At 35.7% G+C, this 279210-nt stretch overlaps 32 protein-coding genes, 9 long non-coding RNA genes, 3 other non-coding genes and 6 pseudogenes across 72 annotated transcripts; 35 read left to right on the forward strand and 15 right to left on the reverse strand.

The window, feature by feature from the left end:
• The first annotated feature begins 11388 nt into the window (after window positions 1-11388).
• On the forward strand, window positions 11389-12340 carry LOC104742541 (pathogenesis-related protein 1B-like). The gene is made up of 2 exons (XM_010463555.2): window positions 11389-11766; window positions 11940-12340. The coding sequence occupies exons 1-2, from the start codon at window positions 11430-11432 to the stop codon at window positions 12089-12091; spliced, it is 489 nt and encodes a 162-aa protein (XP_010461857.1). The 5' UTR covers window positions 11389-11429; the 3' UTR covers window positions 12092-12340.
• Window positions 12341-19988: 7648 nt separating this feature from the next.
• Window positions 19989-20905, forward strand: LOC104742543 (pathogenesis-related leaf protein 6-like). The gene is made up of 2 exons (XM_010463556.2): window positions 19989-20387; window positions 20532-20905. Exons 1-2 carry the CDS (start codon window positions 20054-20056, stop codon window positions 20678-20680), a joined length of 483 nt encoding a protein of 160 aa, XP_010461858.1. The 5' UTR covers window positions 19989-20053; the 3' UTR covers window positions 20681-20905.
• Window positions 20906-21213: 308 nt separating this feature from the next.
• Window positions 21214-21293, forward strand: TRNAL-UAG (transfer RNA leucine (anticodon UAG)). Its single transcript has one exon. It is a non-coding gene; the product is annotated as a tRNA-Leu (tRNA).
• Window positions 21294-22313: 1020 nt separating this feature from the next.
• LOC104742544 (putative branched-chain-amino-acid aminotransferase 7) lies at window positions 22314-24759 on the reverse strand. The gene is made up of 9 exons (XM_010463557.3): window positions 24627-24759; window positions 24208-24385; window positions 23926-24102; window positions 23706-23837; window positions 23394-23489; window positions 23179-23295; window positions 22980-23075; window positions 22762-22874; window positions 22314-22642 (listed from the first exon to the last, which is right to left on the reverse strand). The coding sequence occupies exons 1-9, from the start codon at window positions 24668-24670 to the stop codon at window positions 22525-22527; spliced, it is 1071 nt and encodes a 356-aa protein (XP_010461859.2). The 5' UTR covers window positions 24671-24759; the 3' UTR covers window positions 22314-22524.
• A 5594-nt stretch (window positions 24760-30353) lies between these two features.
• On the reverse strand, window positions 30354-31105 carry LOC147928777 (uncharacterized). The gene is made up of 3 exons (XM_087486270.1): window positions 31062-31105; window positions 30857-30956; window positions 30354-30785 (listed from the first exon to the last, which is right to left on the reverse strand). Exons 1-3 carry the CDS (start codon window positions 31103-31105, stop codon window positions 30354-30356), a joined length of 576 nt encoding a protein of 191 aa, XP_087342396.1.
• A 355-nt stretch (window positions 31106-31460) lies between these two features.
• Window positions 31461-33878, reverse strand: LOC104742545 (branched-chain-amino-acid aminotransferase 6). The gene is made up of 9 exons (XM_010463559.3): window positions 33598-33878; window positions 33242-33419; window positions 32831-33007; window positions 32618-32749; window positions 32425-32520; window positions 32206-32322; window positions 32014-32109; window positions 31820-31932; window positions 31461-31731 (listed from the first exon to the last, which is right to left on the reverse strand). Exons 1-9 carry the CDS (start codon window positions 33630-33632, stop codon window positions 31602-31604), a joined length of 1074 nt encoding a protein of 357 aa, XP_010461861.2. The 5' UTR covers window positions 33633-33878; the 3' UTR covers window positions 31461-31601.
• A 2386-nt stretch (window positions 33879-36264) lies between these two features.
• Window positions 36265-41220, forward strand: LOC109124700 (uncharacterized). 4 transcript variants are annotated; one of them, XR_015580419.1, is made up of 13 exons: window positions 36265-36633; window positions 36766-37183; window positions 37655-37732; window positions 37864-38021; window positions 38747-38822; window positions 38972-39039; window positions 39179-39428; window positions 39746-39862; window positions 39949-40052; window positions 40142-40195; window positions 40281-40364; window positions 40481-40644; window positions 40756-41220. XR_015580419.1 is itself a non-coding variant. In XM_010463560.3 (13 exons), the coding sequence occupies exons 2-13, from the start codon at window positions 36877-36879 to the stop codon at window positions 40910-40912; spliced, it is 1620 nt and encodes a 539-aa protein (XP_010461862.1). In that variant the 5' UTR covers window positions 36265-36633; window positions 36766-36876; the 3' UTR covers window positions 40913-41220. The 4 variants fall into 4 exon arrangements, 2 of the variants coding, with proteins under 2 accessions (XP_010461862.1, XP_010461864.1); XR_015580418.1 differs by having other exon boundaries at window positions 40765-41220; XM_010463560.3 differs by having other exon boundaries at window positions 39946-40052.
• A 1303-nt stretch (window positions 41221-42523) lies between these two features.
• Window positions 42524-46491, forward strand: LOC104742547 (leucine--tRNA ligase, cytoplasmic pseudogene; annotated as a pseudogene). Its single transcript, XR_015580823.1, has 2 exons — window positions 42524-45695; window positions 46347-46491. The product of XR_015580823.1 is annotated as a leucine--tRNA ligase, cytoplasmic pseudogene (transcript).
• A 1968-nt stretch (window positions 46492-48459) lies between these two features.
• On the forward strand, window positions 48460-50241 carry LOC147928778 (uncharacterized). The gene is made up of 3 exons (XR_015579534.1): window positions 48460-49046; window positions 49174-49548; window positions 49887-50241. It is a non-coding gene; the product is annotated as an uncharacterized LOC147928778 (long non-coding RNA).
• Window positions 50242-56034: 5793 nt separating this feature from the next.
• On the forward strand, window positions 56035-57308 carry LOC109128734 (aspartic proteinase CDR1 pseudogene; annotated as a pseudogene).
• A 1214-nt stretch (window positions 57309-58522) lies between these two features.
• On the forward strand, window positions 58523-59714 carry LOC109128790 (F-box protein At4g22280-like; annotated as a pseudogene).
• A 1119-nt stretch (window positions 59715-60833) lies between these two features.
• LOC104742548 (uncharacterized) lies at window positions 60834-70072 on the reverse strand. 5 transcript variants are annotated; one of them, XM_087484442.1, is made up of 26 exons: window positions 69938-70072; window positions 69269-69792; window positions 69072-69187; window positions 68417-68437; window positions 68204-68298; window positions 67889-68113; window positions 67507-67594; window positions 67215-67266; window positions 66468-66533; window positions 65296-65447; window positions 65111-65181; window positions 64649-64843; window positions 64515-64553; window positions 64088-64195; window positions 63656-63745; window positions 63485-63560; window positions 62989-63085; window positions 62837-62906; window positions 62578-62754; window positions 62366-62488; window positions 62056-62139; window positions 61774-61958; window positions 61539-61677; window positions 61386-61445; window positions 61233-61304; window positions 60872-61106 (listed from the first exon to the last, which is right to left on the reverse strand). In XM_087484442.1, exons 2-26 carry the CDS (start codon window positions 69781-69783, stop codon window positions 60999-61001), a joined length of 3024 nt encoding a protein of 1007 aa, XP_087340568.1. In that variant the 5' UTR covers window positions 69784-69792; window positions 69938-70072; the 3' UTR covers window positions 60872-60998. The 5 variants fall into 5 exon arrangements, with proteins under 5 accessions (XP_087340566.1, XP_010461866.2, XP_087340568.1 ...); XM_087484440.1 differs by lacking the exons at window positions 68417-68437; window positions 69072-69187; window positions 69269-69792; window positions 69938-70072 and having other exon boundaries at window positions 60834-60890; window positions 60991-61106; window positions 66460-66533; XM_010463564.3 differs by lacking the exons at window positions 68417-68437; window positions 69072-69187; window positions 69269-69792; window positions 69938-70072 and having other exon boundaries at window positions 60834-60890; window positions 60991-61106; window positions 68204-68292.
• A 4172-nt stretch (window positions 70073-74244) lies between these two features.
• Window positions 74245-76480, forward strand: LOC104742549 (sirohydrochlorin ferrochelatase, chloroplastic). The gene is made up of 6 exons (XM_010463566.3): window positions 74245-74752; window positions 74859-75097; window positions 75231-75292; window positions 75665-75775; window positions 75895-75987; window positions 76166-76480. The coding sequence occupies exons 1-6, from the start codon at window positions 74685-74687 to the stop codon at window positions 76274-76276; spliced, it is 684 nt and encodes a 227-aa protein (XP_010461868.2). The 5' UTR covers window positions 74245-74684; the 3' UTR covers window positions 76277-76480.
• Window positions 76481-76887: 407 nt separating this feature from the next.
• Window positions 76888-78168, forward strand: LOC147928779 (uncharacterized). The gene is made up of 2 exons (XR_015580420.1): window positions 76888-77624; window positions 77809-78168. It is a non-coding gene; the product is annotated as an uncharacterized LOC147928779 (long non-coding RNA).
• Window positions 78169-79876: 1708 nt separating this feature from the next.
• On the reverse strand, window positions 79877-87430 carry LOC104744007 (alanine--tRNA ligase). The gene is made up of 23 exons (XM_087485323.1): window positions 86737-87430; window positions 86125-86363; window positions 85652-85792; window positions 85159-85305; window positions 84805-84957; window positions 84244-84373; window positions 83967-84063; window positions 83707-83827; window positions 83321-83380; window positions 83197-83247; window positions 83029-83124; window positions 82789-82890; window positions 82529-82651; window positions 82035-82178; window positions 81877-81948; window positions 81712-81787; window positions 81484-81626; window positions 81291-81399; window positions 81025-81212; window positions 80842-80931; window positions 80552-80734; window positions 80283-80462; window positions 79877-80150 (listed from the first exon to the last, which is right to left on the reverse strand). Exons 1-23 carry the CDS (start codon window positions 87041-87043, stop codon window positions 80079-80081), a joined length of 3024 nt encoding a protein of 1007 aa, XP_087341449.1. The 5' UTR covers window positions 87044-87430; the 3' UTR covers window positions 79877-80078.
• A 2465-nt stretch (window positions 87431-89895) lies between these two features.
• Window positions 89896-90826, reverse strand: LOC104744009 (glutathione S-transferase T2-like). Its single transcript, XM_087486271.1, has 3 exons — window positions 90574-90826; window positions 90251-90519; window positions 89896-90168 (listed from the first exon to the last, which is right to left on the reverse strand). The coding sequence occupies exons 1-3, from the start codon at window positions 90824-90826 to the stop codon at window positions 89896-89898; spliced, it is 795 nt and encodes a 264-aa protein (XP_087342397.1).
• Window positions 90827-97487: 6661 nt separating this feature from the next.
• On the reverse strand, window positions 97488-98783 carry LOC147928780 (uncharacterized). Its single transcript, XM_087486272.1, has 3 exons — window positions 98593-98783; window positions 98094-98155; window positions 97488-97924 (listed from the first exon to the last, which is right to left on the reverse strand). The coding sequence occupies exons 1-3, from the start codon at window positions 98781-98783 to the stop codon at window positions 97488-97490; spliced, it is 690 nt and encodes a 229-aa protein (XP_087342398.1).
• On the forward strand, window positions 98469-106247 carry LOC104744010 (serine/threonine-protein kinase TIO). 3 transcript variants are annotated; one of them, XM_087485324.1, is made up of 23 exons: window positions 98469-98807; window positions 99013-99102; window positions 99206-99280; window positions 99385-99477; window positions 99583-99657; window positions 99748-99840; window positions 100229-100292; window positions 100381-100465; window positions 100617-100689; window positions 100763-100831; window positions 100946-101026; window positions 101184-101256; window positions 101341-101493; window positions 102031-102166; window positions 102386-102557; window positions 102700-102801; window positions 102879-103373; window positions 103554-104696; window positions 104847-105080; window positions 105188-105331; window positions 105430-105510; window positions 105605-105793; window positions 105887-106247. In XM_087485324.1, exons 2-23 carry the CDS (start codon window positions 99013-99015, stop codon window positions 106136-106138), a joined length of 3972 nt encoding a protein of 1323 aa, XP_087341450.1. In that variant the 5' UTR covers window positions 98469-98807; the 3' UTR covers window positions 106139-106247. The 3 variants fall into 3 exon arrangements, with proteins under 3 accessions (XP_087341450.1, XP_087341452.1, XP_087341451.1); XM_087485326.1 differs by having other exon boundaries at window positions 98469-98709; XM_087485325.1 differs by having other exon boundaries at window positions 98513-98720.
• Window positions 106248-106619: 372 nt separating this feature from the next.
• On the reverse strand, window positions 106620-109984 carry LOC104742552 (ATP-dependent zinc metalloprotease FTSH 1, chloroplastic-like). The gene is made up of 5 exons (XM_087485327.1): window positions 108000-109984; window positions 107662-107908; window positions 107395-107578; window positions 107118-107289; window positions 106620-107019 (listed from the first exon to the last, which is right to left on the reverse strand). The coding sequence occupies exons 1-5, from the start codon at window positions 109341-109343 to the stop codon at window positions 106798-106800; spliced, it is 2169 nt and encodes a 722-aa protein (XP_087341453.1). The 5' UTR covers window positions 109344-109984; the 3' UTR covers window positions 106620-106797.
• A 1089-nt stretch (window positions 109985-111073) lies between these two features.
• On the forward strand, window positions 111074-111145 carry TRNAD-GUC (transfer RNA aspartic acid (anticodon GUC)). Its single transcript has one exon. It is a non-coding gene; the product is annotated as a tRNA-Asp (tRNA).
• Window positions 111146-111538: 393 nt separating this feature from the next.
• LOC104742555 (uncharacterized) lies at window positions 111539-118843 on the reverse strand. Its single transcript, XM_019236420.2, is given in 11 exon segments — window positions 111539-111930; window positions 112001-112092; window positions 112193-112255; window positions 112364-114191; window positions 114272-114779; window positions 115538-115636; window positions 115743-115852; window positions 116072-116277; window positions 117278-117296; window positions 117505-117746; window positions 117977-118843. Coding segments are annotated over 8 exon segments (2067 nt in total). The 5' UTR covers window positions 118771-118843; the 3' UTR covers window positions 111539-111930; window positions 112001-112092; window positions 112193-112255; window positions 112364-114102.
• A 321-nt stretch (window positions 118844-119164) lies between these two features.
• Window positions 119165-121300, reverse strand: LOC104742553 (E3 ubiquitin-protein ligase RING1-like). Its single transcript, XM_087485328.1, has one exon. The coding sequence runs from the start codon at window positions 120916-120918 to the stop codon at window positions 119902-119904; it is 1017 nt and encodes a 338-aa protein (XP_087341454.1). The 5' UTR covers window positions 120919-121300; the 3' UTR covers window positions 119165-119901.
• On the forward strand, window positions 119213-119672 carry LOC104742554 (uncharacterized). The gene has a single exon (XM_010463571.3). The coding sequence runs from the start codon at window positions 119213-119215 to the stop codon at window positions 119555-119557; it is 345 nt and encodes a 114-aa protein (XP_010461873.1). The 3' UTR covers window positions 119558-119672.
• Window positions 121301-121628: 328 nt separating the features above from the next.
• Window positions 121629-122358, forward strand: LOC104744011 (pentatricopeptide repeat-containing protein At1g50270). The gene is made up of 2 exons (XM_087486273.1): window positions 121629-121746; window positions 121985-122358. Exons 1-2 carry the CDS (start codon window positions 121629-121631, stop codon window positions 122356-122358), a joined length of 492 nt encoding a protein of 163 aa, XP_087342399.1.
• A 421-nt stretch (window positions 122359-122779) lies between these two features.
• Window positions 122780-123781, forward strand: LOC104744012 (AP2/ERF and B3 domain-containing transcription factor At1g50680 pseudogene; annotated as a pseudogene).
• An 873-nt stretch (window positions 123782-124654) lies between these two features.
• LOC147928781 (pentatricopeptide repeat-containing protein At1g50270-like) lies at window positions 124655-125366 on the forward strand (annotated as a pseudogene). The gene has a single exon (XR_015580824.1). The product of XR_015580824.1 is annotated as a pentatricopeptide repeat-containing protein At1g50270-like (transcript).
• Window positions 124894-127955, reverse strand: LOC104742557 (BTB/POZ domain-containing protein At1g50280). 2 transcript variants are annotated; one of them, XM_010463573.3, is made up of 4 exons: window positions 127796-127955; window positions 126497-127702; window positions 125330-125670; window positions 124894-125228 (listed from the first exon to the last, which is right to left on the reverse strand). In XM_010463573.3, the coding sequence occupies exons 1-3, from the start codon at window positions 127856-127858 to the stop codon at window positions 125338-125340; spliced, it is 1602 nt and encodes a 533-aa protein (XP_010461875.2). In that variant the 5' UTR covers window positions 127859-127955; the 3' UTR covers window positions 124894-125228; window positions 125330-125337. The 2 variants fall into 2 exon arrangements, with proteins under 2 accessions (XP_010461875.2, XP_010461874.2); XM_010463572.3 differs by having other exon boundaries at window positions 124894-125670.
• Window positions 127956-129052: 1097 nt separating this feature from the next.
• Window positions 129053-132427, reverse strand: LOC104742558 (transcription initiation factor TFIID subunit 15). Of its 4 annotated transcripts, none has more exons than XM_087485331.1 (8): window positions 132244-132427; window positions 131816-131992; window positions 131348-131702; window positions 131045-131245; window positions 130337-130420; window positions 129955-130036; window positions 129722-129845; window positions 129053-129414 (listed from the first exon to the last, which is right to left on the reverse strand). In XM_087485331.1, exons 4-8 carry the CDS (start codon window positions 131161-131163, stop codon window positions 129212-129214), a joined length of 612 nt encoding a protein of 203 aa, XP_087341457.1. In that variant the 5' UTR covers window positions 131164-131245; window positions 131348-131702; window positions 131816-131992; window positions 132244-132427; the 3' UTR covers window positions 129053-129211. The 4 variants fall into 4 exon arrangements, with proteins under 4 accessions (XP_087341457.1, XP_019090822.1, XP_010461876.1 ...); XM_019235277.2 differs by having other exon boundaries at window positions 131368-131702; window positions 132244-132382; XM_010463574.3 differs by having other exon boundaries at window positions 131368-131702; window positions 131832-131992; window positions 132244-132380.
• Window positions 132428-136586: 4159 nt separating this feature from the next.
• On the reverse strand, window positions 136587-137750 carry LOC147928782 (uncharacterized; annotated as a pseudogene).
• Window positions 137751-143847: 6097 nt separating this feature from the next.
• On the forward strand, window positions 143848-146368 carry LOC104742560 (sugar transport protein 9). Its single transcript, XM_010463575.3, has 4 exons — window positions 143848-144102; window positions 144234-144556; window positions 144935-145564; window positions 145688-146368. Exons 1-4 carry the CDS (start codon window positions 143967-143969, stop codon window positions 146147-146149), a joined length of 1551 nt encoding a protein of 516 aa, XP_010461877.1. The 5' UTR covers window positions 143848-143966; the 3' UTR covers window positions 146150-146368.
• A 208-nt stretch (window positions 146369-146576) lies between these two features.
• Window positions 146577-147867, reverse strand: LOC104742561 (thioredoxin X, chloroplastic-like). Its single transcript, XM_010463576.3, has 2 exons — window positions 147293-147867; window positions 146577-146948 (listed from the first exon to the last, which is right to left on the reverse strand). Exons 1-2 carry the CDS (start codon window positions 147635-147637, stop codon window positions 146742-146744), a joined length of 552 nt encoding a protein of 183 aa, XP_010461878.1. The 5' UTR covers window positions 147638-147867; the 3' UTR covers window positions 146577-146741.
• LOC104742562 (E3 ubiquitin-protein ligase RING1-like) lies at window positions 147812-150190 on the forward strand. Its single transcript, XM_010463577.3, has 2 exons — window positions 147812-148879; window positions 149852-150190. The coding sequence occupies exon 1, from the start codon at window positions 147943-147945 to the stop codon at window positions 148876-148878; it is 936 nt and encodes a 311-aa protein (XP_010461879.1). The 5' UTR covers window positions 147812-147942; the 3' UTR covers window position 148879; window positions 149852-150190.
• A 4760-nt stretch (window positions 150191-154950) lies between these two features.
• On the forward strand, window positions 154951-155771 carry LOC147928783 (uncharacterized). Of its 2 annotated transcripts, none has more exons than XR_015579388.1 (2): window positions 154951-155125; window positions 155537-155771. It is a non-coding gene; the product is annotated as an uncharacterized LOC147928783 (long non-coding RNA). The 2 variants fall into 2 exon arrangements; XR_015579389.1 differs by having other exon boundaries at window positions 155049-155164.
• Window positions 155772-173508: 17737 nt separating this feature from the next.
• LOC104744013 (myosin-3-like) lies at window positions 173509-180976 on the forward strand. Its single transcript, XM_087485332.1, has 24 exons — window positions 173509-173649; window positions 174272-174598; window positions 174759-174860; window positions 174951-175094; window positions 175219-175369; window positions 175462-175489; window positions 175683-175848; window positions 175965-176028; window positions 176146-176159; window positions 176261-176345; window positions 176527-176630; window positions 176730-176868; window positions 177078-177196; window positions 177340-177492; window positions 177647-177736; window positions 177851-177928; window positions 178142-178300; window positions 178450-178656; window positions 178852-179057; window positions 179156-179291; window positions 179379-179508; window positions 179624-179770; window positions 179911-179978; window positions 180077-180976. Exons 2-24 carry the CDS (start codon window positions 174278-174280, stop codon window positions 180731-180733), a joined length of 3468 nt encoding a protein of 1155 aa, XP_087341458.1. The 5' UTR covers window positions 173509-173649; window positions 174272-174277; the 3' UTR covers window positions 180734-180976.
• A 12801-nt stretch (window positions 180977-193777) lies between these two features.
• Window positions 193778-195937, reverse strand: LOC104744014 (uncharacterized). The gene is made up of 4 exons (XM_087486275.1): window positions 195162-195937; window positions 194745-195084; window positions 194182-194661; window positions 193778-194122 (listed from the first exon to the last, which is right to left on the reverse strand). Exons 1-4 carry the CDS (start codon window positions 195935-195937, stop codon window positions 193778-193780), a joined length of 1941 nt encoding a protein of 646 aa, XP_087342401.1.
• A 6208-nt stretch (window positions 195938-202145) lies between these two features.
• LOC147928784 (uncharacterized protein At4g04775-like) lies at window positions 202146-202641 on the forward strand (the record flags this gene model as incomplete). The annotated part of the gene is made up of 1 exon (XM_087483421.1): window positions 202146-202641. A coding segment is annotated over one exon (477 nt), but the record flags the coding sequence as incomplete, so codon positions are not given.
• Window positions 202642-225711: 23070 nt separating this feature from the next.
• LOC147928785 (uncharacterized) lies at window positions 225712-227077 on the forward strand. The gene is made up of 4 exons (XM_087485781.1): window positions 225712-225976; window positions 226118-226254; window positions 226474-226533; window positions 226770-227077. The coding sequence occupies exons 1-4, from the start codon at window positions 225952-225954 to the stop codon at window positions 226932-226934; spliced, it is 387 nt and encodes a 128-aa protein (XP_087341907.1). The 5' UTR covers window positions 225712-225951; the 3' UTR covers window positions 226935-227077.
• Window positions 227078-227564: 487 nt separating this feature from the next.
• LOC147928786 (uncharacterized) lies at window positions 227565-228889 on the forward strand. Its single transcript, XR_015579193.1, has 4 exons — window positions 227565-227807; window positions 227949-228085; window positions 228305-228364; window positions 228601-228889. It is a non-coding gene; the product is annotated as an uncharacterized LOC147928786 (long non-coding RNA).
• Window positions 228890-229225: 336 nt separating this feature from the next.
• Window positions 229226-230711, forward strand: LOC147928787 (uncharacterized). The gene is made up of 4 exons (XR_015580632.1): window positions 229226-229639; window positions 229781-229917; window positions 230137-230196; window positions 230433-230711. It is a non-coding gene; the product is annotated as an uncharacterized LOC147928787 (long non-coding RNA).
• Window positions 230712-231157: 446 nt separating this feature from the next.
• LOC104742565 (uncharacterized) lies at window positions 231158-233837 on the forward strand. Of its 3 annotated transcripts, none has more exons than XR_015580633.1 (4): window positions 231158-231460; window positions 232883-233019; window positions 233239-233298; window positions 233536-233837. It is a non-coding gene; the product is annotated as an uncharacterized LOC104742565 (long non-coding RNA). The 3 variants fall into 3 exon arrangements; XR_015580635.1 differs by lacking the exons at window positions 232883-233019; window positions 233239-233298; window positions 233536-233837 and adding exons at window positions 231602-231738; window positions 231958-232017; window positions 232255-232568 and having other exon boundaries at window positions 231330-231460; XR_015580636.1 differs by lacking the exon at window positions 231158-231460 and adding an exon at window positions 232627-232741.
• A 5515-nt stretch (window positions 233838-239352) lies between these two features.
• Window positions 239353-240544, forward strand: LOC147928788 (uncharacterized). Of its 2 annotated transcripts, XR_015579268.1 has the most exons (4): window positions 239353-239477; window positions 239618-239754; window positions 239974-240033; window positions 240271-240544. It is a non-coding gene; the product is annotated as an uncharacterized LOC147928788 (long non-coding RNA). The 2 variants fall into 2 exon arrangements; XR_015579269.1 differs by lacking the exon at window positions 239974-240033 and having other exon boundaries at window positions 239411-239477.
• Window positions 240545-241143: 599 nt separating this feature from the next.
• LOC147928789 (uncharacterized) lies at window positions 241144-242389 on the forward strand. Its single transcript, XR_015579310.1, has 4 exons — window positions 241144-241305; window positions 241447-241583; window positions 241803-241862; window positions 242100-242389. It is a non-coding gene; the product is annotated as an uncharacterized LOC147928789 (long non-coding RNA).
• A 644-nt stretch (window positions 242390-243033) lies between these two features.
• On the forward strand, window positions 243034-244219 carry LOC147928790 (uncharacterized). 2 transcript variants are annotated; one of them, XM_087483154.1, is made up of 4 exons: window positions 243034-243134; window positions 243276-243412; window positions 243632-243691; window positions 243930-244219. In XM_087483154.1, exons 1-4 carry the CDS (start codon window positions 243110-243112, stop codon window positions 244065-244067), a joined length of 360 nt encoding a protein of 119 aa, XP_087339280.1. In that variant the 5' UTR covers window positions 243034-243109; the 3' UTR covers window positions 244068-244219. The 2 variants fall into 2 exon arrangements, 1 of the variants encoding a protein (XP_087339280.1); XR_015579368.1 differs by having other exon boundaries at window positions 243068-243134; window positions 243276-243431.
• Window positions 244220-244802: 583 nt separating this feature from the next.
• Window positions 244803-245940, forward strand: LOC147928791 (uncharacterized). Its single transcript, XM_087483185.1, has 4 exons — window positions 244803-244964; window positions 245106-245242; window positions 245462-245521; window positions 245759-245940. Exons 1-4 carry the CDS (start codon window positions 244940-244942, stop codon window positions 245894-245896), a joined length of 360 nt encoding a protein of 119 aa, XP_087339311.1. The 5' UTR covers window positions 244803-244939; the 3' UTR covers window positions 245897-245940.
• A 2518-nt stretch (window positions 245941-248458) lies between these two features.
• LOC147928792 (uncharacterized) lies at window positions 248459-249625 on the forward strand. 3 transcript variants are annotated; one of them, XR_015579248.1, is made up of 4 exons: window positions 248459-248620; window positions 248763-248918; window positions 249119-249178; window positions 249416-249448. XR_015579248.1 is itself a non-coding variant. In XM_087483015.1 (4 exons), the coding sequence occupies exons 1-4, from the start codon at window positions 248596-248598 to the stop codon at window positions 249551-249553; spliced, it is 360 nt and encodes a 119-aa protein (XP_087339141.1). In that variant the 5' UTR covers window positions 248459-248595; the 3' UTR covers window positions 249554-249625. The 3 variants fall into 3 exon arrangements, 1 of the variants encoding a protein (XP_087339141.1); XM_087483015.1 differs by having other exon boundaries at window positions 248763-248899; window positions 249416-249625; XR_015579247.1 differs by lacking the exon at window positions 249119-249178 and having other exon boundaries at window positions 248763-248899; window positions 249416-249625.
• Window positions 249626-250287: 662 nt separating this feature from the next.
• On the forward strand, window positions 250288-251454 carry LOC147928793 (uncharacterized). 4 transcript variants are annotated; one of them, XR_015579246.1, is made up of 4 exons: window positions 250288-250449; window positions 250592-250747; window positions 250948-251007; window positions 251245-251277. XR_015579246.1 is itself a non-coding variant. In XM_087483014.1 (4 exons), the coding sequence occupies exons 1-4, from the start codon at window positions 250425-250427 to the stop codon at window positions 251380-251382; spliced, it is 360 nt and encodes a 119-aa protein (XP_087339140.1). In that variant the 5' UTR covers window positions 250288-250424; the 3' UTR covers window positions 251383-251454. The 4 variants fall into 4 exon arrangements, 1 of the variants encoding a protein (XP_087339140.1); XM_087483014.1 differs by having other exon boundaries at window positions 250592-250728; window positions 251245-251454; XR_015579245.1 differs by lacking the exon at window positions 250948-251007 and having other exon boundaries at window positions 250592-250728; window positions 251245-251454.
• Window positions 251455-252117: 663 nt separating this feature from the next.
• Window positions 252118-253410, forward strand: LOC147928794 (uncharacterized). 3 transcript variants are annotated; one of them, XM_087483054.1, is made up of 4 exons: window positions 252118-252279; window positions 252421-252557; window positions 252777-252836; window positions 253072-253410. In XM_087483054.1, exons 1-4 carry the CDS (start codon window positions 252255-252257, stop codon window positions 253207-253209), a joined length of 360 nt encoding a protein of 119 aa, XP_087339180.1. In that variant the 5' UTR covers window positions 252118-252254; the 3' UTR covers window positions 253210-253410. The 3 variants fall into 3 exon arrangements, 2 of the variants coding, with proteins under 2 accessions (XP_087339180.1, XP_087339181.1); XM_087483055.1 differs by having other exon boundaries at window positions 253082-253281; XR_015579285.1 differs by lacking the exon at window positions 252777-252836 and having other exon boundaries at window positions 253072-253361.
• A 553-nt stretch (window positions 253411-253963) lies between these two features.
• Window positions 253964-257018, forward strand: LOC104744015 (uncharacterized). 2 transcript variants are annotated; one of them, XM_087486608.1, is made up of 4 exons: window positions 253964-254106; window positions 254248-254384; window positions 254604-254663; window positions 256744-257018. In XM_087486608.1, the coding sequence occupies exons 1-4, from the start codon at window positions 254082-254084 to the stop codon at window positions 256774-256776; spliced, it is 255 nt and encodes an 84-aa protein (XP_087342734.1). In that variant the 5' UTR covers window positions 253964-254081; the 3' UTR covers window positions 256777-257018. The 2 variants fall into 2 exon arrangements, with proteins under 2 accessions (XP_087342734.1, XP_010463348.2); XM_010465046.2 differs by lacking the exon at window positions 256744-257018 and adding an exon at window positions 254898-255186.
• A 2369-nt stretch (window positions 257019-259387) lies between these two features.
• On the forward strand, window positions 259388-260680 carry LOC147928795 (uncharacterized). The gene is made up of 4 exons (XR_015579255.1): window positions 259388-259601; window positions 259743-259878; window positions 260098-260157; window positions 260403-260680. It is a non-coding gene; the product is annotated as an uncharacterized LOC147928795 (long non-coding RNA).
• A 17698-nt stretch (window positions 260681-278378) lies between these two features.
• On the forward strand, window positions 278379-278485 carry LOC147928796 (small nucleolar RNA R71). Its single transcript, XR_015581140.1, has one exon. It is a non-coding gene; the product is annotated as a small nucleolar RNA R71 (small nucleolar RNA).
• Window positions 278486-279210: the final 725 nt, after the last annotated feature.

Below are 279210 nucleotides of genomic sequence, written 5' to 3' on the forward strand. Positions count from 1 at the left end.
CTGTGGCACTCTGCGGTCTAGGCCAATCCCTGATATACTGAATATTCTCCGGATCTACAGAAACCCCATCTGCAGACACAATATGACCCAGAAAAACCCATCTCACGCTGCCAAAAACTGCACTTGCTCAACTTAGCAAACAACTTCTGCTCCTACAGCTTCTCCAAAACTGTCCTTAAATGCACTGCATGCTCTTTGGGACTCTTAGAATAAACCAGGATGTCGTTGATGAAAATGATGACAAACACATCCAGAAACTCTTGGAACACACTGTTCATCAATCTCATAAAAGCTGCTGGTGCGTTAGTCAACCCAAACGGCATCACCACAAACTCATAATGCCCATACCTCATCCTGAAAGCAGTCTTCCTCAAATCTGCCTCATCTATCGGAATCTGATGATAAACCGACGCTAGATCTATCTTGGAGAACCAAGTAGCACCTCTCAACTGATCCAACAACTCATCGATCCTGAGAAGAGGGTACTTGTTCTTCACATTGACCCGGTTGATACCCCTGTAATCAATACACAAGCGGAAACTCTCATCCTTCTTCTTAACGAATAACACCAGTGCTCCCCACGGTGATACACTAGGATGGATGAATCCCTTGCTCAACAAATCCTCTAACTGCTTCTTCAGCTCTGCCATCTCTGCTGGTTCCAGTTCAATTGTAAAAGGATCAGACCGAGATGATGGTAATCCTTGCAATGACTGGAACACATCCTCAAACTCCTCCACGACCTGAATACTGCTAACCGTAGACTTCCCCATTGACTCTGGCATAGATATAGTAACCAAATAAGCCTCACGGCCCTTCTCGATCATCTACCCAGCCTGAATGGCTAAGATCACGAGACTCCCAGAAGTCGGTCTGATACCCTGAAAAACCAACTTCCCTCGTGGACGCTCAAACTCCACTCTACCCTGATGGCAATCCAAATGCACCATATGCCGATGCAACCAATCCATCCTGAGAATAACATCATACAACTCCACTGGACTGATAAGCAAATCCGCTAGCCACGACTCTCCTGCAATCTGAATATCCACCCCTCTAGCTCGTCCAATAACTCGCAGGAACTTGCCACCCGCAACCCTGACAACTCTTGTACGCTCCCCAGGATCCCCTCTGATTCCCGTGCTCTCTCCACACTCCGAAGTAATGAAGCTATGAGAAGCTCCAGAATCAAACATAATGTGGGACTTAAACCCGCCCACCAACAAGGTCGCTACACAAACCTCATGTGTTGAGAACCTAACACTTTATCACAGGCAAGCATAAAATCTGATCTTACTAAGAATTTACAAAGACAGAGTATAAGAAATTATACCTCTGATCGCCCCGGCACTGGTTCCACCAGTCTCTACAGTCGTGTAAACCCGTGGCGCCTGCTCAATCCGTGCCACCTGCTGCCCTCCCGGCTGCACCTGCTGCAATGCTGCCACTACCACCGGCTGCAACTTGGGACACAATGGCCTGATGTGCCCTAGCTCCTTGCAATGATAACATACACGAGTTAATGTCGTCGGAGCCCTCCTCTTGGGACAGCTAGCAATCATGTGATCCTTGCTCCCACAACCAAAGCAACTCACACCACTCGGCATCTGCATAGCCTCCCACCTCCTCTTGGTTCCCTGCGCAGGCTTGGCGCCCTTGCTAAAACCTCCATGATGTTGAGCCTTACTTGGCTGAACTGATGGATTAACCGCCACTGACTGTGCCCGGATATCCTCCTCGATCTCTGTCGCAGTCTCAACCAGCTCTGCACGCGTAACATAACTCTGCCCTCTACAGTGAACCCTCAAATTGTCACGTAGAGCCCTCAAAAACCTCCTGATCTGAGCCTCCTCATACTCCATAGCCCGACCCCCATAAAATAGAAGTCGACTGAACTCCAAGTCCAGCTCCCGCATTGACCGCGTCCCCTGAGATAACTGAAGGAACTGCACCTCCAACCGGTCCAATGCCTCTCTCGAAAAATACTTGCGGTTGAAATCCCCCAAGAAGTCAGCCCAAGTCATCTCCCTCTGCACTCTCATAGCAGCCACTGATCTCCACCACACCTCAGCATCACCAATCAAGTGATGGACCCCTATGTGCACCCAAAACTCCTCAGGACATCTTAGAGTGCGGAAGTTACGCTCCACACTCGTCCTCCACGCATCTTCAGCAGTAGGGTCTGTACCACCCGAAAACCGCGAAGTACTGATGCTATGCATCTCCTTGAGCATAGACAAATAACGACTATGCCCTCCCACATCCGCAGCCACGGGCTGCCGCTCCTCCGCCACCACTGGTGGCATTACCTGAGTCTGAGCCGGTACCACTGCTGGTAACCGCTCCAACACCTGTGCTAACAAGCCCGCAAAATAAACACCAGGGACTCCACCCGCTGGGATTCTCACACCCAGAACCCTAGCATCACCAACCACTGGAGCATCAACACCGCCCCCTCCGGCCACACTCATGGAATCCTCCTGGACACCCTGCGACTCGCCAACACCCTCTGCTCAAACTCTGGTCCGCAGTCTCAATAACCGCTGGGACTCTGCCCTACCACGACCACGACCAACATCCGCGTCCTCGACCACGACCAGCAATAGCACCCCCTCTAACGATCTGCACTACCATGAACAGAAGGCTAAACACACAATTTAAACATACACATAAACATATACTCACCGTGGAATCACACAGTAGGCTCGAAGAGGATGTTCTAGGACTCCATGCCACACACAATTGACTAACTCACATAATCAATCAAGACATGTAATCCCAAACATCTACAGCACAAAGCCTAGTGAACCCAACCCTAGAACTGTAAGGGCTCTGATACCAAACTGAAACGACCCGACTCGTTTTTTTTAATAATAATAATAATAATAACAATAATAATAAATAATACTCTACAACTAGTGGTCTCATACCCAGTAGCCACCTAACCACAAACACATTCAACAGACAATACCAATAAACCAATAAACCAATAACCAAATAATATCCAAAAATAACATTATTCAAAACATAACCATTCCAATAGTCAAACAACAGGAAACACAAAAACAAAAACCTAGCAATGTTCTATGACCCCACTCTAGCACCCTAGAAATGCCAGACAACAACCAAGCGAGTCCCTAGAACATCCTTCTCTTCATTGCCTTGATTCCACGATCAGACTTTGCCTTTACCTGCACCACAAACACATATTGAGATGCATAAGTATTTGATAAACACTCAGTGAGGCAATCCTCCCATCTACTGGGCTATACACACAAGCACCTGTGATACCAATGTCCAAACAATCAATACAACCAAACATACAAACCAGGAAAGCAAACACCATCTCGCTGGAAGGGAGGTGTCGACACTTGGCTGGTGTCGACCGACACTACCCCACAGTGTCGATCGATGCCGCTTCACTGGTGTTGGCCGACACCAATTGGTGTCTATCGACACTACCTCTGTAACCGCGATCCGCACGAAGCCGAGAGTCGAATCTCGCTCCCAAACTCCACCAAATCGCCCAATACTCAAAACCCAAGCCATATACGTCCGTAGGAACCTGTAGCAATCAACCCCATCAAGCAAAACACACAAAAACAGCAACAAACAAGCAAGAACAAGGAATTGCATGCTTAGATCAGCCATAGTCATGCACTCACCTCTCTGCAGGAAGATTCTGACAACCAATGACGAATCCCACATTCCCAGAAAGCCTCTCACACGTTCCTAGCCTTGGATCCTCACTCCCACAGCAAGATCTCACCCAGAAAGTCTTAAAATCTCACAAAAACTCACAAAACTCAAAAACAAACTTTTCTCTTCTGTTTCTCTCTGTTTTCAGCTGCGAGACAGCAATAAAACACGACATAGGTCGTTTTTCTCACTTAATAGTCTGGTTCTATGGTTTTTCCTTAAACCAAACCGACCAAAAAAATCGCCAATTAAAACCATCTGGTCGAACCAGACAGAAATGGTGTCGACCGACACCACCATGGTGTCGGTCGACACCCTCCCTCAAAATTCACAATTTTGATTTGTGGGCGTTACAGTTAAACATTTGATTTGGCCTCTAGACAAAGATATCTGATCATGAAGACTTTCCTACACGAAGGTTTTGGCAACTATATTATTTAAAAAGTAAATTGGTTTTTCTCTGTACCTCAGAACTTGTGGCAGACTAATGAGAAGACAAATGTAATTAGTACCATTGCTCCCATAATTCTTTTTTTACAAACAAGAATATATGAATTGAGAAGAAAGTGAGGATTCAGAGCCTTTTTGCTTTTTTTTTTTGGTTATTTCTTGGTACTAATATAGTGCAAAGTGTATTCGAAAAGCTAATGAATATAAGATATTAAATGGAAGAAGAAGAAGAAGTATAGGGTTAGATGAAAAGTTTCAAATTAAACAAAAAAAAATTCATTGATCAGGCCATGTAGAAATCTATATAATAATAACAATCCAAATAAATGCGACCAACAATTGTATTTTTTCAATCGTACATTTTGGATATTTTCTGAAAAGTCGTGATGGATCACTGAAACGGTTATTTATGAAAAGTTACAACTGTTCACTGTAAAGATGTGTTGACTAGAACATTTGTATCTTTTAAAATCTATATATGTTTGTCTGTTTGAACTGTTTTAATTTTTTTGCCACGACACAAAATCAACTAAAAGTTCAATCTCAGCAATTTATACATTTTTCTAAATTATTTTCTAGCATTTATTCTTTTAAAAGTCATGAAATTCTTCTAATTTTTGATTTAAGCAAAGATTTTTGGAATGATGAATCTAATTTACATCTTTTAATTAATTTTAAATATTAAAGTTTAATGAAAATACGTAGAGTGTTTTCCAAGAGTTAGATGGATTACATAGTGAGTTTTTGGATTTGACTTTTCAATATCGTAACAATCCAAATAAATGCCACCAAAAGTTGTGTTTTTCAATCATACCTTTTGGATAATCTTCCAAAAAATCTGTAGAAAAATTAAATTATGTGTTTAACAAAAAGTTGTGATTGTTCATTGTAACGGTTTTTTTGTAAAGTTGCAACTGCTCATTGTGAGTTGTGTCTATTCAAATATTCATATCTTTTGAAATCTATATATTTGTCTGTTTGAACTGTTTTGATTTTTTTTGCCATGACACAAAATAATATAAAATTTCAATCTCAATGGTTTTTACAGATTTTAGATTATTCTCTAGCATTCATTCTATTAAAAGTAAGAAATTCCTCTAATTCTTGATTTAACAAAAGAGTTTTTGGAATGATGAATCTAATTTACAACTTTTAGTTAATTTATATAAAAAATAAATGAAAATACCTATATATAATAGCAATCCAAATAAATGCCACCAAAGTTGTGTTTTTTCAATCGTACTTTTTGGATAATTTTCTAAAAAAAATTGTAGAAAATTTAAATTGTGTGTTTTACACAATGTTGCGATTGTTCATTGTAACGGTTTTTTGTAAAGTTGCACCTGTTCATTGTAGAGTTGTGTCTATTCGAATGTTCTTATCTTTTGAAATCTATATATATTTGTCTGTTTGAACTGTTTTCGTTTTTTTTGCCATGACAACAACTAATATAAAATTTTAATATCAACGGTTTTTACAGCTCTCTAAATTATTCTCTAGTATTAATTCTTTTAAAAGTAAAGAGAGTCCTCCAATTCTTGATTTAACAAAAGATTTTTGGAATGATGAATCTAATTTACAACTTTTAGTTAATTTTATACCTAGAGTCTTTTTCGAAGAGTAAAATGGATTATACAATAAGATTTTGGTTTTGACTTTTGAATATGGTAATAAAGATGTCTTCTATTTAAAAGCAGTTTATATGAGTTTGTAGGTATAATCAAGTGCACACAAAAAAGTTGCATTTTTTCTTAGTACCTTTTCTTAAAAAAAATGTTTTTATTTGTTTTTTTTTTAAATTCAAACGGTTGTATCTGTTCATTGTAGAGTTGTGTCTTTTCACTATATTTTATTTCTAGTTTTTCATCACAACTTTTCGTTTTAATAGGTGTGTCTATTTAAATAGTCATGCTTTATGAACTCTCTTTATATGAGTCTCTTCATCACTAACTAACAAGTTCGTTGAAACAAATTTTCTATTTAATGTTGAGTCTAGAGAATTGAATATATTCTATAATCTAACTAAAATTTTAGAAAGGATTATCTCAATAGAGAAATTTTATACAACTTAATATTGAATTTACAGTTGTGTCTATTTATCTTAACTTTCCATTAAAAAATATTTTAATATTTAAAAATAATAATAACAATATAAATAAATAAGAACAACAGTTGAGACTTTTCGTAGTACCTTTTTGTAAAAAAATTGGTTTTATTTGTTCTTTTTTAAAAACTCAAACAGTTGTATTTGTTCATTGTAGAGTTGTGTCTTTTCACTATATTTTATTCATATTTTTCATCACAACTTTTTGTTCTAATAGGTATGTCTATTTAAATAGTCATATATTTTGAACTCTATATATATATTTGTTTCTTCATCAATAACTAACAAATCATTGTTGTTGAAACAAATTTTCATTTTATGTTAAATCTAAATAATTTGAATATATATATCTAATATTCAATGTTATTCTATAATCTAACTAAAATTTTAGAAATGATTATAGTAATATAGAAATATAACAAAACTTAATATATAATTTATAGTTGTGTTTATTTATCATAACTTTTGGTTAAAAACTATTTTAATATTTAAACTTATTTTATTTTGTTTTTAAGAGTTGTGTATTTTAATTTTAATTTTCTATTGATACTGTTTCACTCATTATTAAATATATTTTTAATTATAGTTATTTAATAGAAAATTACATTACTCATTATAACCATTAGTTCAATATTCTCATTAAGGATCACTTCGTCATAATGATTTTTTTTAGTTGTAGCTCATTACCATAATTCTTCATAAAAATATCTTATATATATATAATACTTTAAACAATATGTTTTGCAAAGTTGCGTTTATTCAATATAATATTTTTTGTTATAAGTTTTTATTTTGATGATTGTGTTTTTAGTAACAGTTTATGTATTCAATTTATTCTATTACATTCAAATAATTTCATAATGTATAGTTTTAAATTTTAAATTTAAATTATTATTTTTTTCTAAAATACTTACTTCGCGACAGGGAGATCTGAGTCCTAGTAAATAGAGTAACGAACTAAATTAAAAGCCGAGCTCTGGGTCAACAAGTTTGTTCGCAAGACTCACCCAATTTCCAGAGACTATTCCCCGACAAAGATTAGAATCTCGTCGGATGGGAGAATACGTACGAAGATGTGGTTTGGTCTACCATCACTGTGAATGTGCCTAAAATATTGATGAGCTCGATCTTTTTTTTTTTTTTTTTCAAACTAGGTTTAGAATTCAACTCTTATCTATATGTGTAGGGTCTACTGCAAAACATGATGGCTTGGTTTAAGTTTACATATATAATTTTTCTTTTGTTAAAGATTATTAGTTTACAAATTACAATGTCACTACTTTCAAAATCAAGTAGAACCTTTATTATCTGGCTACCGAAATTATACTAACGAAATTTCAACATGCAATACAATTCTTTTATTCGATCAAAGAACACCAATAAACAAAACTAAAAACAACACTATATTGCATTCAGATAAAAAAAAAAATTAAAATAACAAAAGAACAGAGTACGACTAAAGAATGACTGAACAAAAGAAACGTCACTTCCCAGCTTCAAACAATTTTTATGTAAGACTTGATTCATCTAGCTCCTGGATTAAGCTCTGCTGTGAAAATTCATAGCCAGCTCAACTCAATGACTTGTCATGTTTCAACTTTGCGTTTCTTGGAGCTTAAGACCAATGACTCAGGTCACTCAGCCAACGGCAAGATAGCGAGCTCAATGACCAACCGAGCCCCTAATCAAAGCCAACAGAAAATGATAAACAACGAATTAACATGATGATACTAAAAACAACAACGAGGACATGGAAACACTATGAAAGCGGAAGAGTAACGAAAAGAAACCTTGTAAGAAAATGTAACCAAAGGCGCGTTAGCCGGGGACTGGGGTATAGAACCAACCACTGACGGAGATTTGACCACCAACCTGAAGCCCATCTAAGGAAAATGTCAGAGCGAGACAACAAAGGTGAGGAGAATCTGACATTATCTATCACAGACCGCACATCTTAGAGGTGAAAACGTCGTATCACAGACATGGTTCTTTTTGTAATTTACTTCTTCTTTCTAGCTTGATTAAATCACCAATTAAAGACTTTTATTTAGTTTAATGGAAATATTTGTGTCATTCTAAGATTTACACATATTAGATTAGCAAAAAGATAGAATCAATGGAAAACCATTTTTTTATGACAAAAAATTAAGGAGCTGTAAGACATATGATGTACTAAAAATAGACACATGCATATAACTTTCGTTATAAATACTTGTAAACTTTGTTCAATATTTAACAAGATCATCTATGCGTTATAGCTGGCAAATTTTCCATTGTACAATTAAAACAATCCTGACCCTTTTTCCAAGTAACTAATAACCCTATAATTACTAATCAATCTCAGCGATTCCGTAATTTTGTAATTGATGTTAATGGATATGTGAAAAAGTGGAATACTCAAGATGAGTTCGTATTATTTTTTTAAGCCAAGTTGATTAATCCTTTAACCTTTAAACTAGTGTACTATGAGTTGTTTTATCTTTTAGTTAACTTACAAATCGAGTTGGCTAGTATAGTAATGAATCCTTAGCGTTTAACCCACGCATGGTTAATTCATGGTTTACTATCTTAATCCACTTGGCATATGCCTCTACTTGATCTACGCGTCCTTATCTCTTCTTTACACTCGATATATGCTTATATGGAAATTGTGTAGTGATTAGAGACTGGTACAAGTGGATAGAATATGTAATCTAAACTAATATCTATATAACACTGAATGTCCCATTAACCGGCGGGGGATCATAACCATGCACATGTCATTACATGCATGTAAATCTCATATAATATGAGAAGTTTTTTTTTTTTTAATTTCCAGCCAATGCAACACTTGGCGCTTTAAAATTGTAACACATGTCTTTCTCACTAATCTTAATTTAAACATTTTTTATATACTTTATTTTATTTATATCTTATATGGTGTATATATAGTTTGCTTTTAAAACACATTTAACATTGTTACAAAAACATATTTCTTCCAAATTTTGGTTTTAACATATAATATATTTTCTAATGAAAACATATACCATATAACCTAAAAATAAAACTACCGATCAAACCAATTAAAACCAAAAAAGTTTTCAAAGTACAAATTGAAACCAAATTAATTTATGAAAGACTAATTTAAGTATATAGAATATGTCCTGATATAGTTAAAAATCACATTTTATTCAATAATCATATATATATATATATATTGTATTTTAGATAAAATTAAATTTGTCTTTAATATTTTATAAGTTACAGTTTGACTGTCTTTAAAACGTATGTACTAAAATAAAAATACAAATAACATAATGGTATCATAACATAATTGCTTAATCACCCCAAAAAATAATAGATAAAAATAATTTAATGATAATTATACTATTTATTTTAGAATGATTAGAAAACAGATATTATATATCGAATATAAAAATATTAAATTTGACACACTTTTCTTTTTATGAATTTTATTCAAATTTAATGCGAGATATATTATAAGATATTTCATAATTTTTTATGACATGCACCATATTTTAGTATGCATTATTCCAAATTTTATTTTATTAAGGGTGATTACGAGATTAGAGAGTAAATACTAGAGAATATGGTAAATCATGAATACACTTATTAATTATTCAAGATAATCATTGGTGATTCCTTTGTTACCTTGTAAAACATATTGTCTAGATTCATAATCTCATTAGTATAGTACAAGATTCAGGTTTCAGAGGTTTAGTTTATTGATTGGATAAATTTGAGTCGATCTGATTTCTTTCTTCTCACATATCGTATTTTAAAATCATCAAAATCTGATGGAAAAAATCAACAACATATAGATATTATAAGTTCAAATATATTTAATTAAAAATACTGTTATTTAGATGTAAGTTAAAATAAATTAAAATGTAGTTATGTCAGATTAATTTGAATGTATTTATTGTTGATATCAATTTTCTGATTTTGTCTTCCCTTCCATCTGCACCAATATTGGAGAGTTTTTTTTGACAAAATCAGAAACAACCCATCATCATAGAATTAATTAATTGACATGTTGGAGAGTTTTTTTTTTTGATAATTAAAAGTACATAATGAATAAGAATAGAGACAAGGACCGAGAAACAACCCATCATCATAGAAGTATAACACATTTTAAGCATTCCATAGAGTTTCTAAATGTCTTCATCTTATCCATATATTAAATCTTTGGAAAAGATGTAGGAAAAGATGAGATTTATCGGCTAATATTTGTAAACTGTTTTCAATATTCAATTTTCATTTTGAATACTGATATATGGTCTCTACAAAAACCTCATGTGTGCTAAAACTATCTCCAATGTATATTCTATTTTTTACTCTAAAATAATGCATAGTTTTTTTATTTTAATGTATCACTCTATTTTTTACTCTAAATTAGATTTAATGTAAAAAATAAAGTTGAAGATAGAGTAATCCTACCATTTACTCTATTTTAGAGTAAAATATTAAGTAGTGTTAGAGCAAATGTTACTCTATAATAGAGTATTGATTTTAAAATATAGTGGGATTGAATATGCTATAATAACCTAACAATTTATCAAAAAAAACTATAAAATCCAAAACAACAAAACTTAGAAGAATTTAATTACTTTGATTAAAATAATTTCTGATATGTTTTGTTTATTTTATTTTGCGTCAAAACATTAAGAACCGTATATATAAAAGACCACATATTAAACATTTTTAAAAAAAAACATTTCATATTAAAAAAAATCTATTTAAAAATATAATTCTAAGTTTAAGATATATCATAATTCATAAAAATAGAATTAAATATATCTCGCGCAAACTCTCTAGTAATTTATACTGCAGTGATACTAAAATACGCGCATCTTCAATCGAAATACAAATGATATACAAATGATACTAAAATACGCATCTTCAATCCAAATACAAACCCAAATACAAATACGACCTTTCCAAAAGATGCAAAACTCTATCAAAATTTCTTCGTCAATGGATAATGCCACTTGTAGATACTTAAAAAATGATAGATTCATGACTTTAACCTTTATAAAAAGATTAGTCATAAATCCCTCAATGTCAAAAGTCTCCCTAACCCACTGACCCTAACCATATATTGCCTATATAAACAAGAACAAAGCATTCTTCAAGTTCACAGCATAAATAATATAACTCAATACTAACTACGACAATGAAGACTTTCCAAATCCCATCACTCCTACTCGTTGCAATTAGCTTTGTGGTTATTGCAACCAACGCTCAAAACAGTCAACAAGACTTCCTTAACACTCACAACTCCGCCCGTGCGCAGGTTGGTGTAGCGAACATCGTCTGGGACACAACCGTCGCCGCCTATGCATTGAACTATGCGAATGCTAGAAAAGCCGACTGCATCCTCACTCCGTCAGGAGGATCATTTGGAGAAAACCTAGCCAAGGGAAGTGGTGCCTTTTTCACAGGTGTAGCGGCTGTGAATCTTTGGGTCGCCCAGAAAAATGACTATACCTACACTAGCAATTCTTGCACAGGTATAACTTACACAAACAGTCCACATATATCCCTTCTCATAAATTATCATGATATAGTTGAAAACAAACTCAACAATTTCACATGTAATATAAACGCAAAGGCAATATACAATCGAGTGTAATTAAGTGATTAATAGAAATTTAACTAAGCTTGTTTATTTTTGAAATTACAGTTGGAAAAGTATGCAAGCATTACACGCAAGTGGTGTGGAGTAACTCGGTGAAGTTAGGGTGTGCTAGGGTTCTTTGCAACAACAATGTTGACTATTTCGTGAGTTGTAACTATGATGCACCCGGTAATATACTCGGGCAGTACCCTTACTGATGCTGATCACTTTAATATAATTAACCTAAAATATGAACTAATTATGAATAACTGCTTATGAAGAAAAGGAAAAAATATATCTCGTTTAATTTCAAGATGTAATATTCTTTCATTTTCACATAATCAAATGTTGTAAGGTTTGCTTTCTTTTACAATAAATCAAATGTTGTTGTTGTTCTTTTTTGGCGAGAAATTGTATCCTACTCGTGAAATGATAGTAAATTCAATTTCAGTATTACTTCGAAAAAAGTGTCAACTCAAACTCTACTATATAACCAAACTTACATCGGTCGTCCCATTTTTGGTGACAATTCTTTGAACCGAACGAATCGAAACTCGAACTTTATGACTCAAATGTCCAGCTCTAATTAGTTAATCTGGTAAATTTTAGTCTAGCTAGCATCTATACAATTTACAAGAAGATTCAAATACAAAAAGAAATATGTCTGGACGCTGGACACTAGCCATATTCCACGATTTTGTAATTGACATTTGTGAAAATACAAAAAAATTTGCTTCCCAAAAAGAAAATAATGTAAAACTTATATTTTTCTTTTTTGAAATATATAGTTCCATGATAAAGTGGATCAGTCATGTATTTTTGGTTGCAAATATATATTTTAACTTCTTTTTAAAACTGGGAGATTCATCACAAATCTTTCGAAAACCATTAGATCCCATTTACTAGAAAAATTAATGAGCCTAACATAATCATCTTTTTTTTAATGTTACTGTCGATCGGGTTTAAAGTGATGCAAGAGTTATAGAATCATTCCAAAAAAAAAAACACACACACAACGTTATCGCTATCAGCGAGAACTCAACAACTCCGACTTCCTCTTCATCTTCTTTCTTCACTGTTTTTCCCATGCGATTCCAATTTTGATCTGATTCATCTGTGATCTTGACAGAGGAAGTGGGAGTTGTTGAGTTCTTGCTGATAATCGCTGTTGTAAGTGATGTTATAATTTATGTTTAGCATCTTTTATTTACGGTTAATTTTTTTCCTAAGTGTTCCTATTGATATTTTTGAGTGTCACTTTTAAAATGATAAGAAAGTTATAGTTTGCATCATAATTTAGATCGATGTTGGTTATGTAATCTTAGAGCAATTAATTGTATAATTTTCCAATTTCAGTTTTTTTTTCCTAAAAACTGCATGAAACTAATATTGGTGTTTCTGTGTAAGCTATATTTTTTTTTTAAAGAAAACTTAATAATACATATCTTTGTTGTTAATTGAATGATCAGTATACTGTACATCAATATACTTTCACATAAAAATTGTACAAGAAAAAAGTATTGTCTAATTTTTTTTAAGTTTTTTTTTGAATACAATGTAAAATTTATTCAAAAAAAGGTAAAACGTTTTTACATCAAGTGCAACATGTTTTTAAACTTTTTTAAATAAATGATCATAGATTAATGAACTAATGAAACAACGTCCCTAGTGTGTTGTGAGCCAAACAACCAGGCAGTTCCTGTAGCGTGCATCACCTTGCTCTTGTATAGAAAACAATCTGTTACGGACATCCTTGTCTAGCCTGTTGAGGAGCTGCTCTGACAGAGTGGGGGCGTCCCCATGGCGTTTACTATTGTGTTCCTTCCATAACGAATACACTAAAAGCTTAAAGGCATATCAGAGTAGGAAGATGTGATCCTGATCTTCTGACCAACTCGTGAGGAGGTTAAGCACCACATTCCAGTCATCAAAGTAGTTTCCAGCAAGAAGTTTAGAGACGAGACCCGACCAGAACGATCCCCTTTCCCTTTCCACAGAACCACATCCTCTGTTTCAGCAAGTCCTTTAGACCGTATATCATCAATAATAGCCTCTAGTTGATTTGGCTGATCAACACGATGTCTCCTACGGCGATGAGAAGAGATCACCTGAGCCAGCGTGTCATGAAGTCCAATCCCCAGATCAATACAACCTCGGTGCCCTGTAATTGCCAGCAGAGGTCCCAATGGGGACAAGTTATCATGCCAAAAAGAGATGCCTTGACCATTCCTAAGGTCGTATTTGACAAATTGCGAAGCAAGAGGACGATATTTAAGCAGTTTTTTCCACATCCAAGAGCCTAGGGTCGTGTCTGCGCAAATAGACCAGAATGAACCCTTACGAAGGTGATACATTCTCAACCATTGAACCCATAGTGAGTTTGAAGTCAGAAGGCGCCAAATAAGTTTGAGGCAACAAACCTTGTTTGCTGCAGTTATAGAACGGAGACCCAGACCACCTTCCTCCTTTGGCTGACATATATCCGACCATGAGACTTTCGCTTTGTTCTTGTTCAGGTCTGGACCAGACCACAGAAAAACAGAACAAAGGCTATCTATTTCTTGTATACAAGCGTGAGGTAAACAAAATGTAGACATCCAAAAGGCAGTTATATTGTGAAGCACAGAGCTTATCAGTTGTAGGCGCCCCGCAAAAGAGAGGTGGCGAGCATTCCAACTTCCAATCCGTTCTCGTATACGCTCAAGAAGCGGAGTATAATCACTGGTTGTCATACGACGAGTTAACAGAGGGAGACCGAGGAATCATACTGGTAAAGCACTAGAGGCAAACGGGAAATTATGAAGGATTAAAGCCTTCTCAGTATCCTTAACCCCTGCCATATACAGAGTTGACTTCTCGAGGCTGATGTTGAGGCCTGAAAATTCTGCGAACTGATCAAAAATTTGCAGAATGCCCGCTATAGATCGTTGATTGCCATCTGTAAACACCAGTAAATCATTTGCAAAGCACAAATGAGTGAGCTGCAGATTTTGGCATCGTAGATGGTAACCAATGGTTCTATCCTTGGCAGTTGTATCAAGCATGGTAGACAAAACTTGCAGACAAATAACAAGCAGGTAAGGGGAGAGTGAGCAGCCTTGCTTTAAACCTCGTTAACTTCGAAATAGACCAGAGAGTTTCCCATTGACTTGTACTGAGAAAGACGTAGTTGAGATGCAAAGGTTGATCCATTTAATAAATTTTTGAGGGAAGTGTAGAGCCGAGATAATATTAAGGAGGAATGGCCATTGGACAGAATCAAACGCCTTGGAAATATCAATCTTGATGGCACTCCTAGGTGAGATCGTGTCTTTGTGGTAGTCTTTAACTAATTCTGATACTAGTAAGACATTTTCCATGAGTAACCGGTCTTTGACAAACGCAGATTGGTTGGGTGAGATAAAACCTGGTAGCACCCTTTTGAGCCTATTAGCAATGATTTTTGAGATCACCTTGTAGAGTACATTGCAGAAAGATATGGGATGGTAGTCCTTCATCTCCCTGACCTCTTTCTTTTTTGGTATAAGTGCAAGTATCGTGGTATTCACCCCTTTTGGTATAAAGTCGTGAATGAAAAAAGACGGAACTGCAACAATAAAGTCTGTTCTCACTATAGACCAGGCTTCTTTAAGGAACTCTACGGTATAACCATCTGGACCCGGACTCTTATCACTCGGCATCGAGAATAAGACATCTTTTACTTCCTCTGCAGAAATATCCCTTTCAAGAAGAGCTCCCTCCGCATCATTAGACCGGTAAGTTAACATATCACGTAGTCTCTGTAGATAAACTGTGATATTGAGCTGGCTTATGGGATAAAAACTCTTGAAAAAACTGTACCGCCTCTGTTTTGATTCCCTTATGAGTGTCTGCAACAGAGCCATCCGGGCATGTGACCTCCATAATTGCCTGATCTTTGCCTCTATGTGAAACACCTTGTTATTGCCATCACCAACTTTAAACCAATGGAGCTTAGACTTTTGTTTCAAGAATCTTTCTTCTAAGCTAGAAACAAACAACCATCGACTATAAGCATCAGACTCCGCCTTCATGGCCAGACTAGTGGGGTTAGCCAACGTCTCTGATTGACAACGGCACAGTGTTTCATATGCAGCTCTAGTCTTCCGCGTCAAATCTCCAAGCCGAGCCTTACTAAGCTGTTTGATACTTGGTTTCAGTGCTTTTAATTTCTTGGAGAAATGATATATCGCAGATGTGGAGTGATATAACGTTTCAGTACTATCCCAGAAATCTTTAACCATGGGGAGAAACCCTGAGTCATTGGTGAGTGCATTAGTAAACTTGAATGGCCTACGCAAACACGGTTTGTCAGCCCCAAACTTTATCTGGCAACGTAAGTGGTCGGAGCATCCACCTGCTTCAAAGACCCCATAATAATGCTAATATTCAGCTATCCATGCATCGTTTACAAGCACCCGGTCAAGTTTTTTACAAATCAAACCATCATCACCTCTCTTATTATTACACCAAGTGAAAAACGGTCTATTGGACAGCAGATCACTTAGACTGTAGTATCGAACCGCATCCTGGAAATCCCTCATGCCTACAGGGACAATGGGATTCACTGCATACAGAGAATGCTCATCAACCTGCAAAATTTCATTGAAATCCCCATAAATCATCCATGGTTTATTCCTATACATTGGTGAGTCCTGGTGATTCCTGAAATCCTCCCACAACATTTTCCTCTCATCAACCAAATTTGAAGCATAAACGAAGGATACAAAAAATTCCGTCTCTGTACCCTCTACTAGAACGGAGCAAGTCACCATTTCACTGCTTGTAAAACACGGTGTTAATCGCACTTGAGGGCTCCAAACTACCCAAATGCAACCCAAACGATTAAAAGCATAGTTCGAAATGAAAGACCAATCTTTAAAGACAAAACTAACAATGCGATCAGCTTTTTTTTCCTTCACTCTTGTCTCAAGAAGACAACCAAACTGAAAATTCTCCTTCTTAACCCAGTTTCTAACCATAGAATGCTTAGATGGTTTGTTGAAACCACGGATATTCCAGAAGAAACTCGTCATCAAAAATATTATTGGGAAGACCTCAAACGCAGGTCTCGAGAGACCTGTGTAGAAGGGGTAGAAAAAAACTTATGATCTTCTTTAGAATTTCGTGGCAAGTACTCCTGAGCCGGCAATCCTGCCTTTGACTCTCGAGGAGGCTTAACAATATGAAGAATCATTGTATCGTTTGCAACTTTGCCAACTGGTAGCAGACTTTTGAGGGGTAATCCAAGCCTCTTCCTTTTCCAAATTATCCTCCTTCGTTCCTATCAACTCAGTATGCTCTGACACAGCCAAAGTCGCATCACCCATTTGGCCCTGCACTTGTTTTGCAGACGCAACTGGTGGGTTAACAGCTTCCACCAGTCTGAGAAAGTTGTGTGTGTCCTGGGAAACATTGGGTACACTATATGTGGCAAGACAAGCAGGCTTCAGATGTTCCCATTTGTGACAACCACTACACCTCGGTGGCAGTCAAGGATACGAGTAGGAAACCACCACGTCTAACTCTCCTTCTTCTTCCCGGGCAAGGTGATATTTCGTGGGCAAAACTTGTGTTAATTCCGCAGTGCTGGCTGAGTCTCCTCTGTGAAAGGACTCCACTTGGATACAATCATGGGAAGTCCCACAATATTCCACATTCCCCTATTCAAGATATGATTCCTTACTCCCTCATTCTGAACTCAAAACTTAATTGTCGTGTCATTAACAACAAACACATCAATCATAGAAGACTTGTCACCTAACCTCCATATCTTGTTCACAATCATGTGGATTTTACCCACATGTGGTGCAGAAGTATGAAGAAACTTGCCAACAATGAAATCGTCACACAGAGGCTTTGCGCCTTCAAATACTCCTCGAGGTAACCACAACACGTTGCTTACCGTCGACCTCAGAAACCACAAACGGTTGCTTAGTGAACATGTATTTTTGGGCAACTTTTACCCACGACTTCTGTCCCTGTGTAGCTGAGGTTGATGGATTTGTAACAGGAATCTGAGGGGAGACACCCTCTTGACTCTGCATCTCACCATCAAACCTCTCCACTGACCTAGATCTGACCGAATTGCCTAAACCCTTCTCGAGAACCCGCTGATCCTCACCAAACCCCAAACCATGTTGGCCAACCGTAGCAGGGGAGGATATCCCCGCAGCCGCCATAGAACCGTCACGAGAATCAGGCGGCGAGGCCGCTAACAGCATATACCGTGGAAAAGAAGCAAAAACCCTAATCGCCTTCAAAATTGCCCTGCCACGTCAGCAGAGAGAGGGAAAAAAAACTATCGGCCGTATTGTCTAGTTTCATCAAAAAATAGAAGTAAGAATACTTTTTTTTTTGTCAAGGGAAGTAAGAATACATCATCTGTGGCACTGTTCATTTTCCACGACGTTGCGACTCCACCGACGACCCAATTTTTACTCTGCTTTATTAGTTTGGTGTCGCTGAAAATTAAAAACGAGCGACTCCGATTACATTAAAAAAAGAGGGACAGGTGTCGCTATAATAAACAGCAATGGTTTTAATGGCTTTAAAAATAGTAGCGACAGTTCCGGCGACAATTGAATAGTAAACACGGCAAAGGAATTACTCTCCACTGTTTGTATTTTTCTGTCGCTAACTTCGGTCGCAGTGTGTGGGAAACAAACAGGGCCTATATATTGCAAAATTATAACCAAACAAAAGAGCTTTACCCATAGAATTGAAAGAAAAAAAAATACAGAGGAAACTACATTAATTAAGAAGTTCTTGCAAATAAAGTTGGAGGCCACGCTCTGTAGTGCACAAATGTTGACGCTCATTTGTAGGTGAGCTTTACTCTCATCCCAAACTTTGGGGATACATATATACTTGCCATTACTACAGCGTTCACAGCGTTTCGCCTCATTATAATGGAGACTATGGAGTAATATGTTGATATACTTTTGTTTTGAATGAAATGTTAAATTTAATTCAAAAGAAAAATAACTTTTGTACATGAGTGCAACGTTTAACTGAACTTAGAAGCTGAGAAAAATATGAAAGACTTAGACTCTAGACTGAAACCACATGAGCATGCCGTTGTCGTACCGCCGGTCACCTATAGCTCGTAGCGATGTGAACGGGTCTGATTCGTTTGTTTATTTATGTGATTAAAAGAGACGCAGAATTTAATATAGTTACCCAATAAAAATAAAAGTTGTTGATATAATGTAACTTATCTCAACCATATGAAAGGATCGAGATCAGATGAAATTGAAGTCCATGACATATAAAGGAGCTAAGAAGAGTGTTCGTCTCGTTGTTCTTCTTCATGGATGTAGTAGGATGAGAAGATACAAAGAAGATATATAAATATAATTATATAATGATGCAAGATCAAGTTACTTGATCAAGTAGATTAGTGGAAAGAGTTTGTACGTTATAATCACACAACACTATGAATGCTCCAATAAGTCGTAACCGGCGGAGAATCACGGCCATGTTCACATGCAATCATATGTAAAAATTATTACACACTGATATTAAAATGTAAACATCTTCAAATCAAATACAAATTTACATGACATATCCTGAAGGAAAAAGACGAAGAAGACAAAATCTATATTCAAATTTATGTTTCACTGGACAATTATATGCTAGATACTATATGGGTAATGCTTCAATCTATAAACAATAAGCAATCTCTATTTGTTTTGTTTTTGGAGATTAATATTCTAAAATAACATATAATTTCATCACTATTATTTTGATTGTCATATAAATTATACATATATAAGTTGGTAAGCCTCTCCAGTTTTGTTATAATTTGTGGTCACTTTGCTTCCTAGCAGTACAATTTGTTATTACTAATTGTATTATATACTTTTGCTTATTTTATTTTCTGTTGTGAGACATTTAGATCTAGCTTAAGATTACGTAATAGCGATAACTAAAGGCATGATGATAACACTTTTGATCATTTTACTTCACTTTAAAAATAAATTTGATTTTTATAAAAAGAGAAAAGTCAACGTCCCAATGTTTAAGTTTCCCAAAACCACTGAACCTAATAATCACATATTTGCCTATATAAATAAGGGCAAATCACTCAGACTCACAACATAAACCATATACATCTGCCTTCTTCCTAGAATCATCACTAAAAAAAGCAAAATACGATAATGAATACTTTCAAAACTCCATCACTCCTAATCGTTGCGATTAGCTTTCTGGTTATTGCAACCACTGCTCAAAACTCTCAACAAGACTACCTTACCGCTCACAACAATGCCCGTGCGCAAGTTGGAGTAGCGAACCTCGTGTGGGACACAACGGTCGCTACCTACGCATTGAACTACGCAAATACTAGAAAAGCCAACTGTAGCCTTATTCACTCCAACGGACCATATGGAGAGAACCTAGCCAAAGGAAGTGGTAACTTTACAGCCATAGCGGCCGTGAAACTTTGGGTCGACGAGAAACCTTACTACAGCTACACTACCAATGCTTGCACAGGTATATCTCTAATATTATTAAATCTATATCCCCTGGTCCATACAACGATTTTGCATGTAACATAAACACAGAGGCAAAACACGATGATCGGGTGTAAGTGATTAATACAGATTTGACTAAGCTTGTTGATATCAAAAACTACAGGTGGACAACAATGCTTGCATTACACGCAAGTGGTGTGGAGAGAGTCAGTGAAGATAGGGTGTGCTAGGGTTCAATGCACCAACGGTTGGTGGTTCGTCAGTTGTAACTATGACGCACCCGGTAATTGGATCGGAGAGTACCCTTACTGATCCTGATCACTAATATAACCCTAAAATAATAATTACGATTTACGAGTAATGAATAAAAATCTAATTTGAACTACTGCATATTAAAAAATATATATATATATATATATATATATATATATATATATATATATATATATATATATATATATATATATCTTGTTTAATTCTCAAGATGTAATCATTTATGATTTTCACATAAAGAGGTTTGCCTTCTTTTACAATTAATCAAATGTTTGTTTTGATTCTTCTGTATATAGTGCGAAAGTCTGTTCTACTCGTAAAAAATGTTATTACTTTTTCCTATTTACACATCGTTTACACTGTAATCGTATTTGCAGAAAAATAGAATTTAATTCAACTTTTCAGTATTAAATTATTAATTCCATGTCAAACTTAGATCGGTCCAATTTCACTAACAAACTTTGTTCTTCTCGTTAAATCAGTAAAAATTCTATGAACGAATCGGAACAGAGCATTATGCGATGACTGTATTGGTTGATTACTAAAGTTAGGAATGTTCATGTACCTCTACTGACAGTTTGGCCGAGTGGTCTAAGGCGCCAGATTTAGGCTCTGGTCCGTAAGGGCGTGGGTTCAAATCCCACAGCTGTCAACATTTGTTTTTTTTAAACCATCAGCATCAGTTTGCACAATAAGGAATTTGTACAAGTTTGAATCAAAAGATCCTCCTCTTCATTCATATAAACCGTAGCTCGAACACGAATGTAGAACATAAACAACAATATCGTCGGATAATGTTTTTTTTTTTTTTTTTTGTTATCAACTACGTGTACACGGTACACATGAGGCAAAACACTACTGAATGACGTCGCATGAGCCATAAGCTAGTTGTCAAACACCACTCTCTCTCTCTCTATCATAGCATCTTTAGAGTTCCTACATGCTTAAGTTGTTTTTCTTTGGTTCATTTTTTTTGTCTTCTTTATTCTTTGATTTCCATTTTTATTATTAGTGTAAAATATCCCACATTGGAAAGATGTAAAAGGATTTAAGTAATATATAAAGGTTTAGGGCCTTTCCACTCATTGCCAATTGGTTTTGAGTTGGAAGCCCACAGTACAGCCCAAATTTAATATGGTATCAGAGCAGGTTGATTGTTGGGTCATCCCGTGGATGTTGTTCCCACATATGCCACGCTTCAGATAGTCATACCTGAGCGTGAGGGGGGTTAGTGTAAAATATCCCACATTGAAAAGATGTGAAAAAATTTATAAAGGGTTAGGGCTTTTTCACTCATTGTCAATTATATATTTTATCAAGAAACGAATTTACTCAACACAACCATCGATCTTTAAAAAAATAAACCAAAAAGCCAGTCTGTCCACCACATCCACATGCACAACTTTCACTGACTTAATTCGATCTAGTAAAGTCAACGTCTATTCCATTTCATATGCGATTTAGAAAATGCATGTGGACTTACGCCACACGTAAGCAGTGTGCAGAGCCAAGGTTGTGATCTTTAAACAAATTACAATCAAAACAGCATCTGACAGTTTGGCCAAGTGGTCTAAGGCGCCAGATTTAGGCTCTGGTCCGAAAGGGCGTGGGTTCAAATCGCACAGCTGCCATATGTTATCTGGTCAAATAAAAAACTAATAAACGGAGGGAGTATATATTTTAGACTTTATTAATGTTTTAAACTTGTAAAACAAGATATATATATATATATATATAGAGTAATATATTAGTTCTTTAAACAAAAGATAACACAATTTTTCTAGCTTTTCATCATTCTTAAGTGTCTCTTTTCTTCCTTGATTTCTTTCTTCTTTGATATCTTTTTTTATTTGACCAGGAAACGAATTTATTCCAGTTTGAATTCAACTACTGATATCCACCATCCAACCTTTGTTATTTTCAACAACTCCAGTTTGAATATTGGTTAACATCAAATGAAGCTTCGTAGACAATGCCTCTTCTCCTATCTTGTATTTTATCCTGCGGTCAAAGATATAGATATAAATGACCCAAAATAAACTTTAGTCTTTAGGTAATCGGCAAAGCGAAAATATTTGTTTTGTAAGGGTTTATTTTTTGAGAAAGATATATATAATCACTTTTTGTCATCGAAGGTCACGGTGTCAACAGCTTTAAGGACCATTGCAGTCCCTGTACAGAAAACTTCTTCTGCCTCGAGTAGCTCATCAATAGAAACATCCCGTTCTTGAACCTGTGATACGTTGTGAAACATATAGATATACATATAGAGAATCTTGTAAAGATTCATGAAATGACTATACATGCGCGAAAGAGTATTGTTAGATGGAGCTGGAACCTGGTAGCCAATATCACGAGCTAGCTCGCTTATAGTTTTCCTTGTGATTCCTGGTAAAATGGTTCCTGAAGTTGGTGGAGTGGACACAATGTTTCCCTATAAAATGAATGATTACTTATGAGTTCATGCAAATGAATCTAAATGTACGTTGAAACGTTATATCATATATATGTGATATATTTTCTATAATGTTCTTGACCTTGAGAATAAAGATGTTACAAGTAGAAATCTCTTCGATGTTTTTACCAGTCGCCGCGTCCAGGAACAAGACATCAGAGAAACCCGATGATTTTGCTTCAACCAAAGATTTTAGAACCTTCCAAATTTACCAGAAATTAGCTAGATATATAATTCACCAACGTATAACTTGTTGCTTGGACATCTATTTATCTCTGGTGTCTATTTATTACTTACTGGAGAATAGTTTGTGCAACTCTTCACACCCCCTGTTCCACCGGAGTGGGCTCGGCGATGCTTATCATCAACTTTGAGGTTCAAGCCTGAACTTGCCTACAAGACAGACAAATTAAATTAAGAGTCTCGATGTAATAAAGAATCTTTAGGCATGTGGCCATATATATTTAAGCAAGTGACAGAAGTGCTAGTCCATTGACTATTGACAAGTTAGAGCCCAAACGTTATTATTTTATATACAGATTGGATCAATACTTAAAATATTAAACTGAGTTTACTTGCCCAATTGCATTTGATAACAAGCAAACTCACCTTGTGATAATTTCCAACGGGAGATGTGTAAATGAGGAACGTATATTCAGGTGCTGAAGCTACTCCAAGGATAGCACCAGTACCTATGAGTAGAGGCCTAATATACAAAGCTCCTTTACCGGGAGGAGGTACCTAAAACCAAAAAAAAAAGTACAAATCTTAGCTACTTAAAGATTAACACGTACGTAGTACTGATCACATGGAACTAGAGAGTCCATACCCATTTGTTGTTGGCAAGCACCGTTTGCTTAACCGCTTCTACGAATTGGTCCGGAGAAGGAGGTGTCATACAAAGCCTATCCGCACCTATTTGCATACGAAGAGCGTTTTCTTCAGGCCTGAAAAGTGTGATCCGTCCATCTTCTGTCCTGTACGCCTTGAGACCTTCAAATAGTCCCTACAAAACCCAAGCCAAGGAGTTTATTTTTTTTGTGTCAACTCTCACAATTAAGTAGAATCGTTTTGATATCGCGGTTACTATATATATCCTCAAGAAGTAAACCTGGCCATAATTGAGAATCCCAGCACAAGGGCTTATTGAAATATCCCCATAAGGAACAATTTCTCCTTCTGAAAAGCTCTCTCCTTGTTTGTATTTCGCCACATACATATAATCTGTTGGAACCAAAGCGAATTCAAGCTCGTCCCATTTCACATCCGCATATTTTTCTTCTTCTTTACTGTTTTATGCATGCCACAACAAAAACACACACACACACACACACCCAAATTAGTGAGTGAAAGGTTTTTAAATAAACAGAGAATGGACGAAGATGGGAAATGAACACGGGAAACCAAAATCAAGAGTCTTATAACTAAAGAATGGTTCTTTGAAAATAGTTACGTAAGAAAATATTCATATGAGCTCCAAAAAAAAAACACAAAAATCCATTTTTGTCTTAAGGTTACATATATATTCACCTTGTAAGAAGAGGTGATGAGGAAGAATGCGCACAAGGAGCCATTGGATATAGAGATGAAGACAAAGAGAGCAAGAAAATGGTTTGAGCTTTTGAGAATAACTAAACACTTGGCTTTTATAGAGATAAATAAACAAACAAACCCTTCGAATTCCATCAGTCTTTAAAAAAAATGAATTTTAGAATCTTCAACTATATTAGTAATTTTTAATTAGACTAAATGCCTTAGTTGACCCAACAAACAAAACAACTTACGGTTAAGGGAGCGTCTAGTTCAGTTGCAACGAATGCGGGGTGTGTTTATAAAACCTATTATACTAGGATTTAACTCGTAGTACAAAAAAATTATTTTATAATATTTAATTTAATAATAAAATTACACATTTTTAATTTAGCCTTTTCTATATTTTAACCTCTGGCACAATTATTTTTAAAATATTATAATTTTTATCAGGGTAAAACACTATGAAATACTACTACTTGTATAATGTATAATTAATAAGAATAATATTTTGTATCTATTAAAGAGAATACTATTATTTTTTATATAATATATAATTATTTAATTTAATTGATTGTTAATATTTAAGTGAGACATATAATATTAAAAGTATACAGTTTAATAATTGATTTTTTTTTTTGGACACATATATAGAAAACAAATTTGCTATTACTAAGGAATTTAGGTGAAATTAATTAGTTTCTATAAAAAAATCGATTTTGTAAATTTACCATATTTCACTTATTGCTTTTTAGTGCAATTTTGTAGGAACTAAAACTGTGAATAAAATTTTAAATAACCATAACTAAAAAGGTAGAACCCAAAATGTACTTCAAAAATATATTTCAAAAATGTATATATGTAGATTTTATAGATTTACTATCATTAAATCTTTATCTAAATATAGAAGATCCGAAATCAAATAACTTCCAGTTATAATTTTTTTCTTTGTCTTAAACACAAGAACCATTTATATAACTATTTATAATTTGAAGGGTATAACCCAAAATGTACTTTAAAAATGTATATATAGATGATTGATGAAGCGGCTAGAAATGGATGTTTTTGCATGATAATCTTCTTTGATAGAGCGAATGCAATATAACACACTTTGAAAGATACTTGGACTTTACCTCAGGTGCCAGTTGGACCGGTTTCTTTCCCTACAGATTCTCTGTATGCAAATATGGATCATTTCCTGGGTTCTGCCAATCTGGGTTCTCATGTAGCGGCTTTTTCTTGGATTATGTGGTATATATGGAAGGCGCAGAATGCTTTTGTGTTTGAGAATATAATGGATAAGCCCGACGAGGTTGTAAGGTTAGTGGTAGGGGAGTGGGCTACATGGTTGCAGGCTCAGGCAGAGGATGTGGGTGAGAATTTATCATTGAGTCCTAGAGCCACTAGTGTGCGTGAGGGGGGGGGGGGGGGGGAGAGTAGGGAATCTGCCTATTGCTTATTCTAGTTACATGTGTTTTGTTGACGGCTCGTGGAAAGCGGGGGATAATTATGCGGGTGCAGGTTGGGTATGCTCATCCTATCAGGAAGCTTCGACGAAGAAAGGAGCCGCCAATTTCATAAGGAGTCTTTCCCCTTTGCATGCTGAAGTAGAAGCCTTTGTCTGGGTTATGCGGTGCATGATTGGTCATGACTATCGGGAGGTGGCTTTTTATACAGATTGCTCAGACTTGGTGAAGATGGTGTCTTCTCCACAAGACTGGCCGGCTTTCAAGACTTACCTTGACGATATCAGGATGGACAGAGATGAGTTTTCTTCTTTCTCTTTATCTCTTATTTCAAGAAATGCTAATGTAAATGCGGATTCTTTGGCACGACAGGCGCGTGCATCTCCGCATCTGATTGTTTTTGTAAACTCTTTCCCTTCACATTTGCTCTTTTGAGCTGATCTTTTTGTTGTCAAAAAAAAAAGATACGTTAGAACGCATACATGTACTTTTTCTCACTACACACAAACGCTTGGGATGTTTAGATGCAGAGTTTTAATTTGGAATTTTAGAATGTTTTACAAAGACATGAAACAGTGCGAAAAAGTTATCACTACAAGAAAACAACCGCAAACCGACGGCCATATCTGTCTGTAACCCGTCGGGAACAACCTAAACCGACGGATTACATATGGCATCAGTCCGTCGGTTCTAGAGCGTCGGGAATATTAAATCTGTCGAGAATCCGTCAGTATATCCAATAGATATCCGACAAATTTCCAACGGCATATTATTCCGACGGATTACCAACGACTTTTGTACCCGACGAAATGGCGACAGATATTGTCGTTGAGATGTAGCTGTCGAGAACCCGTCAGAATAATAAGCGACGGCAATTGATAACTTCCCGACAGATAATAGCAAGGGGAAACTGACTGTTTCCCAAGAAATATATTTCGTTATTCTCGATGGATTTTCCAACAGCTACATTACCGACGGTCTCCCGACAGAGTTTACCGACGGATTCCCGACAATTAAAATGATTCATTTCTCTGTTTTTGCTCTGTTATTCTCTGTTTTTATCGACAGCTGGTTAATGTTTAATATTAATATTTTAAAAATATTTAATTTACTAATTAGAAAATATTTAAAAATAAATCTAATTTCTTTTGACAACAATTGCTAATTATGTAATAACATTTAAATTCATAAATTTGGAACTCCAAAATACAATATTACAAATCATCCCAAAAATCAAAAAGAAAAAGAAATTGGGGAATAAAACATAAAAATTGTGAAAATAGGTCTAAGAACTTGAATTCACAGGGAACTTTGATCGCATCTCTGCCATAAACGATGCAAGTTCCTCATCTCTCAGCTTGTTCTTCTCATTCTCTTTTTCCATCATCTTCTCAAGAGCTTCAATACATTCATCTTTTTCTTGGAGGACTCGAAGAAGTTCAGGATCACGATCATATATTGGTGATGAAGAAGTATGAAGTCTTTTTGCCACCTTTCCTAATCCAAAGATTCGACCCTTGGTTTGTGGAGTTTCCTGAAACCAAGAACAATTAGAACAAAATGAAACCAAACAGAATCATAAGCAAAAAAACAATTTGAATCAAAGTGTGATGTACCTCAAGAACGAATTGGTTAATCATCTCGACGGGATTGGTGTTGGTGAGCCATTTCCATCGGCTGAAGGTTGGGATAACCTAAACTCCTCCATCCTCTTACAAGAATTTTCAATCACTTCCTTAGCCAAAGGGTCTTGAATTTGTTTGGTCTTCTTGTTGGTGTAGGTGTCTTCCATCAACGTTAAGTGATCAGGAGCAACACCATCTCTTTTAGTCTTCAAAACAGATCAAGATGTTTTAATCCAAAGATGAAGTTAAGTTTTGAACTACAAAATGTTGAAACATGTTGAAAACTTACAAGTTGTTTTCCACGGGTATAGTGGCTTGTTGAACCAAAATTGTGCGTTGCTCTCCCTTTACCACCTCGATTGCTATTCCGGTTCTTAGATTTCTGGGTAGCAATTTCCTTTGTCTTGGATTGTGCCCAATACTCTTGCAACCCTTCATACACCTTCTCGTTTATTCCCTTTGGAGTTTCTCCTTTCTTCCACTTTTTCTTCCACTCACATAAAGTGTTGGAATATTGAGTGGCTGCCTCTTTGTCAAACTCTCTACGGACTCTAGATGTCATTTGTGGCTCCCAGTTAAAATCTTGCTACAAGAGTAAAAGAGATGATTAGTCTGATTGCAACATCTTTTAATACTACATGATCATCTCTGTATGTATACAAATTAAGCTTGCCAATAAAGAAATCATGTCCTGAATTAAGCTTACCGCAAACTGTTTCAACCAAAGGTCACAATCATCACTTGGCATTGACGAGTATGTTTCTTAAGGTTCTTTGAGGAGTCCATACATCATCCGGTTTAGAGATTTGCTAATGCCGTTTCCAGATGCCTCAAACCTACAAAGAAGAATGATCTGAAATATAAAAAAAAAAATAAGAAATCATAAGTGTTTTAGAGTTTGAGATTTACCATGTAGCATCTCCGATGTAGTTGGGATGGAGTTTTGGAAGAAGTTCTCGTCCCGGTTGAGAAACAAAATCCTCAATGGTCATTATGACATGAGGTGAGGCAGCTGTAGGCGATCCCGAAGCTCGTGTGGAGGGGGTTTGAAACTCAGCCCCAGAACCACTGGGTTCTTCTCGGTTTTGGGTGGAGCGGTTCCGATGAGGACGATATGCTTCGTAGTCCCTTTGCAAAAAAAAATATTTTAGTTATACAAAAATCCAGTGAAAACCCATAAAAATAGTAACAAATAGATCCAGTGAACCATCCCTTAATCAACGAAATCCTTTTTTTGATTTTAGGAAAACTAAAATTTAACCCAATTCTTAACAATTGAAAAAGCAAAATCATAGTATCTAACAACCCCTTAATCTGACATAACGAACACCTAATCTAACATTTTTGAACCCAAAATCTTTACTTTTTGAATCAGCCACATATAATGAAACCAAACATTGCAAATCCCAATGCTAAAAATCTTACATTGTTGAGTGGTTGTGTTGATATGAGGAACAAAATCTTTGATTTAGAAGAGAGAAAGAGGGAGAAACTGGAAAGACCAGAAGTGAATCAGTGAAGAAAAAAATATGGGTGAGGAAGAAGAAATGAGTCGGCTAGGTTGAGAAGAGAAGGTGAAAAGTTTTTGGGCTTACACTAAGTAACCCAATTTTATTAAATAATCCTTCCCGCAATAACCAAAAAAAATCGAAAAAATATCTTCCCGGGTTAAATTTTGTGTTTTATCCAACGGAATCCTGACGGACCATTTTGTTATTACCGACAGTTTCCCGACGGATCTATGAAAAAAGTTCAAAAAACATCATATATAGTTAGAAAAATATCTTTACTACTCAATTACCATTACAATAAGTATACTACATAGCTTGCCAATCTGTTTCATTAAAAATAACTATAAAAAAAAATTAAAATTTAGTAAATCATAACATTCAAACTCTTAAGTAACATTCTAAGTGTATATAGAAACACTTATGATGAAATCATGTTAAATTTTAAAAATTTGAACTTATAGTAATATAATAGACCAAAACTGATTGGTTGTGTTTTAAGACATAAGAAATAGTGTTTGTGAATGTGTTAAGTTATAAAGTTTCATATTTCTATACCCTATACCCTATACCCTATACCCTATACCCTAAACCCATCAGAAATCTGTCAGAAAGCTGTTGATATTTACCCGATGGTTTTCCGACGGATTTAAAAAACACGTGTTAAATGCGTTTGAATTCTTAAACCCGAGAAAATTTCGGGCTGTCGGGTATCCGTCGGGAGTTCCAGACAGATTACTAACGGACTTATGAGTTATTCAGGTTTTATATATTTACATTTCAATTTCATTTCAATTGTTATGGATTGTTTTGTTCGATTACAAATTATTAAAAAAAATTGTTATTATAAAAATTGAATTTTTTTATATCATAATTAAGTTTTGACAATAATTTGTTATATAAATAATGAAGTCAACCACAAGATCAACTTCAAGGGAATGTTCAACCGAAGCCATCTGACAATTGTCGCTTGCCTGCAAAAGATCGTGAGCTGCAACTCCATATACTTGACCTCTTGGGTTTACCGACGTAACTGTGATCCATGGGTCGTTCATGTTTGTAACTCGAGGATAGGTTAAGTAGCATACCTGTAACAAGTAATAAAAATGATTAATTATATATTACCATCTAATGATGCTTTTCTAATTGAATGTTAAGAAATGAGCATACTTGGTCAGCCTGTGATACAAGAATAACTGGGTCATATTTCATTAACCTTTGTACTGAATTTATTGACGTAACACCAAATTGGTCAACTCTTACGCCATCACCAATTGTGGGATCGTACCAGTCACACACAAACGCAATGCATTGTAGGTTCAACATTCCCGGATATCGAATTTCCAATATTTTTTTAAGGATATCATAGTACACAACATCGTCGGCTTTAACGGATATACCAGAATTAATTGTTGTCCTCCTATCTCCATCATCATGAATCCTAAAAGCATACCCTCTTGTGCAATACCTCGGATACGCCGTTGCAATGTAGTTTGGTCCATTAGAGATCTCTACTAACCATGTTGGAAATGATTGACCTTTTGAAATTCCATCTGATACCTATAAATTTTTTAGAATAATTAATCAATATATCATTTCCTATTAATATTAAAGTTACTTATATAACTTACATAATATTGAAACCAAGTAGCGAAACTCTTCTCTTTAAGCTCCTCAAGTTTATCTTCGGTATATTCTGGATAGTAGGAGCGTATTATAGCCATGTAAATCCTGAAAAACAAAAATAATTAATAAAATTATTTATTCTAAACAATTTTATTTTATATACATAAGTATATTTTAATTTTAAATACATAGTATATTTTAAATACATACCTCTCATAATCAATAATATCCTCACAGTTGGTGAGTATATACATGTGCAAGTGAGTATACTCCTGCGCTGAAAGTTTAAAATTTTAGGCTCTGGTCCAAAAGGGCGTGGGTTCAAATCCCACAGCTGTCATCAATTTTTTTTTTTTTTTTTTTATTAAGTTATTCTGTCTTTGGTCAACAAAACTTTAAGCCAATTCCTTTAGATATATATCATAAAAACTAGAAACATAATTATATGACAAGAAAAAAGCAGCTACAAATTTCCCAATGCTTCTATGAATCATTTTGGATTTGTGGTACTTAAGTAGTTAAGTTCAATAGGCTTTTTATTGTTTTGATATCTTCCTTATGAATTATGATAAGGACCGTATCTCCTTTTCCAGCAATACAAAGGGATCATTTTTGTGTGGCTTATTGAATGATGTTCTTAATTATAATTCTTGAAAATGTGATCATTGTTGTACTTAAGTTTTTCCATTACAAGTCCCACATAAAGAAAACACACACTTCAAGGGAGATACTACAAGTTGACTAATAGAATCACCAGCCTTGATAACGATCGATTTCCACCATCCAACCTTTCTTATCTTCAACAATGCCCATCTGAATATTGGTTAACATCGAGCGAAGCTTCCTAGACAGCGCTGCTTCTCCTGTCCTGTATTTTACCCTGCCGTCAAAGATATGACCCAATATCAACATTTAAGATTTGATGGAAGGGTTTTAAATTTTATCAAGTTTCAAAAAAAGTTTATCACTTCTTGTCATGGAAGGTCACAGTTTCAACAGCTGTAACCACCACTGCAGTCCCTGTGCAGAAAACTTCTTCTGCCTCTAGTAGCTCATCCACAGAAACATCGCGTTCTTGAACCTGTGATACATTAATTGTGAATCACAATCTGTGAATCTTGTGTTACGTGAGAATGTCTATATATGAAAGAGGAGGTGGAACCTGGTAGCCAATATCACGAGCTAGCTCACTTATGCTTTTCCTTGTGACTCCAGGTAAAATGGTTCCTGAAGTTGGTGGAGTGGACACAATGTTTCCCTAAAATATGAATGGTTACTAATGAGTTATATGCATAGGAATCTAGAAGGTTGAAACTATTCTATATTACGTGTGAAAAATGTTGCAACTCTTTACCTTGACAATGAAGATGTTACAAGCACTAAGCTCTTCGATGTTTCTACCTGTTGCCGCGTCCAGGAACAGGACATCAGAGAAACCCGATGACTTTGCTTCAAGCAACGATTTCACAACCTTTCAAAAAATTTACACAAGAAGAAATCAGAGAACTAGATATTTCATTAACCTGTTTCCATGGAAGATTTAATATTATATTTCAGATGTCTCTTTACTTACTGGAGAATAATTTGTGCAGCTCTTGACACCACCTGTTCCACCTGAATGGGCTCGGTGATGCTTATGATCAACTTTGAGGTCCAAGCCTGAGCTCACCTACAAGACAGACAAAACCAGAGTTAACTGTTTCAACTTGAAAGACTCTTTAGTCAGCGCTTACTCCACGGATAATTTGAAACAAAGAAAAACTCACCTTGTGGTAATCTCCTACTGGAGATGCATATATGAGAAATGTGTTTTCAGGTGCTGGAGCTACTCCAAGGGTATCACCGCTCCCAATTAGCAGAGGCCTTATATACAAAGTTCCTTTACCCGGAGGAGGAACCTATAAAAAACAGAATAACTATTACGATGAAGAATCACATATCAAATGGAGCTAGAGACACATTGGTCTAATAGGCCATACCCATTTCTTGTTTGCAAGAACAGTTTGCTTAACTGCATCAACGAATAGCTCCAGAGAAGGGGACGTCATACAAAGCCTCTCCGCACCAGCTTGCATGCGAAGAGCGTTTTGGTCAGGCCTGAAAATCATAATCCGGTCGTCTTCTGTCCTGTAAGCTTTGAGACCTTCAAATAGTCCCTACAAAGAGCCATACCAATACTCAAAAGGTATATATAGCTGCTAAAGTTATAAACTTTTGCTGGCTATTACACTCGGTTCAAACAACTCTACACAATCTATGACTCTGCAGATCATTTTCTCACTCATTTAGAGATTAAAGGCTTCAAATTTCTTAATCATGTTTACTAATAAAACCCAAAGTTCCTACAATCAGTGAGATTTAGCCACAAGTGGTAAGAGAAGAAAACGTACCTGGCCATAATTGAGAATCGGAGAACAAGGGCTGATTGAAATATCCCCATAAGGAAGGATCTTTCCTTGTGAAAAGCTCTCACCTTGTCTGCATTTGGCTACATACATGTAATCTGTTGGAGTCAGAGCAAATCCAAGCTCTTCCCATCTCACATTGGCATACTTCTCATCTGCTTTACTGTTTTCATCTCAATGCATTATGCATGCCACCAAAAAAGAATTGAGTAAATTATAAATATTAAAAAAATAAACAAACACCATATATACCCAGATCAGGAGAATTCTAATAACCAAAATCATTTTTTATTTTCATCTTCTCTCGTTTATCATAAAAAACGATTGAGACTTTGTATTACCTTGTAGTACGAAGAGGTGATGAAGAAGGAGCCATAGCTGGCGGAGAGAAATAGAATAGAGAGCAGTGAGGTGAGAAAGGCAGAGAGAGGCGTGGAGCGGTTCACGTGGTTTTAGGAGCCTTCTTTTATAGTGACAACAAACAAACCCTTTTGATTCCTTCCATCTTAATTATGTTTTTGGTATTTGTTTGATTTTGTTGGGAATATAAATCAAATTGTGGAATCTTCAACTATTATTTCTTTATTAAGCCCAACGACGGCTAAAGTGGCAGCTCTTTGTTGAAAAAAAAAACGTTACATTGTATTGTCTCTTATACATTTTTCCTTAATCTGGTTGTATGTACGTTGTACTGATTTTTTTTACCTTTTAATATTTGTTATTTTTTTTTAATTTACACAATATTTTCTTGTATTGGGATATATTTTTATTTGTTAGGTATTAATCCACGATGAAGCTTTTTTTTTTTTTTTTTGTTTCATTGGTTTTTCTTTGTTAATGGATAAATGTAAGTTGTTATGTGTTTCCAAACACAATGGTGATATGTAAACTAACGATTTTGGGGGAAAGCAACTTGTGATGAAACATATCATGTGCGTTTTCTCAAGATGGTACAAAATGCATCACTGTGTCAGTCTAACCAACATGCATGTTGTAATAGTGTGTTGTACGAAGCTGACGAAACCTACTCTACAGGACTATCAGTTCGGTCCTTGAGAATTTGATACCTCCTAGCTAGCAAGAATCAAAATTGGGCCGCTAACTATTTTGTTCAATTACTTGTACAAGGCAAAGCCTAAGTACTTTGAAAAGTTTCAACTTGTGGCCCATGCCTAATATTTTGTTTTGCATATTTTATTTTCATAGAAAGATTGATTTATACACTTTCATCTTAATCTTTAATATTTATCTAAAGTTACTCTATCAATCATTTAATATTTTAAATGTATTAGAAAGTATTTTTAAAGATATACAGTATATCCATAATCAACTAATTAATAAAAAAAGATATGCCAGCAAAAAGATGTCTAATACATTACCAATAAATCTCTTAAAGTTGTAAAATCTGTTTTTTTTTATATATAATAAATCTCCTAAATTTACTCTATCAATAATCCCTATATAATTTGTAAACTATATAGTTTTTATAAATTGGTTACAAAATAGGTTATAGATTAAATATAGGTTGTTTACAAAATAAAGATATAGATTAATTGATCAATCCGTAGGCTACATGAATACACTTAAGAATATCTACGCTTAAGAATATCCCAAAGGATCCTCTTCAAGAAAATATTTCAATTATTTATACAATTTCTATAATATAAATTATATTTTATTTTAAAATTATATATATAAAAAAATTCAATCCGTGCTCTAGCACGGATCCTAATCTAGTTTAATATTTAAAAAGATACTAGAAACTTTTTTTTTAACACTAGAAACTTCATTTCACTAAGTTACCAGAAAAAGATTTTACTAGTAGAGCCAATAATGAACCGACGAACGGGGTAAAAGAGATCGACATGTTCTTGCCTTAATATGTAGCAGCTAAGTAATCGGCTCGGACATATATTGTTACAACGATAACTATGTCTAACACCCAAAAAAAAATCAGAGATAGATTTGCCGATTTTAGTATTAGATATATTTCTCGCGAGGATAATATCCGTGCAGATAAATTTGCGAAATGTGCAAGAGCTCGAGGTGTCTGTTTTTCCCATGTAAGTCCGTTGGTTCCTAACTGGCTTTTTTTCGAAGAGAGACATCTCCGATAACTTAATATATGGGGTTTGATGGCAAAAAAAAAAAAAAGAGAATCTAAAGACTTTAAAGGTAGCGAGTCCGTCGCGAAGATAGGCCACTCCGAAAAGGTTGATAATTGTCGAAATCAGATCAGTGCATTTGGAGGCAAAGCGTGTACTCGTCATCCCATTACTATTCTGCATGGAATTGAACGGTGATAATTAAGACAATTTGAAGACTAGATCAAATTATTGACATAAATGTGTGGATCTCTTGTGTCAAGAAGGTTCTCGCAGGACGAGGTGAGGTGGAGTAGTGGGGGATCATGGGGTATATCCAAACACACATAAGCATCCCCGATTATGGTTATTTAGAACGAACATGAGTTTGAATCCCATGAAACTCCACCATACATACGATGAAAATATTATATTAACCGATCTGTAGGGATCACTAAAACAGAATTCTTAGTACCCTACTCAAAAGAGAGTTTGAAAATTTTATCAAATCTTTTTTTTTTTTTTTTTGACAACAAAAAAAAAGATCAGCTCAAACTCTCTTTTGAGTAGTTGTGGGTACACAAATTTCTCCAAGGTCAGCCAATGGATCGTTTAACTCATTTTATTTGTTTTCCACCATAAATAGGCCAATTAATAGTGCTACTCAATTTAGTTTGGATGGCGCCTAAAAGGATAGAAAACATGATATTGTGGAAAAGGTGAGCACAACATGTTTAATTAGACCAAAGTGTAAAAATTATACTTAATACTGTACTGTAAATCTGAAATTTTCACCTACACTAAGGAATATTTTACCAACCATATATATATATATACTGTAAGAGATTAACTGAAGTAAAATAGGCATGTGACGAGTACGTACAGTATTTTGTTTTTGTACGCATTTAACTACGCTTTCCCTTTGAGAAACGACGGTATAGTGTATTAAAAAAAAAAAAAAAAAAAAAAAAATTCTATCAAACGAAATTACACTCTTTCTCCTCTGATCCTTGCTTCTCCTTCTGATCCTTCTCCTTCAATTTCCTCTATTATCTCATCCCCGTTCGTTCTGTTCTGTCCTTGAGATAAGCCTCCACTTATCATGGAGTTATCAGAATGAAATCTCACAAATTCGTTCTGTGATCTGGCGCCGATTCGCGTCGTCTTCTCCCTGGATCTGAGTTTTGGGTTGGAAGTAATTTGATTACCATTCATTCTAGAGCTGCCTTCCGCCAATTCAATGAATTTGTGAAATGAAATCCGAACCTTGAATGCTTCAAACTCCATCCATGTGTAAGTAATCTTCTTCTCCTTCGTAGAACCCCAGGGATCTCAGTGCGGCTCTCACCTTGGATCAATGTTTTGATCTTTTGAAACAAGCATTGTGATTTTTTTGCATGCTCTCAGTTCCGTCAAATTTTACAGGGTTTATGCGTAATTAAAAATTTCATCAAGTCCGCTTCTATGGTTTGCTTGTTGGTGCCTCCGTCAGAGAATAGTTGTATTTGGTTAAGGAACTAAGAAGTTTGTAAAGCGATGCTATCATCAAGGTTTTCATTTTTGGGGATTGGCAGTTCCAATGAAGTCAATGAATCTGTGGGTGTTTCTGGAAGCAAGCTCAAACCGTCTCTAGCTGTGCAAACGGATAAAGATGTCTACAGGCCTGGAGATTCCATTTTTGTTACTATTGAGGTGGGTAATTCTCCTGCAAGGGATCATGACAACGGGGCAAATCCCTCGCTTTTGGTTGAGAAGCTTAGTTTTGAGGTTAAAGGACTAGAGAAATTGGATATTCAGTGGTTTTCTACTCAGAAACCATCACCAGGAAGCAAAGGACGAAGAGGTATTCTAGAAGCTTTGTTTTCTTGTTTTGTTTTACTGCAACTGTTATATGTTCTCTCAGTTCATGGATATTATTTACAGTCTTGATGCGTTTGGTAATATTGATATCACAAACATAGACTCGCTGACGACACACTATTAGAAGTAGGGCTGTATCTAGTTAACTTCTGTGGGCTAACTTGTGAAGATGATCAAGAAACATTGCCTTTGTTTACTTATGTTTTTAAATAAAAAGAGATATAGAAATTAGCATTGAAGTTATGCAATTATTCTTTTTCTGTTTCGTTTACTTAGAAGATTCTCAGACTTTCATTTTTCCTTCTTTAGAGACATTACGTATATTGCATTTCAACACGTGATGTTCACTGCTACTACAAGTTTGAGGGAGCTAAAGGATATTATACTCTTTGCCAGTTACTTGTATTTTTGTATTGATGTGCGTTAATCTTATATTTTTCTTGGAGATTTTCAGGTGAACACATCTTCCTAGACAGTTCAACACCATCCTTGATTTCAAATCAACTTCTATCCCCTGGTGCTAAGATGACATGTAACATTGCCTGATTCCTTCTCTAATACCGTATGAATAATTACATATAATATGCTCGATGCTGATGGCACAGGCTTACAGTGTCAACCCTTTAAGCTGACAGATTCTTTGTTTGTAATTTTCATTTACAGTAATGGTTCGAGCTGTACTCCCACAGATTATACCACCTTCTTATAAAGGTGCTACTTCACGGTACCTTTACTACATTAAGAGCACATTATCCGGAAGATGGATGGCATTAGAAAACAGTCAATTTTACAAAGACTCGACAAAAGATTTCATTGAAGTGGTTAGTTTACTTGACTTTCCGTGTTCTCTATAGGTGCTATACGTGCAAGACATTGTGTTTCATTTACGGTTGCTTGAACGCGCTATGTTTTCTATTCCCGTATGTGGAAAACATATAAACTAAATACAAACATTTGTAGCTCTCTTGTGTTGCTACACGTCTCATGGTTCTTACAATAGTGCTAAGTCAGGCGGGATCCTTGGTTTTTCGTTTGCTTGATGCCTAATTAATGATAGAATCACACAACTTTGGATGAGTCGTTTAACATTCTTAGATCATCTAGCTTGTTGTTTCTCTGTGGCGATGCAATGCAGATGCACCAGGGTTTCTGTGCAAAATGTAAAATTGACGCATGAGGTTTAAAGCGTAGCTTAGTCTAGAAGTTGAAGTATGAGTCATTCAAACTACATAGTACGTAGTTTGTTTTCTTTGGCCCATTTATCACTGTAGGGAGTTTAGTAGTTCAGTCAGTTGATTATCACAACTTTTTAATCAAATATAATTGATTCTTCTGGCATCAAAATAATCTTGCTCTACGATTTAATCATGGTTATATGTCAGAACTTAAAGTCAAATTACATGCCTCCTATGTCCTGATGCTTGATAGAAAATATTAAGTAAATGCATTTGGTGATAGGCCTCTTATTTTTCTGAAGTACAATATATATTCCCCTTTTTCACTTGTGTTTTCTTATTTACTCTTATAATCTTGTTATTACCAACAGGAGACTCGAATACCATTTCAAGTATGGGTAATTCAGAAAAACAATGGGCTGCTATTAGAGGATGATCAAATCGACGGTAAGCTTTTTCTAAAGTTTTGACTGGGAATTTTAAATCAGAAGTCAAACTCTGTTAGAAAACAAGTTACAGGATGTCGGAAAGTTTGGTTTCCCCCTTATTTTGACATTAATGGTGCAACCTGATGGGGCTATTAAATTTTCTCTCAGGGATTGTTCCAACCAGTACCATTCAGACAGAAATATATTGGAAAGAGATGGATGGAGACTCAGAATGGGTATGGCTTGCTCACAACTATTGAATTCTACTATTTATCGTTTTTTGTATACTTTTGGCTTTTAGTTGTTTTATACGTATTGGTTTCATTTGTGTGTTGGTCAACATGAGAACAATGAAGAATAATGTGCTTAATGCAGACTAGAGCAAATGACGCATATGATAGTGGTGAGGATGGATATGACAGTTCACGTGATGAGATCTCATCTGTTTCTTCCTATCCCAACAAAAGCAATTTAAACAGAACGTTTGGCAGTTCATTGTCCTTAAATTCTGGACCGCGATTATCAATGAAAGACACGTCATATGTTGAAGAACGTGTGGGATCATCTCCAAAGATGATGCTTTCTCAGTTATCAGCTGCCGTGGTGTCTTATGATTCCGGAACCGGTTAGTGATTTATTTGCGAGTACATGCCTAAAACAGTATTTTAATGGGGTCACTGAGAAGCAGTTCATGTAGCCTCTATGTTGTTTGGTGAAGAGATAAGAAAAGCTGATTTCATTATGATCAGTGTTTGTGTCTTTACAAAAACAAAAAGGCTGGTTTCAAAGTAATGCTGAACACAGTACTGTTCTCAAATAAATAGTTGATGGAAATATGCAATTTCGAAAAATACCCACATCATATATTTTGTTTATCAGCTCTATGATATTCGTGAGGAAGGAAGATATTACTGAAGAATACTTTCTCTTTTTTCCTTTTAGATGCCTCTTCGCCTCATAAATCATCAAATTCTGTGGTTTCGAGCCAACAACCGAAGCAGACAAATGGTGCAGGAGCATCTATGTCACCTAAAGCTGGAGCTAAAGAACCAGTTCCATGTAAACTACTCTTCATTTGTAGTCTTCGCTTGTATGTAGATTCTGCAAGTAGCTACTTATCCAGATGCAATCATTTCTTGCAGCAGAAGGATTTACAAGAGGAAGATCTTACAACATTAGAATGGATGATCAAGTCCTTCTTAGGTTTTCCCCGAAAAATGCCGACTCTACTTATTACTTCAGTGATACTGTAATTGGCTGTTTCATCTCTTCCCACATTCGTTTAAAACATTGCCTGCATCTTACCACTGTTTTCATGAATGAATTTTGTTTTTGCAGATAGGTGGAACTCTTACCTTCTTCCATGAAGAAGGAGCCAGAAGATGCCTCGAGGTAAATCCATACAAGACAAACCTTCTTGTGTACATTCTGCTATATTGAGGTCAATTTGGATTTGATGATCCGTATCTTTTTTTAGGTCTCGGTTACTCTAGAAACTTTAGAGACAATAAACAGGAGATTTGTTCATCCATCAAGGAGAAATTCTCCAACGCTTACTAAGGTACAAATGCAGCGTAGTATAATTTGGCGATGGATGTTGTTTCTTTTCTTTTTACGCTGGATGCTATGTCCTTACAATTGCAATCTTACACTACAACATTTGTTTTTCCTCAAAAGGTACAAAGCGATCACCATGAGGTGGTGGCAGACCTTATTCAAACCAGCTTTCTTTTTTCAATTCCCACGGACGGTCCAATGTCGTTTTCTACACCCCGTGTTTCTGTGCAATGGATTCTTCGGTTTGAGTTCCTAACTACTCCAAAGAATGTGGACTTAAGCAGGTATATTACTCCGAATATCTAAAACGGATTTCTACTGAAAAGATTCATTCTCTGGTTGAGTCTTTTGAAGTGCTCAAGTTGTAAAGTTCAGTTTCTGGTTCTGTTTTGTAGTAATTACAGGTACGAACATCCGTTGTTAGTACTGGAACGGGAAAAAAGCGAATGGGTTCTTCCAATTACTGTACATGCACCGCCACCTCGGGCATCAGGTGCTCAAAACCGTGGAGATAAGCTTTTTGGTTTGGAGCCGTCTTGGATCCGTAGCTGAACCACGCTCTTGGTGAGATATTCATTTTGGTAAATCATTTTTCAAATAGTTTCTGGTCTCGCTATATAGAGATCACCTCATGCAATGATTTGTTTTTTTTTTTTTGCTCAATAGTTTTTCAAGCAGAAATTTACCACAAACTTTTTTTTTTTTTTAATTACTAGTTTATTTAAAGAAAAATGATATTTTCTGCTTCGCTTTTCTGTACTGTATATTTAATTTTCTTTTGTTGTGTTTTGATAAACATCTTAAATCTTGAATCACAAACTGTTTCTTATTTAATGGTTACTTACAGTAATTTTTCATCAGTTTTGGGAACATAAAGTAACTATGAGAACAAATTGTAAAGTAACATAAAAGTAAGGGAAAATCACATTTTAAACCTTCAAAGTATTATTGGGTAACACTTTAAACCTCGAAAGAATTTCACTAACACTATGAACCTTTAAAATGATTTCACTAACACTTTAAACCTTAAAACTAATTTTTCTGTTTGTACCGCCATGAAAGATGATGGAACAGTAATATCCGGCAACTTGAAATAGTTAATTTATGCTGGTTTGATTTAAATATTTGTTCAATTGATATAATTTAATTTAATTATTTATGACGATTGATAAAAGAAAATTAAAAATACATCAAAGCAAGAAAAATGAAGAATCAAAGATAAGGCTAAAACATTTGACAAATGTAAAATTGAAAACGATAATATATTTAAAAGATTCATTGGTTTCCAACGAGAAGTCAATCGATTTGAATTAGAATCCAGTGGAGATGCATTTATTAAAAGGATTATTTTATGGCAGTACAAAAATGAAAATTAGTTTTAAGGTTTAAAGTGTTAGTAAAATCATTTTAAAAGTTCAAAGTGTTATTAAAATCATTTTAAAGGTTGATAGTGTTAGTGAAATTCTTGAGGTTTAAAGTGCTACCCAACAACACTTTGAATGTTTAAAACGTGATTTCCTAAAAGTAATGTTAATGTTTGTATTAAGGAACTATGAGAGCAAAATTGTAAGAAAAGTGAAGAGGAAATTACTAATTAGGCACAATCTTGGTAATTTGTTAAATCGGGAACGTAGACCTATTCGTGATGTTCAAGGCACCGCTCAGTATTGAATTCCCCTAGTCGGATCCTACAGTATTTACGATGAACTCATAAATTATTTATTCGTGATTTTTTTCTTTGAACATCCTAGAGAGGTATCTACTATTTTCCCTGAAGAGAAAAATATAAAATCTCCAAAAAAAAAAATGGAAAAAAAGTTTTTAGGAGTAATTTTTTGGAAAGTAATTAAAATAGAAAATGTCCAAAATTGAAAGAGGGAATAAAACCCTAAATCTTTATGACTTGCGTCTAGACGTATATCTTTCTCTCCTTCCACTAAGATTCCGCTGGCTCAGTCTCTGTCAAATCTCCGATTGCTTTCGCGGTCAAATCGATTCGTGATTCCTGCAAGTTCATCTCCAAGGTATGATACGCATATCTTCTCTATAGTTTTTCCACAAAAAAAAAGGGACTCAAATTTGCTTTTGTTTTGACCATCTGAGGTTTGCTTTTGGTTTGATTCTGTTTGGGGGCAGGCACGGTCACTTAATGGCACCTGAAACCAAAAACAAAACAGCTTCGCGAGCAGAGATCGTCTTCTTGAGATTGAAAAATCTGTTCGAAAGTGGTGGGAGGATGAGGAGGTTTTCAGGGCTGAATCTCGTGAGCATCCTCCAAAGCCAGGAGAGAAGTTCTTCTCCTCTTTCCCTTTCCCATATATGAATGGTTATCTACACATTGGTCATGCCTTCTCTCTCTCCAAGGTTGATTTTGCTTCTGCTTACCATAGGCTAAGAGGTGCCAACGTGCTTCTTCCTTTTGGTTTCCACTGTACTGGTATGCCAGTCAAGGCTTCCGCGGATAAGCTTTGTCGTGAGATCCAACAGTTTGGAAACCCTCCTGTCTTCCCTGCTGATGATAACAATACCAACCAAGCTCCTGCAGTTCAGGAGGAGAGCAGTGATGAACCAGCTTTACCGGGTCAGTTCAAGGGAAAGAAGTCCAAGGTGGCCGCGAAATCTGGTGGACAGGTTTATCAGTGGGAGATTATGCGCAGCTTTGGTCTTACTGACAGTGAGATTGCAAGATTTCAAGATCCATATGAATGGTTGTATTACTTTCCCCCTTTGGCTGTTGAAGATCTCAAGGCATATGGATTGGGCTGTGATTTGAGACGCTCATTCGTGACTACTGATGTTAATCCCTTTTTCGATGCCTTCGTGAGGTGGCAGATGAGGAAGTTGAAATCTATGGGAAAGATTGTCAAAGACCGTAGGTACACAATTTTCTCACCTTTAGATGGCCAACCTTGTGCTGATCACGACCGTGCTACTGGTGAAGGTGTTCAGCCTCAAGAGTATACTCTCATAAAGATGGAAGTAGTGAAACCATTTCCTCTAAAACTGGGTCCTTTGGAAGGAAAGAGAGTGTTTTTAGCTGCAGCTACTTTGAGGCCTGAGACCATGTATGGGAAATATGGAGCTTATGAAATCAATGAAACTGACGTCTTCATCCTTACTGAGAGATCTGCACTCAACCTTGCCTACCAGAACTTCTCAAAGATCCCTCAGAAGCCTTCCTGCTTGGTTGAGTTGACCGGGTATGACCTGATTGGACTCCCTTTGAAGTCTCCTCTGTCAGTGAACGAGATCATCTATGCTCTCCCCATGTTAACGATTCTGACCAACAAAGGTATTGGTATTGTCACCAGCGTTCCTAGTGATGCCCCTGATGACTACATGGCGTGAAAGACGAGTGGGTACCCTCTGATATCGTACCCGTTATCAATATCCCAGAATTTGGGGATAAGGCTGCCGAGAAGGTCTGCATGGATCTGAAAATTCAGAGTCCAAATGATAAGGACAAGCTTGCAGAAGCGAAGAGGGTTACTTACCTAAAAGGATTCACCGAAGGAACAATGCTTATTGGAGAGTTTGCTGGTAGGAAAGTTCAAGAAATCAAGCCCATTATCAAGACAAAGCTCATAGAGTGTGGCGAGGCTATCGTATACAGTGAACCCGAGAAGCCAGTGATGTCAAGATCGGGTGATGAATGTGTTGTGGCTCTTACAGATCAGTGGTACATAACGTACGGCGAATCAGAATGGAGGAAAATGGCTGAGGGATGCATATCAAGAATGAATCTCTACTCTGAAGAAACAAGGCATGGCTTCGAGCACACTTTGAGCTGGCTCAATCAGTGGGCTTGCTCACGGTCATTTGGTCTGGGAACTCGTATTCCCTGGGATGAGCAGTTCCTTGTGGAATCCTTATCTGATTCATCTCTTTATATGGCCTATTATACAGTTGCTCATATCTTTCACGATGGAGATATGTATAAAGGCAACAAGTCTTTGATCCATCCTCAGCAGATGAATGATGAAGTTTGGGAGCATCTCTTCTGTGATGGTCCGTACCCAAAATCAACTGATATTCCTTCAGCTGTTTTAAGTAAGATGAAGCAGGAGTTTGACTATTGACCCGCTAGATCTTCGAGTTTCAGGAGAGGATCTTATTCAGAATCATTTGACATTTTTCATCTACAACCACACTGCACTAATGGAGAGTCGTAACTGGCCACGTGCCATCAGATGTAATGGTCACATTATGCTCAACTCTGAGAAAATGTCAAAGTCAACTGGAAATTTCAGAACCCTGCGCCAGGCTATCCAAGAATTCTCTGCCAGTGCTACAAGGTTTTCTTTGGCTGATGCTGGTGATGGCGTTGACGATGCAAATTTTATATTTGAAACTGCAAATGCTGCAATTTTGAAGCTGACGAAACAACTCAAATGGATGGAAGAAGATATTCTGGCTGCTGAATCTTCTTTGAGAACGGGGCCTCCATCTACATACGCTGATAAAGTGTTTGAAAATGACATAAACATTGCTATCAGGTTGACTGAAAAAGCTTACAAAGATTGTTTGTTTAGGGAGGCACTTAAAATGGGTTTTACGACTTACAAGCTGCTCGAGATGAGTATAGAATTTCCTGTGGCAGTGACGGAAATATGAACCATGACTTGATACTGAAATTCATGGATGTGCAAACACGCCTCATTGAACCAATCTGTCCCCAGTTTGCAGAATATGTATGGAGGAAACTTTTGAAGAAGGAAGGTTGTGTGGTGACAGCTGGCTGGCCTACATCAAATGAGCCAGATTTGGTTCTCAAGAGTGCTAACAAATATTTGCAAGATTCTATAGTCTTAATGAGAAAGCTTCTACAAAAACAGCTCTTGGGTTCCAGGAGGGCTGCTAAGAAAGGTGCTCAAGTAACAGCAGTGCCAGAGAGGAATTTAAAAGGCCTAGTATATGTCATCGAGCAATTTGATGGATGGAGAGCTCACTGCCTCAATATCATGCAAAGAAAATTTAACCAACAAACCTGTCGTTTTGCCCCTGATGAAGAGATACTTGCAGAACTAAAGGAGATATTACAGAAGGAGCGACCAGCAGAAACATTTGAACATGAACAGTGCATGTCTTTCCTTAAGTTCAAGAAGGACAAGGCTAAATCTCTTGGCGCTCAGGCCCTAAATTTGAGGTTGCCTTTTGGAGAGATTGAAGTCCTTCAGAGTAACATGGACTTGATCAAGCGGCAACTTGGTCTTGAAGAGGTTGAAGTATATTCTGCAAGTGACCCTGATGACGTTTTAAAATCTGGTCCACATGCTTCACTGCTGGATAAAACTCCTCCATCTCCGGGCAATCCAACCGCCATCTTTATGACCAGGTAAAGCTTCCTAATAGAAGCATTATGTATGCTCCTCAACTAAACTGAACATTTACTGATGCAGCACAATTGTCTGCCCTCCGATCTAAACTTTCTGTGTCCATATGGAATCATCTCTCTCTGCATATCTTCATGTTAGTTACATCTCTTTCTCTTTGACAGTCGTCACTATTGTTTTCTCTATATAGTTTTTGGGTCTTTTTTTGTTGTTGGATGTTATAGCTAAATCTGAATCTTACCTTTGCATTTAGTCTTCCTTGATCATTCAAATAACTACTAGAATAACAAGTCGAGCCTCAACCTGTAAAATAGTTATTTATAAGCATAAGAGATGAAGATTTTACTTTCCCAATAGAGGTGGACAAAATTTGACTTGGATGTTTTTGAGTTATTGTGGCTTCGGTAATATAGACATAGAGGAGTTGCAAGTTATGCAATTGAGTTTTCTGGTTGGTGTTTGGTTTGTTTCTAATAAATTAAAAAGGAAGGTTCATTGATCTTAGGATCTGTGCAATATGACTTATGGTTTGGCAATATGTATGTTTGCTTTCTAGACTGATGTTGAGTATTGATCTGATTTTGTTGTCCATTCCAAGTATCAAAAGTTTCATGAGTAATTATGAGCTGATCATTTATCTTTTCAATTTTCAGTAAGCGAGAAGAATAGTTTCACACAAAGATCGATCCTTTCTATCGAGAAAACTATTGAATGCCACTTGATGGGGATTTTGAAGACATTTCAAAGTTGCGTGATCAATCTGCATTGGAATGATAGATTGTCCAGAGGAGGGGTTGATTATTAATTATTTCAAAGTCCAAAACATTACTTCTGTTAAACTCGAGTAGTTGCAATTGTAGACAGTGTTTATCAAAACTCGAGTAGTTGCAATTGTATCAAAACTCGAGTAGTTGCAATTGTATCAAAACCATTTAACTAGTGTTTTGATAGTGGTATGATACTTTTGATACCCTTTCGACCTGCTTTAGTACGGGTATGATGTTGAAACCCTTTTAGTCTTGGTATGATGCTTGTATGTCTTTTTGTATGTAATAGCACTGCGGGTTACAAATTGCAAGGACATTTCTTTTGAACTACACTAGGTTCAGTCGTCATCAGCTGATGAAATTGACAATGATGAATTACTTTCGTAAAGAAGCCTGTGTGTCAAAAGTAAATTACCAGATCAGATATCTTTCAGCTGACCTTATAGTGTGTACGATTTATTTTGTAGTTTATGCAAATAAAACCTTATAGTGTGTCTACGAATTATTTTTGTTTTCTAACTATACGTACACTTTCATACTAAAGTCACTTTTCACTGACGTATAATTATTTAATCTTTTTACAAAAGTTATGTTTTATATATAGATAAAAATGAAACTTGGTCACTTAACTCGCCACTACCCATAATCTCATTGTCCAAATGGATTTAGTAGTTCTCTTCTTGTATCAAGAGATTGTGTAACGGTCGCCACTACCAATAATCTCAATGTCCAAATGGATTTAATAGTTCTCTTCTTGTGTCAAGAGATTGTGTAGTGGTTGAGGGTGAAAAAAACTGTGGTATGCATTCTTTTTTTGTCAAATTGTGCAATTTATATATATATATATATATATATATATATATATACAGTTTTCTTCTTCCAAATTAGCTCTGCACAAAAATATGCAAACATATACAATTAAACAGAAACAAATTGTTACATAAATATATGCATATTTTTATTACATGAATGAAGTAATAATAGTTATACATATTGGATGTTAGTTTAAAATTGTGTAAGAAACTTCAATTTTCCATTTTTAAAATCCGAATTTTTCATTTTATCATGTATTATGTATTTAAAGATAATTGAAAGAAGTCTTATTATGTAAAGACGAACTTTCACTTTTGGTAATTGAACTAATTAGTATTGGGAAAATCACATTTTAAACCTTCAAAGTGTCATTGAGTAAGCACTTTAAACCTTGAGATATTTTCACTAACAATATAAACCTTTAAAATGATTTCACTAACACTTTAAACCTTAAAACTAACTTTCCTGTTTGTACTGCCACGAAAGATGATGGAACAGTAATATCTGTTAACGTGAAATAGTTAAACTATGTTGGTTTGCTTTAAATACTTATTTAATTAATTTAATTATTTATGACGATTGATAAAAAAAAATAAAAATACATCAAAACGAAAAAAAAATGAAGAATTAGAGGTAAGGTTAAAACATTCGACAAATGTAAAATTGAAGACGACAATATATTTAGAAGCCTCATTGGTTTCCATGAGAAGGCAATCGATTTGAATCAGAATCTAGTAGAGATGCATTTATTAAAAGGATTAATAATGTGAGTAACGTCGTAAAAGTTTTGTCTACAATGAAAATGAACACAAATTTTTTTTATCTTTTTATTTATATATAAAACTAAAGCTAATTAAAATTTAAATTAAACCAACATAGTTTAACTATTTCGCGTTGACGAATATTATTATTCTGTTATTTTTATGGCGGTACAAAAATGAAAGTTAGTTTTAAAGTTTAAAGGGGAAAAATCCTGAAAAATACGTCATCTAATTTTTTTTTGGACGTTTAATACTTGTAGTTATTAAATTGGATAAAAAAAATACCTGGTTTAATTTCCGTTATCTGAAAAAACCATCATTTTATTAATAATGCTAGATCCATATTTACGACTTAACAGTCGTTAAAAATAGTGAAGGAATTGTTAATCAAGGTCAATAAATAACCCCACGTGATTAAATTAGTCATAAAAAGACACTGTTGCCCTTTTATTTCCTCCCCAAATCGATTTGGGATCTAAGAACCCTAAAAGCAAAATTTTCTCGAATCCCGATTGAATTCAAATAACAACAATTATTACCAAATTACTACATGTTAGTTAATTCAAGAACAAACTGTTTCAAGCAAGTCTTGGATCTCCTTGCTTACTTCGATCTGGTGTTGAGACAATCTCTCTCGCATATCAGGACAAGTTTTTATAAGAAAGGTCGCAATTTCAGAGTCAAGAGGTCTCAACTTCGACAAAATCCTGCAAAATTCTTGTGCTCCTTGAACATCTTTAGCTTTCTCAAAGTGAAAATAAAACAAGCTGACCAGCTCTGAGCTCCAGCTCCACTCGTCTTTGTTCTTTGGCGAATCAGAAACCGCTGCTTCCAAATGCTTCATAGCCAAATCCGCTTTACCGTTCTCCAACAGGTGGATCATTAGAAGCTGTCTCGATTTGGAGAAAGGTCCTTTAGACTTTTTCATGGCACCATCAAGAATCTTCTCTGCTTCTTCATACATATTCACTTTTAAATACGTGTTAATCGCGATATTAGCCAGCCTCATATCGTAAGCCCAGCATTTTGATTCCCACTCTGTGAAAATCTTCTTAATCCCATCACTATTGCCGATTTTCCCCCTTTCGGCTTTCAAGGTTTCTCAGATTGTTGCTCCTACTCCTCTTTCTGCTTTTCAGGCTTCTCAGACCTTTGCTCATGCCTCTCCCATTGTTATGTATGTGCAAAATAGTCCGAACAAAGGTAGACCGATTGTTCTTTATGCAACAGAGTTGGTCATATTGCTGAGAGGTGTTACAGAAAAAATGGATTTCCACCTGGTTTTACTCCAAAAGGCAAGCCTAGTGAGAAGTTTCAGAAACAACCTGTTGTCACAGCTCAGGTTTCTTTATCTCCTACACCAGAAAAGTCCTCAAACAACATAGATGGTTTGATTGGCAAGCTCTCTCCGTACCAGTTGCAGAATCTCATAGCTCTTTTCAGCTTACCATCTTCTTCATCGGTTCTAGCTCAAATCAAAGCAAGCACATCTCAGACTCCTCTTGATCATCCGGGTATCTTATTTTCTCCCAACACATATGCTTTTATTGGTCTACTAGCAGCTTAAAAACACATACTCTCCACTGACACATGGGTGATTGACTCTAGTGCAACTCACCATGTGTCTCATGACAAAAACAGTTTTGTTTCCCTGGAAAACTCTGTGGATATTTTTGTGAATTTGCCAACTGGTCCTCGTGTGATCATCAGTGGTGTGGGAATGGTTCGTTTGAACAAGGATTTACTACTCCAGAATGTTCTGTTTATCCCTGAGTTCCGCTTTTAGTATCAGTTCTTTGACCAATGCCATTGGCTCTAATGTGACTTTTGATACTTCTTGTTGGAAATATAGGATCCTATTAAGGGGGTGACGATTGGTAAAGGTCGACGGATTGGAAAGCTATATGTGTTCGATACTTCTCCATCTATTTCAATCAATGCAGTGGTGGATGTTGGTACCTGGCACAAGAGACTTGGTCATGCATCTTATTCAAGATTGGATGTTCTTTCTGAAGTTTTGAGAACTACAGGACACAAGAATAAGAAGCCTACATATTGTCATGTTTGTCACTTGGCTAAGCAGAAGAAACTTTCTTTTCCCTCGGAGAATAATATTTGTAATGCAACTTTTGAGTTGTTACATATAGATATTTGGGGACCTTTTTCTGTGGAAACAGTGGAAGGATATAAATACTTTTTTGACAATAGTTGATCACTCCAGAGCTACTTGGTTTTACTTACTCAAGAACAAAAGTGATGTTCTCTTAATATTTCCAGCTTTCAACAAACAGGTTGAAACTCAATACAACATGACCAAAGTGAAATCAGTCCAATCAGATAATGCTAAGGAACTGCAATTTCATGAGTTCTATCAGTCGCAAGGCATCTTATCTTACCACTTGTGTCCTGAGACACCTGAGCAAAACTCTGTCATCGAACTTAAGCACCAACATATTCTCAATGTTGCGCGTGCTTTACGTTTCTAGTCTCAAGTTCATCGATCTTATTGAGGAGATTGTTTCCTCAGTACTGCCTTCTTCTTAATCAACCGGACTCCTTCTCCGTTGCTCTCCAACAAAACACCTTATGAACTTTTCACCAACAAGCCACCAGACTACTCTCGCATAAGAACTTTCGGTTGCCTCTGTCATGCATCTACTTCTCCCAAACAACGTCATAAGTTTCAGCGTCGTTCACGAGCCTGCATCTTCTTGGGTTATCTGGTTGGTTTTAAAGGGTAAAAGGTTATGGATTTGGAAAGTAATGTTGTCTATATATCAAGACATGTTGAGTTCCATGAGCACGTTTTCCCCTTCACAGATCCTCCAGAACAAGTCGTTCATAACAACAACTTCACACTGATGGATTCTTTGTCTCCAGGTAATGATATCCTTTTTCCTCTTTCTTTATCTCTATCACAAATTTCTCCATCAACACAAATTTCTATTCATAGAGTTCGGAAACCTCATGCTCACCTAAATGACTATCATTGTTACTCTCTTAACAATGGTGTTGCTCATCCTATTTCTTCTTTTCTCTCTTATTCAAAACTCTCACCATCCTATATGTTATACATTAATAACATTACCAAGATTCCAATCCCTCAGTCCTATAATGAGGCAAAGAAATCCAAAGAGTGGTGTGATGCAGTTGATAAGGAGATAGGAGCAATGGAGCGGACAAACACTTGGGATGTTACTACTCTACCACCTGGTAAGAAAGTAATTGGATGTAAGTGGGTTTTCACCTTGAAATTTAATGCAGATGGAACTCTTGAACGCTACAAGGCGCTTTTAGTTTCCAAAGTTTATACTCAAAAGGAGGGTCTGGATTATAATGAGACGTTCTCTCCTGTTGCGAAGATGGTCACTGTGAAGATGCTACTTAATATCTCTGCTTCAAAGACGTGGTTTCTCCACCAACTTGATATCTCAAATGCTTTGTTGAATGGCGATTTGGAGGAAGATATATAGATATATATATATGCGGTTACCAAAGGGTTATGCAGAGATTAAAAGGGGCATTTTGCCTAAAAATGCAGTTTGTCGCTTGAAGAAATCCATTTATGGTCTGAAACAGGCATCCAGACAATGGTTCCTCAAGTTCTAAAACTCGCTCCTGCATTTGGGATTCACAAAATGTCATGGTGATCATACATTGTTTACTCGAAGTCATTAGAGAGATTTTATTGTTGTCCTAGTCTACGTTGACGATATTGTCATCGCTAGTACTTCAGAATCCAGTGCTAATGAATTGACTGCAGCTTTAAAACAGAGTTTTAAACTTCGTGAACTAGGTCCTCTGAAGTATTTTTTGGGTTTGGAGATTGCTCATAATTTTTCTGGGATCTCTATCTGTCAGCGGAAGTAACTCTTGAGCTTCTCACATCTTCTGGTATGTTGGCCTGCAAGAATGCAAACACGCCTATGGTTCCAAATTCGCAGTTATCCAAAACCTCTAGTGATCTACTGGCGGATAAGGAAATGTATTGCAGTCTTGTTGGCAGGTTAATGTATTTAACAATTACTCGCCCTGACATTACTTTTGCTTTGAACAAGTTGTGGCAGTTCTCTTCTGCTCCTCGCGCATCTCATCTCACCGCAGTTTATCAGGTTCTGCAATATGTTAAAGGCACTATAGGAAAAGGTCTTTTCTATTTTGCAGACCCGGACATTACTTTTGCTTTGAACAAGTTGTGCCAGTTCTCTTCTGCTCCTCGCACATCTCATCTCACCGCAGTTTATCAGGTTCTGCAATATGTTAAAGGCACTATAGGAAAAGGTCTTTTCTATTTTGCAAACCCGGACATTACTCACAAAGTTTTTGCTGATTCAGATTATGCCTCTTGTCCTGACAGTAGAAGATCCACTACTTGTTTTACTATGTTTCTGGGATCTTTTCTCATCTCTTGGCTGTCCAAGAAACAATAAACTATTTCTCGTTCATCAGCTGAAGAAGAATACAGAGCTCTCGCTCTTTCTTCATGTGAGATGATGTGGCTCCCAACTTTGCTTTCTGACTTACGGATTGGTATCTCTTCTGTTCTAGTTCTTTTCTTAGATAGTAGCTCTGCCATTTACATTGCCACCAATCCCATCTTAATAAATAATATAATGTATATCATATAAAATCAATTGAAAAAAAATATACTAAATAGTAAAGAAAAAATGACACATGTCGTAATAAATAATATAATGTATATCATATAAAATCAATTGAAAAAATATACTAAAATATTATAAATAAGTGTAATAAGAGAGTGTCACATGGCAATTTCTTAGAGTTTGTCAAAAGAGAACCATACTTTATTATATAAGATATGAGTATTATATTGATGAAATACTCAATAGATATCTCATCAATAGAGATATTATTTGGTAGTGATGTACTTAAGTTTAATTAAATATAGTAATATTATATTTGCACAATATATTATATCATTTATATTGGTGAAATGCTCTTACTTTAGGGTTTATGGGAAAATATATATATATATATATAGTATAGATTTATTTTGGAAAAATACTTAGGTTCGTTTACCCCTTTTTGTTCACCTCGTCCTTTTTAACCAATCAGAGTCTTCTATACATTATTTCATTTAAAAAAATAAATCAAAATTAAATTAAAAAGCAAAAATAATTAAAGAAACAAATTCTGTATACTTTTAATTAAGAAAAGTTAAATATTGGTTTGGTTTAGATTTTACAATTAGAACAAAATTATGTGTCGGTTTGGGTTTACAAATAAGGTGATTAGTGTTTCGATTTTACAATTAAAACGAAATTATACGTCGGTCTGGGTTTACAAATAAATTAGTTAGGGTTTAGATTTTACAATTACAACGAAACTCTATGTCATTTTGAGTTTACAAATAAGGGAAAAATCAGTAGTTTCATATCCCAGCTAAGTGTGTATGTTCAATTCCTACACCATGTTTTATACTGTGTGAATCCATACATTTAGTTTAATAAAATTGAAATTCACTGTCCCAACTCGTAAAACGGTGCTAAAACATACATAAGCCGTAACGGTGTTAAGAGATCGTCAACGGCTGTTTACGTGGAGCTCCAGAGGAGAGAAACAACGAGGGGAAAAAGGGGGAAGAAAAGAAAAAGAAGAAGAAAACAACGTCGTTTTAACCAAAAAGCTCTTTCTTTTGTTTCTCAAAACGACGACGTTTTATATGTGGCGTCCACGTAAGCAACCGTTGACGGTCTCTTAACACCGTTACGGCTTATGTATGTTTTAACATCGTTTTATGAGTTGGGGCTGTGAATTTGAATTTTATTAAACTTAATGTATAGATTCGCACAGTATTAAACATGGTGTAGGAATTGAACATGGACACAATGTTTGCCTTGTACTACCTGTTACGACCAGTACGCTCCCATATTCGACCCTTCGAAATCCTCAACCTTCAAAGAGAAAAGATGCAACACCCATGACCACTCTTGCCCTTACGATCTTGTCTACGCAGACGGAAGCTATACCAAGGGAACCTTAGCAACCGAGACAGTCACGATCCATTCAAATTCAGGGGAACCCTTTGTGATGCCTCAAACCATTATTTGTTGTAGCCACAGTAGCTCAGGGATTAAAAGACAGAGTTCTTCGGGCATTGTAATGGGCCTCACATCCTCTCACTAGGCCCGTGAGCCCATCCATATCCGACGGTCGGTTTGCTACGTCGGGGAGGCTTTAAAGATTTTTTACCGTCCCTATAAATCACCAAATGATATTTTCCTGTGTTTTGTCCTCTCTCGCACAGTTCCGACAATTACTTCCCGGAAGGTAACCCATCCTAAGACTACTCCAGCTCAAGCATGCTTAACTCAGGAGTTCTCTCAGGACTCTTTACCGAAAAGATAAGTGCACTTTGGTGACATAGGTAGCCAAATCAATTCTATTAAACCTCTCCGCATGTCCCTGAAACCGGAGTGTCACAATTTACCCATATTAACAGATCGCAACGTCCTCATTGCGCACCAAGACCATCACCCCGATGGTGTGAGCCTACTCGACTCAACACTCTTCTGGGTTCGACTCTGATACCACTTGTAACGTCCCAACCACCACCTCTTAACGCGTCCCATGTACACTCTCAGTACATGGGCCCACCTTCCTTAATTAGCCTCACGTCCTCTCAGTAGGCATGTGAGCCCATCCATATCCGACAGCCGGTTTGCTACATCCGGGAGGTTTTAAAGACTTTTTTACCATTCCTACAAATCATCACATGATCTGTCCTTGTGTTTTGTCCACACTCGTACAGTTCCGACAATCACTTCCCGGAAGGTCACCCATCCTGAGACTACTCCCGCTTAAGCACACTTAATTCTGGAGTTCTCTCAGGACTCTTGACCGAAAAGATAAGGGCACTTTTGTGACATAGGTGGCCAAAAATCAATTCTTTGAAACTTCTCCACAAACCGGAGTGTCATAATTCACCCCCACTAATAGATCGCAACCGGGTTTTTCTGTGGTCATAAACATAGTGGTTGCTATATTAGCATTCCCACCAAAGTTGATCATACTAGTTCCTTTACCAGAGAAGCAGTAAGAGATGAAACCTGGGTAATCCCCTCCCATCTGAGTGACGAGCGATAAAGGTCCCCAGTCTAGACAATTAAGGAAGGTGGGCACATGGAATGGGAGTGGACATGGGGCGCGCTAAGAGGTGGCGGTCGGGGCGTTACAATACTGTTATTCAAAAGTCAAAACAGTTGGTGTATTTGTATTTTAATAATTTTTAGGGATTATGGAGGATTTCTTTAGTTAGAAATATTTTAAAAATCCAAATTTCATGGTTTTAGGTCGGATTTGAAATAATTTTACAATAAATCATATCAACTTCTTTGAAATCTTCAAAATCATTTAGTGGGGTGTATTAAATTTGACATTTTAAATGATTTGTGTAAAATTTACAAATCTTATGTTATTCAATCATGGATTTTAAAAAGTTTTCTGAAATTCACGGTTATTGACCTAATGATTTTAAAATCTACTTTAAAATCTTGTTTCAGAAGATTTCTTTAGTTAGACATACATAAATCCAAATCTCATGGTTTAGGTAGGATTTGAAAGAATTTTACAATAAGTCATATTAACTTACCTAAAATCTTTAAAATCTCATGGAAATTCAAATCACTTGGAATATTAAATTAAATACATCCCCTTAAAATCTCATAAAAAATCAAATTAAATCATTAGGGGTGATATGGATTAGAATGTATTTGTTAAAAATCCTACCTAAAACCATAAGATTTGGATTTCTAAAAATCTAACTAAAGAAATCATCTCAAAGATTTTTAACAAAATCAAAAGATTTATGTATTTCTAACAAAATCAAATATTTATGTATTTCTAACGCTCCCCCCCCCCCCACCCCACCCCAAAGTTAAAACGGAAATAACAAAATTGGACATTGCACTGTGTCTCAAAACCCCAAAAACAAAACAAAAACAAAACAATTATTCGATCATATTTCTCTTGCAACTAAGATGATCGCTCTCTTTCTTCAAATCATAATAACATGTTTTATCTTTACCACCACAGCCTCATCACCTCACGGCTTCACCATCGACTTGATCCAGCGTCGCTCCAATGCATCTACTTCTCGAGTCAGCTCTGATACTCAGCTCGGATCACCTTACGCTAACACCGTCTTTGATGAAATCGAGTATCTAATGAAACTACAAATAGGTACTCCTCCTTTCGAGATTGAAGCTGTCTTAGACACAGGAAGCGAACTCGTATGGACACAATGTTTGCCTTGTACTAACTGTTACGACCAATACGCTCCCATATTCGACCCTTCGGAATCCTCAACCTTCAAAGAGAAAAGATGCAACACCCATGACCACTCTTGCCCTTACGATCTTGTCTACGCAGACGGAAGCTATACCAAGGGAACCTTAGCAACCGAGACAGTCACGATCCATTCAACATCAGGGCAACCATTTGTGATGCCTCAAACCATTATTGGTTGTAGCCACAGTAGCTCAGGGATTAAAAGACCGAGTTCTTCGGGCATTGTTGGTCTAGACTGGGGACCTTTATCGCTCGTCACTCAGATGGGAGGGGATTACCCAGGTTTCATCTCTTACTGCTTCTCTGGTAAAGGAACTAGTAAGATCAACTTTGGTGGGAATGCTAATATAGCAGGAGATGGGGTTGTATCAACCACTATGTTTATGACAACAGCAAAACCCGGTTTCTATTACCTAAACCTAGACGCGGTCAGCGTTGGGGACACCCGCATTGAGACATTGGGGACACCGTTTCATGCCTTGGAAGGGAACATGGTGATAGACTCAGGAACCACTTACACGTTTTTGCCTGAGAGCTACTGTAACCTTGTAAGAGAGGCAGTGGAAAAAGTTGTGAAAGCGGATCGAGTAGTTGACACGAGCTGCAATGACTGGTTGTGCTACAATTCGGACACCATAGAGATATTTCCGGTGATCACAATGCATTTTTCTGGCGGTGCGGATCTTGTCTTGGAAAAGTACAATATGTATGTGGAATCGGAGGGAGGAAGACTGTTTTGTTTGGCTATTTTATGTGGTAGTGCGACACAAGAAGCTATCTTTGGGAATAGGGCACAGAATAATTTTTGGGTGAGTTATGATTCTTCTTCACTGCTGGTTTCTTTTAAGCCCACCGATTGTTCTGCGTTGTGGAGTTGAAGAAACAAAGCAAGAGAGTGTCTCTTTACGAATTTTTTATTATTGTTTTTAACGTATCGGCTTGTTATTTATATTGTTCCTTTCAATAAGCGCAATGAACATGGAAATGTTTAATTGAATAATATGTTATATAACATGCGAAGGTGTGTTGCTTAGAGAATCTAAAATGTTGTATCGACAAATGATAATGTTATGTTTAGAATAGCAGAAAGAGATCTACATATAAAAGGAAACGTAAAACAACAATGAACAAGAAAGAGAGATACAGTTGGATACACTTTATCATTTGTATCCAACTGTATCAAAAAAAAAAAGAAAAAAAAAAGAGAGATACACTTTAACAAAAAAGAAAAAGAAAGAAAGATACAGTTGGATCAGACAAAAGAAAAAGAAGTTAGAAGAAGAATTATTATCAGTCAACTGTTCGGTTCGAGAACCGATAAGGGATAACCGATAATGCTTGTATAATCGTATTTGTTGCCATCGGTTCGAGTAGGTCTGCTGGTTATTTCAGTTCAAGATTTTCCGACCGACTCGAAAAGATCGGCAACAAATACAATTACGCTATCTATACAGGCCTTGAATGTTTAGTTTTTGTAATAGTTTTTGGTTTTTGTTTTTGAGAATTTTTTTTTTATCCATGCAAGATTTTGTAAAAATGGTTAAGTAAAATAGGTGAGTGTTTCACTTTTCCTATATATATAAAAAAATTAAGTAACATTTTCTCTATTTTTCATTTATTATTGTTTTTATTTTTATAAAATCTAAAAACCAAAAACTGATATCTAAAATCCAAAAACCAAAAACTATAATAAAAAAACTATTAAAAACTAACAACCATTCACAGCCACAATTATAGACAACTAACAACCATTCACAGCCACAATTATAGACGATTTCCAAATGATAAAGTTACGTTTGTAATCTTAATTAACCTCAAAAGAACAAAGAAATCGATTATAAAAAAAAAAGTTAAAATCTCACCTTGGACACCTTTTTAGAACCTAGGAGCATATACACTTTTCTAGGAAGTGTGAATCGTTTCCTCTACCTTAGCGTTTGACGCAAGTAACTTACATTTACTCTTCAATACTTCCTGTTTTATGGTTTTTTTTTTGTGGTTTAGGTTTCCGAATAGAGTTTATATCTCTTAAGTTAGCTAGAGACAAACATTAAGTATCTCACTGTTTGATTTGCAGTGGTGGTTATCTACATTGGTGGTTGATGCTTGTGATCTAGTCGCTGAAAGCTCTACATTAAAGGTTTATAAGGATTTTGGGTTTAGGGTTTCGTAAAAAAAATGGATAGGATCAACGGTCTATCAGATGACATTATATGCCACATACTATCTTTCCTTCGGATCAAAGAGTCTGCTCTAACGTCTATCCTCTCAAAGCGATGGCGTAATCTGTTTGCCTTCACACCGAATCTTCACTTTGATGATCGTGAAGTTGGTAGTGGACAAAGTTTCATTGATCTTATGGACAGATTATTGGTAGTGTCTGGAAACTTTCCCTTAAGGAAAATCTCAATAAAATGTCGTAAGAGTATTATTAACTTGGAAGTCTCGGATCATGTCACCCGATGGATGAAACGGGCGCTTGACCGTGATGTCTTAGATATTAATATAGACATAATCACTTCTGGAGAAGTGATTTTAGTGCCTCTTGAGATCTTCACTAGCAAGACAATGGTTGAGCTGAAACTAGGAAAATTATTTTATGCAATGAGTCCTGAGGTTGTTTATCTTCCATCACTTAAGACTCTCTATCTTGATACTGTTTATTTTCATAGTAATTTTTCTTTGGAAGAGCTTCTTACTGCTTGCCCTGTGCTTGAGGAGTTAACCATTTGTGATGGGAGCTGGCAGAACGGTGAATGGTGTCGCACCATGTCTTCTTTAACCCTTAAGAAACTTACTATTAAGAGTATAGGTTTAATAATTCGGTCATGAGGTTCGATACTCCGAGTCTTGCCTACTTAGAATACACTGGTGTAGTTCCAAGAGAGTATCCGATTGTAAATCTTGAATCCCTGGTCGAAGCTAAGCTTGATCTTTATTGTCCTCGTTTTGATATCAGCAATCCAACAAATCTGATTAAGGGGTTAAGAAATGTTGAGGTCTTGGAGATATCATCTATTCGTACTTCAGAGGTAAAGAATTATCTTCTTTTTTTTCTTTCCATGTACACACACATTATTGCAAAATCCTTATCTTTGAACCTAGAATCTAAATCTTGTGACCTATGAAAACGTTTCTTGAGGTTTTTGGATCCGAAGAATGCAATTGTTTGATGACTATTGACTAGTTGATTTTTTTTATTTTTATTTTGTTTGATCAGATGTTCTATCATTTCCGTGAAGCAATCCCAGTGTTCAGCAACCTGATTCGTTTAACTATTACAACTCGTTTTTATAGCTACCATTGGAAATATTTTACAATACTTGTAAAAAAATCTCCAAATCTACATACTCTCATCATCAAGGTATAACCGAGAGACCCCGAATGTTTTATTGGACAAACTCAAATCTCTAATCTTTCTCCTTGTTTCAGGGTCCATTGCCCGTTTTTAAATTCGAAGGAGAATACGGATCATGTCCTGTTAAAGTATTGAAGATAACTGAGTACGTAGGAACAATTTCGGAGCTAGAGAAAATGAAACATTTCCTAGAGAAACTGTCAAGCCTTGAGCTCGTCAAAGTCTGTGCTTGTGCAATAAAAGACAAGGAAAAGGATCGAATCACCAAAGATCTATTTACAACTAATTCATCTTAACTGAACAACTTGAATCGAAAGACATATATATATCCGTGTACATTTTTGAAAATGTACTTATACCCAAATTGACTTTGATGGATAGGAGGAAAATTTTCAACTTCTGTCAGGCCAAAATTGCAATGTGCTATAGGAAAAGAAAATTTTGTGTTGTTTCTAATTCTGTGAACAAACAATTTTGTAGCCATACTCTTAGTTACCAGGTGACAGATGATGGTAAATGGATTAGAATATGCTAATGAACCAATCACCATTTGAAAGAAAACTTTTTTATCATATCATTCCCCACAAAGGAGAATGGAGGTGGTATGGTTCTATCCATAGAGGAGGAAGATGATGAATTAGATCTCTGGACAAGGAAGAAAGGCGATGAAATAGGTCTCTCCACACTAAGGAGAAAATGATTTTTGTCGATTGAGAATAATGTAAACGACATCAAAGATACTGGGCTGCAACTAAATATTTATGATGGACTTGCGAGACCCATGAAAAACAGTACAAAGATCAAGCCCATTTCGAAAAGGTGTTGGGTGGCGATACTGAAAAATTTGATGGCGACTTTGAAACATTCGGCCCCAAAAGGTGGGGAATATGGGAGGTTTGAACTGTATCCAACAATAGTACGAGAGAGAAATAAGCTTCAGGATTCTAGAGAAGGAGCAGCATGTGATGGGTCTCATCAGTGACGAAGCAAACCGGTGGAAGGTGGGAAGGTTTCTCACCGGTGACGAAGCAAACTGATGGAAGGTGGAAAGTGTTCTCATAACAAACCGGTGGAAGGTGGGAATGGTTCTCGCTAGAACAACAAGCCGACGGATTGGTGCTACATGAGCAAAGTTTCTAACCACTGGAATCAGATTCATCATGTTGTAGTGGTCGGGAAAGTTGGAAACTATTAGAAAAATAATAAGAGAAGTAAAATTATTGTAAAAAAACAGATGGTTACAATATGATAAAGACAGATGGAAACACTCTGATCTACCAAAACTAACATTTTTCTTCAAAAACCAAACGGAGACTTAGTCCTGCTCCCTCCTTCACCATACTGTGAGTTCCATTTTCTCAGCTCGTTCATTGTCGTCGCGTCGTAGGCCACAGATGGGCTCACCTGCAAAATCACATCACCCATACAAATGATAACAATCATATCTTTGTGGTTTATATCAATCACCGATAATGCAAAAGGCAAAAACGCAAAATCTCCAAGTATTTATATTTTTTACTACTAAATTACCTTAGCTTTAGACTGAACGAAGTCATCCAAACAGAGCGACCGTAGACCAGGAGACTCTTCCGCTCTCGCACCCTAAAGATTCAAACGAGGAAAAGAATCAAGCAAAACAGCTACGAAAGTAAGCAGTCTATATTTTTAATGCAGATTCTGGACCTTTTGTTCTTCTTGTAACAGTTCTTGAACAGGCCTGTACGCAGCAGCAATGCATAGATTCTGCAATAATACCCACAAAAAGAAATGAATAAGAATAAAGAAAGAACTTACAAGTGCCGTCGCAAGCTGGGAATTAAAAAAACGGATACCAACCTTCAGATCACTACCAGAGTAACCTTCAGTTTCCTTTGCAAGTTTGTCGAACTGGAAACCAGATTCAAGATTCTCTGGAGTTAGAAATATTTTCAGTATCTTTGACCTGTTTTCGGCATCTGGTAAGTCGACATATATCCTACAATCCTCATAGGAAATAAAAAGCTTTCAATTAGACGAGAAAGTACAAACTACAATCTTCACAAATGGAAATGCAAGTCAAATCAGATGTTACCGTCTTGGTAGACGACGAATCACAGCATCATCAAGATCAAAGGGACGGTTGGTGGCACCGAGAATGAGGATTCTTTCGCTGTCTTTTGACCTGAGCCCGTCCCAAGCTGCCATGAACTCATTTCTCATTCTTCTGGTAGCTTCGTGCTCGGATGAGCCACCACGAGCACCTAAAAGACTGTCGATCTATCAAACAAACAAAAATCCTGGTCAGTCACATATTTACTCATCATCAATCCCGGACATAATAAAGAAAATGTATCCTAGTTACAAAAATTCTCACCTCATCAACAAAAATAATTACAGGTGCTAGCTTGGTGGCAAAGGAAAAGAGAGCCTTAGTGAGCTTCTCTGCATCTCCGAACCACTATACCGAACAAGGAACAGAGTCAGATCCGAGTATAAGTTACCACGCAGAGAAAAATCGGGGTATCATAAATCATTTATGGCATTCTAATTACTACATTTCCCTAAAAGACAAGTGTATCAAGACAGGCCCTAGGGATGATGCATAATCGTTAAGGTTGATTATTAAATGTAACATGCATACAAATAGACAAAAAAACACTGTTATACGACATAAGTCCATTTACCTTTGATGTAAGTGTTGAGCCCGTTATGCTAATGAAGTTTGCTCCAGCTTCTGTTGCAAGTGCCTTGGCGAGGAGCGTCTTACCCGTTCCAGGAGGACCGAAAAGCAGTATTCCTTTACAGGGCTGAAAAAGGTCGTGTCATCAGGAATATCAGCCAAGATGAACAGAAGTACCTGACCTAGAAAAAATTTGTCCCAAACAAAATGCAATACCCGCAAGAGATTTCCACGGGAGAAAAGCTCTGGCCTTCTCATGGGGAGAATAACCAGCTCATTTAATGCTTTTTTCACGTCTTCGAGCGCCCCAACATCTTCAAATTTGACGCCTATTTCTCCAGGAGCAACCACAGCCGAGACAAAATTTCTTTCATACTCATCCTTAGCAAGATTCTGCAATACATTGTCTTTTAACATCATTGTTACTCAAAAGTACTCAAAATCCATATACCATAATCCAAGGTAGGAAAGTAACCTTCAAGTTTTGTGAGGGCTTCAGGGAATTATCTTCTAATTTTCTTAACCTCCCAATTGATATTTCAAGGCTTGAAAAAAACGGATAAAACGTAATAAGTTAAAAATAAATAAAATTACAGATCCACAAGATATAGCCACTGTCATATGTACCTTTCACGAGGCAGAGATAAGCGACCTCCTTTTACCAATGGGTCAGGACAAGAAGCTAAATAGTGATTTTTGGCCCAGCCAAGAACTTTTTCTGCTTCTGCAAAAACAAAGCCACAAGTTTCTGAGGTCTCTTCTTCATCATATAGATATTTTAATTCTAGAAAAAAAGGGCAAAAGTCAAATGTTGCAACAGCGGAAAAAAAGCAGCAGATATCAAACGTCAAGCACAAGAACTGTTTCCAATCTCAACTAAATCTAATTAGAAGATTAAATAAAAGGGAGAATAGAGGATCTAAGGGTGTGCTCATAGGTAGCTCCTATTCTCAAATGTTTCGCATTAGTATCCAACAGCCCGATTCTAGCCTTCAGGCATAAGAAGAACTGCCACTGTACATGATAGAGAGGATTCACCAGTACAGACAAAGAAGTGCTTGAATTCTCTATTAGCAAATATTACTACAAAACAAACCAAGTATTTTCATCCTGAGTTACGCACTTTGCTTTGTCAATATCACCCCATCGGTGTTCACTTGATATAAGTCTGTGCATAATAACTCATGTTCTTCAAGTGCCTGGGAAAGAGTACATTAAGGGATAAAACTATTAGTAAGAATATCGCACATTCAACTATGTGTTCCCATTGGCATTTTATTTTAGATCCACGTACCTTTAGTAACTCATTTATATTGCTCCGCGATATCACAATTCTCCTATCTTCTCCTAGTTGTTTGTTGAATAGTCTGAGGGTATCTTCCTCCTACACCAACATTTTACAGGAAGGAATCAAGTTGATATATGCCCCTTACCCTTAACATGTATACTTGAACAAACAGCTAGTGGAACTATGGAAGTAGCTTATCCTCTGTAAAATAGGATAGCACGTGGCAAAGGAACTTTGCAAAAGCACACATGGGTCACAGACTCACAGATGAATTTGTACCTTCTAAAGAGACTTTGAGAAAGAGATATTGTCAAAGCGACATAGTCAGACTAGTCTATGCTATCTCGCCTAGGTAGAACAACATATCTACGCCTCCTCGTTCATTATTTAAAGTTCACTGTTAATTTACTAAAAAATTTCCTAAGACATCAGGCAAACCTTTGGAGGATGTAGGTGCATAACATTAGTGAAAAGCTTATATATCTCATTCTCCTCTGATTTTTTCCTTCTTGTTAATCCCTCTGTTAGGCACTTCAAGGGAAGAGGCTGCAACAAACAAAGGCAACAAGAAATTTTTTATTGAGTTAATAATATCAAGACGAGCATGACAGCGCAAGGGATGTCATTTTAAAATGCAGACCCACAAACAAAAAAGTCATATGAAGGAGAATGACATTGTGAATCCACATTTACAGTCTTAAACATGTTGCAAATATATAAGTAAAATGTTGTAAAACTTAGAAGTTCCCATTAGACTTTTGTTAATCAAGGGACAACAGAGGGATAAAAAAGAATCTCCGCTATTCATGCAAAAAATGCACCATGAATAAATATCAATAAAAGGCTATTTTAATGTTTAACTTACCAGCTTAGCAAGTCGGCTAAAGTTTGGGTGTACCATCGTCTGTTATCAGTAAAAAGTAACTTGTTCAATCACTAAAAGGAAACAAAGGCTGAACAAAAACCAATGACAAGGGAGTGAGTTATAAAGAGGCTTACAAGTTTCTCTCTTTCTTTTGAGCCTGTTTCTATCTTGTTCTGCCCACATATCATAACAATCGGACCTGATAGTTTATTAAACATTTCCTGAACTTTGTCTACAAATTCTTTTCGTCTCGTTTTAGGCACAGCTCTAGACAACCACTGCGAAGTGTCTGGAAAATAGACTATTAGTGGTTGAATGGATTGCAAAACCTACAATGACAGGAAAATAATGGAATAACTGTAGACGACAATCCAGAATATACTTTTCATAAATAAAAATACATAAAGGCATCCACAGTATAGGAATAAAAGAACCTTCATGATCTTTAAAGTTTTGAATGTTTATGCTGCTAGAATTTGGTCACAGTTTTCAGCACACCAATTGAACTCAAAAGACCCCTTGATAACTGAATTTAGCACAGGGAGTAAAGCCAACAAAAACAGCCAATTTAATAGGTCCCAACTTCCAAAATATACCTCATTTAAAGCATCCATAGCAATGTAGCCATCTACTGCCTGCATATCCAAATCGTACTTGAGGTCCTTCACTGCGTAATAAAATAATTTCTGCTTAGCTACGTTTAAATCAAGCCTCTTTATATATAGCAAGTAATTCTCTAGATTCACAAATAAACGATCTGAATATTAAGAAGCAATTATACCATCAACCCAGTGGATAGGTAACATCTGGGGCTGCTCTGCTGGCTTTTTCTCACTTCCCTCTGTAGTTTTATCATCACCACAATCAAATATGACAGCAACACGGCTCCCACTCACCACATGCACCTCTCCACGCTGTCCACTAGATAATGGCCTGAAAGTTTATACAATCTGGTTAAAAATCTCAATTCTGAGTTCGATAAATGTTGCAAAAGGAGTGAGTGCACAGAATAAAATTCCCCACTTTCAGGCAAGTCAAATTACAAAAATCGTAGATGGCATACTGTCATTAGAAATACCAATATCATGAAAGAAGGGAATGTGATGATGATATTCAACACCAAACAAGATTCAGTTTATCAATTAACAAAATGATAATGTTGATTGGGAAAATTGTGAATGGTGTTGTACATCTAGAAAGAAACATTTCTAGAAAAAAAATCTGATACTGAGAGGAACTAACGAATACATCAGAAGGCAACAGTTGTAACAGAAGTTTGCCTCACATCACATCCAGTGCTATGCCTGAACTATTCAAACCCAAATCCCCGATGAATTGAAAAGGCAGATCCAACTTATCAACTGTTAGCTGATGAGAAAATTACTATCAACACCACTAGGCAGACCAAGAGCCATAGACTCAAATAATATCACACCACAGTAACGTAGATGATATTTAATTGCCTGAATTTAAGATGATATTTCAAAATCTCTCATTTTATTCCCATACTTTTTTCATAGTGCAAAAGGTTCTACTACCAGTTGTCAACCCTTCACAAGCTTACACAACTGGACAGGTAAAATAACAAAGCATGTAGTCACATTAAAACAGAAGCAATCAACAAACGAAAAGATACAAATTCTGAGGAAAGCTAGAGTGCTAGACTATGGGATAAGAAGGATAAACTTTAAAAGATAGACTAATTTCGTAACTAAATTATTAACTACATCTCTGATAAGCGGTCAGAAATATAAGAAATTCAAGACTTGAACTCAAATAAGAAAAAGAAGGCAATTCCTGCACCCAGTTCCCCCTATGGACAGCGAATGGTGTTTCCGACCCCTTGAAGTAGAAGCAATATGAAAAAGGAAAAAACCTTGGAAAAGAAAGATAATACCTAAAATCCGACAAGACATTTATCAAATTTTCACGCTAGATGACTTACCAACCCACCTGCCAGGAATAACGGTAAAAGCACTTTTTTGACCATCAGATGTAGAAATCCTCCCCAATACGACCCTGCGATCAATTTACAAGCCAACAAAAGATAAGGATGAAATCATAACTCTAGGTTCTGGAAAATTTCTCAACTCCTAGATATTGCAGTATGAAGCCTTTGATGCCTTATTCCAAATATTTAGGTCTATCCTGGACTTGTTTCTAGAATAAAAAGGGTTCATAACCAATTGTAGACACTCAATGCGTATTTTAGACAACTAAAATAGATCAATAAAAGTATATATTATATCCATGCACATGGAGAAAATAATATCAATATAGGAAACGGCGATGCCACCATTAACTGAGAATGAAAATGGAACGCCAATTTTGCTCAGTCCTAGGGGTGAATGAACATATGAAAGAAGAACAACAAACCTAACCTATGGCTGAAGGGATTTACTAGATCACCAGAGAAACAAATTTTTATGATAAAACATGCTACATTGGGACGTGAGCGCTAACACAAACCATGCTACGAAAGGGATCACATGAAAATGAAGACATCAAACATCGTTTCTCCAACATTATGCAAAAGTTAAACATCTATTTTTCTGCCATATATATGCCAATTTCCCAACATGTGTTAGATATCTTGCAAAGAACCCCATTCCAGTAGAGCTATATCCAGGCAAACATTTAAAATATTTTAGCACAAATAAAGGGAAAACAGATCCACACAGAAGTAAATCAGTAAATTACCTATGCTTTGCTTCGTCCTTCTTAGGAGACCCAACATACTTTACTTGGTCTCCTGCAAATACGTGGAAAGATTAAAAATTTGGAATGAAAAGGAAAAGGGAAAAAGTTAAAGGCTAGTAATGAAATACAACAGAAAGAAAAATATAACTAGATACAAAGCTATTCAAACATGCCGTGCCCATTGAGAAAATGGGATATATTATAAAGAACATCTCGATACAATACTATCCAACCAGCTAAACAGACATCATTTGATGCAAATAGCAAGGTGAACATGGTAAGAGTTGGCTACCTTTTTTAAGAGGCCGCTTGGCTTTATCATAATGATCAACTGCAGCTTCTGACACCTCACTAGAGCCATATAGTTGTTCTGACATTCTCTGCCACAATGTAGAGCAGATAAGGACATGTACAGCATTTCCAAATTCTATTGATTAGAAACAAAAGAATGATGTAGCAGTCATCATGTAGATCAATGAAACAGCAACCAAAAGGCATGCATAGGGACTCCTTTTCGAAGCATGTGTAGTTTACCGATAAAAAGTCCATTGAAAATAAATAGTATAAGAAAATGGAAAAATTATATGACAAGGTAACAAAAAAATCACATTGTCCATAGGAAAGGGAATGCAATTATCATGGTAGATCTATAAAGCCACATAAGAAGATCATACCTTCTCGATATCCTCTATGTCAGCTCCAAGTTTCTTGAGGACTTCCTTAGAAATCTCCAAATATCTTTCTTCATCGTCAGTTCCTTCTACCTTCGCTTCATTGCTACTCGTCTCATCATTGTTTGCATCGGTTTCTTCCTCAGCTTCTGACTCTGAAGTGCACTGATCTGATTCTGCAATGTCATCATCTGATTCAGACTCTTCATTGTAGTCATCAGCAGAATCCTGATCAGAATCGACAAATATAACTCTCACAATCATGAAACAGAAAGAAGGAAGGATCATGTTCATAGCAAATAGACATCAGAATCTCACGTAAGGTGCAAGAACGCTGCTGTCAAGAACCAATAGGGGAACTTGTGTATCTCGGGCAAGTGCTCGTACCAACCTCTCTCGGTAGAGCTCAGTGCCTGTATAATCAGATAGTTATTGGAACTTATTTCCTCACCACTTAAAATAGCTTTGATATATAAAAGAACAAGGAAATTAAACACTGCAATATAATGCACTCTCTAGTAAAAAACAAACCTGGAACACTCTGGAGTAGGCCTGGGCATTCGGTTAACCATTCGGTTTCGGTTCGGTTGTATTCGGTTTCGGTTATTTTGGATATAGTAATATAGTAACCATTTGGATATTTTTGAAATTTCGGTTCGGTTCGGTTCGGTTTCTTTCGGTTCGGTTTCGGTTTGGTTATTTAAATAAATAACCATAACTAACATAAATTATATTAACATTAACCAAATAAACCAAATATAACCAAAACTAACCGAATATAACCAAAATTAACCAAATATACAATAACAAAAATACAAAAAAGGGAAAAATATGGATTCAATTTTACAAAATAGTATTTAACTTTGTAAATTCAAAATAATAACATTTACATATATTGATTATTTAAAATATTTAATTGTTTTGAATCTAGAAATAATTTATATTTTAAGTTTATTTTATAGTTTTGCATAATATTAAGTATATAATATTTGATATCTTCTAGGTTTTCGGATATTTCGGTTAACCATTTAATTGTCGGTTCGGTTCGGTTCGGTTTCAGTTAGTTTGGATATAGATTTTTACTAACCATTCGGGTATTTGAAGAATTTCGGTTCGGTTCGGTTTGGTTTTTTTCGGTTCGGTTTCGGTCGGTTATTTGGTTATCGGTTATTTTGCCCAGCCCTACTCTGGAGCAATATTCTCCCACTTGAAGAACCTAAACGAGCACCATACCTGGACGCCATATGTTTTTGTTTAATATGTGAGCTCACACATTCCACCAGAGTATCTTTTGTGTGTTCACTGGATGAAAACAGAACATATTAGCAAAAAGGAAAGTGACACGATAAATCCCACAAGGAAAAGACAGTCTTTGGTTATTACTGAACGTAGTAAGGGAAAGACTCCCAAGAGAGCTGTATAGTATCCCAAGGTTGAATCCTCCGCAAGAAGTCATTCTTCAATCTTTCTCGTTTATTAAGGAAAGGTGACTCCTTTTTGCTTTCACTAGCAAGCTTCTCATTGTTGAGCCATTCAATTTGGTCTTGTTCTCCAAGCTGAGCGTGAGAATCAAAAGGCTCAGCACCAAACACATTTTTCTCATTCCCTGTCTTTTCTTTACTCGAAGGGAAACGGCTATCCTCACTAGCATTCCTTCCATCACCTTCAGAACAAAACCGACGCAGTTGGCTGTTCCAAGAATAGTCTCTAGAGGCAACAATGGCACCAGGAGAATGAGAATAATAGTTTATTTCCAGATGATTTGAAAGTATAGTTGTGGTGGATCTATAAGATTGGGAACCGGTGTGGTGGTCACGAATCACTGGCCTCGCTGAGCATTTGTCTTGCTGCAATACAAAACCCCATCTCTGCTTTCTCCTTATTATTCTTGTATACATCGCAAGTTACTTTCCTCAGTTCCAAGATCGTTGCCAAAAAAAAAAACACCTTCATTTAAAATCAATGCAGAAAGAGGAAAAGAATACACGGCGGCATAGTGAATCCAGAAAAAGAAAAACCTAATTCAAGGTAGGTCTTGTAGTGTTTCGTTACCTTAGCTTGAGCTTCAACACAGAGATCGAACAAAATTGGTTTTTGCTAATTCCATCTCAGAGTTGGAGGAAGAAGAACATGAGAGAGATCTTCGTAGGTTTCGAACTCTGGGCTTTGGTTTCGTGACGTGGCGTTGTTTACACTTTCAAATGGGCCCATTTAAAATGTGAACCATTTTTATTTGTTATCACCCTACAACAGCGATTAGGAAAAAAAGAATTTTACTACATTTCAATTACAGTTAGTTTACCTTCCTGGCAGTCTGTTACATTTCAAAAATCGTTACTCCAAAAATTCCAAAACCCAAAGATTATCAACGAGTGAGATAATCAAAATCAATAGAAATTTTATCTCTACAAGCGACTAGAATTAAGTGTGTATTTCAAGTTGGAAGCTCTACTACTCACTCTCTTAAATTAACCTTTGGGTGCATCATGCTTATGAACTGAGACGAGTTTTATTTCCTATTTACATTATCTCCTCACTTTACCACAACAATATTAATACCAAGTTCAAATTTGTTGTCTTTAATAATTTTTTTTTGTTTCTTTTCTTAATAATACGAACAAGAAAGCATAAAACGACTATTGTTCCGGTGTTACAACACAAACAACATATAATTTTTTTTTTTAAATGCAAATACAATTAAAGACTTTTTACCATGATATTTTTCTTAATACCGACCTCTATGATCTCTTAATTAACTTGGTCATGCTTGTATACTGAAGATTTTGGTCTCACATCACTTACCAAGATGCATAAAACATGATTTGAAAAATTATCTAAATCAATTGATATCAGGGGATTTTAAAACTACAAATTAATTATTCCCACCAAAAAATCTACATGAACTAGGAAATCTTTTAAGAATTGGAAATTGATCTACCATTGTAGTGATCATACCAAAACCATTTTGGGATATTTTGTCCATGAACTCTATCATTCATGACTTGACCATTATAATTTCATACTAAAACTCTAAACCATCTTGTATAAATATCATGGTAAAACTAGATAATTATATAAATTATTTTCCATTGCATTTGCATTATCTTATGATTTAGATGTCTCCAATTTTTTAACCGTATGCTTCATGCCGTGAACTAATAGTTTTTTCGTAACTAGGTATTAGTCCACACAATGCGTGGTTGAATGCATAATAATTTTTTATTTTTTATTTCTGAAATTTTGTTAAAATAAAATATTGTTCTTTAATTTTTTATTAACAATAACATCAAAGAATGATTTTGTTTTTTCTACTATAATATAAATCTCAAATTTTTTTATAGAAATGATGTGCTTGTTAAAACCTACACTTGTGTCAACATTTTTTGGTATGGTTATTTATTATACCAAAATTAACAAATACTAAAAATAATTATTACAAATTGATATATATATATATATATAATAATAATTTTAAAAATTTTCTAATATGAGTGAATCTATGTTTATCATGTTTTATAGTGGTTAATAACTGATTTAAAGAGATTTTTTTAATGTCATTTTAAAATTTAGTAACTACATATAAAATTATTGTGTATAAAATGAAGCAACAATGCTTTTAAATAAACCATATCAGTAACTATCAGAATCCTCCTAAGTCAATGAAGCAATCTATAAGAATAAGCAAAAGCAGACCAATCCAACTGGTTAAAATACAAAAGGGGTCGGTGAGTTTTACCCTCACAAGATGACTAATGTTGGTGAGAGCTCTTCTTGGATACCAATAAGGCAAAACACGACCTCTCCCAAGCCACCAGTTTAGAAAACCTCTCTGAAGTCACCGATAAAATTTCTCCATCATAGCACTTGAGTAAATAAGTGATGTCATAAGATCCATGAACGGTAGCCCAAATGATAATCCTAGTTCGTTTCAGAATCCAAACGAGATCCTAGAAGAAACACTTGATTATGATACTTTCTTCTCTAATCTACTTCAAAACTTAAGTGATATTTTTGGAATATGATGTTATTTTTGGATATTTGGGGATAATGTGCTAAATTTAGAAATCAGTTTTTATTTATTTGTGAGAATTCCCTTAATACTAAAACTAAATAAAAACAATGATACATAAAAAGGTCTAAAATTATCTTGTGTCCACTCATAGAGTGGATAAATCACCAAGTGTTGTTATATTTTTTCTACTCATTAACTCCTCTAAAATTTAATTCGATTAAATACAACTTGTTTCATTTTTTTTTTGAGTTTTTCAAAATTCGATTAAATACACCATGGATCTACCTCCAATAGTGGATCATGCACAAAATTTGTAATATATAGAGATTCCTCAAGTAAATCAAGGTAAACTGATGTTAAATAAATTATATTAATATCTTTTTAAAATTACATATACATATATTTTTTAAAAATAAACGTGATTAAAAGATAAATTTTGAAAAAAGTTCATCGATCAAAAACTATAGCAGATCATCAACTAAAAAAGCAAACCTAGCTGTATTTTTATTTTCCTTGGATTATTAAGGATTTTTTATTCATTATTATCAAGTAAGTTGTATGATGAATTGATCATTGACCGTATTATTTATTTTGGTTGGAATAATCCCTTCGGTAATCAATGCGAGAGTAAAGAAACTAAAGTGTAGTTGCTAATTATTGCTAAAAGTAAAAGCATTTTTTGTTTGTAAAGAAAAAGTTCTAGTATCCCACATCTGATACTTCTTAAGTTGTGATGAAGACCATCTTTTCTATAAATACCAAATTAGTTTGCCTATTTCTAAGTTATCTGGTTCCATTTATTAAGCCTTAAAATCATGTAATTAAATGAGTTTTTTTTATCAAGTTAATTTATTTTAAAGATTCTAGTTACCGTTTAATTAGACTTATCTCTTAAATATTAATTGTAAATAAATGAATATATTAAAAACAATTAAAAGTTATAAATAATCCCCTATATATTAATAGAGAAACATTTTGTTGAAAATGCTGATGTGTCGTCGCCAGAACGATTTGGAAATATAATTGCAATTAATCACCTCAAGATAAACATATTTACAAAAATAAGTCTTTTGATTTATTAAATGTGCCATTAAAATATATATAGAAATATTTATTTCATTATTATTTACATAAATGTGTCATTAGAATATACTCCCTCCGTTTCATAATATAGGATGTTTAGAGAAGTATTTTTGTTTCATAATATAGGATTTTTCCAACTTTCTATGCAACTTTTAGATTAAACATTTTAAAAGTAACTATTTTTAATATGCGTGTTTTCACTAAAACATCCTATATTTTGAAATGGAGTTAGTATAAGGTATTGTTTCTTTCTATTATTTTTTAAAATGAAAGACTTCATCAACTATTAAAAAAAGAAAATATAGTTAATAATTTAATTATCAGCTTCATAACATATTTAATTATTTAAAGTAAATTGCATTTCATAAACTATTAAAAAATTTATTCATCTATTTAACTTTTTGAAATACAAAAATTATTCTCCGATTTTAAAAAATTTGATGACTATTCAAGTACGCCCTCTGTTTCACAATAAGTGTCATTTTGACACATTTCACACAAATTAAGAAATATTAAAATATACATATATGCTTTTATTTAATAAATGTTTAATGGGTTAATTTAGTCATAGGTTAATGGTAAAACTAGAAAATCTAATGAAAAAGATGCATTAAAAATATAAAATAGTGCATTGGAAATGTAAAATGACATTCTTTGTGAAACGGAAATAAAATTCTAAAATGACACCTTTTATGAAACAGAGAGAGTATATATTAAAAATTAATTATTACAATAATCTTAAAAATAAATAATATTATCACAATTATCACAATGGTTAACATTATTTTCTACATTTCACGGATGAAATATATTTTTACACAAAATAATTAAATATAAAGTTGAATAAATAAATAAAATTATGTGTAAAATTATTATTATGACACCTTAAATTTCAAATAATAATTTTACTTGTAATAATTTTGTTTGAGTCGATTTATCCCGCATATAGTTCGGGTTGTTACCTAATTAAATATTACTACAGACAAAAATATTTATTACAATATCAATTTTAACATCAGTTTTTAAATAATATAAATATTGTACATTAGTTTTAAAAAATGATGCAAATATTTGAAATCAATTTAGTAAAAATGATGTAAGATTTACAACATTTTTTGTAAGTGATGTAATTCAACATCGATTTTACTAATTAGACACACACATGATGTTGATAGAACACTATATAGCATCTCTATTTAGATTAGACACACACATGATGTTGATAGAACATAATATATAGCTAAGAAACTGTTGTTTTATTCCCACTGAATCATGATCGGAAGTCTTTTTCATGAATTTTCATAGTTTTTTTTTTCTCTATTTAGATTTAAGATGATAATTATTTTGATAGAAATCTCTACTTGTAGTCCAAACTTTAGCACTCTATAATCTATACTGTATGCTGGATAATTGTCCTGAACAGCTAGATGGTAATGAAGAGGTCACACTAATGACTAATCATTAAGTTCTCCATCATGTAAATTGTAAAAAGAGGGGGTGGGTTTAATTACAAAACTTTTGTATGTTTTGAACCTTTGGTGATAAAGCCGGACTGAAATAATAATCTGGTCCCGGGTTGACTGGTCCGACCGACCGGTTCGGTAAGAAAATTAACGAATCTTTTCTTTTTCACTTTCCCGATTCCGCCATCGCCATCGAGTCGTTCCGACAAATTAAATCAGTTTAACAGCAGCAAAACAGTCCATGGCGGCGAAGATGACGACTCAGTCGCAGTTCTTGGTGAACCTCTCTTACGGCCTCGCCTCCCAAAGGTTCTTTATCACTTTCCTCTATACATACCCTTATATAGTTTTCTTCTGTTGTTTTGCTTTCTTCTTAGTGATTTATTTCTTCGATTTGTTTTCGTTGCAATCTCAGAGCGGATAATCGTGTCTCATCTTCATCTTGTCAAATCACACGACCGAATCGGTCATGGGCTTTGCCAGTTTCCTTAAAAGTCGAGAAATTTCAATCCCAACGAGGAAGGAGAAGAAGAGGATCACCATGTTTTGGGAGCTTTGAGAACGAAGGGTCGCTCAGAAATGGAATCGGTGATGCAGATGGGATTATAATTGTTGATCACGGTTCTCGTCGCCGTGAATCCAATCTTATGCTTGGTTAGACTTTTGTTTCTGTTCCTTTCTCCTCTTCTTCATCTTCTTCGTTGTTTCACTTTTGTTATATATATACATTACTTCCTTTTAGCTTGTATGAGTTTGTGTAATTGTGTGGTTTTTTTCTATGTTTCAGAGGAGTTTGTGAAAATGTTCAAAGACAAAACTGGGTACCCAATTGTGGAGCCTGCTCATATGGTAATTTATTTCCTAAAGCTCTCACCTTATTGTGAATAATGAAAGAGGATTAGCTTTGTTCTTATAAATTGGCTCCGTTTTGCTTCCATTTCATGCCATAAGTATAGTGTACCTTATAAATTGCAGTAAGACCTGGAATTTTTTTTGATGGAACTGGAACCGCTAGTAAATTCTTCCTTTCAAATAGTTTACTTGACTGTATTCACTTGTATGTATGAACCATACCCGTGAGTTTGATAAAATCTGATTTCAGTTTCTTGGTAGATTTTAGCGTAATCTATTTGAATTGAGGCCTTAGATGAAGCTGGCATTTGATTGCTTCTCACTTTCCAATTCTGGTTGCTGTTTTCTGATGTTCACACTTCACACCAGGAACTGGCTGAGCCATCTATAAAAGATGCATTCAGTTTGTGTGTACAAAAAGGGGCAAAACGTGTGGTTGTGAGCCCATTTTTTCTTTTTCCTGGAAGACATTGGCATAAGGTATGGCTTTGTGCATCTCCATTTTTCTGTTTTCGTGAAGCTTTTTTTTCTTTTATCTCTGGGATCATTGGAGGATGTACGTTACTGGCCTAGTGAGACTATGACCTTTATATAATTAGGACATTCCCTCGTTGACGGCTGATGCTGCAAAGGAGTTCTCTGGCATCTCATACCTCATAACTGCACCTCTCGGCCTTCATAATCTCCTCATGGTAAGAGATAAATCATACTTTAAGCCTAAGGGATGTGAGCACCCTCTTGCATTAGTGAATGACACCTTTTCCCCTTTGAAATTTTGATAGTCGATCTTCTGATGTTTAATCTTCACAAGAGATCTGTACTTCTTTTGGCTCTCTATCTTCAGTAATCTGCTAATATTTCTTTCTGCAGGACGTTGTGAACGACAGAATTCAACATTGCTTGAGCCATGTTGAAGGTGATGCTGACGAGTGTCTGGTTTGTGCTGGAACAGACAAGTGTAAGATCTACAATAGTTCTTAGGTGTACATGTAAGAACGTTTTTGCATATCTGTTCTTAGTTCTTTCAGATGCGGATAGAAAAGGGTGGCGTATTATATTGTTCATAGTCATCATTTAGTCCACGTCCAATGTACACCAATTTCGAGATTATGGCCTGTTCTTCTTATTGCACATTAATAATAAAGTACTACGACAATATAATAAGAGTTGTCTGTTAAAGTTGTCTCTCTCTGTCTCCTGTCAACAAACTGCGTAGTAGAAATTTTGATGTACTACATGTAAGCGATGTTTCATGGTTATAAAAATATAAGATTCTCTCGATGCCTTTTCTGGCCTCCTTTTTGTCTTATAGTTTTCGTGCATATTGCACTTGTTTAATTATGAGTAAGCTCTTTTGTTTAATCAGAAGGCAGAGAAGCCCATTTTCCTTATTGCAGCTTCTGCAGTTAAAGGTGAGAAGGAAAATGAAACTTAACGTTGTAGGAGATAGCGAAGACTTTTGAAGTCTCCCACTAAATTCTGATGGATGAATATGTGGATGTGGTGGTTTATGGATGAGCACAAAAGAACAATTCAACAAGTCGTTTGGTAGATGTACCATATAATTGTGTTCACATGATGCTCAGTTGAATAGTTCAGAAAGAGACAACGAATGTTATGATTGAGTTGACTTGGACTCTTGTGTCATGAAGTTAATGCATAATTAACTACTTTCTAGTGTAAGACGTAGAGATTCGGGAGAATCACTAGAACAGAAAATGGCAGAAGCTGTTGTTTCTGTTACAGTGCAGAAGCTAGGGGAGTTTCTCTTGGAAGAACCGTTGTTCTTGTTCGGTATAAGTGAGCAAGTGAAGCAGCTGCAAGACGAACTGAAGCGTTTGAAGTGCTTTTTGAAAGATGCAGATGAGAAGCAGCATAAAAGCGAGAGAGTGCGTAACTGGGTTGCAGGCATTAGAGAAGCTTCCTATGATACAGAGGATATCCTCGAGGCATTTTTCCTCAAAGCAGAATCAAGGAAACAAAAAGGGATGACAAGGGTGTTTAGGAGGCTTGTGTAAATATTGAACGAGGCTGTTTCACTTCATAGTGTTGGCTCAGAGTTTAGAGAGATCACCTCCAGGCTTTTTAAGATAACATCAAGTATGCTAAATTATGGTATAAAGGAAGCTATGGGCGGAGAAGGTTTAAGTTTGTCTGATAGTCAAAGAGAACAGAGGCCGTCGTTTTCATATGTTGCTGAGCATAATCTTGTCGGGTTAGGGCAGAGTCTTGAGAAGTTAGTGAAAGAATTAGTTTCCGGAAGTGAGAAACTAAGAGTCAGGTCCATATGAACTCACGAAATCTATTTAAGAACACAAGAAACTAAGAGGTACATTTTGTGGTTTAGATAACAACTAGATTGAACCAAAACTATTTATGAACCACAACAAATCTTACTCTGTTTTATTTACAGATAGAGAAAGCTTAGCAGAGTTATCTAGTTGTTATCTAAACCACAAAAAAACGAGTCTTTTAAAATTGTTTTTTTTTTTCCTTTTCCATTGAATAACAAGACGTTAATGGATGATAAACCAAGGTGAGTTGGTGAAGACTTCTTCATCTGTGGATGGATCAAAAGGGGTCGGTGAGTTTACCTTCACAAGATGACTAATGTTTGTAAGAGCCCTTCTAGGTTACCACTAAGGTAACGCACTACCTCCCCCAAGTCTCGCAACAGAATATTCTCTTTTCCATTATGAAATTTATTTTTAAGAGAGATATATTTAAGAAAATTAAGCAGTTTTTTTGTTTTTTTTAAAGATTTGCTATTTTATTGTTTGTTTTTTTTGTAGGATTTTTTTTAGTTAAAAATATGTTATTTTCAATACCGTAAATTATAAAATGCTCAAGAAAAATTTTCCGCTTTGGACCATCATTTTAGTTCGACCGGCCCTGATTACATGCAATATTGTTATATTAATTTATAATATCTTTAGTTTTGTTTATCAATATTATTACAAATTTTGGAGCCTCTATTATATTATGTTTTTTTGGGTTGTAGTATCGGTAAAAATTTCTGAGCCAACCAACATCACACCGCATATCCATTAAACCAATTGGTTAATAACCATAAATTTGAACATAAAGGTCATAGAGTAAACTTTTAACTATGAGACAATCCGGGTTAAGTTCGTACACATATGGTAAAACCTCTATAAATTAATACTCTATAAAGTAATACTCTATAAATTAATAAACACTATAAACTAATAAATTTTGTTAGTTCCAAGTTGAGAAAATATAAAAAACTATAAAGTAATACTCTATAAATTAATAAACACTATAAACTAATAAATTTTGTTAGTTCCAAGTTGAGAAAATGTAAAAAATAACACAATTCGATAAGATAATAAAAAATATATTTTTTTGAAATTTCGATGTAAAATATGATCTCAATAATATCATAAATTCATAATCATGTAAATTTACATATATATATATATATACTGATATAGTAAAGTATGTTTCTCGTAAATTCATATTTATAAAACAATTGTTATGTTGTATTTTCAAACTATAATGATATAAAATATTCTATAACATTTCATAAAACAGCTAAAACTTTTTAAAGTTTTCAGCTTCTAAATATACATCATTTACATTTTGATTGTTTGATAAACTATTAAAATACGATAATTGATAGTATTATTCATAAATTTGAATATTTATGTCATTTGTATATGTGAATTTGTCTATAATATTTGTAATTCATTGTCAATAATATTTTTTAATTATTTTAAATTCAATTCCAATACCATAAAATTTACAACATCCAAAATTCTAATCTTATTTTGCAAAAATTGTCTCAATTCATAACTTTTAAAAAATTAAACATATAAAAGATAACTATCAATTAATAATTATTAATTTACACTATAAAATAATAATTATTCACTATAAATTAATAAAATGTCTTGCTCCCAACATTATTAATTTATAGAGGTTTTACAGTATTTTAAAAAATCGTTATAATTTATTTTCGTGTTACTTTTCACTTATGTTATTAAAATAAAAACTCAACTTATTTGCATCAATTTCTCATTGGTTGTTGTTAGGCTACAAATTTAGAAAATGACATACATATATATATATGTATATATATATATATATGTGTATATATATATATATATATTAATTTCAAGTGTGCTCTCCACCTGAAAGCATAAATCTAAACGGAAAACAAATATAAGTTACATAAAAAAACCATATCTAGCCAATACACGTCCTAGAGTCAGTTTATCCTCTGCCCTAAAAGTTCAACTTTTATTCTCCTTTGGCCCTCTTATATAAAAAATATTTACTTTTATTATTTATTTTTAATCAAAAATTGGGTAAAACACATCAAAATCTTCAACTTTTGAGATATTTACAGACCTTATTTATAGAACTATTTTTCTTTCATTTCCTTACATGTCCATGTTACATCTGTGACAGTAGACATTACGAGTGAGTCTTTCATGTACGAGTAAAAATATCACTGTTTCTAGAACCGTGTGCAATTCAGTTTTAACCAGCCAGCTTTATGCTTCTATTTTCAGATGGCAACTAAAACCGACCAGCCCATAAATCTACTTAACCAAATTCTGAATCGCATGTCTGCAGCCATACCATTTGAACTCAAACTGACAGTCTCACAAGTGAATACATCAATAGGTCACTTTGACTGATACCACAAATTCCATCACAACTGATAACATCAAGAGATTCTTGAACATGTATAAAACGGTATACAATTAAATCAACTAGGTAGAGGTTACCCTACCCATACAGAACTTCGACCAAATCAGTTGAGTTTCATTGATGCAAATGATGCAGCCATATCCAAAGCCGCCTGCACCTGGGAAGCATCCGTTCCCTGAAACCAAAACAACATGTTAAAGATTGAGATCTCTTTGTGGAGGATACTGCATTGGAGACTAAAGAGAAAAGGTTGAGATCTCTTTGTGGAGGATACTGCATTGGAGACTAAAGAGAAAAGGACTCGTACCTGTCCTGATGCAAGACCACCTTTCCCTTTCCCGCATCGGCCTTTTAGAGGACCCAATGCAGTTGTCAACCATTCTGCGACGTCTAGCTGCTTGAACTGATCTGATTTGTCTGGGACTCCTGCACACACAACCGCCTTGTTTGTGCCTTCATCTGTGCTGAACACCATTATCGACATTCCCTGCAAGGTTCATCAAAAAACCTTCATTTAACTTTCTTGATTTCTATGAATAGATGGTACAAGTGATGCTGTAAGAAAATGCGGATTACCTTCTTTTCCATGACTTTTGAAACCGCCTCTCGCACAGCTGCCGCATCAAGACCCACATCTAGCTGGATTATGCAGAAAGTCTTCCCAATTGATGCTGCAGACTCCGCCGCCTCTGTTGCTACTTTGACAGATTTCTTCAGGTTTTGTTCCGCTATTCTCTTCTGAGCTTTTTTTACTTCGTTCTGCAAAGTTGAAAAACAATAATTGCCATTTCAATATTCCTCTGATCAGAAAACCACACCGAAATCTAGACAAAGTAGCGGACTGTAGGACTGGAAGAGCTTATAACCTGAAGCGAAGCAATCTTAGCCCTGATATCTGCCTTTTTAGCTGCTGGTATAACTGCCGTGTCTACTTGGCTTTTCAAAGCAGAAACTTTCTGTAAATTTGCAAATATGAACACATAAGTTTTACATGAATTCAAGTTAAGATATTGTCTTATTCAAGTTAAGATATTGTCTTAGTCAATTACCTTTTCCAATGCACTTCCCTCTGCCACGGACGCATCCTCTACTTCTTTTTCAAGTAAGGAAGCCGCATTCAATGCTTTAAAGGCACATTCAGTAGTTACAGCGGTTACCCTACGAATACCTTTAGCAATTCCCTCCTCCGATAGAAGTGCAAACGCTTTGGCTTCGCGGGTGTTTGTTATGTGGGTTCCTGGAATTTTCAAAATAACCCAATCTCAATATTCTATTCTGAAAGTAATATCTTGGTCACAATAGCTTGGAAACCGACCTCCACAAAATTCTGAAGAAAGCAATGACCATTCATTGTTTTCAGGATCAGCCAAGAGATCTTCAACTTGTCTCCCAATTGACACCACTCTGACAGGATCAGGGTAGACCTAAATAGAGTAAGAGAGAACATTTTAACAATTCACAGAAACCAAAATAATAAGGTATAGAAAGATATCTGATGGACAGCTTACTTCTCCAAACACTGCTCTTAGACCTTTGATGCGCTTGGCTTCAGAAAGCACTGCTTCCTTGGAAAATACATCCAATTCATCCTTGATCTGTTTATTCACTATCAATTCGATCTTTCTCAAATCTTCAGGAGCAACCGGCTTGCCTACTCGAAATTACGGAACCCATCAGACAATTATAGTGCCATCCACATCCACATCAAAATAAAAATTACTTATTGAAGAATGTACCGTGGGAAAAATCAAATCGCAGTTTTTCAGGAAGAACTATTGATCCCTTCTGATCAATATGATCCCCCAGCACTTCCTGAATTCATTGGAGATGATTGTTTTGAGAACCAATTAAAAAAATAGTAAATCACCGCCTAGGTAACTTAAATTATAGAAATTGGATACCTTCAGGGCATAATTCAACATATGTGTACAAGTATGATTAGGAGCGATGAGTTTACGTCTCTCATAGTCAACCTTTCGCATGGATCAGAAGGTGGAAACAATTTAGATAGTACCAAATATGTTGAATGAGACAAACACTGTTTGACGCTGAGAGTTACCTTGCAAATCACTTTATCCCCCACAGATACCTCTCCAGTTGCTTCAGAAAGATACCCAATATGAATAACGAAGCCCCCAAATATTTGGACATTGCATACATTGAATGTACCAAATGAGCCTTCTATAAGTCCCGTGTCAAAAATCTATTGCCAGAGCAAAAATGTTAAGAGGCACAGATTTTATATACATATGAATCAAAAGCTGGACCTTAATGGATATCAATTCTAAATTATATATGCCATTGTCAACAACTACTTCAGAAAATAGTTTGCAAAACCAATCATAACTATATCATGGTATTTGTCAGCCGATAAATAAAGTCAAACGAATGCAGTTCTGATATGATAGTGTTCACGGTGCTACTGCAAGGTCAAAGTATATATGCATGTCCAAGATGAACAAAAATGAAGACTGCAATTTCATGCCACCAGTCATATGATTAGAAATGAAAACAATCAGCAAACTAAATTACATATAAAAGAAAACCTATTACCTGACCACCCTGCTCAGCATAGAAACTTGTAGACTCCAATACTAGTCCCACGTTATCACAAGCAGCTGAACTTTTCAGGAAAGAGGAGCCAGTGTAGATTGCCTTTAGTTCACTCTCGTGATCCTGTAGGTAATTTCTCAATAATGGATTATTTGAAGTAAAATCCATTTACCACTATTTGCCCTAACTTGATCAATTCTACGCCAACAATAGAACAATTCAAGTGCAACATGCAAGTTTTCTGAAATTATAGGACAAACCTGGAACCAAATGTACTTAAAAGAATCATCTGTTGCTGACACACCATTCTTGTGCAATGTTGATGTAGCATCAGCATCCATAACAATGGTGCCACCAGCTTGCTACCAAAAGTTGGCATTAAAAGATTAGTTGAAGTTTTGCCCAAAAAAAAAAAAAAAAAGATTAGTTAAAAGATAACCTTAGCATCCAAGACTCTATCAAAGACTCTATAAGAAAGTAAATAAAGAAAATTGAAACACCTTATTCTGGGCACTTCTTGATCTTTCCCTCGCCTCATCCATGGCTTTGTTGAAACCATCAACATCAACCAGCAACCCTCTTTCTTCCGCCATTAACTGAAACGCGAGAATAGAAGTTAAAAAAAATTAACACAAACTTTCAGAAATAAATATGAATGACTTAAGTACCTGAGTCAAATCTATCGGGAAACCATATGTATCCCATAACACAAAAGCATCCTGCAAAGAGAAGAGACAGTGATGGATATACTACAACAGTTAACATATATCACATATATAAGTAGAGACGCACCTCTCCACTCAGTGTATTTCCCTGAACCGCCTGCCCAGCTTTCCGAAACTTCTCAATTCCCTGCCGTGAAAATATATAATCAATCTAACTGTTCTTATACTCACCTATATAACATAGAAAATGTAAGGACAAACAGGTCAAACGAAGTTTTTTTTTTTCAGAAAAAGGCTCCCTATAGACAATGGTATGCTGAATTATGTCCAACCAACATCATTAAAACTGAACAATGGTGCAATTGGAAACAATATATACAAAAAAAAAAAGCTGTCATTAATATTGAAGCTGTGAATTGTTATCAAATCTTCAGAGCGAAGAGTTAGTACAGCCCAGAACAAAAAATAAGATAAAGGTTCAAAAGTGTGACGCAAATTAAATCCAGCCCTCACCTTCGCCAAGGTTTTGCAAAAGCTTTCTTCCTCTTCTTTTATTATCTCTGTGATCTTTTTCTCATGTTCCTTCAACTCTGTAAAGACATCGCCCATCACCCGAATAACAGAACTTACAAGCCTAGAGGTGAAAAGCACAACTGATCAGTGAAAAAAAAAAAAAAAACGAGCTAAGATATGTATCAAAACATGCTGCATTTGAAAAGATACACTACAACGACCATACAACAAGTCAACAACGATCAAACCTAATTTCCTACCCGTTGAAAAACCCTTCTTCAGCTTTTAGGATCTCCTTTCCATAGCGAACTGCTCGACGGAGAATACGCCGCAGAACATACTCACGGCCCTCATTACCTGCAAAGGAGAGTATATCAGATGGTATTTGTTAAAAATTACAAGAAAGAATGAATCTCTATTTGTATACCATAATAGATGGACTGAGGAAGGAAATGAACCAAAAACACTTTTTGCTGAACACGTTTGTGTTTTTTATAACCATCCAAATGTAATCGAGAGAAGAAACCAAGAACATACCAGGACGAGAGCCATCCGCAATAGCAAATGATAGGGTCCTAATATGATCAGCAACCACTCTATATGCCATGTCAACTCTGTCGACATCTTCCAGACCAACTTTTCCAGAATATGGCCTAGCTCCAGTGGCCTAAAAATGTGAAAGCATTAACACCTAAACTTAAGATTCACAACAACTAGGGGAAAAGGACCAATCGGAGGTTTTTATTTCATTCTCACTGAGAAAGATACAGAAAGTGACAAAGGTAACAAGGAAATGATCGCCAGGATACCCATCCAAGAATGTCTTGATCACTGAATCCAAATTTACTAAACCAGAAATATTTGAAAACAATTTTGACAGAGTGTCGGAATGGAGAATTAACTACAACCTCTTATAGATCAAAGAGGAAAAGATGACTATAAACGCCGTAGAAGACCCATCAACCACTTGACAATAGATGAACTAAAATGGTGATAGTATTAAATAGGCGACAAAAGCATCCTTAAGAGGAGCCACACAAAAGTAACTCAATATCTTAAAAAACTGTCATGAAATTGTAACCAGGTTTAACAAATTACCTTTTGAATGTCATCAAAGATAGGCATGAACACATCTGTATCATAGTTGCTCATTTTGTTCTGAAGAACAGAAGTCAACCTCTCGAAGCCCATTCCGGTATCAACATGCTTAGCAGGCAGAGGTTTTAGCGAGCCATCACTTTCTCTGTTGAACTATTTTACAAAAAATAACCATATAAATTACAGCCCCGTCAGAGAAAACAGTTGAGAATATAACAGGAAAGCTAAAGAAGCAAAAACAATCTTGCTAACTGCACAATATAGAGTTTCAGCAACGAAATCTATTACCACGACACCCAGATATAGAGTAGTAAAATGGAACTAAATTTCAATTGGGACAGAGAGGGTTTGTACCTGAATAAAGACAAGATTCCATATTTCTAAACATGTTGGATCGTCATTGTTAACTAAGGATGCAGCATCACGGTTACCGACACGATCATAATGTATTTCAGTACAAGGTCCACAGGGACCTGTGTCACCCATTTCCCAGAAATTATCCTGCAGTTTCATAAAAAGTTAAATGAAAGAAAAACATCATTATATGATTCTTAGATTTAGATTTGCTAGAATTTTTGACTGGAAATCATAAACAATGGTCTTTTTAGCCTGCCAACTACCAAAACTTGACAGTGTATAAACTTGACTGTCGTTATCATTGACAAAGCGATTTTTCAGTATATACAAGAGCATTGGTGACAATATAAAGGCAACTGAATTTGATAAAATATCTGACTTTACTGTAACGCTTTTCACATAACACTGGAAATATTTAACAAAAATGAAATGTTGTTCAATTTTACTTGGTTTCAAAATCATGTTTATGGGAGTAGTGAAGCAAACATACTTTGCAACCAAAGGGTAGTACACGTCCAGGTGGAAGAAACTTCAACCATATATCTCTAGCCTCATTATCGGGTTGAAGGCCAGCTCTCTCATCACCGCCAAAATAGGTAGCGTAAATTCGATCAGTCGGTAGCCCATAGACCTGAGGCATGAAAACAGGGAGGTCTGTGTCATCATCTATTAGTGAAATATACAAACCAACGGAGAGAGAATAATAACAAAATAAAATTATGAAATACTGTGGCAGGATATCTCAATGAGAAGCACAGACTAATGAAAACAGAAGAATCACTTTACAAAATTGTGACATACTGTCGAAGGGAGGGAGATAATAGTTCACTGAAAATCATGCACATTTTCTTAAATCAAGTAAACAAAGACAAATGTCCCTTTTCTGAATGTGTAGGAAGAAAAACATACTCTTTGATCATAAGATAAGGTATTGCAAAAGAAGATGGCAGTGGTTCTAATTACCTTAGTTAAGAGCTCCCAAGCCCATCCAATAGCTTCGTTCTTGAAATAATCTCCAAATGACCAGTTACCAAGCATTTCGAAGAAGGTGTGATGGTAAGTATCTTTGCCGACATCGTCCAAATCATTATGCTTTCCACCAGCACGAATACACTTTTGAGTGTTACATGCCCGAGTTAGCTTGCTGAGCTCCGTATTTGGGTCGGCGGTTCCCAAAAATATAGGCTTATACTGGTTCATTCCTAGAAAAACAGAGAAGTTTCGAAGTCATTCGTTTATCTAGTTGTGGCCAGACGCATCAAGATAAATTAACATACATAGTTAGGAATCAATAACAGGAAATTGAGATATGAATAATCGATCCTAACTTACAAAGGTCTAACTAACTTCGACCAAAACTAAACAACTGAAGAATGAATAAGTCCTTAAGCATCAAAGACAAAAGAGAACAGAACAAAGCCCTCCTCCACTGAAATTATCAACTAAATACCAATTCGAGATAAAACCAACTCAATAGAATCTGAATTCCGTAGATCAACTAAAGATTAATTCCCAGTTTCATCGGCAAAAACAGATAAAACAAATCAAGTATTTGGCAATCCAAGTTTTTGGTACCAGCGTTAGCGAAGAGAAGAGTAGGATCATTATGAGGAACAACGGGGCTCGATGGCCAGAACTTGTGGCCTTTGCCTTTGAAGAAATCGAAATAAGTATCCCTGACTCTCCTCGCTGGCCACTGAATCTCCGATGGTTCGGAACCCGGCATGACTGCGACGGAGGAAGACGTCGACGAAGAGAAAGAGGAAGAAAAACGGAAGTGAGAGAGAAAAGGGCGGCGGAGATGAGAAGAGTAAAAAACCCTAGACGGAGGAGGCTTGGTTGAGGATATCAGAAGAAAGGCTGCTGCGTTTACTAATCTCATTCAAACCCAATAAAAGAAGACCTTTCTTCTCTCTCTCCTCCTCTTGTCCTATCTATTTTCTACCGTTAAAATTTATTTAATCCCATTCCTTTTCCGTGAGATATATTATTTTAAGGAAAACATTTTTATAAAAAAAAATGAAAAGAGAGAAAAAAAATGTCGTTCGTTGATATAGGTTAAAAAACTGAACTTGTGAATTTTTTTTTTTCTTTTTTTTTCACTAGAAAAATTATATTAATAAAAAAATTCGAAAAGATTACAAATCACAAGAAAAAAAACGATAATGAAATTTCAGAGACACAATGATTATTCCATAACCTAAAGAAGAGGAAAGGATTTTACGATACAGTGCTTAAGCGAAAAACATCTTGTCTCGAGATTGAAACTAACTCTCGATAAAACCAGAAGGACTTCCAGCATACCAATTGGTGTTTAACGGGCTTCACCACAAATGGCCATAACAAGAAAATGGAACTTGGCTTTCTCCACATAAGATACATCTTTCTCTATAAGTGCTTTGTCAAGGGTCTCCTGGGATGTAACCATAAGGGCAAGATTATTGATGGTCTCTTAATTTGGGGTTGTTAAACACTGTTTGAGTATTTAATGAATTAATTGTGAATGGTTTTGAAAATAAGAACCCTTGAGCTCTTAGGAAAAATTTAATCATCCAATGGTAGGTTCTAATTTTGGGTCTCTTATTTTTGAAAATATTGTTTTTTTAAATTAAAAAATTGTAAATAGAATATAAGTGGTATCATATTACAAATAGAAAATATTGCATTTATTTAATTTTCAAACATACAAAATATAATAAAAACATAAATACATATTACAATAGAAGTGCAATTCATAAATAGAGAGAATGATTAATTTTAATACTGATTTACTCCAAATTTTGCCCAAATATTCTCAACCAAATCATCTTGCAAGCGTTTATGTTTTTCTCGATCACGAACATTCATTCGAATCTTGAGCATAGTTTCGACACATGAAGGTCTGGTTGTTGGAAGCGTGTAGTCAACTTCTGAAGCTCTATGTGACTACAATTGTGCGAATTCAGTTTCATCAAACAGAGTGTACCCATCTCGTTCGTCTTCTACTATCACATTGTGCAGTATGATACACGCTCTCATTATTTTCTCAATTTTGACCTTATCCCAAATAAGAGCCGGGTTTTTGACTATGGCAAATCGAGATTGCAAAACTCCAAAAGCATGCTCTACATCTTTACGCACTACTTCTTGTTGTCTCGCAAATAAAGAGGCTTTTGGAGTTTGTGGTAGTGGAATAGATTGGATAAAAGTAGCCCATTTTGGATAAATACCAAAATACCATCCGTCAGATAGTAAGCCAATTTATACTCATGTCCGTTGACACTGTATTTAACTTTAGGAGCTCGACCATGCAAAATATCATCAAAGTCGGGAGATCGATCAAGAATATTGATATCGTTTAATGTACCTGGTGGTCCAAAGAAAGCATGCCAGATCCAGAGATCATACGAAGCCACCGCCTCTAAAACGATTGTGGGCTTTCCAGATCCGCGGGTATATTGACCTTTCCATGTGGTGGGACAATTCTTCCACTCCCAATGCATACAATCGATGCTTCCTATCATGCCGGGAAATCCGCGAAACTTGCCAATGTCAAGTAGTCGTTGAAGATCTGCTGGTGTGGGTCTTCTCAAGTACTCATCTCCAAATAAAGTTATGACTGAATCTGTAAAATTCTCCAAGCATGATAGCGCCATGGCTTTAGAAAGACGGGGAGGTATTCGTCAAACGCATCAGCTGCAGAACCATATGCCATCATACGAATTGCTGCTGTACACTTTTGCAATGTAGACAAACCCAACCTTCCGGTAGTATCTCTTCTTTGTTGAAAGAAGGGAACTTCATTTGCGATTTTATCCACAATATGAATGAATAATGGCTTGTTCGTTCTAAAACGATGTCGGAACATGTTGGGTAGGTAAGTTGCATCCTCACTGAAATAATCATTCCACAAGTGCTCGTGACCGACTTCTCGATTTCTTTCAATGTAAACTCTCTTTTTTCTTGGTTTAGGTGGTCGTTGTTGTTGAACCGGTGGAGCCATAAGATTTTGCCAAACTTGGTTGCTGATTTGATCACATGTTTGATTAAAATATTCATCAATTATGTCATCAACATCAATGTGGGAAGAAGAAGCCATTTGTAGAGAGTTTGGAAATAAAGGAAAAGTGCTTTGGTGTTTAGAATTTAGAGAAGGAGTTGTGTTTTCATTGATTTGGTGTGAATATTTTGTGTGTTAGTAGTGGAAATATATAGAAAATTTTGTGGATAGGAAAACTATAAATATGTGGATAGGAAATATTGGATACAATTTGTGGTCTTAAATGATAAGAAAACATGTGGTAGATGTACAAAAATACAAAAGCACTTGTAAAAACATGTGGTGAAAGTACATAATTATACAAAAGCACTTGTCACGGGGATGATATAAAATTCTTGACCGACTTCATACTTGATTCCTTCTGTTAGTGTCACGGTTGTATGATTAAATTTCCTTCTGTTGGTGTCACGGTTGTATGATTAAATTTCCCTGTTCGACCTGCATTACAATGACAACATCCCAATTATCAAATGAATACAAAACGATTCTTTAACATTCCAATTCTCAAACCATAACAGACACCAACCAACCGAGAGACACGCTCTAACTGAAACAAAGACATAGTTCACACTATTCGATTAATAAACAGAGTAATAAGAACTCGATTACAAAAAACACAAGGAACCATCCTAATTGCTTACATCCGAATACATAAAACACAAACATAATTAATAAAACACTTCATTCTTTAATATTCAAGTTGATGACATCATGTCATCAATAAGTTTGTCCTTAAGAGCTTTTTCTGATTCAGTTAGTTCATCCTTTTTAGCAATCAGATTTTCAAGCATCACATGCTTGATATGCTCCTTCTTCATAGCAAACTCCTTCTCTTTCAACTCGAAGTCCTTCTGCTTTATCTCATACATCCTCGAGACACGCTCTAACTGAAACTCCAAGTAAGCTTTTCCATCTTCCTCCACATCAATCGGTTGTGTTAGTGCTTTTTTTGGACTTCCCCTTGGCAGCTTTAACACCAGGAGGACGGGGCAATGGTTCATCCACATCAATCGGATGGTGTGCATCCTGTTCAGAAACCGGATCACTCACTCTTCCCCTTTTCACTCCATTACCTTTAATAGAAGTGGAGGCACACCATTTTTGATCGTATCTTAAGTCTCGCCATGCATGCTCCAAGGTAAACCGTGCTCCATGATCAGTGAAGTATATATGCTGTCCTAACTTCATCACATCATCTTCATTCTGCCCACTAGACTTCTCTCTCGTGGCAGCATCGTAATAGCCAACGAATTTGCACACCAATTCGTTTATCCTCCCCCACCTCTGCTTGCAATGACTCGCTTCCCTCTTTGGTCGTCCTACAGCATTGGGACAGGATGCATAGTACTTTGCAATCCTTCCCTAAAAGGCACCTTGTCTTTGCTCATTTGATGTAACCGGATTTTTGCTCGTGTTGAGCCAAGCCGAGACAAGCATGATATCATCAGAAGGTAACCATGCATGCCTTGTCTTGTGGTTTTCTTGAGAGGATGGAAGTTCAGATGGAGCTTCAGATGGACTAGGTGAAGGACTGTATTCGAGGTTTTGGGTATCAAGCTGGCTTTGTAACAGATTTAAATAGCCAGAGGAGGGACGGTATGGATTCATGTAGTCTTCTGAATCCATATCGGAAATTTGTTTGGTGTGTGTTAAAGGATGAAGGAGTTATGTGAGTTATGTTTAAGGAGAAGGTTTTGTGTTTTGTTGTATTATAAGTCTTTCAATTTATAAAGGTTTAGATGTAATTTACTTTCACAACTAGTTGGTTTTAATTTTGAAATTAAGTGTTTACCTACACAACACCAACCAAACATTTAACATCTTCACAACCAACTAACACAAAGCATAAAACAATCAATAACCAAACGTAATTATCGCAACCAACAAGCAAAAACTTTAACATCAATGAGTGACTCGACTTATACCTACACTAACACCACATAAATGAAGAAAGAAGAGGATAAATAGTTACCTTCCTCCATCTCCGAAAATGTAGCATCCATTCATACACATCATTGCTCTGTTTCTCTCTCCACAGCTATAAAACAGGATGGACACTCAATAACTGAAACAGTAGACAAAACAAGGGAGAAGTTATATCAACCAATCACTATAAGAGATCATTCAAACAATATATATGACCAAATAGGACTATTGTTAATTGATCATTACCAACTGATGCATGCTCCATTCAAACAATATATAAGATATCTCCTGAAGCTTTGTAAACTGTTTCCAACTTTTTAACAAATTGGTCCAATGTTTTCTGCAGTCTAAATCCATTGCAACACACACAAGAAAAGTCAATATACCGATCACTCACAGTTTCATCAAAGCCTCAATCAAACTCAAAAGAGATATGCTTTTTTAAAACATGTTGCTTTGCCGGAAATCATAACCAAAACCAAAAAGGGTTTTCCCTTCTTCGAATCCCCATCCAAGCATCTCAACAATCATTTAACCTGTTTCCAAATACAAATAAGAGATTAACAAAGTAAAAGCTGATGACTTTCTCAAAACAAAACACAGAGAACTCAAAAGTCTGAAGTGTTTATATATGTATGTATACACAAAACTCAACTATTATTCGCCTCTAACAATATCGGTCAAACAGTTAAGGATTCGCCTCTAACAAGAGTAAAAAGGGATCATACCGGAACACAAAATCACACCAAGAACCCTAATTTTATGTCTAACATCAAATTACTCAATTTTTGCCCAAATTAAAAGCACCCTAATAATAAAACAATATGCGATTTCCTACTATTGTACTGAGAAACTTACCTTTGGATACCAATTGATTCAATCTCTTCCTATTTAATCGATCCCAACTTCGTTTCGGATCCATCTCCAAATCGCGGATTCGATTCTGTCTATCGCGATTGGCCTCCGCCTTGTGCAATCGCCTAGCTACTCATCTCCAAATCCTTCGATTCCAAACCTCCAGATTCCAAATCCATCGATTACATATCACACGACGTTTCCCCTTTTCGATCGCGAGAGAGAGAGAGGAAAACAAAAAAAATCGAGCTTCTCATTTTTTTCCTTTGTATTATTTTTACGACCAACAACAACCCGACATGTATCATCTCTTCAACCATAATCGGGTATACTATATTAGAGGCGCCCTGAATTTTTTCTTTTGTTCTTATTTATTTTTTTGAGTCAAAAGACTAAGAACCCCTATATGATACTGCCGATAAAGAAGGTCTAAGATATTCGAGACCCACTTGAACCTTTCAACGCCACAACTAACAAGTAATTAAGCTAAAACAAAGCTTAATACTACACGAGTTAATCCAAACATAAACCATAACTCCACCCCAAACTAACAAAGAAAAATAGTCGAGAAGAGAAACTTAGCCCAAACAAGGGAGTCTAGATCCCAAAAGAGGGAAGCTACTAAATCTGAGCAACTGATGATACCAAATCTTAACCGATTACAATCTGATCAGAGCAAACAGGGGACACAAGAATGGAGAGGGGAGAGACGAACGAAATACCAAGATAGAGAAACGTCAGAGATCCAATGATGCATAGATTTGTCGATGAAGGAAGGAAGAAGAGCCGTCGCAAGAAGAAAACAAGGGTCTCCACTGTCGTGTGTACTCAACAAAGTGAAACAACAGATAGATATGAGCCTCCACTCTGTGAATCGCGAACAGAAACGGCGGCCCGAGCACACTAGCAACCAAACAGATCCGAAGAATCCGGAAACAAGGACAAAAACACACTAGATTTCGAGCTCAAAATCTTCGGATTCACATTGCCAAAATTCTCCACACTTCCACAACCGCAGAATACAACAACAAGAACTGAAAACTAAGCATGAAATTAAAGAAGATGATCGACACCGGTGCTATATGAGCCACCACACGCCGGTCAAAGGGTTAACAAAAGCTTTGTGTTAAAAGGAGGCAGAAAAGTAGGATTTTTATTTTAATGATTGTTACTATATACGTCCGAAATCCTTTTACAATTTTCCTTATTTTACCAATTTGTTATTTTCAACTTTTAATATATATATATATATATATATATATATATATTTTTTAAAAAATAATCGTTCTAGAGGTTTTAAGTTAGTAAGTTATTATTTTGTAATTCTAACTACTACAAGTTGGAGTTTGGGGAAAAGCCTACTTATTTACTTAAGTACCGCAATTTCAGTATTTCACAAACAAACTTTGTATGTTCAAACATTTGCATTATTCTTTGTCACACACATATATATATATATATATATATATATATATTTTTAAATCTAAACAATTGTCAAACCATATATTCACAAGATTAACGTTATCAAATCTAACTCTAGTAAACGACAAGAAAAAAGAAAAAATATATATATTACTAAATCTATCTCGTAGCATACCAAAACTAAATGATATATATGGTTAAAACTAAATGATATCTAAAAACTAAACTAATTATCATAAAAATGTAAACTTATCCAATCATTTCTATATAGTCGGTTTTAGATTATGACATATATAGCACAATATTGTCGACATGATCTCAATAAATAAAACTAAGTTGAATGAAAACGGATAACATTTTATCAATTGATATTGGTTCGGATAGTCTTGTCATGTTTTGTTGCATGCTTGCAAACCCAACCCATACCTATGGTGGGATATGTACTCCTTCAAAATCCAATACTAGCGTACAAAACTTTTCAACTATCATTTATCATAACCCATTTTGTACAACATTATTATATGTACTCACATCAAAAGGGATGATTTTATTGGTTAGAGTTGTTGTTGTATAAAATTTCATTCATAACGTTCTTAAATCATATAATTAAGGCGGTTGGATATTTCGTGATAATGATGGCTTTTATGTTACTCTAGAACAAGCATAAGAAGAATGCAAAAATAACATACTAGTATAGAGTGAAATGCAAGCCTTAATTATTGCTATGCAAAATGTTTGAAGTTGTGGCTATAAAAAATGTTCATTCTGAAAGGGATAACAGCCAAGTTTCTGATCTTCTAGATAGTACAAGCATCAATTTGTAGTGTTCAATTGGACTCGAAAAATGAGAAAATGGAGCCACAAGTTTGAGATGCTTAAATTCAATTTGGATATGAAGAAGTGGTAATAAGAGTGTGGACATGCTGGCAAAAAAACCCCATCCCAGAAGATTTTTCTTTCTACTATCATACTTTATGTTCCAAATTCTCTAGTTTCAATGTGACGTTGTGACCATACTCTTTCTCACTAATCAAGTTTTATTGGGTTAAAAAATAAATTAATTGATAAAGTATTGGCTATTAAATTTGAAAAATACTCTATGGTTTTTGAAAAAAGTGTTAATTAAAAAGGTTAGTTGGAAGTGTTTTTATGAGAATTCTCATGACTTTTAAATTTACTAAAATTGATTGAAAAATGTGGTTTGTAAGATTATTTTTGTTTTAAACATCCACACTTCACAACCTTCAAAGTTATATTTCCAATAACCCCACACCAAAAAAAAAAATCAAAATACTAAAATCAAATTTGACGGTTTAAACATGAATCAATCTATTGATTAGAATGAGGTTGAATAACAATAGTCAGAGTGTTAAAATATCTGATAAACCAAAAAGAACATATGAATTATGAAAGAAGAATAATTTGGATACTTTTGATTCATCGATGACTTTTACAATCCATCCACGGTCTTATTTTCAACTTCGATAAAGTTTATAAATATATATATATATATATATATTTTTTTTTTCACTGGTGTACTATTATTATTAATTAAAGCCAAAGAAAACCATACAATGCTTGGTTATAAGTAAACCAAGACAAACATGGGCCATTATTTTTAACTGGACCTGAAAGTGAAAACCAAGTCCAACAAAGAAAACCCTTAAGCTAAGATACCTAAAACGCACATATCTCTAACTCTAAAGGTGGAAGCTTGCCGTCATCATCGAACTTCATCACCGTCTTGGTTACGCCGGTTTTCATCATTCGCCGGTAAAGAGGAAACAAGAAAGAATGATATGGTAATTATATGAAAAAACTAATGATTCTCAAAACAGCAACTGATGACCTCTGAATTGAAAGCTCGATACACCCCGGCAGAGGCTTTATTCTTGGAAAATGAGCGCCCAATATATCATAGCTATATGAGATTTTCCTTGAACCTTAGACAAAAGATAAAAAAAACATAATAAAAAAACGATTGAAAACGGCAACTAAAGCCCGACGAAAAACAAGAAAGTGAGTCTCTTGCTCTCGGGAGATAAGCCGACCACCACCGCTAAACGTAGCCAGTCGATGCCGGAAACAGAGCCAGCCAAAGGTGCTAATCGGAGTCACCTATGCCGGAAACAAAGCCAGCCAAAGGTGCCAAACGAAGCCACCTATGCCGGAATCACAACCAGCCATCACCGCAAAAGAGACGGACGATGCAGATGGTGAAGTAACAAAAAGTTTCTCTCTCTAAAAGATGCGAGAGAGTGAAGAGAGATAAACCCCAATTATATTTTTCTCCTACCCATCTATCTATATCTTTCTATATATACATTTGGGAAGTACATCTAGCAAATAAATCATGAACTTGCCATCTATTTACAAAACTGTTATTGTATTAACTTTTTTGATTTAACTAATTACAATATAAATCATATCAAATTGGGATTCTTTATTTCAATATTATCTTTCCATAAAACTGCAATAAACAAATTAACTTTCCTTCGATCTGATGGACGTTGAGATTTCCGATTTATCTTCTTGATTCGGAAATATTTTAACCGTCCAACATATCTTCAAAATCAAAACAAAGAAACAGCATTTACAACCAAAATATCTCATATTCCACTAATATTCTATCAAACCAAAATTGTACTCATTATCTCCCTTATTATTCGCTAACTCTAATATTTTTTCTCCTTAAACGGATCTCATTTACTCGACCTAATCATAATCCTATAAATATGTAACATTGCCAACCCAACTTAACATAAGCAACCACACTCATACAATACCCACAAGAAACCGTAAACACTTTTCCATCACCAATGGCTGCTACTTTTGCCTTCCTATGGCGTGTGAATCTCTTGAGTTAATTGTCTCAGATTCTCTGGTAAGAACAATTTCTCTAATTCTTTTGCTAATGAAACAAATCCACATGTTCTCACGCGGTTCAACTAATGCATTATTTATATCTACACATTATAGGGCAAAAAAATTCATGCATCAGTTAAGAAGGAGTTGGTTACCAAGTATGCGAATAGGCTCCCTGTTGGTAACTATATTTAGCTTTGTCGTTTCAACAAAACTTATTTGAATGTCTGTCAAAGCCAATTGATTAAATTGTTTGAAAATAACTTCAATTTTAAAAACTGATTTCACAGAACCTAATCATCTTTCTAATACAAACTTTAGTGATAAAAAGAAATAAATTACTAACCTCAGTCTGGAATAAATTTGAAGACGCTAAGTGATGGTACTAGTAGATTCACCAGCCACTGAACTTCACTCTGAGGAAACAAACAACAATTAGTTATATAAAAAACAGTATCAGTAAGGTTTATATGCAGAATTTTAACAGGTTCATCAATTACTCACCATCTTAACTTTGAGATTGATAAACTTTTACAGACACTTTGGTTAGAGATTCCTTAAAATTTCAATCTACCCTGCAAAGTACACCATTAGTCATTAACATTATTTAAAAAAAAACATGTTTCTTAAGAAATCTAGAAATCTGTATTGTTAGAAGAATCCTCAAACGACATCCATATCAGATAAGTAATAATCAATGGCCGACTTTAGTGTAAGACGCAATCCTCACCGAAACTCTTCCCAAAATTCAAACAACCTACAATCTGATTAACAACCAATCTATTACCATCTCTCATTACAGAAATGATTGGACATTGGAAACCCAACATCAAATTCGGAAGTAATTAACATAAAAATCAACAGAAAAATATATAAATTTACCTGGAACAATTAGATTACTTTGAATAGATCTGTAATTGAGGGAATGAAAACGCTCAATTTTTTTTTTTGATGAAGCATGTTTTTAGATGTAAAACGAGAAACTAAATTATTCTGTTGTTATATTAAAAACGATGAAGAATCAAAACAATGGAATTTTGATTACTCAGGCTTACGAAACCATATAGACGGAGATGATAAGGAAAGAATAATCGATCGAGCTGAGATCGAGACATAAAACAAAATATTTTTTTTTTTATTTTTCGGACAAAAAGACATCAGACCAATATTTTTGGGTCCGAACAAGCCTAATTTTTTTTTTAACAACAAACCAATTGACTCAAACAAGCCAATTGGGGAAAGAACAACTAACTAATGTAACCACATGAGGTTGAGTACGAACTTGTCGTGCTAATCGATCCGCAAGTACATTTGCATTCCTAGAGATCAAGGTTAACGAGAAGCTTGAGAATTCCTCCATATCCACCTTTATGTCGTCGAGATAGGCAGAGAAAGTCGCCCAATCATCTGGTGAGGACACCATCATCACCAAATCTGAGTAATCTGTGAGAAAAGCTACCTCTTTGAATTCATGTCCAATCATACAACGTAAAGCCCACACAAAGGCTTCAACCTCCGCGTGAAGTGGGGAGAGACTCCGCCTAAAATTTGAGGCACCCATAATCGGAGAAGCATCGTGAGCCCTCATACACACCCAACCTGCACCCGCAAACTTGTTTGTGTCCTTCCAGGAACCATCCACAAAACAACGGAAACCTGTATAAGCAGCAGGAAGGGAGGAAACTCCCCGGACCACCCGAGGATTGGGTCAAGTTGGAACAATAAATCCCTCCTCATCTTCAACCTGGGCCGCGGACCAGGCTATTGCCTCACTGGCCGCCCACTTTGCAATCTCATCCGGTTTTTCTACCACATTTTTAAAAACCTTCGCATTTCGCGCTTTCCAAATGTTCCACATAATCCATGGAAAGGCTACCACCTGAGTCCCTGTAATATATTATGTAATACTATTATCTCTACATTGTAAATGAAAAAGAACAATTAAAAAATTGTATATTTGTTGACTAAATTAAATTTAATGACCAATAAAGATATATATAATAAACAACAACATGTAGTCAATAGAAATTATACACTACATAATTATAGTACATTCAACAAATACAAAATATATTATTTACATATATATATATGTAATATAATAAATAAATTATATTTTCTATTTTTTTAATTAAAAATATAGACCGGTGGATATCTAGTTTTTCTTTTTAAAAATAAAGAAATAAATAAACCGGAAATTACGATTTGTGGTTTTTATAAGGTTTGAGAGAGTGAGAGTACCCTAATACGGGTAGGAGTACAGATTTTTCCCTCTTTTTGAATTTCAAAAGTTTCCGTTTCTCTCTCTCCCTCTCTCTACATACATTGATCCCACCGATCTCTCTACGTTTAGCCGCCGAAGACCACCTCCTCCGCCGGAGTCCCCAGTTTTTACCATCTCCGTTCCGTCACCACTTCGCTTATTCCACGCATCTTTCTTCGTGAGCCACCGGTTCGATTCAGTATTCGTGTTTACTTTCCTTAATCTTCGATTTCCCTGTTTCAGTCCGAACATCTGTTGATTCGTTTCCGAAATCAGGTTTTGGATCTGCGTTTCTATCTTAATTTGATGTTTCCTGCTATTTAATTCGCTAAACAAGGAAGAAATCGGAACGCAACCTAGTTTAGAAACGTTTCTAAGCTTTTGATGGAATTATACTAAACATAGACTCTCAATTCTGCTGTATCTGGGTCTGGGTACCGTGATTTACCGTTGGAACCTAAAACGCTGCTTTATTTGACAGATGGGTGTCGACGATTATCATGTGATTGAGCTCGTCGGTGAAGGCTCTTTTGGAAGGGTTTACAAAGGAAGACGGAAGTATACCGGCCAGGTAATAAAAATTGTTGGTTTATCCTCTTCATTATCATCTGCTACTTCACTCAGCTTATCATATAATATCTTAATTTGGTCAATTTTATCGTGTTTTGGTCCAGACGGTGGCGATGAAGTTCATCATGAAACAAGGAAAGAGTGACAAGGATATACATAGTCTAAGGCAAGAAATCGAGGTCAGGAAATCTCTCAAGTCCTTGGGCTTACATGCTTCACTTCATTTGAGACCTTCAATTTTGATCCCATTGGATTTGACCAACAATTTTTTTGTATGCCTCAGATATTGCGGAAGCTCAAGCATCAGAATATAATTGAAATGCTCGACTCCTTTGAAAACGAACGAGAGTTCTGTGTTGTCACTGAGTTTGCCCAAGTACTTTTCTCACTCTTGTTTGTAGAATCTAAAGAACCTGATTTACGAAGCCTTATACCTATATGTTGAAATAATGAATCATGATGGAACGCCTAAAATTCACAGGGTGAACTGTTTGAGATTCTTGAGGATGACAAGTGCCTTCCGGAAGAGCAAGTTCAAGCAATCGCAAAGCAGTTGGTAACACGTTTTTGGCCAACATGGCTCTTATTTTTTATATCTGGTTTCCCCTATTTTATGGTTAATAAGACCATGTCGAAACTTCTTCAGGTAAAAGCATTGCATTACTTGCATTCTAACCGTATAATTCATCGTGACATGAAGCCACAAAACATTCTTATTGGTGCTGGGTCTGTCGTTAAGGTGATATAACCTTCCTTTTGCTGCTTCCAGGAATTAAGTTTGAAATGCTATTTCTATGCTTTCCACACACATCAGTTGTTCGTATTGTTGTTTCTTAAAGATAAGAAATATTTACAGTACGATTCTTCTACTCTTCTTATGAGTACCAGGTTACGTACTAACTTCTTGAACAATGATTTACGACCCATGGATTTTTCAGTCTATGATTGTTTCAGAAAATTAAGTTTATCATATAAGTACTGCTAGACAAGGATATGACTAGCCAAGATTCTCATATAATTAGCTAAATATAAGTAGAAACAAAAGTACTTTTCAATGCAGCTTGATACATGATTTTCTCTTACTTCACTTTGGCATCATCTTACTTGTCTCGCCTTTGGTTTTTCAGCTATGTGATTTTGGTTTTGCTCGAGCTATGTCCACCAACACCGTGGTTTTGCGATCCATTAAAGGTTAAACATCTATATTATCTTTAGCCGTATTAATGAATGAATAACCCAATAAGTTGCTCCTTGTTATTAATCCAAAATCTTACATCAGGCACTCCTCTGTACATGGCGCCAGAGCTTGTGAGAGAACAGCCATACAATCACACTGCCGACTTGTGGTCACTTGGTGTTATATTGTAAGTGGAGAAACTCATCTGAGTTGTCGTACTCCTATTTTTAGAAAAGCTGTTACATATATAACTGTGATGATTGTGATGGCCCATTATTGTGTTATGCACATTTCACTGCACTTGAGATGGTTCTAATTATTTTCTTGTGATACATCAGGTATGAGTTATATGTAGGTCAACCTCCGTTCTACACCAATTCTGTGTATGCTCTCATTCGTCACATTGTTAAGGTATATCAATCTTTTCGTATATGTCCATAGTCTATGATAAACGTTTGAGCTAACATTTTAGTGAATCTTCAAGGATCCTGTCAAATATCCTGATGAAATGAGTCCTTATTTCAAAAGCTTTTTGAAAGGATTACTCAACAAGGTGATTTTTCTTTTTTTTTTTTCCTTTTTTAAGCTGTCCTATAAACTATTTATTGATATGTTTGAGACTATACTTGAACTGGATGGGTTAAAATGTTTGTCTAATGTGAAACAGGTTCCCCAAAGTCGATTAACCTGGCCTGCTCTCCTTGAGCACCCCTTCGTTAAAGAATCACAAGAGGAAGTTGAAGCCAGGGTAATGATCTGATGTTGTTGACTTTATACTTTGCAGCTTGAGTCTAATGTACAGAGCATTTCGTTAAAACTGTCGTGTTCATACAATGTAAAGGATTTGAATTTGGAAAATGTTGTTGGAATAATAGATCACTTAGAGCCTTTAACCGCTTGTTCAGGAAATGCATACTGCAGTAGTCGACCATAAGGCAGCTTGGATGCTCAAAGGAAATGGAGGGCAGCAGAAAAATGGTTTGATTTTCTTCAGTTTGTGGTTAGAATCAATTTCTCATTTTATTATTTCCTTTATTAAATATATAGTGTTATATGTCACAGAAAAGTGCGACTCTGTGACCCCGGTTGAGAAAACTTCTGCTACAAGAGTTCTAGCTAACGTTCAGTCAGATACGAAGAGTGCTGTCAAAGTAAATTCTCCACCACCTGAGGATTTTCTCGGATTCCCAACCCAAGAGGAGATAAAAAGTTCAGGTAATGAGACATGCTATTTGTAAATCTCTGCTTTTTAACTTTGAGAATTAAAGAGTTATCCAACAGATAGATCCAGCGATGTCAACAATTTATGTATATATATGTGCATACTGAGATCTATTTCTAATTATCATATCCATATCAATCTAACAGGCATAAATTATCATCCTTTCATTGTTGATTATGGCCAAATGCATTTTCTTCTTCATCACAGCATGTAGTCAGTATGCTCTATTGTTCTAGTTTTACAATTCTTAGAGCTTGATTTTTACTATGGTGTCATGCTATGCTTGATGTTTTTGTTTAGATTTAACACATACGCAGTTCCTTTTTCTTTCTTCACGTTTTGTATATTTCATATACATACGCAGTTCTCCATTTGTATATCTGCTTATCTTAAAAGATGTGTCGGAAAATTTACATACTTTTTTCTATGTGTGAAACAACTTAAGCTGTCTTTGGAGTTTCTATTGCCTTCTTTCATAATGGACCTATATATCATCCTCATTCATGCTTCGGTTTTTTTCCCCGTTTCAGGTAATGCAACACTAGACAGATTGGAAAGTACATCCCGCACTGTTAAAGGTGCAAAAGTTATAGGTGAAGATGATAAAGCATTGGATCTTCTTTTGCTGTCACTGGAATATATTTCAAAATCGCCTGATTCTAAAAGGTAAAAGTTGGTGTATAGGCTGTTCTTTTATTATATAATGCTGTGCTCCTACTTGATCATAAGGACGGGAACATAAATAGGTTTCTTACATAAGATAGAATCTAAAACAGGGTTGCAACGCTCTGGTTTTATGATCTATTACTCCCTTCCAGTAAATTGTTTTAATTTATGATATTTTTGCATACATGCATATTCACATTTTCGTTTATGGATGTGCAGGGAAAAAGATGTTGCTTGTTCTGTTCAGTCCCTCAGGATCATTTCCAATTTGGTTGCAGCTCGTGCCATAGTTTCAGTTGGACTGATTGAGAAATTAACATGTGCACTGCTAGACTTTACTGACGCTCTTGTTGGGATGAAATCATCCGAGTTCAACAACATAATACCAAAGGTGAATTCTCTTGACCAAAATTTCTGGCAAGTGTTTGATTAGATACCTACTGTACTTTATTTTTGACAGTCAGCCTGCTTTCCACAAGCAGCAGGCAACTTTTTTTTAATGATTTTGTAACACCAACTTATTTCTGTATCAGAGTCTTTCAGTTACTAAAAACTTGGTAGGGCATATTGAAGGCAATAGCATACATAGTTCCTACATCAGGCACTGGACCAAAGTAGTGGAAATTTTCGTACAGGTGACCTTCTTTTGGTTGCATAAGACTCTTGTGATATTAAACGACATGTACTTATTTAGTACTTTATGTGGATGTAGGTCGTTGGATGGGAAGAAGAGGGGACTGGTAGAATTATATATGAGGCATGTTCCTGCATCACAACGATGTTATCTCGAGTTGCCGAAGATCTTAAATCTTCAACTCCTGATTCTGTTTCTGAACAGATTTTGGAGCACGCTAACATGTCTCGCATAGTTGATCATTTGTGTCTTTGTTTGGCTTCTTCTGGGTCGAGTTTAGCTTCTGGCTCTTCACAAATGTTAGCAGCTTCCTGTGAAGCTTGTAGAGCAATATGGATCCTCATAGATACTTCCGAAACATTCTTCAAGAACGATTCTATGAACATATTTCCTCTAGATGCTTTACAAAACCGTCTTTCTCAGTATGACAACGGAAACAGTGAGTGGGGTCCGTTATCTGAGAAACTTGTGGATACAGTAACAAGAGCATATCTCCGATCAAAGCATGTGCAAGTTGCTATTGGTCATTGCCTTCACCAACGAGTGGAGGCTCCCTTGGTTTCTGCAATTCAGGTGATTATGTGATGTTCCTCTTCTTGTTTGGCTATCCTAAAAATGTTGTTTTAGGTTGTCTGGATTCACCAAGTTACATGATAACTTGTTATTTTCGTCCACAGCTATAATTGAATTTGTTTTTCTTTCCGCTCTTTAAACTTAACTGGAAACTGCTTATCAGCTTATGTAATGCTTCAGCTTTTGTCAAGATGCTGCCTTCACAATGGAATTATGCCTAGCATGCTTTGTGGTCTTCCCAGTTCACTGCCTATTACGACCGTAGTCAGTGGTGGAGAGGATGGTACAGTTATTTCAGAAATATTTTCTATACTATCATATGCTTCATTATCAAGCAAAGACCAACAAACAGGAGAAAAAAATAACTTCGAGGGCAGACTAAACAATCTGGTGTTCCATTCATGCCTTCTGTTGGCAACAGTTGCTCAATGTTTGAAGCTAACTGGGAGAAATTCTGCCCTGTTAATGCTTACAAATTCTCCAAGGAAGCATTTACATCGTCTCTCTGCTATAGCCAATCACATTGCCTCAGATGATAAAATTGAAGCTTCTCTTCAGAATCACTCTGCTTCAGCTATGCTTGCTCTCGCATCTATTCTCTCTCTTGAAAAAGGATCTTCTGCTGAATCTTCTGTCTCCGAGATTGCGGTGCCTCTGATACCTCGAGCTACTAAGCTTTGTTATCATCTTAGGCCTATTCCAAGTAATGAAGGTGAAGTCATCTCTCATTCTGCTAAGTTTACCAGATGGCACGGACTTCTGGATGGATGTATCGGTTTATTAGAATCCAGATTGAAGTGGGGAGGACCTTTAACTGTGCAACAGCTTATTGCTAGTGGAACACCATTGCTTCTTATCAATCTGTTAGCTGGCAAACTTTCAAATGCTTCCCCAGATGACATCAAGAAAACACCCAACTGGATTGGCTTGTCGCCCGTTGGTGTTATATGGGCCATTTCGTCCATATGCCACTGTCTTTCGGGTGGCACTTTAACTTTCCGTCAGGTTCTTGTGAAGAATGAAAACATGAAAATGATTACTTGTTTATTATCTGATGCTCATATCAAGCTAGTAAAGACCTGGGGAGGTCCTGGGGGAGGAAAGGATGGAGTTAGAGAGACAATAAATGTGATAATAGATCTCCTAGCATTTCCTTTTGTTGCTGTACAAAGTCAACCAGGTCCATTATCTGCCACTGCATCTGTAAATAGTGGATTCATTCTCAACATGGGCTCTCCAGGTGTCAGAGTGTGCATGGAAGATAAAGATTTGCTAAAGGCTATAGAAGAGGATATGGACAAATACATAAAAGTCCTCATGGAGGTTAGTTCTTCAATTCTGATTCCTTGATTTTACATACTTTTGTTTAAATGTTGATTAGTGGCTTGTTTCACATGATTCATTAGCTGAAATATCGTTGTAGACATATTACAAGATCAATCAGTGATGTCTTTGTTTCGCTGAATTTTTCAGGTGGGAGTGCCGAGTTTAATCCTTCGTTGCTTGGAACACTTGGATTTAAAAGATTTAGTGAGGCCTGTTGCTTTTCTTGCCAAATTGGTGGGTCGTCCACGTCTCGCAGTAGAGCTTGTTAGCAAAGGTTTGTTGGATCCTAACAGAATGAAAAAATTACTCAACGGTTCGAGTCCAAGAGAAGTCATACTTGATATTTTGATGATCATATCTGATCTATCGAGGATGGATAAGGTCAGACACTGGATAAACACATGATGCATTCTATTTGTTACATTTGCTTAGACACAGGATAGTGAACTAAACGATGTTATCAAATTCTTATTGTTGTCAACATACAGGGTTTCTATAAATACATCGGCGAGTCTTCTGTTCTGCAGCCTTTAAAAGAATTTCTTACTCATTCAGATCAAAATATACGCGCAAAAGCTTGTAGTGCTCTTGGTAACATGTGCAGACACAATGGATATTTCTACAGCTCTCTGGTAAGTTACAGCACTGGGATTCTTTTACTTTGACTTTGAGAGATCAATGTTTCAAAGAATGTTCCTTCTTACACAGTGTGCATATTTATTATGTGCAGGCTGAACACCAAATCATCGGCCTCCTCATTGATCGATGTGCTGATCCGGACAAAAGAACACAGAAATTTGCTTGCTTTGCTGTAAAATCCTAACCAACTGCAATTATCTCCATTTCCATAACACTATTGATCAAATTTTGAATGAATGCCTTTCCGTTTTCTTTTTTTTTTCCAGATTGGAAACGCTGCTTACCATAACGACACTCTGTATGAAGAACTCAGACGATCTATAACGCAGCTAGCAAACGTTTTGACCACGGCTGAAGAAGACAAGACAAAAGCAAACGCTGCTGGTGCATTGAGCAACCTCGTTCGAAACTCCAACAAACTCTGTGAAGATATAGTTTCCAAAGGAGCTTTACAAGTTAGTAACAACTACATACGATTAATTTTGTTGGTCACAATACATGGATTTCTAGTGTCTAATTTCACGTATTTTCTTGGATATTGTGTGCAGACGTTACTGAGGCTGGTTGCAGATTGCTCGGCTCTTGCCCTGAACCCGAGCAAGAAAGAGACAGCAAGTGAGTCACCGCTTAAGATTGCACTCTTCTCATTGGCTAAAATGTGTTCAAACCACCAGATTTGCAGACAGTTCGTAAAGTCATCAGAGTTGTTCCCGGTCATTGCAAGGCTTAAACAATCCCCCGAGGCTAACATTGCTCACTATGCTTCAGTAATTGTTGCCAAAGTCGGTGGTGATTCCTAAGAAAAGATACTTTCCCTGTAAATCTATCGTGTTTACTTTTGTATTTGTAGTCTTGTTATTACGTTGAAAATCGTTTAAGAAAATCTAAGCCGCAGTAAATTGCAACAAATTACTTGTATCGCTCTCTCTATTTAGGTGGTTGATACAATTCAAAAAACTTGATTGTCTTGCTAGATTCAGTTTGGGAACTTAGAAATAAACTATCGAGAGGAAGAAAAACCAGTGGTTTATCTGGCTTCCATTTACGATTAGTTTCACTAACTTAGGATGCATTGCATGTAACCAAATGGACCTCACAACTCTGCATCAGATGCTTAAAGCAACGTATTACAAAGACTACGAGGTTCCTAGTAAGCTCTCTTTTTTAGCAATGCGTTCAACAGATAAAAGTTTGTAGAACACCAAACAGCAAGTTGATTCAGCTTCTCAGACCACGGCTTTCCGATTTGCGATCGAAATTATACACAGAACAAGGTACCGGTTTTGCAGTTCATGGAAACAGGGACGATGAACAATTCGTATTACACTACAAAGTATATGGACTGAGAGAGAAATATACACAAATATACTGGACAGGTTATAAGCTAAAATAGGTGACACATGAACACAAATAGACGTTATTAGCTAATGGTACTGTAAGCAATGGCAACTTTGAGGAATCAGGAAATATACAACTCAGCTTGGCCATCAATAAAGAGACTCATAAACTCTTCTCCATCAACCGTTTCTTTCTCGATCAGGAGCTGCGCCAGCTTGTGTAGGATATCAATATGAGTTGTTATGATCTCTGTTGCTCTCTTGTATGCCTTTTCAACTAGCTCTCGCACCTCAGCATCTACGATATCTGCAGTTGCCATTGAGTAATCTTTCTGTGATGACATCTGCAAAAACATTTCAATAAATATAAGTAACAATCCAACTAGTTGAACCAACAACCCTTACGATGAAACCAAGAAACAAAATTCAGTTAGCAGTATACTTGTTGACCCATAAAGGGATTTCCACCAGGGCCACCAACAGCAACTTGTCCAATCTTTTTGCTGAACCCAAATCTCTCAATCATTTGACGTGCCACACGAGACACCTGCATGAAATCATTTGATGCTCCAGTCGTCACATTCTCATCCCCAAATATTACTTCCTCTGCAACCCTGACAATAGCATAGCCAACACAAGAGAGAGATGGTTCAACACAACCAGACCCTTCCATTTAAGTTCAAAACCTGGCTTTTGTGATAAGGCCATTACTAACTAACCTTCCGCCAAGTGCAACAGCCATTTGATTCTCGAGATAACTCCTGCTGTACAATCCAGACTCAAGTCTTTCTTCGCTTGGAGCAAAAAAGGTGAGCCCACCAGCTTGGCCACGAGGAATGATAGAAATCTTTGCAACCGGATCATATTCCGGCATAAGAGCACCCACTAGAGCATGACCAGCCTCTGCAAATTCAAAACTCATTTGAGGTGGTCAGAAAACAAATCATCCCAGCTTCTCTCAACATATAGTTAGAAAGAACGCTAACCATGGTATGCAACAAGTCTCTTCTTCTCCTCAGAGACAACAGCATTCTTCTTCTCAGGTCCAGCAATGATCCTCTCAAGAGCATCAGAGATTTCGTCCTTGCTTATCTCCTTGAGCTCACGCCTGGCCGCCAGAATGGCCGCTTCATTCATCAGGTTCTGTAGGTCAGCACCGGTGAAACCAGGTGTCCTCCTTGCAACCTTGTCAAAGTCCACATCTTTACCGAGTGCCTTCCCCCTTGAATGAACCTACAATAAAACCAAACCCCAAAAAGAAATAAGAATCTTTCACACAACTCCAGAGCCAACCAGTAAACTTTATAAAACAACTATGAAAAACCTGAAGAATCTTGACTCTGCCAGCCACATCAGGCCTATCCACCGTCACCTGTCGATCAAACCTTCCAGGCCTCAACAACGCTGAATCGAGAACATCCGGCCTATTTGTAGCTGCCAAAACTATGACACCAGAGTTGCCAGAAAACCCATCCATCTCTGTCAACAACTGATTAATGGTCTGTTCTCTCTCATCATTTCCTCCACCCATCCCAGCTCCTCTCTGCCTCCCCACAGCGTCGATCTCATCAATGAATACAATACAAGGGGCTTTAGACTTAGCCTTCTCGAACAAATCCCTAACTCTAGATGCACCCACACCCACGAAAAGCTCCACAAACTCCGAGGCAGCGCAGGAGAAGAACGGCACTCCAGCTTCCCCAGCCACCGCCCTAGCCAAGAGTGTTTTACCCGTACCGGGCGGTCCAACAAGCAAACACCCTTTAGGAATCTTAGCACCCAAGGCTGTGTACTTATCAGGATTCTTCAAGAAATCCACAACTTCCTGTAGTTCCAACTTAGCTTGATCAGCTCCAGCAACATCTGCAAATGACACACCAGTCTCAGGCACTTCCTGGAACTTGGACTTAGAACGTCCGAAGTCCATAGGACCACCCAAGCCACCAGGACCACCACCAGGACCACCCTGAGCTCGCCTGAAAAGCAAGAAGAGTCCACCAAAGGCCAAAATCGGGAAAATCAAGTTTCCAATGACAGTGAACAAATCGTTCCCAGAGGATTCTCCCTCAGACACAGATATATCAACTCCGTTCATAGCCAATATATCAACGAGGTCAGGGTCATTGGGAACAATCACAGAGGCGCGGCGGTTGTCAACGGCAGTAAGCTGAAGAACAGAACCGTCTTTGCTAAATCTAACTCTCTCCACTTTACCTTTCTTCACGGCGTTAAGAAACTCACTGTATCGCCACTGAGATCCCTCCGGAAGATCCGATGATTTAGGACTAGGAGCCTTGAGTATCTCGTTCTGAATGAACAACGGCGACGTCGATGGCTTCACTGCTTGTACTTGAGCTTCCACAACGAGAGATGGAGAAGGTGGTTCGTCAACTAGAGCTAAAGCTCGCGGAGAAGATGAAATCGAAGAGAAGAGAATCGCTGCTAAAGCTACTTTTGAAGATAAAGGCGAATTGGGTTTACCATTTGGGGAATTGGTGTCTTCGTTTCGAAGAGACGATCGAGTGATTTGGTATTTTGCGGGATGGGTGACGAAGGAGAAAGGGAAGGAAGTGTTTCTGGTGGTTTTAGGGGTGGGAGATGAGATTATGATATGGGATCCTAAGAGATTTGAAGAACGTAGTAACGAGTTTGAAGCTGTGGCCGCCATTGAAGCAGGCTCTGTTTTTTCTCCGGCGAGAATTGGGATAAAAATTCGGATTCTGAAACAAAAAATGAAATCTTTTGGTTTAATTTGTTTTGAATTGTTGAGAGATTTTAAAGTAAGAGAGAAGGAGGAGCCCCCATGGCCATGATGACTTGGGAGTTTCGTCTACGTTTGCTATTTCATGTCCACTCGTTAACTGATCGTAAACTGCCACAAAAATTAATATATTAATCTGCAAACAAAAAGTCGAATTTTTGTTTTGTTTTGTTTTGTGTAGAGAGGTCGGACACTTCGGTTCACTTAGTTCTTGTTGAACATTCGGTTCGGTTTTCTATTCGATTTGTGTGGGACTGTGGGATTTGGTGTCCAACCCGAGCAGTGTGTGTCCGTTATAGACCACGGAAGCGAGAGGAAGTGAGAGCTACAACAGTGAGATCATCGAGCTCAGCAGTGACACGGCTGATTCGTCCTTATGTTAACAAGAGGCTCCAACCCTTTTAGGCTTTGATTGGTAGCACTCAATCCCCTCTTTTGAAAACGAGATGTTGAAATGGCTACCAATCATCATGTCGGTTGGAGATGGTGTTTGGGATGAACAGTTGGAGTTGATGGAAGGAGTGAGTGGTTGGAAGTGATTTTTGAGCGGTTGAGAAACCACCAAAAATTATGAGTGTTTGGCAACTTCGGTTGCAAACGAAGAAGGTTAAACAATTTTTTTTGCATTAAATATTTGTTCATAATAATAGTTTCTTAAAAAAATGGAAAATATTAATGTGTCTGTAGTAATACATGTGAATAAGTTAAATTTGATTGGATTTTCAAATTAGCCCGATAAACTATTATGTTTTGTTATTAATTTAGGCTTTAAAAATATATACACAATTTTAATTAAATGACAGATTCACTTGTAAGAACTTATAATTAGCCTAATTGTAGTACTAAATTACAATTATATGTTTGAAATGTTTTAGATAATTGTCACAACCATTAATATTTCAAATTATGAATTTTCAAATATATTTATTATTACATACGATTTTTATAATTTATTGGTTATTAAGTTTTCATGTTATAATATAATATGTTTTCCATATTTTATTATTGAATTAAATTAATTTATTTTTTATAATTTAATATAATATATACTATTCAACCGCTATAATGATACTAATCAAGCAAAATACTCAACCACTCTCTTCTATCGTACCATCTTTTCTATCCGCTATTTTTAACCACTCTCTTTTTAACCACATTCTTTTTAATCACCAATCACAGCCTTAATCATTCTATCTCTATCAATATTTATTTCAAAATCATGAAAAGCCACTTTAATAAATAAAACCAAGCTCTGCTCCTACTGCCTATCCTATGGAATCATCATTCATCGATGGTATCCTATGGAATCATCATTCATCGATGATTACTTTTGATATTACTTGTAACACAAAAATAAATAAATAAAAAAAGATTTGAGTTTTGTAACCTTGTTGACTTCTTCTATTGGTGGAAACTTTTATAATCTATAACTCGATCGAAAAAAAGAAAACATAAATTGGTTATGACTTGGGAAAATGATTCTTATTTGACAATGGTAAACATGATTGTTCCTGCACATGGCTTTCTTTGTTTTCTCAAAAGACTTTTGACTTGTGCTATTGAGTTTATACAGTATGATCTAAGCTAAGGACATAAATTAATAAATATATCTTTAGAAGGATTAATGGAGCATCAAAGTCGTTGTAGTATAGTGGTAAGTATTCCCGCCTGTCACGCGGGTGACCCGGGTTCGATCCCCGGCAACGGCGTGAAACCTTTTTTTATCCCCACTTTTTTAAATCAGCTGAAATCATTGTGGGCCGTAACAGAGACCCAAACCCCGTTGTTCAAACTTTCTCGTTTCCTTTGATGTTGGGTGTTTTTTTTTTTATGTCAACATAAAAATTGGAGTTTTGGTCACACAATACTGGAAATGCATTTTTATGCATTAAAAAACAGAGAATATTCAACTCAAATAAGATGGCTTCACAACACTAGGGTCACTAGCTCCATCGTGGATCAATACTACATATAAAGACATGGGGCGGGCTAGGCAGCTCTCATGTATGTTTAACGAGTTTCTCTATCCTAGTTCAATTCACGCAAAGGGGCCGGGTTATCAAACATTCTATAATGGAATATAGTGATTCTCACATCCACAGGAGGAAAATCTTATCCTTCCAAAAACCAAATTTGTCAAAAACATAGTTAGATGATATTTTTTTTTTTTTTTTTTTTTTTTTTTGGTTTTCAGTTTTACAAATAGATTAAGAGAAGAGCTAAAGTCCCAACATTAATAAAATAGCGGAGACAACCCATTTTAACCCGAGCTTTCTTCACTTGACACTTCTTCACTTGATGAGGTTTCAGATTCTTCTTGTCCAATTTCCAAAATTTCTATATTCTTTTTTCAGCTGGCGAGTCTACAGATGATTCTTCTTCACTATATATCAAGTAGTGGATCAAGTAGTGCGCTCTTCTGATTCTTCAACATCTCATCATCTATGATTCCACCGTAGGGGCAAAGTATTTATCATCTTTTCCCCCAGCCCATCTGCGCGTCAATGAATGTAGATAAGAACTTTTTCAAAGGAAATTCAAAGACATGCAGTTCAAGAAAGTACCTAATAAAAGGGCATGAGGCGTCAACAGCAGGACCATCTAGTCCAACCACTATTATCCCAGTTCTCACATCAAAGATTCTTAACCAGATTTCCTGCAATTTGGATGCAAATCGGAATGAATACTCACTCAGCATCAAAATATGAGAATGGAAGTAAAAAGTAAGAAAGAAGAGAAGAAAAGATGCAACTCACCTGGTGAGATGTCAAACATCTCTACCTTCAATAACACAAATGTAATTCTCAAAATTCTCAGTCCTATTAATGGAGAGAAAACGGAAGCACAGTTTTTTTAAAACCAATATGAGAACAAAACCTTAAGATGATCATAACACATGCGACAGGGGAAATAAGCACCCCTATTACCACAAAAGTTAGTCACTGGCTCCTTTTGCATTGCCAAGAGGTATGAACCTAGAGGAGACCACTGCTGCACATTGAAGATGTGATAGGTCTACACAGGACGAGAACATCAATAACATTTACATTACACCATAACATTTGAAAAGTGACATAGACATTATAATGAGCCTGCCAACAGTGAGATCATCGAGCTGATCCGTCCTATGTTAACAAGAGGCTCCATCCACCCTTTCAATCATGCTATCTCTGTCAATCTTTATTTGAAAATCATGAAATGCCACTTTTATAAATAAAACGAGGATTGTCAACCAATCTTTACCATAAGCCAATAGAAATGAAGGATGATGCCAAGAACCAAGCTCTGCTTCTACTACCAATCCTATGAAATCATCAATGTTTACATTTGATCTTTCCGAATAGTGAGAGACTAAGATGTTTCTAGACTCTCTGTAGTGGTATCTCCATCAGAAAAAACGGATCTATGGCACAAGATCACAGTTGCAGTATCTACTGAGATGAAATTAACTGTAAGTCTCAAAAACAAAACACCAGAGGCAGGAAGCCTTTGCTCAAGCACAAATGTGTGATTGATAATAGTAGACTTTTATTTCAAATGAGTTGCGGAAACCAGTCCTTTTCCTGCCAGAACATTGTTTGTAAGGAAACCGTACAAAACTTTTTATCTTTATTTTTCATGTATACCAACCACAAGTGTAACTGTATAAACACAGTAAAGAGTTGGACAAAATAGATCTGAACCTTCCTGCCTCTAGTAAGTGTTCCTTTTCTAATGGCTATATACATACAACATAATTATAATTTAATCGCAAAACTGAGACCACGTTGTAAGCCATATCTAAGGTTGAGAAGAGATAACAACCTAACCTGCCATAATATAGAGAGCCTTTGGTCAGCTGATCAAGATGGACTAAAATACGACCAACATATAGGAAAAAATTAGACATAGCAATATCTGGAGTGTACTATGTCACTAAGGTAGAGGAATCCACTGAATCATTTTTAAATCACACATAAATTTATCAAATACAAAGCTTGATAACCAGTGAACAGACTATAAATTTATCAAATACAAAGCTTGATAACCTATAGTCAGTATACTACAAGCAGCCAAAAGAGAACAGACTATAATCTAAACTTCATACAAATTAAGTAAAAGCATTTCCTACAACTACTATGTTTCTAGTAGAGTAACTATTCCAGAAAAGATGAAGTGCAAGGTTGGTTATATACAAAGCTTGATAACCTATAGTCAGTATACTACAAGCAGCCAAAAGAGAACAGACTATAATCTAAACTTAATACAAATTAAGTAAAAGCATTTCCTACAACTACTATGTTTCTAGTAGTGTAACTATTCCAGAAAAGATGAAGTGCAAGGTTGGTTACGTTACACTTTGATACCACTTTCGTCCATATTGGACCTTAAACCAAGCCAATAAAGCCCAAAGGTAGAACCCACCACAAAAGCTAGCTTATGAGTGGGGGGACCAGTGGTGCTTTATATGGCATTGATTATTCCTATATCCCACCGATGTGGGATGTGTATCAGGTTATTGAATATATGAACAAATCAGTGTTGTTTCCACGTTCTAATATAAGGAAAACAACTGACAAAAAGAGAATCTGTCTGTCAAACCAGGGGAAGAAATTTCAAGTTCTCCTGATATAGGTTAAGAGACTTACTTGCAACAGATATCTCCAGCAAGCTGTATAGCACTATATTACGTGTTGAAGAAACCTGAGCCTTCCATGTTGATAGCAACAAGAACCAATATACCCGTGATTATACCAAACCACAGTAATGCTAATCCTGAATTAGGAGGTTTTACGGTTTCAGGTCAAGAAAACATAGAAAGGAAATCATCGAAAGGAATTTAGGCCTCGGTATACCTCCATCGTCGCCAGTGCCTCTACCAGTATTTGCAGCTACCAATTCCGTATCTGATATGTCTGCACTGCTTTCTAACCCATTAGTAGTATCTGCAGGTTGAAATTTTGGGTCCAACCCAGCCTTAGAAGGTACATGAGCCCCAAGTGAGTCACCAGCAGAAAGTTTATTGTCTTTAGCTTCAGATGAAACTATGCCTTGAAACTCCTCACTCACAATCAATGCAGACAACACGTTCATAAATGACTCTTGACCAATCTCATCTGAAGAAACCTTTTCTTTCCGCACAAATGAACCAAGTTCTTCTGAATCTGACATTTCATCATCAGTAGCATTTGCATCAATGGGTTTGACAATGGCACTGTCATCTTCTTCCTCCTCCACATATGATTTGTATGTAAGCCGTACCAGTATCTCACCGGCAGATCCCTTTCCAAACAAACTCCAACCGCCACGCAAAACCACTATTCTGTCTATAGGAACTGTATCTTGCAGTAAACTGAGATCAACCTGGACATATAACTAAGTAGTAAGGCTATGTAGACAGAAACTTAGATATCCACAACCAATCCTCAAGCAGTCATTTCAGAGATTTTCAGAATACTATGTAACCGACCAATGCCTATCAGGGCAGAATCACAATTTAAAATTGCAGTTTCGCCTAAACACTTATTAGTGTTGTGCTAGTCAGGTTCATGTACAGATCACACATATTTTGGTATATGTCCAAATTGGAAGTTCTGTCAAGACTAGGGAACCTCATTTTAATGGTTAATCACTTTCATTGAGCTTGTAACTCTAGCGATGGTGATACAAATTTTTTTGGCAAGGTCTGACATGCTCACAAAGTTAATACTTGGTAATAACCAAGCAAAGGCACTTTAGTCTAGGCAACTGATATCGATTCTCTGATTTGGTTTTGGTCTCCCAGTAACTTATTGTCAATATATAATTAAATTACAGTCAACTATCTAATCAGCATTGGTGACTCAATCTCAGATTTCCTCAGTTCTAGCCCTATGTTTTCACAATATCGTGCAGAGAATAGTAGGAAGAAACTCGTTCTGATACCTATGCAGCTATTTCTTAGTGTACAGAAAATTACAGTGAAGGTAATTGGTTCCTGAACAAAAGTTAGTAAACATGAGAAAGTCAGACACTGAAGTAGACAAATCACCGTCTTAAATTATAAGTCAGTTTTTTCAACGTCAATCTATTATTCTACAGATTAGATTAGAAAAACAAAGCGGTAAGGAAATCTGATTTACCTCTCCAGTACCAATAGCCATATCAGCAAAGCCAAGACGGTCATTGACCTCAATTTGTAATACTTGCTCTCTAGGATTTGAAACTAGGAATTGAAAGTCCTGCAAAGATTATGAATACACACACTTTATCCTATTACAATTTAAAAACCTTAACTAATCATGATTCACCACCAGATTATGAATGAACCATCCAAAAGCAGTTCACCTGATTCCAGATTGGTCGACCAGGAGCCCCAGTGACAGTAGTTTGACTGTTCCTTTTACTACGGATAACTTGATCCCCTAATCTCAGAATTGCATATGGATCTGTTTTACCTGTTACCAATTATCAAGGAAAGTGTAAACCACTGAACGAACAAACATGTAAAATAACGAAAGATCTCACCAATAGACCCATTTTAGTCTAGTTACTTTGTTCCTAAAAAAAATTGAATGAACTTGCACAAGGAGATTAATACTCGGTAATAGATTGTCTGTCTATTCCATTTCTCCAACTAAAAAGGAAACACTGACATGAAATGAAGTATATCTTACCAGAGAACATGTATCGAAGCTTCTGAGCATCTACAAGAGTAACAGATAGTTCCCCAACAAAATCCTTATTGCCTTCCTGCATTTCTCCTGATTTAAGATCATTTGAAACAGGTCCAACAGCTTTTCCTTTCTGAAAATCCAAGACTATTTTCTTTGGTCGGACAAATAATCGAGGCAAATCCTCCGTCAGCAGTTTGGTCAAGAACCTGTAAGAGACGATGCTGGGTAAAACCATAAGAATGAAGAAGGAAACTACTATTTCAGACCTACAAGGAGCTGAAACACTCAACATTTAACAAAATTAAATACTAATATGATAGTCCTAGGCCTCGGCACTAATATCCGTTACCCGTACTCGACCCGTTACTAGGCTCGTACTCGTCCCGAAAAAAAGGTACCCGCACGTTAAGGGTCGAGTGAAGGGTATTATAATTATATTACCCGTGAATAAGGGACGAGTATAGGGTATTAGTTTAGTTTTCAATACCCGTCCCATTACTCGTGCCTTTACCCTTTTTGTTACCCGACCCTTAAATATCCGTTAATATTTTGTATTATTATTATATATTATTAATTTATAAATATATTTTATAGTTAAAGCTAAAACTTAAGTTCAATTTAGCCCAATTGAAATGATATATACAAAGCCCAATTCAATTAATATATCCACAAGACCACAACCCAATTTGAGACTATGTTGCATACATTTATGAGTTCTTCCTTTTTTCAGATTTTTTATAAATTTTTACTTTTTCGGATTTCAGAATATGAAATTATTGACATTTATGAGTTCTTCCTTTTGCGGTTATTGGCAGTTTTTTTGTCGGGTACCCGTTTTTTTGGGTACCCGTTAAAGGGTCGGGTATTAAAAGGGTCAGCTATTTTTTATCGCGTACCCGTTTTTTTGGGTACCCGTTATTTAAGGGTCTAGTACAAGTAATTTTTTTCTATTACCCGTAAGGGTCGGGTCGGGTAAAGGGTATCGAAAAATTCAAGGGTACCCGTCCCGTGCCCAGCGCTACTAATATCTAATCAGGACAATGCACCAATGCATCTTAAACTATATGATTACATCATCTAAGTTCTAAGCAAGAAAAGTGGCCTTTCTGATACGAAGCAATAAGTCCATGTAGTATCAAACATTGACAGGAAAAAACTTTCCAACAAAAAAAAAATTAGTGAAGTAACAGATACAACAGAACTTACATTGATAGAACGGGGATTCCTGATATCATCATCCGAACCATTCATGACACAAGAAATAAAAATGTGTGAGTTGCGGAAAGAGCAAAAGCTAAAAGTTTCTTCATTACAATCCCCAGTCTAGCCAACAGTTTTTTAAGATAACTATAAAAGGTTGTCTGTTTATGAATAGAAGCAGCACAAACAATATTATGGACATGCAACAGAAGACAAAGATTAATAATGCATACCCATTAGATTAAACAATCTGAATGCTGCAAGTTGAAATGTGACCTTTGGAAGTGATACAAACGAACATGATACAGCTCCCACCCAAGGCTGTGTTGGTATCAATCTTAGTTTGACCCAAAGCTCACCATCAATGTCAAAATCCCGGACACCAACTGGAACAGCTATAGGAATTATACCAAATTTCAACGAGAGCAATAACAACATGCGCGCACCACCAGTATATCGAAGGCCAATTTGATACCTATAACAGGATAAGAAACCTCAAACTGAGCCGCTGATAGACAGTTTGAACTTTGAAGTACCCCGAAAGATATGTAACATAGGAAAAGTGAATCTTTAAACTAAGATTGTTCATGAAGTGAAATATATCTCATGAGAAGCTTCACTGCTTTAGTGAGTGGAAAACAATATCCAAGTGAAACCAAGTAAGAGAAATCCCAACAATTGATCAACTAACAAGTAGACACGTACTGCAAGTCATTGGCACGGCGAGATGTTCTCCTCTCAACATTTCTGACAGACAAAGGCTCATCCCCTAAAGAAAACTGCTTAATCTCAACTCTCTGGACATAATCAGGCTTCTTCTTCAAGTCATCAATCACAGGCTGCAACAAACCAACAAGCCAATCCTCAATCCCAGCTCTATACACTTTCCAGAGCTTCCCCAAAACCATATTCACCCACTCCACGGACTCTTTCCTTTGCAAATCCTTCTCTAGGAACAAGGAGAAGCTGGTGGGAACCTGTGGCCATTGTCCTGCTCCTCGCTGGCTTCCATCTCCACCTGTTTCTCTCTGCCTCTTTCTCCACGTCCATAGTTTATCAAAAGCAACACCAACGAAGAAGAAATACACGAATAGACCAATCACACTATTGTTAATAGGTGGTTACGGAATTGGATGAATAACACCTAACTGGGTCCTAAGTTTATCCACTATCGGATCTTCCCTAGTGTTACTAAAAATGTTTTCTTCATCCTGAACCAGAGACTGTTTCGAAGCTTCCTCGACTTTGAATTCAGTGGAAGACGTAGAAAAAAGAAATCTCCTTGTCCTTGTACTAGAAGAATCCCTCAATCTTAGGTTATTCGAATCCCGGCGAACTCCACAGGAAATAAACCGAAAGTTCGAAACTTCATAGTTCCGACGCAAAACCCAACTCCTTGGAAACGTGCCGAGCTCATTAAAACATGAACAGAACAGAGGATGAGACACATAAACAGGTAATTGGAAATGCAAACTCGGAGAAGAAGATTGTGGAATCATCTGTGAATCGTACTCGACGAAGAACAAGGAGAGAAATAACTCATAACTGTCTGTAGCGCAAATAAAAAGACCGTCTTCTCCAAATGATACACGTAGCAGAAAGAATCTGTGGAAGTGAAGCTAACAAATTTGAAAACAAAGTGCAGAAGAAAAAGTTCATTACAATTTTTCTTCTTCCTTCTGTTTTTTTTTTTTTTTTTTTATTTTAAATTTGGACTGTTTCGACACGTTGATCGGTTTAGTAAACCGACTGATTCAGAGTTAGTTCGGTTTAATTGAATAGGAATTGTGGCCCAATAATACGAGAGGAATTGTGGCCCAATAACACGACTATGGCCCAAGTCTTTTTTCGTCGTTTTGTTTTTTAGCAGTAAGAACAAGATTTCCCAAAAGCGACACTGAAGGAATTCGAAAACCCTGATCGATTAGAGAAATCGAAGCTATGTCAGATCCTTACGAGAGCGTGAAAGGTGGAAGACTAGCGTTCAAAGGAGGTGATCTAGCCACAAGGAAATCGATCGATAAGAAGAAGAAGAAGAATAAGAAGAAGAAGCAGAAGAAGAACAAGGAGAAGCTCGAGGACGGTGCTGAGGGAGAACTAAAGATGGCTCCCGACGCTGCTGGAGAGGATATTTACTCAATTGATGCCGCGAAGAAGAAGAAGTACGATGACCTTTTTCCTGTGGAGGCGAAGAAGTTCGGTTACATTCCGAAATCAAACTTCGAATCCACAGAAGATGCGCTTGACGACCGCGTCAAGAAGAAAGCTGATCGTTACTGTAAATAGACTGTTTGTGTTTTCTTCTGCAGGTGCATTGATGTTTGTATGAGGATCTAATGACTTTTTTAAATTATGTTTCTGTTCTTATAATTACAGTATAATTAAGCTCCTTTACTCCAAATCTGGTTGATTTTACAGAGCTTATGCAACAAAGCTTAGGTAGGAAGAGTCTCTTCTTTGTGAAATCGTTAGTTTTAGTAGCTTGAGGTTATTTCTGAGATATACAAAGCATATTCAAATAGACAGTTTCTCATAGCGTCTATACATATAGATAGATAGGCACGATTTATATTTCTTGAATCGTAGAAGCTCCATAGTCAGAAAGATGGGTGCCCCTGAAATATTTAGATTTAGCTCCTGTTACCTCGAGGGTTATGGTGTGGTCTTTCTTCGGGACTAACCCTTTGGTATCTTGCTCTAAAGGGCCAAATGTTCCCAAGCTGCATCCACCTCGGGCGTCTTCTTTCAGGTATGTCTTGTCTAATAGAATTGCTCCTTTCTCGAGAATTAGCAATGGTGTTGACAGGTGGGAGGTCACGACGGCAGATAGGGCAAGAATTGTGAAGCCTGAGCCACGGGATTATACAATCTTTATGGTATATGTGTTTACACGGTAACTCTGTAGCCTCCCCACCAACAATGAATTCGTCCATGCACACTGTGCATTGGGACATGTCGTTGGTTAGATGATGTGGTGTTACCTTCACAGTGGGTAGTGCATCAATGGTTGGTTCTGACGCAGGTGGTGGTCCAGGCCTATCGTCTTGTGTTAGCTGTTCAATCAGCTGCTCTAAGCCTGATGCTCCAGAAAAGAAATCATGTGTGTTCAAACGCTGGGGTGGTACAGGATTTGGTGGCTTGGTTATGCTTCCAAGTGGACTAGTCGGATTTATGGGTCGGAGAACTACATATGTTCTTCTTGGTGGAGGTAAACCGCCATTGTTAACATTGTCAAGGCTGTGGCGTCGTCGATGGTGTGGTCTGGGTCTTGTTTCAGGTTCCAATATATTTCTGGATCTTGCTCTAAGAAATGGGTCTGGACCAAACCCACCTATCATTGGAGGATCAAACATGAGTGATAGAGCTTCGAGAAGACGAGCCTCAGGAGAAGCATCAAAAGGGGGAACAGCATGATTGAAAGTAAACCGAGGATGTCTCATCTCAATCTCGACGACAAATTGCCTCAAGCATCGAGGGCACGCGACCTCAGATGGGATAGAGGATGCAATCCTGACCGTACGATGACAATTGTAGCACCAATAGAGGCCAAAAGTCCTAAATGTTCCATCGGTCCGTGTTATAGGCTGACTTATTGACATGATTTCAAGAAGGAATTTTTTATATACAAGACGTATATCTACATACATATATAGACAAATGTTGAGGGTTGCATGAAGCAAATGAACAAGGCAGATTCTGTTGAGATAAGAGAGGTCTTGTGTTTCTTGGAGGCTTCTCTTTCGTCTTGGAAAGGCAACGCATGAGATAAACGCAATGCTCAGTTCTTAGTTTTCTATGCTTTTAAGATTGCTTCTAACTAAAGGCTAGAATCATTTCTCGAATTATGATAGTTGATGAGGAAACAAGCATCAAGCAAGTAAAAACATGAATAGTGAAGTTTGCCTCATCTTCAATTCTAATTCGGTTCGGTCCCTTTGAATGGCAATTATGGTTTTAATTCGGTTCAGTTCAATTGAATAGAAACTCAGGTTTAATTTGGTTCGGTTCCTTTGAAATTTGGAAAAAAAAACAAAACTGAAGTTAAACCTCTTCACTCTTTTGCTCTTCTTGTGTACTTGTCAATACTAATGTTTGGAGAGCTCAAAACGTTGCTTGATCTTCCATTACACTTTCTTCATCTCAAGCAGATACATTGCTTACTCCTCATTTCTCTTCCGTCTTCTCCGACTCAAACTGAGAGACTCAAATCCGTTTCAGTTTCATGCCCATATCGTGAAATTCAGATCTTTTCGTGAGGAATTCGTTGATTTCATGTTACTATGTTTCTGGGTTGTTCGATTCCGCAAGTCGTGTTTTTGATGGAACTGATGATAAGGACGTGGTTTCTTGGACTGCGATGATTGATGGGTTTGTGAGAAACGGTTCTGCTTCGGAAGAAATGGCCTACTTCGTGCGGATGAAGAAGACTGGGCTCGTGGTTAATGAGATGACTGTTGTGAGCGTTTATCAAGAAAGTGAATCGAGAGAGAAAACAGTTGGATAAACTCTATTTCTCATTATCTGAATCAATAGTTTGTTACAAACATTATATGCTATACACGATGAACTAAACCGGAAATAACCGGATACTAAGTTATTCTAACCAATAAAACCGGACATTCCAGATCCCTTAATCAAACTATATACAAGTATACTAATAATGTGTTATATACAAGCTAATAGCGTTGGGGTTCATTGGGAGTTCTCTTGTAGATATGTATGGGAAATGTGGTTGTTATGATGATGCCCAGAAAGTGTTCGACGAAATGCCAAACAGAAACGTGGTGACGTGGACGGCGTTGATTGTTGGATACGTGCAAAGCCGTTGCTTCGAGAAAGGGATGTTTAGTTCTCGAGGAGATGTTAGAGTCTTAGAGAGTGGTGTTGTGCCTAACGAGAAGACTCTAAGCTGTGTTCTTTCGGCGTGTGCTCACATAGGGGCACTTCACCGACGAAGAAGGGTGCATTGTTATATTATTAAGAATTCGATTGGGATAAACACTACAGTAAGAACAACGTTGATTGATCTTTATGCCAAGTGCGGGTGTTTAGAAGAAGCTATATTGGTCTTCGGAGAGACTTCCTGACAAAAATGTGTATGCTTGGAACTGCAAGTCCATTAATCAGAATTCAAAAATGTGTATTTAATAAATATTAACAAATTAAACAAAGGGAAGAAGAAACAAAAAAAAATACACAGCCGCATGAGATGAGAAACGTTTTGTAAATGATTAAATTGGGGGTAAACATCAAAAAAACCCTAATTTACTTGAGATTTTCCTGCCGCTCATATCTCATGTATTTCCTTTTTGTTTTGGACAACCAGATTATATAAAAAAGTGAATAAACCGACAACAATGGAAATTCCATATTTTTTTCATAATAAACAACAAAATAAAAATGGAAAATCTTAACTTTATAAATACTCTGTAATTCATTGTTTCTCTTCATCGTTTTGTTTCGCTTCTGATATCTCTCTAATATTTTCAATTAACGACGTACGACGCAATGACAGAGACCGAAACTTTCTTGCCACCCAAGAAACGCATGAGACTTGATGACGAACCAGAAAAAGCCCAAGTGGTTGCATCTGCTACAAAGAAGGTTGCCGTTCGAGGCAAGGTCAAGTACAAAGGAGTGGTTCAACTGCAGAACGGTCATTGGGGGGTTCAAATCTACACAGACCAGAAAAGGATTTGGCTTGGAACTTTCAAATCCGCTGTTGAAGCGGCCATGGCTTACGACAGCGCATCCATCAAACTTGGACGCTTCGATGTCAACTCGTACCGGAAATTCTCTCGGTCTGATGTCAGGACACACGAACCGGAATTCCAAGATCGCTTCACAACAGAATCTTTGTTGAACATGATCAGAGAAGGATCTTACCAACAAAAATTCAGAGATTTTCTCAGGAGCCGATCTAAGATTGTCGGTGGATCAAAACAAGTCGTCAGAGGAGAAGAATCGAACAAGGGTTGCTCTCGCACGGAGCTTTTTCAGGAGTTGACACCGAGCGATGTAGGGAAACTGAATAGGCTTGTGATACCTAAGAGGTACGCTGTGAACTATATGCCTTCCATAAGACCAAAGGAGAAAGAAGAGGGTGAAATAGTGGAAGGTGTGGAGATTGTGTGTTACGACAGCGAATTCAGACAATGGAAATTTAGGTATTGTTACTGGAAAAGTAGCCAGAGCTTTGTCATCACCAGCGGTTGGAAGAGTTTCGTGAGGAAGAAGAAACTCAAGGAGAAGGATGTCATCAGCTTTTACACTTGCGATGTTAAGACATTAGAAGGTCAAATCAAGCACTCCTTGATGATTGATGTTCATTACTCTTCACACAACGGTTCCGTGGTCCCTGAGGAAGCAAACATGACGGTTCATGATAGTTCAGAGGAAGGAATGAAAACTGAAAAATTCGTGATCTCCAAGTTAAAAGATGAAGAGACCAAAACAGAGGAGAACAAAGGAAGCTTTCTTCTGTTTGGTGTAAGGATCCAATGTTCTTAGTAGAGATTTTTTTTCTTTCTTTCTGTTTAGATTTGTTGAAGTAATCAATTCTAATTGTTGAACTGCAACACTTTTCAAAGATTTAGTAACTAATATAATACAATACTGATTCAGTTGGAAACAATTACTCTCTTTATATCATATCATCTGTTTTTAATGAAAACAAAAAGAGTAAGACTAGAACTAGAACTCTCTTTGAACTCTCTTTGACTCATAAAAAGAGTCTGAGTAGCTTTTTGTACCTTGATGGTCTCGCGGATGTTGCGGTCGACCTAGCTTATCTTCGATCTTTGACTGAGATAAAGGCACAAACAAGTAGCAGTTTTCTTTTGAAAACACCTTGAAATTAATATAAAAAAAACAAATGAAGCAAGGGATCAAGAGATAATTACAACAAAAGAGCCTTTCTTAAAAAGTTAATCTTTCTTTGCACCTAGGTTAGTAGTCTATATATACTTTAAAAGAATCTGGAACTAACTGGTTTCTACCATTATCAATGTTAGATGGCCATGTTAACATCTATAGACTCATTAAAACAGAACAGAAACACCAAAAAAAACAAACAAACAGATAGATTCCTATAATTAACCAAGAAATACTAGATTAGTCAGGGAAACGAATCTCTTGGCCTTGTGAGACAAATCTATAACAAATCTGCTTGATACGTCGTTAAGTCCCCAAAAGAGCCTTTCTTAATTAAAAAGTTAATCTTTATGTGCACCTAGGTAGTCTATATACTTTAAAAGAATCTGGAACAAGGGAAATGTGTGGGAAAAAACGAGAAGAATCAGTGACAGTATATGCCTGATGATTCAAAGAATCAATGACAGTATAGCAATCAGAATTCATAGTGTGTTTCCACGGTCGGGACTGATGATTAATGGACTTGCAGCGCACGGATATGCAAGAGGCGCAGTTGATCTCTTTCAGACCATGTTAAGGAGCCATGTTTCACCAAATGAAGTTACTTTCATCGCTGTGTTAAGCGCCTGTGCTCATGGAGGCCTTGTAGAAGACGGTCAAAGGCTTTTCGTGAGCATGAAAGAAAGATTCAATTTGGAGCCAAATGTCGATCACTAGGCGTGTATGGTTGATTTATTTGGAAGAAATGGTTTGCTAAAAGAGGCAAAGGCTTTGATTGAGAAGATGCCAATGGAGCCAACAAATGTGGTATGGGGAGCTTTGTTTGGGTCTTGTTTGATACACAAAGACTATGAGTTAGGTAAATACGCAGCATACCGTGCGATCAAGCTGCAACCTAGTCACAGCGGGAGATACACGCTCTCGGCTAATTTGTACTCGGAATCCCAAAACTGGGATGAAGTTGCTTTGGTAAGAAAACAAATGAAAGATCAACAGGTGGTGAAAACGCCGGGATGTAGTTGGATGGAAGTGAAAGGTAAGCTTCATGATTCCATAGCTTTCGACGATAAAAAACGCCTCGAGTCTGATGATTTGTACAAGACACTCGACAACGTTAGGGTGCAAATTGAGTTTGTCTGATGAATTGGAATATTTGACTGCTCAATCTTGACTTGGGACTTTTACCATTTTCCTCATAAGCCTTCTCTGAAACTATCCATGACCCTCCAATTATATGCTCCTCTAGTCTTCAACCTATCGGCTAATTTATCTGATATCTCGAGATGCAATAGTATAGGCTTCTTCTTCTCTTCTGAATATCTACAAGAGAAACTCTTGTTTACAACTTTAACATCTGGAGTTGTGTGTTCTTGATTCTCACACCTGGACTTGAGTGCTTCAATTGCGATTTCTGGAGGGATCTTAGGGTTTCTGGCGAGTTGTTTGCACGTCCCCATTGTTAGTTTCTTGTAGTTTAGACATCGGCATATCTTTGCTCGATCTTGGGATGTCAGATTCGGATGAGACTGTACAACAAGAACAACAAAACAAAGAGTTATTAAAGTCTCCACTGTAAAAGACTCGATTATAAACTGACATATCACTGGTTCTGTAAATTTTGAACTATTTTTAATTCCAGTAAAACATGTCAACAGAAAAAAACATTTATATAAGCTGTACTTGAATAGTTGTTAGTTTTTTACATGTAGGTTCAAGTTTAACTGATAGTACCTTGCAAGAAATATTCCCTTTTTCAGATATTTTTACTAATAGACTAATAAGACTACTAAAAGAAAACAAGAAGAAGCATACAGTCAAGACCTGTGGCCTTGTGGGTAATCTGACATGAACCCCACGGCAGTAACAAGACAGAGTGGAGAATCTAAGGATGACTCCAAATCTTAATCATATATACATCCATATATGTATTTATTAGTATACACTATGCCCACCCAAACAGACATTAATCTCAAACCTCAAATCTTTCTTGTGGTACATTTTCGGTTTTATGTTAAAACTTAAGACTTAGTTTGGCTTTTATACCTCAAACTTCAATTCTTTATGATGAATAAAAGAATAGTTGACTCTATTTCGACTCTTCATAATAAATGTGCAAATCCAAAATGTATTTAAAAGCATATGGTTATTGTAATCTGTCTGGCACTTGTCATCTTCTATATGTCCAATACACATAGAAAAATCAAGTTATTCTCTATTTTTTGTCTCACTTTTGCAGAAGAAAAAAAAAATAACATTTGTTTTTGGCTCAATCAAATCAATTGTAGTTGGTGAGGAAATTCAAGAAAACAAAAACGTACCAAAATATATTTTTTTTAAAACAAAGAAACGGACCTGTAGATAGATGTCAATGGCTCTGTAAACTCCATCAAAGCATTCTCTAGCTGAATCTGGCAAGCTCTCTGCAACACCAAGAAACTTGGAGACTTTCAAATTCTGATCTGGAGATATCTCTCTTAAATACTTGTCGATCAGTTTCCCAATATCTTTCATATTCGTCTCTCTTGATTCTTCTTCTTCTTCTTCTTCTTCTTCTTCTCTGTTCTTGACAAACACTTTTAGTAATCGTATCACAAGATCCACATTATAGAAACCACCCTCTCTGCTTTCTCCGGCAGATATCAGAAGATCATCAAGTGTTGCTTGTTCCAACATTTCTCCAATTAGGGTTTCTAAACCGGTTCTTGACTCTCTACTTAGGCTAAAACTTGATAAAACTCGAAGAACCCAGAAGAGTTTCCTGCAAGAAAACGCGTTTTTCCCTGCGGAAATCACTCCTTTCACCGCAGTATCAGCTAAATCGGAGTACTCTAGTTTGTTTCTCATAAGCTCTGTGGTACTTCTTGATTTGGTTTGGAGTTTTGTCTTGAGATAATGGAGGAGAAATCTCGTTAGTATTGAGCTTCTTACGTTGGTTTTGTAAGCTCCAATGATCATAACTAGCTTCAAGATGATCTGCGGGGAGAGATTTGAAATATCGTCGAACCACCACTCGTTGCTTCTTCCGCAAGAAACAGACTGCGAAATATACCTACTGTCTGATTCCGGCGTGTTCTTGGCCATCTCAGGAGAAAGAGAAGAGGCGAAGGAAGAGAGTGAAGAAGAAGAAAACGTTTCTGAGTTCCGAGAGATTTTGGTCAAAGCTGCAAAGATAAGCTTATCGACAAGACCATAGGAATCTGCTAGGAGGAACACTTGCTCGCAGTTCTTGAGACACATGATGATGTCGTTCCAAGACCCGTAGAACACTTCTTGTAGAAACTTGTCGGTCTGAAGGAAGAGATTAGAGAGACAGAACTTCTCTGTCATGCCTAGGTAAACAGAGCAGCAGTACAAAGTCGAGACGTTTGAGACATCGATGATTGAGATATCTCCGTTGTTGTAACAGAACCTTGAAACCAGCTCAAACCCATCTGGTCCACCTGGAAAATCATCAAGCTCGATAGTGATGATCTCTGGAGATTTCTTTTTCTTGTTTCTCTTCTTCTTGCTCTGTTTTATCACCTTCCTCAAGCTTCCAGAGTACTTTGACATTACATCCTAAAAGAATTACAGAGCTTAGAGAGAGAATTAAGAACATAACATAATCAAGACTGTGAATTTTGAAACTGAGTTTTACGTTTGGTTCTTTACCTGATTGAGGAAGAATATGTATTGTCCATTGAGATTGATCTTAAGATCGTGGAGAGGAAACATTGAATTGAACAACTTTGATGCCTAATGAGTCTTGTGACTTGTGAGAGCTTTTTCTCTGTTTTTTTTTTTTTTTTTGGAGTTTATAGAGCAATAATTAAAAGAGGGCACATGTAAATGAGTGGATATATATAGTGTTTTATTTGTCTTTATATACACCTGTAATAAGAATGTACACCAATAGATTATAATTAAATCTAAAATTTCAAAGTGAAATTAGAGGGAAGTAAGACAAATATTATGTTGAGCTAGTGTAATGTTAAAACAAATTATATAGAAAACCACATACAAATTTCAAATTATCTCAAATTCCCATAAAATTGATATTTTTTGTTTGTCATGTTTTGTTGGTTTTTAAAAGAATGCTATTGGAGTTATGATTCCTATTTGTTCTTTGCGTAGGATTGACTTTCAAAAAATAATTAATTTTTTAATCTTTTCTTATCCAAGTGCACATTTTTTCATGTTACCAACTATATATAGTTTTGTTTTGTTTTTGGGTAATAAAAAAAAAATTGCTGTCAAGTAATTTGTGTCGGTTAGGTTCATATTTAGATTAGACATGAGCTTCTCGAACTCAATAACGTAACTTCTGATTGTATTTTAACTCAACGTAGAAGAAGCAAATCAACTTTAAGATTTTCTTGTACTTTCATCACTTTTTCTTTAACTTCTCCTTTTATTTTTTTACATAAAGTAAGAGAATTGGGAACTCCATTGTAGTGCATGTGAATAATCGTGGGGTCGAGACGAAAAAGATATTTCTGTTTTAAGTGCGAGTCCATGACGAGCTTTTTTCATCGTATTTCCAAATCCGACCATGTTCATGACAATGATATGATATTTTAAATAGTATATATCATCATCATCCCCATGACATACAATACAAATGCACAATATATTCTTATCCTGCTTTCTTTTCAGAAACTATACTATCCACACAGAATTTTTCATCTTCTATCTTTTGATTCCATCAAAACCATATATCGATTAAATGATTGGGGATGAAACAAGAGAACAAAAAAAAAACATCGATTAAGACGCATCTAAATTTGCAAATGACGTCGGTAACCAAATTTTCCAATTATCAGTATATGTATGATATTCTCCCTTTTTTTTTTTTTGTGGCTAAATGGTAAATGAATATATTTGACATAATTATCAAATTTTCAAAACGATGCTTTTCTCGGAACATAATGAGAGCAAAACAATAGCCATTGAAGTACCCAAAAGACTTTTACTTCACACAATAAGTCAAAAAAGAGAAAGAAAGGAGGCGTTGTAATGATATCGTTGTAGAAGTTAAGTTCGATGAAACAGATGAGAAACTAAACCCTAACACTTATGACCAATCTCTCAGTTACGGTACCTGCTTCCACGTTCACGACCGTAGTCTCTGTCTCTGTCCCGATCATGGTCATAGTCATAGTCACGTTCCTTGCCTCTTTCCCTATCTCGACTTCTGCTTCTGCTTCTGCGCCTATCCTTATCATAGTGATGATCTCTACCACGGTCTCTGTGCCTGTCTCTGCTTCTCTCTCTTCCATCTTTATCAATACCTGCCACAGTCAATATAAATTGGATCATGACCTTTTTCATCTTTGTTATCTTCCTCTTTATATATGCAGTTAAAAGAAGAACACTCTAACAAGGAACAACATTGTTTCTTGGAGATCCCCTCAAGGCCTGGGCAAGTTAGGTGAAGCTTAATGTGAAAATTCCAACAAAATCCCTCGCTCCATATATTTTAAGTTTCACTCAAAGTGTCAAGTTGACAAGCGGATACTTTCTTTGAGGACTATTCACTACACAGCTAGTTACATATCGAGCAAAACAAGTTTCTATCATAGTGGAACGAGAAATTACCTAGTTCCTCGACTTCCCACCCAGCACGACCAGCAGCAACAGCAGGTCTGGTGTCAGCTTGGTGCATTTTAACACGGTACTTCTTCTTTAGATTCCCAAACTCATCATACATTTCACCATCATCCTGAAATATATGACGTTAAATGGGATATACCAATAAACTGAGAACTCATCCGAATTGCAACAAAAAAAAAAAAAAACAAGCAAACAGCTTCAAGGAAAGCATATTTTACTTCTTCAGCCTCACGCCTGCGCCTCTTTGTTTCCTCTAATTCTTGTTCATCCAATTCCTTGTAACCACCACCACGACCTCCCCTATTTAGAGAAAATAAATGCATCAGCAACTGGTCTTTTAGTAGAAAAAATGTCTTAATGCAACTCTAATTTGGTCAGAATAGAACGTTACAAGCACGATATCAATTGTCAAAAAAAAAAACAGGCACTCATTCAAATTGCACTCGTTCGGAATAAAATACCCTCCTGACAACAAACTACAAACAGAAAATCTATGATCTCTCCTACACTCACTGTAAAATCATTTATAACACAATTCCTCAGCTCGTATATAGCAAATAACAATTCAAAGGCAATCTTATTATTGGCAGTGAGTCATACCTCACACCACCTTCATTCTGACCAGGTTTATTGGTGTTGCAGATATTACATTTTAAACGCTTAGCCCAGTTGACATTGCCACACCTGAAAGTTAATAATTAGAACAAAACGGAAAAGTCACTTTTGGATTTCTCCTGGACTAAAAACCAATGAAAATGAAAACCAAAGCATATATAATACAAAAATGCATTATGCCTAAGAACCCATATGCATTCACACAGAGTAGCCTCTTGGTTAGGATAGTAGAAAACACATAGCATAACTTGCATTTAATTTAAAACTTGTAGTCCTACTTTGTATTAGACTCAAAAAAAACTGAAGGCAGTCTATCTTCACAAAAATAACTTCCTCTAAAGAATAAAAAATGGAGGATACCAGATCAAAACTACAACCCACCCACGTTTCACATTCAATTATTCATTTTACAGCCATCTAACGGAAAATTACAAAAGTTAAAAACAATATTCAAAAAAGGAGGAAAACACACAGCAGAGCGGGCCATCACTTCTTTTTAAGTTAAGAGTCAACTGACATCATCAAAAACAGTGAGATACAAGCTATATTCCTTCCCACACAAGCCATATACTATTTAAATGTTCTCTTCTGCTAATATAAATGATCTATTGCATTGTTTTTTTAACCAATCATTAAACGCTTATTATCTTGGGAAGCTGAACCAACTATTTCCAACCTAATCAGAGTGCTTACATTGGACAAGCCCAATCATTTGGACCAAAAAGACCAGTAGGAGCACCACTCGGCTGCTTTCCGGGTGGCCCACCATCAGCGCCTCCACCTCGACCCCTTCCACGACCACCAGCCCCCATACTGCCACCAGATGCACCAGCTGGTCGGGCAGTTCCACACCGGTTACAAACCCCACGGAACGCAAAATTGACATTTGTACAACTGCCAATAGAAGAGAGTATGAGAACACTACCGCTAAAAAGCTATAAAAATTACAAAAACTGCCAATTCAACGGAAACAAAGAGCTAGATGAAGCTCCTCACCGATATCACAACACACAGACCTTGTATTAGGGCACATCCAGTCGCCATCTTGCTGCCATGGCTTAGCCGACGAGTCAGCCTGACCTCTCCCCCTTCCAGCACCTCCATTAGTTTCCATAGCAGCAACTTCATCAAATCCAAGAAACTCAACTGAATCACCAGCAATTTTGTTGTTCTTGGACTCAGCCATAAAAACTCCAATGGTGCTTCCATGGAAATCTTTGTTATTGAACCATTCAACAGCAGCAAGAGCAGCATGCGGATCCTCATAGGTAACAGTAGCATCCCCCTTGGGCTCATCAGTCTCTTTGTCTCGGTACAGCCATACCTTGGGAGTACCAGTTCGTTTGTCTCTCTAAAAACAATAGTAGGGAGAAACATGTGAGAAACTCGAAAACTTTGTGACCCCATAAACAAAAGATTGCAATGACATCAAAATAAAACAAAAAAGAAACAATTAGTTAGTACCTGGCCAATACCATACCTTAAGCAACCCAATGGTCCCAAAATATTCAGCCAACATATTCTCGTCGGTTCCTAAAGGGAGATTGGAGACGTAGACTGATCCATTAGTAGGAGCTCCTTTGTTTGAGTATCCAGCCATCGTAACGCAATTTCATCAAAAACAAAAGCCGTCACGCGAATCTGTAAAATTGACAATCCCACGAACTTCACTTCAATACTAAATACGATTCACTTGTGTTGTTCAATCTATAAGAATACATACATACAAAGGATAGCGTCCGACGAAATTACTAAATGAAATCGAGACCATTGAAACCTCAAATTTTTTGAGCTCAAAGACCAGGAGAACGAAAAAAAAAAGAAGATTCGATCCAGCATAACGCAACGAGAGAGACGGAAAAAGGGAAGAGCGAGATAGAGAGGAATCTGACCAGCGCTGAGGATCGAGCGGCGAAGGAGAGGTCGACGGATTAGGGTTTGCAAGTGCGTCTGTGCTTCGAGAGAGAGAGAGATAGATCTCAATTGTTTGGTGGTTATTTGCAATTTTTTCATATATTATTTTAATTTTATATATTTGTTGTTCGTCTAATATTATTTTAATTTTTATTTCTCCTTTTTTTCTTTTTTAACAGCTTCCTTTCATTCAATTATGACGAAGAAATGTGATCCTCATGGATGGACGAAAGTTACGATACATGATGGTACAAGAAAATGAGATACATTTTTCGAAAAAAAAAAAAAAAAAAATGAGATACATTCGGATCAGAGTTATTGATAAGAGTTTTTGCTAAACAATCAGCTACCTTGTTATTGTTTCTACTAGTCCATTGGATTCTTGCTTCTTGGAATTTTTGCTGCCAAAAGTGGACTTCACGTACCCAATTATATACTCTGTTATACCATTTGCTAGTTTTGCCACCATTTCATTATCACCTTCAAAAATAATCTGTTGATATCCCTTGAGCCACTTGAGCCACATTTGGCGCATAGTTATTGTCAAATTCTAAAATTCTGCTTTCAATACTGTGTAAACAATGCCTTGTTTACTTTGTTCTGCAGTCAAGTAAAATCCTCTATCATCTCGTGCAATCCAGGTTGATTGTCCATTATTTCCATTCTGAATGAATTTGCAGTCATAATTGCATTTGACATAGCCGTTTGCAGGTCGAACCCACTGTGATCTCCCTAGTGATCTTTGTTGATATGTTTCCTTGCTCTATTTTTTATCACCACCTCTGCCCAAATATCTATCCATTCTCTAGTTTCATCTGCAACGAGACTCAAGTCTTTTTGCCAGGTATTGACTTTATTTTGGAAGATGAGTAGGTTTCTGCTTTTCCATATTCTCCATAGCATCCATAAAGGTATGTGTCGCTCAAATAATGTAAGTGACTGGTCGTTGTAACAGTCGATAATAGCTTGGAGCTTCGTCTCAAATGGAGTGATAGGAGAACATAGAAGCTGGTTCAAGTATCCGTTTCGCCGCCATAGTTCTTGTACATATATACAATCAAAGAATAGATGTTCTGGAGTTTCTTCACCTTGATGGCATCGTTGACATAGTTATGAGGTTGTGATTCGTCGATGCATAAGTGTTGAACCTGTAGGTAATGCTTTTGAGATTATTTTTCAAAGGAAATGTTGGATTTTCGGGGCTGTCTGGATCTTCCAGATTGCTCTTTTTAAAGTTGGGGAGCCAGGGATTTCTCTCACTTTGTTGTTTCCAGTTGGAAGATTACAAGCTAACCAATATCCTGACTTCACATTATAGAATCCAGAATCAGTATAGTGCCACCCTAATAGATATGAGCAGTATGTGGGACCTAGTTTCAGCTGTTGTATCAACAAGTTATCTTCCTCCACAAATAGTTCTTCTATCAACTCCATGTTCCATCGATATGGTTGTTCATCAAACATAAGTTCACTGACATATTTCAAATCTGTCACAATACCCTCCCTACACATTGGTGGTCGTGGTGGGTTTGTTGGTAACCAAGGATCTGCCAAGATACTTGTAATCTGACCATTGCCAATCAAAAATCTCATCCCCTTCTTCAACAAATCACGACCTTCTAATAGCGACTTCCATATGAATGATGACTTATTACCATTACGAGCATTAAAGATATTGGAATCAGGAAAGTACCTTGCTTTTAGAAATCTGGCTACTAGGCTCGTTGGAGCTTGTAATATTCGCCATATTTGTTTCCCCAACAAGGCCAAGTTGAAATTCTCCAAGTCTCTAAATCCAAGACCTCCTTCCTGTTTAGGCACACTCAGTCTGTCCCATGAGAACCAATGCATTGATCTTTGTCCTCCTTTCTTACTCCACCAAAATTTTCCTAAGGCACTGTTTATTTCCTCATAAACTCTTTTTGGCAACTTGAATACATTCATAGTGTATACAGGCATCGCCATTGCTACTGTTTTAAGCAGAATCTCTTTTCCAGCTGATGATAAGTACCGGTGTGACCAACCATTTGTTCTTTGTTTGAACTGCTCCACAACATAATTGAATACATCTTTTTTTTCTCCCTATTTGCTCCGGTAGTCCTAGATACTTACCACATCCTCCATCATTGTGAATATTCAATATTCTCCGTAGTTTTGTCTTGACGTGCTGTTTAACCCTTGATCTGAAGGTAATTGCCGATTTGTTGAGATTAACTGCTTGCCCGGAGACTCGTTCGTAGTCGGATAGGATCTTCATTATAGTTGAGCAAGATTTTGTTTGGGCATGACAAAAAAACAGAGCATCATCAGCAAAAAGCAGATGATTGATAGTAGGTCCTGTAGTATTGATCTTCATTCCTTTCAACTTATTCTCTTGTGCAGCTCTTTGTAGCAGATGGCTTAGTACCTCAGCACAAAGGATAAATATATATGGCGACAGCGGGTCTCCTTGTCTGATTCCACGTTCTGGAGTTATTAATCCATGCGGGACACCATTAATTAGAACCGATAGTTGTACTGACTCCACACATTGCATTAACCAGTTAATCTAGGTGTTCCCAAATCCCATATGTTGCATCGTATCTCGTATAAATTGCCATTCCATGCGATCATAAGCCTTTGAAATATCAGTCTTGACCGTCATATAAGAATTAGCCCACCTTTTTCTTTTTTTTCAATGAGTGGAGCATCTCATGAGCAATGATCACATTATCCATAATGTTCCTCCCAGGAATGAAGGCTGCTTGAGTCTCTGAGATGATCAAATCTAAATGTACCTTCAATCTATGAACCAGTATCTTTGAAATAATTTCAAAACTTACATTCATAGATTTAGGTATGTTGATTTTTGGGATTAAGCAGAGATTGGTATGGTTCGTCATACCTCGCAAGGATCCTTCTTCAAAGAAATATTTGACTTCGACAATTATTTCATCTTTAAAGTCTGGCCAGAATTGTTGATAGAAAGCACCTGTAATACCGTCTGGACCGGGAGCTTTAGTTGGACCTATATCAAAGACTGCTTTTTTGATTTCTTCTTCTGTTACTGTTCTCTGTAGGTCTGCATTCATCTCACTAGTTACTTTCGGTATGAATCCTGAAAATACATCCGTGTAATTACCGTTGACGTCTCTCGTTGATCAGAATAGTTTTTTAAAATATCCTTCTGCAACTGTTCTGATGTTATCATCACCACTATGAATCAAACCATTGTCATCGTCTATTGTTGTCAACCGATTTCTTGCAACCCTCTGTTTTGCTGTAGCATAGAAGAATTTTGTATGGTGATCTCCCAACTTTATCCAACTATTTCGACTTTTAATCCTCCAGTAATGTTCCTCCTCACCATAAGCAATATTCAACTCTGATTTGATGTTGTTAATCTCGTTAGTAGGGAGCCCAGAAGTGATAGCATGATCTAGCTTTCGTTTCAGAATCCTGATTCTAACCGAAGCATTGAGTCGATTATATCTTTTCCATTTTGCCATATGACGTTTGTTGTTCTTTATCCTTTCACAAAGATTAACTGTCTGTCCATCTAATTTCCAGGCTTCCACTATCTTGTTCCTAAATCCCTCTCTCTGGAACATTCTGTTGTCATACTGAAAAGTATTTGGTCGTTGAGTCAACAGAGAGCATATACTGGCTATCAAAGGGCGGTGATCTGATCCTTCAAAGGGTAAGAATTCAACTTGGGCTGAAGGGAAGATGGCTAACCATTCACTGTTTGCCAGTGCTCGATCCAAACAACACCAGACTTCATGGGTGTATCTCTTTCCATACCATGAGAATCTATTTCCCTTAGCTTTTAGATCATGAAGGTCACAAGTGCTTATCATATGTCTGAAAGGTGCAAATGATCTCTCTGGTCTCTGCGAACCTCCTTGTTTTTCTGCATTACTCTTTATCTCGTTAAAATCTCCCATCAAAAACCATGGTGCAGATCTCAAATCAGAAAGGTCTTATAATTGTTCCCAAAGCATATGTCGCATACTTGGTTCTGGATACCCATACACAAACGAACAGTAGAAAGAGATTCCATTGAATTCAATATGCGTATCTACAAGGTTTGCAGAAAGGGAAATAACTGAAACACTAACAGAATTCTTCCATAAGATCGCAATTCCACCACTCATACCTTGTGGTGGAACTGTTACAAAGCTATGGTAACCTAACTCACCAGCAACTTCTTTAACCTTGTTGTCACCTTGTTTTGTTTCTAGTAGGCATATCATGTCTGGGAGATACTGACGATGTATCTCCTTTAGGCGTCGAACCGTAGGGTCTACGCCCAAACCCTGACAGTTCCAGCAGGCTGTAATCATGGAGGTTTTGGTGGTTTAGGGCCCACCGCGCCTCTGCACTTGGTGTTCTCCCTGTGAGAACCACTTCCTTGCCCCTTTTCATTGATATCCTCACTGCCAGATATGTTCCCTACATACTGTTCCAAAAACTCCTCAAGCTTCCTCTTACCCTTGTCTTTAACTCTGATTTCATGTGTAGCCATTTGTGCATCCATAATCTCTGTTCTTGGGGTAATCCTGGGATTCTCCATCGCTGCTCGGTTATTGATTGTGTGCGTATTGTCTTCCTCCCAATCTATGATTCTAGCCAAAGCATCATGATTCGGATCAATGTCCTCAAGTTCATCCTCTTCCTCAACTATAGGCTGAGCATTATGTAAATCAATCGCCTCTGCATCAGCAGCCTCCGGATCTTCAGCAATTTCTCTGATTACCACCCCTTGATTTGTAGGTCCCATAAAAGGAGGATCTGCATCATCGTCATAGTCAGAATCAATCAGACCATCTCCACCACCATTCTGAATGAGACATTCTCCTGATACGTGTGTGAGCATACCGCAGACTTCACAAAAACCTCACAGCCTTTCGTATCGAAAGCGGATCAAAGTGTTGACACCCACTTGAAACTGAAAATTACGTTGAAAACATAGTGGATGCTCAATGTTCCAGTTGATACGAACTCATACAAACTCCACTCTTGCCGCTGCCTCCACATCATACTCCACTTCCATGAGATTCCCTAATGCGCGTCCCACATGGCCAATGACTTCCCGGTTGAGGAACTGGAATGGGTTTCCACGAATTTGAACCCAAAAGGGAATGAATGGGATCAAAAGTGGATTTTGGAGAGGCGTCCATCGTTGGAGTATCAACATACGGTCGTTGAATGCCCATGGACCCCTCCGTATTACAGTGTCAATGGATTCTTCAGTGGGCAATATGAACTGAAATTGATTATTCGGCATGATCCTCCCATGAACTAGCCCAGTTTGCCCCCAAACGCGTGGCATAGAGGCAATGATTGATCGAAGATTCTGACGTTGTGGCATCACTGGTCGTCCCATCAGAATGAACCAGTTCTCTTCAACAGCCCTAGCCACCACCGCTGCCGGACTTTCAATGGGTTCCTCATCAGCCCCCAAATTGATGTCTTGAACCGCTCGCCTCAGATTATCAGCCATTTGTGAACGAATTTGGTAGTAGCGAAAGGGAAATAGCAAAGTTGATTTAATTGCTCGACTAGGAATTGAAGAATAAACATGAACATGACTGCGTTTATATAGAGAGTTTCTTATAACCGCTAAGATCACATCACACTGATTTCGGGGATTCAGTGTGGAGATAACTGCCGGAGTGATGGATGGGTAATTGTCCAGAACACCGGAATAATCACGACAAACCGTCGCCCAGAGATCGTGAAAGAGCGAAAATGGTAACTGCCACAAAATCGCCTTTTTTGTCGCCTTCTCTCATTCTTTTTCACATAACTTATTTTTTTTTTTCTTATTACAGTAAATTTTTATTTGTCCTTTTAAGTTAAAATTACAACTTACTTTTTTTGTTTATTATTTTTTTCTCTTCACATTCCTAAATCCCCATTTCAAAATCTTTGACAACCAAGCCAAAAAACATTAACATGAAGCTCATTTTATGATAATTGTATAATGAGCTTTAATCATTTTGGTAATATATTCACATTTTACCCCATAGAAAAATAAATAAATAAACTCCATCTAGGTTTTAGGATGTTTTACACATAAACTAAAAAACCATTTATATTTTTTTTTTATAAATAGATTAATTATGTTGTTGACAAAAAAAAATCATTATGTTTTTCCAAGAAGAATTATATAACACAATTCAACCAATCACAAAATAAATTGCAGAAAAATGAAAAAAAAAATGAGAGGAGCACTTAATTTGGAAAAAAATGCATCCCCACTAACATCAAGTACAGTAGTATGAAACCATAGGGAGTATTATGTAAGAGATGACACTATATGATCAAAAAAAAAAAAGAGAGATGACAAAAAAAAAAAGAGATGACACGATATGATTGATCCTTAAAGTTAATAAAGACCACATGGTTTTAATTAGATGAGTATGTATTAATGGGTATTAGGAAATCTTAAGAAGCTTCACGAATATGAATTGTTTGGTACCATGAAGATTAATAAAAGATCAAGATAATAATCTATGTCCAAAAACCGTCATCAAAGAGATGCAAAGAAGGCCTTCCCGACGAATTTGTTTGCAATATTGTTTGTGGATCAACTGACATCATTCACACATAAACTATCCTTATGTCGATTATAGAACAGAATTGGTTATCTTATCTATGATGCTAAAATTGTTAAAACGAACATATATATCCATATTTTGATGGTCAGACAAACTAATCAATAAGAATATCTTAAACCTACTCAATAAGAGTACAATTTTCTTAAATGTAAAATATCTACTTTGGTTGTTAATTTCTTCGTCTTCTTTTATACTATACTAGGATGTCGGCCCGTGCGTTGCCGCACGGGAAAGTAAAAAACTTGAAATGACTAACATTATTAATTTTACATTTTGAGTGTAAATTTTATGGTAATCCTTTAATTGCATAGTATAAAAGTCAGAAACAATGACTAAGATGAATCAACCAAATTAATTAAATAAAAAATTTGTTGCATATATAAAATCGATTCAATGACAATAAAAAAATAATGTTAAACATATCTGAATCAAGGCTTCTTGAATCATACTCAGATAATCAATTTTGAAAGATATTCACATAAAACAAAATTTAAATCATTGTTCTATCAAAATTTACAAACAATAATAAGAGAAACACGCAGAAAGAGTTCATAGGTGCAAGTCTGCAATGTTTGCCAAAAAACAAAAAACAAAACTGCAAGTCTACAACCAACCAAATTGACTAAAAGTATAAATCTATGAAAAATTAGAAATCACAATCAATTGCCTAAATTAATACTTGGAAGATATAATCGATGTGGGTATCTTCTTATAATTAAAAGAGGAGTAAGTTTTTTAAAATGTTTGAAATGTTGGCTTTATTTACAGTAATTACCACTTAGTTATGCAAAAGGGAAAACATTTATCGAAATTGAAAGGAGCAAATTACTTTCGTTTGAAATATTAAGCCAAATTACATGTTTACCTCTCAATCTTTCCTGGCATTTAGCAAATTTGTGATTGATTGCCCACTAAACCCATTAATCTATAAGAATAATAAGTAGAAGTTTGTGTGACCAACACAGTCGGATAAAATGTCTAACCTACAATTTGAAGCCGTGGGGCGATGGTGAATAGAGGGGTGGGGGCTACACCCCAACTAAGGATGTATAAACAAAGAATGATGTAAATGAAAATTCTCAGCCATTGAAGATGAAATATCCTTTGGTATGTGTTGATGCGATAAACAACAAATAAATTGATTTGGAAATGAAACGAGATTTGGGCAGACTTTCAGTTTAAATTAATAAAAAAAAACAATGAAGAACAGCGAACTGAATTTTTGTATTGAATATTTCTCTTGTCCTTGATCAAGGTTTCATGTCCTTCCTTAACCTAAGTTCCCCTATTTAAACACAAAAAAATATCCTAACTATTTCCTCCGAAAATCTTGGTTTGTGATTCCGCAGTCTCGCAGTTGACTCGACGCGCCTCCAAAACGGATCCTTTTCTTGGGCTCATAACGGACCTGACAATGATCATTACAACCGACCTTTATTGGGTTTCTCCTATGGGCCTGCCTACCGTCGAAATCCAACCCCAACAGTATGGCAAATGGAGAATGAAAACTTTTGAAATCGAAGAGGCAATTGGTTTATTAGCCTAAGAAGAAAGTAGGAGCGTGTGTAAACAACAAAGTCGGATAAAATGGCTAACCTGCAATGAGTTTTGAAACCGTGGGTCAATGGTGGCTGCACCCTAATTAAAATATATAACAAAAAATGACGTATATGATGAATCACAAGCATTGAAGATGAGGAAATCTTTGGTATGGTTAATAGAGAATGACATCTTTTAAAAACAAAGAGGCATTTTGTTTGTTGGTATAAGGTTTTAAACATACAAAAAATACTATGAATAAACAGCACCTTTGATTAGAATAAAATGATTCCACACTTTCCCATAGGCTGGCTATATAAACCATCTGAAGTGGACCAACACTAAACCATAGATTAAAGTTGTGAATGGAGACATCATAAAAGCTTTTTTGAAAGATGTTTTTGTGAAACTCGGGTAAAGTCACCATTCATGTAAAAAATTATTAATTTGCGTTTTTCAAAAAAAAAAAGTAATTCACAGTTTTATCTAACATTTTTTGCCTTGGACCGCCTTTATAATCAACAATGCCTTTTACCCAATGGATTTGAAACTGCAACAGTACTACAATATTTTTTTAATAATTTTAATACAGATATACGTTCTCTCTCTTTTATTTTGTGGCAAAACAAATTTACAAAAAAATATTCTTTTTCCCTTCTTTCTCTATTAAATTATAAAAAAATAAAAAAAGAAATAACCAAAATGTTAATAACTTATGAATAATATTATTAATTGGGTACAAAAATATTTACATAAGAAGCTAAATTTTAATTTAAATAAAATTTGGGTATTTATGATTCTAAATATTTTTTATTAACACAAAAGATATAGAAGTTTGCAGTTATATTAATTATTTATATTTTTACTAATCTACTCATACAAATATTATAGTAACAATATATATAAGTTTTTTATGAACCGCAATTATTCTTTTCACCAATGAAAATTGTTTTGTAGTGCTAATTCGGTATAAACCGCACTTGTCCCGTAAATATATTTCTCTCCGCATGAACCACAGTTGAACCGTACTGTACTATCAATTTTTTGTCACGCACAATCAAATACATCGTTACCATTCGGACCTAAATCGATGTAGTTGTTCATGTGATGTTGTGACTTGCGACCATGATGTAACATATCTAAAAGTTCTTTTATTTTTGAAACTCTTTGTTAGCAGATTAGAAGCAACATTTCACTCTCGTCCCATTGATTTAGATTTTAAAATATTCAAAATGGAATAGTTTTTTTTTTTTGGATCAAAAATTGAAGAGTTAAGTACATAATAGTAGAAAACAATTGTTTTGTTTTGAGATAAAAACATATAGCCATATAATCAGAACATTCATTGAGATGATGTAAAGAAAAACTAAAGAAACATATTCCTCAGCGTCTTGGCTTTCCTTCTCATCGCCGTTTGTATGTTCTAAAAAACTTGTTTTATATTATATTGATAGCTAACCTAAATCATTAAATTCAAATGGCCTTGCTTCACAATTAAAATAATATTTGTTACAATGTTGTAACAAATATAACCAAATTTAACATGCTTGTTAAATATATTTCACTTTTTCTTTCATTATCGTCACTTCACCTCGTCATAATTGATTATGCTCGACACATCATCCTTAAAAAAGAAAAAATCTAATAGTAACGTCAATACCTTGTCAAAACAACGCTATATTTTAATGGAAAAAATTGGTGACTAAAAGAATTGAAAACCTAAGATTTACACTCTAAACAAAATAGTCGACGTATCAATGGGCACAAGAGATATGTAGGTTTTTTAATTCAGAATGAAGATCAAATGCTTTTTAAGCTATTGAATAAGAAAGTTGGCCTTCGTAAGCCCAGCGATCAGAATAGGCAATAGTGGCGAGAGGAACATCAACATACGGTGTGATTGACCTGAAACAGAATTCCAATCTGTTAGCAAATTATGTTTTAACCCATTATAAAGAGTGAAATCATTTAAAACACAACTTGCTAGCGTGATGTAAGAAAAAACAAATCTTATTTAATGTCTCCATCATGACACAATAATTTTGCCCCCTTCTGGTATATCCTACTTCTAAAAAGCTATCATACCTTTTCAACTTCTCTAATCAGGAGTAAATAACTAAACCACAATATAAACACAAACAGAGAACTCAAGTAAACCCAAAAGGGATAACAAAATCCAAACTTTCCGTTTCCCATACTGTTGCAGAAGTAAATCAAACAAAAGATACGATAATGAGAGATGGTGAGACAGTGGATAAATCTCACAGCGTAATTAATAACCTTTTACTATGAACAATCCGAAGTATGTACAACCCAATTCTCACGTTTTTTCAAAGTTTAAAGAAAAAAATCTTTCTTCATTATAACATAATTTTTCATATGAAAATTTAGGCGATATTTATAATCCACATGGCTTAATATCTAATTATCATGTGGTTACATAACTTTCCTAATTTATGAATCAACAAAAATTAAAGGTGAGAAATATGAAGTTTCTTAGGAGGAATAACGAAATTTTAAGATGCTACCAAACAAAACGGAATAAAATCAAAACTGTGAAAAGGTGTGCCTTGTGAGAGTAAAGAATCGCAACCAAAACCGACTGCGTGTCGCTAGTGAGAAGTGAGTCTACGACGAGGTTGTGACAAAGGAATCACAATTCACGAAAACTAATACAACTTTCAGAAGAGGGAACAACACCACTTTTTGTTTCATGGTTGTTTACGTTTAGGTAGATAAATCAGTATGAAGAGGCACAATTAAAGGTGGTGAAAAATGAGAATAAAAAGAGGCGATGCTTCGCATAAGACGTGAACAAAAGGTTGCAATTGAAAGACACATCTTTTGGTTTAGTAGAAACAGGTGATGCTTCACATAAACGTGAACAAAATGTTGCGATTGAAAGACACATTCTTGGTTTAGTGACTTTTAGCAAACATAAAAAATCACAGCCGCTGGATAAAGATAAAGACTAATCTCAACCGTTGGATTAGAAAGATGACAAAAAAATGAGTTTGCTATTATATATAGATCTTTGTAATTGTCTCTCAAATTAGCTGGAACAAACGATCCATAGTGTCGTGTATGTGTATCTATCAACCAATTTTAAATCTGATTCAAACTAAACTAGAAATAACCCCCAAATAGACTAAATTACACGTACTAAGTTACCCCTCAATAATATGATTACAAGTTCCTATTTTCCGGGTTAGAGACTTTTTTCCCCCAACATATTTATTACAGTCTTATGTAATAGAAAAATTCAAAAGAGATAAGACCGGAAGATGTCCGTAAAAAAACAAAAGAAACTGTCAAAAACAGACAGTAAGATCTCCACTAAAACTGGGTTTGAAGAACATGAAAAAACCACTTCCCCAATTCACAAGCAAACACAAATCTCTAATAGCTAATAAAGCAATCCATTCCTATTAATAGACCACGAATACTCTTATATTTAAGAAGCTCACAAGCTCATTTTTTTGAATCAAAAGCTCACAAGTATTTGTTTGTATAACAAAGCAAAAGGTAAAACAATAAAAAACAATCGATAAGTAATAATGGCTGGAGGAGCTTTTGTATCAGATGGTGGTGGTGGAGGAAGCTATGAAGGCGGGGTCACAGTCTTTGTCATCATGACCTGTATTGTAGCCGCTATGGGAGGTCTCCTCTTTGGTTACGACCTCGGAATCTCAGGTCCGTAAATTCCATATTCGCCTTTTCCTTCTTCCTGTGTCCATTAACTTGTTTTGAGTTATTTTCGTTTTGGTTTTCTCTCTACACTCTAGTTTCGGGCATTGTAATGTAACTTCTTTTGTTGTATATAGGAGGAGTGACATCAATGGGGGAGTTTCTGAGCAAGTTTTTCCCGGAGGTGGATAGGCAAATGCACGCAGCAAAGCGAGAGACTGCTTACTGCAAATTCGATAACCAAATGCTCCAATTGTTCACTTCCTCACTCTACCTCGCGGCTCTTGCGTCTTCCTTTGTAGCTTCGGCTGTTACAAGGAAGTACGGACGCAAAATCTCCATGTTTGTTGGAGGGGTTGCTTTCCTCATAGGTTCTCTATTCAACGCATTTGCCACCAACGTTGCAATGCTCATCGTCGGTAGATTGTTGCTCGGAGTCGGTGTTGGATTTGCTAATCAGGTGAGTCAACAACTTAATCATGGTTATGTTGTTTAGATTCCATTTTTCAGCTCGGTTTGGTTCAAATTTTTCTTAGTTTTCGAGCCGTTTTTTAGTTTATGGTTCCAAACTATAGTCAAATTACATTTTCCCCTCGGCTAAATTTATCGGTTCAGTTTCAGTTTGGTCTAAAATTAATTGAAACCGTTGAAAGAATATATAAAATAATTATTTTTTAATTAATACTATCTAATTTTGGTATAAGAAAACTGGTTGCACAAATCCGGTTTTGATTGATTTGTTTGCTATAAAAATACTGTTACTGTGTAGTTTGAAAAGTCTGATTTGGTTTTGTTATGGCTCATCTTCCGATTATGGTTAAACTTTATTTTTCCACAGTCTACTCCGGTTTATCTCTCGGAGATGGCTCCTGCAAAGATCCGAGGAGCACTTAACATCGGGTTTCAAATGGCTATAACCATTGGGATTTTGCTTGCAAACCTAATCAACTATGGAACATCTAAAATGGCCCGGAATGGATGGAGAGTGTCCTTGGGTTTAGCCGCTGTTCCGGCAGTCATTATGGTTATCGGATCTTTTATCTTGCCTGATACACCAAACTCAATGCTCGAGAGAGGCAAGTACGAACAAGCGAGAGAGATGTTACAAAAGATTCGTGGAGCTGATAACGTAGATGAGGAGTTTCAAGATCTTTGTGATGCTTGTGAGGCTGCTAAGAAAGTGGAGAATCCATGGAAAAACATCTTCAACGAGGCCAAATACAGACCCGCACTTGTTTTCTGTTCTGCGATTCCTTTCTTCCAACAGTTTACTGGTATCAATGTGATCATGTTCTACGCTCCCGTTCTCTTTAAAACTCTCGGTTTCGGGGATGATGCCTCGCTCATCTCAGCGGTTATTACGGGTGTGGTCAATGTTGTCTCTACCCTTGTCTCGATCTATGCCGTTGACAGATACGGAAGAAGGATTCTCTTCCTTGAAGGAGGCATCCAAATGATCGTTAGCCAGGTAAAAATGCTAGTTCCGAGTTGGCGTATACATGTGAAAAATGAGAACATTTTCAGTTTCACCAATGTTAATATAAAGATGATTGCTTACCTTACATATATTGTTTGATGGGTCAATTTGCAGATCGTTGTTGGTACCTTAATTGGTATGAAATTTGGAACCACGGGAGCGGGGACCTTAACACCTGCAACAGCGGATTGGATCCTAGCTTTCATATGTTTGTATGTTGCAGGGTTTGCATGGTCATGGGGTCCATTAGGATGGTTAGTACCAAGTGAGATCTGTCCGTTGGAAATCAGACCAGCGGGACAAGCCATCAACGTCTCCGTCAATATGTTCTTCACTTTCCTCATTGGACAATTCTTCCTGACGATGCTTTGCCATATGAAGTTTGGTCTCTTCTACTTCTTTGGAGGAATGGTTCTGATCATGACCATCTTCATCTTCTTCTTGTTGCCGGAGACAAAAGGGGTTCCTATAGAAGAAATGGGAAGAGTATGGAAGCAACATCCGTTCTGGAAACGTTACATCCCAGATGATGCTGTTATTGGAGGAAGTGAAGAAACCTATGTCAAGGAGGTTTGAGAGCTAAAAAAAACTGAAGGTTTCAAAGTCGAAGCATTGGTTGTGCTTAGCCACTGGTTTTTGGTTGTTTTTTCAAGGGAATAAACCAACAAGGATGTGAGCATTCGTGCACGGGATTGGAAGAAAAAGAATGGAAGTTGTTGAAAAAAAAAGTCTTTAATGTTGAATTCTTTTATCTGATTCATTCCAATAAATCCAAGCAAAATTTGTTTTTTTGCAGAGAGTTGCATTTGTTTTTCGATTCTTTTTTACCACAAAATGAAATTAAGTGCAAAAAAATTGCAAAAGCCAAATCCTATTGACTGGGAACAAGACTGCGATGATCAGTCATGCTTTTAATGAACGATCTACAAAAACCTAACTAACTAGACAATGGCCAAGTATAAGCATATAAGATATATATTTCCCTATGATGCTTGTTTGACTCTGATAACAACTCTAAGTCTTCTTTTCTATTCGTAAAATTTGTTGCAAGATATACACATCAAACGAGAACCGGTTGATGAAGATCACAGCTGAAGAGGTTTGTTTACATCAAAAAAAAAAAAAATACAGTGTTGAAACAGAGGAATACCGGTGGGAAGAGAGACGATTAGGCAACAGAGATCGAGCTCAAAAGACCATCAATGTACTCCTTAAGCTTGGCCTTTGTAATAGCGCCTTCCCTTCTGCTACCTGGAACTTCCTTCCCGTCCTTGAAGAGGATGAAATGAGGTAAACCATAAACCTTGTACTCTGCTATCAACTTGGGATTAGCGTCGTGATCAATCTTTACAATCGTCAATTTGTCATCATATTCCTGCGACAAAAGAAACATTTTCGAGTTTTAGAAAATATGTTTAGTCAGTACTCGGTAGTTTAATGTCTACTTCGTCATTTCTCTTCAAATCTATTTCTCTAAGTACTTGCAAAGGAAGCTCTACTCTAGACACTAGCTGACATTTTTAGTAGTTTTAGAGCTACTGGTAAAGGATTCACAATAGTTTCTCATACAATATGAATCTCAAAATCCCAAGTTTGTATCGTCAAATCATGCGCGAAAATCTCTCATCTCAAATTAACTGATCTCATTCAACTTCAAAACAGTATGAATTGCGTGATCATCAACACAGAGAATCAAAAGAGAGAATGGATGAATCAAACCTGAGATAAGGCTTCCATGGCGGGATAGATCAATTTGCAGGGACCGCACCAAGTAGCGACGAACTCAACCAAAACCGGCCGTTCTGATTCCAGAACCGTACTCGAGAACTCACTCTCTCCAATCTCTTTGATTCCGCCGCATCTTATCGCCGAGCTAGTGAGTTTCCTGGTTCGTCTACCACCGGGCCTGAACGAAAGTAGTTGGCGGTTAGCCGCGACGGAGGTTACTTGAACTGAGCTCAGAGGCTTGACGGAGACGGAAGAAACAGCGGGAGAAAGTGAACGAACCGGAGAAGTGAGATATGATCGGATAAGAACCGTCGAACTGGAGACGATAGAGTCCATGGCTTCTTCGTCCACGTTCTCCTAATCCTCTGTGCTGTTGTTGGCTCAGCGGACCACGTTTGTGTGGCATAGGAAGGAAAACAGGTGATCAATTTGTTTTAAAAGTCCAATACTTTTTTATTCTTTCAATTTCACCCCATACTTTGACAAAATCATTCCAAACACCTTAACAGGTGGGCCGGGCCTGAAGCCCGTTATTCAAAAAGATTGAGTTAGGCGAGACAATTACAGATTCCCTGAAACGTCTCTCTTTCTCTATCTCTCTCTATCGTCTTCAACGTTTTCTGAGATTTGCAGATTCCGTCATGACTTCCGGCGGAAACTCAATCGAATCCTCCGTTGCGGCAGAGACGGAGAAGATGTTCTTCTGCTACCAATGCAATCAGACGATCACAATCTCTATTACTTCCTCCGCTGATCCATTTTGTCCTCTTTGCAACGGAGGTTTCCTCGAAGAATACGTAGACCCTAACCCTAATCCAATCCCCAATCTGATTCTCCCGATGTCGGATCTAATCTCATCTCGCTTACCTTTCATCCCAGTCATGGACTTCACGAATCCGAGTTTCTTAGGGCAATCGATGGAGCCACAGTCTACTACTACTACTCAGCAACAGCCTGATGCTTTCGATCCGGTTAGATTTATCCATAACCATCTCCTGCAACTTCAATCAAGCGGAATCAATGTGCAGTTTCTGGTCGAGAATCAGAATCAACTCTCCGATCCAGCTAATCCGTTACCAGGAAACCACGGAGATTACTTCTTTGGGCGTGGTCTCGAGGATCTGATTCAACAACTAGCTGAAGATGATCAGAATCGATACGGAACTCCTCCAGCTTCTAAATCAGCCATCGATGCGCTACCTACTGTGAAAGTGAGTAAAGAGATTTTGCAATCGGAAATGAATCAATGTGCTGTTTGTATGGATGAGTTTGAAGATGGTATTGAAGCTAAGCAGATGCCTTGTAAGCATGTGTACCATCATGATTGCTTGCTTCCGTGGCTGCAGCTGCATAACTCGTGTCCGGTTTGTCGACATGAGTTACCCACGGATGATCCTGATTATGAGAACAGGACTCGTGGAGGTCAGACGAGTGGAGACGGGGAGGGATCATCTGGTGAGACGCATACGCCGAGGAGGTTTAGTATATCGTTTCCTTGGTCATTCAGGAGACCAGATGCAAATTCGGATTCTGGCAGTGGATCTGATATGGATACCAGAGAAGACGATTTGGATTGAGGTTTGTGATTTTCTTCTATCCCGCTAATCTGGCCTCTGATGTCTGTGTACAAAGTGGTTTACTTCTCGGTGTGTGAGAAGTGAGTGAGAATTGGTAGATATGAAAACTGATTCATTGTTGAACTTAGAAGTACCTCATAAATAAAGAGTCCATTAGTGTATTAGACACTTTTTGAAAAGTAATTGGAAAAGTAGGCGATAGCATTTGAATTTTGTAGCTTGACTTAAGTATGATAAGATTGTAGATGAAATCATGCAGAAGTATAGTCTTTTTTACTTGCTCTTATCTACTCCTCTGGGTATCAGTAGCTTTCCTAGCTTACTAGTTGGTCTATGAGAAACGAGACCCACCTAGATTATGATGCATGAGTCTATGAAAGTCATAACCTTTCAGTGATGTTAACGCCTAGGTTTAGAAAGGAAATGGTCATTGAAGCAATGGGTTACTAACTTACTTACTATGTTTTGGGTTTTGAGTTTGCTTGCCCAGTTTTTTTATATTGCAAGATTTCGTCTTTACTCTGTATTTTAGCATGTGGTTTTTCTCATCAGTATGTCGATAAACACTTTTTGTTTGCCTCGGTTTTATGGTCATGCTGAAACATAAGAGCTTTTAGATCCAGGATTTATACGAGGATATTAGAGAACTTGTACGTACCAATTATGGCACTGACTCTCTGTTATTGGTGACAATGATGAGAGTGGTACAGTACAACTGTTTTGGTCTAGCCAGCTTGAGTCGAACTGGTCTAGTATGTTACATATTGGCTTATAACTTGGGGTTTGCCCGTAAAACCGCAAGACCGTATCTAAACTTTGAAAAATCTGGTCTATTCTTAACCCGTTTTCATACCTAGTCTTAGGCTCATAGCTCTTGTGTTGTGATTCGATCACATAAGATGGTGATGAGTTGTTTTTATATTATGTTTAATGCCTTAAAGCTAAACCCAATGATGGTTTTGTTTGTGTGCAGTGTCTTAGCTTGGATTGGAAAATAAAACGTGAAGGAGAGCCGAACCATACAAAGAACAAATACGTTTTGTTTACACTCATAAGTCAAAAACTAATAAGAAGATGAAGAAGAAAACTGTATATTGCCTTTTTTACTCAGGGTTTCACTCAAATCTCTTGTGTACATATCAAAACGTCTCCTTCTTTTCGATTCGTTAGGGATTTGTTTATATTTTACGAAAGTGACAATTTTAAAATTGTAATTTTATCTGTACTGTAATTGTTATCAAATTGTTTACCGTTATGTAGTTGTTGTGTAATAATAATTTTTAAAGATCAAAATAATCTTTTTTCAAATAAATATTAGCAATATCCGTTGTCGGTTGTTGTATTAATTATGTTAATTCATTTTAGTTTATGTAATAATCATAAAACTATGAAAAAAATTTTGAGAAGATTTTTTTAATAAAGTTTTATGAAATGATATTTTAAAAAAGGGTATTGAAAAAGATGTATTTTTGAAATTCTCCCTAAAAATACATATATAAGAAACAAATTTACGAAATGTCAATAATACACTTTATTTATCCAAATCATACAATATCAAAATATACCACTTATTTAAAAAATATTGTTAATGATTAAAAAAAAAAATGTTACTATGATATTCAAAATTACCTAAAACATTTAATTAAATTCTAAAATTATTTAAAATTTGAGATATAGTAGATGATGATGTGAGAATGTTTATAGGATTTAAAGGGATGAAACTTACATTTCTAAAATATTTTATTATACATATGCAATTTTTTTTTATACATATGCAATTGAAAATAAAAAATAATAAGAAGACAAAGAAAGAAGGAAGAAATACATAAAATCAAAGAAATAAAATGGAACAAAATATAAGATAAATCTAACAAAATATATAATCACACTGTTACCATAAGTTTTGAACCCATGCAATAACATAAACAAAACAGAGAAAATATTCAGAATTTGAGATATGGTTGATGACGATGTAAGAATGATTATTTTTGGGATTTCATGAAAGTTACATTTCTAAAATAAATTAATTAGAGGAGTTACAATTATAATTTATAGTGTGTTTGAATGAAAATAAATGGAAAGAAATAGTCAACTCTTAATTTATGTAATTCCAGTTACAATTTAGTAGTAAAGTGTGTATTTAAAGTATAGATTAATGTACATTATTAAATTTTAATTAATTTAAAATAAATATTATTTTAAAAAAAATTAAATTTTTTTGTTAGAAATACCTTTTGTGATATATCTCTTTCCAAAAATACATCTTTTTCGCCTTTTTTATTTTTGTCCTCCTTTCATTTTTAATTACCATTTTTTCGTTACATGAAAAATATTTTATTTAATAAAATGAAAACCAAAAAATTTCCGCCAAAAAAAATTTCTGAGATATTTTCCCCCCACCAAAAAAAATTCGACAAAATGTTTTTACAACCCTTATAAAAACCATATAAAAACTTTGTAAATACCTTATAAATGAAACAACCCTTCCCGTTTTTTTTCTTATTTTAATAATGTTAATTCACTAGTGATCCCATACCCAGTAACAACCTAGCAACAATCAACAACAGCGGATAACAAAAACAATTCCATTAAACCAATAACAATTCCAACAATAACAATCCAATAACCAACAATACAATAACCAAGCTCCAACATTCTACAATGTTATATCAACTCAACTCTAGCAACCTAACAATAGCTAGACCACAATCAATCAAGTCTCTAGAACATCCTCCTCTTCATCGCCCTGATTCCACAATCACACTTTGCCTTTACCTACACCACAAACACAAATTGCAATGCATGAGTATTTTATAAACACTCAGTAAGGCAATCCTCCCATCTACTGGGCTATACACACAAGCAATGGATACATCTCTAACCATCAATAAACAATCAACAATCAACAATAACAAACCAAGACTCAGCATCAACCGACACCAGTTGGAGGTTGCGTCGACCGATGCAAGATCTGCATCGACCGATGCAATGCTGAGCATCGTTTTCCTCCGAAGCTTCTCGCCGGATCTTCGTTCCTACAACCACAAAACTCGATCCCCAGCCACAAGAAAGCTTCCCAACGTCCCAAATAACAAACTAACAAGCCTATCCACACATAACAAGCAAATCAGAGATATCTCCAGCTTAGATAAGTCATGGTCATGCACTTACCTTTGCCACAGAAGAAATCCGACCCAAACACAGGAAGAAAACGCTCCTAGGAAGTTCCTACCACGATCTAAGCCTCAGATCTCACAGGAAAACGCCACAAACTCCCAAGAATCTCCCAAAAACGCTTAAGAACTGATAAGACCTCTTTTCTCTCTGGTTTTTCTCCCAAAACGGCTGAACTCGACGAATGAGACAAAAAAACACGACTTAAGGGTTTTCCCTAACCCAAAACTCAGCGTTTAACTTAACTCGTCCGCAGAAAACTAAACCTGCATCGACCGATGCAATCCCCTAAACCGGGATTTTGGTTCGCGGATGTTACAATAAAAATCTTATAAAAAAACCTTTTAAAAATCTTGTTAACGCATTTACAAGGTTTTTATAATATTTTAAAAATATCTTTAAACAGTTTGAATAAGTAGAAACCTTATAAAAAACCCTTATAAAAGCCTTATATAAAACTTTATAAAAACTTTGTAACTGCCTTATAAAAATCTTATATGGAAACTTTTTAAAAAGCCTTTAAAAAGCTTATAAAAACCTTATAAAAGCGTTTACAAGGTTTTTAAAAGGTGTTTTGAAAAAGTTTTTAAAAGCGTTTACAAGGTTTTTCTAAAGTATAAATTTCAAAACTTTTGGCTAGAAAATCCAATTTCGTAATTTTGGCTGGAATTTTTTTTTCATTTTTTGCGGGTAATTTTTTGATTTTAGTGATGTACATTCTTGATGTCACTCAAAAAAGGTAATTTAGTCATTTTATATATAAGGAATGATAGTTTTAAAAATGGTCAACATGGAAGAGTATTTTAAAAAGAGGCATGGAAAAAGGGGTATTTTTGCGAATACCCCAAAAATTAAATGCTAAATGAACCAATAAAGAGAGAGTAAAACCTTATTTTTATCTATATGATTGTATTATTTAGCCCTGAGACGGATCCGGATATCCATTATTTTTTTAGCTATCCGAACCTGGATCATTATCCAGCGGATTCACGTTATTTCTATCTGGATGGATTCGTATCTGAAAATCTGGATATCCGAAATTCGGATATTCGTAAGAAAAATCGAATATCTGGATCCGGTTCAACGCACACTGTTTCATCATCATCTTCCTCAATGGTCTCTTGTCCCATCATCAGAAAACTGCTTAGTGGAGATGAGCGGCTTATGAACGTCGCGAGACATAATAACGAGACGGCAAAGAATAACGTACTGTGGAAATCGAATCCATTTACAAAACCTTGTACATATGACAACATCACCATGGAAACAGATGTGAAGGAGAAATTAAAATTGGATATGGAGTGAGTATGGAAGCGGTAGAGGCGGAGATAGAACGGGGTGTTAGGGCATCCTCATCTGTAATCAAAATTTGAGTGTCTTTAAAAACAAATATAACTGAAAAATAGGAACAATATAGATCTGCATAGATCTTGTCTCTTCATAGCCACTTTTATGTCTTGACAGAGATGTTTGTAGACCCTGGATCTATATTGTTCAACCACTAAAATTAATTTTTGTTCTTATTTATATTTTTATTCTGTTTCAAGACTTTCTCACTTGTATAACCAATAAACATGGTCTTAGAAACTAGGTTCTCTTCTCTTTGGTATCGATTAGAAACTAGGTTTAAGAAAAGTCTGTTAGCTAGGCCCAATAACAAAATTATGTTGGATTATGTTTGATAAACGTATGGGCAAAATAATAAACTACTACCGGATACCCGGTCTAATATATATCTACTATCCAGATCCGGATCTGTATCCGGCCGGATTTGAGTTTTCACTATCCGAATTCGGATCCGGTTCACCGGATCGGATATGAGCAGATACCGGATTGGATATGAGTAGATACCGGATCGGATCCCAGATCCCGGATAATAAATCCCAGGGCTAGTATTATTTACTTCCTAACAAATGAAAATATTATATAATAATCTAAGATTCTCTTTTGACATGCTCTCAGAGTTGCCATTTGAGATTCTCTTCTTGTGACATGTGTTATTTTCTCTTTAATATTTTTTCATTCATATTTAAATACATCTTATATAATTTTATTTATTTTGTATTATTTACTTACTAACAAATGATAATGTTATGTTATATATAAAATATTGATAAATGATATCTCATTAGAAAATAAATAATTACCAAATGGATATTGAAAAATGATAGGATATTTTTTAGTATGAAAGTATAAATAAATTTATTGAATATAAAAAATAATATATTTAAATTTGAGAAGAATAACACATGTCAAAATAATAAGTACCAATTGTCAACTTATTAGAGCATGAGTTTGAAGAAACCTTACTGTTTATATTATATTATTTACTTCCTAACAAATGATAATATTATGGTATATATAAAATATTGATAAATAATACCTCATGAGAATATATATAATTACTAAATGGATATAGTGAAATGATAGGATATTTTTTAGTATGAAAGTATAGATAAATTTATTAAATATAAAAAAAATGTATTTAAATTTGAGAAGAATAACACATGTCAAAATAATAGATGCCACTTGTCAACTTATTAGAGCATGAGTTTGAAGAAACCTTACTTTATTATATAAGATATATAATTACTAAATATTGAAAAATGATAGGATATTTTTTAGTATGAAAGTATAAATAAATTTATTGAATATAAAAATAATATATTTAAATTTGAGAAGAATAATACATGTCAAAATAATAGAGTGCCACTTATCAACTTATTAGAGCATGAATTTGAAATAACCTTACTCTTTATATTGTATTATTTACTTCATAACAAATGAGAATATTGTGGTATATATAAAATATTGATAAATGATACTTCATTAGAAAATATATAATTATTAAATGGATATTAAAAAATGATATGATATTTTTTAGTATGAAAGTATAAATAAATTTATTGAATATAAAAAATAATGTATTTAAATTTGAGAAAAGTAACATATATCAAAATATAAGATATAAGATATTTACCCAAATCATGATGTTTGTCACCGATCAAAAATATTTTGTTTAATATTCAGAGAAATAGGATTGAACACAAAGTCACAAACACAAAATATCAAGGTATTTCCGAGAATCTACTGATCAATCGAATATGCTCAGGTCTGCATCACTATTAATTATGATCATAATGTTCTTTTAGCAAAGAAAAAAATAAATAGCTCTTTGGGCATATGTACTAGGCTACTAGCTAACTACCCAATTATTATTATTGTTGTGAAGTAAAGGCCTAAGAAATTGTATTAATGTTTAGTGACAACATTGTAAGGAATATAAAAACTAAGACAGTTTCAGGTTATGGAATGGTTGACTTGAGTACATAAAAATATAAAACAGAGATGTGATAGAAACATGGACAAATAACCCATTCTCCTTAATTTAATCTATTGTTTAATAAGTTAAGGCTTAATGTTATTTTAGTCTTTTTCCCCCCTTTTAAATTCCATGAACGGATCATATTTTAAATAAATGTAGGATTTGACTGGTTCAAACGCACTGTTTGCGGTTACGGTTGCGGGAGATTGCGGGAGTGGGTAGTTGCGGTTTCAAGCGTTATTAAGCGTTTTGAATGACTGGTTTAACATTTTAATATAGGTGCGTTTGCGGGATTTTTACGACTGCTTAACCAATGTTTGCAATAGCGGTTAAAACATAATAAATGTAATATCTAATTATATAAATGTTTAAAAACACTAAAAACTTTATAAAATTGATTTACAATAAAAAATCATTAAAAATACAAAATTAATTTTTCAAAAAACAAATAAATTTCATATTGAAATACTTATTAATTTAATTAAGTAATGTGATAAATGACAAAACATATGCTTTAGATTATATGTCTTCTCTATTAAATTCACGCAATCAATAAGTTCCTTACATTGAATTACAAGGCTAATGTAAATTAATTATGAAATAGTTGAGAAAAGTCATTGGTGATTTGTTTTAATATTTTCACAAATAATCTTATTTTCTTAAACTTCTGATGAAATATTATATTTATTTAGATTTTATGAACTTATGTGCGATGTGCCAATAACTTTACATCATGTTTTCAGAGTTTTTGTTAATTGAAATATTATTTTCTTGTAATTGTTGAAACGACCCGACCCGTTTTTTTAAAAATAAATAATAAATAATAATCTACAACTAGTGGTCCCATACCCACTAGCCACCTAACCACAATCACAACCAACAGCGGAATAACCAATGCCAATATCCAATAAATAAATAATCAATCTTAAACCATAACAACAATCCAATAATCAAACATCAGGAAACATGAAACCGGCAACCTAACAATGTTTCTAAAGACTCAACTCAGCAACCTAGCAACGCCAGACAACATACAATCGAGTCCCTAAAACATCCTCCTCTTCATCGCCTTGATTCTACGATCACACTTTGCCTTTACCTGCACCACAAACACATATTGAGATGCGTGAGTATTTGATAAACACTCAGTGAGGCAATCCTCCCATCTACTGGGCTATACACACAAGCAACAGTGATTCCAATGTTCCCAACAAACAACAAACAAAACATACAAACCAGGAAATCAAACATGTCTCGCTGGAAGGGAGGTGTCGACCGACACTACCCCACAATGTCGATCGATGCCCAATTTGCGGGTGTCGACCGACACCAAGTGGTGTCGATCGACACTCCCTCTGCAATCGCAATTCGCTCGAAGCCGAGGGTCGAATCTTGCTCCCAACCTCCTCCAAATCGCCCAATACTCAAAACCCAAGCCGGAAACATCCTTAGAAACCTGTAGCAACCAATACCGAGCAAGAAAACACACAAAACAACAACACACAAGCAAGAACAAGGAAATCAAAGGCTTAGATTAGCCATGGTCATGCACTTACCTCTTTGCAGGTAGATTTGGACCAACAGCAACGAATCCCACACTACCAGCAACCTTCTAACACGTTCCTGGCCCTAGATCCTCACTCCCACAGCAAGATCTCACCAAAAACACCTTGAAATCTCACAAACTCTCTCAAGAACCTTTAGAAACTGTTTTCTCCTCTTTCTCTCACTCTCAAACGGCGTAAGCCAACAAAAAAACGACCCTAGGTCGTTTTCCCCCTTTTAAACCTTGGTTCTATTGTTTTCCCTAAACCAAACCGGTCCAAATCGATAATTAAATCGAACTGGTCGAACCAGAGAATGTTGGTGTCGACTGACACCACCATGGTGTCGATCGACACCCATCCCAGAAAACCAATAATTGGTTCGCGGATGTTACAATTCTCCCCCACCAATATAGATTCGTCCTCGAATCTCGAATAACCATCAGCCAAGGACTCCCGTGCAACTGTCTCCACGGCCTGCACTCCTCCGACCGAACTACGAAAGATCACCTCTAGGGGATAGACTCACGCTCCAGACATTATTTGCTCTCGACTTTTGGACTTTCCTTTACTCAGAGACCTAAACCTTGAGTTTTATTGGCTCCTCATCAGGCCGAAACCTGCATGCCATAATGTTGGCTCCTCATCAGGCCAAAGCCTGCATGCCATAATATATAAGGAAGTCCAATACTCGTCTCTCGGGTTGCCACCTTATAGCGGGCCCCCGGATCGTCATCCGAAGTCGATATACCAACCATATTCCCAAGCCACAAAGTCTCAGAATATGGCAGTACTTGGAGAACCTAAGTCCCCCAAGAGTCGCAAGCAAACAATTCTGAACACGTTTGAGTCCTATCCCTATCCAGGTTCCCTTCCCGTGGTTCGCGTAAGACATCTCAATGCCCTACCAACCACATATCCCCTCACTGGAATACTTCATGACCTCACATAGATCATCTCACTACCACAAGGGCCAAACAAATGTCCTCAACAGGACCGTCACAAAGACCAAACAAATGTCCTAAACAGGACCGTCACAAAGACCAAACAAATGTCTCGAAAGACCGTCACAAAGACCATCTGTCCCGAAGGACCGTCACAAAGACCATCTGTCCCGAAGGACCGTCACAAAGACCATCTGTCCCGAAGGACCGTCACAAAGACAATCTGTCCCGAAGGACCGTCACAAAGACCATCTGTCCCGAAGGACCGTCACAAAGACAATCTGTTCCGAAAGACCGTCACAAAGACCATCTGTCCCGAAGGACCGTTACAAAGACCACACATCTGGCTAAACAGCCCGCCACAAAGGCCACACAATGTCTCAAAAGACCGCACACAATGACTAAAAAGTCTGCCACTAAGGCCACATAAGCCCCTCCAAGGCTCTCTCCACTTAAATGGACAAATTTTAACTCACATAAAACTTTCCACTTTTACCACTTTCCACTTTAGGAAACTTCTATTTTAGGAAATGTTCCTCCAAAAACCCCGCCTCACAGAAACTTTGTACCCCGAGCACCACCTCAACTTGTTACTTAGTCGCACAACCAACCACCCCAAGCGACCAAGTAAACAAGAGAGATGGGCTGGAATACTCCATTCCCGCTCCAGCCACGGATTACATATGGGACCAGGCTAGACAAGCTCAAGTCGCGGCTTGCTTCTCATACCACTTCTTGAACCTTGCCTTTATCCTCGCCTCAGGCTCCCAAGTCTACTCCTCAACACCATCACAGTCCCAAAGGACTCTCATCAAAGGAATCTTCTTCTTCCGAAGTTCCTTAATTCTTCTCTCGAGAACCCTCACTGGTCTCGCCTCCAAAGTCATGTTAGGCTGAAGATCCTCAGGAATCTTAGCTAACAACTGATCATCCTCACGGAGACACTTCCTCAACATAGAAACATGGAAAACCTTATGGAATGCACGCATAACCTCAGGTAACTCCAGTCTATAAGCCTCTGGTCCGACACGCTCAATCACTCCGAACAGACCCATATACCTCGGACTCAACTTAGTCTCACTCAATGACCTGTTCGGACCCCTCAACATGGCAATCTTGAGGTACACTCTGTCTTCTACCTGAAACTCAAGATCTCTCCTCATCCTATCGACATAACTCCTCTGTCGATCCTGAGCCTCCTTCATGTTCAGCTTGAGAACCCAAATCTTCTCTGAGGTCTCCTGAACAAAATCTGCCCCGTAAATTTTCCTCTCCCCCACCTGAGTCCAGCATAACGGTGTACAACACGGCCTCATAGGGAGCCATCTTAATACTTGCCTGATAACTGTTGTTGTAAGCAAACTCTACCAAGCTCAAATGATCTGCCCAATGGCCACCCCAATCCAAAACACACATCCTCAGCAAATCCTACAACGTCTGGATCGTCCTCTCTGACTGTCCATCTGTCTGGGGATGATAAGTTGTATTCATATGCACCTTAGTGCCCATCTGTGCCTGAAATGCCCTCCAGAACACTGAAGTGAACTTGGAATCCCTATTAGACACAATGCTCGCTGGCACCCCATGCAACCTGACTATCTCCTTCACATACTTCTTAGCCAAGACCGCTGCTTCATCTGTCTTCTTAATGGCCAGAAAATGTGCCGACTTAGTCAACCGGTCCACAATGACCCAAATAGCATCAAACGTCCTAGACACTGGCAACCCAACCACGAAGTCCATAGTAATCATGTCCCACTTCCACTCTTGAATGGAAAGACTCTTCAGCAAACCACCTGGTATAATACGAACTCCCTAGGATGAAACTCTGATGGAGGCTGATGACAGGTAAGTGGCGACGTGAATTGATGGTGATGATGCACAAGTGGACTGCGAGTGACGGCAGGTGATAATCGAGAGAGAAAAGCAATGATTCGATGGTGAGAAGTGTTAGATGGTTATATGGATTCGAAAATAAAGTGAAGAGTTTCTTAATCACAAAGTGTTTAGAAACTCGGACTCATGAACGCATTCACGAGTTCGGATTGAGAGAAGAAAGATTCAACAATACTTGTTACATAAAACTTCTTCGCTACCAAACAAGGAGGCGTCGCTTTTGGGTTTTATAATCAACCCTAAGGCTCGACACTCCAAACAACAGGAAGTTCAAAATAAAATAACAAGGCGTGTAAAGGACATAAGAAAACAACGAAGCGTCTAGGTGATCTGTAGTAGTATAGAAGTCACTTGTATTAGTACAGAAGTCATGGTGACTTGTACATTATTCCCCATTGGTAATGACTTCTAGATAACTCGACGTAGTGATCCATTTGCCTCATTAAAAACCATACCGAGAAAACCCATTGGGACAAAACTCAGCTATGGGAAAAAGAGTACAAACTTCACACTTAAGTTATCTAGTTATCATTACCGGGTGAAGTCTTCAGGGTGGATATGTTGAAGACTTGGATCCTCGGTAGATTGAATGACCCGTCAGCTATGAGTGCATGAGCTTCCTTGGCCATCTCCTTAGCTCCTGAACGAGTGATCCTTCCCACGATCTCCGGTTTCTCTGCAGCTTCTGTCTCCTTGCTGGCCACGATCATATCATCCTCCCCCTCTTCAAAAGGATTTGTCCTCAAATCGGGATCTGCATAATAAGGAAGCAAGTCAGAAACATTGAATGTTGAAGATATATTATACTTACCTTGAAGATCAATCTGGTAGGCGTTGTCGTTGATCTTCTTGATGACTTCAAATGGACCATCAGCTCGTGGTAGAAGCTTGCTTTTCCTCTCTTTTGGGAACCTATCCTTGCGTAGATGAATCCACACCAAGTCTCCTTCTTCGAAAACGATCTCCTTTCTGCCCTTGTTCGCATGTTTCTCGTACTGCTTGGTTCTTTTCTCTATGTTCTCCTTAGCTTTAGCATGTATCCTCCTGACCTGTTCAGCCTTTTCTTTGCCATCAAAGCTACACTTCACACTTAAAGGTAAAGGAATCAAGTCTAGAGGTGATTGTGGATTAAAACCATAAACAATTTCAAAAGGAGAGAATAGAGTAGCAGAATGCTTAGCGTGATTATATGCGAACTCTACGTGTGGTAAACATTCTTCCCATGACTTGAGATTGGTTTTCACTAAGGTCCTGAGGAGTGTAGATAGCGTCCTGTTCACCACTTCGGTTTGCCCATCTGTTTGCGGATGACATGTGGTTGAGAATGATAGCTTGGTTCCGAGTTTAGCCCATAGCGTTCTCCAGAAGTGTCCTAGAAACTTAGTATCTCGGTCTGAAACGATTACTTGAGGTATTCCATGCAGACGTACTACTTCCCTGAAAAACAAGTTAGCTACAATAACAGCATCATCCGTCTTGTGACTGGCAATGAAGTGAGCCATTTTGCTAAACCTGTCAACCACAACGAAAATCGAATCTCTACCATTTCTGGTTGGAGGTAAGCCAAGAACAAAATCCATAGAAATATGAGTCCAAGGTTGAGAAGGGATAGGGAGAGGAGTGTACAAGCCGTTGGGCTATACTTTACCCTTGGCCATTTTGCAGATATGGCACCTAGAACAGACTTTCTCAACGTCTTTCTTCATTTGAGGCCTATAGAAGTGTTCTTGCAGTCCAAGTAGAGTCTTTGACACTCCGAAATGTCCAGCTAGTCCACCTCCGTGAGCTTCTCTAATCAACAGTTCTCTTATGGATCCTCTTTGTATGCACAATCGATCCTTATAAAATAGATATTCATCCTGCCTATAGTAGTTTTCAAAAGCAAACTTATGGCATTTGCCATAGCTCTCAGCAAAATCGATTTCAGTCTCATAAAGTTCTACTATTTTATCAAAACCTTCAAGCTTAGAAGACAAGGTAGAAACGAGAGTGTACCTCCTGGATAATGCATTTGCGACTACATTATCCTTACATTTCTTGTATTTAACCGTGTAGGGAAAAGTCTCTATGAACTTCATCCATCTGGCATGTCTCTTGTTGAGCTTCTGTTGTCCTTTGAGATGCTTCAAGGACTCATGATCAGTGTGAATAACGAACTCCTTTGGCCACAGGTAATGCTGCCACGTTTGAAGAGCCCGAACCAAGGCGTACAACTCCTTGTCATATGTAGGATAGTTTAGCGTCGATCCTCCTAGCTTCTCACTGAAGTAAGCTACTGGCTTCCTATCCTGCATCAAAACAGCACCTATACCCACTCCGGAGGCATCACATTCAATCTCAAAAGTTTTCATAAAATCAGGAAGTAAGAGAATAGGGGCAGTGATAAGCTTCTCTTTTAAGGCTGAAAACGCCTTCTCTTGTGCTTCCTCCCATCTGAATCCTACATCCTTCTTGATAACTTCTGTAAGTGGCGCTGTAATAGTACTGAAGTCTTGGACAAATCGCCTGTAGAATCCTGCTAGTCCATGAAAGCTCCTGACTTCTGCCACATTTTTGGGTGTTGGCCACTCTTTAATAGCCTTGACCTTCTCATCGTCCACTCTAACTCCTTCTGCACTGACAACAAAGCCTAGAAAGACAACCTCAGTAGTACAGAACGAACATTTAGAAAAATTAGCAAAGAGAGATTGAGAACGAAGAACATTTAGAACTTGGCGGATGTGTTCTAAGTGTTCTTCTAGACCTTTGCTGTAGATGAGGATGTCGTCGAAGTACACAACCACGAAGACGCCAATGAAAGGTCTGAGAGCATGATTCATTAAACGCATGAAGGTGCTAGGAGCATTGGTGAGACCAAACGGCATGACTAGCCATTCGTAGAGCCCTTGCTTGGTCTTGAAAGCTGTTTTCCATTCATCTCCTTCCTTCATTCTGATCTGATGATACCCACTCTTCAAATCGATCTTTGAGAAGACTGTTGACCCACATAGTTCATCCAGCATGTCATCTAATCTTGGGATCGGATGTCTGTACTTCACTGTGATATTGTTAATAGCTCTGCAGTCAACACACATCCTCCATGAACCATCTTTCTTTGGTACGAGCAAGACTGGTACTGCGCATGGACTGAGGCTCTCTCTGATGTGTCCCTTGTTCATCAACTCTTCTACTTTTTTCTGCAGCTCTTTAGTCTCTACAGGATTGGTTCTCTAAGCTGGTCTGTTCGGTAGAGCTGAACCTGGTACCAAATCGATATGATGCTCTATCCCACGTATGGGAGGCAAGCCTGGAGGTATCTCTTCTGGAAATACATCCTTGTACTCCTCTATAATCTCTATCATCTCGCGTGGAAGCTCTTCTGCTGGCTTGGTACTAGCGAGTGTCTCTTTGTAGACAAAAATGAATGTGGTCATCTCTGGGTCAAATAGCTTATCGAACTCGCTGTGATTGATGTACAGGCTGTGAGACACTTTCTTTGTATCCTTGCGGTTCATGTGAAGCTGATCCTTGTAGATCTCGCTGGGTGTAAGTGGTAGAAGAGTGACCTTGCGTCCTTTGAACTCAAATGACTGCCTGTTGGTGTAGCCATCATGAAACACTCTTCTGTCAAACTGCCATGGTCTTCCCAAAAGAATATGACTGGACTTCATCGGAATCACATCACAAAGCAGCTCATCTTCATACTTCCCAATTGTGAGTTTCACTACCACTTGCTGCGAAACTGTTAAAGCTCCTTTGTTATTCAACCACTGTAGCTGATAAGGTCTTGGATGTGAAGTGGTCTTGAGATTAAGCTTTTGTACCATCTCTTCACTAGCAGCATTACTACAGCTACCACCATCAACGATCAAGGTGCAGACCTTGTCTTGAACCATGCACCGGGTGTGGAAGAGATTCTCACACTGCCCTCGATCAGCTGGATGAGTCTGAACACTTAAAGCTCTGCGTGCTACTAACATCTCTCCCATGACTGCTGGTTCACATTCTTCACCTAAATCAGACTCTGGTTCACTCTCTGAACTGTCTACAGGCACAATCTCTCCTCCTTCTTGAAGAAGAAACATCTTCTTGTTAGGACAGTCTCTGGAATAATGCCCCATCCCTTGGCATTTGAAACACCTGATATGACTTGTAGAGGTGCTACTCTTGGGCTTGAAATCGATCTTAACTTCCTCTTTGACTGTGGCTGTCGCGGGTTTGCTATCCTTGGTGAAGGCGGGTTTACTGAACTCTCTTGGCTTGGGAATGTTAGGCGTAAACGTTGACCTCACTCCCTTTCTCTTGATCTGTGATTCAATTAGCTCTGCCTTATGTACCATTTCTTGCACATCTTCATAGTTCTACAGCTCTATCTTGTCTTGAATCTCTCTGTTCAAACCTCCAAGAAACCTAGACATAACCATGTCTTCACTTTCTCTCAGATCAGCCCTGATCATAAGCGTTTCCAGCTCCTGATAGTAGTCTCTTACAGACTTAGTGCCTTGAGTGAGACGCCTCAGCTTGTTAAGAATCTCTCTCTGGTAGTGTGTAGGCACAAACTTCTTTCTCATCTGCGTGACTAACTGTTCCCATGTAGTGATAGCAGGCTCTCTCTGTCGATGTCTAGTGAGTCCTAACTGCTCCCACCACAACAAAGCATAGCCATTGAATTCAGATATGGCTATCTTCACCTTGTTCAACTCATAGGTACCTTGAACTTGAAAGTTCGACTCCATCGTCCTTTCCCAGTCTAGATAAGTCTCTGGATCATTGGTACCATGGAACGAAGGATACTGAATCTTGAGATGATTCAGCTACTGCCTCAAAGGATCATAATCCCTGTCGTGATCTCTGTTTCTGTTTTTCCTCATTGTCTCTTGGCTATGATCTGAGGCTTCCTCTTCTTCTGAATACTCTCTATCTGTATCAAAGTATATTCGATGCCCAGCTACTTGTTCAGCTCGTCGTGGGCGTGTAGGATCTCTACCAGTTCTTCGATGCTCTCTTTCTGTCTTTTGAGTGTTCCTTCTCTGATTGAAACAAGTCTCTCTTCCCCCAGTAGGTGACTTAGCTATTCTGATCCGTGTATGTTTGGAAGAAGCTCCCACGTGTGCCTTTCCTTTAGCTAAGCGGAGAGCCTCATTAGGACTAGGCGGTTCTGAAGAACTCTGATCTGAAGCGCTAGTTGCTTGAGCTATATATTTGATCTGCTTCTCAAACTTGTTACTGAGCTGCTCCATCTGTTGCTGGAACTGAGTATACATTGTCTTGTTTGCTTCTGTTATTTGCTTAGCCATGGCTTGGTTCAAAGCTTCCATAGCTTCTGGAGAAAGCTCCATTGTACCTGCAAAATAAAGAAGTAAACTCGAAGTAAAACGTTCCTTGAGTGAAAGAACAAAATAAACTCTAAGACTCGTAATCTAGACACAAACGAACAACAAAAAAAACAAATCCTAAAACTAAACAAGACTCACAACGAAAGCTAAACCAGCAGAGACTAACACAACAAAGAATTAAACAAATGAACAAAATCAAAACAACACAAAACGAGATTAGGGTTTAGAATCGCTCAGCCTTTGGCACAAACCTGGCTCTGATACCACATAATACGAACTCCCTAGGATGAAACTCTGATGGAGGCTGATGACAGGTAAGTGGCAACGTGAATTGATGGTGATGATGCACAAGTGGATTGCGAGTGACGACAGGTGATGATCGAGAGAGAAAAGCAATGATTCGATGGTGAGAAGTGTTAGATGGTTATATGGATTCGAAAATAAAGTGAAGAGTTTCTTAATCACAAAGTGTTTAGAAACTCGGAATCATGAACACATTCACGAGTTCGGATTAAGAGAAGAAAGATTCAACAATACTTGTTACATAAAACTTCTTCGCTACCAAACAAGGAGGCGTCGCTTTTGGGTTTTATAATCAATCCTAAGGCTCGACACTCCAAACAACAGGCAGTTCAAAATAAAACAACAAGGCGTGTAAAGGAAATAAGAAAACAACGAAGCTTCTAGGTGATCTGTAGTAGTACAGAAGTCACTTGTATTAGTACAGAAGTCATGGTGACTTGTACATTATTCCCCATTGGTAATGACTTCTAGATAACTCGACGTAGTGATCCATTTGCCTCATTAAAAACCATACCGAGAAAACCCATTGGGACAAAACTCAGCTATGGGAAAAAGAGTACAAAATTCACACCTAAGTTATCTAGTTATCATTACCGGGTGAAGTCTTCAGGGTGGATATGTTGAAGACTTGGATCCTCGGTAGATTGAATGACCCGTCAGCTATGAGTGCATGAGCTTCCTTGGCCATCTCCTTAGCTCTTGAACGAGTGATCCTTCCCACGATCTCCGGTTTCTCTGCAGCTTCTATCTCCTTGCTGGCCACGATCATATCATGGTACCTGATGCTCAGCCTTCACTAGCTGACACACATCGCACCTCACAACCCAACTAGCCATGTCCTTCTTCATCCCGACCCAATGATAGTACCTCTTGAGATCTCGGTACATCTTAGTCGCACCTTGATGAATAGAGAACATGCTAGCATGAGCCTCTCTCAGAATCTCCTGCCTCAACTCCTCATCCTTGGGCACACAGATCCGCCCATGCACCAGAATAGTACCATTAGCCGAAACCTGATACTATGAATCAACATCCTTTGAGGCATTCACCAGCCCCAAATCCTTCTCCAATGCCAACCGCACTCTGCTCAACAGATCTGCTCTATCAGCTGCAACCAAACCCAATGGCTCATGAGAAACCGCACACAAGCTCAATGCACTGATCTCCCCTACCAGAGACTCCATATCCTGCTCCTGAGCCGAAGCCGCCCGCTTCCGACTCAAGGCATCTGCAACCAAGTTAGCCTTACCAAGATGGTATGCTATCTCCAGATCATAATCCGCCACTAGCTCCATCCACCGCCTCTGCCTCAAATTCAGCTCGGGCTGAGTGAATATATACTTGAGGCTCTTATGATCTGTAAATACCTGTACCTTTGTACCATAAAGGTAAGATCTCCAAATCTTCAGGGCAAACACTAAAACACCCATCTCCAAGTCATGAGTAGGATAGTTGCCTTCATGCTTCCGTTACTGCCGCGAAGCGTAGGTAATCACCTTCCCATGCTGCATCAGAATAAACCCCAAAGAAACTCTAGATGCATCTGTATAAACCACATAGGGTTCTCCCTGCTCAGGCAAAGCCAACACTGGCGCAGTAGTCAACATCTCCTTCAGGCTTGCATAGCCCTCCTCACACTCCTGTGACCAAACAAAAGGAACATCCTTCCCTGTTAACTTAGTAATAGGACGTGCTCTGCTCGCAAACCCCTGCACAAATCTCCTGTAGTAGCCTGCCAAACCCAGAAAACTCCGGATCTATAGAAACCCCGTTTGCAGACACAATATGACCTAGAAAGCCCATCTCGCGCTGCCAAAAACTGCACTTGCTCAACTTAGCAAACAACTTCTGCTCCCGCAGCTTCTCCATAACTGCCCTCAAATGCACTGCATGCTCCTCAGGACTCTTAGAATAAACCAGAATATTGTCGATGAAAATGATGACAAATACATCCAGAAACTCCTGAAACACACTTTTCATCAATCTCATAAACGCTGCTGGTGCGTTAGTTAACCCGAAAGGCATCACCACAAACTCATAATGCCCATACCTCGTCCAGAATGCAGTCTTCCTCACATCTGCCTCAGCTATCGGTATCTGATGATAACCCGACGCCAGATCTACCTTGGAGAACCAAGTAGCACCCCTCAACTGATCCAACAACTCATCAATCCTAGGAAGAGGGTACTTGTTCTTCACAGTGACCCGGTTCAACCCCCGGTAATCAATACACAACCGGAAACTCCCATCCTTCTTCTTGACAAACAGCACCGGTGCTGCCCACGATGATCCACTTGGACGGATAAATCCCTTACTCAACAAATCCTCTAGCTGCTTCTTTAGCTCTGCCATCTCTGCTGGAGCCATTCTGTAAGGAGCCTTGGATAAAGGCATCGTCCCTGGTTCCAGTTCAATCGTAAAAGGATCAGACCGAGTTGGTGGTAACCCCTGCAACGACTGGAACACATTCTCAAGCTCCTCTACAACTGGAATACCGCTAACCGTAGACTTCCCCACTGACTCTGGCATACATATGGTAACCAAATAAGCCTCACGGCCCTTCTCGATCATCTTCCCAGCCTGAATGGCCGATATCACGAGACTCCCCAAAGTCGGTCTAATACCCTGAAAAACCAACTTCCCTCCTGGACGCTCAAACTCCACTCTACCCCGATAGCAATCCAAATGCACCATGTGCCGGTGCAAGCAATCCTTCCTGAGAATAACATCATACAACACCATTGGACTGATAAGCAAATCCGCTGGCCACGACTCCCCTGCGATCTGAATATCAATTCCTCTGACTCGTCCAATAACCCTTAGGAACTTGCCTCCCGCAACTCTGACAACTCCTTACATTCTCCGGGATCCCCTCTGATCCCCGCGCTCTCTGCACACTCCGGAGTAATGAAGCTATGAGAAGCTCCAGAATCAAACATAACATGGGACTTAACCCGCCCACCAACATGGTCTCTACACAAACCTCATGTGTTGAGAACCTAACACTTTATCACAGGGAAACATAAAATCTGAACTTACTATGAATTCACAAAGATAACGTACCAGAAATTATACATGTGATCGCCCCATCATTGGTTCCACCAGTCTCTATAGTCGTGTAAGCCTGTGGCCCTTGCTCAATCTGTGCCACCTGCTGCCCTCCAGGCTGCACCTGCTGCAACGCCGCCACTCCCACCGGCTGCAACTTGGGACACATGGGCCTGATATGCCCCGGCTCCCAGCAATGATAGCACACACGAACCCCTGCCGTCGGAGCACTCCTCTTGGGACAACTAGCAATCCTATGATCCTTGCTCCCAACCCCGAAGCAACTCCCACCACTCGGCCTCTGCGTAGCCTCCCACCTCCTCTTGGTTCCCTGCGTAGGCTTACCACCCCTGCTAGAACCACCCTGCTGCTGAGCCCTACTAGGCTGAACTGCTGGACTAACCGCCACTAACTGTGCCCGGATGTCCTCCTCAATCCTTGTTGCAGTCTCAACCAGCTCTGCACACGTAGCATAACTCCGCCCTCTACAGTGAACCCTCAAATAGTCACGTAGGGACCTCAAAAACCTCCAGATCTGAGCCTTCTCAGACTCTATATCCCGACCCCCATACCTCAGAAGTCGACTGAACTCCAAGTCAAGCTCCCGCACTGACCGGGTTCCCTGAGCTAGCTGAAGGAACTGCACCTCCAACCTATCTAGTGCCTCTCTAGGGAAATACTTGCGGTTGAACTCCAAGACGAAGTCAGCCCAAGACATCTCCCTCTGCACTCTCCTGGCTGCCACATAACTCCACCATAACTGGGCATCACCAGTCAAATGGTGGACCCCAATGTCCACCCAAAATTCTTCAGGACATCTCAGAGTACGGAAGTTACGTTCCACACTCGTTCTCCACGCCTCTGCAGCGGTAGGATCTGTACTTCCCGAAAACCGCTTGGTACGAATACGACCCATCTCTGTTAGCATGCTGATATAACGAGAATGGACCCCCACATCCGCAGCCACTGGCTGCCGCTCCTCCGCCACCACTGGTGGCACTACCTAAGCCTGAGCCGGTGCCACTGGCGGCAACCGCTCTAACAACTATGCCAGCAAACCCGCAAGGTCGACACCCAGGACTCCAACCACTGGGACACCCGCACCTGGGGCCCTAACATCACCGGCTACTGGAGCATCAACACCGCCCCCTCCGGCCACACTCACGGAATCACCCTGGACACCCTGCGACTCGCCAACACCCTCTGCACTATGGTCCTCGATCTCACTAACCACTGGGACTCTGCCCCTACCACGACCACGTCCGCGTCCACGACCACGACCAGCAACAGCACCCCCTCTAGCCATCTGCACTACCATGAACAGAAGACTAAGCAAACAATTTATTCTATAACACAAAAACATAACTCACCGTGGAATCACACATTAGGCTCGAAGAGGATGTTCTAGGACTCCATGCCACACACAATTGACTAACTCACATAATCAATCAAGACATGCAATCCCAAACATCACAACAAAACCTAGTGAACCCAAACCTAGAACCGTAAGGGCTCTGATATCAAACTAAACGACCCGACCTATTTTTTAAAAAAATTAAAAATAATAATAATAATCTACAACTAGTATTCCCATACCCACTAGCCACCTAACCACAATCACAACCAACATCGGAATAATCAATGCCAATATCCAATAAATAATTAACCAATCTTAAACCATAACAACAATCCAATAATCAAACAACAGGAAACATGAAACCGGCAACCTAACAATGTTTCTAAGGACTCAACTCTAGCAACCTAGCAACACCAGACAACATACAATCGAGTCCCTAGAACATCTTCCTCTTCATCGCCTTGATTCCACGATCACACTTTGCCTTTACCTGCACCACAAACACATATTGAGATGCGTGAGTATTTGATAAACACTCAGTGAGGCAATCCTCCCATCTACTGGGCTATACACACAAGCAACAGTGATTCCAATGCTCCCAACAAACAACAAACAAAACATACAAACCAGGAAATCAAACATGTCTCGCTGGAAGGGAGGTGTTGACCGACACCAGCCAAGCCGGAAACATCCTTAGAAACATGTAGCAACCAATCCCCAGCAAGAAAACACACAAAAGAACAACACACAAACAAGAACAAGGAAATCAAAGGCTTAGATTAGCCATGGTCATGTACTCACCTCTTTGCAGGAAGATTTGGACCAACAAAAACGAATCCTACACTCCCAGCAACCTTCTAACACGTTCCTGGCCCTAGATCCTCACTCCCACAACAAGATCTCACCAAAAACACCTTGAAATCTCACAAACTCTCTCAAGAACCTTTAGAAACTGTTTTCTCCTCTTTCTCTCACTCTCAAACGGCGTAAGACAGCAAAAACACGACCCTATGTCATTTTCCCCCTTTTAAACCTCGGTTCAATGGTTTTTTCTAAACCAAACCGGTCCAAATCGATAATTAAATCGAACTGGTCGAACCAGAGAATGTTGGTGTCGACCGACACCACAATGGTGTCGATCGACACCCATCCCAGAAAACCAATAATTGGTTCGCGGATGTTACAATTGTTTATTTTCTAATCTCCTCAATTGTATTTTTATTTTATTTTCTCTCATCCTTAATGGATACAATGGTTAGACCAACTCCAATGGATTTCTTTTTTTTTTTCCTCTATAATAGAGATGTGTTTTGCTCCGATGGTTTTCTCTATTTTTTCCTCTATAAAAGAATGTTCCCAATAGATTCTATTTTTATTTTACAACTAAACCTTTTATTTTTAAAAATTACAAACTAATTCATTTTACTTTAAATTTTGTAACACTTTCATAAAATTATCTTTTGGAAATGGTAGTCTTAATATTTTAGAATAAATATTTATACGTAAATTTATATTAATAGTTCTTAAAAATACTTATTTTATTTATTTTGGTCATACATAAAAGAAGTTAAAAATTAAGAGGATTACTTTGCAAATAAAATAGTTCACCTCTATTTATAGAGGAAAAAATAGAGTTCCTCTATAAATAGAGAAAAAAATAGCAATCTCTATTATAGAGATGAAAATAGAGTACCATTAGAGCAAAAATTACTTTATAATAGAGTACTAGATTTTAACCCGCGGTACACCGCGGGAAGATACATTTAAACTAAAATATGAAAATTATAAGCTGCATTTTTTTGTTAATTTTTGTTTAATTTATTTATTGTTTAAAATTGTATAAGTGTATTTTGATAGTTAATATTAGGATTTAACCCGTAGTATACAGAGAAATAATTTACTTTTACATAATCATAATTTAATCAAGTTAATTAAATATGTCTAATATTTTAATATTGATAAATACTTTTAATGAATAATTTTGTACTACCAAAATAATGATATTTCAAATTTACATTAATACTAATCCAAACCCGTGAAGCTATATAACCCTGTGAATTTGAATGATAGACCAAAAATAAAATAAGAAGTATTGAACCGAGAGAAAAGTAAACAAAAAGAGGGGGAAAAATATTTATAAAGCATACAAACTTTAAAAAAGTCAGCTATTTTAGACTGTTTTCCATCAACAAAAGAACGTAGAGGTCACAATCTTATCTTTCAGTTGTGGCATGGGATGATGGGAGGCATCGGAACTGCTCCAGATTTGGTGATCACTCCATGACATCTGGACATATTTTATCACAGTTGTATATGTGCAGCTGCCAAATGAGCATAGCAAATAGGTGCATCTTTTTATGTTGCTGGTGATACTAACTTGAGAATAGGGGTCAACATTATTTATAGGTGGATATATTCAACTTATAGGTGGACATATTTAACTTAATCTCATTAATCACCACATTCAATTCTAAAATACTATAATTTTGTCCCAAATTTCTATATATAAAATCGTATAAAAACAAATTAATTAAAACAAATTAATAACTATAAAATCGCATAATAAATATATGGGAATATGCCAAGTTTATATTATTAGATTAATTTTGATTGATTATAAGTCATTAATTTTTTAATATGATTTTATATATAGAAATTCGGGACAAAATTATTGTATTTTAGAATTGAATGTGGTGATTAATTAGGAAGATAGAAAATCAAATGTAGCTGATTTATAGGCTCCTCATAAATTTATATTTAAAATCGATTATTGTAAAGAATTTGTAGAGAGATTTTAGGAGAATGAAATTTGGAAATTTTATTTCAGATTTAATAAGGAGATAAATTAGGAAATTTTTGTTTTTGTTAATGGAAAAGAGTTGAAATGATTTTTTTTGTTTTATAATTTTATTAAAGAAAATATTAAATTACAATGGCATGAGATGTAAATAATTCTCAACTTCAAGCCTTTTTTGCTAAAGTTGCTGTGAAAATAATAATATAGATAGAGACAAAAATAGAGTACCATTGGAGATGCTCTTAGGTTGAAGATATAAGAAAAAAAATTTAGTATTTTTGATTTGTTTTTTTTGTTTCAAATAAAAAAATAAAAAATTTCCAATCGCAATCGCCCGCAACCGCAAACGTTTGCTGGAAGCAGTTTTTAAAATTTAGTAATTTTAAACGATTGGAAACGATTGGAAGCAGTTCGTGTGATCTGTACCAATCGGTAGTAATCGTTACCACTGCGCGGGAGGTAACGGAAGAACCAATCAACACCGTAATCAAACTCAAATTAAAACTGATGATAATTGAAATATTACACTCTGTATGTTGTAGACATCTATCATCATTTTCAGGAAATACAAAATTCGAAGAATTAACAATTTTTTATATTTGATTATCATTTGAAAACCCACATTAAATGAGGAAAATATCATCATTAAAACTCCTATGATCACGTAATTTGAAAAACAAAAGCATCGGTTAAGGAAAAAAAAGAACAAGGGTAAAAGAGGAATATTGACCATGTGATGTGCTTAAAATTCCACTGTTGGGTGGCCAAAAAAGACATTCAAATTTGTCGGATAATTTATAACTTATATATAACTGTTAAACTGTTTATAACTTATATATATATATATATAACATTTACTTCCACAAACATTTTTTCTTTAATCTTATATTCCTTCATTGGTGTCCTGAGTTTTTACTATTGTGGATCATTGGATGTTTTGGGTGTCTGATTAAAGATCGATCTCATCGTGGGGAGGGTAAATCAAAGAAGAAGTCATCTATGAATCTGAAGTTTTCTGATTGCCGCCTTTTCTCCTTTTTTTATTGTTTGAGTTTCTAATTTCTAAAGGTAAATTCTAGTTGAGCTATAGATCGAATCAAGTTTCTATCTTTTAGTATATCTTTGCTCATTTCTTATGAGAAAATTTGTATCTTTTTTTTTCTGATTTGTGATCGTCTATAGAGTAGTGATACAGGAATTGGTCCTCTGCTGATTTGAAAAAGAATAAAAAAAAACGTTTCTTTTTTTTTCTTTTCTTTTTGAAATCATATGATATTATGATTCAAGATTCAATCTAGATTAGATTGTGTTCGATCAGATCATATATTTTTTTTTATTATATACTCTTCACAATTCAGCCAAGAAAGCTGAGTAAGAAAGATCTCAAGCCTTTAGATTTATTTGTTAGTGGCTTATTTGTTAGTGTGATCTTTGGTGAGTATACACATCCATTTGGATCTTGCATTGCTTTTACGAATCAGAAAGTCATTGCATTTTCTGGTTCAGAGGATTTTCTAAATTTAGAATCTTTTTCTTTTGGTTTCGGAACTCAATAATAGTGACTGCACTTTGAAAGAGAGCACTTTAGTCTAAAGTATATATGGTCCCCCATTCTTGCTCTATTAGGAATATTTTCTTTCTTTCTGGTCTCATTTCTTTTGAACTGAACGCTTCTGTCTGTCTGTTACAGTGCAAAATGTCACAGAAGGTTACGCCAGCAATTCAGTCACTTAAATCGATGCCGGCAGACTATAGGTTTCTTGAGAATTCTTCCGGCTCAAGTGTTTGTGTGACCGATTTGATCATTTCACCAAATGGTCACTTAAGGAATGGGGTTAATGGCACTGAAAATTCTGTTGGAGGAATGGATACTGCTACTGAGGATTCACCGTATAGCGTGCGTAGCATTCCAAATGGATCAGAGCGGTCGTCGATTGGTGATGAAGATCCTATTGTCCCCTTGCCTCAGAGTAATGATCACAGGTGGAACGACACAAGCGCATATGCTCGGAAAAAGGTATCATTAAGGTTCCTGTCTTGCAACTTTTCCTGTGGTCGATTGTTTGGTGCATGGCCAGGTTGGACTACTAGTTAGGATGAAACGTTTGAACACAATTTAGAGGACACATTCCTTTTTCGTATGTTGACGGGATTAAACTGACAAGTTTCTATTTCAGGTACTGCAATCTTGGGTCCAACTTCCAAACGGTAACTGGGAGCTGGGGAAGATTTTGAAAACTTCAGGAGAAGAGTCTGTTCTTGCCTTACCTGAGGGAAAAGTAAGTGACCTTTTTGAATTCCCTGAGGTAGATGTTGATTATTATTTTAAGTGTTTGATCGGAAACTATTTCCTACACTTTATTCAACAGGTTTTAAAAGTCAAATCAGATACTCTAGTTCCTGCAAATCCTGATATTCTTGATGGAGTAGATGATCTTATGCAACTAAGTTACTTAAATGAGCCAGCAGTGTTGTACAACCTTGAGTATAGGTACAACCAGGACATGATATATGTAAGCCGTTTGTGCTAATATACTTTATTTTTCCTGTCATGTTGACAGTCTCTTCCCTGAATTCTATATTAACATGTTACAGCCTTTACTTTTGGGTTTCTGAATTTTTTCTTTATGGTGATAGACAAAAGCAGGGCCTGTACTGGTGGCTGTGAATCCCTTCAAGGAGGTTCCTTTGTATGGAAATCGCAACATTCAGGCATACAGGAAGAGATCAAATGAGAGCCCTCATGTCTATGCTATTGCAGATACAGCAATCCGTGAAATGATACGAGGTGGGATCATGTTTTTTATTTTGTCAGTTGCTTAATTAATGTATTACACTCTTAAGTTTTTAAGTCTTATCTTCTCCTGGTTTCCATTACAGATGAAGTTAACCAGTCTATCATTATCAGGTTAGTAAAAGTTTACGTGCTTCTATTTTTATATAGTGCTGGTTTGGTGGGGTTAAATCAATTAGCCAAATAGACCTGTACAGATGCATTAGTTGTGACTATGGAAACAGTGGATCTGTTGAACAAATCAGTTCTTCCACTTTGTGCATCTTGACGTGTTTTCTTATCATTATATATACTTCTTTTCATTCAGTGGTGAGAGTGGAGCAGGGAAAACTGAGACAGCAAAAATAGCAATGCAATACTTGGCTGCTCTTGGAGGTGGAAGTGGGATTGAGTATGAGATACTAAAGACTAATCCCATCTTAGAAGCATTTGGAAATGCAAAAACATTGAGAAACGATAATTCTAGTCGTTTTGTAAGCCCTCCAGTCTCCACTATGCCTTTTTTACGCTCCTTTCTACTTTCACTGTATCTGTAAAATTTCTGGGCCTTGTTTATCTCATAATATATCTTTGATGTTAAATTTGACAGGGTAAGCTGATAGAGATTCATTTTAGTGAAACAGGGAAGATTTCTGGTGCTAAAATTCAAACATGTAAGCATAATTTTGTAATTGCTGCTTTACACTGTTTGTTAATTTTTCCTTTACAACAGCTGACATAGTTTTTTTTTGTTTTTTTTTGTTTTTTCTCTTAATTTTCAAATTTTGCAGTTTTACTAGAAAAGGTAGGTTCCTCTATATTTTTTTTGCTGCTTCAATTTTCTTTATGTTGGTATATGGTTTGTTAACATTGACATGACTTCTTTTTATGTTGACACTTTAATAGTCTAGAGTGGTTCAATGTGCGGAAGGAGAAAGGTCATATCATATATTTTATCAACTTTGTGCTGGGGCTTCACCTACGCTTAAAGGTATGATCTGGATATCTGAATCCTAAAATGCGCTTTTAACAGTTCTCTTTTTAAAAAATGATTGGTGTAAATTTATCATTTTCCTCGCTAGACTTTGAAGGTCAACTGTTGTGATATAGAACTTTACATAGTTTAGATATATCGTTTATCTGACATTTTATTTCACTCATCGTTAAATCAGAGAAGCTAAGTTTGACAAGCGCAAAAGAGTATAAGTATTTGAAACAGAGCAATTGCTATTCAATTAACGGAATTGATGACGCTGAACGTTTTCACGCCGTTAAGGTATCTCCCTCATTCAGTCAAGCTTTTTCGTCTTTCTATCTCTACAGACTTGAGACATTTATTCCAACCTTTTGATTTATAAACTCTTTGACGTTTCAGGAAGCTCTAGATATTGTGCATGTTAGTAAAGAAGATCAAGAAAGTGTATTTGCAATGCTTGCTGCAGTATTGTGGCTGGGAAATGTTTCTTTCGCCATTATTGACAATGAAAATCACGTTGAACCTGAACCAGATGAAAGTATGGCTCTTCAGTCCTGAAATAGTGATACCTGCTCCTTTATAATTTATCATGCTTTTCTGTATTTTGTGTGAAAATACCACCTCTATAGTAGGCTTTTGGTTAATGGTTATTGCAAGTTTGCTGTTTAATCTTTGTGGATCATTTCATCATTTGACAGGCTTCACAATGCAAAACTAAGTAAGTGCTGTATTTGGCTTTTCTTTCAGGTTTGGAAACTGTTGCTAAATTGATTGGGTGCAACATCAATGATCTTAAGCTAGCTCTATCGAAGCGTAATATGAGAGTTAATAATGATACTATTGTACAGAAGCTAACACTATCTCAGGTGGGCCTTTTTTAGAAAGAATTCCTTGCACTTGATTCTTTGTGCGTAATTGTAATCTGAGTAGGGTTGGTTTTCCACTATGCCTTTTATTTATTTGGCTTCAAGCCTTGTTTATACTAAATTTCTTTCTTATTTGCTTTCAGGCCATTGACGCAAGAGATGCTTTAGCAAAGTCAATCTATGCCTCCCTATTTGACTGGCTGGTTGAACAGATAAACAAATCTCTTGCGGTGGGAAAGAGGAGAACGGGCAGATCCATCAGCATTCTTGATATCTATGGCTTTGAATCATTCGATGTATGCTCTTTTTAGTCTCCCTTTGCTTTTTCAAGTATGAATTTATATAAGCTACATGAGTTCTCCCAGGTCTTCGCTAATATGTATGCATCTTCTGTATTACATTTTGTATCAATGTTAATTTGGGTTGTGAATTATTATTTTAATGTTGCAGAGAAATAGTTTTGAGCAGTTCTGTATAAATTATGCAAATGAGAGATTGCAGCAACACTTCAATCGTCATCTTTTCAAGCTGGAGCAGGAGGTAAAGTTACCCCTTTCTGCTATGAGTTCTTGTAGTATATTTAACAGAGCATGGGCATGACACACACAAGCAATCGGATTCTGAAGGCTTAATATTTCTTTCTGCTTCTTCCAGGAATATATTCAGGATGGCATTGACTGGACAAGGGTTGATTTTGAGGACAATCAAGATTGTCTCAGCCTCTTTGAAAAGGTAATGTGGGAGCTACTCTCCTCTACAGTCAGAAATCATCATATGTTACATATCAGTATGTCAGTTACTCAGTATAATATCTTGTAACATTCTGGCGATAACTTCCCATCATCAAGCTGCATAGCAACTGTTGAGATATATCGTGTTGGAAAAGGTCTATTGTTATTCCAAAACATGTGTGTTTAAGACAATTAAGTTACATTTTCTATGCAGAAACCATTAGGTCTGCTTTCTCTTCTGGATGAGGAATCCACATTTCCAAATGGCACAGATTTGACACTTGCCAACAAGCTTAAAGAACATCTAAATGATAATTCTTGCTTTAGAGGAGATCGGGGGAAGGCTTTCACAGTTGCGCATTATGCTGGAGAGGTAATAGCTCTAAAAATTCAGTGGCACCATTTTACATGATATAAAGTTGGGTTTTGTGGGTTCATTTTTGAGGTTTAGAAATCAAGAATGAATCAGTAACCTAGTTTGATTCCTTTTTGATGCTAACTTTACTTGCTGTTTCAACTTAGGTTACATATGAGACGACTGGATTTCTAGAGAAGAACCGAGATTTGTTGCATTCGGATTCTATTCAGCTTTTGTCATCTTGCTCTTGCTACCTTCCTCAGGCGTTTGCTTCTAGTATGCTCATTCATTCTGAAAAACCTGTTGTTGGTCCTTTACACAAAGCAGGTGGAGCTGATTCCCAGCGGCTGAGTGTAGCAACTAAATTTAAGGTTGGGTGATTTCCTTAAACACAGCTTGCTTCTGTAACTATCTTAAACTTTTAAAACTTGTTGTGGGTTTACTCGTCACAGCTTTCATCTCATTAACGTTTGTTGTCCCTTTCTCTTTCAAAAGGCTTCTGGTTTCTTTTGGAGGAAACATCTTATGATATCTGATTAGTGCCATGCCTGAATATATTTTTTCAGGGTCAACTTTTCCAATTGATGCAACGTCTTGGGAACACTACCCCACATTTCATTCGCTGCATAAAGCCAAACAATGTTCAGTCTCCTGGATTGTATGAGCAAGGGCTTGTCTTACAGCAGCTAAGATGTTGTGGGGTCCTAGAGGTAGTTCGAATATCTCGGTCTGGATTTCCTACGAGAATGTCTCATCATAAATTTTCCCGAAGGTAAGAACTCCATCTCTAGTTGCTGCACTTTCCTCCTCTACTTTTAGTTGCAATAATGTTGAATGGTCATTGATATTGTTTTGCTTCTCCTACTTTAGGTATGGTTTTCTTTTGCTGGAGAACATTGCAGCAAAAGATCCTCTAAGTGTTTCGGTTGCAATTCTCCATCAGTTTAATATCTTGCCAGAGATGTACCAAGTTGGCTACACAAAATTGTTTTTCAGAACTGGCCAGGTACTATAATTAGTCGTCTGATGTCTTGACTTTGAGGGACCAAAAATTAGTCATTCTTACTGCAATATGCTCGCTTCACCATTGCAGATTGGGGTTCTTGAAGATACAAGGAACCGCACTCTTCATGGCATTTTACGTCTTCAAAGCTATTTAAGAGGGCACCAAGCACGCTGTCGTATAAAAGACCTAAAAAGAGGAATCACTGTTCTTCAATCATGTAATTACCCCTTGTCTCATTGCAATATCTTGGCTTGTATATGTTATCTTCTTATAGTAGGGATATATTTTAGTTTAACTTGAGCTATGGATTCCTCATACATCCTTCTGTTCAGTTGTTCGTGGAGAAAAGATTAGAAAGGAATACACGGAGTTACTGCAGAGGCATCGAGCTTCTGCTGCTATTCAAAGCAATGTTAAGAGAAGGATTTCTAGGCGACAATATAAAGCCACAGTTGATGCATCTGTTGTAATACAATCAGGTAAGGAAGGGTTCATTAATTCTCATCACTGAAACAAATTAAACCTCAAAATGTATTTTTTTTTTTTTTTTTTTGGGTCAAAACCTCAAAATGTATTAAAAGTCAGAAGTTTGAATAAATGCTGAAACCTTTTTCTGCAGCCATTCGCGGCGAGCTGGTTAGAAGATGCGCCGGAGATATTGGATGGCTACAATCTGGAGGCACCAAGGTCCTTTACAAGTTTTCATTCTTTTCTTGCATTTGACTATAGGATATATATATATATATATGAATGTTTCTCAACTCTTAAACCGATTCTTTATGCAGAGAAATGAGTCAGACGAGGTGCTAGTGAAGGCATCATATCTTTCCCAACTTCAGCGCAGGGTTCTTAAAACGGAAGCTGCTCTTCGTGAGAAAGAAGAGGAGAACGACATCCTCCGACAAAGACTCCAGCAGTATGATAACCGGTGGTCTGAATATGAAACAAAGATGAAATCCATGGAAGAAATTTGGCAAAAGCAAATGAAATCTTTGCAATCCAGTCTTTCCATCGCAAAGAAAAGCCTAGAGGTTGAGGACTCAGCGAGAAATTCTGATGCATCGGTGAATGCAAGCAATGGAACGGATTTAGATTCAGGGGGTAGTCATTTCCAAATGGGCCATGGCAGGTCAAGAAGTGTAGGTGTGGGTTTAAGCGTGATAAGCCGGTTAGCTGAGGAATTCGGACAGAGAGCTCAGGTATTTGGTGACGACAGAAAGTTCTTGATGGAAGTGAAGTCTGGTCAGGTAGAAGCAAACTTGAATCCAGACCGGGAGCTACGAAGGCTGAAACAGATGTTTGAGACTTGGAAGAAAGATTACGGAGGAAGACTAAGGGAAACGAAACTGATTCTAAGTAAACTTGGGAGTGAAGAAACAGGTGGTTCAGCGGAGAAGGTGAAGATGAAGTGGTGGGGGCGGTTAAAGAGTACCAGGTTTTAATTGGTTTCTTCCTTTTCTTGAGATGCAGGTCTCATTTTTACACGTTTGATGTAACTGAGGTTTTGGTTTTGTTACTGACTACTGAGAAGTGAGAAGGCTTCATGGGACTAAAAGAGTCATGTTTCTCATTTCCTATCCAAATCTATTGGTAGATTCAGTAAATAATTTTTCTATCAAATATATATCTGTAAAATTTATTTGTCAAGGCTTCCAAAATTCAATAGACCAATTAATGTTGTGTTAGACATGTTTTTTTTTTGGCTATAGTTTTGAATATTATACAGTCGAGATAGAAAATAGAGATTTCTTAAATTTCATAATTAGTCTCACAGTCGTGATAGAAAATATCAAAATAGAGATTATACAGATATGTCTTCTCGTTGTTTAAATATCTGAAGTCTCCTTGAGTAAACTCTACAAAATTCAGATTACGCTCTTGTGGTAATGCCGTATACGTCAGATTTTTTCAGTGTGTCTAGCATGAGTGGATTGGTAATTGCATCTCCGTATGAGTTTGTGTTTGGCTAGTCCTTGTGGATGTTTTGCACGCTGAAAACATATAGTGATGAGGAAGTGAAGGCCGAGTGCTAGACTTTCGAGATATAAATATTAATGGGGCATATCTTCCTGATTTTTGGAAGAGTCCACATGGCATCATGTATCAAGCTAAGTGATCCTTATTTTTAAGAGTTTATGAAAAAAATATCTAAAGAAAATTACCCACGAGAAGGTAGACGAGATGTTTAGCCTCTCCGGCTCTCCGACAAACTTTTGGCAATTGCCACAAATGACTTGATCTATCAAAAGTGATATGTATCAAAATTTAGCGAACCATAGTAGTCATAGCACATTACATTTGTCAAGGCATCAGTTTTCTAAAGTTTTGTGACTAGGTTAATTGTCAGATGCTCCGACCTTGCATGTTTTACCAAAATTCTTGGTTATGAACAATTCTTCCAACCACATTCGATCGTCACTAAGAGAGTTTCAACTCACTTCAAACAACCTTTTTGTGTTCATTACACACTTTTAAACCCACCAAACACTATATTATTGAGCTTAATTAGGATCACCTTTTGACCAAGTGTCCAAGTCGATAACTACACCCAAACGTATTTCTTTCGTAATATGTACCTCCAACAAGTAACTGTTTTTTTCCATTTTTTTTTTTTGCTCATTAACAACTTTTATTCACCGATTAATTATAATTTTTTTTTTTTGCCACCATAATACAAGATCAGCTCAAATGAGCCAATTAGCAGGAAAATTGTTCACAAAGGTAATATGATGCGGTTCCACTCTAGCACGACGCGGTAGCTTGTCCGCACTACCATTCTGTGATCTGGGAATCTGGACTACTGAGAATGATAGAAATCCGTCCTTATCCTCTTCAATTACGTCCAAATATGTCTTGAAAGCAGGCCACTCGGAAGGAGAAGACACCATCTTCACCAAGTCAGAACAGTCTGTGAGAAAAACAACTGTTTCATTATCCGCACCAATCATACACCGCATTGTCCAAATGAGAGCTTCCACTTCGGCATGGAGAGGTGACAAGCTACGGCGAGAGTTAGATGCACCCATAGTGGGAGATTCTCCGTTAGGAGAAATGCAATGCCAACCTCTGCCAGTAAACTGATCAGTCGCCTTCCAAGATCCATCCACGAAACAACGGTGACTGGTTCCATAATTATTAACCACGAGATTAGTATCATCCGTAGAAACAAAGAAAGGTCGCAAGCCACCCTGAGGTAAAGAACCTAAAGGATCCTCCTGGTCCAAAGACTAGAGCTTTGCTTCCTCTTCCGCTATCTGTAAAATACCTAAAGGATTAGAGACCAAATTGCTGAATAATTTGTCATTTCTGGCCTTCCAGATATACCAAAGAATCCATGTTTGTATAGACGGATTTCGAAGGAAAAAAACCCGAGGACGTCGGGAACGGTGACAAACCCCAAACTTGCCGAGCCGGAGGACATAAGAAAAGAGCATGATTAATTGTCTCCTCCGTCCCTCCACAATTGTCACATGCCACATCACAACCCAATCCACGATGTCGCAGATTAGCTGTTGTCGCCATACAACTCGTAATTACTTGCCACATAAAATGTCTAAGTTTTGGTGGGCACCTGCCAAACAAATACCTGAAGAGGAATAATAGTGGGCCCGGAAACCGGGGAATTGGTTTCCGGTTTCTGGCGCAAAGCTTGGTATCCCGATTTGACAGTGTATATACTGGATTTTAATGGCCATAAACTTGCCCTTACAAGAGGGGTTAGTACGAAGTCCATGAAACATCTCCTGAGCAATCAAAATGTTATCCGTAATTAGCCGTCCTTCTACAAAATCCGATTGCGTCTCAGAGATACTTGTTGTCAGAACCTTGCGCAGTCGCTGGCATAAGATCTTCGAGATAATCTTGTAACCAACATTGCACAAGCTAATAGGCCTCCATTCTGTCATCCGGGTCGGTTTATCTACTTTTGGAATAAGACAAATGTTTGACCTATTTAGTCGTGTATCAAAGGTACCACCTTGAAAGAAAGATTCAACCGAAAGCTTTAAATCAGCCTTAACCGTATCCCATGCACGCTGATAAAAAAGTGCCGTCATACCATCTGGTCCAGGCGCTTTATCCGGGTGCATCATAAACAGAGCCTCTTTGATTTCCTGTTCTGTGACTGGTTGCGTCAAAGTCTCATTAATTTCACCTGTAATAGCCATGTTAATTTCGCCCAGGGCATCCTCAATATTTGTAGGGTCTAAGGATGTAAAAATCTCCTGAAAGTAAGACACCGCTATATCCTGAACCTTTGGCTCCTCTGTAATCCAATGTCCGGTTTCATCCTGCAGCCCGACAATGCGATTCTTAACTCGTCTTTGTTTCGTCTGGGCATGAAAATAGCTAGTATTTTGATCCCCAAGACGCATCCAGAGGCTCCTACTTTGCTGATACCAATAAATCTCTTCATCTCGATAAGATTCCCGCAACTTCCAAGTCAATTCCGAAATAACCTCAACAAAAACAGAGTCATCCGCCTGAGCGGTCGCTAAGTTAGACTTTATCTCTTCAATCGTTTCCCGACCATATGGGATCTGCGATATTCGCCATCGAGAAATTGCCTGACGGCATTTAATAATTTTGTCGATTAAGTGTCCAGTTACCCCCGTCTCCCTAGAGTCCCATCCCTCTGAAATAGCTCCAAATAAACCCTCTTTATCAAGCCATCGTCTGTCAAAACGGAAAACGTTCCTCTATCGCCTAAATTTATCTGCAAGAGAAGCTAATACCGGTTTATGGTCCGAAGCTATCATCGGTAAATATTCCGTGAAGGAATCACCGAACAAGTCATGAAGTTTCTCATTGCCTAGAGCTCGATCAAGACGACACCGTATTGGCTTCTTATCCCGCCAACCCCGCCAAGACAAACTATCCCCAACCGCAGGAAACTCTAATAAACCACAATGTCGAATCATTGTATTAAAACCCATAAAGGAAGACGCATGACGCAGCTTCCCTCCACGTTTTTCATGGTTACCTTTTAATTCATTAAAATTTCCAATAAGAAACCAAGGGGATTCACGAGAAAGACCAATGCGGGTTAACCGTTCCCATACTATGTCACGGTTCATTGGGACCGGATCACCGTAAACAAAGGTAAAATAAACAATTTGTCCTTTATAGGTAAGTTCCACATCAATCAAACGATTTGATTCAAATAAAACAGAAACGTCATAATTATTATTATAAAATAAAGCCAAACCGCCACTACAACCGATAGGATCAACCGTTTTTAAATTTGAATAACCAAAATGACCAACAAAAGGTTCCAAAACAGATAAGGCTGTCTAGTTTCAGATAAAAATAGAAAATCAGGCCTATGCTTCCCCCATAAATCCCTAAGATAACCAATAGTTGCTTTATTTCCAATCCCTTGACAGTTCCAGCTTAAAATCTTCATTTATCCAAAGTTGACTTTGGTGGCTTTGACCCACCGGTTGGACCCTTCTCCTGTTCCTGGTTCTTCGGGTTGGTTCCATCCCCAACTGAATCAGTCGCTTTAGGGGCAGGACGCTTCCTTGGTGTTGTACGCATGTACACATTCAATTTCTTTGAAGATGCTCCTTTGAAAGCCAAATGAGGCTTGGTTTTACGAACCTTATCCACCAGCGAGACCCCGTTAGCAGCACCACCTGCATCAACAATCATATCCGTGGAGCCTCCCTGTGTGTCCGCTAGTGACCCCTCAAACGCTGAAGTATCCGAGGCAAGATCTAGGATAGGATCACCCACCAAGTCATCCGCACCTTTGTCATTTTCTGATCAGATTCAACAAGCTCTATTTCCACGTTGGCAGCGTTCTCCTCCTCCATTAGCTGCTCAGTGGATTCCTCAGACTCTTTCTCCTCCACGATCAATACCTTTTGGTCCTTGACTGGATCTGTTTCCTCTGTAACCACCGGATATTCACCAAGGTTCATCCCAATTGAGTCCATCTGCACCGCACCAGGAACAGTAGACTGTGTACCTGACACGCCATCAGCCGGGTTAGACGGGACTGCATTCACCGGTGGCTCCACCGTACCGGAAGCCTCCACCTCTCCCGCTAAGTCCTGAAAAAGAGGTCTTCTAACCCTCTTTAATGGTGGAACACCAATAGTGGCAGACTGCATCACCCCTTGATCAGCAGAAGCTGGGATTTGTCCCTTCTCTAGATCCTCAACCAGAACTGTATCAGAGGAAACAGAAGCTGTCGTAGCAGCTCTAGCCAAATGAAGATGGTCGTTAAACTGCACATAAGTAGAGTACCAACGAGGCTTAGATGAAGGCTCACCAGCCTCCCTTGATGACCGAGACTTGATCCCTGACTCTTGATTCCCTTTCGGAGGTTGCTGGTTGGCATTATGAGCAGGCCCTCGACTCTCCACTTCCTTACCTTTACCCTTACTCCTGTCATGAGTGACAGCCCCTTTGTAACTCTGCAGAGGTCGAGCCGCATCTTCTTCCATGGGAACATGCAAAGCCGGAGTGATCTTTTCAGAAGCCCACAAAGGACAGTGGTCCACGTCGTGGCAAAGGCTGGAACATTTCTTGCAATAACCATGGAGTTTCTCATAACGAAGGTTGACAATTGTCTCCTCCCCATTTTAAAACTCAATTACCGTTTTAAAGCACAAAGGCTTGAAGCCATTTACCGTAACCTTCACCCTTCCGTCATTGATGTCAACCATCTCCTCCCTCCCAAGCTCGGATCCAATGCTGCGAAATGTTGGTTCAGCCCAAAATTGAAATGGAACGTCCAAGACTCTAACCCAAAAGGTTAATTCTGAAGGATAAGCCGGATCCACCCTTGGAGTCCACCGCACCATGGATACCATCCAACGATCAAAATGAAATGGAGCCATTTGGAGCACCTCCGAGATATCCTCTTCATTATCAAAATTGAACTGGAACTTCCCAAGACCCAAGTCAGCACCCACTACCTTCCCCTCCAAATGCCAAATCTTGGGGAGCATGATCAGAAGAGCTTTCATGTCTTGCATTATGGGGTTCATGCAACAGCCCACCACGGTCTTGGAGTATCCCGCTATTAGAGCTGAATTGTCGAAATAAGGGATCTTGATTCTCCGAATAGAAGCCAGTCCCTTCTCACTTGTGCCCTCCACACCTTTCCCCAATAAGCCACTCTGAGACATGCTTAAAACCACCAAGAAAACCCAACCGCACCAAAGAAGTAAGCAAAATAAGTATTCAAAGACTGATGAGATGAACTCGAAATTGTTGTGATGAGGACTGGAAACTAAGGAGCAATCCTTTATAAACACCCAGACTTTCCAAAGCCATACAAGTATCTGATAACCCAAAGAGTGAAAGCAATAATGATAATTGATACTCTCGCGAAGTGCAAGGATCATCAGAGGATCCGATATTGCCATAAAGTCTGTCAAATGAGAAACCAAATCTTTGATCTTCTCCACTGCGAATAAATCAGCCTTGATCTCAATCAAAATAAAAGCATACCACTGTCACAAAGACTAAACCCACAATTACCGGCTAATGAAGATCGTACATGCCAAACAAAGCTCAAGAGAATAGAAATCTGGAAGATTCCATCTCCAATCTCCATTGAAACCAATCGTATCTCGCTTTCCAGAATCCGCTTACCCAGAGAATCTCCAAACTCCAATTTAAAGCCATATCCCCGACTATAAAAATCGATGTCTTTGCAATCGACTTCTTTCCTTGCAGGACAACAAATCTCATTCCTTCGCCCTAGATACTCAATCTTCACCGAGCTGATAAGAGGATATATTATATCTCCATCTCGAACCATACAACCACCGCCAACAAAAGTGTGAGACCATACAAAGTAATCGAATCTCAAAGAGAGAGTAATCCGAGATTCCACAATCCTAATCCTTAAAAACGCTGATGGATTCTCCCAGATCGGGCTCCAATCAATCATAGAAACCCAAGATGCCAAAATAAAACCAAATCGGAGACTCGTTATTGATTCTTCCTTATGAGAATCATCAAAATCCTTACTGATATACCAATCAAACCCTGAATCCAGAGAGAATCTCCGAAACCAAATCGCGACAAAAAGCCAAGGAAGAGCCGACCAAACTTCATTCGAAACCATTCAAAAATCTAGATCCGCCGTCGCCTCCATTCCTCCTCCTCTCGTGTCTTTTTTATTTGTTTTTGTTTTGTTTATTTTTCTTTTCACGAGTGTTCCCACAACTAGATTAATTATACTTATAGACCGGTTTTTCTGCCATTACAACTTGTTTTATCATATCAGTCATCATAGAGTACAAATTAGGGTCATAATTCAAAGAAATAGACTTCTTCGCAGCCATTCATAACCCTAAGTTGTAACCATTCAAAGAAATATCCTGTTATATATATTGGGCTGCACAATATATATAATAGTTTTGACAGGTAAATTAATGAGTTCCTCTTCTGTAGGACCACACTGTTTGATTCAATGTTTGGCTCCAAGTTTTTAGGTTGTATCACCAGTCCAATTCATTGTTTAGTTTTTTGTTTTGTTTCATTTGGATTCAACAATAGCTTGTCTGAATAAAAGGTGATAAGATTCAATACAATTACTAACATGTAGTGGCTTACATAAAAAAGGTCAGAGACCTTACATGGATACCCTAATAGAGGAGTATCTTGTATAATAAAACTTACCACAAAATGTATTAGAGATTGATGAGAGTTTAGGAATGGAAGAATTGTATATTGACTCTCATAATGATTACAATGAATTACATATGCTTATATCGGGAATAGAATGAGTAGCTAATTAACCTAGTTTCTTTATATAAAGATACAATAATTATTAACAAATATACTCTAGAATATTCTAGACATTCTTATACTTCTACAAGATGTACCTCTTAGTTTCTTGTGGTTCTTAAATAGATTTCGTGAGTTCATATGGACCTGACTCTTAGTTCAAACGCTTCAGTTCGTATTGCAGCTGCTTCACTTGCTCACTTATACCGAACAAGAACAATGGTTCTTCCAAGAGCAACTCTCCTAGCTTCTGCACTGTAACAGAAACAACAGCTTCTGCCATTTCGTGTTCTAGTGATTCTCCCACCGACTTCAGGGAGTCTCGTGATCTCGGCTATTCAGGCTGGGAAGATGATCGAGAAGGGCCGTGAGGCTTATTTGGTTACTATATCTATGCCAGAGTCAGTGGGGAAGTCTACGGTTAGCGGTATTCCAGTTGTGGAGAAGTTTGAGGATGTGTTTTAGTCGTTGCAGGGATTACCACCATCTCGGTCTGATCCATTTACGATTGAACTGTTACCGGGGACGATGCCGTTATCTAAGGCTCCTTACAGAATGGCTCCAACAGAGATGGCATAGCTGAAGAAGCAGCTAGAGGAATTGTTGAGTAAGGGATTCATCCGTCCTAGTGTATCACCATGGGGAGCACCAATGTTGTTTGTTAAGAAGAAGGATGGGAGTTTCCGGTTGTGTATTGATTACGGGGGTTTGAACCGGGTCACTGTGAAGAACAAGTACCCTCTTCCCAGGATTGATGATTTTTTGGATCCGTTGAGGGGTGCTACTTGGTTCTCCAAGGTAGATCTGGTGTCAGGTTATCATCAGATACTGATAGATGAGGCAAATGTGAGGAAGACTGCATTCAGGACGAGGTATGGGCATTATGAGTTCGTGGTGATTCCTTTTGGGTTGACTAACGCACCAGCAGCGTTTATGAGATTGATGAACAGTGTGTTTCAGGAGTTTCTGGATGTATCTATCATCATTTTCATCGACGGTATCCTGGTCTATTCTAAGAGTCCTGAGGAGAATGCAGTGCATTTGAGGGGAGTTATGGAGAAGCTGCGGGAGCAGAAGTTGTTTGCTAAGTTGAGCAAGTGTAGTTTTTGGCAGCATGAGATGGGTTTTCTGGGTCATATTGTGTCTGCAGACGGGGTTTCTGTAGATCCGGAGAAGATTCAGGCTATCAGAGATTGACCTACACCGTAGAATGCCACAGAGATCAGGAGTTTTCTTGGGTTGGCAGAATACTACAGGAGATTCATGCAGGGGTTTGCAAGCAGAGCACGTCCAATGACTAAGTTGACAGGGAAGGATGTTCCTTTTGTTTGGTCAGAGGAGTGTGAGGAAGGCTTCGCAAGCTTGAAGGAGATGTTGACTACTGCGCCAGTTTTGGCTTTGCCTGAACAGGGAGAACCCTATGTGGTTTGTACAGATGCATCTAGAGTTGGTTTGGGGTGTGTTCTGATGCAGCATGGGAAGGTGATTGCCTACGCTTCGCGGCAGTTGCGGTAGCATGAAGGCAACTATCCTACTCATGATTTGGAGATGAATGCTGTAGTTTTTGCCCTGAAGATTTGGAGATCTTATCTTTATGGTGCAAAGGTGCAGGTGTTTACAGATCATAAGAGCCTGAAGTATATATTCACTCAGCCTGAGCTGAATTTGAGGCAGAGGCGGTGGATGGAGCTTGTGGCAGATTATGATTTGGAGATAGCCTATCATCCTGGTATGGCTAACTTGGTTGCAGATGCTCTGAGTCGGAAGAGAGTAGCTTCGGCTCAGGAGCAGGAGATGGAGTCTCTGGTAGGAGAGATCGGTGCGTTAAGCTTGTGTGCTGTGTCTCAGGAACCGTTGGGTTTGGAGGCGGTTGATAGACAGATCTTCTGAGCAGAGTACGGCTGGGTCAGGAAGGGGATTTGGGGCTGGTGAATGCCTCAAAGGATGTTGATTTAGAGTATCAGGTCTCAGATAATGGTACTATCCTGGTGCACGGTCGGGTTTGTGTGCCCAAGGATGAGGAGTTGAGGCAAGAGATCCTGAGAGAGGCTCATGTGAGCAAGTTTTCTATTTATCCAGGAGCTACTAAGATGTACCGTGATCTCAAGAGGTACTATCATTGGGTCGGGATGAAGAAGGATGTAGCTAGTTGGGTTGCGAGTTGCGATGTGTGCCAGCTAGTGAAGGCGGAGCATCAGGTTCCAGGAGGGTTACGGAAGAGTCTTCCCATTCCGGAGTGGAAGTGGGATATGATTACTATGGACTTTGTGGTAGGTTTGCCAGTGTCCAGGACGTTTGATGCTATTTGGGTCATTGTGGACCGGTTGACTAAGTCGACACATTTTCTGGCCATTAAGAAGACTGATGGAGCAGCGGCCTTGGCTAAGAAGTATGTGAAGGAGATAATCAGGTTGCATGGGGTGCCAGCAAGCATTGTGTCCGATAGGGATTCTAAGTTCACTTTGGTGTTCTGGAGAGCGTTTCAGGCAGAGATGGGCACTAAGGTGCATATGAGTACAACTTATCATCCCCAGACAGATGGACAGTCAGAGAGGACAATTTAGACGTTGGAGGATTTGCTGAGGATGTGTGTGTTGGATTGGAGAGGCCATTGGGCAGATCACTTGAGCTTGGTAGAGTTTGCTTACAACAACAGTTATCAGGCAAGTATTAAGATTGCTCCCTATGAGGCTTTGTATGGGAGGCCGTGTCGTACACCATTATGCTGGACTCAAGTGGGGGAGAGGAGCATTTACGGGGCAGATTTTGTTCAGGAGACCTCAGAGAAGATCCGGGTTCTCAAGCTGAACATGAAGGAAGCTCAAGATCGGCAGAGGAGTTATGCCGATAGGAGGAGGAGAGATCTGGAGTTTCAGGTTAGAGAAAGAGTGTACCTCAAGATGGCGATGTTGCGGGGTCCGAACAGATCATTGACTGAGACTAAGTTGAGTCCGAGGTATAGGGGTCCGTTCAGAGTGATTGAGCGTGCATTCCCTAAGGTTTTCCATGTTTCTATGTTGAGGAAGTGTCTCCGTGAGGAGGATCAGTTGTTAGCTAAGATTCCTAAGGATCTTCAGCCTAACATGACTTTGGAGGCGAGACCAGTGAGGGTTCTCGAGAGGAGGATCAAGGAACTTCGGAAGAAAAAGATTCCTGTGATGAGAGTCCTTTGGGACTGTGATGGTGTTGAGGATCAGACTTGGGAGCCTGAGGCGAGGATGAAGGCAAGGTTTAAGAAGTGGTATGAGAAGCAAGCCGCAACTTGAGCTTGTCTAGCCTGGTCCCATCTGTAATCCGTGGCTGGAGCGGGAATGGAGTATTCCAGCCCATCTCTCTTGTTTACTTGGTCGCTTGTGGTGGTTGGTTGTGCGACTAAGTAACAAGATGAGGTGGTGCTCGGGGTACAAAGTTTTCGTGAGACGGGGTTTTTGGAGGAATTTTCCTGAATTAGAAGTTTCCTAAAATGGAAAGTTTCCATAAGTGGAAAGTGGTAAAAATGGAAAGTTTTGCGGGAGTTAAAAATTTGTCCATTTTAGTGGAAGAAGCCGTGGAGGGACTTGTGTGGCCTTAGTGGCGGACTTTTTAGTCATTGTGTGACCTTAATGGCGGACTTTTTAGGCATTGTGTGGCCTTAGTGGCGGTCTTTCGAGACATTGTGTGGCCTTTGTGGAGGGCTGTTTAGCCAGATGTGTGGCGGTTGTGACGGGCTGTTTAGCCAGATGTGTGGCCTTTGTGGCGGGCTGTTTAGCCAGAGTGCCTGTTTAGGCAGTCCTTCGGGACATATGGCCTTGGTGGCGGTCCTGTTTAGGACATTTGTTTGGCCTTGGTGGCGGTCTTGTTTAGGACATTTGTTTGGCCTTGGTGGCGGTCCTTTTTAGAACATTTGTTTGGCCCTTGTGGCAGTGAGATGATCCTTGTGTGGTCATGAGGTATCCCAGTGAGGGGATATGTGGTTGGTAGGACATTAAGATGTCTTACGCGAGCCACAACAAGGAAACCTGGATAGGGATAGGACTCAGACGTGTTCAGAATTGTTTTCTCGCGACTCTTGGGGACTTTGGTTCTTCTAGTACTGCCATATTCGGAGACTTTGTGACTTGGGAGTATGGTTGGTATATCGACTTCGGATGACGATCCGGAGGCGCGCTGTAGGGTGACGAACCGAGAGACGAGTTTGGATTTTTCCTTATATGTTATGGCATGCGGGCTTAGGCCCGATGAGGAGCCAACATTATGGCATGCAGACTTAGGTATGATGAGGAGCCAATAAAAACTCAAGGTTTAGGCCTATGAATAAAAAGGAAAGTCCAAAAGTCGAGAGCAAATGACGCCTGGAACGTGAGTCTATCGCCTAGAGGTGACCTTCTGTAGATCGGTCGGAGGAGTGCGAGCCGTGGAGACGGCTGCACGGGAGTCCTTGGCTGCTGGTTGTTCGAGATTCGAGGACGAATCTAGATTGGTGGGGGAGAATTGTAACATCCGCGAACCAAAATCCCGATTTAATTGCATCGGTCGATGCAAGGTTGTTTTCTGCGGACGAGTTTAAGTGAAACGCTGCGTTTTGGGTTAGAGAAAACCCTTAAGTCATGTTTTTGTCTCATTCGACGTTTTGTCCGCTTTTGAGAGAAAACGAAAGAGCGAAAGAGTTTTGTGGGTGTTCTTGGTGATTTCTAGAGATTTGAGGCTGTTCTTGTGGAGATCTATAGCTGGGATCGTTGTAGGAACTTCTTAGAAGTGTTTTCTTGCGTGTTTAAGGTTCAGAATATTCTTGGCAAAAGTAAGTGCAGGACCATGGCTTATCTAAGCTAGAGAACTCTTTAATCTGCTTGTTGTGTGTTGTTAGACTTGTTAGATTGATAATTGGGACGTTAGGAAGCTTTCTTGTGGCTTGGGATCGAGTCTTGTGGTTGCAGGAACGAAGATCCGGCGAGAAGCTTTGGGGAAAAAACATGATGTTCGACATTGCATCGGTCGATGCATATCTTGCGTCGGTTGGTGCAAGCGCGAGAACGGCGCGTAAAACTTTAGGGTTTTCGCGTTATGTCGAGCATGCGTCGGTCGATGCAGTGCGAGTGTCGGTTGATGCAAGTGTGACTTGCATCGGTCAATGCATCCTTTGTGTCGGTCGATGCATCCCCATGTGGTGTCGGTCGATGCATGTTGGTGTCGGTTGATGCATAGTCCTGGTTTGTTATTTGTTGTTTGTTGATTGTTGTTTGATGGTTAGAGATAACTATATTGCTTGTGTGTATAGCCTAGTAGATGGAAGGATTGCCTTACTGAGTGTTTATTAAATACTCATGCATTGCAATATGTGTTTGTGGTGCAGGTAAATGCAAAGTGTGATCGTGGAATCAAGGCAATGAAGAGGAGGATGTTCTAGGGACTCGGTTGGATGTTGTCTGGCATTGTTAGGTTGCTAGAGTTTGGGTCTTTAGAACTTGCTAGGTTGCTGGTTCCTTGTTTTCTTTTATTTGATATTGGAATATTGTTATATTTGATTATTATTTAATTATTGGATATTATTGGTTATTGGTTTTTGTTATTCCGCTCTTGGTTGTGTTTGTGGTTAGGTGACCACTAGTTGTAGTTGATTTATTATTATTACTATTTATTATTTATTTAAAAAAAACACAAAACGGGTCAGGTCTTTTCAGTTATGTCCTGGCATCCTACACTGAGCACACTTCAAAGTAATTCCTGCTCTGGTAATTTTAATCTTCTTTGGTAGAGCCTCATCTTCTACTTCCTTTGCTTGCTTTTTTCTTTTTCTTTGGAGATTCATTCTTGCCCTTGATTCGTTTTTGTTTCTTCGTTCGCCCTTTAGCAACTTCTCTAGGTGACGGTTGAATCTCTGTTTCACCCGATTTTCTCCAGAAGTACATACCATTAACTCCTGTCATTGTCTCATTGTACTGAGCCACCAATCTTGATGTCAAATACCAGTCAGAGCTAACAAAATCCTCAGACTTCAGATTCTTCTTCATCCCAATTACACGCAATACATGACGGCAAGGAATTCCTGTCATACTCCACCTTCTACATGCATATGTTTTTGCATTCATATCAACCCTGAAAGTCTGAAACCATGATGAACATGTTCGGTCACCTCATAATGACCATTGGCACAGGGGATTACCTGACAATACTTCATGTGTTGCTGCTCTTCTTTAATGGTCTTAGCAACTTTCTTAGTATACTTCCCCTTGTGCTTTTCAGCCTTCTTTCTTCTCATTTCATTTCGGATCAGGCATTGTCGTCTTATGGTCTCCAACATTGCTACCAATGGCATCTCCCTTGCTTTGTTGATAGCATTGTTGTAAGACTCTGAGAAGTTAATGGAGACATCTTCACACACTGATGTGCAACTGAAGAACGCACGGCTACAATTCTCTGGATTCTTCGACATCACAGCTTCATAAACACCTTGATCAAACTTCTTTAGTTCTTCAGTGGCTCTGTTGTAGTCTGCGTCATTGAAACTTTTAGCAACAGCCCAAAATAGATGTTTAGGCAGCTCTTTACCTGGATATGCTCTCCTAAGGTTCCCATAGATGTGGCATGCACACAAATGATGCTCTACATTGGGCAACTCTTGCTCCACAGCAATAAGCAAACCCTATCATAAAAAGAGTAATTGTCTCAAACACATATTTTAAGTAGAATGTAGATTAAATTTTCAATAAAAGAAAGCCAACTTACCTTCTGCCTGTCTGAGATGAGACTAAATCCTTGTCCATCTCCAAGTTGCAAGTCTGTTTTAAGAAGTTGAATAAACCATATCCAACTATATGTATTCTCTACTGGCACAATAGCCCATGCAACAAGGAAGAACTGGTTGTTGGCATCTCGTCTTATAGCTACCAAGAGTTGATCTTTGACATTGTTCTTCAAAAAGCAACCATCTATCCCAAATATTGGTCGACAATGAGCAACAAATGTTTTCCGGAGTGCTGCCAAACAGACATAGAACCTATCAACCTTCTCAATACTTTCATCAGCTCTCATTGTTCCCACTTCAACAGTCGATCCCGGGTTAGAACTGACAAAACAATAAGCAAGGTTAAAGATGAGAATCGGAATGTAAGAAGTTATGCAAATATAAGAACACACACTTACTCAAGAAGCTCTAGACGGTAGTCCTTTAGTCTAGCAAATTTCTCATCATGTTCATCTTGAATGATTGCCAATGGTTTTGTCTTGGCTTTTCTACATTGATCTGGAGTGACCACCAAGTTGTAATGGTCCTCCATCACTGCTTGTATTGCCTTCGGCTTGAAAGTAGGATCATTCCTAATGTCATCCAATACTAACTTAGAAATGACCCCATCCTTCACTACCTTGCTATACTTGTTTGGGATACATGAATGGAAATCATTGCATGACATGACTTGGAATGTGTTCTTTTCTTTTTGAAAAGAACAATAGATTCTGAATTTGCAGCCACCACCAATAGAGCATATCACTTCCGATTTTTCAGAACCCCATCTTGAATACTTCACATTAGTTCCTTCCTTAAGCGCATACTCAACAACAGCTTCCTTGAACAAAGGTATGCTGTCAAATACTTGCCCCAATCTTATCTCTCCACTGCCTTTTTTATACCTAAGGTATTTTTCGGATCCACCATCCTCATCATCTGAATTCTGAGGAGTGGCCTCAGAATCGCAAGCCTCATCTTCCTCATCATCATCTACTCTACCGAAACAATCCTCATCACCTCTAACAGCATAAGCTCTATCGTTGCCTCCTTCACCTTCACCATCTCCATCATCATTGACTCCTTCTTGACCACCTCCATTAATGTTTTCTTCTTGACCAGCTCCATCATCAGAAATCTCATCCTTCTCCACATAGAGTTCTATTGATCTTGTCCACAGCGCAGTTGAACACATTCTCTAGAAATTAGCGGATCCATCATACAACAACTTCAACTCTGAGATCATCTTGTATGGGAACTTAAACCAGATCCTTTGTCCAACCATAGACAACCCAAGCGACTCCACCACAGTACCATTGACAACTTGAAACTTTCCATTAAAGTAGATGATGAATATTGGATCTTCATGTCTACAAACAAAAAAAGAAACAAAGATTGTTCAAAACCGAGATTTTCTCTAACACACAAACACACACAAATTATACACTACTTATATAAAGACCCACTATTATATCACATTTGTGATGCAATTACACAAAAAATCCATGAAACTATCAAATGGTAATCAATCGATGAACTTTGAGATTGAGAAATTCCGGAAACGATTTTTCGAAAATTACCAGTTTGGAACTGCAGGTGCGACTTCCGAATCACCTTCATCCACAGGAATCATTGCCTTCGGCTTCAGAAAAGGACAACTACCTTCAGCTTGAACCGAAATCGAAAAACGCCCAAATTGTAGGGTTCCTCCGCTGCGAGAGAGAGAATATCGGGAGAGAGGAAGAGAGATTTCAGAGATAAATAAAAAACGGCGTCGTTTTTGGGCAAAAATTTAGTTTCTCAGTTTTCCTAAAACGACGTCGTTGGAATCACTGTGCACACGTGGAATCCATGTCAGAATGATTAAACAGAGGATTAACAGAGTTAGACCAAAAACACATTTTGGTATGTTATGGCACAACAAACCAACTTGGGGTATGGATTTAAAAGTAGAAACCAGAGAATAAAATAGAGAAAAATATATATGTATATATATATGTCGTAAGAAGAGAGAGAAAGAGAAGAGGGAGAAAGAGTTGAGATGTATTTGGTTTGGTGAGAGAGTAAAAAGTGAGTGAAGTGAGTTTGAAGAGTCAATATGTAATTTCATAGGGGTAAAGTATAGTAGTAGTAGAAAGTGGGTGTGAGTGTTATTAGAGTTTGAGAAAGTGGGTGTGAGTGCAATATTCCCTTATTGTATGCGTAATCGTTATAATATAATACACAGTTGTGTTATTTTGTGTCATGTAAAAGGCAAACAAAGTGAGATGAACAGACCAACAACTTTAAACTAACGCGTACGCTGCTTTACAATTTAATTGTTTTCTTTACTTTACTTTCTTGTAAACAACAGTGGGAAAATACTTTGGTGTTAAAGTCATGAATATAATAAAAATGGAAATAATCCGTTTGAATCATTCTTAATTATTTTTAATCTTATTATATCTATATATACATTTTTGGAGACATTTATAAAATAAATCCTGAAGTTCATATTTATTTACAAGCATGCCATTGACATTAAATATTTTTTAATTTATAATTATTTATTAAGTTTCCGATTTTGTAAACAATTGTTCCCCCATTATCGCAACTTTCCCAAAAAATTGGAACTACTACTATTTACATTAAAAACTAATTTAATAATTAATTAAATAGATATAACATTTCCTAAATATGAAAAAAAAAATTCTCCCTAATCAAAGTAATAATGGGTGATTCCTAGCATATTCCTTAACAAAACTGATTACACATATTTGTCTTCCTAATTAGTTGCTAACTGGAATATTATTGCCTTGGAGAAGAAAGCATCCTATAAATAATTTAAACCTAAACAAGAACTATCATCTCCAAATACATAGACTGAAAACTACAAGATACACCTTTGAACATTGATCTTGAGCTTAGGGATCAAACGTGACCTTCGCATACTATTTGGTTTTTTCTATATTCATGTTGTTGTTATAATTGTCATATTTTTTGTTTTTCAATACTAATATTTTGACGTAGTGATGAAAGAATGGCGTGACAGGCATTGCAGCGGTTGACATGTGGGTGGGCGAGCAATTTGACTACGATTATAATTGCAACACATGAGCTTGGGGCAAACAGTGTAGCCACTATACTCAGGTTGTGTGGAGAAACACAGAGAAGTTGGGATGTGCTAAAGTGAGATGCAAGAATGGTCTGAATTAATATTGTTGGGGCGGATATTGAAATGCGAGCATTTTGCATGTATTCTTCCAAACTTGGTTTGTACCCTCTTTTGTACCATTTTGCTTCGACTAGATATGTTTTACATAAATCTGCCCACTGGATTTAACAAAATATAGAAAATTAAAACTCTATATATGTATATATCTAATAAAAATAACTAAATGTTGAAACTTACTGATTTCTTGGAAAAGGGATGACGTCAATATTTTTATATTTGAGGACATCACACCCAATGCCATTGGTTTCATTGTACAAGATCAGAAAACACAACCTCATGTACTCGGGAAGTTCATCAAGGCGATTTATATCCCAACTGCAGTATATATAGATTTGTTTGATAATATCACTTTTGTTCGTAAAATATAGTATATATAATGTAGTGTTCTGTAATTTTTATAATATACTAAGAACGTTAAACGGAAATATACGTGGTAGAGTTCATACCTTTCAACTATGGAAGTGAAGATTTCAAGTTCTTCAAGAGTGCCATAAACATCGTAGATGTCGTCGATGGTTGTAATAAGTGCATTAACTATAGTCATGATCCGACGGACATATCCAAATTGCGGTTCGTAGGATGATGTAGAGCCCTGGTCAGAAGGTATCTTCCATTGGACCAAGGGTAGTCTTCAAACCATAGGGTCCGAGAGCTGGAGGAGGCACTGAAGTAGACAAGCTTGAAGTCGTCGAGTGAGACACTTGGGAAGCAGGGCGATAGACCATAAGACTTTAAGCCAATACAAACAGATCTTCCAAGGAAAACTAAAACCATAAGCCAATGATAAAGGTCAAACTGTAACAATACAGGTGGGTTCTCTCTCACTTGGGGCCCTTGTCCAAGGAGATTAAGAAATCCACACAAAGCATGTAGCCAGTAAGACCAAAGAAAAGGCAGAGTAGGCTTGGTCGATTTAGTTTTGGACAACACGGGCATGGTTTGGTTGAAAGAGGGTGGGTGAAGCTTAGGTTCCAAACTCTTGAGGGTAAAAAACATATCCCATACGAGGTTAAAATGCATATAGGTGGGATCAAGAACCGGGTATGTGAAACAAGGGCTGAAGAAGCTTCAGTAATCACCGCTCTTAAGCGACATGATCATAATGCCGAACTTCTTCAAGCCTTTCACAACATGAGTAAGAATCCTAGATGTTTTACTAGGCAAGTTTCTCATAGACACAATAGTTGGGCACAAAAAACCTTTCAATGTGAAGCTTGTAAACTCATATTCCATAAAGCTAGGTGAAACTAATGGCAGGGTTCTCAACAAAATTTTGTATAACCAGAGCAGCCAAGGTATGTTATGAGCTATTTGCAGTCTTCGGACAAAAGCTTCTAGGGAACACCACCTAAGTTGGCTAAGGGTAGACAAAGGGTGGTTAAGAGCAGACCTGTACTTTAGAGTATGATAGTCTAGATCACCATTTGTTAGGCGGTAACAGGGAGAAGAGTCGGGGGACCACTCTCGGAGGAAAAACACAACGCTGTAACACTCATCACAAGCCATCGCCGTCGACTCTGTCGCGTAAGACTCGGGTGATGAGGGAGGAGGAGGTTCAACAGAGGCGAGTCGAACTCCGGATCTAGGCAATGAGGAACAGGGGAACTCTGAAACTCCCGGCGGCTGGCTGATATAGTCACAGAGGGTAGAGATTGTTGTTTTCCACCTCCGCCTAGCTTCGGAGATGAACAAGTCTTATTCGCCGCTTGGGTTCTTCGGTGAGGGTTTGTAACGATTATAACAGAGCTAAAAAATGGGAAAAAAGAAATGGAGATCGAGGTAAAGGGATAGTAGAAGCTTGAAATAGAAACGGGAACCGAGATTTCCCCCGCTAGCTGTCCCAACGGACCATCCGTGGACCTCGCTAGTCCCCCACTAGCCGGCCAACGGACCCCAAGCTGGCTCTGCAGGGCATCGATCCTAACCCATCACTCAGATCAATTGGTGGCAACTTGTTCTATGGGAAGGTTGTTAAAGGGTGAGGACCAGGGTTCGAGAAACGCTTGGCGCACTAATAACCTACTGGTGGATTTGGATGTCCACAGTGAGTGGTTAGAATCGATGCCCTGCAGGACCAGCTTAGGTTCCGTTGGGGCGGTTAACAGTGAGGCTAGTGGAGTCCGCGAGACGGGTTGTTACACAAACAGTATAGCCACTATACTCAGGTTGTTTGGAGAAACACGGAGAAGTTGGGATGTGCTAAAGTGAGATGCAAGAATGGTCAAACCTTCATCACTTGCAACTACGATCCTCCCAGTAACTGGGTTGGCGAGTGGCCTTACTAAAAAAACTCCATTTAAATGCTTACAAATCATATATGTATTGTTCAGTTATACGAGTCATCTATCGTGGAACTAACAAAGATTGGTTTGTCCGGTCTGGTCCTCTTTGTACCATATATGTGTAGTAATACGTGGATTTTTATAAGGGAATAAAAAAAGCAATTAGAAAACTATACACGGAAAAATCTTTGAACATATCTTTTAATCAAATATTAATAAAATTATCTCATTTTATTTTAAATAATAAAAATAATAGACGTGTATTGGTGACTAAGTGTTATAACCAATGATAAAATTGAATATATATATAAACAAATAAATACAACTTAATTTATATATATTTTAATTAAATAAATATATTTCTGCGGTGTACTGCGGATAAATATCTAGTCTTATATTATAAATTAGCATTATATTAATAATTATATAAACTTGATATCTCAAAACATAAACATGTATTCAAATTGGTGTATACTATGAATTCGTTCCCTTTGTTTCCTTTTCAAGCATCTGTCCACACAAAAAACACCAAATCAATTTCTTATGACATCAGTAAACTTGGTTTACCTATATCAATATGATTGGTTCAGAAAATATCAAGCGATTGCCGATGGTAAAACTAGTAAATATGTTCCTCCACATGAAGACCAGTAAATACTAAATACCAATAACTAGTTGAAACAATACGTAAACTACTGCGGCATGAAACATACAGTTTCTTCAGATAAGGTATTTAAGAGCAAATGAAACATTTTCTAAGTCCACATAACCATTAACATGCAAAAATTCTTTTATATATCGACAACACGTTCAAGATCATTTATGTCCTACCTTTTCTACCATGCTAACCAAATATGCTCAGAGACTTAGACAGGGAAAATAAGAATATCAATTTAGGATTAATAATTGATAGTATAATTTATTTAATTATGGTATTATAGTAATTAATTGTATAATTTTCTTAATTCTTTTTCAGAATTAGTAATTTAAAATTAGAATTAGTATTATTTTTTATATACATATATGAACTATCTTTTTATATTTATTAATATGTTTAAATTTTTAATTTCTTATAATTTACAAATAATTTAAAACAAATCTTTTGTATAACACATGACAAAATTTTTAATTGTTAAAATTTACACGTGTCGCGATCACATTAGTTACTAACTTTGAAAACCAAGGTTTATATCACAACAGAATATTAAATAAGCTATCAAATCATTCACCGATATAAAATTTTAAAAAGATTACATTAATTTCTTATTTTTCTTATATTATGTTAACCACTAATTTTAACACATTAAACCCTTTAATACTTTGATCACTTTTCTGTAAAATTTTCTTTTTTACTATATGATTATAATAAATAATAATTGTAATTAAATTGCAAATATTTTCTTTATTAGTTACACATATTTTCCTTATTAATTGCACATATTTTCTTATTGAAATTAGTAATTTAATAGATAACTTTCCTAGAATTAGTGATATAATATATTAATTTTGGTTTTATATATTTTCAAAAATATTAATTGTAATCCTTTTATTTTTAGGATTTTTTAATTTTCTTATAATTATTAAATAAATTTTATTTTCACACATATCAAAATAGTATCTATGTATTTGACAGGTGTGGCGATTATATGAATTACTAACTTTGAAAACTAAGGTTTATATAATAAGATATATATTATGATATGTAATTGTTTGAAAGTAGCAATTGCGATTAAGAATTCTAATTTGTAGGTTATACATTAAAAGGAAATGTGTTTGTAACTTGTTTCGTGAATAAAAAAATGGTGATCGTCTAGCGAGGTAGTATATAAGAAGGAGATTAGTTTTTTGCGCCCTTCACTTCAATTTTTATAATATATATGTTAAATTTGATTTGGAAATTTGGCTAAGGGTTGAAAGCAAGCTTCACACGTCGTGGACCAGAACGAGGGATACCTAGAAAATGTAAATGTGGTGCAGGTTGTGTAATCAAGACTTTAGAAACATTGAAGAATTCAAGGAGGATATTTCATTGTTGTCCTTATGGCTCAAAGGAGAATAGTGGTCATTTGTTCAAATGGACCGATGTATCTATGGTGGAAGAGATGGAAGTGGTTGAGAGTGTTGTTGAGAAGATACAAGTAGATGTGGGAAGCTTAGAGAAAGGTTTTAATGATGTGAAAGCTGAGATGGAGAGTCTAACAATGAATAGCTATGAAAGTGAAATACAAGGCATAAAAGCTGTTGCACATGGATGTGAGAAGGAGATTGGAGAACTCAAAGCCATGATTGTTTGTTGTGAGAAAGAGATTCAAGTACTATGGTGCTTCAAAAATTTGATTGTGTGTAGTTTACTTATGTTTGTTTTCTATGCTATAATATTTTAAGCAAAAAAAGTTTCTGTAATGTGATGGAGTTTGTAAACATCACCGGCCACTGGAGCATCAACACCGCCCCCTCCAACCACACTCATGGAATCCCCCTGGACACCCTGCGACTCGCCAACACCCTCTGCTGTCACGCTCTGGTCCTCGGTCTCACTAACCTCTGGGAATCTGCCCCTACCACGTCCGCGTCCACTACCACGACCAGCAACAGAACCACCTCTAACCATCTGCACTACCATGAACAGAAGGCTAAGCACACAATTAATACTATAACACAGAAATATAAACTCACTGTGGAATCACACTGTAGGCTCGAAGAGGATGTTCTAGGACTCCATGCCACACACAATTGACTAACTCACATAATCAATCAAACATGCAATCCCAAACATCACAACAGAAACCTAGTGAACCCAAACCTAGAACCGTAAGGGCTCTGATACCAAACTTAAACGATCCGACCCGTTTTTTTTTTAAATAAATAATAAATAGTAATAATAATAAATAAACTACAACTAGTGGTCCCATACCCACTAGCCACCTAACCACAAACATAACCAACAGCCGAATAACAAAAACCAATAACCAATAATATCCAATAATTAAATAATAATCAAACATAACAATATTCCAATATCTAACAACAGAAAACAAGGAACCAACAACCTAGCAAGTTCTAAAGACCCAAACTCTAGCAACCTAACAATGACAGACAACATCCAACCGAATCCCTAGAACATCCTCCTCTTCATTGCCTTGATTCCACGATCACACTTTGCCTTTACTTGCACCACAAACACATATTGCAATGCATGAGTATTTAATAAACACTCAGTAAGGAAATCCTCCCATCTATTGGGCTATACACACAAGCAATAGAGTCATCTCTAACCATCAAACAACAATCAACAAACAACAAATAACAAACAAGGACTCTGCATCGACCGACACCAACATGCATCGACCGACACCACATGGGGATGCATCGACCGACACAAAATTGACACTTGCATCGACCGACACTCGCACTGCATCGACCAACGCATGCTCGACATAACGTGAAAACCCTAAAGTTTTACGCCCCGTCCTCGCGCTTGCATCGACCGATGCAAGATATGCATCGACCGATGCAATGCCGAGCATCGTGTTTTTTCTCCGAAGCTTCTCGCCGGATCTTCGTTCTTGCAACCACATAATCCCCAATCAAATGATTCTCCATCAATTAATTTTTACTAGTATCATAGTTTTATGATTAAGTTAATTGTGAGTGGATTTGATCTTAAATTGATTTTGTTATTTCTCCGTATTTATATTCTTCAGGACCTATCATATGAGCTGTTCAAAATCCAGCAGAAGTTGGATCAGAGAAATTTTATCCTTGTAAGTGTGTAGTTTCTGGTCATTCCTTGTACTCTCTGTTCTAAGTTTTTTTTTCTGTATAATTGCTGATAGATTGACCAAATATAATATGCGTAATTATGTTGTCCTAAAATAATATACTATTATGTCAATGAGCTTTGCTTCTTCTGAATAAACCTCAAAACTGAAGTTTGTCTTGCGCATATAATGGATGTTTTCATGACCCTAAAACTGAACTTTTGTTCTATATTTACAGCAAAAACAAGATGACATTCGTCAAGGCCAAGAAGAGAAGATGAAAAACCTAACGGAGGAGAGCAAAAAAAATTATAAGAAAATTAAAAAATCCTAAAAATAAAAGGATTACAATTAATATTTTTGAAAGTATATAAAACCAAAATTAATATATTATATCACTAATCCTAGGAAAGTTATCTATTAAATTACTAATTTCAATAAGAAAATATGTGCAATTAATAAGGAAAATATGTGTACTAATAAAGAAAATATTTGAAATTTAATTACAATTATTATTTATTACAATTATAAAAGAATTTTTGCATGTTAATGGTTATGTGGACTTAGAAAATGTTTCATTTGCTCTTAAATACCTTATCTGAAGAAACTGTATGTTTCATGCCGCAGTAGTATACCTATTGTTTCAATTAGTTATTGGTATTTAGTATTTACTGGTCTTCATGTGGAGGAACATATTTACTAGGTTTACTATCTGCAATCGCTTGATATTTTCTGAACCAATCATATTGATATAGGTAAACCAAGTTTACTGATGTCATAAGAAATTGATTTGGTGTTTCTTTGTGTGGACAGATGCTTGACAAGGAAACAAAAGGGAACGTGTAACACCCGCAAACCAATTTCTGGTTATTGGGAAGGGGTGTCGATCGACACCAAGGGGAGTGTCGATCGACACCATCAATGTTTGGTTCGACCAGGTTGGTTTTAATTGTCATTTCTGGTTTGGTTTGATTTAATTGGGTTGTCTAAACCAGGTATATAAGGGAAAACTCGACCTAGGTCGTGAAGGGAGTTTGTCTTGACAGTTTTTTTGAGAAAAGAGAGAAGAGAGAGTGTTCTTGAGGGATTTTGGAGATTCTAAGCTAGATTGGTGAGATCTGTTCTTGTGGAGTGGAGATCTGGTGATGGGAACGAAGGGGAAGCCTTCTAGGGTGCTGAATTCGTCAGTTTGGGTCAGAAACTTCCTGCAAAAGAGGTGAGTGCATGACCATGGCTTATTTAAGTATGAGAATCCTTTGTTTGCTTGATTTGTTGTGTTTTGTGGTGTTGTTCTTGCTTGTGGAGGTTGTGTTATGGTTCTTATAGGTTCATGAAGCTTTTGGATGAGTTTGGGACGGATTGGAGATGATTAGAAACGGAGGTTCGTTGATCGGCTTCGAGCAGAACGTATCTGCGGGGTCGGTGTCGGTCGACACCACTCTGGGCCTAGTGTCGATCGACACCAGCGTATGTGTTGCGTGTGGTTTCCTGGTTGGTTGTGTTTATTTGTTGTTTGTTAAACATTGGATCTCAGTTGCTTGTGTGTATAGCCCAGTAGATGGGAGGATTGCCTCACTAAGTATTTGTGATAATACTTACGCATCTCAATTGTTGTTTGTGGTGTGCAGGTTGTGACGTGGAATCATGGCGATGAAGAGGAGGATGATCTAGGGTCTCGTTTGTGTGTTGTTGGTTATGTTGTATATGTTGAAACCTTGGTTAGCAGCATGTTAGGTTGTTGGATAAAATGGTTAGGAATATTATTTTATTGATGTTATATCGGTTTGTATTTTTGGTATGTTTCCGCTGTGTGTATTGGTTATTGCTAGTTTAATGTTGTATTGTGGTTTAGGTCGGTTTAATTAAGTAGTATGGGATGTTTAATTATATATTGTATTTGTTATTATTATTTTCAAAAATAAAACGGGTCGGGTCGTTTCAGAACGAATTCATGGTATACACCAATTTGAATACATGTTTATGTTTTGAGATATCAAGTTTATATTGTTATTAATATAATGTTAATTTATAATATAAGATTAAATATATATCCGCGGTACACCGCAGAAATATATTTATTAAATTAAAATATATAAAAATTAAGTTGTATTTATTTGTTTATATATATATATATATATATATATTCAATTTTATCATTGATTATAACCTTTAGTCACCAATTTTCTTTTATATATGTGGAATGATATAATTTTAAACAAATCATATGCTCGTCTGTTATTTTTATTAATTAAAATAAAATGAGATAATTTTATTAATATTTGATTAAAAGATATGTTAAAAGATTTTTCCGTGTATAGTTTTCTAATTGCTTTTTTCATTCCCTTATAAAAATCCACGTATTACTACACATATATGGTACAAAGGTGTATCTTATAGTTTTCAGTCTATGTATTTGGAAATGATAGTTCTTGTTTAGGTGTAAAATATTTATAGGATGCTTTCTTCTCCAAGGCAATAATATTCCAGTTAGCAACTAATTAGGAAGACAAATATGTGTAATCAGTTTTGTTAAAGAATATGCTAAGAATCACCTATTATTATTTTGATTAGGGAGAATTTTTTTTTTTTCAAATTTAGGGAATGTTATATCTATTTAATTAATTATTAAATTAGTATTTAATGTAAATAGTAGTAGTTCCAATTTTTTTGGAAAGTTGCGATAATGGGGGAACAATTGTTTACAAAATCGGAAACTTAATAAATAATTATAAATTAAAAAATATTTAATGTCAATGGCATGCTTGTAAATAAGTATGAAATTCAGGATTTATTTTATAAATGTCTTTAAAAATGTATATATAGATATATTTAAGATTAAAAATAATAAAGAATGATTCAAAAAGATTATTTCCATTTTTATTATATTCATGACGTTAACACCAAAGTATTTCCCCACTATTGTTTACAAGCAAGTAAAGTAAAGAAAACCATTAAATTGTTCAGCAGGGTACACGTTAGTTTAAAGTTGTTGGTCTATTCATCTCACTTTGTTTGCCTTTTACATGACACAAAATAACACAACTGTGTATTATATTATAACGATTACGCATACAATAAGGAAATATCGCACTCACACCCACTTTCTCAAACTCTAATAACACCCACACCCACTTTTTACTACTACTATACTTTACCCCTATGAAAGTACATATTGCCTCTTCAAACTCACTTCACTCACTTTTTACTCTCTCACCAAACCAAATACATCTCAACTCTTTCTCCCTCTTCTCTTTCTCTCTCTTCTTACGACATATATATATATATATATATATATTTTCCTCTATTTTATTCTCTGGTTTCTATCTCTCATTTTTATTATTTTCTTTGTTGTAACACTTTAGTTAGTTATTATCAAAAAAATATCTGTTCATTTTTATACAATATCTTGTAATTATATTTTTTTTCTACGTTTTAAGATGTATATTGCTATATATTTTTTAAATTAGTATATTATACACTTTCTATTTTTACTTGACTATTTGTTCACTAATAAGTGGATGATCAGTTACAGTAAGTTATGTTTAATGTAACTGGTCATCCAATTATTATTGAACAAATGTTCAACTTTTAAGTTGAATTGTCACATTTTTAGTTGAATTTTTTTTAATGAAATAAGTTTTGTCCATTACAATATATAGAAGTACTTTAACAAAACCACTTAATGAATTTTACTTTTGTTTGCATCAAAACACAATTTACTATAATTGGTCATCCACTTATTAGTGAACAAATGTTCAACTAAAAATTTCACATGATGTGTTTAGGTCTACTTTTATGGTTTGGATACAACGACATATCGAATCCATATGAACATGATCATGTGGATACTAGTATAATTGTGGATACAAGTCACACATGTGTATAGTACCTTCAAATCCATATGCAGTTAGTGCATTAATGTTCACTTTTAATATACATGGTTAGGATTTCATATTTTGTGTCTAGTACTTAGTGTTTTAGGCTTAAAGATTTAGGTGTAGTATTCTACTGATATCCAAATGACCATAGATATATGGATTTGATGTTGTCGTTGTATCTTAAACCCTAAATCTAAACCCTAACCCCTAATCCCTAAACCCAAAACATTGACACATAATTAGGGGTGTCAAAATGGGTAGAAACCCATGGGTTTACCCTGTTTGTCTATTATTTTAACGGGTATGGGTTAAGTTTTTATACCCATATAAATAAATGGGTATTGATGGGTTCGTCCAATGGATTCGTGGGTTTAACGGGATAAACCCATTAGGGTTATGGGTTACCCATGGGTTAATGAAAAAAACAAAAATAATATATATTTAATATAATGACTTTTTATTTTGGTTTTAGGATTTTAGGATGTTTTTCTATTTTAATATATGATATTATTTTCTTAAGCTTGAAAACTGTGGTCTGTTTTATAATTCTATTTTATATAATATGTTATAGATTTAATATTAATTATTTTATTTTATTTTATTTATATATGGGTAACCTATATAACCCATTTAGCCATTGGGTTTTATATTATTGGGTTTGGATATATAAGTTTAACCCATTATAATAAATGGGTTGGGTTGAACCCGTCCACGAAAGTCTCGAACCCCCATGGGTATGGGTCAGGTCGGGTCGGGTTACCCATTTTGACACCCCTACATAATCCACATAAGTCCTAAAACATAAGTCTTAAATTATAAAATCATAAACACTAAAACCTAAACCATGAATTTTTCCAAAAATTCAAAACCTAAAACCCTAGTTTCTACCACATGAACCCTAAACCCTAAACCCTAAATCATCACATGGTGATGTGTTACTAGTATCCATAAATTGTATGATAAATCTTAAACCCTACACTTTAAACCCTAAATCATCACATGGTGATGTGTTACTAATATCCACAAACTTTTTAATTAATTAGTTTTTTATATGTTTTAAAAATATTAAAGCATAAGTAAGTATCCACAGTTTACCATCCATTTATCGTCAATCAAATGTTCAGCTAAAAATGGATAGTATACAATTTATTCATCTAAAATATAGCAAAATACATCTTAAAATGTAGAATAAATGTAATCATAGACTTTTGTGTAAAAAAATATATAAAATTTATTAATAATAACTAAATAAATGATAATAAAGATAAAAGAAAAAAAGAAAAGAGAGAAAGAGAAAGAAAGGGGGAACCATGTAAATTGTTGTCAAGGACAAGGACAAACTTGTCTTGATTTTATGCAAACTCAGCCAAAACACTCTCATAAGTACACCACACTCAAGAAGTGGGTGTGGATGCAAGGGAGTTGGGGAAAAGTGGATCTGTATACAGTTCTCCCATACAATAATCATCTTGTTTTCTTTGATAGGTGTCATATGAAGTGCACCTGTAACCTTAAATATTTAATTGTTATTGGCAGTCTTGAAAAATGCTTTTGATTAGAAGAATATCTAAAACAGTTGGACTAAAAAAATAATCTCGAAGAAACAAAATTAATCCTTAGGTTTTAGAGCGCTATTCAATAATTCATTCGAAAAACAATAACGATTAGTAGAACTATGGTTATGCTAGGTTTTTCTTATAACCAAGAAGTTTGTATATATGAATATAGAATTATTGGTTTTAGTCCTTCAAGATTGACATCGAAATTTTGATAATATTTGTCAAAGCTTTCTCAAGAGTAAAACGAAGTGAGAGCGTGGTTTCGAACCGTAACTCTTAACAATAGAAATACTTATTAAACAATGTTACAATGTATATATTAGAGAATAATTAAGAGTTATAGAAAATTGAATGATCATATTAAAATATTATTTGATTTCATTATGGGCACTGAGAAGACTCTTACTCGAGGCTTAAGAAAAGGGTTTGAGTATATATAGTAGATTTTTTATGCCAACTCTGTAAAAACACCATCCCCAAATAATGGATTATAACTTTACAACATTGGTCAACAAGTAAGAGGAGAAACGGCTTTTTCATACCCCCACAAATGGACTGTGTTGAATTCATATATTTGACTATTGATCGTGCTTAAAAATTCATTAAGGTTTAAAAAATTTGAATTCCTTACCCAAACTGGTACCCAAATTTGAATTCCGTACCCAAACTTTTAAATCCATACCCCAAGTTGGTTTGTTGTGCCATAACATACCAAAATGTGTTTTTGGTCTAACTCTGTTAATCATCTGTTTAATCATTCTGACATGGATTCCACGTGTGCACAGTGATTCCAACGATGTCGTTTTAGGAAAACGGAGAAACTAAAATTTTGCCCAAAAACGACGTCATTTTTTATTTATCTCTGAAATCTCTCTTCCTCTCTCCCGATATTCTCTCTCTCGCAGCGGAGGAACCCTACCATTTGGGCGTTTTCGATTTCGGTTCAAGCTGAAGGTAGTTGTCCTTTTCTGAAGCCGAAGGCAATGATTCCCGTGGATGAATTCGGAAGTCGCACCTGCAGTTCCAAACCGGTAATTTTTGAAAAATCGTTTCCGGAATTTCTCAATCTCAAAGTTCATCGATTGATTAGCATTTGATAGTTTGATGGATTTTTTTGTGTAATTGCATCACAAATGTGATATAATAGTGGGTCTTTATATAAGTAGTGTATAATTTGTGTGTGTGTGTGTGTTAGAGAAAATCTCAGTTTTGAACAATCTTTGTTTCTGTTTTTGTTTGTAGACCTGAAGATCCAATATTCATTATCTACTTTAGTGGAAAGTTTCAAGTTGTCAATGGTACTGTGGTTGCATATGTTGGAGGCGAGACTCATACTCTTGAATGCAAGGCAGAGACAATATTTGCAAATATGGTGGAGTCGCTTGGGTTGTCTATGGTTGGACAAATGATCTGGTTTAAGTTCCCATACAAGATGATCTCAGAGTTGAAGTTGTTGTATGATGGATCCGATAATTTCCAGAGAATGTGTTCAGCAGCGCTGTGGACAAGATCAATAGAACTCTATGTGGAGAAGGATGAGATTTCTGATGATGGAGCTGGTCAAGAAGAAAACATTGATGGAGGTGGTCAAGAAGGAGTCAATGATGATGGTGAAGGAGACAACGATAGAGCTTATGCTGTTAGAGGTGATGAGGATTGTTTCGGTAGAGTAGATGATGATGAGGAAGATGAGGCTTGCGGTTCTGAGGCCACTCCTCAGAATTCAGATGATGAGGATGGTGGTGAAACGACCCGACCTGTTTTTTTTTAATAATAAATAAATAATAAATATAAACTACGGCTAGTGGTCCCATACCCACTAGCCACCTAACCACAATCACAATCAACAGCGGAATAACAATACCAATAACCAATAAATATAAATAACCAATAATCAGAAACATAACCAATATCCAAATATCCAATCATCAGGAAAAAACATGAAACCATCAACCTAGTAATGTTTCTAATGATTCAACTCTAACAACCTAGCAAAACCAGATAACATCCAATCGAGTCCCTAGAACATCCTCCTCTTCATCGCCTTGATTTCACGATCACACTTTGCATCTACCTGCACCACAAACACATATTGAGATGCATGAGTATTTGATAAACATTCAGTGAGGCAATCCTCCCATCTACGGGACTATACACACAAGCAAAAGTGATATCAATGTTCCAAACAATCAACAAACAAGACATACAAACCAGGAAACCAAACATGTCTCGTTGGAAGGGAGGTGTCGACCGACACCTGCCAAGTTTCATCCAATCGTAGTGCTAACGATACAACCATTTCGGACAATACTCCATAGCCCGAGTCAGTCTGGTAGGTAAGCTAAATGGTCGGTCGAACTAAGTGAGTACGACATCGAGTTCCAAACTCGAACTTGTGCCAAGGCACAAGTCTTAGTAGACTTCCTTATAGATCTTCCGCTGGCCGATTCGGCCGACATCAACACTGAATCCCTGTGGACTTTGCATGTGGATGTAGCATCTTCAAAAATAGGTGCAGGAATTGGAGTTCACCTCACCTCCCCCATGGGTGAGGTGATCGAACAATCATTTCACCTGAACTTCAATGCATCTCACAACGAAGCCAAATATGAATCATTTCTCGCTGGGATCGGCCTCGCAGCAGATATCGGTGTCAGGAAGCTCAGAGTTTTCTGTGACTCTCATTTAGTCACCAACCAATTCTTGGGGGAATATGAAACTAGAGACGGACAAATGGAAGCTTACCTAGCTTCGGCTAGGGAGTATGCGGTAAAGTTCGACGACTTCAAAATCACCAAAATCCCCCGCAGTGAGAACTCAGCCGCAGATGTGCTGGCATCAGTAGCCTCGACTTCGGATTCCAGTCGAGGTCATCGAGTATCCGAGCATACGTTTAGAAAACTCGAGTGGGATAACCCAGGAAATGAAGAAAAAGATGGCTGCCGAAGAAGCATCTCACGATATCTCATCTAAAGTAGCTTCAACAACAGAGACGAAGACTTCGGAAGGTCCTTAGTCGCTTGTCAACGACCAAGAAATTAGTGCAGAACCTCGAGATCCGTAGAGACCTGCCTCAATTCCGGACCTCTCTGATCTTCCACCTCAGTTTTTGGGCAATGCGAACACCGACAATTGTGGGGCAGGAGACTGGCAGAGCCCAATATGGGCTTACTTGGATAAGGGTGATCTCCCAGCTGACAAGTGGGCAGCCAGAAAACTTAAAATTGTCAGTGCACGGTATTGCATCTATAATGAAGCGCTCCTACGCCGAAGTATAGCTGGTCCTTATCTAACGTGTGTTGCTGGCGTAGAACCCTTGACGTTAATGCAAGCTGTTCATAATGGCCCCAATGGAAATCACTCCGGAGGTCGGACCCTGACCTTCAAAATCAAAAGGCAATGGTACTTTTGGCCTACCATGGTCGCCGACTGCGAAGAATATTTCCGAGCTTGCGAGAAGTGTCAAAATTATGCTCCGTCAATCCATCAGCCTACCGAGCTCATGTCCTCTGTGTCTACGCCTTATCCATTCATGAAATGGTATATGGATATCATCGGTCCTTTACATCAGGAACTAGGAGGAGTTCTGTATGTGCTGGTCCTTACTGATTATTTCTCCAAATGGGTGGAAGCAGTGACTTATGGAGCTGTGAAAAGTGAGTAAGTAGAGCAGTTTATGTTAAAAAGCATAATATACCGGTACGACGTTCCGCACGAGATCATCACGGACAACGGTCCACAATTCATCTCCTCGCAGTTTGAAGGGTTCTGTGCAAAGTGGAAAATACGGCTCAGCAAGTCAACTCCTCGTTATCCGCAAGGAAATGGACAAGCCGAAGCAATGAATAAAGTCATATTGTCCAACTTGAAGAAACGGTTGGATTCTCGCAAGGGGTGTTGGCCAGACGAACTGTAGGGAGTGCTCTGGGCAATCCGAACCACGCCACATCGCGCTACCAACAAAATTCCTTTTTCCTTCATTTATGGAGTCGACACCGTAGTCCCAGCCGACATAGAATTACCCGAAGTCCGCACAACATTGAATCCACTTCGGGCCATGGAGAATGAGGAATTTCTGCAAGATACTCTCGATGTCATAAATGAACGTCGAGACCGAGCTTCTGTTAGGATGCAAAATTAACAGAATGCAGTAGCTCGTTATTATAATTCAAAAGTCTGGGGTAGGCCTTTAGCGGTTGGTGATCGATTTCTTCGCAAGGTCCACGAGAACACCGAAGAGATTAACGCGGGGAAACTCGGGATCAACTGGGATGGACCATACAGAATAACCCGCAAAGTGCAAAATGGAGTCTACCAGTTAGAAGATCTAGACGGGAAACCAGTCCCGAGATCTTGGAATTCCATGCATCTTAAACGTTTCTATAGTTAGTTTGAGTAATTTTGTATTGGACTACGACTAGCTTGATCCCGAAAAGGGTACGTAGGCAGCTCGATTCGGGTCCAACTACCCGTATTAATAAAATTAAAGATCCACCAAACTTTTTGTCGAAATAAAGATCCACCAAACTTGTTCTCCCATACTGCGAAACCGAGGTCTCACCTCGTAAAGTTCAAAACCGAAGTCTTACTTCGTAGAATTCAAAAACCCGAGGTCTTACTTCGTAAACTTAAAACAGAAACCAGGGTCTTGCTCCGTAAAGTAAAAAAAACCGAGGTCTTACCTCGTACAATTAAAAAAAAAACTGAAGTACTAACTTCGTAAACTTCGAAGGTTCACTTCATAATACATATCAGAAACCGAGGTCTTACTTGAGATTTTTAACATCAAAATCTCGAAATTCACTAAACTCGCAGTAACTTCGTAAAACCTATTCAAGCCGAAGCCTTACTTCACACTATTCAAGCCAAAGCCTTACTTCTCACTATTCAAACTGAAGCCTTACACCGCACTATCGAAGTCCGATCTCGCTAAGTCAGCTTAATTTCTGAAAGTTTGTATTCTAAACAAATTTGTTTTATAAGTTGTAATTCTTTTTTAAGTTCTCAGCCTAAGGTTGAAATTCTATCCGATACTGAAAAATATTAACCTAGTAGAAATAAAAAGAAATTAACTGATTAAAGTCAAAGTCAAATATTCTTCCTCTGGGGCGGTCACCACGACCAAAAACCCCAAACTGAGTCTAGCAAACATTAAGGAAAATAACAAAGGGGGGGCGAACTTGTGCCAAAACAACCCCGGACTGAGCCTATTTAGGATCGGAAGCAGGGGCAGGGTCGGTCACAACAACTCTGTCCACCTCGGGAGGAGCCAGATCCATCTCGGTGATCCCTACCTCCGAAGTAGTATTAGCTCAGATGGTGCCCAATTCCTGGTTTGACACTTGTCCAAAGTTAGTCTTGGATTCATCGATGGTGATACTCAGGGGAGGCTCATCGCAAAGAAGCTCGGGGGTGTCCGCCAAAAGGCCGGAAAATGCTGAAAGATCAAAGTCGCGGAGGGTTACATTCATGACCTCGTTGTCAGCTTTCTCCTCGTCGGCCCAAAGAATCCCGAGCTCAGCTTCAAGGTCTTCAATTTCTCCCCTCAAGATTTCTTCAATCAACATCCGGTTCGCCCTAATCTCAACAGCTCGAATATGGGCTAGGGCTAACCTCTCCCGCTCTTCGAAGTGAACCTTCACATCCTCAATCAGCGGACGGACACTCCGTCTCAGAGATTGCCTCTCTTCTCTCCGCACCCTCTCCATCTCGCAACTGTTCCCAGCCTCTAGAAGCTGGTTGCGGAGCTCGACCTCATGTAGCCTATTCTTGGCAGCTCACCCATTTTCTTCAACTTCCCCCTGAGGTCCTCATTGGTAATTCCGAGGTCCAGAACCTCTACCTCGGCCTTCTTCATTTGAGCTCGAATCTGCTCGGCTTTCTCCACAGTATTTACGTTCTCAGCTTCTAGCTAAGTGTACTCCTCTAGTTGACCTTCAAGATCGGTCACCTTGCCCTGAAGCATGGCCACTTCGGACACCGAGGGAGAGACGAACAACTGTTCTTCATAGGATGCTACAGAAGTGTTGAACTCGATCATCATCTGCAAAGCTGAAGGTCAGTAAGAAAAAAAATATTTGCATACAATAGCCGTTATAGAAGACTTTTCACCAACATTGCAGACTTTGTCCGCAAATCGGAAGAAGTTTCCGCGATTGGTCTCAGACATGTCAGAAAATGCCGGGATACAAACTCCGTGGCGCACGTAGCTCCTCATCAAGTCAGCTGGAGATGCGGGGGGGGGGGGGGGGAGCTGAACCAAATGAAATAGGTTACTCCCAATAAAATAGAGATTAAAGTTTCTACACAAAAATTTCTGCTTACCGCGGGGGGAGTGGCGATGATCCTTCAGGGGAATTCGATCGGAGGAACCTCCAGACTCTTTGGCATGCTGGGACTCTCCAGACTTCTTTTTGAGAGGGGGACTCTATCCTGAGACTCAGACCGACTCCGTCCATCCCTCGAAGAAGAGGTACGAGCATGGGCTTTCTCACGAAGAGAAGAGGAGGACTCTGGCTCTTTCCTCTTTCTAGATGGCTCAGTTCGCTGTGGATCATTGTCGGTTCGCTGAGAGCCACTGTCAGCAGCCACAACAAGGACCTCATCCTCCTTAGGATCGTCAGTTGAGTCCGAGATGACAATCACTGAGGGTTCGGATCCGAAACAGGAGCAACAACAGGCTCCGAGGCGGGAACAGTAGTAGGTGCCGAGATTGGAGTATGAACTTTGGTCGCCTTAGAAGTCGAGAAATCAGTGTTCTTACCCGATATGCGAGCCTTGCCTTCAGCGAGGGCATTAGACATGAGCCTCTTCGCCTCTTTCTCTGCGATCTCAAGTTCCTTCTTGAGAGCTCGTTCTTCTCGGTAACCCATTGAAGAGGTGTCGAGAACACGGGGTGGGGAAGAGCGGATATAGGAGAAGTTTCTGAACCTTACTCCGGATTCCCTGATTTGCTCGCACGAAAAAGAGTCCCAGGCGAGCTGACCACGCTCGAAGTGAGCTACAAAAAAGGCAAGAGAGTCAGAAAAAAAAAGAAACAAAAAGAATATGTAATGCCATACGAGGTGTTTTACGCTACCAATTTTCGAAGCCCACTTCGACACGTGTAAACCCGCGAGGTGACCAAAGGTCAGCTCGTTGACCGGAAAGAAGAAAAACGACTTCCGCCATTTCTCATCCTTCTCAGGAAGGTCATCAAAGACCTTGAGTCCGGAGAGCGGGCTCACATAAAGGGTGCCCTTGGTGCGCCCGATCTTCACGAAATAGATGTGGAGGAAATCGGCGAGAGATAGCTTGTATCTATGTTCCTCCGCCAGGGTTTGAAGACATAGAACAGTCCTAACAAAGTTCGGGCACATCTGGGTAGGGCGAACCCCAGCTCGAACATCATCTGACCGATGAGCTCGGGAAGTGGAAAGGACAGCCCACAAGCAGAGAAAAAGCTTTCGAACGCGCAATAGTAACCTAGAGGAGGATTTTCTGGGGATTCATGAGCCTCCGGAAATCGAATCTCGATCTCCGGGGAAATTCCACAAGACCTCCTGATTTCCGCTGCGTCGTTCTTGGTGAGTATAGACGATGGATGGGGCTCAAAAACCCCAGGAATAAGAGGTTTATCAGCCTTGTTCGGGTAGATTTTGGAGGAGATATGGCTTTCAGAAGAGAGATAAGGGAAGTCGGCTAAAAAGGCAGTAGTTTCTCCGGTGAACAGCAAGAGCAAAACGGAAAACGAGAGCAAAAAAAAAAGACAACAAACAAGTTCAGAAGTTAATAAAGAAGAGAAGAGAGGAGTTTATCTTAATACGCCAAAAAAGCAATGGTTACCCGAGAATACGAAAGGACATGGCTCGTTTTCCACTCTCTTATAGCGTGTCAAGGTAGAAAGTGGACCCCTAGCCTTGCTCGGGAAGTAAAACCCATCATTACCTCAATCAAATCATGGGATAGGGATATATTCAGTTTCCCAAAATGACCGGTTGAAGATCAAAAATCCCTCGAACTAATCAGTTCGAAAAACTTGGGAGGCAACTGCCGCAACTATCCATTTTGGATATTGGTTCATGGCCCAAATTCAAAGGAGCATGGGCCATAACCACAACCAGAACCGGCCCATCACACGTTACTAGGAGAAGTGAAGCGAGGAGACTAGCATTATATATAAGAAAAAGATGGTGAAACCTTTAAATTATAACTAAACATTGTAACTTTTTTTTTCGTCAATTAAACATTGTAACTAGCAAACGAAAACTCGTAAAAGAAATTACGGCTTGGTTAGAGGGTTTTTACACAAGTCAAACTAAATCAATTGCATTCGAGTTAGGTGGAGTGTGGGTCACTATAATTAAACTTTAAATAACACTAATGTTTATGATTATGATAGTGTAAAGGCCAAATAATATTAAGAAAAATTGTGATTAATTTGATTTACAGTGGTCCAAACATCTTTATATATAACCATTCATTACTACGTTTATAAAATAAATGTTAGTAGTATGATTTATGACAGTCAAAGAAAGCAACCATATAAGTATGTATCTGATAAAGACACATTAAAGAGCACCAAAACTGGTTCGGAATCGTGATATGTAAATGCAGAGTCAACCAATTGCGGTCAAAATAGTTTCTTCTTCTTCTAGTTTTCTAGATAAAAATTAAACAACACAAAATGTAATTTATATATTGATGAGTCTCTCAACAATGAAGATATACAATCATAAAAAAAACCTTATATAAGTAAAATTCATTAAAAATAACAAGCTTATATTAATAAGAGATTACACGTGATCTTTACATATGTTTTCAAATTATGCCCTATATGTTATCTTGTGTCTTGTTTAAATCATGCACTTTCTTTTCCCAAATTCGACTTCTGAGGTTGTGTATATAAACCTTACAAATGCCTAAATTATATTTCATTGATTTCTCTCATTCTCTCATCATCATCATTGTCTAAGCAAAAGAAGATGATTGGTGTCAACATAGTTTCTGGTAAAAATTCTTCTTGGAAGTTTTTGTTTTCACTTTGGAATTTTCAATTACGATCAATGTTTTTTTATTAGTTTATTTGTTTCTAACTTTTGTTTCTTGGTACAAGTCTCAATTTTGTTTCACATGGTTTAACATTGACAGAAGATAGAAAGAAAAAACTGAACACGGTGAGAAAGACGATGGAAAAACTCAAATCTGTATTCGATAAGAAGAAACCTAATCATCATGAAGAAGACTCAAGTCAGACTTCACCATATTTAACCAAAGCTTTAAACGAGGTTCCCCACTTGTTCAACTGTATTCGCTCTTACTTTTCATGTGAATTTTGTTAAGAACTTTAGCTATATGCTCAATCAAGTAGTGGACACATAATCCCCAATCAAATGATTCTCCATGAATTAATTTTTACTAGTATCATAGTTTTATGATCAAGTTGATTGTGAGTGGATTTGATCTTAAATTGATTTTGTTATTTCTCCGGTATTTATATTCTTCAGGACCTATCATATGAGCTGTTCAAAACCCAGCAGAAGTTGGATCAGAGAAATTTTATCCTTGTAAATGTGTAGTTTCTGGTCTTTCCTTGTACTCTCTGTTCTAAGTTTTTTTTTTCTGTATAATTGCTGATAGATTGACCCAATATAATATACGTAATTATGTTGTCCTAAAATAATATACTATTATGTCAATGAGCTTTGTTTCTTCTGAAAAAACCTCAAAACAGAAGATTGTCTTGCGCATATAATGGATGTTTTCATGACCCTAAAACTGAACTTTTGTTCTGTATCTACAGCAAAAACAAGATGATATTCGTCAAGGCCAAGAAGAGAAGATGAAAAACCTAACGGAGGAGATTAAAGATTTGAACAGCAACACATTTGTTTTACATGTAACATTCCACCACTATATACTATAGCAAACATAAATTCCCAGTGTTATAAATTGGTATTCTTATTTTTCCTGTCTTAGTCTCTGAGCATAGTTAGTTAGCATATTAAAAAAGGTAGGACATAAATGAACTTGAACATCTTGTCGATATATAAAAGAATTTTTGCATGTTAATGGTTATGTTGGAGGGTATTTAAATAGAGGAGGAGGAATGTGGACTTAGAAAATGTTTTATTTGCCCTTAATTACCTTATCTGAAGAAACTGTATGTTTCATGCTGCAGTAGTATTGTTTCAATTATTTATTGGTACTTAGTATTTATTGATCTTCATGTGGAGGAACATATTTAGTAGTTTTATCATCTGCAATCGCTTGATATTTTTTGAACCAATCATATTGATATAGGTAAACCATGTTTACTGATGTCATAAAAAATTGATTTGGTGTTTCTTTGTGTGGACAGATGCTTAACAAGGAAACAAAGGGAACGAATTCATGGTATACACCAATTTGAATACATGTTTATGTTTTGAAATATCAAGTTTATATTGTTATTAATATCATGCTAATTTATAATATAAGATATATTAAGATTAAAAATAATAAAGAATAATTTAAAAGGGTTATTTCCTTTTTTATTATATTCATGACGTTAACACCAAAGTATTTCCCCACTGTTTTTTACAAGCAAGTAAAGTAAAAAAAACCATTAAATTGTACAGCAGCGTACGCGTTAGTGTAAAGTTGTTGGTCTATTTATCTCACTTTGTTCGCCTTTTACATGACACAAAATAACACAACTGTGTAGTATATTATAACGATTACGCATACAATAATCATCTTGTTTTCTTTGATAAGTGTCATATGAAGTGCACCTGTAACCTTAAATATTTAATTGTTATTGGCAGTCCTGAAAAATGCTAAGAATATCTAAAACAGTTGGACCAAAAAAATAATCCCGAATAAACAAAATTACACCTTAGGTTTTAGAGCGCTATTCGATAATTCATTCGAAAGACAATAACGATTAGTAGAACTATGGTTATGCTAGGTTTTTCTTATAACCAAGAAGTTTGTATATATGAATCTAGAATTATTGGTTTTAGTCCTTCAAGATTGACATCGAAATTTTGATAATATTTGTCAAAGCTTTCTTAAGAGTAAAACGAAGTCAAAGGGTGGTTTCGAACCGTAACTCTTAACAATAGAAATACTCATTAAACAATGTTACAATGTATATATTAGAGACTACTTAAGAGTTATAGAAAATTGAATGATCATATTAAAATATTATTTGATATCATTATGGGCACTGAGAAAACTCTTACTCGAGGCTTAAGAAAAGGGTTTGAGTATATATAGTAGATTTTTTATGCCAACCCTGTAAAAACACCATCCCCCAAATAATGGATTATAACTTTACAACATTGGTCAACAAGTAAAAGGAAAAACGGCTTTTTCAAACCCCATAAATGGACTGTGTTGAATTCATACATTTGACTATTGATCGTGTTTAAAAATTCATTAAGGTTTAAAAAATTTGAATTCCGTACCCGGACTTTTAAATCCATACCCCAAGTTGGTTTGTTGTGCCATAACTTACCAAAACATGTTTTTGGTCTAACTCTGTTAATCCTCCGTTTAATCATTCTGACGTGGATTCCACGTGTGCACAGTGATTCCAACGACGTCGTTTTGGGAAAACTGAGAAACTAGATTTTTGCCCAAAACGACATTGTTTTTTATTTATCTTTGAAATCTCTCTTCCTCTCTCCCGATATTCTCTCTCTCGCGGCGGAGGAACCCTACAATTTAGGCATTTTCTGAAGCCGAAGGTAATGATTCCCGGGGATGAAGGTGATTCAGAAGTCGCACCTGCAGTTCTAAACCGGTAATTTTCAAAAAATCGTTTTCGGAATTTCTCAATCTCAAAGTTCATCGATTGATTAGCATTTGATAGTTTGATGGATTTTTTTGTGTAATTGCATCACAAATGTGATATAATAGTGGGTCTTTATATAAGTAGTGTATAATTTGTGTGTGTGTGTGTGTTAGAGAAAATCTCGGTTTTGAACAATCTTTGTTTTTGTTTTTGTTTGTAGACCTGAAGATCCAATATTCATTATCTACTTTAATGGAAAGTTTCAAGTTTTCAGTGGTCTGTGGTTGCATATGTTGGAGGCGAGACTCGTACTCTTGAATGCAAGGCGGAGATAATATTTGCAAACATGGTGGAGTTGCTTGGGTTGTCTATGGTTGGACAAAGGATCTGGTTTAAGTTCCCATACGAGATGTTCTCAGAGTTGAAGTTGTTGTATGATGGATCCGATAATTTCCAGAGAATCTGTTCAGCTGCGCTGTGGACAAGATCAATAGAACTCTATGTGGAGAAGGATGCAATTTCTGAAGATGGGATGTGGAGAAGGATGCGATTTCTGATGATGGAGCTGGTCAAGAAGAAAACATTGATGGAGGTGGTCAAGAAGGAGTCAATAATGATGGAGATGGTGGAGGAGGCAACGATAGAACTTATGCTGTTAGAGGTGATGAGGATTGTTTCGGTAGAGTAGATGATGATGAGGAAGATGAGGCTTGCGATTCCAAGGCCACTCCTTAGAATTCAGATGATGAGGATGGTGGATCCAAAAAATACCTTAGGTATAAAAAAGGCAGTGGAGAGATAAGATTGGGGAAAGTATTTGACAGCATACATTTGTTCAAGGAAGTTGTTGTTGAGTATGCGCTTAAGGAAGGAACTAATGTGAAGTATTCAAGATGGGGTTCTGAAAAATCGGAAGTGATATGCTCTATTGGTGGTGGCTGCAAATTCAGAATCTATTGTTCTTTTCAAAAAGAAAAGAACACATTCCAAGTCGTGTCATGCAATGATTTCCATTCATGTATCCCAAACAAATATAGCAAGGTAGTGAATGATGGGGTCATTGCTAAGTTAGTATTGGATGACATTAGGAATGATCCTACTTTCAAGCCGAAGGCAACAAAAGCAGTAATGGAGGACTGTTACAACTTGGTGGTCACTCCAGATCAATGTAGAAAAGTCAAGAAAAAAGCATTGGCAATCATTCAAGATGAACATGATGAGCAATTTTCTAGACTAAAGGACTACCATCTAGAGATACTTGAGTAAGTGTTTCTTCTTATATTTGCATAAATTTTTACATTCCGATTCTCATCTCTAACCTTGCTTATTTTTTTGTTAGTTCTAACCCGGGATCGACTGTTGAAGTGGGAACAATGAGAACTGATGAAGATATTGAGAAGGTTGACAGGTTCTATGTCTGTTTGGCAGCACTCCAGAAAACATTTGTTGCTCATTGTCGACCAATATTTGGGATAGATGGTTGCTTTTTGAAGAACAATGTCAAATGTCAACTCTTGGCAGCTATAGGACGAGATGCCAACAACCAGCTCTTCCTTGTTGCATGGGCTATTGTGCCAGTAGAGAATACAAATAGTTGGATATGGACAAGGATTTAGTCTCATCTCAGATAGACAGAAGGTAAGTTGGCTTTCTTTTATTGAAAATTTAATCTACATTCTACTTAAAATATGTGTTTGAGACAATTACTCTTTTTATGATAGGGTTTGCTTATTGCTGTGGAGCAAGAGTTGCCCAATGTAGAGCATCGTATGTGTGCATGCCACATCTATGGGAACCTTAGGAGAGCATATCCAGGTAAAGAGCTGCCTAAACATCTATTTTGGGCTGTTGCTAAAAGTTTCAATGACACAGACTACAACAGAGCCACTGAAGAACTAAAGAAGTTTGATCAAGGTGTTTATAAAGTTGTGATGTCGAAGAATCCAGAGAATTGTAGCCGTGCGTTCTTCAGTTGCACATCAGTGTGTGAAGATGTCTCCATTAACTTCTCAGAGTCTTACAACAATGCTATCAACAAAGCAAGGGAGATGCCATTGGTAGCAATGTTGGAGACCATAAGACGACAATGCCTGTACGAAATGAAATGAGAAGAAAGAAGGCTGAAAAGCACAAGGGGAAGTATACTAAGAAAGTTGCTAAGACCATTAAAGAAGAGCAGCAACACATGAAGTATTGTCAGGTAATCCCATGTGGCAATGGTCATTATGAGGTGGCCGAACATGTTCATCATGGTTTCAGGGTTGATATGAATGCAAAAACATGTGCATGTAGAAGGTGGAATATGACTGGAATTCCTTATCGTCATGTATTGCGTGTAATTGGGATGAAGAAGAATCTAAAGTCTGAGGATTTTGTTAACTCTGACTGGTATTTGACATCAAGATTGGTGGCTCAGTACAATGAGACAATGAGAAGAGTTAATGGTATGTACTTTTGGAGAAAATCCGGTGAAACAGAGATTCAACCACCACCTAGAGAAGTTGCTAAAGGGTGAACGAAAAAACAAAAACGAATCAAGGGCAAGAATGAATCTCCAAAGAAAAAGAAAAGCAAGCAAAGGAAGTAGAAGATGAGGCTCCACCAAAGAAGATTAAAATTACCAGAGCAGGAATTACTTTGAAGTGTGCTCAGTGTAGGATGCCATGACATAACAGAAAAAGGTGTCCTAATCAAGCAAGCCAAGCAAGTATAGCAAGCTAATCAAGCCAACCATCACAACTTTCACTTGGTGATTAATTGATTAAATGTTTAGGATGTTGTTTAGATTAAATGTTTAGGATGATGGTTTTTTGGGATATGTTTAAGATTTAGGATGCTTGTTTTTTTGTGTACTTATTGATCGGATGTAGGATGCTTGTTGTTGTGTACTTTTTTGGCTACTTATTGAATCGGCTAAATGGAAGATTTTCAAAGGTCAACTCTTGGCATCTAAATCATCACTCTTTATAGCATTTTAACTCCATCACATTACATACACTTGTTTTTCTTAAAAGATTATAACATAGAAAACAAACATAAGTAAACTACACACAATCAAATTTTTGAAGCAACGTAGTGCTTGAACCTCTTTCTCACAACAAATGATCATGGCTTTGAGTTCTCCAATCTCCTTCTTACATCCATGTGCAACAGCTTTTATGCCTTGTATTTCAGTTTCATAGCTATTCATTGCTAGACTCTCCATCTCAGCTTTCACATCATGAAAGCCTTTCTCTAAGCTTCCCACATCTACTTGTATCTTCTCAACAACACTCTCAACCACTTCCATCTCTTCCACCATAGATACATCAGTCCATTTGAACAAATGACCACTATTCTCCTTTGAGCCATAAGGACAACAATGAAATATCATCCCTGGATTCTTCAATGTTTCTAAAGTCTTGATTACAGACCCTACACCAGATCTACATTTTCTAGATATCCCTCTTTCTGATCCACGACGTGTGAAGCTCCCTTTCAACCCTTAGCCAAATTTCCAAATCAAATTTAACATATATATATTATCGAAATTGAAGTGAAGGGCGCAAAAAACTAATCTCTTTCTTATATACTACCTCGCTAGACGACCACCATTTTTTAATTCACGAAACAAGTTACAAACACATTTCCTTTTAATGTATAGCCTACAAATTAGAATTCTCAATCGCAATTGCTACTTTCAAACAATTACATATCATAATATATATCTTATTATATAAACCTTAGTTTTCAAAGTTAGTAATTCATATAATCGCGACACGTATCAAATATATCGATAATATTTTGATATGTGTGAAAATAAATTTTATTTAATAATTATAATAAAATTAAAAAATCCTAAAAATAAAAGGATTCCAATTAATATTTTTGAAAGTATATAAAACCAAAATTAATATATTATATCACTAATTCTAGGAAAGTTATCTATTAAATTACTAATTTCAGTAAGAAAATATCTGCAATTAATAAGGAAAATATGTGTAACTAATAAAGAAAATATTTTCAATTTAATTACAATTATTAGTTATTATAATCATATAGTAAAAAGAAAATTTTACAGAAAAGTGATTAAAGTATTAAAAGGTTTAATGTGTTAAAATTAGTGGTTAACATAATATAAGAAAAATAAGAAATTAATGTAATCTTTTTAAATTTTTAAATCGGTGAATGATTTGATAGCTTATTTAATATTCTGTTGTTATATAAACCTTGGTTTTCAAAGTTAGTAACTAATGTGATCGCGACACGTGTAAATTTTAACAATTAAACATTTTGTCATGTGTTATACAAAAGCTTTGTTTTAACTTATTTGTAAATTATAAGAAATTAAAAATTTATATAAATTAATATTGTAGATTGTATTAACAAATATGACTAATTGATAAATTTGATTATATTTAAAATGTAATCAGATATGAAATTATTTTATTTTAAATAAGTAAATATAAATTACTAAAAAAAATAAACAACACAAAAAGTAATTTTTATATTGATGAGTCTCTCACCACTTAAAATATACAATGATAGTAAAAATTATATAAGTAAAATGCATTAAAAATAACAATATTATATTAATAAGAGATTACACATGGTATTTACATATGTTTTCAAATTATGCCCTATATGTTGTCTTGCCTTGTTTAAATCATGCATTTTCTTTTCCCAAATTCGACTTATGAGATTGTGTATATAAACCTAACAAATGCTTAGATTTCATCGATTTCTATCATTCTCTCATCACTTTTCAACCAAAGAAGATGATTGGTGTTAACATAAGTTATGGTAAAAATTCTTCTTGGAGGTTTTAGTTTTCACTGTGTAATTTCCAATTACGATCAATGTTTTTTTATTAGTTTATTTGTTTCTAACTTTTGTTTCTTGGTACAAGTCTCAATTTTGTTTCACATGGTTTAACATTGACAGAAGATGGAAAGAAAAAACCGAACACGGTGAGAAACACGATGGAAAAACTCAAATCTGTATTCGATAAGAAGAAACCTAATCATCATGAAGAAGACTCAATTCAAACTTCGCCATATCTAACCAAAGCTTTAAACGAGGTTCCCCACTTGTTCAACTGTATTCGTTCTTACTTTTCATGTGAATTTTGTTAAGAACTTTAGCTATATGCTCAATCAAGTAGTGGACATTATAATCCCTAATCAAATGATTCTCCATCAATTAATTTTTACTAGTATCATAGTTTTATGATTAAGTTAATTGTGAGTGGATTTGATCTTAAATTGATTTTGTTATTTCTCTGTATTTATATTCTTCAGGACCTATCATATGAGCTGTTCAAAATCCAGCAGAAGTTGGATCTGAGAAATTTTATCCTTGTAAGTGTGTAGTTTCTGGTCATTCCTTGTACTCTCTGTTCTAAGTTTTTTGTTTCGGTATAATTGCTGATAGATTGACCAAATATAATATGCGTAATTATGTTGTCGTTAAATAATATACTATTATGTCAATGAGCTTTGTTTCTTCTGAATAAACCTCAAAACAGAAGTTTATCTTGCGCATATAATGGATGTTTTCATGACCTTAAAACTGAACTTTTGTTCTGTATTTACAGCAAAATCAAGATGATATTCGTCAAGGCCAAGAAGAGAAGATGAAAAACCTAACGGAGGAGAGCAAAGAAAATTATAAGAAAATTAAAAAAATCCTAAAAATAAAAGGATTACAATTAATATTTTTGAAAGTATATAAAACCAAAATTAATATATTATATAGCTAATTCTAGGAAACTTATCTATTAAATTACTAATTTCAATAAGAAAATATGTGCAATTAATAAGGAAAATATGTGTAACTAATAAAGAAAATATTTTCAATTTAATTACAATTATTAGTTATTATAATCATATAGTAAAAAGAAAAGTTTACAGAAAAGTGATTAAAGTATTAAATGGTTTAATGTGTTAAAATTAGTGGTTAACATAATATAAGAAAAATAAGAAATTAATGTAATCTTTTTAAATTTTTAAATCGGTGAATGATTTGATAGATTATTTAATATTCTGCTGTTATATAAACCTTGGTTTTCAAAGTTAGTAACTAATGTGATCGCGACACGTGTAAATTTTAAAAATTAAACATTTTGTCATGTGTTGTACAAAAGCTTTGTTTTAACTTATTTGTAAATTATAAGAAATTAAAAATTTATATAAATTAATATTGTAGATTGTATTAACAAATATGACTAATTGGTAAATTTGATTATATTTAAAATTTAATCAGATATGAAATCATTTTATTTTAAATAAGTAAATATAAATTACTAAAAAAAATAAACAACACAAAAAGTAATTATTATATTGATGAGTCTCTCACCACTTAAAATATACAATGATAGTAAAAATTATATAAGTAAAATGCATTAAAAATAACAATATTATATTAATAAGAGATTACACATGGTATTTACATATGTTTTCAAATTATGCCCTATATGTTGTCTTGCCTTGTTTAAATCATGCATTTTCTTTTCCCAAATTCGACTTCTGAGATTGTGTATATAAACCTAACAAATGCTTAGATTTCATCGATTTCTATCATTCTCTCATCATTGTTCAACCAAAGAAGATGATTGGTGTTAACATAAGTTATAGTAAAAATTCTTCTTGGAGGTTTTAGTTTTCATTGTGTAATTTTCAATTACGATCAATGTTTTTTTATTAGTTTATTTGTTTCTAACTTTTGTTTCTTGGTACAAGTCTCAATTTTGTTTCACATGGTTTAACATTGACAGAAGATGGAAAGAAAAAACCGAACACGGTGAGAAAGACGATGGAAAAACTCAAATCTGTATTCGATAAGAAGAAACCTAATCATCATGAAGAAGACTCAAGTCAGACTTCGCCATATCTAACCAAAGCTTTAAATGAGGTTCCCCACTTGTTCAACTGTATTCGCTCTTACTTTTCATGTAAATTTTGTTAAGAACTTTAGCTATATGCTCAATCAAGTAGTGGACATTATAATCCCCAATCAAATGATTCTCCATCAATTAATTTTTACTAGTATCATAGTTTTATGATTAAGTTAATTGTGAGTGGATTTAATCTTAAATTGATTTTGTTATTTCTCTGTATTTATATTCTTCAGGACCGATCATATGAGCTGTTCAAAATCCAGCAGAAGTTGGATCAGAGAATTTTTATCCTTGTAAGTGTGTAGTTTCTGGTCATTCCTTGTACTCTCTGTTCTAAGTTTTTTGTTTCGGTATAATTGCTGATAGATTGACCAAATATAATATGCGTAATTATGTTGTCGTTAAATAATATACTATTATGTCAATGAGCTTTGCTTCTTCTGAATAAACCTCAAAACAGAAGTTTGTCTTGCGCATATAATGGATGTTTTCATGACCCTAAAACTGAACTTTTGTTCTGTATTTACAGCAAAAACAAGATGATATTCGTCAAGGCCAAGAAGAGAAGATGAAAAACCTAACGGAGGAGAGCAAAGAAAATTAAAAGAAAATTATAAAAATCCTAAAAATAAAAGGATTACAATTAATATTTTTGAAAGAATATAAAACCAAAATTAATATATTATATAGCTAATTCTAGGAAACTTATCTATTAAATTACTAATTTCAATAAGAAAATATGTGCAATTAATAAGGAAAATATGTGTAACTAATATAGAAAATATTTTCAATTTAATTACAATTATTAGGTATTATAATCATATAGTAAAAAGAAAATTTTACAGAAAAGTGATTAAAGTATTAAAAGGTTTAATGTGTTAAAATTAGTGGTTAACATAATATAAGAAAAATAAGAAATTAATGTAATCTTTTTAAATTTTTAAATCGGTGAATGATTTGATAGATTATTTAATATTCTGCTGTTATATAAACCTTGGTTTTCAAAGTTAGTAACTAATGTGATCGTGACACGTGTAAATTTTAACAATTAAACATTTTTGTCATGTGTTATTCAAAAGCTTTGTTTTAACTTATTTGTAAATTATAAGAAATTAAAAATTTATATAAATTAATATTGTAGATTGTATTAACAAATATGACTAATTGATAAATTTGATTATATTTAAAATGTAATCAGATATGAAATTATTTTATTTTAAATAAGTAAATATAAATTTCTAAAAAAAATAAACAACACAAAAAGTAATTATTATATTGATGAGTCTCTCACCACTTAAAATATACAATGATAGTAAAAATTATATAAGTAAAAAGCATTAAAAATAACAATATTATATTAATAAGAGATTACACATGGTATTTACATATGTTTTCAAATTATGCCCTATATGTTGTCTTGTCTTGTTTAAATCATGCATTTTCTTTTCCCAAATTCGACTTATGAGATTGTGTATATAAACCTAACAAATTCTTAGATTTCATCGATTTCTATCATTCTCTCATCATTGTTCAACCAAAGAAGATGATTGGTGTTAACATAAGTTATGGTAAAAATTCTTCTTGGAGGTTTTAGTTTTCAGTGTGTAATTTCCAATTACGATCAATGTTTTTTTATTAGTTTATTTGTTTCTAACTTTTGTTTCTTGGTACAAGTCTCAATTTTGTTTCACATGGTTTAACATTGACAGAAGATGGAAAGAAAAAACCGAACACGGTGAGAAAGACGATGGAAAAACTCAAATCTGTATTCGATAAGAAGAAACCTAATCATCATGAAGAAGACTCAAGTCAGACTTCGCCATATCTAACCAAAGCTTTAAACGAGGTTCCTCACTTGTTCAACTGTATTCGCTCTTACTTTTCATGTGAATTTTGTTAAGAACTTTAGCTATATGCTCAATCAAGTAGTGGACATTATAATCCCCAATCAAATGATTCTCCATCAATTAATTTTTAGTAGTATCATAGTTTTATGATTAAGTTAATTGTGAGTGGATTTGATCTTAAATTGATTTTGTTATTTCTCTGTATTTATATTCTTCAGGACCGATCATATGAGCTGTTCAAAATCCAGCAGAAGTTGGATCAGAGAATTTTTATCCTTGTAAGTGTGTAGTTTCTGGTCATTCCTTGTACTCTCTGTTCTAAGTTTTTTGTTTCGGTATAATTGCTGATAGATTGACCAAATATAATATGCGTAATTATGTTGTCGTTAAATAATATACTATTATGTCAATGAGCTTTGCTTCTTCTGAATAAACCTCAACACAGAAGTTTGTCTTGCGCATATAATGGATGTTTTCATGACCCTAAAACTGAACTTTTGTTCTGTATTTACAGCAAAAACAAGATGATATTCGTCAAGGCCAAGAAGAGAAGATGAAAAACCTAACGGAGGAGAGCAAAGAAAATTAAAAAAAATCCTAAAAATAAAAGGATTACAATTAATATTTTTGAAAGTATATAAAACCAAAATTAATATATTATATAGCTAATTCTAGGAAAGTTATCTATTAAATTACTAATTTCAATAAGAAAATATGTGCAATTAATAAGGAAAATATGTGTAACTAATAAAGAAAATATTTTCAATTTAATTACAATTATTAGTTATTATAATCATATAGTAAAAAGAAAACTTTACAGAAAAGTGATTAAAGTATTAAACGGTTTAATGTGTTAAAATTAGTGGTTACCATAATATAAGAAAAATAAGAAATTAATGTAATCTTTTTAAATTTTTAAATCGGTGAATGATTTGATAGATTATTTAATATTCTGCTGTTATATAAACCTTGGTTTTCAAAGTTAGTAACTAATGTGATCGCGACACGTGTAAATTTTAAAAATTAAACATTTTGTCATGTGTTGTACAAAAGCTTTGTTTTAACTTATTTGTAAATTATAAGAAATTAAAAATTTATATAAATTAATATTGTAGATTGTATTAACAAATATGACTAATTGATAAATTTGATTATATTTAAAATTTAATCAGATATGAAATTATTTTATTTTAAATAAGTAAATATAAATTACTAAAAAAAATAAACAACACAAAAAGTAATTATTATATTGATGAGTCTCTCACCACTTAAAATATACAATGATAGTAAAAATTATATAAGTAAAATGCATTAAAAATAACAATATTATATTAATAAGAGATTACACATGGTATTTACATATGTTTTCAAATTATGCCCTATATGTTGTCTTGCCTTGTTTAAATCATGCATTTTCTTTTCCCAAATTCGACTTCTGAGATTGTGTATATAAACCTAACAAATGCTTAGATTTCATCGATTTCTATCATTCTCTCATCATTGTTCAACCAAAGAAGATGATTGGTGTTAACATAAGTTATGGTAAAAATTCTTCTTGGAGATTTTAGTTTTCACTATGTAATTTCCAATTACGATCAATGTTTTTTTATTAGTTTATTTGTTTCTAACTTTTGTTTCTTGGTACAAGTCTCAATTTTGTTTCACATGGTTTAACATTGACAGAAGATGGAAAGAAAAAACCGAACACGGTGAGAAAGACGATGGAAAAACTCAAATCTGTATTCGATAAAAAGAAACCTAATCATCATGAATAAGACTCAAGTGAGACATCGCCATATCTAACCAAAGCTTTAAACGAGGTTCCCCACTTGTTCAACTGTATTCGCTCTTACTTTTCATGTAAATTTTGTTAAGAACTTTAGCTATATGCTCAATCAAGTAGTGGACATTATAATCCCCAATCAAATGGTTCTCCATCAATTAATTTTTAATAGTATCATAGTTTTATGATTAAGTTAATTGTGAGTGGATTTGATCTTAAATTGATTTTGTTATTTCTCTGTATTTATATTCTTCAGAACCTATCATATGAGCTGTTCAAAATCCAGCAGAAGTTGGATCAGAGAAATTTTATCCTTGTAAGTGTGTAGTTTCTGGTCATTCCTTGTACTCTCTGTTCTAAGTTTTTTGATTCGGTATAATTGCTGATAGATTGACCAAATATAATATGCGTAATTATGTTGTCGTTAAATAATATACTATTATGTCAATGAGCTTTGCTTCTTCTGAATAAACCTCAAAACAGAAGTTTGTCTTGCGCATATAATGGAATTTTTTCATGACCCTAAAACTGAACTTTTGTTCTGTATTTACAGCAAAAACAAGATGATATTCGTCAAGGCCAAGAAGAGAATATGAAAAACCTAACGGAGGAGAGCAGAGAAAATTATAAGAAAATTAAAAAAATCCTAAAAATAAAAGGATTACAATTAATATTTTTGAAAGTATATAAAACCAAAATTAATATATTATTTAGCTAATTCTAGGAAAGTTATCTATTAAATTACTAATTTCAATAAGAAAATATGTGCAATTAATAAGGAAAATACATGTAACTAATAAAGAAAATATTTGCAATTTAATTACAATTATTATTTATTATAATCATATAGTAAAAAGAAAATTTTACAGAAAAGTGATTAAAATATTAAAAGGTTTAATGTGTTAAAATTAGTGGTTAAGATAATATAAGAAAAATAAAAAAGTAATGTAATCTTCTTAAAATTTTAAATCGGTGAATGATTTGATTGGTGTTAACATAAGTTATGGTAAAGAAGATGATTGGTGTTAACATAAGTTATGGTAAAAATTCTTCTTGGAGGTTTTAGTTTTCACTGTGTAATTTCCAATTACGATCAATGTTTTTTTATTAGTTTATTTGTTTCTAACTTTTGTTTCTTGGTACAAGTCTCAATTTTGTTTCACATGGTTTAACATTGACAGAAGATGGAAAGAAAAAACCGAACACGGTGAGAGAGACGATGGAAAAACTCAAATCTGTATTTGATAAGAAGAAACCTAATCATCATGAAGAAGACTCAAGTCAGACTTCGCCATATTTAACCAAAGCTTTAAACGAGGTTCCCCACTTGTTCAACTGTCTCCGCTCTTACTTTTCATGTGAATTTTGTTAAGAACTTTAGCTATATGCTCAATCAAGTAGTGGACATTATAATCCCCAATCAAATGATTCTCCATCAATTAATTTTTACTAGTATCATATTTTTATGATTAAGTTAATTGTGAGTGGATTGTATCTTAAATTGATTTTGTTATTTCTCTGTATTTATATACTTCAGGACATATCATATGAGCTGTTCAAAATCCAGCAGAAGTTGGATCAGAAAAATTTTATCCTTGTAAGTGTGTAGTTTCTGGTCATTTCTTGTACTCTCTGTTCTAAGTTTTTTTTTTTCTGTATAATTGCTGATAGATTGACCAAATATAATATGCTTAATTATGTTGTCCTAAAATAATATACTATTATGTCAATGAGCTTTGCTTCTTCTGAATAAACGTCAAAACAGAAGTTTGTCTTGCGCATATAATGGATGTTTTCATGACCTTAAAACTGAACTTTTGTTCTGTATTTACAGCAAAAACAAGATGATATTCGTCAAGGCCAAGAAGAGAAGATGAAAAACCTAACGGAGGAGAGCAAAGAAAATTATAAGAAAATTAAAAAAATCCTAAAAATAAAAGGATTACAATTAATATTTTTTGGAAGTATATAAAACCAAAATTAATATATTATATCACTAATTCTAGGAAAGTTATATATTAAATTACTAATTTCAATAAGAAAATATGTGCAATTAATAAGGAAAATATGTGTAACTAATAAAGAAAATATTTGCAATTTAATTACAATTATTATTTATTATAATCATATAGTAAAAAGAAAATTTTACAGAAAAGTGATTAAAATATTAAAAGGTTTAATGTGTTAAAATTAGTGGTTAAGATAATATAAGAAAAATAAAAAAAAAGTAATGTAATCTTCTTAAAATTTTAAATCGGTGAATGATTTGATTGGTGTTAACATAAGTTATGGTAAAAATTCTTCTTGGAGGTTTTAGTTTTCACTGTGTAATTTCCAATTACGATCAATGTTTTTTTATTAGTTTATTTGTTTCTAACTTTTGTTTCTTGGTACAAGTCTCAATTTTGTTTCACATGGTTTAACATTGACAGAAGATGGAAAGAAAAAACCGAACACGGTGAGAAAGACGATGGAAAAACTCAAATCTGTATTCGATAAGAAGAAACCTAATCATCATGAAGAAGACTCAAGTCAGACTTCGCCATATTTAACCAAAGCTTTAAACGATGTTCCCCACTTGTTCAACTGTATCCGCTCTTACTTTTCATGTGAATTTTGTTAAGAACTTTAGCTATATGCTCAATCAAGTAGTGGACATTATAATCCCCAATCAAATGATTCTCCATCAATTAATTTTTACTAGTATCATATTTTTATGATTAAGTTAATTGTGAGTGGATTGTATCTTAAATTGATTTTGTTATTTCTCTGTATTTATATTCTTCAGGACATATCATATGAGCTGTTCAAAATCCAGCAGAAGTTGGATCAGAAAAATTTTATCCTTGTAAGTGTGTAGTTTCTGGTCATTTCTTGTACTCTCTGTTCTAAGTTTTTTTTTTTCTGTATAATTGCTGATAGATTGACCAAATATAATATGCTTAATTATGTTGTCCTAAAATAATATACTATTATGTCAATGAGCTTTGCTTCTTCTGAATAAACCTCAAAACAGAAGTTTGTCTTGCGCATATAATGGATGTTTTCATGACCCTAAAACTGAACTTTTGTTCTGTATTTACAGCAAAAACAAGATGATATTCGTCAAGGCCAAGAAGAGAAGATGAAAAACCTAACGGAGGAGAGCAAAGAAAATTATAAGAAAATTAAAAAAATCCTAAATTAAAAGGATTACATTTAATATTTTTTGGAAGTATATAAAACCAAAATTAATATATTATATCACTAATTCTAGGAAAGTTATATATTAAATTACTAATTTCAATAAGAAAATATGTGCAATTAATAAGGAAAATACGTGTAACTAATAAAGAAAATATTTGCAATTTAATTACAATTATTATTTATTATAATCATATAGTAAAAAGAAAATTTTACAGAAAAGAGATTAAAGTATTAAAAGGTATAATGTGTTAAAATTAGTGGTTAACATAATATAATAAAAATAAGAAATTAATGTAATCTTTTTAAATTTTTTAATCGGTGAATGATTTGATAGCTTATTTAATATTCTGTTATTATATAAACCTTTGTTTTCAAAGTTAATAACTAATGTGATCGCGACACGTGTAAATTTTAACAATTAAAGATTTTGTCATGTGTTATACAAAAGCTTTGTTTTAACTTATTTGTAAATTATAAGAAATTAAAAATTTATATAAATTAATATTGTAGATTGTATTAACAAATATGAATAATTGATAAAAGTGATTATATTTAAAATGTAATCAGATATGAAATTATTTTATTTTAAATAAGTAAGTATAAATTACTAAAAAAAAATAAACAACACAAAAAGTAATTATTATATTGATGAGTCTCTCACCAATTAAAATATACAGTGATAGTAAAAATTATATAAGTAAAATGCATTAAAAATAACAATATTATATTAATAAGAGATTACACATGGTATTTACATATGTTTTCAAATTATGCCCTATATGCTGTCTTGCCTGGTTTAAATAATGCATTTTTCCCAAATTCGAATTCTGAGATTGTGTATATAAACCTAACAAATGCTTAGATTTCATCGATTTCTATCATTCTCTCATCATTGTTCAACCAAAGAAGATGATTGGTGTTAACATAAGTTATGGTAAAAATTCTTCTTGGAGGTTTTAGTTTTCACTGTGTAATTTCCAATTACGATCAATGTTTTTTTATTAGTTTATTTGTTTCTAACTTTTGTTTCTTGGTACAAGTCTCAATTTTGTTTCACATGGTTTAACATTGACAGAAGATGAAAAGAAAAAACCGAACACGGTGAGAAAGACGATGGAAAAACTCAAATCTGTATTCGATAAGAAGAAACCTAATCATCATGAAGAAGACTCAAGTCAGACTTCGCCATATTTAACCAAAGCTTTAAACGAGGTTCCCCACTTGTTCAACTGTCTCTGCTCTTACTTTTCATGTGAATTTTGTTAAGAACTTTAGCTATATGCTCAATCAAGTAGTGGACATTATAATCCCCAATCAAATGATTCTCCATCAATTAATTTTTACTAGTATCATAGTTTTATGATTAAGTTAATTGTGAGTGGATTTGATCTTAAATTGATTTTGTTATTTCTCTGTATTTATATTCTTCAGGACCTATCATATAAGCTGTTCAAAATCCAGCAGAAGTTGGATGAGAGAAATTTTATCCTTGTTAGTGTGTAGTTTCTGGTCATTCCTTGTACTCTCTGTTCTAAGTTTGTTTTTCTACATAATTGCTGATAGATTGACCAAATATAATATGCGTAATTATGTTGTCCTAAAATAATATACTATTATGTCAATGAGCTTTGCTTCTTGTGAATAAACCTCAAAACAGAAGTTTGTCTTGCGCATATAATGGATGTTTTCATAACCCTAAAACTGAACTTTTGTTCTATATTTACAGCAAAAACAAGATGATATTCGTCAAGGCCAAGAAGAGAAGATGAAAAACCTAACAGAGGAGAGCAAAGAAAATTATAAGAAAATTAAAAAAATCCTAAAAATAAAAGGATTACAACTAATATTTTTTGGAAGTATATAAAACCAAAATTAATATATTATATCACTAATTCTAGGAAAGTTATCTATTAAATTACTAATTTCAATAAGAAAATATGTGCAATTAATAAGGAAAATACGTGTAACTAATAAAGAAAATATTTGCAATTTAATTACAATTATTATTTATTATAATCATATAGTAAAAAGAAAATTTTACAGAAAAGTGATTAAAAAATTAAAAGGTATAATGTGTTAAAATTAGTGGTTAACATAATATAAGAAAAATAAGAAATTAATGTAATCTTTTTAAATTTTTAAATCGGTGAATGATTTGATAGCTTATTTAATATTCTGTTATTATATAAACCTTTGTTTTCAAAGTTAGTAACTAATGTGATCGCGACACGTGTAAATTTTAACAATTAAAGATTTTGTCATGTGTTATACAAAAGCTTTGTTTTAACTTATTTGTAAATTATAAGAAATTAAAAATTTATATAAATTAATATTGTAGATTGTATTAACAAATATGAATAATTGATAAAAGTGATTATATTTAAAATGTAATCAGATATGAAATTATTTTATTTTAAATAAGTAAATATAAATTACTAAAAAAAATAAACAACACAAAAAGTAATTATTATATTGATGAGTCTCTCACCAATTAAAATATACAATGATAGTAAAAATTATATAAGTAAAATGCATTAAAAATAACAATATTATATTAATAAGAGATTACACATGGTATTTACATATGTTTTCAAATTATGCCCTATATGCTGTCTTGCCTGGTTTAAATCATGCATTTTTCCCAAATTCGAATTCTGAGATTGTGTATATAAACCTAACAAATGCTTAGATTTCATCGATTTCTATCATTCTCTCATCATTGTTCAACCAAAGAAGATGATTGGTGTTAACATAAGTTATGGTAAAAATTCTTCTTGGAGATTTTAGTTTTCACTATGTAATTTCCAATTACGATCAATGTTTTTTTATTAGTTTATTTGTTTCTAACTTTTGTTTCTTGGTACAAGTCTCAATTTTGTTTCACATGGTTTAACATTGACAGAAAATGGAAAGAAAAAACCGAACACGGTGAGAAAGACGATGGAAAAACTCAAATCTGTATTCGATAAGAAGAAACCTAATCATCATGAAGAAGACTCAAGTCAGACTTCGCCATATTTAACCAAAGCTTTAAACGATGTTCCCCACTTGTTCAACTGTATCCGCTCTTACTTTTCATGTGAATTTTGTTAAGAACTTTAGCTATATGCTCAATCAAGTAGTGGACATTATAATCCCCAATCAAATGATTCTCCATCAATTAATTTTTACTAGTATCATATTTTTATGATTAAGTTAATTGGGAGTGGATTGTATCTTAAATTGATTTTGTTATTTCTCTGTATTTATATTCTTCAGGACATATCATATGAGCTGTTCAAAATCCAGCAGAAGTTGGATCAGAAAATTTTTATCCTTGTAAGTGTGTAGTTTCTGGTCATTTATTGTACTCTCTGTTCTAAGTTTTTTTTTTCTGTATAATTGCTGATAGATTGACCAAATATAATATGCTTAATTATGTTGTCCTAAAATAATATACTATTATGTCAATGAGCTTTGCTTCTTCTGAATAAACCTCAAAACAAAAGTTTGTCTTGCGCATATAATGGAATTTTTTCATGACCCTAAAACTGAACTTTTGTTCTGTATTTACAGCAAAAACAAGATGATATTCGTCAAGGCCAAGAAGAGAAGATGAAAAACCTAACGGAGGAGAGCAAAGAAAATTATAAGAAAATTAAAAAAATCCTAAAAATAAAAGGATTACAATTAATTTTTTTAGGAAGTATATAAAACCAAAATTAATATATTATATCACTAATTCTAGGAAAGTTATCTATTAAATTACTAATTTCAATAAGAAAATATGTGCAATTAATAAGGAAAATACGTGTAACTAATAAAGAAAATATTTGCAATTTAATTACAATTATTATTTATTATAATCATATAGTAAAAAGAAAATTTTACAGAAAAGTGATTAAAAAATTAAAAGGTATAATGTGTTAAAATTAGTGGTTAACATAATATAAGAAAAATAAGAAATTAATGTAATCTTTTTAAATTTTTAAATCGGTGAATGATTTGATAGCTTATTTAATATTCTGTTATTATATAAACCTTTGTTTTCAAAGTTAGTAACTAATGTGATCGCGACACGTGTAAATTTTAACAATTAAAGATTTTGTCATGTGTTATACAAAAGCTTTGTTTTAACTTATTTGTAAATTATAAGAAATTAAAAATTTATATAAATTAATATTGTAGATTGTATTAACAAATATGAATAATTGATAAAAGTGATTATATTTAAAATGTAATCAGATATGAAATTATTTTATTTTAAATAAGTAAATATAAATTACTAAAAAAAATAAACAACACAAAAAGTAATTATTATATTGATGAGTCTCTCACCAATTAAAATATACAATGATAGTAAAAATTATATAAGTAAAATGCATTAAAAATAACAATATTATATTAATAAGAGATTACACATGGTATTTACATATGTTTTCAAATTATGCCCTATATGCTGTCTTGCCTGGTTTAAATCATGCATTTTTCCCAAATTCGAATTCTGAGATTGTGTATATAAACCTAACAAATGCTTAGATTTCATCGATTTCTATCATTCTCTCATCATTGTTCAACCAAAGAAGATGATTGGTGTTAACATAAGTTATGGTAAAAATTCTTCTTGGAGGTTTTAGTTTTCACTATGTAATTTCCAATTACGATCATTTTTTTTTATTAGTTTATTTGTTTCTAACTTTTGTTTCTTGGTACAAGTCTCAATTTTGTTTCACATGGTTTAACATTGACAGAAGATGGAAAGAAAAAACCGAACACGGTGAGAAAGACGATGGAAAAACTCAAATCTGTATTCGATAGGAAGAAACCTAATCATCATGAAGAAGACTCAAGTCAGACTTCGCCATATTTAACCAAAGCTTTAAACGAGGTTCCCCACTTGTTCAACTGTATCCGCTCTTACTTTTCATGTGAATTTTGTTAAGAACTTTAGCTATATGCTCAATCAAGTAGTGGACATTATAATCCCCAATCAAATGATTCTCCATCAATTAATTTTTACTAGTATCATAGTTTTATGATTAAGTTAATTGTGAGTGGATTTGATCTTAAATTGATTTTGTTATTTCTCCGTGTTTATATTCTTCAGGACATATCATATGAGCTGTTCAAAATCCAGCAGAAGTTGGATCAGAAAATTTTTATCCTTGTAAGTGTGTTGTTTCTGGTCATTTCTTGTACTCTCTGTTCTAAGTTTTTTTTTTCTGTATAATTGCTGATAGATTGACCAAATATAATATGCTTAATTATGTTGTCCTAAAATAATATACTATTATGTCAATGAGCTTTGCTTCTTCTGAATAAACCTCAAAACAGAAGTTTGTCTTGCGCATATAATGGAATTTTTTCATGACCCTAAAACTGAACTTTTGTTCTGTATTTACAGCAAAAACAAGATGATATTCGTCAAGGCCAAGAAGAGAAGATGAAAAACCTAACGGAGGAGAGCAAAGAAAATTATAAGAAAATTAAAAAAATCCTAAAAATAAAAGGATTACAATTAATATTTTTAGGAAGTATATAAAACCAAAATTAATATATTATATCACTAATTCTAGGAAAGTTATATATTAAATTACTAATTTCAATAAGAAAATATGTGCAATTAATAAGGAAAATACGTGTAACTAATAAAGAAAATATTTGCAATTTAATTACAATTATTATTTATTATAATCATATAGTAAAAAGAAAATTTTACAGAAAAGTGATTAAAAAATTAAAAGGTATAATGTGTTAAAATTAGTGGTTAACATAATATAAGAAAAATAAGAAATTAATGTAATCTTTTTAAATTTTTAAATCGGTGAATGATTTGATAGCTTATTTAATATTCTGTTATTATATAAACCTTTGTTTTCAAAGTTAGTAACTAATGTGATCGCGACACGTGTAAATTTTAACAATTAAAGATTTTGTCATGTGTTATACAAAAGCTTTGTTTTAACTTATTTGTAAATTATAAGAAATTAAAAATTTATATAAATTAATATTGTAGATTGTATTAACAAATATGAATAATTGATAAAAGTGATTATATTTAAAATGTAATCAGATATGAAATTATTTTATTTTAAATAAGTAAATATAAATTACTAAAAAAAATAAACAACACAAAAAGTAATTATTATATTGATGAGTCTCTCACCAATTAAAATATACAATGATAGTAAAAATTATATAAGTAAAATGCATTAAAAATAACAATATTATATTAATAAGAGATTACACATGGTATTTACATATGTTTTCAAATTATGCCCTATATGCTGTCTTGCCTGGTTTAAATCATGCATTTTTCCCAAATTCGAATTCTGAGATTGTGTATATAAACCTAACAAATGCTTAGATTTCATCGATTTCTATCATTCTCTCATCATTGTTCAACCAAAGAAGATGATTGGTGTTAACATAAGTTATGGTAAAAATTCTTCTTGGAGGTTTTAGTTTTCACTATGTAATTTCCAATTACGATCAATGTTTTTTTATTAGTTTATTTGTTTCTAACTTTTGTTTCTTGGTACAAGTCTCAATTTTGTTTCACATGGTTTAACATTGACAGAAGATGGAAAGAAAAAACCGAACACGGTGAGAAAGACGATGGAAAAACTCAAATCTGTATTCGATAAGAAGAAACCTAATCATCATGAAGAAGACTCAAGTCAGACTTCGCCATATTTAACCAAAGCTTTAAACGAGGTTCCCCACTTGTTCAACTGTATCCGCTCTTACTTTTCATGTGAATTTTGTTAAGAACTTTAGCTATATGCTCAATCAAGTAGTGGACATTATAATCCCCAATCAACTGATTCTCCATCAATTAATTTTTACTAGTATCATATTTTTATGATTAAGTTAATTGGGAGTGGATTGTATCTTAAATTGATTTTGTTATTTCTCTGTATTTATATTCTTCAGGACATATCATATGAGCTGTTCAAAATCCAGCAGAAGTTGGATCAGAAAATTTTTATCCTTGTAAGTGTGTAGTTTCTGGTCATTTCTTGTACTCTCTGTTCTAAGTTTTTTTTTTCTGTATAATTGCTGATAGATTGACCAAATATAATATGCTTAATTATGTTGTCCTAAAATAATATACTATTATGTCAATGAGCTTTGCTTCTTCTGAATAAACCTCAAAACAGAAGTTTGTCTTGCGCATATAATGGAATTTTTTCATGACCCTAAAACTGAACTTTTGTTCTGTATTTACAGCAAAAACAAGATGATATTCGTCAAGGCCAAGAAGAGAAGATGAAAAACCTAACGGAGGAGAGCAAAGAAAATTATAAGAAAATTAAAAAAATCCTAAAAATAAAAGGATTACAATTAATTTTTTTAGGAAGTATATAAAACCAAAATTAATATATTATATCACTAATTCTAGGAAAGTTATCTATTAAATTACTAATTTCAATAAGAAAATATGTGCAATTAATAAGGAAAATACGTGTAACTAATAAAGAAAATATTTGCAATTTAATTACAATTATTATTTATTATAATCATATAGTAAAAAGAAAATTTTACAGAAAAGTGATTAAAAAATTAAAAGGTATAATGTGTTAAAATTAGTGGTTAACATAATATAAGAAAAATAAGAAATTAATGTAATCTTTTTAAATTTTTAAATCGGTGAATGATTTGATAGCTTATTTAATATTCTGTTATTATATAAACCTTTGTTTTCAAAGTTAGTAACTAATGTGATCGCGACACGTGTAAATTTTAACAATTAAAGATTTTGTCATGTGTTATACAAAAGCTTTGTTTTAACTTATTTGTAAATTATAAGAAATTAAAAATTTATATAAATTAATATTGTAGATTGTATTAACAAATATGAATAATTGATAAAAGTGATTATATTTAAAATGTAATCAGATATGAAATTATTTTATTTTAAATAAGTAAATATAAATTACTAAAAAAAATAAACAACACAAAAAGTAATTATTATATTGATGAGTCTCTCACCAATTAAAATATACAATGATAGTAAAAATTATATAAGTAAAATGCATTAAAAATAACAATATTATATTAATAAGAGATTACACATGGTATTTACATATGTTTTCAAATTATGCCCTATATGCTGTCTTGCCTGGTTTAAATCATGCATTTTTCCCAAATTCGAATTCTGAGATTGTGTATATAAACCTAACAAATGCTTAGATTTCATCGATTTCTATCATTCTCTCATCATTGTTCAACCAAAGAAGATGATTGGTGTTAACATAAGTTATGGTAAAAATTCTTCTTGGAGGTTTTAGTTTTCACTATGTAATTTCCAATTACGATCAATATTTTTTTATTAGTTTATTTGTTTCTAACTTTTGTTTCTTGGTACAAGTCTCAATTTTGTTTCACATGGTTTAACATTGACAGAAGATGGAAAGAAAAAACCGAACACGGTGAGAAAGACGATGGAAAAACTCAAATCTGTATTCGATAGGAAGAAACCTAATCATCATGAAGAAGACTCAAGTCAGACTTCGCCATATTTAACCAAAGCTTTAAACGAGGTTCCCCACTTGTTCAACTGTATCCGCTCTTACTTTTCATGTGAATTTTGTTAAGAACTTTAGCTATATGCTCAATCAAGTAGTGGACATTATAATCCCCAATCAAATGATTCTCCATCAATTAATTTTTACTAGTATCATAGTTTTATGATTAAGTTAATTGTGAGTGGATTTGATCTTAAATTGATTTTGTTATTTCTCCGTGTTTATATTCTTCAGGACATATCATATGAGCTGTTCAAAATCCAGCAGAAGTTGGATCAGAAAATTTTTATCCTTGTAAGTGTGTTGTTTCTGGTCATTTCTTGTACTCTCTGTTCTAAGTTTTTTTTTTTCTGTATAATTGCTGATAGATTGACCAAATATAATATGCTTAATTATGTTGTCCTAAAATAATATACTATTATGTCAATGAGCTTTGCTTCTTCTGAATAAACCTCAAAACAGAAGTTTGTCTTGCGCATATAATGGAATTTTTTCATGACCCTAAAACTGAACTTTTGTTCTGTATTTACAGCAAAAACAAGATGATATTCGTCAAGGCCAAGAAGAGAAGATGAAAAACCTAACGGAGGAGAGCAAAGAAAATTATAAGAAAATTAAAAAAATCCTAAAAATAAAAGGATTACAATTAATATTTTTAGGAAGTATATAAAACCAAAATTAATATATTATATCACTAATTCTAGGAAAGTTATCTATTAAATTACTAATTTCAATAAGAAAATATGTGCAATTAATAAGGAAAATACGTGTAACTAATAAAGAAAATATTTGCAATTTAATTACAATTATTATTTATTATAATCATATAGTAAAAAGAAAATTTTACAGAAAAGTGATTAAAAAATTAAAAGGTATAATGTGTTAAAATTAGTGGTTAACATAATATAAGAAAAATAAGAAATTAATGTAATCTTTTTAAATTTTTAAATCGGTGAATGATTTGATAGCTTATTTAATATTCTGTTATTATATAAACCTTTGTTTTCAAAGTTAGTAACTAATGTGATCGCGACACGTGTAAATTTTAACAATTAAAGATTTTGTCATGTGTTATACAAAAGCTTTGTTTTAACTTATTTGTAAATTATAAGAAATTAAAAATTTATATAAATTAATATTGTAGATTGTATTAACAAATATGAATAATTGATAAAAGTGATTATATTTAAAATGTAATCAGATATGAAATTATTTTATTTTAAATAAGTAAATATAAATTACTAAAAAAAATAAACAACACAAAAAGTAATTATTATATTGATGAGTCTCTCACCAATTAAAATATACAATGATAGTAAAAATTATATAAGTAAAATGCATTAAAAATAACAATATTATATTAATAAGAGATTACACATGGTATTTACATATGTTTTCAAATTATGCCCTATATGCTGTCTTGCCTGGTTTAAATCATGCATTTTTCCCAAATTCGAATTCTGAGATTGTGTATATAAACCTAACAAATGCTTAGATTTCATCGATTTCTATCATTCTCTCATCATTGTTCAACCAAAGAAGATGATTGGTGTTAACATAAGTTATGGTAAAAATTCTTCTTGGAGGTTTTAGTTTTCACTATGTAATTTCCAATTACGATCAATGTTTTTTTATTAGTTTATTTGTTTCTAACTTTTGTTTCTTGGTACAAGTCTCAATTTTGTTTCACATGGTTTAACATTGACAGAAGATGGAAAGAAAAAACCGAACACGGTGAGAAAGACGATGGAAAAACTCAAATCTGTATTCGATAAGAAGAAACCTAATCATCATGAAGAAGACTCAAGTCAGACTTCGCCATATTTAACCAAAGCTTTAAACGAGGTTCCCCACTTGTTCAACTGTATCCGCTCTTACTTTTCATGTGAATTTTGTTAAGAACTTTAGCTATATGCTCAATCAAGTAGTGGACATTATAATCCCCAATCAACTGATTCTCCATCAATTAATTTTTACTAGTATCATATTTTTATGATTAAGTTAATTGGGAGTGGAATGTATCTTAAATTGATTTTGTTATTTCTCTGTATTTATATTCTTCAGGACATATCATATGAGCTGTTCAAAATCCAGCAGAAGTTGGATCAGAAAATTTTTATCCTTGTAAGTGTGTAGTTTCTGGTCATTTCTTGTACTCTCTGTTCTAAGTTTTTTTTTTCTGTATAATTGCTGATAGATTGACCAAATATAATATGCTTAATTATGTTGTCCTAAAATAATATACTATTATGTCAATGAGCTTTGCTTCTTCTGAATAAACCTCAAAACAGAAGTTTGTCTTGCGCATATAATGGAATTTTTTCATGACCCTAAAACTGAACTTTTGTTCTGTATTTACAGCAAAAACAAGATGATATTCGTCAAGGCCAAGAAGAGAAGATGAAAAACCTAACGGAGGAGAGCAAAGAAAATTATAAGAAAATTAAAAAAATCCTAAAAATAAAAAGATTACAATTAATATTTTTAGGAAGTATATAAAACCAAAATTAATATATTATATCACTAATTCTAGGAAAGTTATCTATTAAATTACTAATTTCAATAAGAAAATATGTGCAATTAATAAGAAAAATACGTGTAACTAATAAAGAAAATATTTGCAATTTAATTACAATTATTATTTATTATAATCATATAGTAAAAAGAAAATTTTACAGAAAAGTGATTAAAAAATTAAAAGGTATAATGTGTTAAAATTAGTGGTTAACATAATATAAGAAAAATAAGAAATTAATGTAATCTTTTTAAATTTTTAAATCGGTGAATGATTTGATAGCTTATTTAATATTCTGTTATTATATAAACCTTTGTTTTCAAAGTTAGTAACTAATGTGATCGCGACACGTGTAAATTTTAACAATTAAAGATTTTGTCATGTGTTATACAAAAGCTTTGTTTTAACTTATTTGTAAATTATAAGAAATTAAAAATTTATATAAATTAATATTGTAGATTGTATTAACAAATATGAATAATTGATAAAAGTGATTATATTTAAAATGTAATCAGATATGAAATTATTTTATTTTAAATAAGTAAATATAAACTACTAAAAAAAATAAACAACACAAAAAGTAATTATTATATTGATGAGTCTCTCACCAATTAAAATATACAATGATAGTAAAAATTATATAAGTAAAATGCATTAAAAATAACAATATTATATTAATAAGAGATTACACATGGTATTTACATATGTTTTCAAATTATGCCCTATATGCTGTCTTGCCTGGTTTAAATCATGCATTTTTCCCAAATTCGAATTCTGAGATTGTGTATATAAACCTAACAAATGCTTAGATTTCATCGATTTCTATCATTCTCTCATCATTGTTCAACCAAAGAAGATGATTGGTGTTAACATAAGTTATGGTAAAAATTCTTCTTGGAGGTTTTAGTTTTCACTATGTAATTTCCAATTACGATCAATATTTTTTTTTAGTTTATTTGTTTCTAACTTTTGTTTCTTGGTACAAGTCTCAATTTTGTTTCACATGGTTTAACATTGACAGAAGATGGAAAGAAAAAACCGAACAAGGTGAGAAAGACGATGGAAAAACTCAAATCTGTATTCGATAAGAAGAAACCTAATCATCATGAAGAAGACTCAAGTCAGACTTCGCCATATTTAACCAAAGCTTTAAACGAGGTTCCCCACTTGTTCAACTGTATCCGCTCTTACTTTTCATGTGAATTTTGTTAAGAACTTTAGCTATATGCTCAATCAAGTAGTGGACATTATAATCCCCAATCAAATGATTCTCCATCAATTAATTTTTACTAGTATCATATTTTTATGATTAAGTTAATTGGGAGTGGATTGTATCTTAAATTGATTTTGTTATTTCTCTGTATTTATATTCTTCAGGACATATCATATGAGCTGTTCAAAATCCAGCAGAAGTTGGATCAGAAAAATTTTATCCTTGTAAGTGTGTAGTTTCTGGTCATTTCTTGTACTCTCTGTTCTAAGTTTTTTTTTTCTGTATAATTGCTGATAGATTGACCAAATATAATATGCTTAATTATGTTGTCCTAAAATAATATACTATTATGTCAATGAGCTTTGCTTCTTGTGAATAAACCTCAAAACAGAAGTTTGTCTTGCGCATATAATGGAATTTTTTCATGACCCTAAAACTGAACTTTTGTTCTATATTTACAGCAAAAACAAGATGATATTCGTCAAGGCCAAGAAGAGAAGATGAAAAACCTAACGGAGGAGAGCAAAGAAAATTATAAGAAAATTAAAAAAATCCTAAAAATAAAAGGATTACAATTAATATTTTTAGGAAGTATATAAAACCAAAATTAATATATTATATCACTAATTCTAGGAAAGTTATCTATTAAATTACTAATTTCAATAAGAAAATATGTGCAATTAATAAGGAAAATACGTGTAACTAATAAAGATAATATTTGCAATTTAATTACAATTATTATTTATTATAATCATATAGTAAAAAGAAAATTTTACAGAAAAGTGATTAAAAAATTAAAAGGTATAATGTGTTAAAATTAGTGGTTAACATAATATAAGAAAAATAAGAAATTAATGTAATCTTTTTAAATTTTTAAATCGGTGAATGATTTGATAGCTTATTTAATATTCTGTTATTATATAAACCTTTGTTTTCAAAGTTAGTAACTAATGTGATCGCGACACGTGTAAATTTTAACAATTAAAGATTTTGTCATGTGTTATACAAAAGCTTTGTTTTAACTTATTTGTAAATTATAAGAAATTAAAAATTTATATAAATTAATATTGTAGATTGTATTAACAAATATGAATAATTGATAAAAGTGATTATATTTAAAATGTAATCAGATATGAAATTATTTTATTTTAAATAAGTAAATATAAATTACTAAAAAAATAAACAACACAAAAAGTAATTATTATATTGATGAGTCTCTCACCAATTAAAATATACAATGATAGTAAAAATTATATAAGTAAAATGCATTAAAAATAACAATATTATATTAATGAGAGATTACACATGGTATTTACATATGTTTTCAAATTATGCCCTATATGCTGTCTTGCCTGGTTTAAATCATGCATTTTTCCCAAATTCGAATTCTGAGATTGTGTATATAAACCTAACAAATGCTTAGATTTCATCGATTTCTATCATTCTCTCATCATTGTTCAACCAAAGAAGATGATTGGTGTTAACATAAGTTATGGTAAAAATTCTTCTTGGAGGTTTTAGTTTTCACTATGTAATTTCCAATTACGATCAATATTTTTTTTATTAGTTTATTTGTTTCTAACTTTTGTTTCTTGGTACAAGTCTCAATTTTGTTTCACATGGTTTAACATTGACAGAAGATGGAAAGAAAAAACCGAACACGGTGAGAAAGACGATGGAAAAACTCAAATCTGTATTCGATAAGAAGAAACCTAATCATCATGAAGAAGACTCAAGTCAGACTTCGCCATATTTAACCAAAGCTTTAAACGAGGTTCCCCACTTGTTCAACTGTATCCGCTCTTACTTTTCATGTGAATTTTGTTAAGAACTTTAGCTATATGCTCAATCAAGTAGTGGACATTATAATCCCCAATCAAATGATTCTCCATCAATTAATTTTTACTAGTATCATATTTTTATGATTAAGTTAATTGGGAGTGGATTGTATCTTAAATTGATTTTGTTATTTCTCTGTATTTATATTCTTCAGGACATATCATATGAGCTGTTCAAAATCCAGCAGAAGTTGGATCAGAAAAATTTTATCCTTGTAAGTGTGTAGTTTCTGGTCATTTCTTGTACTCTCTGTTCTAAGTTTTTTTTTTCTGTATAATTGCTGATAGATTGACCAAATATAATATGCTTAATTATGTTGTCCTAAAATAATATACTATTATGTCAATGAGCTTTGCTTCTTCTGAATAAACCTCAAAACAGAAGTTTGTCTTGCGCATATAATGGAATTTTTTCATGACCCTAAAACTGAACTTTTGTTCTGTATTTACAGCAAAAACAAGATGATATTCGTCAAGGCCAAGAAGAGAAGATGAAAAACCTAACGGAGGAGAGCAAAGAAAATTATAAGAAAATTAAAAAAATCCTAAAAATAAAAGGATTACAATTAATATTTTTAGGAAGTATATAAAACCAAAATTAATATATTATATCACTAATTCTAGGAAAGGTATATATTAAATTACTAATTTCAATAAGAAAATATGTGCAATTAATAAGGAAAATACATGTAACTAATAAAGAAAATATTTGCAATTTAATTACAATTATTATTTATTATAATCATATAGTAAAAAGAAAATTTTACAGAAAAGTGATTAAAGTATTAAAAGGTATAATGTGTTAAAATTAGTGGTTAACATAATATAAGAAAAATAAGAAATTAATGTAATCTTTTTAAATTTTTAAATCGGTGAATGATTTGATAGCTTATTTAATATTCTGTTATTATATAAACCTTTGTTTTCAAAGTTAGTAACTAATGTGATCGCGACACGTGTAAATTTTAACAATTAAAGATTTTGTCATGTGTTATACAAAAGCTTTGTTTTAACTTATTTGTAAATTATAAGAAATTAAAAATTTATATAAATTAATATTGTAGATTGTATTAACAAATATGAATAATTGATAAAAGTGATTATATTTAAAATGTAATCAGATATGAAATTATTTTATTTTAAATAAGTAAATATAAATTACTAAAAAAATAAACAACACAAAAAGTAATTATTATATTGATGAGTCTCTCACCAATTAAAATATACAATGATAGTAAAAATTATATAAGTAAAATGCATTAAAAATAACAATATTATATTAATGAGAGATTACACATGGTATTTACATATGTTTTCAAATTATGCCCTATATGCTGTCTTGCCTGGTTTAAATCATGCATTTTTCCCAAATTCGAATTCTGAGATTGTGTATATAAACCTAACAAATGCTTAGATTTCATCGATTTCTATCATTCTCTCATCATTGTTCAACCAAAGAAGATGATTGGTGTTAACATAAGTTATGGTAAAAATTCTTCTTGGAGGTTTTAGTTTTCACTATGTAATTTCCAATTACGATCAATATTTTTTTTATTAGTTTATTTGTTTCTAACTTTTGTTTCTTGGTACAAGTCTCAATTTTGTTTCACATGGTTTAACATTGACAGAAGATGGAAAGAAAAAACCGAACACGGTGAGAAAGACGATGGAAAAACTCAAATCTGTATTCGATAAGAAGAAACCTAATCATCATGAAGAAGACTCAAGTCAGACTTCGCCATATTTAACCAAAGCTTTAAACGAGGTTCCCCACTTGTTCAACTGTATCCGCTCTTACTTTTCATGTGAATTTTGTTAAGAACTTTAGCTATATGCTCAATCAAGTAGTGGACATTATAATCCCCAATCAAATGATTCTCCATCAATTAATTTTTACTAGTATCATATTTTTATGATTAAGTTAATTGGGAGTGGATTGTATCTTAAATTGATTTTGTTATTTCTCTGTATTTATATTCTTCAGGACATATCATATGAGCTGTTCAAAATCCAGCAGAAGTTGGATCAGAAAAATTTTATCCTTGTAAGTGTGTAGTTTCTGGTCATTTCTTGTACTCTCTGTTCTAAGTTTTTTTTTTCTGTATAATTGCTGATAGATTGACCAAATATAATATGCTTAATTATGTTGTCCTAAAATAATATACTATTATGTCAATGAGCTTTGCTTCTTCTGAATAAACCTCAAAACAGAAGTTTGTCTTGCGCATATAATGGAATTTTTTCATGACCCTAAAACTGAACTTTTGTTCTGTATTTACAGCAAAAACAAGATGATATTCGTCAAGGCCAAGAAGAGAAGATGAAAAACCTAACGGAGGAGAGCAAAGAAAATTATAAGAAAATTAAAAAAATCCTAAAAATAAAAGGATTACAATTAATATTTTTAGGAAGTATATAAAACCAAAATTAATATATTATATCACTAATTCTAGGAAAGGTATATATTAAATTACTAATTTCAATAAGAAAATATGTGCAATTAATAAGGAAAATACATGTAACTAATAAAGAAAATATTTGCAATTTAATTACAATTATTATTTATTATAATCATATAGTAAAAAGAAAATTTTACAGAAAAGTGATTAAAGTATTAAAAGGTATAATGTGTTAAAATTAGTGGTTAACATAATATAAGAAAAATAAGAAATTAATGTAATCTTTTTAAATTTTTAAATCGTTGAATGATTTGATAGCTTATTTAATATTCTGTTATTATATAAACCTTTGTTTTCAAAGTTAGTAACTAATGTGATCGCGACACGTGTAAATTTTAACAATTAAAGATTTTGTCATGTGTTATACAAAAGCTTTGTTTTAACTTATTTGTAAATTATAAGAAATTAAAAATTTATATAAATTAATATTGTAGATTGTATTAACAAATATGAATAATTGATAAAAGTGATTATATTTAAAATGTAATCAGATATGAAATTATTTTATTTTAAATAAGTAAATATAAATTACTAAAAAAAATAAACAACACAAAAAGTAATTATTATATTGATGAGTCTCTCACCAATTAAAATATACAATGATAGTAAAAATCATATAAGTAAAATGCATTAATAATAACAATATTATATTAATAAGAGATTACACATGGTATTTACATATGTTTTCAAATTATGCCCTATATGCTGTCTTGCCTGGTTTAAATCATGCATTTTTCCCAAATTCGAATTCTGAGATTGTGTATATAAACCTAACAAATGCTTAGATTTCATCGATTTCTATCATTCTCTCATCATTGTTCAACCAAAGAAGATGATTGGTGTTAACATAAGTTATGGTAAAAATTCTTCTTGGAGGTTTTAGTTTTCACTATGTAATTTCCAATTACGATCAATGTTTTTTTATTAGTTTATTTGTTTCTAACTTTTGTTTCTTGGTACAAGTCTCAATTTTGTTTCACATGGTTTAACATTGACAGAAGATGGAAAGAAAAAACCGAACACGGTGAGAAAGACGATGGAAAAACTCAAATCTGTATTCGATAAGAAGAAACCTAATCATCATGAAGAAGACTCAAGTCAGACTTCGCCATATTTAACCAAAGCTTTAAACGAGGTTCCCCACTTGTTAAACTGTATCCGCTTTTACTTTTCTTGTGAATTTTGTTAAGAACTTTAGCTATATGCTCAATCAAGTAGTGGACATTATAATCCCCAATCAAATGATTCTCCATCAATTGATTTTTACTAGTATCATAGTTTTATGATTAAGTTAATTGTGAGTGGATTTGATCTTAAATTGATTTTGTTATTTCTCTGTATTTATATTCTTCAGGACCTATCATATGAGCTGTTCAAAATCCAGCAGAAGTTGGATCAGAGAAATTTTATCCTTGTAAGTGTGTAGTTTCTGGTCATTCCTTGTACTCTCTGTTCTAAGTTTTTTTTTCTGTATAATTGCTGATAGATTGACCAAATATAATATGCGTAATTATGTTGTCCTAAAATAATATACTATTATGTCAATGAGCTTTGCTTCTTCTGAATAAACCTCAAAACAGAAGTTTGTCTTGCGCATATAATGGATGTTTTTATGACCCTAAAACTGAACTTTTGTTCTGTATTTACAGCAAAAACAAGATGATATTCGTCAAGGCCAAGAAGAGAAGATGAAAAACCTAACGGAGGAGAGCAAAGAAAATTATAAGAAAATTAAAAAAATCCTAAAAATAAAAGGATTACAATTAATATTTTTAGGAAGTATATAAAACCAAAATTAATATATTATATCACTAATTCTAGGAAAGGTATATATTAAATTACTAATTTCAATAAGAAAATATGTGCAATTAATAAGGAAAATACATGTAACTAATAAAGAAAATATTTGCAATTTAATTACAATTATTATTTATTATAATCATATAGTAAAAAGAAAATTTTACAGAAAAGTGATTAAAGTATTAAAAGGTATAATGTGTTAAAATTAGTGGTTAACATAATATAAGAAAAATAAGAAATTAATGTAATCTTTTTAAATTTTTAAATCGTTGAATGATTTGATAGCTTATTTAATATTCTGTTATTATATAAACCTTTGTTTTCAAAGTTAGTAACTAATGTGATCGCGACACGTGTAAATTTTAACAATTAAAGATTTTGTCATGTGTTATACAAAAGCTTTGTTTTAACTTATTTGTAAATTATAAGAAATTAAAAATTTATATAAATTAATATTGTAGATTGTATTAACAAATATGAATAATTGATAAAAGTGATTATATTTAAAATGTAATCAGATATGAAATTATTTTATTTTAAATAAGTAAATATAAATTACTAAAAAAAATAAACAACACAAAAAGTAATTATTATATTGATGAGTCTCTCACCAATTAAAATATACAATGATAGTAAAAATCATATAAGTAAAATGCATTAATAATAACAATATTATATTAATAAGAGATTACACATGGTATTTACATATGTTTTCAAATTATGCCCTATATGCTGTCTTGCCTGGTTTAAATCATGCATTTTTCCCAAATTCGAATTCTGAGATTGTGTATATAAACCTAACAAATGCTTAGATTTCATCGATTTCTATCATTCTCTCATCATTGTTCAACCAAAGAAGATGATTGGTGTTAACATAAGTTATGGTAAAAATTCTTCTTGGAGGTTTTAGTTTTCACTATGTAATTTCCAATTACGATCAATGTTTTTTTATTAGTTTATTTGTTTCTAACTTTTGTTTCTTGGTACAAGTCTCAATTTTGTTTCACATGGTTTAACATTGACAGAAGATGGAAAGAAAAAACCGAACACGGTGAGAAAGACGATGGAAAAACTCAAATCTGTATTCGATAAGAAGAAACCTAATCATCATGAAGAAGACTCAAGTCAGACTTCGCCATATTTAACCAAAGCTTTAAACGAGGTTCCCCACTTGTTAAACTGTATCCGCTTTTACTTTTCTTGTGAATTTTGTTAAGAACTTTAGCTATATGCTCAATCAAGTAGTGGACATTATAATCCCCAATCAAATGATTCTCCATCAATTGATTTTTACTAGTATCATAGTTTTATGATTAAGTTAATTGTGAGTGGATTTGATCTTAAATTGATTTTGTTATTTCTCTGTATTTATATTCTTCAGGACCTATCATATGAGCTGTTCAAAATCCAGCAGAAGTTGGATCAGAGAAATTTTATCCTTGTAAGTGTGTAGTTTCTGGTCATTCCTTGTACTCTCTGTTCTAATTTTTTTTTCTGTATAATTGCTGATAGATTGACCAAATATAATATGCGTAATTATGTTGTCCTAAAATAATATACTATTATGTCAATGAGCTTTGCTTCTTCTGAATAAACCTCAAAACAGAAGTTTGTCTTGCGCATATAATGGATGTTTTTATGACCCTAAAACTGAACTTTTGTTCTGTATTTACAGCAAAAACAAGATGATATTCGTCAAGGCCAAGAAGAGAAGATGAAAAACCCAACGGAGGAGAGCATAGAAAATTATAAGAAAATTTAAAAAATCCTAAAAATAAAAGGATTACTATTAATATTTTTTGGAAGTATATAAAACCAATTTAATATATTATATCACTAATTCTAGGAAAGTTATCTATTAAATTACTAATTTCAATAAGAAAATATGTGCAATTAATAAGGAAAATACGTGTAACTAATAAAGAAAATATTTGCAATTTAATTACAATTATTATTTATTATAATCATATAGTAAAAAGAAAATTTTACAGAAAAGTGATTAAAGTATTAAAAGGTATAATGTGTTAAAATTAGTGGTTAACATAATATAAGAAAAATAAGAAATTAATGTAATCTTTTTAAATTTTTAAATCGGTGAATGATTTGATAGCTTATTTAATATTATGTTGTTATATAAACCTTGGTTTTCAAAGTTAGTAACTAATGTGATCGCGACACGTGTAAATTTTAACAATTAAAGATTTTGTCATGTGTTATACAAAAGCTTTGTTTTAACTTATTTGTAAATTATAAGAAATTAAAAATTTATATAAATTAATATTGTAGATTGTATTAACAAATATGACTAATTGATAAAATTGATTATATTTAAAATGTAATCAGATATGAAATTATTTTATTTTAAATAAGTAAATATAAATTACTTAAAAAAATAAACAACACAAAAAGTAATTATTATATTGATGAGTCTCTCACCAATTAAAATATACAATGATAGTAAAAATTATATAAGTAAAATGCATTAAAAATAACAATATCATATTAATAAGAGATTACACATGGTATTTACATATGTTTTCACATTATTTGCCCTATATGTTGTCTTGCCTTGTTTAAATCATGCATTTTCTTTTCCCAAATTCGACTTCTGAGATTGTGTATATAAACCTAACAAATACTTAGATTTCATCGATTTCTATCATTCTCTCATCATTGTTCAACCAAAGAAGATGATTGGTGTTAACATAAGTTATGGTAAAAATTCTTCTTGGAGGTTTTAGTTTTCACTATGTAATTTCCAATTACGATCTATGTTTTTTTATTAGTTTATTTGTTTCTAACTTTTGTTTCTTGGTACAAGTCTCAATTTTGTTTCACATGGTTTAACATTGACAGAAGATGGAAAAAAAAAACCGTACACGGTGGAAAAGACGATGGAAAAACTCAAATTTGTATTCGATAAGAAGAAACCTAATCATCATGAAGAAGACTCAAGTCAGACTTCACCATATTTAACCAAAGCTTTAAACGAGGTTCCCCACTTGTTCAACTGTATCCGCTCTTACTTTTCATGTGAATTTTGTTAAGAACTTTAGCTATATGCTCAATCAAGTAGTGGACATTATAATCCCCAATCAAATGATTCTCCATCAATTAATTTTTACTAGTATCATAGTTTTATGATTAAGTTAATTGTGAGTGGATTTGATCTTAAATTGATTTTGTTATTTCTCCGTATTTATATTCTTCAAGACCTATCATATGAGCTGTTCAAAATCCAACAGAAGTTGGATCAGAGAAATTTTATCCTTGTAAGTGTGTAGTTTCTGGTCATTCCTTTTACTCTCTGTTCTAATTTTTTTTTTTTTTCTGTATAATTGCTGTTAGATTGACCAAATATAATATGCGTAATTATGTTGTCCTAAAACAATATACTATTATGTCAATGAGCTTTGATTCTTCTGAATAAACCTCAAAACAGAAGTTTGTCTTGCGCATATAATGGATGTTTTCATGACCCTAAAACTGAACTTTTGTTCTGTATTTACAACAAAAACAAGATGATATTCGTCAAGGCCAAGAAGAGAAGATGAAAAACCTAACGGAGGAGAGCAAAGAAAAGTATAAGAAAATTAAAAAATCCTAAAAATAAAAGGATTATAATTAATATTTTTGAAAGTATATAAAACCAAAATTAATATATTATATCACTAATTCTAGGAAAGTTATCTACTAAATTACTAATTTCAATAAGAAAATATGTGCAATTAATAAGGAAAATACGTGTAACTAATAAAGAAAATATTTGCAATTTAATTACAATTATTATTTATTATAATCATATAGTAAAAAGAAAATTTTACAGAAAAGTGATTAAAGTATTAAAAGGTATAATGTGTTAAAATTAGTGGTTAACATAATATAAGAAAAATAAGAAATTAATGTAATCTTTTTAAATTTTTAAATTGGTGAATGATTTGATAGCTTATTTAATATTTTGTTGTTATATAAACCTTGGTTTTCAAAGTTAGTAACTAATGTGATCGCGACACGTGTAAATTTGAACAATTAAAGATTTTGTCATGTGTTATACAAAAGCTTTGTTTTAACTTATTTGTAAATTATAAGAAATTTAAAAATTTATATAAATTAATATTGTAGATTGTATTAACAAATATGACTAATTGATAAAATTGATTATATTTAAAATGTAATCAGATATGAAATTATTTTATTTTAAATAAGTAAATATAAATTACTTAAAAAAATAAACAACACAAAAAGTAATTATTATATTGATGAGTCTCTCACCAATTAAAATATACAATGATAGTAAAAATTATATAAGTAAAATGCATTAAAAATAACAATATCATATTAATAAGAGATTACACATGGTATTTACATATGTTTTCACATTATGCCCTATATGTTGTCTTGCCTTGTTTAAATCATGCATTTTCTTTTCCCAAATTCGACTTCTGAGATTGTGTATATAAACCTAACAAATGCTTAGATTTCATCGATTTCTATAATTCTCTCATCATTGTTCAACCAAAGAAGATGATTGGTGTTAACATAAGTTATGGTAAAAATTCTTCTTGGAGGTTTTAGTTTTCACTATGTAATTTCCAATTACGATCTATGTTTTTTTATTAGTTTATTTGTTTCTAACTTTTGTTTCTTGGTACAAGTCTCAATTTTGTTTCACATGGTTTAACATTGACAGAAGATGGAAAAAAAAAAACCGTACACGGTGGAAAAGACGATGGAAAAACTCAAATTTGTATTCGATAAGAAGAAACCTAATCATCATGAAGAAGACTCAAGTCAGACTTCACCATATTTAACCAAAGCTTTAAACGAGGTTCCCCACTTGTTCAACTGTATCCGCTCTTACTTTTCATGTGAATTTTGTTAAGAACTTTAGCTATATGCTCAATCAAGTAGTGGACATTATAATCCCCAATCAAATGATTCTCCATCAATTAATTTATACTAGTATCATAGTTTTATGATTAAGTTAATTGTGAGTGGATTTGATCTTAAATTGATTTTGTTATTTCTCCGTATTTATATTCTTCAGGACCTATCATATGAGCTGTTCAAAATCCAGCAGAAGTTGGATCAGAGAAATTTTATCCTTGTAAGTGTGTAGTTTCTGGTCATTCCTTTTACTCTTTGTTCTAATTTTTTTTTCTGTATAATTGCTGATAGATTGACCAAATACAATATGCGTAATTATGTTGTCCTAAAACAATATACTATTATGTCAATGAGCTTTGCTTCTTCTGAATAAACCTCAAAACAGAAGTTTGTCTTGCGCATATAATGGATGGTTTCATGACCCTAAAACTGAACTTTTGTTCTGTATTTACAACAAAAACAAGATGATATTCGTCAAGGCCAAGAAGAGAAGATGAAAAACCTAACGGAGGAGAGCAAAGAAAAGTATAAGAAAATTAAAAAAATCCTAAAAATAAAAGGATTATAATTAATATTTTTGAAAGTATATAAAACCAAAATTAATATATTATATCACTAATTCTAGGAAAGTTATCTACTATATTACTAATTTCAATAAGAAAATATGTGCAATTAATAAGGAAAATACGTGTAACTAATAAAGAAAATATTTGCAATTTAATTACAATTATTATTTATTATAATCATATAGTAAAAAGAAAATTTTACAGAAAAGTGATTAAAGTATTAAAAGGTATAATGTGTTAAAATTAGTGGTTAACATAATATAAGAAAAATAAGAAATTAATGTAATCTTTTTAAATTTTTAAATCGGTGAATTATTTGATAGCTTATTTAATATTCTGTTGTTATATAAACCTTGGTTTTCAAAGTTAGTAACTAATGTGATCGCGACACGTGTAAATTTTAACAATTAAAGATTTTGTCATGTGTTATACAAAAGCTTTGTTTTAACTTATTTGTAAATTATAAGAAATTAAAAATTTATATAAATTAATATTGTAGATTGTATTAACAAATATGACTAATTGATAAAATTGATTATATTTAAAATGTAATCAGATATGAAATTATTTTATTTTAAATAAGTAAATATAAATTACTTAAAAAAATAAACAACACAAAAAGTAATTATTATATTGATGAGTCTCTCACCAATTAAAATATACAATGATAGTAAAAATTATATAAGTAAAATGCATTAAAAATAACAATATCATATTAATAAGAGATTACACATGGTATTTACATATGTTTTCACATTATGCCCTATATGTTGTCTTGCCTTGTTTAAATAATGCATTTTCTTTTCCCAAATTCGACTTCTGAGATTGTGTATATAAACCTAACAAATGCTTAGATTTCATCGATTTCTATCATTCTCTCACCATTGTTCAACCAAAGAAGATGATTGGTGTTAACATAAGTTATGGTAAAAATTCTTCTTGGAGGTTTTAGTTTTCACTATGTAATTTCCAATTACGATCTATGTTTTTTTATTAGTTTATTTGTTTCTAACTTTTGTTTCTTGGTACAAGTCTCAATTTTGTTTCACATGGTTTAACATTGACAGAAGATGGAAAAAAAAACCAAACACGGTGGGAAAGACGATGGAAAAACTCAAATCTGTATTCGATAAGAAGAAACCTAATCATCATGAAGAAGACTCAAGTCAGACTTCACCATATTTAACCAAAGCTTTAAACGAGGTTCCCCACTTGTTCAACTGTATCCGCTCTTACTTTTCATGTGAATTTTGTTAAGAACTTTAGCTATATGCTCAATCAAGTAGTGGACATTATAATCCCCAATCAAATGATTCTCCATCAATTAATTTTTACTAGTATCATAGTTTGATGATTAAGTTAATTGTGAGTGGATTTGATCTTAAATTGATTTTGTTATTTCTCCGTATTTATATTCTTCAGGACCTATCATATGAGCTGTTCAAAATCCAGCAGAAGTTGGATCAGAGAAATTTTATCCTTGTAAGTGTGTAGTTTCTGGTCATTCCTTTTACTCTTTGTTCTAATTTTTTTTTTCTGTATAATTGCTGATAGATTGACCAAATACAATATGCGTAATTATGTTGTCCTAAAACAATATACTATTATGTCAATGAGCTTTGCTTCTTCTGAATAAACCTCAAAACAGAAGTTTGTCTTGCGCATATAATGGATGGTTTCATGACCCTAAAACTGAACTTTTGTTCTGTATTTACAACAAAAACAAGATGATATTCGTCAAGGCCAAGAAGAGAAGATGAGAAACCTAACGGAGGAGAGCAAAGAAAAGTATAAGAAAATTTAAAAATCCTAAAAATAAAAGGATTATAATTAATATTTTTGAAAGTATATAAAACCAAAATTAATATATTATATCACTAATTCTAGGAAAGTTATCTACTAAATTACTAATTTCAATAAGAAAATATGTGCAATTAATAAGGAAAATACGTGTAACTAATAAAGAAAATATTTGCAATTTAATTACAATTATTATTTATTATAATCATATAGTAAAAAGAATATTTTACAGAAAAGTGATTAAAGTATTAAAAGGTATAATGTGTTAAAATTAGTGGTTAACATAATATAAGAAAAAAAAGAAATTAATGTAATCTTTTTAAATTTTTAAATCGGTGAATGATTTGATAGCTTATTTAATATTTTGTTGTTATATAAACCTTGGTTTTCAAAGTTAGTAACTAATGTGATCGCGACACGTGTAAATTTGAACAATTAAAGATTTTGTCATGTGTTATACAAAAGCTTTGTTTTAACTTATTTGTAAATTATAAGAAATTTAAAAATTTATATAAATTAATATTGTAGATTGTATTAACAAATATGACTAATTGATAAAATTGATTATATTTAAAATGTAATCAGATATGAAATTATTTTATTTTAAATAAGTAAATATAAATTACTTAAAAAAATAAACAACACAAAAAGTAATTATTATATTGATGAGTCTCTCACCAATTAAAATATACAATGATAGTAAAAATTATATAAGTAAAATGCATTAAAAATAACAATATCATATTAATAAGAGATTACACATGGTATTTACATATGTTTTCACATTATGCCCTATATGTTGTCTTGCCTTGTTTAAATAATGCATTTTCTTTTCCCAAATTCGACTTCTGAGATTGTGTATATAAACCTAACAAATGCTTAGATTTCATCGATTTCTATCATTCTCTCACCATTGTTCAACCAAAGAAGATGATTGGTGTTAACATAAGTTATGGTAAAAATTCTTCTTGGAGGTTTTAGTTTTCACTATGTAATTTCCAATTACGATCTATGTTTTTTTATTAGTTTATTTGTTTCTAACTTTTGTTTCTTGGTACAAGTCTCAATTTTGTTTCACATGGTTTAACATTGACAGAAGATGGAAAAAAAAACCAAACACGGTGGGAAAGACGATGGAAAAACTCAAATCTGTATTCGATAAGAAGAAACCTAATCATCATGAAGAAGACTCAAGTCAGACTTCACCATATTTAACCAAAGCTTTAAACGAGGTTCCCCACTTGTTCAACTGTATCCGCTCTTACTTTTCATGTGAATTTTGTTAAGAACTTTAGCTATATGCTCAATCAAGTAGTGGACATTATAATCCCCAATCAAATGATTCTCCATCAATTAATTTTTACTAGTATCATAGTTTTATGATTAAGTTAATTGTGAGTGGATTTGATCTTAAATTGATTTTGTTATTTCTCCGTATTTATATTCTTCAGGACCTATCATATGAGCTGTTCAAAATCCAGCAGAATTTGGATCAGAGAAATTTTATCCTTGTAAGTGTGTAGTTTCTGGTCATTCCTTTTACTCTTTGTTCTAATTTTTTTTTTCTGTATAATTGCTGATAGATTGACCAAATACAATATGCGTAATTATGTTGTCCTAAAACAATATACTATTATGTCAATGAGCTTTGCTTCTTCTGAATAAACCTCAAAACAGAAGTTTGTCTTGCGCATATAATGGATGGTTTCATGACCCTAAAACTGAACTTTTGTTCTGTATTTACAACAAAAACAAGATGATATTCGTCAAGGCCAAGAAGAGAAGATGAAAAATCTAACGGAGGAGAGCAAAGAAAAGTATAAGAAAATTAAAAAATCCTAAAAATAAAAGGATTATAATTAATATTTTTGAAAGTATATAAAACCAAAATTAATATATTATATCACTAATTCTAGGAAAGTTATCTACTAAATTACTAATTTCAATAAGAAAATATGTGCAATTAATAAGGAAAATACGTGTAACTAATAAAGAAAATATTTGCAATTTAATTACAATTATTATTTATTATAATCATATAGTAAAAAGAATATTTTACAGAAAAGTGATTAAAGTATTAAAAGGTTTAATGTGTTAAAATTAGCGGTTAACATAATATAAGAAAAATAAGAAATTAATGTAATCTTTTTAAATTTTTAAATCGGTGAATGATTTGATAGCTTAGTTAATATTTTGTTCTTATATAAACCTTGGTTTTCAAAGTTAGTAACTAATGTGATCGCGACACGTGTAAATTTTAACAATTAAAGATTTTGTCATGTGTTATACAAAAGCTTTGTTTTAACTTATTTGTAAATTATAAGAAATTTAAAAATTTATATAAATTAATATTGTAGATTGTATTAACAAATATGACTAATTGATAAAATTGATTATATTTAAAATGTAATCAGATGTGAAATTATTTTATTTTAAGTAAGTAAATATAAATTACTAAAAAAATAAACAACACAAAAAGTAATTATTATATTGATGAGTCTCTCACCAATTAAAATATACAATGATAGTAAAAATTATATAAGTAAAATGCATTAAAAATAACAATATCATATTAATAAGAGATTACACATGGTATTTACATATGTTTTCAAATTATGCCCTATATGTTGTCTTGCCTTGTTTAAATCATGCATTTTCTTTTCCCAAATTCGACTTCTGAGATTGTGTATATAAACCTAACAAATGCTTAGATTTCATCGATTTCTATCATTCTCTCATCATTGTTCAACCAAAGAAGATGATTGGTGTTAACATAAGTTATGGTAATAATTCTTCTTGGAGGTTTTAGTTTTCACTGTGTAATTTCAAATTACGATCAATGTTTTTTTATTAGTTTATTTGTTTCTAACTTTTGTTTCTTGGTACAAGTCTCAATTTTGTTTCACATGGTTTAACATTGACAGAAGATGGAAAAAAAAAACCGAACACGGTGGGAAAGACGATGGAAAAACTCAAATCTGTATTCGATAAGAAGAATCCTAATCATCATGAAGAAGACTCAAGTCAGACTTCACCATATTTAACCAAAGCTTTAAACGAGGTTCCCCACTTGTTCAACTGTATCCGCTCTTACTTTTCATGTGAATTTTGTTAAGAACTTTAGCTAATTGGACATCTCCTAAAACACCTGAAACAACTCCAATATGCAAGATGTATGCAAAAACAATGTGAATGCTAACTAGATATGCATATTATGCAAAAGAGACGAAAAACAATGCAAAACAATGAGTTAAGCGATATAATGAATGAGAAATGCATGATGAAAGAGTGTATAATATACACATATCAACTCCCCCAAACTTATTCTTTGCTTGCCCTCAAGCAAACGATCAAGAACCAAGTAAGGAAGAGAGGTTTGAAGATGGGGTCTTAGAACCTAAAACATGCTGAATAGAGTAGTTAGAATCAAAATCCTTGTTTTTAGTTCTATGATGCATGGTGAAGGAACTCTATTTAAAAACTTTAGACAAGCTCATCACAACCTAAAACGATTCTGAACCTTAATCTACACATGCTATCATTTCTATCATTCCCTTTAACATTCATTAACAAAGAACCATGAATCAAGCTATGCAATGTCATCAAACTCATTTGGCTGGGGTGAAAGGGTAGAGACAAAAATGGTCTCCTCTGCAAGTGGTTTTAACAATATAGAACAGGGTTCTCTCGCGAAAATGAGTTGAGCTTAAGAGAAGGCTAAAGGTTGAAACCAACTTATACATACAAGAGCAGTGTCCCGTCTACCCAAAGGTCCCAAGGAATCTTAGCTCTAACTTTCTAACCCAGAAGTTGGTCCTATCTCTATCCTTCATCGATCTCTCTTTTTAAACCCATTCTCTCATTCTTTTTACTTAGCCTTAGGAGGAGGTTATTTCATATCAATCTAGCAGATGGGAAACTTTTTTTATCACTATGGTTCTCTTTCTTTTCTTCTTAGAACTCTAGACTTCTTAAGCGTTTTGGTTTCTCTTCTTTGTCTAAATTTTTTCTTTTTATGCCCAGAACCAATAACACTTTTACATTGCACAACCCACATCCTTTACTAGACTTGTAAACCTTGAAAACTCATTCCCCCTCCTAAAGACTCTTTACCCTTTTTCTTTCTCTTTTACTCTTTCTCTTTTCAGTACAAATCCAATCCCAAAACCCAAAATCGAATTCTCACCTAGTCCGTAAAGTGTGAACTAGAACTACACAGGATCCTACTCTTGTCGGCGAGAACCTAACACTTTCTATCAAGCTCAACTCGGAAAAGGCCTCACACTCAAGAATACAATTGGCTTGAAATAACGGTTGGTTAAGGGTGCGAGAAACTGTTCCAAAGATGGGAATCAGCTACTTGGATTAACAAGGGTGGTAAAAAGGAGAAAGATAATCCAAGTATCTATATGGTATCCATGAGTTCAACTTCAATGCATAACATGATAACTGCAAGTCAGGATTAGGTTCAGGTAGATAGGGAATTATGTCAATTCAAAACATGCTTCAATCAAGACTAGAATGCAATTTCGAGGATTCAAAACCTGGTTCAGTCTTACATTTCAAGTTCAATCAACATGCATCAAAGAACTAATAACAAGGGCCTTGATCCTATCCTATTGAATTCAGCATGCTAACAAGGTTGCAATCATCATCAACCCCTATGCTAAATGCAATAGCCCTCTATGAATAACACTAGACTCAATCCTAATATGCAAATGCAAACTACATGAACACTCTTTTTTTTTGGAAATTTTCGAAAAATTTTCAAATTTTTATGGGTTTTCTATGCAAATAGATAAATGGAGACTCAAACATGATATGATGCAAAAATTTGAAATAAGAATCACAGAAAACATCATCAGATACATCATCTCAAACCCTCCTCCAAACTTAAATTACACAGTCTCTTGTGTACGAGAAATTTGAAGAAGGATTTGAGAATCACAAAAAAAAAAAACAATGCAAGGATGAGATGGTAGTTACAAAGGAAATGTAGGAGTACCTCAGTAGTAGAAGAAGGAGTCGGTGCTCTCCCAAGAAGGAGCGTGGTACTGACTTTGTCCCTCGCCTTGTTCAAGAGTGGTCTCAGCTGCTTGGTCGACTTGCGTGTTCTGATAAAATTTCTGCTGCTCTTCGCACTGCATGTCTTCGATAAATGTTATGCTGCTCTTTGCACTGCATGTCTTTGATAAACGTTCTGCTCCATCTCATAGCCGCTACCCTCATCCCTCTGTTCCATTGGCTTCTTGCCACGAGATTTGTTTTTACTAGAGCGTTTCACTGCTTTGCTTGACTCTGCACCTTGCGAAGGTGGCTTAGAAGTAACAATACGGCCTGATACTTAGAATTTAGGGACAACTATAACAGTATAGAAGCATCGTCGCTGAGATGGGTGCATCAAAATGGAGAAACGATGTGAAGATAAGCTCGGTCGAGTTAGAGAAGGAGAAGGCTTTAGTGATGCTCCAGGACGGTGGATCGAGTCAGATGACAACAAGAACAGCTACATGCCGTCGGATCGAGTGGAGTGATGCGGTTGCTAGAATCGACTATGATGATGAGCAACAAGTATTTCTTGAAAGCGGTGAATACTTGCAGTGAGTCCGTATATCGGAGCTTGTACACAATGACGATGTGTAGCAGTGGTGGTCCAGGATGTCGATCGACTCAGCATTTGCGAGAGGCGGATCGAGTCAAAGTTCGCCATCGGTCAAGTCGCGTGAAGACGGAAAGATGAGAGAGGAGTGGGAGTTGCAGAGACCCAGTCGAGTCGACTGTGGAGCTTCGTAGCCGAGGTCGATCGAGTCGCAATCTCCTGAGTCTGTCGAGTCAGAGCTCCTATTTTGGTGCTTCATTCCACGTCTGTAAAACCCAACACACTGCTATTTCCATTTTTTTTTTCCACTTTAGTTGGCCATACTCCCTTCTACAAATTCCTAAACACAAGAAAACTAAAAACAAAAATCAAAAACGAATCCTAAAGAATATTTACAGGGTACTTTTGGGACTTCCACCCAAGTGAGCTTGTTTAAAGTCGCTGAGCTTGACTTTGCATACTCGTTATGCTTTGGGAGGGTCATAGAGAGGCTTCAGAGAACCCCTTTAGCATGTCTTGTCTAGCCAAATACTCTTTAGCATTCTGTCCAGGTTCACCAACAAATGAACTACTCTTCTTTATTATCCCAAACCTCTTCCTTAATTTCCTTTGAGGAGAACTTCTCATTGTACCTTGGAGCTTCTTGATTTGCCCACTCATCTCCTTCACCATAGCTGTTAACTCTTTCACTGAATCCCTTAGAATCTTAGTATTTTGGAGTTCATACAAACTGTCAAGCGTGGGAGGACTTGACTCGTACGGTTGATGAGGTTTAAGAAGCAGGTCTTGACGCTTAGGGAGGGTAACGACTGCACTAGAGTTGGAGAATGGTCGAGTGACACTTTGAGTTTTCTCTTTGGTTACCAAAACCTCAGTTTCTGCCTCATTCACACTCTCAAAGATGTCAATCCAATTATTATTGAACAAATGTTCAACTTTTAAGTTGAATTGTCACATTCTTAGTTGAATTTTTTTTAATGAAATAAGTTTTGTCCATTACAATATATAGAAGTACTTTAACAAAACCACTTAATGAATTTTACTTTTGTTTGCATCAAAACACAATTTACTATAATTGGTCATCCACTTATTAGTGAACAAATGTTCAACTAAAAATTTCACATGATGTGTTTAGGTCTACTTTTATGGTTTGGGTACAACGACATATCGAATCCATATGAACATGATCATGTGGATACTAGTATAATTGTGGATACAAGTCACACATGTGTATAGTACCTTCAAATACATATGGAGTTAGTGCATTAATGTTCACTTTTAATATACATGGTTAGGATTTCATATTTTGTGTCTAGTACTTAGTGTTTTAGGCTTAAAGATTTAGGTGTAGTATTCTACTGATATCCACATGACCATAGATATATGGATTTGATGTTGTCGTTGTATCTTAAACCCTAACCCCTAACCCCTAAACCCAAAACATTGACACATAATTAGGGGTGTCAAAATAAATAGAAACCCATGGGTTTACCCTGTTTGTCTATTATTTTAACGGGTATGGGTTAAGTTTTTATACCCATATAAATAAATGGGTATTGATGGGTTCGTCCAATGGATTTGTGGGTTTAACGGGATAAACCCATTAGGGTTATGGGTTACCCATGGGTTAATGAAAAAAACAAAAATAATATATATTTAATATAATGACTTTTTATTTTGGTTTTAGGATTTTAGGATGTTTTTTCTATTTTAATATATGATATTATTTTCTTAAGCTTGAAAACTTTGGTTTGTTTTATAATTCTATTTTATATAATATGTTATAGATTTAATATTAATTATTTTATTTTATTTTATTTATATATGGGTAACCTATATAACCCATTTAGCCATTGGGTTTATAAGTTTAATCCATTATAATAAATGGGTTGGGTTGAACCCGCCCACGAAAGTCTCGAACCCACATGGGTATGGGTCAGGTCGGGTCGGGTTACCCATTTTGACACCCCTACACGTAATCCACATAAGTCCTAAAACACAAGTCTTAAATTATAAAATCATAAACACTAAAACCTAAACCATGAATTTTTCCAAAAATCCAAAACCTAAAACCCTAGTTTCTACCACATGAACCCTAAACCCTAAACCCTAAATCATCACATGGTGATGTGTTACTAGTATCCATAAATTGTATGATAAATCTTAAACCCTACACTTTAAACCCTAAATCATCACATGGTGATGTGTTACTAATATCCACAAACTTTTTAATTAATTAGTTTTTTATATGTTTTAAAAATATTAAAGCATAAGTAAGTATCCACAGTTTACCATCCATTTATCGTCAATCAAATGTTCAGCTAAAAATGGATAGTCTACAATTTATTCATCTAAAATATAGCAAAATACATCTTAAAATGTAGAAAAAATGTAATCATAGTCTTTTGTGTAAAAAAATATATAAAATTTATTAATAATAACTAAATAAATGATAATAAAGATAAAAGAAAAAAAGAAAAGAGAGAAAGAGAAAGAAAGGGAGAACCATGTAAACTGTTTTCAAGGACAAAGATAAACTTGTCTTGATTTTATTCAAACTCAGCCAAAACACTCCCATAAGTACACCACACTCAAAAAGTGGGTATGGATGCAAGGGAGTTGGGGAAAAGTGGATCTGTATACAGTTCTCCCATACAATAATCATCTTGTTTTCTTTGATAGGTGTCATATGAAGTGCACCTGTAACCTTAAATATTTAATTGTTATTGGCAGTCTTGAAAAATGCTTTTGATTAGAAGAATATCTAAAACAGTTGGACTAAAAAAATAATCCCGAAGAAACAAAATTAATCCTTAGGTTTTAGAGCGCTATTCAATAATTCATTCGAAAGACAATAACAATTAGTAGAACAATGGTTATGCTAGGTTTTTCTTATAACCAAGAAGTTTGTATATATGAATATAGAATTATTGGTTTTAGTCCTTCAAGATTGACATCGAAATTTTGATAATATTTGTCAAAGCATTCTCAAGAGTAAAACGAAGTGAGAGCGTGGTTTCGAACCGTAACTCTTAACAATAGAAATACTCATTAAACAATGTTACAATGTATATATTAGAGAATAATTAAGAGTTATAGAAAATTGAATGATCATATTAAAATATTATTTGATTTCATTATGGGCACTGAGAAGACTCTTACTCGAGGCTTCAGAAAAGGGTTTGAGTATATATAGTAGATTTTTTATGCCTACCCTGTAAAAACACCATCCCCAAATAATGGATTATAACAACATTGGTCAACAAGTAAGAGGAGAAACGGCTTTTTCATACCCCCACAAATGGACTGTGTTGAATTCATATATTTGACTATTAATCGTGCTTAAAAATTCATTAAGGTTTAAAAAATTTGAATTCCGTACCCAAACTGGTTTCCAAATTTGAATTCCGTACCCAAATTTAAAATTTTAAATCCATACTCCAAGTTGGTTTGTTGTGCCATAACATACCAAACTGTGTTTTTGGTCTAACTCTGTTAATCCTCTGTTTAATCATTCTGACATGGATTCCACGTGTGCACAGTGATTCCAACGACGTCGTTTTAGGAAAACTGAGAAACTAAAATTTTCCCAAAAACGACGTCATTTTTTATTTATCTCTGAAATCTCTCTTCCTCTCTCCCGATATTCTCTCTCTCACAGCGGAGGAACCCTACCATTTGGGCGTTTTCGATTTCGGTTCAAGCTGAAGGTAGTTGTCCTTTTCTGAAGCCGAAGGCAATGATTCCCGTGGATGAATTCGGAAGTCGCACCTGCAGTTCCAAACCGGTAATTTTTGAAAAATCGTTTCCGGAATTTCTCAATCTCAAAGTTCATCGATTGATTAGCATTTGATAGTTTGATGGATTTTTTTGTGTAATTGCATCACAAATGTGATATAATAGTGTGTCTTTATATAAGTAGTGTATAATTTGTGTGTGTGTGTGTGTGTTAGAGAAAATCTCAGTTTTGAACAATCTTTGTTTCTGTTTTTGTTTGTAGACCTGAAGATCCAATATTCATTATCTACTTTAATAGAAAGTTTCAAGTTGTCAATGGTACTGTGGTTGCATATGTTGGAGGCGAGACTCATACTCTTGAATGCAAGGCAGAGACAATATTTGCAAACATGGTGAGTCGCTTGGGTTGTCTATGGTTGGACAAAGGATCTGGTTTAAGTTCCCATACAAGATGATCTCAGAGTTGAAGTTATTGTATGATGGATCCGATAATTTCCAGAGAATGTGTTCAGCAGCGCTGTGGACAAGATCAATAGAACTCTATGTGGAGAAGGTTGAGATTTCTGATGATGGAGCTGGTCAAGAAGAAAACATTGATGGAGGTGGTCAAGAAGGAATCAATGATGATGGAGATGGTGAAGGAGGCAACGATAGAGCTTATGCTGTTAGAGGTGATGAGGATTGTTTCGGTAGAGTAGATGATGATGAGGAAGATGAGGCTTGCGGTTCTGAGGCCACTCCTCAGAATTCAGATGATGAGGATGGTGGTGAAACGATCCAACCTGTTTTTTTTTAATAATAAATAAATAATAAATATAAACTATAGCTAGTGGTCCCATACCCACTAGCCACCTAACCACAATCACAATCAACAGCGGAATAACAATACTAATAACCAATAAATATAAATAACCAATAATCAGAAACATAACCAATATCCAAATATCCAATCATCAGGAAAAAACATGAAACCATCAACCTAGTAATGTTTCTAATGACTCAACTCTAACAACCTAGCAATGCCAGATAACATCCAATCGAGTCCCTAGAACATCCTCCTCTTCATCGCCTTGATTCCACGATCACACTTTGCATCTACCTGCACCACAAACACATATTGAGATGCATGAGTATTTGATAAACACTCAGTGAGGCAATCCTCCCATCTACTGGTCTATACACACAAGCAAAAGTGATATCAATGTTCCAAACAATCAACAAACAAGACATACAAACCAGGAAACCAAACTTGTCTCGTTGGAAGGGAGGTGTCGACCAACACCTGCCAAGTTTCATCCAATCGTAGTGCTAACGATACAACCATTTCGGACAATACTCCATTGCCCGAGTCAGTCTGGTAGGTAAGCTAAATGGTCGGTCGAACTCAGTGAGTACGACATCGAGGTCCAAACTCGAACTTGTGCCAAGGCACAAGTCTTAGTAGACTTCCTTATAGATCTTCCGCTGGCCGATTCGGCCGACATCAACACTGAAGCCCTGTGGACTTTGCATGTGGATGGAGCATCTTCAAAAACAGGTGCAGGAATTGGAGTTCACCTCACCTCCCCCATGGGTGAGGTGATCGAACAGTCATTTCACCTGAACTTCAATGCATCTCACAACAAAGCCAAATATGAATCATTTCTCGCTGGGATCGTCCTCGCAGCAGATATCGGTGTTAGGAAGCTCAGAGTTTTCTGTGACTCTCAGTTAGTCACCAACCAATTCTTGGGGGAATATGAAACTAGAGACGGACAAATGGAAGCTTACCTAGCTTCGGCTAGGGAGTATGCGGTAAAGTTCGACGACTTCAAAATCACCAAAATCCCCCGCAGTGAGAACTCAGCCGCAGATGCGCTGGCATCGGTAGCCTAGACTTCGGATCCCACAACTACTCGAGTTATCTGATACACAGAGTTTTAAACCCTATTTTCCTACTGCAAGTGCACAACAAAGAAGTAGTACTTAGGGGTCGAATCCCACGAAGACCAAATTTTATTCTATGGTTCTATTGGTTCAATTTCAAGATAAGACAATTCAAAGTTGGGTTTGTTTGGTAATAGTAACGCGATTAAAACGGTATAAAAAGGCAATAATGAAAACACTAGATCAGGGGTAATTCTCGGGAATTTCAGAGATAGCAACTAAACAACTATTCAGGGCATAGATTAAGTACTAGTCTAGAACTCAAACATAAATATAAACTGATCCACTGTCGTGGTATCAATAACTCTATCTGATCGATTCTGTGCGGAAACGCGGAGCACATGCTCAGACATCCGGAGCACATGCTCGACGATCCATAAACCCTAAACTGTCGTTTGAGCCCAGAATCGCAGACAAGCATTAAAGAACAGGAATGATAAGTTCACAAATCACCTACACATCAACTTTCACAGGTCTAGGATAATTTGCCCACTAATGTCTTTTCTAGCAACCTATTACACTTTTGATGAATAGATAAACCTAGAATCATAGGTTGGGTGATCAAATCAACCTAAGCATTAAGTCTAACAATAGTGAAGACAATCGATTATATAAAGCCCTATTTGTGTTCTGTTGCTAACCCATGAAACCCCTTTTGAAACCCCTAATCTAGCAAAGAAAACTACTCAGACATAGAGAAATGAATAGCCAACATAGATGAGAAATTCAATAGCATCAAAATAAAAAGGGTTCAGAGATTGCTTCACAAAGTAGCCGCTCTTCTCCTCTCACCAAAAACGTCGCTCAAAAACAAAATAAAAGAGTATATTTTCTCTCCTAAAAACCTTAGGTTAAATAGCATACAAGTAGAGAAAAATAAGGAAAGAATCCAAATTCAAATCTTCCTATTAAAAAGCGATCTCAGCCCTCTTTCTCTCACAAATGATCGCCTAAAATAAGGGGAATTAGGCAGGAATCGGCGCCTAGATGCTTGCCACGTGTCGTCATGAATCCGTAGAGTTGGGAGCATGTGCTCGGAAATCGGGAGCATGTGCTCCTGGGTCTAAAATCAGCTTTTCTGCTCCAATTCAACTCCTTTCTGCTCCGATTGCTCCTGCTGTTCCAATCCTTGCTTTTAGCTTCCTAGCCTCGTATTATAACCTGAAAAGGACTCAAACAACTACAAAACTATCAAATAAACGGGGTCAAAATGAGTCAAAACCGTAACATATCAACTCCCCCGGACTTAGATCTTTGTTTGTCCTCAAACAAACTCAAACCAAGCGCCAAGAGAGCCAAGGTAGGAACTCGCAAAAATCTCAGAAACCGTGAGTAGACCATGACCTGCAGACCACATGTGTTAGAACAAGCTATACCAAAAACTTCTCCAACAAACATCTACAAAACCAGAACCATAATTGGCAATCAAACCCAGAAAAAGATCACTTTCCAGACAAAGACTCTTTACATTCAATTAAAATTGGCATGAGCTTCTCATTAAGGGCATTAAGCTAGTGAAATCGAGGCTTGGTAGATGAAAGGCTGTTTTAATGGTGGAGCTCTAGAGTGTTTAGGGGTTACCATTACTTCGAAAGAGATGCAGGATATCGCACAAAATGGTAAAGGAGAGTGGACTCATTGATGTCCACAACCTCTAATCACTCTCCTCTTCTTATCTTCTCAAACTCAGCCTCTCTTTTCTCCTCAAGGTACAACGCATGCTCGGGGGTGTGTAACACTAGCTCTGGTCCCTTTCCATCATCCTTAAACGTTTTTTTTTTTTTTTTTTTTTTGATGAGAATTGAAGGATGATGGGGGATCTTCTTCTGATATTGCCCCAGGAGCATGCGGACCGTATCCTAGGCTCTCTCTCTGCTCAAAACAACTCGCGGACTCGGATGTATATAATTTCGGAGCAGGTGCTCGCTGGGTTGGAGCACGTGCTCTGTCCGTCCGGCTCTTTACTCTTTGGTTCTCCAGCAAGAGCGAGTTAGAGATTGTGTCAGTCCTGCTCTCCCCGACCGTTTTGCACATAGCTGCACAGAATGAGAAAACAAAAATACAAGTGCAAGTGGTTTGAAAGGAGGTTAGGCTCGGGGTGGGTACTAACTTAAAATGAGCTAGCTATTCAGGATCAGCAAGATTGGCAAAATGAATAAGAAGTCCTGAATATGTGACATGTTCCCTATCCTAATGCCCAAAACGAGAAGAATTTAAATCCGGTTAGGTTCCAATAAAGTAGAGTCTAAGTCTTTCTGGTGAAACCTTAATGGGATGAAGCTTTTTTGGCCAGGAGAAGGGTCCGAATGTGAAGAGGTATTAGCTCGTCTCTGTACTCTTAGTTCTGCAACAATGGTCACTAGGAAACATCACAGATTTCGGTCCTAATTCCCACAAGTTTTGGTTCGACTCACATGACAAACTGACTCAATAAAAAGAAAAATAAAGAAAACAAATGTCATAGGTGACCCTCCCCCGGACTTACTTCACACCATCTCCGGTGTGAAAATAAGCCAAAGAGAAGAAAGAAGGAAGAGAAGAAGAAGAGCATGTGCATCGGGTTGCTCGCGTCCTGCGAGCATGTGCTCCGCATCTTCTTCCAACATTCCTGAAACCGAAAAGAGAAGAAACAAATCCTAAAAAGAAAAAGAAAAACTCAGCAATATATACCTGGTGGGTTGCCTCCCACCCAGCGCTTGTTTTAAGTCATTAGCTTGACTCGAAAGCTCCTTAGGCAATAGGAGGGTCGCCTAGGGCGAAGGTTTCACCCCTTGCGTGCTCAGAGGCGGCAAGATATGGTTTCAGCCTCTGTCCATTCACCACAAATTCTTCTCCTTTTGTGTCCAGCAACACAACAACCCCATATGGTCTAATCTCCTTGATGGTGAAGGGTCCAGACCATCGTGATCTTAGTTTTCCGGGAAACAGTTTCAGCCTAGAGTTGAACAACAAGACTTGATCATTAGGAGCAAAGGTGCCGATCGAGTAAACATGTTCTTCAGGAAGGCTATCATCCAGGGGTAGCTCTTCTTCTATCCTCATTCATGACAAGTGATCTGCAACTCCGTTCTCAATACCCTTCTTGTCTTTAATCTCCAAGTCAAACTCTTGAAGCAACAAAATCCAACGGAGTAGCCTTGGTTTTGCATCCTTCTTGGTCAGTAGATACCTCAATGCTGCATGATCAGTGTGAACAACCACTTTGGAACCAACAAGGTATGATCGAAACTTCTCAAAAGCAAACACAACCGCTAAAAGTTCTTTCTCGGTTGTAGCGTACTTGCACTGAGCCTCATCCAAGGTGCGGCTGGCATAGTATATCACGTGCAGCTTCTTGTCTTTTCTCTGTCCCAGAACCGCTCCCACGGCATAATCACTCGCATCAGTCATGACCTCAAAGGGAATGTCCCAATCTGGCGGTTGTACAATCGGAGCGCTAACCAAAGCTCCTTTGATCGTGTGAAAGGCCTCCAAGCAAGCAGAATCGAAATCAAACTTCACTTCCTTACACAACAGATGGGTAAGTGGTCTTGCTATCTTGGAGAAATCCTTAATGAACCGTCTGTAGAAACCGGCATGGCCAAGGAAACTGCGGATCCCTTTTACCGAATTAGGCGGTTGTAAACTCATCATCACCTCAACCTTGGCTTTGTCAACCTCAATCCCCTTTTCAGAAATCTTGTGTTCCAGCACTATCCCATCTCTGACCATGAAGTGGCATTTCTCCCAATTCAGCACCAGATGTTTGTCTTCACACCGCTGCAACACCCTGCACAAATTAGACAAACAAACGGAAAAGGAGCTCCCATAGACGGAGAAATCGTCCATGAAAACTTCCATTATATCCTCAATCAGGTCAGTGAAAATGGACATCATGCATCGTTGGAAGGTCACTGGTGCATTGCACAAGCCAAACGGCATTCTGCGGTAAGCAAAGGTGCCGTAAGGACATGTGAATGTGGTCTTCTCTTGATCGTCGGGATGGATTGGGATCTGAAAGAAACCTGAATAGCCATCTAAGAAACAGTAGTAAGGATGGTTAGCCAATCTCTCAAGCATTTGATCAATAAACGACAAAGGAAAATGATCCTTACGGGTCGCAGCATTAAGTTTTCTATAGTCTATGCACATGCGATGTCCCGTAACTGTCCTAGTAGGAATCAATTCATCCTTATCATTCTTAACCACTGTAATTCCACCTTTCTTAGGGACTACATGAACTGGACTAATCCAGGAACTATCAGAAATAGCATAAATTACACCCGCATCTAGAAGTTTCATTATCTCTTTCTTAACAACATCCTTTAGATTCGGGTTCAACTTCCTCTGATGTTCTATCGAAGTCATTGATTCATCTTCTAGATGTATCCTATGCATGCAAAGTTCTGGTGAGATTCCTGGGATGTCATCTAGTGAATACCCTAGAGCATTTCTATACTTCCTAAGTTCACAAAGGAGCAAAGCGGTCTCTACATTGTTTAGTTCAGACTTCACTATCACGGGGTATGTAGAGTTAGGACCTAGGAACACGTACCTTAGGCCGGCTGGAAGTGGTTTTAGCTCTACCTTTGGAGCTCTTAACTCGCTCCAAGGACCGTCCGCTGACTTTACCGGAGCATGTGCTCTGGGATCCGGAGCAGGTGCTCCCTCGGCGGATTCCTCCTCTGATTGGTTCTCATCGTCTAGGCTGGCGTAAGCTACCAGTTGCTAGAACCGTGTACCTGCATCCAAAATGCGTGTAAAACCATCAGCTTCCTCATTCAAGAATCCATACTTACCCTCTGCCTTTGTCAAGGCAACCTCCAACGGGTCGAGAGTGAGAAATTCATCGGTAACCTCATGTGCAACCTCTGAACCATCATCAACCACAAAAGTCTGACCATCTATCATAGGTTTCTTGAGCAGCTTATTCATCTCAAACCTTGCGATCATATCCCCCAGCTGGAGATCGATCGCTCCCCCTTGCACATCTATAATCGCACCAGCTGTGCATAAGAATGATCTACCTAAGATCAGGGGGTCACGTGGTTCTTCTTCAAGTTCCAGAACCACAAAGTCTGCTGGTATAAGCGTGTCCCCTATCTGGACATGTAAATCTTCCAACACTCCTATGGGGCGCTTGGTGGATCTATCCGCGAATACTAACGAAATCCGTGTAGACTTGAGCTTCGTGTATCCCAGCCTTTTAGCCACTGAATATGGCATAAGGTTCACACTGGAACCCAGATCACAGAGGGAGTTTGCAAAAATCGTTTTACTGATTCTCACGGATAAGACAAATCGCCCTGGATCATCTCTCTTTTTTAGCACTTTGTTTTGCAGCACAGCACTGCACTCTCTTGAAACCATCATCACGTCCTCTTCCTCTGACACTCTCCCACAAACTAACCCTTTCACATATCTCTTCAAAGCAGGTATCATCTGAACGGCATCAGCTAGGGGTAGTTTTACTCTCAACATCTCCTTGCACTTTGCATCCTCCAAATCCTTGCGAGATTTCTTAGGAGGAACAATGTAAGGAACCCTAGGGGTGTACACGCGTGCAGGAGGTACCTCAGTAGGAACGGTATGATCGGGAGTCGGGAGCACGTGCTCGCTGGATGGGAGCACATGCTCGCCGGATGCTTCGGCTTCTTTTTGACTCAACGGTGGAGTCTCAGCAGCATGTTGAGGAATGTATTCTTCAGCAATACCCTTGCCCTTGTCAAGCCTAGCGGATGGTGCTTCTCTAGGGGGTAACTTCTTTCCTCCCCTTAGCTCAATCGCATTGACATACTCGTTCCGCGGTATTGCTTCCCCTTTTCCGGGCAGAGTCCCAGGAGTTCTTTTCACGGCTTCAGCAGTCTGCGCAACCTGAACATCAAGCTTCTTCACATGTGAAATTACTGCCTCATACTTCCCATTAAGGTCATTATACATGGTATTGACCTTAGCGTTGATTTCCACTGAAGCTTTTTGTTGATTCACCAAGAGTTGTTGCATCATGTTTTTCAGCTCATCCTGAGAGCTGCTAGCAGATGAAGGTCCCAACTGCTGGTTGGTGAAAGGCAGTGCTTGTTGAGCGCTTGTATATGCCTGCTGGTTCCCCCCTTGGAAACGGTTTTGAGTGGGCACAAACTGTTTGCCTTGGAAGTTGTTTGAGAAGGTTTTCTGATAACCCATCTGATTCTGAGCTCCTTGCTGCGGATACACCTGATCCTGAGGGTTCTCCACGTTGGTGCTTCTATAGGACAAATTCGGATGGCTTCTGTAGTTCGGGTTGAAACCCCTGTTCTGCACAAAACCTTGCCCACTCACATAATTAACCTCCATCGTCTTATCCTCTCCATCACAAATCTCTTGAGCTAGCGGCATGTCTCCGGTCTCATCGACAAAATGGACAGTTTTCTGGCTCCCCTTCAGAAGAAGGTTCACCTTGGCTGTCAACTCGTCAATCTTTTGCGTATCGACACTGTCGACCTTCACGGACCTGTCATACTCAGGAGCCTTGTTGCTGGAGCTTGCAGCTAGGTTCTCAATCAACTGATATGCTCCTTCCTTAGACTTTGTCATAAAATCCCCATTGCTGGCCGAGTTGAGAACGTTTCTGTAGTCCCAGTTAACTCCATCATAGAAAATGCCCAGAATCTGTTCATCACTGAATCCATGGTGCGGACACTCTCTACGGTACTCTTTGTACCTCTCCCAAGCCTCGCAGAAGGCTTCTCCAGTGTGCTGTTGGAACGATGAAATCTTGTTCCTCAGGGCAGAGGTCTTAGCCTTGGTGTAGAAATGGTCCAGAAATGCAGACCTACACTATTCCCATGATGTTAGAGACCCAGGTGGCAATGACTTCAGCCAACGTGAAGCTCTATCCGCAAGAGAGAAGGGAAAGAGCTTGCACTTCAGAAAGCCTGGCGGTATCCCATTTGAACCAGTGGTGCTACATATCTCCTCAAAATTCTCGATGTGGTCCATCGGAATCTCAGCTGGGAGACCGTGAAATAGGTGCTGCTTCACTAGAGAGATCATCTGTGGCTTGATCTCAAAATCTTGGTTCGGGATGGTGGGAGGAACAATCGCCGCTCGGTTGGTGTAGGACACATGCGGGTTGTCCTTGTCCCCAATGGACGGTTCTTTCGTGTTGAGCACGGAGCAACTGCCCCAACTGTTGTCGAAGTTGCTGCAACTCGGCAGCCATATCCTCATTGTTTCTGTTGTCACCCATGTTGACGGATTGAAACTTTCTGTTCTTGCGGTTTGTTCTTTCTGCCAAAGAGAGCTCTGCGGCTGACAAAGCGACTAGTTCTTCGGTGTTGTTTCTTCTTGTAGATCTTCTTGACATGCACCTGAAACACACGCAAAGAAGAAGCAGAAAGACAAATCAGTAAGGTCTTAGTCTAGTAATCTCGCCGAAAAACAAAGGTAAAAATTCGGTCTCCGGCAACGGCGCCAAAAACTTGATACACAGAGTTTTAAACCCTATTTTCCTA

Source organism: Camelina sativa, chromosome 14 (genome assembly GCF_030686135.1).
Source record: "Camelina sativa cultivar CO46 ecotype springtype chromosome 14, ASM3068613v1".
In the NCBI taxonomy this organism is placed as follows: Eukaryota; Viridiplantae; Streptophyta; class Magnoliopsida; order Brassicales; family Brassicaceae; genus Camelina; species Camelina sativa.

Bases quoted from the DNA above. Each gene is read 5' to 3' on its own strand.
- LOC104742562 (XM_010463577.3), top strand. From the start codon at position 147,943: ATGACTTCCGGCGGAAACTCAATCGAATCCTCCGTTGCGGCAGAGACG.
- LOC104742541 (XM_010463555.2), top strand. From the start codon at position 11,430: ATGAAGACTTTCCAAATCCCATCACTCCTACTCGTTGCAATTAGCTTT. The intron at 11,767-11,939 runs GTATAACTTACA...TTGAAATTACAG, and splicing joins CACTAGCAATTCTTGCACAG to TTGGAAAAGTATGCAAGCAT.
- LOC147928792 (XM_087483015.1), top strand. From the start codon at position 248,596: ATGATTGGTGTTAACATAAGTTATG. The intron at 248,621-248,762 runs GTAAAAATTCTT...TAACATTGACAG, and splicing joins TGGTGTTAACATAAGTTATG to AAGATGGAAAGAAAAAACCG. The intron at 248,900-249,118 runs GTTCCCCACTTG...TATATTCTTCAG, and splicing joins TAACCAAAGCTTTAAACGAG to GACATATCATATGAGCTGTT.
- LOC104744013 (XM_087485332.1), top strand. From the start codon at position 174,278: ATGTCACAGAAGGTTACGCCAGCAATTCAGTCACTTAAATCGATGCCG. The intron at 174,599-174,758 runs GTATCATTAAGG...TTTCTATTTCAG, and splicing joins GCGCATATGCTCGGAAAAAG to GTACTGCAATCTTGGGTCCA. The intron at 178,301-178,449 runs GTAATAGCTCTA...GTTTCAACTTAG, and splicing joins TTGCGCATTATGCTGGAGAG to GTTACATATGAGACGACTGG.
- LOC104742545 (XM_010463559.3), bottom strand. From the start codon at position 33,632: ATGGCTCCTTCTTCATCACCTCTTCGTACTACAAG. The intron at 32,750-32,830 runs GTATGGCCTATT...TGTTTTTTATAG, and splicing joins TTCTTGCAAACAAGAAATGG to GTTCCTCCTCCGGGTAAAGG. The intron at 31,732-31,819 runs GTGATAAACTTT...CTTTGACGGCAG, and splicing joins GTGACCTTCCATGACAAGAA to GGTAAAATACAGGACAGGAG.
- LOC147928780 (XM_087486272.1), bottom strand. From the start codon at position 98,783: ATGTTCGGACTGAAACAGGGAAATCGAAGATTAAGGAAAGTAAACACG. The intron at 98,156-98,592 runs GTATGTAGAGAG...AATATATTACAG, and splicing joins GAGAGATCGGTGGGATCAAT to GGACTCAGGTGGTAGCCTTT. The intron at 97,925-98,093 runs GTTTTTAAAAAT...CTGCTTATACAG, and splicing joins GGAAAGCGCGAAATGCGAAG to GTTTCCGTTGTTTTGTGGAT.
- LOC104742543 (XM_010463556.2), top strand. From the start codon at position 20,054: ATGAATACTTTCAAAACTCCATCACTCCTAATCGTTGCGATTAGCTTT. The intron at 20,388-20,531 runs GTATATCTCTAA...CAAAAACTACAG, and splicing joins CACTACCAATGCTTGCACAG to GTGGACAACAATGCTTGCAT.
- LOC104742560 (XM_010463575.3), top strand. From the start codon at position 143,967: ATGGCTGGAGGAGCTTTTGTATCAGATGGTGGTGGTGGAGGAAGCTAT. The intron at 144,557-144,934 runs GTGAGTCAACAA...ATTTTTCCACAG, and splicing joins GTGTTGGATTTGCTAATCAG to TCTACTCCGGTTTATCTCTC. The intron at 145,565-145,687 runs GTAAAAATGCTA...GTCAATTTGCAG, and splicing joins TCCAAATGATCGTTAGCCAG to ATCGTTGTTGGTACCTTAAT.
- LOC104742549 (XM_010463566.3), top strand. From the start codon at position 74,685: ATGGCGGCGAAGATGACGACTCAGTCGCAGTTCTTGGTGAACCTCTCT. The intron at 75,293-75,664 runs GTAATTTATTTC...ACTTCACACCAG, and splicing joins TTGTGGAGCCTGCTCATATG to GAACTGGCTGAGCCATCTAT. The intron at 75,776-75,894 runs GTATGGCTTTGT...TTATATAATTAG, and splicing joins CTGGAAGACATTGGCATAAG to GACATTCCCTCGTTGACGGC.
- LOC104742548 (XM_087484442.1), bottom strand. From the start codon at position 69,783: ATGTATACAAGAATAATAAGGAGAAAGCAGAGATGGGGTTTTGTATTG. The intron at 67,595-67,888 runs GTATGATCTTCT...ACATTGTGGCAG, and splicing joins ACATAGAGGATATCGAGAAG to AGAATGTCAGAACAACTATA. The intron at 67,267-67,506 runs GTAGCCAACTCT...ACGTATTTGCAG, and splicing joins CAAGCGGCCTCTTAAAAAAG to GAGACCAAGTAAAGTATGTT.
- LOC104742561 (XM_010463576.3), bottom strand. From the start codon at position 147,637: ATGGACTCTATCGTCTCCAGTTCGACGGTTCTTATCCGATCATATCTC. The intron at 146,949-147,292 runs GTTTGATTCATC...CTTTTGTCGCAG, and splicing joins CCATGGAAGCCTTATCTCAG to GAATATGATGACAAATTGAC.
- LOC147928791 (XM_087483185.1), top strand. From the start codon at position 244,940: ATGATTGGTGTTAACATAAGTTATG. The intron at 245,243-245,461 runs GTTCCCCACTTG...TATATTCTTCAG, and splicing joins TAACCAAAGCTTTAAACGAG to GACATATCATATGAGCTGTT. The intron at 245,522-245,758 runs GTAAGTGTGTAG...CTGTATTTACAG, and splicing joins ATCAGAAAATTTTTATCCTT to CAAAAACAAGATGATATTCG.
- LOC104744014 (XM_087486275.1), bottom strand. From the start codon at position 195,937: ATGTGTTCAACTGCGCTGTGGACAAGATCAATAGAACTCTATGTGGAG. The intron at 194,662-194,744 runs GTAAGTTGGCTT...TTTTTATGATAG, and splicing joins TCATCTCAGACAGGCAGAAG to GGTTTGCTTATTGCTGTGGA. The intron at 194,123-194,181 runs GTAATCCCCTGT...TCATGGTTTCAG, and splicing joins AACACATGAAGTATTGTCAG to ACTTTCAGGGTTGATATGAA.
- LOC104744011 (XM_087486273.1), top strand. From the start codon at position 121,629: ATGATTGATGGGTTTGTGAGAAACGGTTCTGCTTCGGAAGAAATGGCC. The intron at 121,747-121,984 runs GTGAATCGAGAG...GTTCTCTTGTAG, and splicing joins TGTGAGCGTTTATCAAGAAA to ATATGTATGGGAAATGTGGT.
- LOC104742553 (XM_087485328.1), bottom strand. From the start codon at position 120,918: ATGTATGTAGATATACGTCTTGTATATAAAAAATTCCTTCTTGAAATC.
- LOC104742558 (XM_010463574.3), bottom strand. From the start codon at position 131,951: ATGGCTGGATACTCAAACAAAGGAGCTCCTACTAATGGATCAGTCTAC. The intron at 130,037-130,336 runs GTATGACTCACT...TTCTCTAAATAG, and splicing joins CAGAATGAAGGTGGTGTGAG to GGGAGGTCGTGGTGGTGGTT. The intron at 129,415-129,721 runs GTAATTTCTCGT...TGACTGTGGCAG, and splicing joins GTGGGAAGTCGAGGAACTAG to GTATTGATAAAGATGGAAGA.
- LOC147928777 (XM_087486270.1), bottom strand. From the start codon at position 31,105: ATGTATATACTCACCAACTGTGAGGATATTATTGATTATGAGAG. The intron at 30,957-31,061 runs GTATGTATTTAA...TTTGTTTTTCAG, and splicing joins GATATTATTGATTATGAGAG to GATTTACATGGCTATAATAC. The intron at 30,786-30,856 runs GTAAGTTATATA...AAAAATTTATAG, and splicing joins CTACTTGGTTTCAATATTAT to GTATCAGATGGAATTTCAAA.
- LOC104742557 (XM_010463573.3), bottom strand. From the start codon at position 127,858: ATGTTTCCTCTCCACGATCTTAAGATCAATCTCAATGGACAATACATA. The intron at 127,703-127,795 runs GTAAAGAACCAA...TAATTCTTTTAG, and splicing joins ACATATTCTTCCTCAATCAG to GATGTAATGTCAAAGTACTC. The intron at 125,671-126,496 runs GTCCGTTTCTTT...CTTGTTGTACAG, and splicing joins CCATTGACATCTATCTACAG to TCTCATCCGAATCTGACATC.
- LOC147928793 (XM_087483014.1), top strand. From the start codon at position 250,425: ATGATTGGTGTTAACATAAGTTATG. The intron at 250,450-250,591 runs GTAAAAATTCTT...TAACATTGACAG, and splicing joins TGGTGTTAACATAAGTTATG to AAGATGGAAAGAAAAAACCG. The intron at 250,729-250,947 runs GTTCCCCACTTG...TATATTCTTCAG, and splicing joins TAACCAAAGCTTTAAACGAG to GACATATCATATGAGCTGTT.
- LOC104744007 (XM_087485323.1), bottom strand. From the start codon at position 87,043: ATGAGATTAGTAAACGCAGCAGCCTTTCTTCTGATATCCTCAACCAAG. The intron at 85,306-85,651 runs GTATGTTTGCTT...ATGAAACTGCAG, and splicing joins TACTACCCTTTGGTTGCAAA to GATAATTTCTGGGAAATGGG. The intron at 84,958-85,158 runs GTACAAACCCTC...TTTGTAAAATAG, and splicing joins GGAATCTTGTCTTTATTCAG to TTCAACAGAGAAAGTGATGG.
- LOC104744010 (XM_087485324.1), top strand. From the start codon at position 99,013: ATGGGTGTCGACGATTATCATGTGATTGAGCTCGTCGGTGAAGGCTCT. The intron at 99,103-99,205 runs GTAATAAAAATT...GTTTTGGTCCAG, and splicing joins GACGGAAGTATACCGGCCAG to ACGGTGGCGATGAAGTTCAT. The intron at 105,332-105,429 runs GTAAGTTACAGC...TATTATGTGCAG, and splicing joins GATATTTCTACAGCTCTCTG to GCTGAACACCAAATCATCGG.
- LOC109124700 (XM_010463560.3), top strand. From the start codon at position 36,877: ATGCTATCATCAAGGTTTTCATTTTTGGGGATTGGCAGTTCCAATGAA. The intron at 37,733-37,863 runs GTAACATTGCCT...TTTCATTTACAG, and splicing joins CCCTGGTGCTAAGATGACAT to TAATGGTTCGAGCTGTACTC. The intron at 38,823-38,971 runs GTAAGCTTTTTC...ATTTTCTCTCAG, and splicing joins AGAGGATGATCAAATCGACG to GGATTGTTCCAACCAGTACC.
- LOC147928790 (XM_087483154.1), top strand. From the start codon at position 243,110: ATGATTGGTGTTAACATAAGTTATG. The intron at 243,413-243,631 runs GTTCCCCACTTG...TATATTCTTCAG, and splicing joins TAACCAAAGCTTTAAACGAG to GACATATCATATGAGCTGTT. The intron at 243,692-243,929 runs GTAAGTGTGTTG...CTGTATTTACAG, and splicing joins ATCAGAAAATTTTTATCCTT to CAAAAACAAGATGATATTCG.
- LOC104744015 (XM_010465046.2), top strand. From the start codon at position 254,082: ATGATTGGTGTTAACATAAGTTATG. The intron at 254,107-254,247 runs GTAAAAATTCTT...TAACATTGACAG, and splicing joins TGGTGTTAACATAAGTTATG to AAGATGGAAAGAAAAAACCG. The intron at 254,664-254,897 runs GTAAGTGTGTAG...CTGTATTTACAG, and splicing joins ATCAGAGAAATTTTATCCTT to CAAAAACAAGATGATATTCG.
- LOC147928794 (XM_087483054.1), top strand. From the start codon at position 252,255: ATGATTGGTGTTAACATAAGTTATG. The intron at 252,280-252,420 runs GTAAAAATTCTT...TAACATTGACAG, and splicing joins TGGTGTTAACATAAGTTATG to AAGATGGAAAGAAAAAACCG. The intron at 252,558-252,776 runs GTTCCCCACTTG...TATATTCTTCAG, and splicing joins TAACCAAAGCTTTAAACGAG to GACCTATCATATGAGCTGTT.
- LOC104742554 (XM_010463571.3), top strand. From the start codon at position 119,213: ATGTCAGATCCTTACGAGAGCGTGAAAGGTGGAAGACTAGCGTTCAAA.
- LOC104742544 (XM_010463557.3), bottom strand. From the start codon at position 24,670: ATGGCTCCTTGTGCGCATTCTTCCTCATCACCTCTTCTTACAAG. The intron at 24,103-24,207 runs GTTTACTTCTTG...TGGGTTTTGTAG, and splicing joins GGATTCTCAATTATGGCCAG to GGACTATTTGAAGGTCTCAA. The intron at 23,296-23,393 runs GTAAGTAATAAA...TAAATTTGGAAG, and splicing joins GTTGCACAAACTATTCTCCA to GTTCTAAAATCTTTGGTTGA.
- LOC147928785 (XM_087485781.1), top strand. From the start codon at position 225,952: ATGATTGGTGTTAACATAAGTTATG. The intron at 225,977-226,117 runs GTAAAAATTCTT...TAACATTGACAG, and splicing joins TGGTGTTAACATAAGTTATG to AAGATGGAAAGAAAAAACCG. The intron at 226,534-226,769 runs GTAAGTGTGTAG...CTGTATTTACAG, and splicing joins ATCTGAGAAATTTTATCCTT to CAAAATCAAGATGATATTCG.
- LOC104744009 (XM_087486271.1), bottom strand. From the start codon at position 90,826: ATGGATTCAGAAGACTACATGAATCCATACCGTCCCTCCTCTGGCTAT. The intron at 90,520-90,573 runs GTGCCTTTTAGG...CCAATGCTGTAG, and splicing joins ATCAAATGAGCAAAGACAAG to GACGACCAAAGAGGGAAGCG. The intron at 90,169-90,250 runs GTGAGTGATCCG...CTGGTGTTAAAG, and splicing joins ATGGAGTGAAAAGGGGAAGA to CTGCCAAGGGGAAGTCCAAA.
- LOC104742552 (XM_087485327.1), bottom strand. From the start codon at position 109,343: ATGGCGGCCACAGCTTCAAACTCGTTACTACGTTCTTCAAATCTCTTA. The intron at 107,909-107,999 runs GTTTTTCATAGT...GTTTTATTGTAG, and splicing joins GCAGAGTCAAGATTCTTCAG to GTTCATTCAAGGGGGAAGGC. The intron at 107,290-107,394 runs GTTAGTTAGTAA...TGCTATTGTCAG, and splicing joins GCTGTTGCACTTGGCGGAAG to GGTTGCAGAGGAAGTAATAT.